This window comes from Danio rerio, chromosome 2 (genome assembly GCF_052040795.2).
Source record: "Danio rerio strain M-AB ecotype USA chromosome 2, GRCz13ab, whole genome shotgun sequence".
NCBI classification, from domain to species: domain Eukaryota; kingdom Metazoa; phylum Chordata; class Actinopteri; order Cypriniformes; family Danionidae; genus Danio; species Danio rerio.
This window is the reverse complement of record NC_141022.1, coordinates 41,162,384-41,449,925: the sequence shown is the minus strand read 5'-3', so window position 1 is coordinate 41,449,925 and position 287,542 is coordinate 41,162,384. Positions and strand designations below refer to the sequence as shown.

At 36.1% G+C, this 287,542-nt stretch overlaps 24 protein-coding genes, 3 long non-coding RNA genes, 2 other non-coding genes and 1 pseudogene across 64 annotated transcripts in view; 17 read left to right on the top strand and 13 right to left on the bottom strand.

The window, feature by feature from the left end:
• The first annotated feature begins 5,832 nt into the window (after positions 1–5,832).
• c1ql4l (complement component 1, q subcomponent-like 4 like) lies at positions 5,833–10,245 on the top strand. Of its 2 annotated transcripts, none has more exons than XM_087241186.1 (5): positions 5,833–6,002; positions 6,120–6,182; positions 6,268–6,399; positions 6,485–8,167; positions 9,673–10,245. In XM_087241186.1, the coding sequence occupies exons 1-4, from the start codon at positions 5,840–5,842 to the stop codon at positions 6,760–6,762; spliced, it is 636 nt and encodes a 211-aa protein (XP_087097312.1). In that variant the 5' UTR covers positions 5,833–5,839; the 3' UTR covers positions 6,763–8,167; positions 9,673–10,245. The 2 variants fall into 2 exon arrangements, with proteins under 2 accessions (XP_087097312.1, XP_087097313.1); XM_087241187.1 differs by having other exon boundaries at positions 5,836–5,990.
• hnrnpca (heterogeneous nuclear ribonucleoprotein C a) lies at positions 6,893–19,519 on the bottom strand. Of its 7 annotated transcripts, none has more exons than XM_087239151.1 (10): positions 19,095–19,424; positions 18,332–18,366; positions 17,546–17,686; positions 17,070–17,335; positions 16,896–16,968; positions 14,673–14,726; positions 14,405–14,568; positions 10,278–10,391; positions 7,673–7,821; positions 6,893–7,583 (listed from the first exon to the last, which is right to left on the bottom strand). In XM_087239151.1, exons 3-10 carry the CDS (start codon positions 17,548–17,550, stop codon positions 7,470–7,472), a joined length of 939 nt encoding a protein of 312 aa, XP_087095277.1. In that variant the 5' UTR covers positions 17,551–17,686; positions 18,332–18,366; positions 19,095–19,424; the 3' UTR covers positions 6,893–7,469.
• Positions 19,520–22,016: 2,497 nt separating this feature from the next.
• dcaf8 (DDB1 and CUL4 associated factor 8) lies at positions 22,017–41,012 on the bottom strand. 3 transcript variants are annotated; one of them, XM_087241171.1, is made up of 13 exons: positions 40,263–41,012; positions 39,976–40,045; positions 38,160–38,255; positions 35,598–36,223; positions 32,547–32,687; positions 32,112–32,206; positions 29,961–30,071; positions 29,212–29,342; positions 29,008–29,115; positions 28,745–28,875; positions 26,379–26,498; positions 24,493–24,609; positions 22,017–24,162 (listed from the first exon to the last, which is right to left on the bottom strand). In XM_087241171.1, the coding sequence occupies exons 2-13, from the start codon at positions 40,010–40,012 to the stop codon at positions 24,052–24,054; spliced, it is 1,824 nt and encodes a 607-aa protein (XP_087097297.1). In that variant the 5' UTR covers positions 40,013–40,045; positions 40,263–41,012; the 3' UTR covers positions 22,017–24,051. The 3 variants fall into 3 exon arrangements, with proteins under 3 accessions (XP_087097297.1, XP_087097296.1, XP_087097298.1); XM_087241170.1 differs by having other exon boundaries at positions 40,786–41,012; XM_087241172.1 differs by lacking the exons at positions 22,017–24,162; positions 24,493–24,609 and having other exon boundaries at positions 26,349–26,498; positions 40,785–41,012.
• LOC147846432 (uncharacterized) lies at positions 31,008–35,887 on the top strand. Its single transcript, XR_015478760.1, has 3 exons — positions 31,008–31,356; positions 31,496–32,873; positions 33,064–35,887. It is a non-coding gene; the product is annotated as an uncharacterized LOC147846432 (long non-coding RNA).
• A 1,586-nt stretch (positions 41,013–42,598) lies between the features above and the next one.
• pcp4l1 (Purkinje cell protein 4 like 1) lies at positions 42,599–48,089 on the top strand. The gene is given in 3 exon segments (NM_001161488.2): positions 42,599–42,767; positions 44,547–44,601; positions 47,549–48,089. Coding segments are annotated over 3 exon segments (216 nt in total). The 5' UTR covers positions 42,599–42,758; the 3' UTR covers positions 47,701–48,089.
• A 4,419-nt stretch (positions 48,090–52,508) lies between these two features.
• Positions 52,509–66,790, bottom strand: apold1a (apolipoprotein L domain containing 1a). Its single transcript, NM_001030137.2, is given in 21 exon segments — positions 52,509–52,603; positions 52,605–53,185; positions 55,683–56,097; positions 56,170–56,221; positions 59,027–59,063; positions 59,175–59,249; positions 60,153–60,215; positions 60,293–60,352; positions 60,803–60,868; positions 60,945–61,007; positions 61,111–61,182; positions 61,284–61,358; positions 61,481–61,546; positions 61,658–61,705; positions 61,859–61,927; positions 63,347–63,430; positions 64,138–64,203; positions 64,666–64,770; positions 64,874–64,928; positions 66,172–66,241; positions 66,686–66,790. Coding segments are annotated over 18 exon segments (2,010 nt in total). The 5' UTR covers positions 64,756–64,770; positions 64,874–64,928; positions 66,172–66,241; positions 66,686–66,790; the 3' UTR covers positions 52,509–52,575.
• Positions 66,791–67,098: 308 nt separating this feature from the next.
• On the bottom strand, positions 67,099–74,009 carry apol1 (apolipoprotein L1). Of its 3 annotated transcripts, none has more exon segments than NM_001030138.2 (11): positions 67,099–68,682; positions 68,759–68,810; positions 70,298–70,337; positions 70,428–70,505; positions 71,099–71,161; positions 71,244–71,300; positions 71,421–71,495; positions 72,582–72,647; positions 72,835–72,909; positions 73,074–73,146; positions 73,832–74,009. In NM_001030138.2, coding segments are annotated over 10 exon segments (1,398 nt in total). In that variant the 5' UTR covers positions 73,131–73,146; positions 73,832–74,009; the 3' UTR covers positions 67,099–67,847.
• Positions 74,010–74,492: 483 nt separating this feature from the next.
• Positions 74,493–79,868, top strand: cbln9 (cerebellin 9). Its single transcript, NM_001030139.3, is given in 3 exon segments — positions 74,493–74,719; positions 79,179–79,316; positions 79,393–79,868. Coding segments are annotated over 3 exon segments (597 nt in total). The 5' UTR covers positions 74,493–74,550; the 3' UTR covers positions 79,683–79,868.
• A 13,139-nt stretch (positions 79,869–93,007) lies between these two features.
• On the top strand, positions 93,008–97,539 carry cbln14 (cerebellin 14). 11 transcript variants are annotated; one of them, XR_015477385.1, is made up of 6 exons: positions 93,008–93,256; positions 93,642–93,752; positions 93,907–94,044; positions 94,121–95,908; positions 96,063–96,133; positions 96,297–97,539. XR_015477385.1 is itself a non-coding variant. In NM_001361240.1 (6 exon segments), coding segments are annotated over 4 exon segments (699 nt in total). In that variant the 5' UTR covers positions 93,010–93,090; the 3' UTR covers positions 94,405–94,618; positions 94,661–94,718; positions 95,566–95,650.
• A 140-nt stretch (positions 97,540–97,679) lies between these two features.
• cbln10 (cerebellin 10) lies at positions 97,680–100,573 on the top strand. The gene is given in 5 exon segments (NM_001040333.2): positions 97,680–97,882; positions 98,106–98,168; positions 98,305–98,388; positions 99,699–99,818; positions 99,900–100,573. Coding segments are annotated over 5 exon segments (720 nt in total). The 5' UTR covers positions 97,680–97,713; the 3' UTR covers positions 100,184–100,573.
• Positions 100,574–100,800: 227 nt separating this feature from the next.
• LOC141378593 (complement C1q tumor necrosis factor-related protein 3-like) lies at positions 100,801–104,715 on the top strand (annotated as a pseudogene). The gene is made up of 3 exons (XR_015478756.1): positions 100,801–100,974; positions 102,472–102,602; positions 102,683–104,715. The product of XR_015478756.1 is annotated as a complement C1q tumor necrosis factor-related protein 3-like (transcript).
• A 360-nt stretch (positions 104,716–105,075) lies between these two features.
• Positions 105,076–107,924, top strand: LOC103910098 (complement C1q-like protein 3). The gene is made up of 3 exons (XM_087241188.1): positions 105,076–105,265; positions 107,297–107,434; positions 107,523–107,924. The coding sequence occupies exons 1-3, from the start codon at positions 105,097–105,099 to the stop codon at positions 107,807–107,809; spliced, it is 594 nt and encodes a 197-aa protein (XP_087097314.1). The 5' UTR covers positions 105,076–105,096; the 3' UTR covers positions 107,810–107,924.
• Positions 107,463–156,265, bottom strand: tep1 (telomerase-associated protein 1). Of its 2 annotated transcripts, XM_087241154.1 has the most exons (56): positions 156,200–156,265; positions 153,135–153,672; positions 151,281–151,463; positions 150,055–150,204; positions 149,806–149,970; positions 149,507–149,644; positions 149,107–149,178; positions 148,217–148,338; positions 147,427–147,584; positions 147,238–147,347; positions 147,063–147,141; positions 144,996–145,194; positions 142,008–142,224; positions 141,754–141,906; positions 141,517–141,597; positions 141,309–141,427; positions 140,291–140,362; positions 138,629–138,775; positions 134,299–134,590; positions 133,736–133,857; positions 133,474–133,587; positions 133,276–133,393; positions 132,407–132,592; positions 131,746–131,930; positions 131,533–131,674; positions 131,259–131,438; positions 130,364–130,456; positions 130,147–130,279; positions 129,468–129,627; positions 129,247–129,380; positions 127,993–128,081; positions 127,782–127,896; positions 127,665–127,700; positions 127,302–127,509; positions 125,685–125,805; positions 124,505–124,629; positions 124,316–124,415; positions 124,079–124,234; positions 122,244–122,456; positions 122,081–122,137; positions 121,357–121,480; positions 120,966–121,187; positions 119,742–119,899; positions 119,544–119,651; positions 119,349–119,453; positions 119,112–119,241; positions 118,702–118,787; positions 117,195–117,330; positions 116,948–117,078; positions 116,729–116,850; positions 115,291–115,428; positions 115,104–115,203; positions 111,348–111,753; positions 108,678–108,760; positions 108,473–108,577; positions 107,463–108,380 (listed from the first exon to the last, which is right to left on the bottom strand). In XM_087241154.1, exons 2-56 carry the CDS (start codon positions 153,660–153,662, stop codon positions 108,261–108,263), a joined length of 8,046 nt encoding a protein of 2,681 aa, XP_087097280.1. In that variant the 5' UTR covers positions 153,663–153,672; positions 156,200–156,265; the 3' UTR covers positions 107,463–108,260. The 2 variants fall into 2 exon arrangements, with proteins under 2 accessions (XP_087097280.1, XP_087097279.1); XM_087241153.1 differs by having other exon boundaries at positions 107,463–108,577.
• Positions 156,266–156,392: 127 nt separating this feature from the next.
• hbl1 (hexose-binding lectin 1) lies at positions 156,393–158,589 on the top strand. 2 transcript variants are annotated; one of them, XM_087241183.1, is made up of 4 exons: positions 156,393–156,437; positions 156,690–156,897; positions 156,991–157,068; positions 157,835–158,589. In XM_087241183.1, the coding sequence occupies exons 2-4, from the start codon at positions 156,690–156,692 to the stop codon at positions 158,311–158,313; spliced, it is 765 nt and encodes a 254-aa protein (XP_087097309.1). In that variant the 5' UTR covers positions 156,393–156,437; the 3' UTR covers positions 158,314–158,589. The 2 variants fall into 2 exon arrangements, with proteins under 2 accessions (XP_087097309.1, XP_087097310.1); XM_087241184.1 differs by having other exon boundaries at positions 156,687–156,897.
• A 49-nt stretch (positions 158,590–158,638) lies between these two features.
• On the top strand, positions 158,639–160,772 carry hbl2 (hexose-binding lectin 2). Its single transcript, XM_087241185.1, has 4 exons — positions 158,639–158,775; positions 159,434–159,641; positions 159,734–159,811; positions 160,140–160,772. The coding sequence occupies exons 2-4, from the start codon at positions 159,434–159,436 to the stop codon at positions 160,613–160,615; spliced, it is 762 nt and encodes a 253-aa protein (XP_087097311.1). The 5' UTR covers positions 158,639–158,775; the 3' UTR covers positions 160,616–160,772.
• Positions 160,773–162,413: 1,641 nt separating this feature from the next.
• Positions 162,414–164,473, top strand: mbl2 (mannose binding lectin 2). Of its 2 annotated transcripts, none has more exons than XM_087238476.1 (4): positions 162,414–162,701; positions 163,311–163,521; positions 163,599–163,676; positions 163,810–164,473. In XM_087238476.1, exons 2-4 carry the CDS (start codon positions 163,314–163,316, stop codon positions 164,277–164,279), a joined length of 756 nt encoding a protein of 251 aa, XP_087094602.1. In that variant the 5' UTR covers positions 162,414–162,701; positions 163,311–163,313; the 3' UTR covers positions 164,280–164,473. The 2 variants fall into 2 exon arrangements, with proteins under 2 accessions (XP_087094602.1, NP_571645.2); NM_131570.2 differs by having other exon boundaries at positions 162,618–162,701; positions 163,314–163,521; positions 163,810–164,460.
• LOC137490031 (uncharacterized) lies at positions 163,998–174,424 on the bottom strand. The gene is made up of 4 exons (XR_015478759.1): positions 172,285–174,424; positions 171,982–172,047; positions 169,389–171,539; positions 163,998–164,980 (listed from the first exon to the last, which is right to left on the bottom strand). It is a non-coding gene; the product is annotated as an uncharacterized LOC137490031 (long non-coding RNA).
• hbl4 (hexose-binding lectin 4) lies at positions 172,903–176,227 on the top strand. The gene is given in 5 exon segments (NM_001114725.1): positions 172,903–173,011; positions 173,199–173,395; positions 173,510–173,596; positions 175,452–175,535; positions 175,631–176,227. Coding segments are annotated over 4 exon segments (738 nt in total). The 5' UTR covers positions 172,903–173,011; positions 173,199–173,208; the 3' UTR covers positions 176,011–176,227.
• Positions 176,228–177,637: 1,410 nt separating this feature from the next.
• cbln13 (cerebellin 13) lies at positions 177,638–181,280 on the bottom strand. 2 transcript variants are annotated; one of them, NM_001123061.3, is given in 4 exon segments: positions 177,638–178,239; positions 178,349–178,480; positions 178,552–178,614; positions 180,069–180,254. In NM_001123061.3, coding segments are annotated over 4 exon segments (621 nt in total). In that variant the 5' UTR covers positions 180,217–180,254; the 3' UTR covers positions 177,638–177,961.
• Positions 181,281–181,403: 123 nt separating this feature from the next.
• Positions 181,404–189,001, top strand: zgc:66427. The gene is given in 5 exon segments (NM_212983.1): positions 181,404–182,132; positions 183,142–183,237; positions 183,323–183,428; positions 183,514–183,604; positions 187,159–189,001. Coding segments are annotated over 4 exon segments (765 nt in total). The 5' UTR covers positions 181,404–181,627; the 3' UTR covers positions 183,572–183,604; positions 187,159–189,001.
• Positions 189,002–191,317: 2,316 nt separating this feature from the next.
• On the top strand, positions 191,318–203,856 carry si:ch211-284o19.8. 2 transcript variants are annotated; one of them, XM_087241182.1, is made up of 7 exons: positions 191,318–191,407; positions 193,465–193,668; positions 197,174–197,253; positions 197,347–197,547; positions 200,714–200,842; positions 201,327–201,470; positions 203,321–203,856. In XM_087241182.1, the coding sequence occupies exons 2-7, from the start codon at positions 193,473–193,475 to the stop codon at positions 203,471–203,473; spliced, it is 903 nt and encodes a 300-aa protein (XP_087097308.1). In that variant the 5' UTR covers positions 191,318–191,407; positions 193,465–193,472; the 3' UTR covers positions 203,474–203,856. The 2 variants fall into 2 exon arrangements, with proteins under 2 accessions (XP_087097308.1, XP_087097307.1); XM_087241181.1 differs by having other exon boundaries at positions 193,462–193,668.
• Positions 203,857–208,144: 4,288 nt separating this feature from the next.
• On the bottom strand, positions 208,145–218,406 carry parp2 (poly (ADP-ribose) polymerase 2). Of its 3 annotated transcripts, none has more exons than XM_087238473.1 (18): positions 218,155–218,406; positions 217,372–217,459; positions 216,708–216,911; positions 216,452–216,625; positions 215,374–215,441; positions 215,188–215,238; positions 214,223–214,319; positions 214,052–214,127; positions 213,857–213,959; positions 213,611–213,764; positions 213,335–213,473; positions 211,951–212,014; positions 211,665–211,799; positions 211,426–211,553; positions 211,163–211,262; positions 210,934–211,032; positions 208,596–208,720; positions 208,145–208,508 (listed from the first exon to the last, which is right to left on the bottom strand). In XM_087238473.1, exons 2-18 carry the CDS (start codon positions 217,442–217,444, stop codon positions 208,349–208,351), a joined length of 1,950 nt encoding a protein of 649 aa, XP_087094599.1. In that variant the 5' UTR covers positions 217,445–217,459; positions 218,155–218,406; the 3' UTR covers positions 208,145–208,348.
• Positions 217,490–227,538, top strand: mettl17 (methyltransferase like 17). 4 transcript variants are annotated; one of them, XM_087241178.1, is made up of 14 exons: positions 217,490–217,616; positions 220,231–220,369; positions 220,471–220,620; positions 221,286–221,373; positions 221,666–221,747; positions 221,837–221,910; positions 223,260–223,354; positions 224,009–224,079; positions 224,162–224,269; positions 224,640–224,708; positions 224,820–224,870; positions 224,991–225,083; positions 226,999–227,198; positions 227,341–227,538. In XM_087241178.1, exons 1-14 carry the CDS (start codon positions 217,596–217,598, stop codon positions 227,435–227,437), a joined length of 1,338 nt encoding a protein of 445 aa, XP_087097304.1. In that variant the 5' UTR covers positions 217,490–217,595; the 3' UTR covers positions 227,438–227,538. The 4 variants fall into 4 exon arrangements, with proteins under 4 accessions (XP_087097304.1, XP_087097303.1, XP_087097306.1 ...); XM_087241177.1 differs by lacking the exon at positions 217,490–217,616 and adding an exon at positions 217,854–218,045; XM_087241180.1 differs by lacking the exon at positions 217,490–217,616 and adding an exon at positions 217,854–218,373.
• On the bottom strand, positions 218,105–218,405 carry LOC147837187 (Nuclear RNase P). The gene has a single exon (XR_015479308.1).
• Positions 227,539–228,068: 530 nt separating the features above from the next.
• Positions 228,069–228,373, bottom strand: rpph1. The gene is given in 1 exon segment (NR_036645.2): positions 228,069–228,373.
• A 2,305-nt stretch (positions 228,374–230,678) lies between these two features.
• On the bottom strand, positions 230,679–240,502 carry sdr39u1 (short chain dehydrogenase/reductase family 39U, member 1). Of its 2 annotated transcripts, none has more exon segments than NM_001076578.2 (6): positions 230,679–232,076; positions 235,613–235,765; positions 237,840–237,961; positions 238,096–238,178; positions 239,971–240,077; positions 240,436–240,502. In NM_001076578.2, coding segments are annotated over 6 exon segments (906 nt in total). In that variant the 5' UTR covers positions 240,452–240,502; the 3' UTR covers positions 230,679–231,651.
• Positions 240,503–241,001: 499 nt separating this feature from the next.
• LOC101882378 (uncharacterized) lies at positions 241,002–242,381 on the top strand. Its single transcript, XR_015478757.1, has 2 exons — positions 241,002–241,314; positions 241,632–242,381. It is a non-coding gene; the product is annotated as an uncharacterized LOC101882378 (long non-coding RNA).
• Positions 242,382–243,921: 1,540 nt separating this feature from the next.
• ltb4r2b (leukotriene B4 receptor 2b) lies at positions 243,922–251,364 on the bottom strand (the record flags this gene model as incomplete). The annotated part of the gene is given in 5 exon segments (NM_001308970.3): positions 243,922–244,759; positions 244,846–244,889; positions 244,977–245,177; positions 247,780–248,365; positions 251,077–251,364. Coding segments are annotated over 4 exon segments (1,020 nt in total). The 5' UTR covers positions 248,347–248,365; positions 251,077–251,364.
• A 502-nt stretch (positions 251,365–251,866) lies between these two features.
• nfatc4 (nuclear factor of activated T cells 4) lies at positions 251,867–279,512 on the top strand. Of its 3 annotated transcripts, XM_087241150.1 has the most exons (15): positions 251,867–251,975; positions 253,521–253,570; positions 253,765–253,809; positions 262,532–262,683; positions 265,207–265,707; positions 267,975–268,141; positions 268,622–268,784; positions 269,760–269,860; positions 270,416–270,517; positions 270,590–270,777; positions 271,698–271,838; positions 272,755–272,810; positions 272,940–273,066; positions 276,261–276,953; positions 279,187–279,512. In XM_087241150.1, exons 4-15 carry the CDS (start codon positions 262,603–262,605, stop codon positions 279,255–279,257), a joined length of 2,391 nt encoding a protein of 796 aa, XP_087097276.1. In that variant the 5' UTR covers positions 251,867–251,975; positions 253,521–253,570; positions 253,765–253,809; positions 262,532–262,602; the 3' UTR covers positions 279,258–279,512. The 3 variants fall into 3 exon arrangements, with proteins under 3 accessions (XP_087097276.1, XP_087097277.1, XP_087097275.1); XM_087241151.1 differs by lacking the exons at positions 253,521–253,570; positions 253,765–253,809; XM_087241149.1 differs by lacking the exons at positions 251,867–251,975; positions 253,521–253,570; positions 253,765–253,809 and adding an exon at positions 258,321–258,961.
• Positions 279,513–283,739: 4,227 nt separating this feature from the next.
• The window catches only part of ftr66 (finTRIM family, member 66), a 10,635-nt gene continuing 6,832 nt past the window's right edge, over positions 283,740–287,542 (bottom strand). The window contains exon 6 of the mRNA XM_087241152.1: positions 283,740–285,458. Coding sequence (XP_087097278.1) covers positions 284,929–285,458 — 530 coding nt within the window. The 3' untranslated portion in view covers positions 283,740–284,928. The remainder of the gene's footprint in view (positions 285,459–287,542) is intronic.

The window sequence follows — 287,542 nt, the reverse complement described above, 5'->3', positions numbered from 1 at the left end:
TTTCAGCAGCAGGAACTGGAAAACTAGTCAGGATAGAGGGAAAGATGAATGCAGCAATGTACAGAGACATCCTGAATAAAAACTTGCTTCAGAGTGCTCTTGACCCTAGACTGGGGCGACGGTTCATCTTCCAGCAGGACAATGACCCAAAGCACACAGCTAAAATATCAATGGAGTGGCTTCACAACAACTCAGTGAATTTCCTTGAGTGGCCCAGCCAGAGCCCAGACCTTAATCCTATTGAACATCTCTGGAGAGATCTGAAAATGGCTGTACACCGTCGCTTCCTATTCAACCTGATAGAACTTAAGGGGTACTGCAAAGAGGAATGGGCAAAAATTCCCAAAGACAGGTGTGCCAAGCTTGTGGCATCATATTCAAAAAGACTTAAGGCTGTAATTGCTGCCAAAGATGCATCAACAAAGTATTGAGCAAAGGCTGTGAATACTGATGTACATGTGATTTTTCAGGGTTTTTTTATTTTTAATAAATTTGCAACAATTTAAAAAATATATTTCTTCACATTGTCATTACGGGGTATTGCGTGTAGAATTTTGAGTAAATGAATGAATTTAATCCGTTTTGGAATAAGGCTGTAACATAAAAAAATGTGGAAAAGGGGAAGAGCTATGAATTTTTCTGGATGCACTGCATAAAGCATAAATAGTCCTCACTTTAGATTAGGTCACAAACTGGATGAAGTTGAGTTAATAACATACAAATTAACTAGTAATATTTGCCTAATAAGATATATACATGCTAATTTGAATAGTTTGTTAATCCTTTACTTGTGCATTCTGAATAATCTTTAAAAACCAGCAACTTCTCTCAAATAACTGGTTTGTAAATGATGTGATACTCAATTTACTAATGAACATATAATAATTAAAGTATGAAAATACAATGAAATGGAAATAATGAAAATACAATAAATAAGAACATTATATATGTGCTTATTGGTCAAGAATAGAGCATTTTTATCTGCAGTTATGCTTACCAACATCTGTTAATGTAGAGTTAATCTTTAACAGATAATAAACTGACTATTTGCTAATGCTTAATAGATGATTTATAGTGTGTAGTTATTATAAAGTGTTCTCACAAATTAAACATTTCGCATTAGTCGTTTGTATTCTGAATAGAAATTCAAATGGTCCAAAAATGACAAGGAAAGTTTGTGCATTTGGTACAACTAAAGATTAAGCATGAATGAAAGAGTATAAAGATTGAAGTAGCACGTAATAAAGTTGAAAGAGCTCTTAAGGCACACAGGAAGACGTCCTATGCCATATTAAGTGTTACAGCGCTCAGATCTTGGCTAAAAATACAAGACGTGGCCTGGAGACGGGCATGGGGTGGAGGGTGTCTTATTTGTCGCACTTGGCTTATCCTTGGTGCTAGAATGTGGCACTAGGTCAGTCCGGGACGAGGCTGAAACCTCCTTAGGTTTCACAGATGTCATTTTGCATTTTGGGCAGTCAGTTCTGGCTTGCAATTCTGCTTTGGCCAAAATGGTGCATATGACACACGACCGACTAGCATTCATGTTCGGTTTGTTTATCAGAGCTGAGAATTTAGTTTTATGGCCTACATGTTCAAACTCTGTGAGCGCGCTACAGTTAGAGTATGCACAAGATCATATGTGTGCGCAAGGTCGCTAAATAGCTCAAGATTGCTTGACAAATTGAAAGACGAGAGGCGAAGTATTAATAAAAATCATGTAACGTGATCTTACATGTTCTCTTTGCTTCAGCCTCTTTATTTAGTGGCCTGTGGAGTTAAAGCCTATTTAGTCGTCAGCTGGTGGTTAATGATGAAGCAAAGCAGAGCGTTTGAGAGAGATGATGTGATGAAAAGGGGGATGTAAGTGAAAGGAGAGTGCTTGGATGTTACCGCATATCCGGTGTAGACTGTGTCAAAAACATCAGCCTATTTAATCATAATCCTTCATTAAACTGTGATGACGTAGGACATGCTCAAAAACTATTTTTAGTCTCAGCTATGAACTATTTCTATATTACATTCATAGGGGGGTGTCCTTTATAAAAGGATTATAAAACATTTGTACACCAAAATATGTAAAACAAATAAATCAAGTGACACATAGTCCATATAACATTAAACACACAACTTTTTAATTGTCTGTAAATTAGTTTTGTATGGTAAACATATAAGCTAAGTTAGGAACTACTCCTATTTTTTAAGAACTTGTAGCAAACTACTGCTTTTTATTATTTTCCATAATCATGCCATCTAGTGGTAAACCTGGCATTATTTTATAGCATCATTCATAATGCTCAAATGCAGGCTTAGTGAAAATATAGGAGACTTCCACCACTACTTTCCTGTCCTCCTGATTTGCTGAAATGTTTCACAATCTAAAATATGTTTATGACTTTTAATTTACTTTTAATCATCTACGTTAAGCTGCTTTAACAAAATCTAAATTGTAAAATGGTTTAGAAAAAGATGAATTTAACTTCTTTTCAAAACATTAAAGGATCTTAATTATTTAACACTTTTGACCAGAAGTGTACATGCTAATAATAAGGTAGCCTAATATTGTGTACAATGTGACTAATGCTACAGTGTAGATGAGATATTATGAAGATCAGACACAAATTACATAAATGTAATACTTAGTGTAAGATAAAATACAGTCTGAACTGTCTGCTTATGTTTTTAAAACACTAAGGTTATATAGCCTGCAAGATCGGTCATGTTTTGAGCACAACCATTTCACAGCATATTTCAATATAATATACACTCAATGGCCACTTTATTAGGTACATCTGTCCAACAGCTGGTTATCGCAAATTTCTAATCAGCCAATCACATGACAGCAACTCAATGCATTGAGGCATGATCAAGGCGATCTGCAGCAGTTCAAACAGAGCATCAGAATGGGGAAGAAAGGTGATTTAAGTGACTGATCATGGCCTGGTTGCTGGTGCCAGATGGGCTGGTCTGAGTATTTCAGAAACTGTTCATCTACTGGGATTTTCACACACAAACATCTCTTTACAGAAAATAGTCCGAAAAAGTGAGCTGTGGTTCTGTGGGCGCAAATGCCGTGATGATACCAGAAGTCTGAGGAGAATGGCCAGACTGGTTCGAGCTGATAAAAAGGCAACGGTAACTCAAATAACCACTTGTTACAACCGAGGTATGCAGAAAAGCATCTCTGAAGTGAATACACAACATGTCCAACCTTGAGACGAATGGGCTACAGCAGCACTAGATGCACCGTGTGTCTCTCCTGTCAGCTAGGAACAGGAAACTGAGGCTACAATTTGCACAGGCTCACCAAAATTGGACAGCAGAAGATTGAAAAAGCTGTGACATTCGGATAGGGTCAGAATTTGGCGTCAACAACATGAAAGCATGGATCCATTCTGCCTTGTATTAACCGTCCAGGCTAGCGATAGTAGTGTAATGGTGTGGGGGAATTTTCTTGGCACACTTTGGGCCCATTAGTTCCAATTGAGCATTGTGTCAACACTACAGCCTATCTGAGTATTGTTGCTGACCATGTCCATCCCTTTATGACCACAGTGTACCCATCTTCTGATGGCTACCTCCAGCATGGATATGCAGCTTACAAATCTGCAGCAACTGTGTGATGCTATCATGTCAATATGGGACAAAATGTCTGAGGAAAATTTCCAGTAGACTACCTTGTTGAATTTGTCACAAAGAATCAAGGCAGATCCGAAGAGAAAATTGGGTCGAGCCGGATTCTCGCAAGGTGTAGAAAAATGTGGCCGGTAAATGTATAGGCCTATTTGACTTTCTATGACTCTCTTTATAAAAACTGACCTTTTTTTCCTTTTGGGAAATTCTGTAGTTTTAAATAAAGCTACTATTCTGATGCTGTCCCTACAAAACGTCATTTGTAAAAAGTCATTTCCCATAAAAAAATCTCATCTCTTTTGTATGTATTATTGTAACAATAATAATTATATCAACAATTATTTGTTATAATAGTTATAACAAATATTTGTCGTGCCATGGTCACAGTTGTATCTGACCGTTTATGTATTAGATTTTCTGTAACCTCACGAGTTTTAGGTACTGAAGAGCTTTCACGAAGTAAACGTTACGTTTTCAGTTAAGAGGCCTAACAATTGCTTTAACTTTTCGCGGTTAAAACACTGATTGAGCGTATAAACAGATTTATAATAATACAAATTAGCTGCTATTTTAGACATACCTTTTACGTTTGTGTTTTAAATAGCAAATCTGACTTTCCCTGGAGTTAATCTCTTTTTCTTCACTGATGCTGAATGGTCTGCCAGTGTCGCCAGATGTAGCTGACTGATTCCAGATCAGGGGAAGGGGGTAAAAAAAAAAAAAAAAAAAAACACTTTTACTTCCAACCCAAACTATCCGCTTGTTAAGTGGTGACGTGTTTGTGACGTATGAAATACTGTTTTCGGGTCCAAGCTGCCATTCATTTGAGCGGAAAATCATTCGTTTATGATCACGTTTTATTCCTATCACACATTTAAGTTAATTTTACATAAAGTCAGTGTACACAACAATCTCTGGGCTTGCTGCATAACAAATACCAAAAATTTTACAATTTATATAAAATTAATCACTTTCTGGCCATTGGATATTAGGCATGGATAAATGGCAATAATAAACGTTTACAAAGCGATTTTTTTTCTAAAGCATTAAATCGCTTTGTAAACGTTTATTATTGCCATTTCATGAATCTCCCCATTCAGTTGAATAGAGCGCTTGGACCCGGAAGCCGCTCCGCGTGACGTCACACTTAGCAATAATAATAATGTACTTCTTAAAGTAATAAAAAAAAAATAAAAAAAACTTCTTAAAGGAATAGCTCATACCAAAATGAGAATAAACTCACTGTTTACCAAATCTGAAGTGATTTAAAAACCTTCGTGGGTTTCTTTAATCTGTTGAAAACCGAAGATATTTTGAAGAAAGCTGAAAAACTGTAACAGTAATATCCATTGTAGGAAAAACAAATACTATAGTTGATAGCTACCGATTTCCAACATATCTTAATTTATATTTAACAGAATAAATAAACTCAAAAGCTTGGAACAAGGGTGACTAAATAAAAAAAATGCTTTTGCTGAACTATCCCTTAAATAACAGGTCTTAAACTGGTCTCCAGGAGGGCCGCAGTTCTGCAGTTTTGCTCCAACCAAATCAAACACAGCTGTTCCAAATAATCAAGGTGTTCAAGACTAAAGCTGCGGTCACACTGGACTTTTCTCCCCATAGACTTGCATTCATACGCACATGAATGTGGCAGACAAGAAACGCAAGCTCGAGCGACAAGTTTCACAGTATGCCGTGTTGGAAAGTTCAAGCTTCGTGAACTCTGACCAGCGGAATCGCATCACATAATTATGTGACACCAATCTTAAATCAAAACATGACCGCTCCGCACAGGAATTTAAAACATGGACCAATCGCTTACTATTTAAAAATTTCTAATCATCTTATTTAATCCCTCCCCTTTTTGCAGCACCATGCAACAGAATTTCATATGCACAAACTAATGTGACCACAGCATCAGTTGGAGGTGGTTGAAGCTAAACTGCACAGAGCTGCGGCTCTCCAGGAATCGAGTTGCCTTAAATGTACTACGATATGATTAAATAACCATACTTTTTTTTTTTTGCTATGACAGAATAATACTAACCCGCACTCCATGATTAATTTTCAACTACTTTGTGTAGCTCAACTGAACATCTGACCTGTCCTAATGGACAACTAAAATAAACAAATAAGTGTAAAGTACAACTTATGCAACCTTGGCATTCAATAGCAGAACAATCACAGGAGTTAAGTAAAAGAGATGATGGCGGTGTTACAAATCGTACTGCTGTTCTGTGTTGGCAGCTCAATTGCAGAAGATTTATTTTCACCAAATGTGAACATTATTGCTGAACTTGAGAAGCTGAAAAACATGGAGGAAAGAATACAAAAGTTAGAAAATGAGAACGAAGGTAAGATAAAAGGTTAACTCTAGTTGCTTGTATTGAACATGTAATTATGAATTATTGTAAAGACATTTGCTTTGCAATAGTTTAGCACTGTATACTGTAACTAGATATTATTTTGTATTACTAAAACAGCTTTGAAAACCTTACTGCAAGAGTCACAAATTAAAATAGAAAATTTCCAAAAAGACAACGAAGGCAAGTAAACATTACATTCTGTTCACAAAGATATTTCAATGTTATAAATTAATTTCTTTACATCAGTCCGTTTACTTATTCACAGTGAACAAGATTGCCTTCTCAGCTGGACTTATGGCATCTGGACAAGGACAGACTGGGCCCATTGGTTCAGAGAAAACTCTGGTCTACAAAAAAGTTTTCAGCAATGTTGGAAATGCCTATGACTCAAATACTGGTAAGTGCTGTAAAGAAAATTCATACAGATTGCACTCCTGCTTGAATACCATGACATTTCCTCTGGATACTTTTATACCTTACAGGTATTTTCACAGCACCAGTGAAAGGAGTATATTACTTCAGATTTTATGGTCATTGCCACGGTGGAACCACAATGGCAATCAGTTTACAAAAAAATGGTGTAACCCAGTGCTCTGTGCATGCTTGGAAACCTACAAGCAACGGTAATGGCAGCAATGGTGTTGTTCTCACACTGGAGCCCGGTGATCAAATGTATACAAAGCTTTGGAGGAACACCTGGGTTTATGACGATATAGCAAGTTACACTAGTTTCAGTGGTTTTCTGATCTTTCCTTTGTGAATGTCTACATAAATACATAATTATACAAATACTATTAGATAAAAGCAAATAATTCGAATTTTTTTTTTGAATAATCCTAAATATTCTGTCAAAAACTTTTTCCGTCAGTTTAAAAAAAAGAAAAGCACAATTTAATTTAATATTTTATTGAAATGATCCTGTAGAATTATTCTTAAACAGGGCAATATAAAAAGACAGGTAAATACAAACATAGATGCTCACTGGAAGCTTCGGTGACTCTCTGTAAAGGAGTCACTGTAAAGTTTCCCCCTTTTTAAAATACAAATTTTAACTTTGCTCACAGAAAGAAAAAAAAAAAACTCACCAGAGACAAAAAGGCAAACAAGGAAGAAGCCAGATCCACACAGAGAAAGCATTATAGACATATTCTGCTAGTGATAAATAAAATCATCTCTGGTTCACGTCTCAATGATTAAGATTAAGTGGAGAATGTAATAGTTTGTGTTGAAAACAGACGTTTATCTTCTTCAAGGTTGAGGGATACTTCAAGAGCCTGAAAGATGTCATGCTAACATTAAAAATAAACTGACATCACTCAAACTGACGTGATCGCAGTGTCAGCTAAGATAAGAGCACAGACATCTACATTATCATAGATGGATCTTTTAAAGACTTGCTTCAACCTTTTCAAAAGAACTGAAAGGGCTGAAATCTGAGTGGAAGTCTGGTATCCAGAGCGTTTAAAATTACGAGTCGTCACCATTAATGCTATCGCCATCATCTTCCCCTTCTTCATGCTCACCCTCTTCCTCTTCTCCTTCCTCTTCCTCATTCTCATTCTCTCCACCCTGGCTTTTAACCTGAGAAGAACAAAGACACTTGTCAGCCTCAGCAACATCAGAATATCACACGGCTTTGGGTGTCTTCCTCCAGCAACCACCACACGCACCTCTTCCTCTTCTTCTTCTTCTTCCTCCCCCAGCAGATCTCTCTCCTCTTCTGAATCGTTTATCTCTTGCTCTTCCCTCTCTCTCTCTTTCTTGCTGGAATGCTGGAGGGGAGAAACCTCACCAACTTCTGCCTTCACACTCTTTCCCTCTGAAGTAACCGTAGACAGATAAGCAATGAATATAAAATGCATTTTAAATGTTTATTTTACAATAAATTAACAAATAAAACATTTAATGTAATTTCTATTTATTTATAATAACATAAGCAGGGCCAGGATTTTGTGAAATGACTTTTGGGAGTATCAGAACTAAAAGCCTAACATATGAAATAAAAAGTAATACATTTTTGACTTGTATTTAATGGTTAACAATTTAAATCCAATTAGATCCACTTTATTTGGTAAACAAAGCAAGTCTCTCATATCTCTACTAAAAGACAGAAAATATTACTGTACAAACTGTATTGTAAATAAATCACAAACATTTTCATGTTAGTCAATGGAGATGTAACGGTATTGTAAATACCGTCATACCGCAATATTAATTTTTTTCGATATTACCGAAGTCGCATGACTCGGTAAAACTATAGGTCTTCTGAGAAAATTTGCTTAGGCGAATGAAGCGAACGGGAGGTAGCAAAAACAACAATACCCATCAGCCCATGCTTGACCATCATCCCTTGCGGTCTGTTGTCGCTACAGATCCAGTAATGCGGAAATGGAGTGTGCTGCTAGAAGCGGGGATGAAAAGAGCTGGAAAACTCTAAGGCCCCGTTTACACTAATGCGTTTTAGTTTGAAAACGCATAAGTTTTGCTACGGTTACGCCAACCGTCCACACTACGCCGGAGTTCTCGAGCGCCGAAAACGGAGCGTTTCGAAATGTGTGGATAATGTCTGTGTGGATAATGGAAAACGGAGACGTCTGAAAACGGAGGCGGGGCTGCAGACGTTCGCCTCTCTGATTGGGGCTTTTCCTGAATATTAAGTAGCCTAACACGCACAGTTCAGTCCTGCATCCTCTCCTTGTAAGTTCAGACTTCGCAAGTTTGATCAAGGCTGCAGTCTCTTCTTCTCAGTTTGATATGGAAAAGCAGACTATACCGAGGACACGGGTAAATCTTCAAAGGGAACAGTGTACTTTATTACTTCATTCACATCACCCTGGCTTCGTTGTTTCACTTTATCAACAATAAAATGTAAACATGATTTAAGGAACTGCCTATTTTCATTTTAATATTAGCAACTTAGACAGCAGACATGTTGAGGCGTCTTGCTGCATATATGAGCGTCATCTTCACTGTGTGGATATTTATAACAAAACGGAGCCGATAACAACTGCCTCCTTTCAATTTCAGTGAAAATACGAAACACACCCTCTCTTTTGCTGAGTATCAGTTTTAAGAATCGATAATGGCCATTTTAAAAGTATAACATACAATAAGTTTATACATTATAGGAAATAAAGGCAAGCGATCAGTCAATATACAGAATGTACGTGGTTACATTAATCATTAACTTATCTTTGCACTCAGCCAAAACACGTTACCTGAGAACAAGTAATAGATTCCAATGACCAAAGTCAGGGAATATGTCGTTAGATAAAGACAACAAGATAAATGAAATATCCCGTTTAATAAATATAGTGAGATTAGATCCAGCGGGAGATGCTTGATGAGAAGTCCGACTAGCAGAGCTCTCATCTGTGTAGATGGGCTGAGTGTGATTAAATGTTGAATGTGATGAGTTTTCAACAATACTAAATTGAAACTTTGTTTTTACATGGTTTAATAATTTTTTGTTATTAAAATTGAAGTTCCTGTTTCAAAGCTTACAGATAGATGGCTAATTTGTATGTCATTGACACTTTTGGCACTTTTTTGGAGTATTTTCATAAGTTTGGTTTTTTTCCTGTAAATGATTCAATAAATACCGTACCGTGACATTCATACCGAGGTATTACCGTACCGTGAAATTCTGATACCGTTACATCCCTATTAGTCAATATTACTGTAACTAATTTAAAAACTGAATAAACATAAATTTACTCACGTAAATAAACAATCAATGATTGGCTAAAAATCTGCAGAATTCTGCGCACAGATTGCGTTTGGGCCTACTTATAAGTAATTTTATTTTTACACAAATATTAAGCAACATAACCATTTCAACATTGATAATACGTTTTCTGTGCTTCAGATCAGCGTATTACAATTATTTGTAATGAATAACTGACATTAAAGACTGCAATTATTGGCATTTTGTTGGAATAAAAAAACATTAAAAAATATATGAAACAGAAAATTGTTTTTTTTTATATTGTAAAATCAATTGGTGAAGTTTTTTTTTCCTCACCACTGGCTTGCTTGGATCGGGACTTGGAGCTTCACTTCGGGGGATTTGCTCTACAGTGTTTGAACTTGCAGCAGTAAAATTTAAACCACGCTGAACTGAACTAATCTGAACCTTAACTCTGAAAACTGGACTTTACTAGAACTGTGTAAAGCTGCTTTGACACAATCTACATTGTGAAAGATGCTATATAAATAAATAAACAAATATGAACTAAAAATATATTAGAGGTAAAAAGATTTTTTTTTTTTTACCAGATTTCTTGCCGTGATCCTTTTCCATCCTGTCCAGACTCTCCAGAAGAAAGTCAACCTTGTGCTTGATTTGAGAAAGCTCTCTCTTAATAGTCTGAAGATCATCTGCTTTTACTGAAGAAAAAGAAAAACTAAATTCATGTAAAAACCGACAGGCAAGGAAGGCTTAAAATAAAGAATGTGGTATTTACATGATAGTTATAATGACAGTCCAAACATGAAAATATGCTGTTAATTTACTCTTCTGTTAAGTTAATCCTCTGGTCATTCATCATGTAGGAAACATTTTGCTCAATTTTATACAAACCGGTCATTAGTCATTTGTACAGGGCTCGAAATTGTGACCATTTTGGTCGCATATGTGCCCAAAATTTTATCTATGCGACCTTGAAATATATTTGGGAGCATTTCTGCGAGTGTTTAAAATTGTAGTGTGCGACCAATTTTTACTGCAAAATGTTCAGCACATGCGCGGATTCGGGAGACATTCACGCAGAATGCATCTCTAAGCTCTTTGTCTGCACTTGAAACGCAAAACGCAGCGCTCATGAATGGTTTAAAACAGTTGTCATGTCAACTTGCTGCAGTAAACAAATCCAAGTCCGTAATGCTTGCCCCGTCTTCGCACTCTTCTTATTGGCCCACCACTGCTCTAGCACTGAACGCGAATGATTGGTTAATATCAGCTGTCAATCACTCAGCGCCTTCTGGCTTCGGATGACAGAGAGCTACTACCGCGAAAAATTGTAAAGCGCTGAAGATGAGAATGAAGATAACATAACACTTGACAGATTTTGTTTTAGAAACCATGGCATCTACAGTTACAAATAATGACACATCTTACTAGTTATACCGTTAACACGTTAATTCAAGCAGTGCGTGCAGGGCCGGTGAGCGCACCGTGTATGCTTTGGTCACTCAGTTATGTTATAAAAATCTATTTTCTTGTAATAACAGGATTTTGTTGAGACATATTTTCCTCACGCTTGCATATAACGTTATATATATATATATATATATATATATATATATATATATATATATATATATATATATATATATATATATATATATATATATATATATATATATATATATTTTTTTTTTATTTATTTTTTTTTTTTTTGCTTGTTAGTTTGATTAGTGTTGATTTCAAATACAATCAATATGTTTGTATAAAACTTGTAGTAACGGTGCTCATAATTGGTGGGTGTGACAAAATTTTGGCTGATGCGCCTAAATTTTTAAAGTTAGGAGCACCGGTGCTACCAAGCAAAAAGGTTAATTTCGAGCCCTGTTTGTATGTTGCGAGTTAATGGCTACCAAAAAATGTCACACATTACAAGCAACAAGATTAATTTCTATGGCATTTGAAGGGAATTAGAAATTTCTCCCGCTGGCCTGCAGATACCCATACTAGTGCATGCTGCTCTCTCATTGGCTGTAGGTGAATCGGCGATGTTAATTTAAATCAGAACACATTTCACACGGCATGATTTGAATCGCCATTCTCAGTGAATCTCTCAGATCACGTCTTTGATAGTTCACACTGATTGTTTCTCGCATGAACGAGCACCGACTTGCCTGAGATTTCAGGCATTTGTCTGCGATTTCTCAAACTTGTCAGAGAGTCAAAAATCAGGGCTAAAATGCAGTCTGAACTCAGCATAACGTGACCCGATGCTGTTTTCTAGAACAGTGGTGAAAAATCAATTGAAAAATCGATTGCGTGTTGAATCTGAGATTTACAGAAAGCGTTGCTAATTTTTCCTGAATTTATTCTGAGCTTAGTTTCAAAGCAATTTACATGACTCAGCCAGTAATGGGCTTTTGAGTGTATGGTTAATCACTAGTTTCGAGTGCTATCTACTGTTAAAAACTAAGCTCAGAATCAATGGGGTATAAGCACAGCTAGTGATTTCAGCCATTGAAAAGCTTCCGGTGAAAGGTTTATATGGCTTTTCTGAATTTTATCATCGATATTGTAATGCAATTAAAATACAATGAGTTAAATAGATTTAACCCCTTTATTAAAGGGTCACGAAACACCAAAACACATTTTTTGAGCTTTTGACAGTCGTATATGTGTCCCACACTGCTAAAAACACTATTAGGACACCTATATTTCACTAAAAAGTGTAAATTGGTTGTTTTTGCGTTATTTCAAGCAAATTCGTACTTCCTGTTTGAAACGAATTTTTGAAGCTGCGTCACGATCATGACATAATAGCGTTGTATTCCAGCGTGCAGACTGGGCGTCTGTGCCAGAGTGTGCCTTATTACGTCTTACAGTGTGATGCATTAATGCATGAGTAAGCCTTGGTTCAAACCAATCAGCGCGCTCTATTGTGCAACTTCATTAATATTCATTAGTGTCACCGTCTTTACACCACAGAGACGCCACGTTGTGTTGGCAAAACAAGCGTGAAGTGTTGCTTTTAAATTTTGCTGCAGTTAAGTTTCGTTTTCATTTTCTCTCTGTGAGAGCTCAGACTCACGTGTGGATTAACAGTGTACGCGACGCGCGACAACAATAACTTGCGTGTCTAAGGGGGATTATTGTTTACCTGAGAGCTGTTCTCATCTGCAAACGCTGAGATCCGGATTCCGGATGTAGTCTTCTCTTCAGACGCGGCTCTAGTTGCTGGTGATTGACCTGTCTCTACAGATTTGGTAAGTGAGCGACCAGTGCTCTTTGTTTATTCAGTTTGTTCGTATCGAATTAAGTTAACTATTGCACTGAGGGCAAACATGTTAGCACCGCATTTTGTGACCGGAATAACACACGCGGCTTTCTGACGTTACCTGCCGTGTGCGTCTAAGTTTCCAGGAAATGCGGAGTTTTTTTTCTGTCATTCGCCGTGCGGTATCAAACATTGCATGAAAAATACACGCTTAGAGCAGATCCTCGAATCAAATATCGCGTTTGTCGCGAGGGACATGAATGAATTCCCTGAATGAAAGAGCCAAACTGCAGTTAAAGTCCACCAGTTAATAATTTGGCAAATAATTCCACTACAGATGTCCATGTAGGTTAAACACCATCTCTTTCTCCTGTGTGTGTATTTTGACTGAAACTCGCGCGTACCCAAATAGACACTCCCACACCCTCCCACTTTAGTTCCTCCGACACTCCCCCCTAAACAGAGCTGGACACCCCCACTTTTCTGACTTTTTCCAAAGTGGAGGTGTGAAAACACCCTGCTGAAACGAGGGGGTTTCATGGCCCTTTAAGTTGTCCAAGAATAAAATGAGATGAAAGTGTAAAGGCGAGTGGCATCAGTGGCAGCAGGTCAGTGCGGAAAGTCCATTGAAAATACTGGGGTAAAATACATTTACGTATTTGAAAATAAAAATGGAATTTAAATGCAGTACTTCTTGTCTGGTCTGGGACTCTTAATTTTGTTTATCAATCAGACAGTTAAGATCTGATTTCTTAATAAATCAGTGATCTTCAAAGTGGCAATTTTGTAACGGCACAATAGTTTTCCGGTAACAATTACCCTGGCTGGCTGAAAATTAAAAGCCCATGTGCATATACCCTATTCAAGAGTGAAAAACAAAGCATTTTGAAAATCTCACAATCAATTGAGAATGCATTTTCACCACAGCCCTACTTGCTATGGAGGTTGCAGCAACCAAGCTGAACAACAAACACTGTTTGATGAACAATACAACACACAGCTTGCATGCAAGATTGTCATAATAGAGGAAGGAAGCTTGTGCTCATGAGCATGCTCTGGACGGTTTGCAGAGCTGTGGATTAAAGGTAATAAAGTTGCAAAAAATCTCTAGCTTCTCGCACAGACTGACCATTACACTTCATAGGATTCAGTGTATCATCAGGAACTAGTGCTATTATTTTGTTTTACAGGTATTTTTTGACTATCAAAGTTCTAGTGTCCATTGACGATGTTTAGCTGAAACCATTGTCTTTTGCAATTCATTAACTTCAACTTTAATGTTCCACTCAATCAGAAAAACTAAAAATCTACATTTTTTGATAGCATGAGGGCAAATAAATTAACAGCAAATACATTATTCCACCCCTTTCAAATTATGTGTTAAACACTACAATTTTAAAAAGAAACCATCTTAAGAGTGAGAATAATTTAAGAGGTACTGACGGGTTCGAGAGGATGTCCGTTGGCTGCTCTTGGATGAAGTTGCGAAGCTGGACTTGGTGCGACGGCTGGTTGCTCCGCTCGTGCTGACCCGTGGACGCTTGGATGGGATCACGGCTCGTGAGAGAGGGGGAGGTGCAGGCACACGGGAAGGGTATGAATACATTCTGCACAACACAAGGAGTATAAGATTATAAGAAATAACAGCACATACTTTCAGTAAAAACACATGCAGAGTATTAAGAATACACATTGATGACTGAAGTCTTACCTGTCATAGTAATCTCTCTGGAAATCATAATCAAGCTCGAAAGACGAGCTACTGCTGGAGAGATTTTGGAAAATTAGAGATTATAGCAATGATGACAACAAAAAGTGTGGTAAATGAGGGCATGTTCCCATTTTGTAGGTTTGGTTTGATTAAAATGATCTTGTGCGTCTGCTGTTAGTGTTTAATTAAGTCTTTAAGGCACTCTTCAATGCACTGAATCAACATGCAAAATTGTTCTGATATCTACATTGTAGGAATGTGGCTTAAGTAAGCACAAAAAAACAAAACCACACTTAAAACTATAACCAAATTTAGTAGATTCCTTTTTAAACCTTTTCAACAGAAGTGGTGGAGATCTCTAATCGGTGGATGGAATTAATATCAAACCTTGGCATAAACAAATGAAGTTTATTACTGTGTACATGTGTTGTGCGCTCTGCAGTATCACTGCCTCCCCTTTTTTCAAAATAAGAGTCCCACATAGCTAGTTTTCTTTTTTAAGACTTATTTTTGGCATTTTTGCCTGTATTTGAGAGCACAGTAAGTTGACCGTAAGTGAAGTGGGAGAGAGAAGGGGGTAGGATCGGGAAAGGTACATGAGCCAAGATTCAAACTCAAGACGCTCGGAGCATTTCTGCACTATATGTTGGCGCACTAATCACTGGGCTATTGCGCAGCAAGATTAAAGGGTCACGAAACACCAAAACACATTTTTTGAGCTGTTGACAGTCGTATATGTGTCCCACACTGCTAAAAACACTATTAGGACACCTATATTTCACTAAAAAGTGTAAATTGGTTGTTTTTGCGTTATTTCAAGCAAATTCGTACTTCCGGTTTGAAACGAATTTTTGAAGCTGCGTCACGGTCATGACATAATAGCGTTGTATTCCAGCGTGCAGACTGAACGCCTGTGCCAGAGTGAGTCTTATCACGTCTTACAGTGTGATGCATTAATGCATGAGTAAGGCTTGGTTCAAACCAATCAGCGCGCTCTATTGTGCAACATTAATATTCATTACTGTCATAGTGTTCCGACGGCAGAGACGCCACGTTGTGTTGGCAAAACAAGCGTGAAGTGTTGCTTTTATAGTTTGCTGCAGTTAAGTTTTTTCATTTTCTCTCTGTGAGAGCTCAGACTCACGTGTGGATTACAGTGTACGTGACGCTCGACAACAATAACTTAAATGTCTAAGGAGGATTATTGTTTGCCTGAGAGCTGTTCTCATCTGAAAACGCTGAGATCTGGATTCGTTTGTAGTCTCCTCTAAATAAAGACGCGGCTCTAGTTGCTGGTGATTGTTCTGTCTCTACAGATTTGGTAAGTGAGTGCTCTTCGTTTATTCAGTTCGTATTTTATTCGTATCGAACAAACTATTGCACAGAGTGTAAACAAGTTAGCTTTACAACCAAACTATAACCTCATGTAGGATTTTGTGACCAGAATAACACACGCGGCTTTCTGACACTACCTGCTGAGTGCATCTAAGTTTCCAGGAAATGCAGAGGGTTTTCTCTCATTCGCAGTGCGGTATCAAACATTGCATGAAAATACACGCTTAGAGCAGTTCCTCGAATCAATTATCTCGTTTGTGGCGAGGGAGATGACTGAATTCCCTGAATGAAAGAGCCAAACTACAGTTAAAGTCCACCATTTAATAATTTGGCAAATAATTCGACTACAGATGTCCATGTAAACAGTCCCTTTCTCCCCTGTTGGGTGTGTGTTTTGACTCTGAAATTCAGTGCGCCCAAATAGACACTCCCATACCAAGCCTCTTTTCTTCCTCCGACACTCCCCCCTAAACAGAGCTGGACACGCCCACTTTTCTGACTTTTTCCAAAGTAGAGGTGTGAATACACCCTGCTGAAAGGAGGGGGTTTCATGGCCCTTTAATATAAACTTAGATAAACTTAAAAATAAGGGGCAGAATTATCATTGCAATCTCTCTCGAAAATGTTGTGGCCAATCAAACGCAGCCTTGGGCGTGCACACTAATAATCCCATGTGGAAAGTCACAGTCAGTGTTTTGTTCCAATTGGCCTGATCATAACCTTTATTTGTATCTGTAGGTTCTTAAAATTGACAGTGAACATTAAGCAATTCAGAATCTAATGTATCTTTTTTTTTTTTTTTTAGCCAGACCAAAGTTAAAGTGTGAACAACACCCTCTGAAATAAAACATTAAAATAGGTGAAAACAATAATTAATGTATTTCCTACCTGTACATGTCCCCAGCTGATCGCTTTGTAGTTTTTGACCTGTGAGGTTTGGGCTCTCCTGCCAAGTTAACATCTGAGTGAAAGACAAGATTCAAAGCTCAATTCAAGGAAAAAAAAAAAACATTGAAGAAAAAAAAAAAAATATATATATATATATTTTTTTAATGTCCTCACCAAGCACCTGTCCGACAACCATCCGTCCATCCTCTCCTTGTACAGCAGTCCTAGCATTTCTTTCTTGGGCAAACTGAACAAAAGCATAACCCTTGTGCACAGAGCAGCCAACAATCTTGCCATATTTGCTAAAAATGGCTTCAACGTCTGCCTTGGTGACCAGCATAGTGTTTAGGTTTCCAATGAAGACCCTTGAGTTCAGGGACCGTGGGTCCGTTTTATTTGTGACATTGCTGGCAATCAGCTGACTTGCACTCGAAGCACGACTAGGGCAGTGAAAAGAGACATTCAGTCCATTTCAAAAGCTAAAGCGACTAACATTTTCCAACTTTATGACATTTATTACAGTATTTTCTGCAGCTTGTTGATACGTTTAGTCATTTGTAAATGGTTTAGATAGATTCTAACATTCCTAAATGATCTCTGACTCCTACAAGTTTTTTACACATAAGATGATGTTAATGTTTGGGACTCACTCCATGGCGTTGGGGTTTATTGAAGACAGCAGGTCACACTGTAGATTCCTCGCAGCAAAAATCACAATTCCAGCACCAAACCAGTGAACAGCACTTCCAACTGCAGTATTGTGGATTTGAAGTCACAGTTGTAGCAATTAACTGTAAAGACATGAACACACCTCATTAGTACTGACCAAGGTTAGTTAGATTTCAGTTAGCACATTTGATTAACATACATTTTTAACACAAATGGGGCAACAAATTGGTTAAGTAAATAGCTGGAATAGTGTGTTTGTTATTCATGGTTACTACAGGTTTGATCAAGTCAAATTTTGGACTTTTTAAGATCTTTTATAGACTATTATGAATGAAATTTTAGACTTACACAAAGCTAAACGCCAAGGATTTTTTTCTAATGGCCCAGTTAAAACATTAAAAACAAATGTTATAGTAAGTAAAATAATTAGACCATATGTTAATAAATAGAAATAGAGTTTTTTTTTTTACACTTGAGATGGACTGATAGGATTAAGGTAAAGTTGGTTTTATTTTCACACATTCATTCATTCATTACAATGCTTCCCTATGTTGTTCACCATGCTGGTTTGTATATATCATCTAAAATAACATGCAAGTGTGACTCCAAAACAACATTAGGAGTATTTAATAGACTGACCGATGTTGTACTGTGATAGTGATTGGCTGCTGATATGGTTTCTCGATTTAGAATTGGCAAAGTAAACTTTTCTGAAACTATTATTAAGGAAAAAGCTTGAAAGTGTGAATAAAAAACCCCAACTTTACCTCAATGTCGGATGGGTGCTGGCCCGATTGGGTGGCTTTACATGGACATAAGGAAATTAAGATGTATTTAAAATGATTTAAGACTTACAACACAACATTTCAGTGAATGTAAGACTTTTTAAGACCTCACAGACAGCCTGAATATTACAAGACTGCTATATTCTACACACACACTTTAGAAATTATTCTAATATGCTGATTTGTTGTTCTATTATGTTGATTGTTTTGAGTTCAATCATTAATTAGTTATTATTATTATATACGAAGATTCTTCATAATCCAATGCTTTATTTTTAATATTAATTTAAAATAAAGCCATTGTAAAACAAGTCTTTACTGACATTTGTTAAAGACAATTTTAAAGTGTAATTTTAGAGGATTACATACATTTCTGAAAAAAAAAAAAAACTTAACTCAAGAAACTCAAACTCAAGTAAGACATTAAAATTTTTAAATGTATAAGAAGAAATCTTCAAATTCACATTACATTATGTTAGAACGACACATTTCTCTCTTTATGTATATGTATATTAGCCAAACGGCCTGTGTAAAATGCAAGACATAACACATTCCCGTGATTAAACATATAAGCTTCTCGTCATAATAATAGCACCAGATAATATTAGCAAATCAACAGTTTGATTTGATATAGCGTTACCCAGCACGCCCTGAGAGCTGCAGTGCTGTAATTGAGGGTGTGTGTGTGTGTGTGTGTTTGTGCATCGTGAGGAACAAACAATTCAGTATAATTTTCCTAATTTACCACGAAGCAGCACTGAGTTTCTTTTAGGAAAAAGAATGCAATGCATTGTTTTTAAACAGCACATGTGCCGAGATGAATGAATGAACGTGAAGAGAAATCCTCACAGTAGACAAAGAGGACAGACCGCACTGAGCCCTGCGTTTACAGGCCCTCGCCGCTCGGAAGACGATAAAACGAGACTTCTAGAAGATGTACGAAATATATGCAAATTCGTTGTGTGAGGAAAAGGATAGAACACAAAAACCACTTACCTAAAGTTTAAAATGTGTTACTTAAGAAGGCCAAATAACCTAACACTGCCTGCAAAAAGGCAACAATTGCGAACTCGCCGCGAGCAGGTAACCTGCTACGACATAAAAGCTGGACGGTCAACTTTCAAACTAAAAGTCAAGTCTTTTATTTGCAATATACCATTTCCTTTAAACCACATAATGCTGACATTTAGAGCGTTATTGAAACAATTTAAAAGTCTGTGAAGTTTAAGTTGAAACGTGTAATTTTAAAATGCAGGTCAGCAAAGAGTCAAACGAGCAGGGGCTTGTATTTTGAAAGGATCGTGTGAGTCGCATCCCCTTTGCCCTTCATGTGTGTGATTGGTGGTCAGTGCTAATAATTTAAATGTTTTAACAGTTTTAACCAATGATTCGATTTAAATATATACCGTGACCAATACCATTAAATCTATAAAAACTGCATTGAAACTATGTGTATAATTACATAATCGTGTTATTATGAAGAGCGCATTAAAATATTTTTAAAGAAGGCAAGACTTATTTTTGTAGCTACACTTGGTTACCCATCCTCAAAATTGAGCAACCAGAGTGCACCCACAATGTGCAATTTTATTGTTTATCCATATATATTAGTTTAACCCCGTTTAAATGTACTACCCCTCTGTTAAGTTCTGATGAAAACAACCACTAGATTAAACTGCTGTAAAAATGCATCAGATCAATATTTTACTTTTTTTTTTTTTGGCATAAATCTTTTAATCCACCTCAGCCCAAAAATACTAAATTGTTTAGGAAATGACAGGATTTTAACTCCTTAATTTGCTAAATTCATAAATGATGTCACTAATTTGGTGGGGAAAAAACAAAATGACATTTTCAATATAAAAAGTGCACTGGATTAAAAAAAGATCTTGGACATATGAACTATTAGTTTGTAATAATGTATACAACATTGGCTTTGACGCGTTATTCTTTTTTTTTTTTTTCACTTTAATTTCCTGTTGTAATAATACTCCATATAAAATCCAGAAACTAAGCTTTTTTTGCACAGGCCTATCTAAGGGTGAAGTCTGCCAACTGCTGTTTAACAGTAAAAATTAAAAATTTGACCTCATCCCAAGAGGGAACACCGCCAACAATCAAAAATGCATGATTATATGGTGTCATGGCTTTGTAATAAAAATGTGGTTATAAAGTCAATGGGGCAAAAACAGCCACCAACAGTAAATTAGGGAGAAAAAAAAAAGAAAATTAATCAAAAACAATTTATCAAAAGCAACGTTGTTTCACATGTCCAAGACTGTGATAAAAGGTAAAATAATCTAGTTAGTACACAATTACTTTTTATATTGAAAATACATAATTTTGTGTGTTTTTTCCACTAAATCAGTGACATCATTTATGAGTTTGACAATTAAAGTTAAAATCCTGTAATTTTCTAAACAATTCAGTAGTTTTGATCAGGACTGAGGTTGATTAACAGATTTATGAAAAAAATTATGTCAAAAAATATTGATCTGATGCATGTTTACAGCAGTTTAATTTAGTGGTTGTTTTCATCCCGAACATAACAAAAGGGTAGTACATTTGCCCGGAGCGTGTTTTTTTAAAGCATTTTCTCAAAATATGTTAAAAAATAAGATTTGTCATCAAAAATCATTCTGCTAGCTGACACACAGAAAACGTTATGGTCAATTTTAGACTCTTGCAAGACACCCCTGAGTGGACAAAAACATCCCCAACAGTACAGAAGTGTTAAGCATAATACCAGAGCAGGGTTTCTGCAGGTTGTTTGAAAGTAAATGTAAAACATTTTAGACATTCCAAAGAAATAATAATTACTAATTTGAAGGGAACATTCATTATTAAAGGGAGATTCATTATAATGTTCTTTAAAATTTTAAGGAACATTTAATAAACTCTATTTGCAGTCTACAAAACATATTTGTTCCCATCACAATTACCATTTAATTAATTTGACAATTTTTAATATTTTCTCAAACACACTTATCGACATTGCTGCGGCTTCATCACACTTTAATAATAAATTTGCAAAAATTCTTAAATCAAGAAAAGGTTCTTAAATCGAGGTGCAATTAATTGGCAAGCCAATTTACATGTGATTAATAGTATTGTTTTCATAAAATATATGACATAAATAAAATAGTTTATTTCCAATCAGTTTCAACATGTGACTTGTTTTTCTGCATGTCCAGTAAATCTATCATGAATTTCTAAATTTATGTACTGAAAATTGAAAGCAACACTACTTAACATAAAAAATATACGCAATATAACATACAAGATACAAGAAAAAATGTTGATAAAAAGTGTGTTGTGAATTCATGTAAACTAAAGCAGTAACTCAAGTTAAAATAACAAGACCTTACTGTGTTACCATAATTTTATAGTCAATTTTCTTAGCTGATCAAATGTCAAAACTGCACACGACAGATCTCCTATTAAACAATTCGGATGTAATGTTTTGTTATTTATTTCCTGTCTAAGCATAGGATGCAGAAAACGAGCATCTGTAATTACCAATACAATTAATTAAATAGCAATAACTACATATAAACTATGATCAAGTGCATATGGCAGCATGTAATTAGATGGAAAATAATTCCCTACTGTATTTGCAGTAAATGAAGAGAATTGAAACAATAAGGCACTTGGTCAGAAACAAAAGAACAGATTTTTCTCTCTTTTTTTTACTGCACAAATTGTACATGTTGTCTGAACTGAACTGAAAGAACACAATATTAGGCAGCGGTGGGAAAACTCTGATCAAAACCCTAAAAAAAGAAAGAAGAAAAAACAAAAAACACATGCCAGTGATAGGACAGACATTTTGAGCAGACAAGTGAGAATGAGCAAATGAACATGAACAGAAGTTAATGCTTTGAACTTCAGTGACAATCAGGGTTGTAATTCAGAAAAAAAGGAAGAAAAATAGATCCAATGTTTTCCATTCGTTTAAAAGTATTTCGTCGTGTACAATATAAACCTCTGCATCAATACCAATTAAATTTAGACACCCTTTAAAAGAGCAATGGTTAAAGATGATTTTTACAGGTGTTTAATATTTATATATATATAATATCTTTATATATTTGTATATACAGATAGTCATTTAAGTTATTCTTCTCATACAAAAAGAGAAAAGTTGAGACTTTATTCCCCTCACAAAAGAAGAAGGAAAAAAGGGGCAAAGTAATTCAAGCTTCTTACCCCTCCCTGTGTACCTACAAGTGCTTTCCAGCGCCTGCCGATGACCCATCCTTCACAAATAATCACTTTTTTCAACATGCAACAGGTCACAGTCCGTCCATGCTTAGCGCTTATCCAGCTGAATCCAAACGCCACCATTTTTATGAAAAATGGCTTCAGTTTCTTCAGGCAAACATGGAAACATCCTGCTACATTTGATCCTCACTATCGAGGCGAAGATCTGGAGGATGTTCCTTCAAACAAAAGATAGAGGAAGAAACATGGATTGAACAAATCACTGGCTCTAAAGCACGTCTTCTCAAATTTCTAGTGGACAGGGCTGAGAAATTGACGGCAGTCCACAGAGAGTTTTGTTTTTTTAAGCCTTTTGGAGTTCCTCCATAAAGTATCTCCACCCAAGTGCAAATCCAAAAAAAACCCCCAAAAGAGCTGGTGTTCAAATCTGTAGTCAATTTAAAAGTCCACTATAAGTTCGGGCAACTGCCGGGCAAAGCATGAGAACGTAATTAATCAAAATAAACACATTTAATCCAAGTATTGCATGCCCCCGCCCACCCCCCCAAGTGCACACTCGTCATAGAGATTGAAAACTCAAAGCAGATCCCTGATTAAAGTGCACTCAGTAGCATGGGAGAGAGGAACAGAGCAAAAACAGCCAGATGAAGCGGCTCTGGCTATTCTTCTGCAACTTCAGTCAGATCTAAGAGAGCATGATTTTCCTCGAGAAAATATTCACTGTGTCTTGCTTCAGCAAGCACACACACACACAGGGAAAGAGAACCAAGAATAGACAGGATGGGGACAGCCAGATGCTCAATGACAGTATATCAAAGATGAAGATTGCAGTCTGAAAATAACAAACATCAGCGCAGTCTTTGTCGGAGACAGAGGCAATTCAGATCTGATGAGGCCGGGAAAAGGATGATGCTGGTTTTGAATAAAGTAACACTCATCAGCTCAGTAATCTGCAGGACTGGCTTTGTGTATCCGTACTGTCCCATCATGCTCCAAACCAACTAAAGTTTCAACTGTTTTACTACAGTACAGAGTGAGAAACCTCCTCTTCTGAGCCTTGCGTCTTGCTGAAGTAACATGCTGCTTTTAAGATCGTTAACCAGCTAAGGCAGCAAAACATTAGAGGTGACATTTCTCCGTCATCCGCTGTAACTGAAAATGAAATGCACCTGTGTCCGTGTTTGTCTAAAATCAGAGTGGTTATTTGTGTGTGTTGTTGCAAAAATATCAAAAATATGCAACTCCATATCAGATCTCTCCTATTGATGTCATTTGAGTGTGTGTGTGGAGCATAAAGCCAGATTTTGCCAGTCGTTTCCCTCTCCCTAACACTGTGTGTATAAAGCTGTGTGTGTATGTGTGTGTGTTTGTCTGTTGCTGGCCTTTCAGTGTTTATTTGTGTACCAGTGTGTTACTAGAATGTATGTGCTTAAATATATGGCAAAGTGTATGCATTTGTGTGTGTGTGTGTGTGTGGCTCAGGAGGACATGCACTGCACATGGTCTGGCCCTCCGTCTTCTTCATCAGAGGATTCTGGTGAGCTCCAGGATTCATCGGTGTCACCTTCTCCTCCCTCGCCTCGTCGGGTCTAAAAGAGAAAATAAAAGAGAGAAAAACATTCATTCATTCAGCTTAATCCCTTATTTATCAGGGGTCGCCAAAGCAGAATGAGCTGCCAACATTTTTGTTCATTTACTATTTGATTTCGTGTAGCATTAATTCTTTTCTGATTAATTTCTGATTAAGTGTGTGTGTGTGTGTGTGGGGGGTTGGCGGGGTGGGGGGGTCGAATCACTTTAATGTTTAATGATTTTATACATAAGAAAATATTTTACACAATGATTATATAGGACTGCATTGAAATGGAAAACATGATCAAGCTGAGGATATTGCAATCTAATGCAAAGCAAATTCTTACCCGTTGAGGTCTTCGGTTTCTCATGTGTCTCATCAGGAACCAGAGGAGCTGTGTGTCATACTGGTCACCATGACGAACGTTGTCTTCATCACGCTCTCGCTTGTTCTTCTTCATTACCTAAATAGCCAGGATAAAATGCAAAACATTTTAGTAAAACTATTAACAAAATACTGATTATACAGTGCTCAGCATGACTTTAAAAAATGAATATTTGTATCCATTTGTCAATGAATATAAGCAATGTATTTTGATGCATTTAAACAAAACAGATTTATTACACAGATTTATTTATTAAAATGATATTTTAGTCACCAAACATATTTAGAAATTGAGAAATAATACATTTAAATTCAAGCTAAATATTACAAAAAAAATTAAACCAACAAACCTTAAATTTATTTTTTGCTTCTCTTGATTTTTCCACTTTTTTAAAAGTTGTATTTAATATTTTTCTATAACGGGCGTAAGAGGTAGTGCTGTCGCCTCACAGCAAGAAGGTCGCTGGGTCGAACCTAGACTCAGTTGGCATTTCTATGTGGAGTTTGTACACACAAACATGCCGGTCGATTAAAGTCACACTGCAGATGGATATATTGAGTCTCTACCCAAAGATGAAACCTCAGCATTATAGCCAAGCAGTTGGAAACTACTGGAAACTTCTGGAAACTACATGCTACAAAGAATACTTCATCGGCGTTTGTTAAAGGAAGGATCAGTAAAGAGTAACTTACTGATGGACGTCAGGATGGATTTTTCTTCCTCCATTTCTCAAGTGTAAGTACGTGCGATTAAAGTTGCCTCGTTGACTCTAGCTTGCAAATGTATTTAGTTGTGATTTGTTACTTGTAACCGCGTGTACTGTATCAGGTTAACTGGCTATATTCTCTTATCGCGTGCAAAGTCACGTTAAAAACGCGACGCGTGCTGCTTTGTTAATGGAGCTCCGTGGACAAGGAGTAGTGTGCGTGTCTGTGTGTGTGTGTGCGCGCGCGGGCGTTGTCGTCCGGAGCAGGGTTAAGTGCGTGTGTTTGTGTGCAATATGTGTGTGTGTGTGTGTGTCTGTGAAAAGAGCAGAGTGAGAAGCTAGGAGATCTCCTCAACTGTTTTTGGAGTTTTTGCTCAATAAAATAGTTAGTCGTCTGAATTTTCAAGTCCATCGACTGTATTTACATTGACCCACTGGCAGCTAAAATCCACGCCTACACTATCGAGCGTGCATGAACTGTGATTACTTTTATATTGCTGATTAGCTGTTGGGCATTTCACTCTCTGACTGAAGGCAGTCGACCAATTGCAACAGACTGTCATCGGTCCAATCAGCGCAGATTAGCTTCGCGCTAAGGAGGGGTTTGGGAACAAATGAATCACTGGACGATTCATACAGGAGTCGCTGGGATAATTAGGTAAAAATAAATGCAGATTATAAGACCACGAAAGTGTTTTTTGACCTTGCATGTATATTAAACTGTTGTTGGAGACCCTTACAACCAAGATATGACCCTATTTCATGTATAATATGGGCTCTTTAAGATTTTTACAATCAGATGAAATCTTTGACAACATTAACGGATACTTTTATTCAACAAGGAAGCACTAAAACAATCAGAAGTGACAGCAGTGAAGACTTTTAGACTGTCACAAAGATTTCCATTTAAATAAATCTTCTACTAAACTTTGTTTAAAATCTGCAGAAAAAAAATCAGTTTTGCCATCACAGGAATTACATTATTATAGACAAAAATAAATAGCTTTGGTGAACATCAGAGAGCAAAAACATAACAAAAATCACCTCATATTTAAATTGGTAGTCTAAATCTGACATAAATGAGGCCACTAAACCTCAAATGATATGCATTTCAGGATAAAGTCTGCAGCACATAATGTACCTCTTTAAGTCCCTTTAGTGTCGTGGGATTTTCAGCAGTGGGCGCCCACAGTTTCACATCATGATCCAAACCACTGGTGGCCAAACCTGGAAGATGAGGATGCGGCTCCAGACAGTTCACCTGAGCAAGAAACGAGAACATTACTTCCATATCAATTTGTAAACCAAAAATTAAATAATCAACCTTATTTTCAAGCATATAACTAAAGTTTTTATCATCTGAAATAAGCTGTGACTATTTTAATAATTAAAACATTTAAAATGTGTTACAAATGTGACATACTAGTATGTACAGTACACTACTACATGACCTACTCACCTAGCATAAGATGAGTTAGGGCTACTGGCAGCCTATTTTATATTATTTACATTTGAACTAAATTTGTATATGCAAAAAGATTCATATTCATTTTTAGTGGTTTAATGAAACACTATTGCTATGGTTTGGTTCGTGGTATTGGAGCCATGGTTCAATGGGTCTGTTTGCTGTGGGAGCAGAGCTAGTGGTGTGTGTCACCAACAATGTTAAAGAACAACAGATTCACTTTTAACTTAATTAATTAAGAAAATAAATTTATGAACTGGCATTAAATGTTTCTTTTTAGTGAAGTCAGGTGATCTGAATAAGCTAAAATGAAATACTTCAATAGCAGATGATTCAAAAATAATAATTGTACCATATACTTGGAATATTCAACGAAACCTTCACTTTTTACTTAAAGTAAAACTTTTACTATTTACTGTATACTGTAAATGACTGTAAGACAAGCATTTACACACATAAGATTGTTTTTGAAGACAGCAAAGTGACAGTTTCCAATGACATGCTTGGTACAGTCTTGAAAGAGCCTGTACCAAGCCTCTCCTCCTTCTGCTCTCATGCCTGTCACACATACTCCACCTGCAGTGAATGTTTAGTCAAGAATGCATTACGTATACACAAAGCACACATTTAGTGCACTTACTGTCGCCCATTTAACCAGCAGTTTTCATGTAAGATAATTTTGATTTAAATAAATGTAAAAATGGCGCTTTATAAAAACATTTTTAAACTCGCTAATTCCACAACTTACGTAAATGTAGAACACTTTATATTTTAACTATATATGATGATGCTATTATAATTCTGCATCAATCAGTGTTCATTTTGTGCAACAAAAATCCTGCTTTACTTCCAATCCAGGACAGCAAAAATAAGACAAAAATAGACATGGTAAGGATCGCTTACTGCTGCAGATGCACTATGCATAAAACACACTGCCGGACCGCAACTTCATGCAGTGTGAAGCTGTAACCTGTTAACACGGACATGGAAAAAAAAATACGGACTGCAAATGCACTGAAGTCGGAGTATCTGTGAAACAGGCTTCACACACATGCACACAACCACACACACTCCCTGGGGAGACACACATCACACAGAGTCTGTTTACACTAGGGTTTTGTTTTAGATCACATATTGCTGTGGTTATGCATACCATCCACATGACCTCAGACATTTGTAAGCACTGCAGAGCCTGTTTTGGTTTGTAAACTCTGGTTTACAACTTTTAAAAACTCCCTGATTGGGCCTTTTGGGTCATCATGTCTCCTTTATCATGCCCATCTCATATGAGCATCAGACTGAATTTTAGTTTCAGTTTCGTGCCAAAATACTCTCTGTCCTGTAACAATGACCCATGGAAATAAAAAGTGAAAGATAGTAAATGAAAGTTAGGAGTGCGGTAACGCAGTATGCTATGAGAGTATCGTGATGTGTACCCCGGGTGGTGTTCCATGGTTTGAATATTATTAGTGGTCCAATTAAATTAAAATAATTTATTTTTTAGATGTTGGTATCAGTCTGTTAGCTTTAAGGATGTCTATTAGCTGGTGTGCTTCAAAACAGTGACAAAATTTGTGTTTAGTAGATATAAAACTGATATAAACATGTAAAGCTTGCAGTTTCTCACTTCTGCCGAAATTTTAAATGCAACACCTCATACTCTAGCTTCTTATCATTTTGACCAATCAAATGCTCTCAAGTATCTGAAATGCCCCGCCCCCTTCAAGATGCTTCTCATTTGCTTTTAATTTAATGCACTTGAACTCAACCACTCTCACTGACTGAGCTTTGATAAAAACTAAACGCTATCTGCATTTTTAAAAAAAGGGGTGGAGCTACTCTATGTCCCACCCTTTCTTCGTGTTTTAGTTAAGATTACTTCATACATCAAATAAAAATGCACAATTTAAAACCCTTCATGGGACTTTTAAGACATTTCTATTACAACAATGTGACCTGGTATGACTTTGAATCACATGTGACTTATTTTTTCATAAAATATGGCTTTTGATAATTAGCTTAGTAACATGACAGTATCGTACCACTCCTCCTCGGTCTCCCTCCATGAACTGAACCACCCGAGCAGAGTTCTTATCCCACAGGTAGATGTGTCCACAGTCACTGCCGCTGACAACAAACTCACTACAGGGACCATAGAAGTTAACTCCCTTCACTTGAGGAGCACGTTCCACAGAGAAAAGAGGAAAAGTAGGAAATGGTTAAAGACTGTAAAAACATGCATGCTAAAATGTTATACAAGTATTATGTCACAATTGAACCAAATAAAAGCGTTCAGGTTTGAAACCTGTAGCATTGTTGCGGTGGCCCTTGTATTTCCGGCGGTAATCTGCTCCATCACTGTGGCTAGAGTCGAAAAGGTAGATGTCCTCGTCATTGTAACTCGCCAGCAGCTCTGAAATGCAGTGCAACACACTTTGAATGCTGCAACATGTGAAAAGTTTAATAAAAGCCATGCAATAATACAAGAGCCATATTCTTAGCATATTACCTGTGCCATCATGGCTGTACACTAAACAGGTAATATTTGTTTTGGATTCGCTGGACACCAAGTGAGAGGGGCAAAACTTCTTAAGCACACCGTTATTATCATGTTCGTTTATCTTTCTCTGGTCATAGATCCTATCACATATGAAACAGGAAGAGACAGAATCAGTGAGTGATGCAGAACAGCTGCCCTTTTTGTCTTCTGGCAGCTTAACAGTGGAGAAATAATAGGATCATAGGGCTGGGCGATATGGCAAAAATATAATCTCGATAATTATTTTTCTGTATTGAATGATTAAATATATATTTCAATATAAGTTGTTAATGCTTCCCCTTTTAAAAGAGTATCCCAACCATGACTGAAGGCGAATACTGCAGACAGAAAAATAAAACGAGTGTACTAACCAATACTGGGAGACACAGCATGACCTATTTTCGGCAACCAAAAATTCAGTGAATCTCTAATATCAACACAATTCTAGATTCCTGTTGTTGGATGTATATGCAGTGTGATTGGCTGATCATTGGTGATGATTACGATCAAATAAAAATGTCCAGCGTTTATCATCATTATCGACATAAATTGTATGGCCATTCAATATGATTTTGTTTATCAGCCCAGCCCAACAGGATCAGGTATGCTTGACAGCTTTCACCTTGAAATGTTGAAGACAGAGAAATAAAATGGCACTGGATATTAGGTCATGTTTTAAATCCCATAAAACAATACACCCGCACGACTGTTCATCTCACCTGACATACTGATCTCTGCCACCCACAGCAAAGTGATGCGTGTTGGCTGGGTTCACATAAATGGTGTATAGTCCCACCTTCTTTTCACCCTCCTTCACCACTACCAGTTTGCTGAGAATAAAAATAAATGGGAAAATGGTAGGTCAGTAAGCTAGAGTGTATACTTAATATAAAACAAAAGCATGTTATGTATCCTATGAATCACAGCCATTTCTTTGACTAAAATTATCCCCGACATAATACTGCATTTCTGCTGCAGAAAATTCCATAATGTTGCTGGAGCATAAAATATATATTTTAGGATAAAAAAATTAGTTCTGGGAGTAATTAAAATGTCATAAAACATTTTATGTTTACTTAAAAATATCATTATTTTCCAATTATAATGTTTAAAATTATTACTTTTGTGGTGAAAAAAGAAAGAAAAATATACATTTTTTCAAATGTAATTAACTCCTGTGATGGAAATATAGCATTTACTTCAGTCTTCTGCGTCATTTGAAACTTCATAATGTAATAAATTGGAAAAGTGCTCATGAAACATTACATTTTTTGATCAATGTTGAAAAACTGAAGAAAAAAAACATACTCCTGTTTTACACCACTTTAATATTATTGTTAAATACACATTAACTGATTATGTTTTTTTTTTTTTAATCTTTCAAGCCTTAAACATTTGAAATGTAGCACGTTGTTAATTTAACAAATGCAGGAGTTTTTTTAAAGAGCCTCAATTATGGGTTTTTGAAAATGATCTTCTATGCAGTGTGTAACAAGTAAATGAGCACTTTCAGGATTAAATCTGAAACTGCACCGTGTTGAAAATTATTGATTCTTTTACGAAATAGTCGACTCAAGAGTCAATTGAATGAATCGTATTGGGTTCGGAGCTTTTGCTTGAACGCAACAACATCAATACGGTACATCAACAAATAAGAAGTGGCGAAATGGTAAAACGTGAACGCAACTTTCCCATTAGACACTAGCAGAGTGCGGGGACTGATCATGATGCTAAGATGACGATCACTGACAGATGGAGATTCGGCTGCGGGGAATAGGGGGTAATAGTTTATTCTCACAACACCACCGCAGTACAGTATTTTTGATACAATAACCTACACTGCAACGTGGGATTCAACGGCGGTTTGCTATTAGAGGAAGGAGCAGCAGAGACTATTATGTATGGGACAGCCTACAAAATATGTATTTAATTGTGTGTTGTAAGTTGTAGTCACCCCGAGCAGCTTGTAATCACTTATCTATTATAGATCAGTGCTTGTATTGTACCTCTTAGGTTAAAACTTCATGGGGCTATTTACATACTGCATCCAAAACCATGTTTAAAACATGACTCATGCTCCTTCCAATTTACCATGCTTCTTACCAATCTAAACGAGTTACTGATTTTCTGCTGTTTGCCTTTGCTATGGTCACCATCTGCTGTTCATACATGCGCACCACGTGTATAAACCTTTGACACTGTGTGGATTAATACTGAATGTGTGCCGTTGTTGTTACTTGGGTTTAGGTTTAAGAGTAGACTAATATGTTGGTGTTTAACTGCATTACTTTATTGCATTTCTGCATTGGGCTTTCATATACTCTGTGTGCTACTTCATAGCCATGGTGGGCATTACTCTCCATCTTGCGCTGAACACAGTCAACAAATCATGACAGACTGTGTCATTGGTTCAATCAGCACGATTAACATTGTGCTAAGGAGAACAAATGAAATTGCTGAACGAATCATATAGGAGTCGTTGGGATAATTAGGTAAAACTAAATGCATATTATAAGAAAATGAAAGTGTTTTTTTGACATTGCATGCATATCAGCCTGTTGTTAGAGACCCCAAAACCAAAACGACCTTTTATAATGCAAAATAGGGGCTCTTTAATAGCATACCAACAGAAAGCAAAATAATTAACAAGAGGCATTTCCCAAAAGCATTAGCAGTGTTACACAAATTGAAATGGACCACTGTCAAGTAAACCATATAATAGCATGAGACAGAAGCTTCCACTGACTCATCTAGCTGCTGACACAATTCTTTGTAGGATATCTAATCCTGCTCCTGTCGCTTGGCTGAAGTGCTTCATTTCTTTTCCTCTGGCAATTTTAGGGCTGTTTGTGACATGACTTTGCACTCACTTGGCAGGTCTGTCTAAACGCAGGTCAATGCCGAACACTACTGCATCTTCACCAGCAGAGAGGAAAGAGCAGGGAGAGTCTGGCTCCAGTGCAAGCTAAGAAAATAAAACAAAAGTCACAAGCATTCACATGTGATTTTTTGATTGCAATCTCTTTTTACATCTCGCCATAAACCCAATAAAACAATCACTTTAGTTACAGAATTATTCTTCTGATTCTTTAAAAGATGTTGCACACTGTTGATTAATTAAACATATGCAACTGCACAGCTCCAAGCAGTTACATATTTCAAAGCTGATTGGTTTAGGGTAACCATTTGGTAACCAAGTATTATTTAATGCAAATCCACACATTATAATAACTGTTAGGTCTTAATCTTTGAATTCAGATTGTATTGTATTGTATTTCTGTCAAACAATTCAACAAAACTCATACCTTATGAGCTGCACCTTTATGCTGAGCCACTCTTTTGGTGTTCTTGCATCGTTGTGTGGCAGACAGTTCTGCCACTCTGATCTGTCCATCTCGGGCACACATGGCCAATGTGGAGTCACCGCTGTGTGGGAGGAACTTTGCCTGGGGACAGAATAATAAATAAAAGAGGGAAGTTTCTACATTTAAAAAAAAAAGTGGTTTCTGTCAAACAAAAACACAACAGCAATTTAAACTGGATCAAAATGTACAGCCAGGTTAGATAGATAGATCTATACAGTTTTTAATAATGCAAAGATTCTGAACTCTTTTAAAATACCCTAAAGCAGTGTTTCTCAACCAAGTTCCTGGAGGAACACCAGCTAAGGACATTTTCCCTGTCTCCTTAACCAAACATACCTGATTCAGGTCATCGGCTCATTAGCAGAGACTGAAAGACGTGTTAAAGGTGTGACAGACAAAGGATGCATGCAATGTTGGTGGTGCTCCAGGAACATGGTTGAGAAACACTGTCCTATAGCTTCTATTAAGGATGCATTCATTTTTCAGAATTTTACTTAATTTTTCTAGCAAATGAATGATAATCTCTTGAATTTAATTACAACAATGAATCCTAAAACTGTTGTATCAAATGTATCCACAAAAATAATAGCCATTGTGTAGATTATCGATTATAATACATGTTTCTTAACCACCAAATCAGTGTTTTAGAATGACTTATAAAAGATCATGTGAAAGATCATGTGAACAAAAAAACTAATTAAGAAATAAAAATGAAAGGGCACCTGTTTTACCCCCTTAAAAGATTTTAAGTTTTATTTTAAAATAACGTCAGGTTATTTACTATACCTTTCAGAATCTGAGAAATTTGAGCTGTTAGGACATTGTAGCTGCTTTTGTTGTCTGTGCCTTTATGCAAATGAGCTGGTTCTTCCCACCCACCGTTCCCATGTTTGTGTAAGAGCCATAGAGATCTTTCTTTACTGCTCTGATGCGTGCAGGCTTCACGAATACAAACAGCACAGTGACAGACAAGAAGGAAGCAGATCTCCCTTAATACAGTAAGAATTTTCCCAAGGGTTATTTGATACATTTGATTAATCTGAGTTTGAGTTAATTCAAGCCTTTCTGTTATGATGAGTCACACAAAATGTCATTGTAGAGTAGCACTGGAACAATTTGTAAAGATACACGTTAATATCCACTGTTGTACGGACATTCCTTATAAAATTAAACCCGATTTAATCCACAAACTGTGATTGAAGCGTCTTCTTTTATAATTGTACTGACACTATGCGACTGTGTTGTTGCTATTACATAGCAAATATACCGTCTATATTACAATCATTTTGAAAAATGTTTTAAACTTGTAAAACTCATTCTTGATCACATTTGATGATGAATGATTATTACAGAGAGCTGAACAGATCTTTTAATCCTATTTGCTTTGCGCATGTCCTGTCTTGTGGATTATGATTATACGCGTTACTAGGGCTGCAAGATTAATCGAAAAAAGATCACAATCTCGATTCGACCCTACACACGATCCTATTTCAGCTTTTTCTATGATTCAGCCAATTATATTATCAAGGTTAGGAGAGAAGAAAAGGCGGCCCCACAAGTCTTCACAGCCACATTGACACTTTAAAATGGCGTTAAAAGTGTCACATACTGTATTTATACTGTATATTTACCCAAAACGTCATTTCTGTCTTCATGTAATGATGTATTCACGATCGCGAAATCACACGTGAGCTGAAGCACTGTCTGTTTACTGCCGAGAATGCGCGTGCGTGCACGCAAATGACGCCTACTTCAGTGAACATAACCTGCATATGCCGTGAATAACAGGTAATGAAGTTTAAATAACGGTCAGTTTGTTGCACAGAGCAATCGTTTGAGAGCCGTGCGGGAGGTTTGATTTGCATGTATATGTTTTTCTCACAGTGACAGCAGCCATGAGCCGCACTCTGAAGTGAAAGTGAAACCTGTGTGCACATTTAAATGAGCATATCGCATTTTAGAGTTATGATTATAAGCATTTGATGTTTTTTTTCTTTTATAGCGAACACAAAGTGTTGTGCATGAAAATAAATGTTTAATGTGTCAGTATAACAACCCTAGCCTATATATATATTGGAAATATAATGGTCTAATAATGTTGACAGATGACAAGCACGTCTTAAACACAATAAATCAACTTTATAATTATGAAGTTACAATCTGATGTCATCATTTTACTGTGAATTAACAAACAGGACATATTGAAAGCCTGTTCAAGTCCATCACAATACAACATTTAGCATTTTAAGCAACACTATACCTACACACAGGCCTGGTATTATTGTTGTTTTACCATGCGTTTGAGAATTAACAATAATAATAATCTAATCATATTAACCTTTATTTTACATTTACAGAATCGTGAGAAAGAATCGTGATCTTGATTTTAAGCAAAAAAAAAAAAAATCATGATTCACATTTTTGCCAGAATCGTGCAGCCCTGAGTGTTACTATAAAGACATGTTAATACGTGACTGTCAATTGATTTGTTGGGCAGGGAAAACACACTCTTATGTCACGTTGCGGTGGGCCTCAGAATTGTAGGAATTTTATTTTAACGCCACTGAATTATAAAAAAAATAAAAATAAAGTATTTTTGTATTTATATCTCTCCAATATGAATGTGAACACACTATACCGACAAACGGTTCTGTCCAAACAGCTTCCAAAAGTCAATTTTCATCATTTTTTGTTAAAATATTCGCTTTGTCATCCCAGGAATCATTTATTTTACACACCATGTTATTTCTAAAGTTTATTTAAATTTTGACTCCTAAATTATTTTAAAAATGGCAAATGTAAAAATGTAGACCATCCTTATATTTTCAATTTGCCAATTGTCGCCTTTAGCAAAAAATGAAAATATATATAAATAACAAAAAAAAAACATTTAAAGTAACAGTTTACCAAACATGGAGGGGTAGATTGGTTTTAAACATAAACGTTTGAGAGCATCAAACACCTTTAACCTGCTGAACTGAGCTTCCTCACCTGGAAGACATTGCTTTTATGCCCACTGTCAAACTCCAGCTCTGCCTTTCTGCGAGCCCAGTCCCAGATGACCACGCGGAGGTCATCACTGCCAGAAGCCAGTCTGGTGCCAGAGGGGTTAAAGTGGAGGGTGTTCACACAGCCCGTGTGTCTCTCCAGACGTCCCTGCAACTCCAGCCTCTGCACCAGACCCCGCGCCCCACACACCTTCCTCACAAACTGCTGTGAATCCCGGCCGATCTCTCGGGCCCGTAGAGAAGGGACGGCACGCCATGAAGGACGACTCAGGTCACACAAGTCTGCTCCTAGCCATGCTTCCATGGCTTGCTCGTCTTCCTCCTCAACATCATCATCCTCCTCATTTTCATCGTCATCATCTGAACTGGAAGAGTGATGTGCGGCTCCACCGCTGGGTCGATTCCTCTTCCTGGCGGATCTCTTACCTTCGTCTTTTCCCCTCCCTCCTCCTTCACTCTCTCGTTCTCCTTCTTCGGTGAGGGAGTACAGCCCACTGCCGTCCATGCTGTCAGTGTCCTCCTCTTCAGCCGGACCCTGCTTCTGCTCAGAGTCCGCCATCAGCTTGTCCTGACCAACCGCACTTCCCTCTGCAGCTGAATTCAAATTCGCTGTGAAGACAAAGAATGACCAATTGGTGACATGCTGCTAATTTATTTATTGGTCAATGCGACACCAACGTTATACAAATTCCTAATCCAAAATCCAAAACCTAAAGTAACAGTTGTGCCCTTGTTCGTTATGTTCAAAATGAAAACATCCACTAACCCCTATAAGGTTTAGGGTTTTAAACTGATTTTACCATCAACAAAACACAAGCATCACACAGAGCCTGTCCATACTTCTCAACGCCAAAATGCAGCTGGTGCATAAATACACCCTCTTTGTTTTTGTTTACTCCTTGTAGTTTTGAGAGCTGAGATGCATATTTTGGTGGTCTCTTACGCATCAATGCAAGATGCCAAAGGCTATTCTCACACTCTCACAGACACACATTTTAATTTGCTGTTATACTCCAACTAACTCTGTAAAAATCCAGAAACTAAACTTTTATTTGCACAGGCGTATATAAAGGGTTAATGGTCATCTGATGATCAATAGTAAAAACTACAAATTTTACACCAGCTCAACAGGGAAAACCACATAACAAATAAGTAGTAAATTTCCCAGAATATATCGTTGAGGGTTTTTAAAATTTTCAAAGTGAACTATCCCTTTAAGATGTTGTGAAGCGAGATAAATTAAATGATTAGTTTAGTCATTCAATCACATCATATTTTGTCTTTCATGTAGAGATGCGTTTTCATCATAGTTTGCATTTCTGTTTGATTTTTAGACACATTATCTGCCTCAAATAATCTTCTTTTTCTTTTTACACATTTTTAGAATTCATGTGCTTCTTAAGGCTGATTTATACTTCTGCGTCAAACACCAGCATATGCTACGGCGCTGACGCATAGCCTTTCGCCGTGGCTGTCGCTGACGTAAACCTCTCAAAAAATGTAACTACACGTCGCAACAACGCATAGCGCAAGCTCTGTGACTGGTCAGCTTGGTAGAGCTGACGAGTCTGGGCGGGACAGAGAGCCGCGCGAGCGGCGCTAGCCCAATGGAGCGATTGTTTACAAGTGTGGAGTTCCGTGAAGAAGCTCCGGATGGAAAGTTTTGTTTTGTGTTTACCTCATAGTTAAAGTTCTGGCACGTCCGCCGGTTCCTGCCTCAAAATGAGCGAGTTTGAGCCACTTGTACATCCAGGAAGTGTTCAGGAAAAGCAAAACAGCAGTGAAGAAACTCGACACAGAGGAACATTTACACCTCACTGCCAACTAGCGTTTCGGAAGTGTTAATGCAGACCAACAGAGACAGCACGCAGAAGTATAAATGCACAGCTACGGGCGTTGCATGCGCCGTGGGTTACGCCAGTCACTTGACGCAGAAGTATAAACCAGGCTTTAGTGCTTTTTACAACAAGATCAAGCATGCGGACTAAATGGAAACATAGCTACTGAACACTGGTGTAATGGTTGCTGTGTAATTATTTACAGTGTAATTGTTTAATCATCAAATAAATTGCAGCTTTGCTGAATATAAAAGACTTTATTCATTAATTTTCTTTTCAGCTTAGTCCCTTTATTAATCTGGGCTTGCCACAGCATGAATGAGTCGTCAACTTATCTAACATACGTTTTACACAGTGGATGTCTTTCCAAGTGCAACCCAATACTGGGAAACATCCATACACACTCATTCACACTCATACACTATGGACATCTTAGGACATGCAAGGGAAACCGGAGCACCCGGAGGAAACCCACGTGAACACGGGGAGAACATGCAAACTCCACACAGAAATGCCAACTGACCCAGCCAAGGCTCGAACCAGTGACCTTATTGCTGTGAGGCTACAGCACTACCTACTGCACTACCACATTGCAATAAAAGACTTTTATTAGATTACATTCAAGTGCATTAATAAGATACTACCGACTTTAAAGGTATCAATGAAAGTGTAAATGACATTTACAGTAAGACTACTGGTTTCCATACCTGACTCAGGACTGGCCTGGGCCTCTGCTACAGCAGATGCATCAGATGTTTCAGCCTCCCCTCTTCCTTCTCCTGGTTCTGGATCATCAGAACCACCTGATAAAAGTCCCAGACATAAAACAAAGTTGTTTTTGACATTAGGGCTGCACAATATTGTTTCAGCATTGATATTGCAATGTAATCACTCGCAATAATCAAATATATCACAAATGTACACAATGCTGAGTCTGGATTAAAATTTATCATTTCGCAAGTGTTTTTGAGGCCTGTGACTGAGGCATATGAGGGTTTTAAAAGTTTTTAGTTATAAGAAATTGTTCCATTTGTAACTTTAAAAAACTTAATAATGATATATTTCATCGAATTGTTTATAAAACGAAGACTATGAAGTATTATTTTACATGTGATTATTCAATTACTGCATGCCTGAATACATTTCAACTCCATTTAGACTGTTTATTTAAATGTATGCACTCTCCAACAGACTCATACCAATTAATCTAAAATGATGAATTATTTTCAAACATTTATTAAACTGACCTAGTGTAATTGCATTCATATACATATTTATATACAATATACATCGCAAAATTAAAAAATATTGCAATGTTAGAATTTTCCAATATCGTGCAGCCATAATCGACATCATGTAAACAGATTAGAAGTATTTCACCCAAGACTTTATGCAATCTTATGTCATTTCGATCCTTTTTGATTTTGTTTCATTGACAAAATGTGATTTTAAGAATAACTGAATCTGGCGCAAAGCAAGACACAACAGACCTGCTACAAATGAGAGGAAGATTATCAGTTTGGGAAGATTTAAATGTTGGTCTGGTCTTCATTCAAAGCTACGACATTGCTTCAAAAGTCATGTGAATAATATTGGTATATTTTATAGTGACATTTAGAAGCATGACAGTAAAAACATGGCTAATTTAATCCAAAAGAGAATATGATATTGATAATAAGAAATTATGGTCCACATGCTATTTCGAAAAACACAAGGTTGGAACTAGGTTGCGAATTACAGGGGGGGTTTGGGAGGGGTCTGACCTAGGCATGGGTTGGTATAAGATTCTGGTGGTATGATAACCTTGGATAAAAATATCACGGTTTCATGATATTGTGATTATTGCTCTAAAATGTATTCTTTTGAAATGTCCCCTTTGAAAACTATATATTTTATTTTTTTAATAGTTAAACAATGGTTTGCTCTGATTTGTATCTTAAATAATATTACTAATAAAAATAATAAATAACATAAATATACATTTGACAAACCCTATAATTGTTCCTACCATTGCCAATGCATGTTTGCGCCAACATATTAATTTAGTGGTTTGAATCCGGCAAATCTAAAGCACCAACAGCCAGCGTGTTCACAAAACATGTTTCTTGTAAGATTTGTACCCCAGGTGTCCATAAAACTAGATGCATAATTTGTATTTTATTATACACTTGCTCACACATGGAAGGTAAAATAAAAATATGTGCAGTCTTTCACGATCATCCATTAATAGGTGCAAAAATGCAAACCTACACCGTTTATTTAATATCACAAATGTCATTAAGAACCACTCAATTTTCCTCAAAACAAAAACACAAGTTTGGTTAATAAATTAGAAATAATCTAATTAAATGTTTAACATTGGTTTACTGAAGCATAATACCGAACATAATCAGACAACTTAACCCCCACCAATAGTCAATGTATAATTCGCACCCGGGTTGGTACACCACCTAAATTTCATTTTTGGGAGAACAAATCCTTTTAATAAACAAGTAAACAAAGCAAAACAAGTTGTTTACTTACCATTTGGGATGCTGGATTTACCACCTGTATCGCTCATTCTGTCTGACTGTCTCTTCTGACAGAAGAGACCCTGAAGAAAAACAGAGACCATGTTACTTTAATCAAATCACACTTATGTATGTTCACCAGATAATCAATTACACTATATTTTACTGTCTATGAGGATACTACTAAAGCATATTAACAGATGGATTGTACTCATTGATTTCGATCAAAAAGCAAGTCTTCAAACTTGTAAGCACAACAAACACATGACTGCCATTCTGACACATTTAAAAGGTGCTGACCTCTTAGGCTGGCCGAGCTGACAGGATCCCTGACATCAGCTAATGGTGGCAAAATAAGCCTGCTTGCAAACTATGATAAATACTCTAATCATAATAGCATAACATTACCTAGTCTAATCGAGTCCACTGCAAACGTACCTTAGACAGCAGCAAAGTTACCAATGTTTATGTTTGTGACAGTGCGCAGTAAACAGGCTGCGACTAGCTAATGTGCTAACTAATCTTAGCAATTGCTTTTGTAGCATTACCCTAGTCAAAAATAGAAAAGCTGCTGGCTAGTTTTGCAAGCGCACACACGGCGTTTGGCAAGCAAGCAGTGGCTCTTCAGTTTGAACAAAGAGATATATGTTGTCAAGTTTACAAAGCCGTGTAGACAGGTAAACATCGTGTAATCTGTCTTGCAGCCGTAACACCAGTTCGACGCGTCAACTGAGAGTCTGTTATGATTGTTGGTTCAAGCTGACAACATGTAAACACTTGTCGTAGCAAGAAAATGGAGAGCTAACTAGCGAACGGTGTTACCTCTAACGTTACTGTAGGCCCAAAGTCTCCGCACTTGTTAATCCTCTGCGCAGATTTTCCTTCCTTCACCTTTGAGTCAAGCGCAAACAAAAGCTCGACACATTAGTGAGATGTGCCCTCAACAACCTCACGCAGTGGCGATGCACAAAAAGCCCGCAGATTTAGCTCACGTTTTCGGTCGTGCCCGCAGTGTTTATGTTTTCACTGCCCTGCTTCGTTAGCACTTCTGTTTTTTTCTTTCTCTTTCTTTTTTTCTATTTCTTTTTCCGGCAAGACGCTCGCTCTCCGGAAGTGCGTCTGGATTCACAAACAAAGCAGCACGTATTATTACTGTCAACACTATGTGATGGATTATGGTCACGCTAAACATATACGCGCACGAGATTTTTTGCACTCAATATTAACTACCAATTCAGTAACAACAATAACAACATTAATAACAATAAACGTTTGTGTTGGTCTATTTTCAAAGTATTACAAAAAGTCAGTTCATATCAATAATAATAATAATAATAATAATAATAATAATAATAATAATAACAATAATAATAACACCAATATCAATATTAATATTAATGATAATGGTAATAATAACAATATTATTACATATATTATTTATAATATTATATCTAATATATATATATATATATATATATATATATATATATATATATATATATATATATATATATATATATATATATTAATATATATATATATATATATATATATATATTAATATATATATATATATATATATATATATATATATATATATATATATATATATATATATATATATCTATATATATATATATATATATATATATAATTTAAATAATTTTGGTTTAAAGCTGGAAGGGCATCCGCTGCGTAAAAAATATGCTGGATAAGTTGGGGGTTCATTCCGCTGTGGCGACCCCAGATAAATAAAGGGACTAGGCCGAAAAGAAAATGAATGAATGAATAAATAATAATAATAATAATAATAATGATAATAATAATATTAATAATAATAATTATTATTATTATTAATATTATTATAAATATACAATATGGAATAAATGACAAAATATTGTCAAAGTTGGAAAATAAATAATAATAATTCTCAACAAAAACTTGTTATAAGTTTTCTTTGTTTTATATATCAAGTGTTCATAATTATTATTTTATTATTACTATTTTTGTGTTAACAATGACTTTTTATCTATTATTTGACTCATGTTATATTTTATTGTGTTAATATTTCATACAATTTGATTCATTTAAATATATTTAATATTCATTAAACAATATTTTGATACTACTAAAAAATTATTAATATTGATTATAAATAATTACGAAAAAATAAATAGTATTTCATAATTGTTGCACTAATTAATCATCATTAATAAAAAAAAAGTAATAATCGAGTGCATGTAAGATAACAATAATCTATAAAAAGAACTAATAATCATTCATTCATTTTCTTTTCGGCTTAGTCCCTTTATTAATCAGGGGTCTGCACAGCGCACTGAACCGCCAACTTATCCTTATGTTATATGCAACGGATGCCTTTTCAGCCGCAACCCATCACTGGGAAAACTGATAATCGTGTTAATCTAAACAGAATTAATTACAAATCAAACATACTTTTTTTGTTTATTATTATCATGGACAAATCAATAAACTAATAAAAATTAAATTTAAACATCTACTCCTTGCAGTGAACAGTGGAGGGAGAGTGTGTGTGTGTGTGTGTGTGTGAGAGAGAGAGAGAGAGAGAGAGAGAGAGAGAGAGATCGGGGGCGTGTTTTTCGGGATGAGAGATGGAGATACAGACCTCTGCATAACATTATCCTCGGTTCAGTTGTTTTGACATATTTTCAAAGCACTCTGGAAAAGGACAATTCGACGGGGATTCTTCGCTGATCCAAAGTCACGTCACAAATTAACCCGCGAAGTCAAACGGCTATTTCAGCACATCTCAGAACTATGAGTGAGGTGAGTGATATTTGTTACTATATAAACCCTAACAACTTAAAAGTTCACTAGATTATTATACAATTCTAAAATGGCGTCAATGTTCAATGTAAATGTAACGTTATTCACAGGTGACCTAAATATATTGACATAGAACGTGAATCGTTATTAAAAGGATGGTTTAACATTAGAGACGTCGACACAAGTCAAAAGACATGCGTTGAATTGAATAAGCTAAAAATATATGTTGTGTATGTGTGTGAATGAGTGTTTTACAGTAATGGGTTGCAGTTGGTAGGACATCCGCGGTGTAAAACATATGCTGGATAAGTAGTCGGTTCATTCCACTGTGTTGACCCCTGATAAATAAGGGACTAAGCCGAAGCAAAACGAATGAATGAAGTTTTCTTAAGATAAACTAGAGGTAGTATTACAGATAATCCTCCTCCTTAAGATTTTACACATTGAAAGTAATATTTCCCATGGTTAATCTGAAAATGTGATGCTTTACATTCTTCTTCTTTTGTGTGTGTGTGTGTGTGTGTGTGTGTGTCCTATTAATTGGCAATTAATAAGTGGCTCAGGGGAGCTTGACCTTGCTGATGTGAGCTTGGCTAATTAGCAGATGGAGATTGTGCCGTGAGGTTTGTGTATCACTGAAGTGTGAGAGAGAAAATAAAGTGCTGGCTGAGGTAATGTAGCAGGGGAAAACTAATAGCCAACACACTGGGAGCCAGCTGGCTGTGGATGGGCTCTTTTCACCCCTCATCATCGTGTCTTTTAAGTGTGAAAACCAGAAGTGAGGGAACAAAATACCTCTGTAATACTCACATGACCTACTTTTTGCAAATTAAAAAGCAGAAAGTAAACAACAGAAGGGCATGGACTAAGACAAAGAACAAATGTTGACGTTTTTATGCTCACAGGGATTATGTGTTGTGGATGTGTAGGTGTGCTGAAAATGGAGAAAGGAATTTGAGGATGGTTCTTAGTTATAAGGTGAAGATGTCCCCCCCCAAAAAAAAAGTAAGAAGAAAAAAAAGGATTATTTGGGAAGGGCTGCAGAGATTTGCATTTGAAAGAGTGCCTTGCAGCAAGAAAGAGTGGATAATGTGTGCATATGCGCATGTGTGTGTGTGTAAGGCGATGCTCCATTTCGTCTCTCTTCATGACATTTTATGGGCTCCAAAAATTCTGTGCAAAGTATGTACATTATACTGGCAGCTTCGAGCTAATATCAGAATGCAGTGACATCACAAATTAATAAAAATAAATGAAACTGACATATCTTGAATACCGATGTCTATAGGAATAATTCAAATCTAGGCCATCATCTCAAGGCTCTGTAATGAAGAAGCAAGGTCACAGATATACTGAATGCATTTTGGCCCCAAGTAGTTTGCTCATGCTGTGCATATCACTACTTTTATGGAGACATGGATAAATATAACTGATTACCTGTCCATAGAAACATTTTATAACCTTGTATTTCCAGTATCAAATGTCATCATTATAAATAATTAAAGATATATTATATAAAACATACATATTAAGCTTGCATGTTATAGGGATCCTCTCCAGGGCTGAGTGCCACTGTTCCAGATTGCACACAGAATTGAAAAAGGAGGATTAAACTGATGGGGATTAAGGGGTCTTTATCATTCAGTGTCCTAACACATGCACGATAAAGCTTTTAATGCCATGGTAGACCCAAAAAAAAAATTCGCAAATGTTGTGATTTTTGTTTTACTGCATGTCTGAATGCTGATAAACCTAATAGCTGCCATCTCTTTCTTTCAGAACAGTTCTTCTGATCCTCCCAACAGCACTCAGGGGCCCATCACTGACGATAAAGGTGCATTTTTATGAGTTTCATTACGCTATATTTATACTTTTTGAAAACTATTCCACATTTTTTCACTAAACCTGTCCAGGTACATAAAGCCACAATTGTATTTGCATAACTGCCTACAACACAAAGGTCAACCATTTCAATCTGATTTCTACACTGTAAAACCCATTAAGTCAAGGCAACTCAAACCGTTTGAGGAAACTGATTGTTACAAACCATTTGGGTTAAAACACGATCTATATGAATACTGTAAACTTACTCAATTTAAGTTGAAGTAATGAGGTATTTAATTAACTCATTACCTTCCACACGAGTTCTAAACTCTTTAGTAGATAGTAGAAAATTAGTAGAATTAACATTCAGTCAATTTTGAGTTACCTACACTCATTTCATTTGATTTGACTGTAGGGTTTTACAGTGTACAAACCCTTTTGAGGGCTGTAAACAAAAACAATGGTTCCAGCATATTTCCTGTTTTATATTTTGAATTTCTATAGCTTCTAAGAATCCACAAAGAGCCACATATTGATAAATAACGCTATGAAATTGGTTTTAACTTTCAGTTATTGATAACATCACCACATTGAAATGGAATATATTTTTAATATGTCCTATCCCCTCAACAACAAAAGCACACATGCATACTCAAGCATTCATTACTGCATATCAAGTGGAGGCTGGTCCATAAGGTCTATTCAGTTGACAACCCTCATCATGTTATGCCAAATTTTCATTCATATTCCAAACAAGAATGAAATAATGAAATTATTATAATGAAATCTGAGAAATTTCTGTCCACCTATTTAAAGTCAGTTCGCCCGAAACCTCTGATGCGTCAAAACGCAAGAGATCAAAATAAACCTACATGAATTAAGATGTTTAATCAAAGTCTTCTGATTAGAAATAATCACTTTATACAATACACAGACTTAATTTAGCCATTTATATCACTTAAAAGCACTTTTATAAACTACACAAACAGAAGCTCAACCACCACTGCTTGACTTGCTAGAACAAACCTTAGTGGTTCTTAGGGAAGCTGAAAAGTACAATTCAATTCATCTTTATTTCTATAGGGCTTTTATAATGTAGATTGTGTCAAAGCAGCTTAACATAGAAGTTCTAGTAAATTGAAACTGCGTCAGTCCAGTTTTTTGAGTTGAAGTTGAATTCAGTTCAGTGTGGTTTAAATTTCACTGCTGGAAGTCCAAACACTAAAGAGCAAATCCATCGATGTGCAGCTTCACAAGTCCCAAACCAAGCAAGCTAGTGGCGAGGAACAGACTTCACCAATTGACGAAGTAAAGGGAAAAAAACTCAAGAGAAACCAGGCTCTGTTGGGCACGGTCATATCTCCTCTGGCCAAACGTCTTGTGCAGAGCTGCAGTCTAGGCGCCGGAGGCTGAAGAACGCTGGACGTCCATGGTGAAGAACTTCAGGGGTAAGTAGGTCACCGGCAGGTGTTCAGGCTGGCCCAAGGGATCAATGCAGAGACTTGTCTGTCACAGGGGTCTTTCAGGAATCAGGGCCTACTCACACTATGCCATCCGTACCATGCCCAGGCCCGTTTCCCGGATCGTTTGAGAAGTGTGAGTGCGCTGAATCAGGCTCAAGCACGGTTCACTTGGCTGGCCCTGACCTGGTTCGAAGAGGTGTGCCTGAGCGCGGTTCACTTGGGCTTTGGCGCGGTACGCTTGTGTGTAAGTGCAAAACGCGCCAAAGCCCGAAACTGAAAGCGAGACGTGACTTTTATGGGACTGTTTCATATGGATTTATTAATCATTCTTACTGTTCAGTGAACGCAAACTGCCATAGTTTATTAAAGACAGCTGCGCGCCTTCAGCAGACCTCCTCATTCCTGCAGCACGAGGGCTTTATGATTGTTTATGAGCACCAAAAGTGGCGGATCTGTTCGGCGAAATATCTGACTGCGTGTCCCCGCATCCCTAAGGACTGTTTGGTGAAATATTTGATGGCATATCAAACGACTGAAACAATATAACTAGAGAAATCTCCGCTGTGCTGCTGAGTGAGAGAGCGCTTCACTGAACAGCCCAGCAGCGATGACGTAAGCGTGCCGAAGCCCGTTTGTGGTGTGAGCGTGGGCCGTCGAGGGAGACGGGAGGGGGGACAAGCGTGCTTTGGCCCGGTTCGAGGCAACTGTACCTAGTGTGAGTACGGCCTCAGTCTCACGCTCTCTGCTCCTCCATGACCACCACAGCATCAGCTCAGGATACAGCCTGGTCCAGGATTATGGATACCTTGGCATCATTTCTTCAGATCTTGGATCGCATCAATGGCGCTGCATAATCTCTAGGGGCCTCGGGAATAGTATCCCCAGATAGATGTAGAGAATAAGGAAAATAATTAGCATAGCTGCTGTTCCATGTGCTATGTGACATGCAAGAATGGACTACATCATTGGTTCTCATGTGTCAAGATTACTTGATCTTTAAAATGAGGGAAATTAGGTGTAAATATTATTATTACTTTTTGAAATATTTTATAGTGCCAAATGTTTTGGCTGACTAGACTTTTGAAAGGGGGACAGAAATATCACAGAGTTGATTAAAAATGTCTTCATCTGTGTGAAGATGAACGCATTTCTTGTTGAATTATTATTTTTTTAAAACATGAGGGTAAATAAGTCCTGTAGGTCAAATCATGGTCACAGGACTGAATCCCAGAGAAAGCAAATCATAAAATGTGTATACTGAAAGCAATGTCAGTCAATTTGGACGAAAACTTCTACCAGATACTTAAATGTAATGTTTCTGTATACTATGCTGAGATATGAGAAAATAATTTTAACATGAAAACAGACTGTAAATTTAATCATGTAAAATAAAAATAAAATGTATATGGATCAATTTAAAATGATTTAAAATATTGCATTTGCTTTTACTATACTAGTAATGTTGTCAACATGTGAATGTGATGTGTTTCTCAGCCGCCCAGGAGAAACTGGAGAGCAAAGGTGCGAATCCCCCAACGCAAGAACCAGAAGAAGAGATCGACATTGATCTGGAGGCGCCAGAGACAGAGAAAGCTGCTTTGGCAATACAGAATCAGTTCAGACGCTTCCAGAAGAAAAAGAAGTAGAAGAGGGAAGCATGAGCGAGAAGAATCAGCGCGGAGGACAAAAACACCTTCCGCGGCATTCAAAATGGAAAGAGAGTTAATGAGGAAGCGACAGAGGACAAGGAAAAGTCAAGTGTGGGTGGGAAATTAGGGGGTTGGAAAGCAAATGATAGCCCTGTGGCATCAACATGCTGGGGTGATTAGAGTTTAGGACATAAGAATAGGGAAGGATTTTCACTTTAAAAGACATGGCAGATTCTGTATTTGTTGAGATTTTCTCCATCCTTTCGTTCCTCTCCTGTAGACATAAATACAGCTAGTTACTGTGCAAAACATGTCTGACATATTTAATATATCATTGATGCAACACAATAAATGTAAGAAATATAAACCTCACAAATCAAAAGACAGTGCTGTCATGAAACATCATTATAGATATGCTTAGTTGATAATTTATTGTAAGAGTTGCTCTTAATTTTTTTAAGCAAGTGTTTGAAAATCTCTTTAAGTCAACAGCAGAATAAATAAGGAATATTTAATAATCTATATATTAATAATACCCTGATGATACTATAGCAATTACCAACATTTTGCATATAATATTATAAAATAATAAAAATATAATAATAATATAATAAAATTGTAGAGTATGGATTCAATCTAGAGCCACATATACTTGCAAAATAAAAGAAAGTTTTGCAAACAAAAAATAAAGTTCTGCACAATAAATAAATAAATAAATGCAAATCTCCAAAAAATACAAAGTAAAAATTAATTTTGAGAAACAAAAATAGTTTTTGCTAACAAAAATAAAGAACGGCAAAGGGAAAATTAGGTTAAATTTGTTAACAAAAAAAGAACTGCATTCGCAATAAAATATTTGCAAAACGTTTTTATTGCATTGCCTTTACAAAACCCGTCCAGTCAGTTGTAATGCTCATTTTGATTAGCTTTTCATTCAACCATGAGTTTGTGATGCTGTTTTCACTATGCACTTTACAGTTCAACGCATTTCACTTTGTGGTCCTGATTTGACAAGGGGGGCGGGGTCAAAACTTGGGTGTTTACAGCAGGCCCGGACCTGCCTCCATTTAAGCGACGTCATCATTTGCTTGCTAACTACCATAACATTTTGACAAATAAATTTAAACTACCAATTAGACATACCTGAACTTCCCTCGCATGCCTCTGCTCAGCTTTGCTTCTGCTTCTTCTTCCTTCAAAGTTTTATGGCGGTTGGCAAGCAATTGATGACGTCGCTTAAATGCAGGCAGGACCGGGCCCACCATAAATGGCCAAGTACCCTTGTACCCAAGTACCATAGTTTTTTAATTGCAAAAATACACACACACACACACACATATATATATATATATATATATATATATATATATATATATATATATAATTTTATTTTATTTATTTATTTATTTATTTTTTTGCATTGCTTGATTATTTTTTGCAATTTTTTTTGTTAGCAAAAATTTTTTTTCCCCCAATTTATTTTTCGATTTGCGATTTTTGAACATTTTCATCATTTTCTTTTTTTGCTCGATACTTTTAGTTTTTTTGCTTACAAAACTTTTATTTTGCAAGTATAAATGGCCCTAGAATGACTCCATAGTAAAGGGATTTATTCAAAAAAAGTTTATAAAAGCTTGTTATTTTCAATTTTGTTTTAGCAAATTTGGCAAATGGCCATGTTGTGCTCAGTTTACTGTATAATAATGACTTGATCAATTTAGCACAAGGTAGATAGTATTTTTGTGTCTTGTCATACTGGTATAAATGCCTTTGATTTTTCCTTTAATGACAGATGTTGCAGCATGCAGAAAGATTCTAGATTTTTTTTCCAGTGTCAAATCAAACAAAGATGATCCTCAAGGAAAGTGTAACATTTTGATCTATTTTAAGCGTCTTTCTCTTTCTCCGTCCCCTATAATTAAAAGCGGTCTCCACAGATATCTCAGAATAGCTGGTAATAATGAGAGCACTCTATAGACACTCATGACGATCTCACAGTTAATGGGACAAATGATGTCTGTAATTGCATTGAGACGAGTGTGATGAAAATGTCATCTCTGCTTGATCTTTTTCAAACAGTCACTGCGGGAACGCGATCATTGAATTCGCCTGTTACTATTATTCTGTACATTTGATTTAAAGTATGACACATGTTACTGATGGGCGGACAGTTATCTTGTCCTGCACTTGATGTGTGTTCGAGTACTCCAACCCACACTGGTTTCTTTTTTCTCTGTGTGACTCAGCCTAAAATATATGCTTGAACAGAAAGAATTGTATGTCCTGAGCTGAATTGTATGTCCTAGGGGCAGCGAGTAGATGTTACATAATGTAAAGAGCATTATATAAGAGTTTTTTCTATAAAACTCGAAAGCATAATACAACTTTAATAATTCTTAAATGCAGGTTCCAGCAGTATTTTTTAAAATCCTAGTTTCTAAAATATTAGAAGGTGTAAAATGCAGCGTGTTGTTATTATCGAATGAAATGTAAAGCTTTTCCTCGCTTTATATCTAACATTTTACTGTTTGTCCTCTATAGTAAGTATATTCAGTGTTTTCTATATTATTATATACAAATTTACTCATTTTTGGGGCTGATACATGTGGGACCATGCAAGTGCTTAGCTGGCACATGTTATCATGTAATTTAAGGTCTTTATGACAGAGAAGATGTTATGATACATGGTGGTCTTTTAAATAAATAAACTATAAAATATTAATTATTATTATACTAAATATATTAACATATTTAGTAGGGGGTCCTGCAGAGCTTAGCTCCAACCATATACAGTTGAAGTCAGATTTATTAGCCCCCCTAAATCATTAGACCACTTGTTTGTTTTTTCCCCAATTTATGTTTAACTGATAGCAGATTTTTTTCAGCCCATTTCTAAACATAATAGTTTTAATAACTCATCTCTAATAACCCATTTACTTTATCTTTGCCATGATGACAGTAAATAATATTTTACTAGATATTTTACAAGACACTTCTATACAGCTTAAAGTGACATTTAAAGGCTTAAATAGGTTAACTAGGCAGGTTAGGGTAATTAGGCAAGTAATTGTATAATGATGGTTTGTTCTGTAGACTATCGAGAAAAAATATAGCTTAAAGGGGCTAATAATTTTGTTCTTAAAATGGTGTTTTAAAAATGTAATAACTGATTTTATTCTAGCCAAAATAAAACAAATAAGACTTTTTCCAGAAGAAAAAAATATCATCAGACATACTGTGAAAATTTCCTTGCTCTGTTAAACATCGTTTGCAAAATATTTAATAGAGAGTAGAAAAAAATTTGAGGGGGGCTAATAATTCTGACTTTAACTGTACATAAACACCTGAACAAGCTGATTAAGATCTTACTAAGTAAACTTAAAAACTTCCAGGCAGGTGTGTTAAGGAGAAGTGGAGCTAAACTCTGCAGGACACTTGACCCTCTGCTCTAGGGGTAGATCAATACAATTGGTTGGGTTTAGGTCAATCGGTCAAAACAATCATTCGTCAGCGGCCTCTGGTGGATTTACAATAGAACAACAGGTGCATATGGCATTCGCGAGAGAAATTTAAGATCTCAAATGCATACACAGCAGCCTCTGGTGGATTCGCGAAAACAGAAACTGCAAAAAACATAGCTCCTATAGGATGTATTTGGCACTCTCCAGAATTGTATATAGAGATACTTTTTCAGAATGAGCCTGGGTTGTGGTTTTCAGTGGTTACCGATTTTCAGCTTTTGTGTTTAACAGAAGAAAGAAAAGGTTTGGAACCACTTGGGTGAGTAAGAAGAATGTAATTTTTTTTTGTCTGAACTGTCCCTTTAAGAGACTCTTTAATTGTGTTTGGGAGCTTGGCTATATGTTTGGGCACTATAAAATACTGAAGCCAAACTGTCCCAAGTACTGTATGTCTGCTGTAATCTTTTAGATGATGATGCCAATGACATCATGAGCTGGAGCTCTGGAATCAAAGTCCTGACCAAACTCTCGCAAGCATGTATTCATGACACAACATTGCATTTTTTTATCATCACATGACTAACTAAATGCAAACTTATTAGCAACACTTAAACATACATTTGTGTAATAAGAGCTAAAACGGTGGGAACCAACATGTAATTAGACCCCCTCCCCCTTCCTTGACATAGTGAAGCCAAAATTTATAACGTGTACTGCAACCAGCCACCAGGGGGTGATTTAAATGTTTGATTTCACTTCTTAAGTAAGGTGTGGGGCATATTTATAAAGCCTTGATTAACATCCTTTTTGCATATAAGGTATCAGAGTCATTGCTTGAACAAACAGTGTGTGGCCTGTTTACAAAAAGGGTCAAGTATTTCCCATGAGCCATTGACTTTTTCCATCACTACTGGCTTTCCCCTCTAAATGCTGAAATGACAGTATGTGACACCTGATTGGCTGTTGGTTGCTTACAATTTAACACTACGTGTTTGTTTAGCAATGCAGTTTTATGTTAATTCTGCACAAATTGACGGCAGAGCAAGTTTCAATTCAGGTAAAAATATGAAGGTAAAAAATCCCTCTTCCCAATTACAAGCTTATGGCAATCCTTCAGCCATTATTAAAAGCTCTGCATGCTTAAAAGGAAAGAAACCTGGGTTAGGCAAAGTGTAAAGATCATTCTTAATCTTGAGCCTTAAATATTATAAATGCCATCTATCTTTGGTCTATTTTTCTTCAAATCTTCTTGAAGTCATCTTGACATCAGACATCTTGTTTATCTGTTCTAAATCTTTCCTAATAAACTTTTCTCATTATTATTATTCTTCATTCACACTCTTCTTCCCACTTTCAAATCTTTTATTTGCCAACCATCCTGCTGTTGTCATTTCTTTAGTGATACGTTGCATCATTCATTTTCACTCCTCATTATTGTTCTTTTTTGTGGTCTTTCCTTCAGTCTCTGCCTTCTTGCTTTTGTTCATTTGATCCTGCAGACCCTTCTGGTCAAGTTTCTCCTCCATCTGGTCAAGTTCCTGCTCAAGCAGAGCCAGTTTGATGGGATCTGACACACACGGGTCTTCATCCTCCTCATCTTCCTCATATTCTTCCACTTCAATTCCATCCATGGTCTTCTGAAGCTGCGTCTTCACTTTGTTTAATTCCAGTAGGCCATGTTGAAGCTCTTTGCAAACTTCTCGGATCTTGGAGGCAAACTTGGTCTTGGCACCTTTGCGGAGTTCATTTGAGTCTTTGGCGAGAAAAAAGACATCCAGAGCAAGAAAAAGAGTGGACATGACCCCTGTGGTGATACTGATGGCCTTGGCGGCTTTGGCAGCACCTCCAGCAACACCCAAAACTTTCACAGTGCTAACAAGTCTATCAGTGTTTATCAGGAGGGCTTTTCCAGCTCGCCCACCTTCCTTCATCACATACTTTATATTACGGTTGAGACTTGTGTTGACCACACTGTCAGAGTAGTCCTTAAAATCCCATTCCTGCAGGGTATTCATTCCTTCCTACATATACAAAATTACAAGTCAGACACCAAGGATGACAAATAAATATTACAACTATTACCATTGCGGAAAATCGCATTTATTTTAGTTTGACTGGAATAAAAGAAGTTTAAAACAATTTTAAGGTCAATATTATTAGCCCCCTTAAGATTTTTACAATTGTTATTGTGGATCATTTAAAAAAAATAATGTACAGTAACTTATACTGCATATTAGGAATTTGCAGTATTCTTCTGTAATCAAAGTAGTCAAGTACTGTAGCTTAAGACAAAAATGCAACATAGGCTCATTCTGAAAATGTAGCCCTACATACAGTTCTGGAGAGCAAATTATGTAGCCAGAAGTACGTATGGCTAAATTCTCGTGCTAGCAGCTGACCGTTTACCTCCGGTTAACAGTCAATTACTCGACAGCGGCCTTTGGTGGATTTACGTGAGAACCGCAGGCGCGAATGGCACTCGTGATGGAAATTTGAGATGTCTAAAAGCCTACATAGAGGACTGGTGGACTCGCGAAAACAAAAACTGCAAAAAAAAAAAAAAAAAAAAACTTAGCTCCTGGGACATATTTGATGCTCTCCAGAAATGTATATAGCAGTATGTTTTCAGAATGGAACTAATGGGTTCAAAAAAATGGTCACTTGTTTGGAATTTATTAAATTCGATAGTAAATACAAAAAAATAAAGGTTTTGTACACCTAGTGTAAAATGCAAATAAATTACAGTAAAGTACTGTAAGAATGGTAATACTCTAAAACTACCGTATTTCTCCATAAGAGTACATTTTTACCAGAAGCGGTAAGGCTATTTTACTGTAAAATGAAATTACGGTAGAGCCCCGCAACTGTAAAACACATTTACAGGTAAGTTAATGTACAAGAGTAGCTGTGATAAATTCTGGCAACAGTGCTGCCAGTACATTACTGTAAAAATACAATAAAATGTCTAACAGTGTAGTTAACCTAATAACCTAGTTAAGTCTTTAAATTGCACTTTAGGCTGAATACTAATATCTTGTAAAATAAGAAAAAAATATTATGTCCAGTCACAGGGTTTCTGCAGGTTTCACCAAGTTAAATTTAAAGACATTTTAAAGACCATTACGAATGCACATTTTTACCCATACAGGGCTAAACGCTAAGGAGTTTCACAAATGTCACAGTTGGAAATGATTTTGATTTGCCCCATCAAAAAATCTTATAGTTTAATACATTTAATGATACAAAAATATTAATAATTTAATAATAAAAACATTTAAGTAATATTAGTTATTTCTTAGCATCATATTTAAAATGTGTTAAAACAAGCAAGCTCTAGTCATTTTATACATACTCTTTTTTACAACATAACCTTTATTTTTATTTCAAAGGAAAAATGTTTTAAAACTATAATAAACTAAACGTATGTTCAGGTCAGTGTCCTCAGCAGTAAATAGATGGGGAACTTTTAAACAAATGTTGTTATAAGTAAATAATTAAACCATTATGATAAATAGAGGTACTCTTACACTTTTAAATAAAAAGTTAAAAGTTTTATTGAGATGAATTGTTGGTGATTGGATGGGTGTTAATATCCAGATTGGGCAGCTTTACACAAACAAAGGGAAAAAAAAATAAGAACCTAGAAGACATTATTTCAGTCAGTTTAAGACTTTAAGGCATAACATTTTGTTCTTAAGATTTAAGACCCCGCAGAGACCCTGTGTCATCATGGCAAAGACAAAATAAATTAGTGATTAGAAATAAGTTATTTATTAGTAACTATTGTGTTTAAGCTATTACTACTAAAATTAGTAAACTATTACTTTTAATAATCTCCTTGTTAAGCAAACACTTGGGAAACATTTTTTAAAAATAATCGAAAATAATTTTGACTTTTAATGTATATAGCTAAACCAACTTGACATTTATATACAGTTGAAGTCAGAATTATTAGCCCCCCTTTTTATTTATTTTTAAATATTTCCTAAATGATGTTTAACAGAGCAAGGAAATTTACACAGTATGTCTGATAATATTTTTTCTTCTGGATAAAGTCTTATTTGTTTTATTTATACTGTTATTAACTTATATTGTTTTATTAATTTGTTTTTATAAATTTTTTAAAAACCATTTTAATGTCAAAATTATTAGCCCCTTTAAGCTATATATTTACTGCATTTTCAATAGTCTACAGAACAAACCATTGTTATACAATAACTTGCCTAACCTGTCTAGTTAACCCTTTAAATGTCACTTTAAGCTGTATAGAAGTGTCTTGAAAAATATCTAGTAAAATATAATTTACTGTCGTCATGGCAATGATAAAATAAATCAGTTAGTTAAATTAGTTATTAAAACTATTATGTTTAGAAATGTTTTTTAAAAATCAGCTAATAATTCTGACTTCAACTGAATTTCACTGCTCTCTGGTGACCTGAAGTGCTTCAATTATCTTTATTTGTTCGTTGATTTGAATAAAAGCATCTACTAAACATAAATATAGTGTGCTGAACATACTTGCATGAATTCCAGACAATCCCTAATGTCAGTGATCTCACTCTGGTAGCCCTGGATCATCTTCTCCACTTTCTTGCGGTCTATCTTGGATTGAACAGCGTCAGTGATGTTCGCTGTGGCTGAAGTGATGCTGCCAGCTGTGGCCACACTGATGCCCACTGCAGTGACAATAGTGGATGTGCCAAAGGTAAAGGGTGCAAGGATGAGGCCAGTAATGGTGGCTATGCCTCCAGCGACACTAGCTACACCCCCTCCGATAGCGGCGCTCACCGTCTTCTTATGGAAACTGTCTGCAGCATCAGCCAGAGCAAGCAACTCCATAATGCGACATTGCAAAGATGCTCCACGCTGGTTGAATAGACTGACAAAGAGACGGGCGGCCATGAACACACGGTCAGCAGCAGCCTCTACAGCCCTGGTAGACAAAATAACAAATGTAAGTAGCCATTGAAGGTAAAAACGGTATAAAAAGTCTGCATTTACTCACAGCTCCTCGTCATCCTCCTGAAAATTTGATGTTTGGTTCCATTCACTCCAACCTGTCAATAATCAGTATGTCATATGAAACTGCAAACAGTAGCTGAGTTTCCATTACTCTGTGTTAATGCAAATGTTTGAAGCATCAAATGAGAAACATGTAATGATAATGCCAATTACATCCCTTAATTCACAAAAATGTTTCTACGCTTGCTTGAGCTGGTTTTGGACAATGCCATTATTGGAAGGTGAAAATTTTCTGAAGGAAATCTGACGTAGTGAATATTACACTCACATGTCTCCATCTTGCTTGCATTGTGCTTACTGTTGATTACTAGGTTACCAATACTACAGTCAGCTGCTCTAACAGGGGGATGCCCAAACATTTTTTTGGGCATCAAAAAAAAAAAAACTTGATTGAGGACAGTGGGCTGAAGGTAAATATAAAAAGCTGTATTACAAAGTTTCATAAATAATTCCCTCGTTTCTTTAAAAATAATTAGAAAACATTACTTTAAGCATAGTAACTAATCCATTACATATTTCTTACATGCTATAATGAACCTACACTCACTGGCCACTTTATTAGGTACACCTTACTAGTGCCCAGTTGGACCCACTTTTGCCTTCAGAACTGCCTTGATCCTTTGTGGCATAGATTCAACAATGCACTGAAAATATTCCTTAGAGATTTTGGTTCATACTGATATGATAGCATCACGCAGTTGCTGCAGATTTGTCGGCTGCACATCCATGATGTGAATCTCCCATTCCACCACATCCCAAAGGTGCTCTACTGGATGGAGATCTGGTGACTGTGGAATACATTTGAGTACAGTGAACTCATTTTCATGTTCAAGAAACCAGTCTGAGATGATTCGTGTTTTAAGACATTGTGCATTATCCTGCTGGAAGTTACCATCAGAAGATGGGTACACTGTGGTCATAAAGGGAAGGACATGCTCAGCAACAATACTCAGGTCAGGTTGACATAATACTCAATTGGAACTAATGGGCCCAAAGTGCGCCAAGAAAATATCCCCCACACCATTACACCACCAACAACAGCCTGAACTATTGATACAAGGCAGGATGGATCCATGCTTTCATGTTGTTGATGCCAAATTCTGACCCTGCCTTCCAAATGTCACAGCGGAAATCAAGACTCATCAGACCAGGCACGTTTTTCCAATCTTCTATTGTTCCTATTTTGGTAAGCCTGTGTAAATTGTAGCCTTAGTTTCCTGTTCTTAGCTGACAAGAGTGGGTTAAAAGTGAAAAAAGTCACTTAAATCACCTTTCTTCCCCATTCTGATGCTCAGTTTGATGTGCAGAAGATCGTCTTGACCATGTCTCCATGCCTATGCAATGCATTGAGTTGCTTGCATGTGATTGGCTGATTAGAAATGTGCGTTAACAAGCAGTTGGACAGGTGTACCTAATAAAGTGGCCGGTGAATGTAATATAATGAAAACATATCAATTCCATTTATAACACAATGGAGTTTGAAGCCACATACACTAGTCAAGCTGCACCTGCCTTTACTTTGATTTGCTCACTGAGGACTTGTGCTTTATCCACTGAGCAATAGTATTTTTATAAAAAATGGATTCAATTTAATTGAAAGTTGAGTTTGTTGTTTTTTTTAGCTTAAAAATAAAACTAACAAATGAAAGGTTACCTTAGGTAACCATTAACTCTAACCCACCTCAAAATTCCCCCCTCTTCTCAGATGGGATGGCAGGCCAAATCAAAGGGTACAATGGGCCAACCTTGACCCTAGTTGGGGCATCTCTGCTCTAACAACTTGATGGAAATGCACCTAAGTTGCAATTTGGAATTTTTCTTTTTTGCAACTTTGAAAAGATTTACTTCACTTTAAAATGGAAATGAATAAAATAAATATTAAATAAATGTAATTAACAATGATCAGTTACAAAGGTTAACCAATCATCCAAATTACTCATTTTGTTGAGCAGTGACCAAGGGGTTAGAAAATAAGAATTGTGGAGGAAAAGTTCATTTTTACCTAACTTGAATGCTCATAAAATTTTGTGTTTTGTCTAAAGATGAGGGCCCAAGCATGAGATATTTGACATATTTTTGTTAATTTCTTTGCCTTGTGTGGAAAAGTACAGCAGGTCCGTAATGTAACCTTGAAGAACTGATATAAGCGGGAGAAAGCCCTCCCTTTCTTGTGACCAATGTTTCTGTTTGACTGTCTGAGCCTTTTCCACGAGAATAAAATCGTCTTTAAAAATAATTGAACATTTTTGTCTCTTATTAAGTGTTGTAATTTTAAAATTGCCATGACAGAGTGCAGTTCTATAAAGGTGCAGATGGTGTGGAATGATTTGTGGGTGATCTACTGAGAATTTTAAGAACAAAAACACAATGAAAATAATTTCCATAATGACGACACCAAATCTACCACGATGTGGGCTTCTAAAAATGCAAACACAAATTAGGTTAATGCATGCTTTTTTGACATTAAAAGTAGTAGATGGACTACTGTAAATATTTAGTAAATCACCATGCATTATAAATATTTAATCTGTTAATGTATTATTTAGTTACTGCATTCTTAGGCAAGTGCATCAGCATTTGCCTTAATGGCAAGAAACTAAAAGCACAAAAAAACAAATCTGCTAAGTTTAAAGTGGTTGAACTTTAAATAATAAAACTTGCTTATAGTATTACATTTTGCTTTAACAGCTGTTTAAGAGCATGTAAATACCCTCTAGTCTAGCGTGAATTGGGTGAATCTAAAACTGTCCAAATTATACAAGAATATAACTAAGTAGTTTTGCACATAACTAGTTTTACATAATGCCTAATATGTAATCAAGTCATTTGGACCAACAGACCCTCAACACTTTTCCACCAGTCCATCAGACCATCATCCTGTGAACAAAGATAAACAGAAAGATAAGTTTTAAAAAATCTAATAAACAATTACAATAACTAATTATTATTTAATTTATATTACAAGAATTATTGCATATTTTAATATACCTCATCTGTCTCTGAGGAATTTAAATCTGTTGGATAGGCAGCCATCTCCACTGGCAGGATTTCAAAAGTACAGTCCTATAATAACAAAAATATATATTTACGACAGCAGACCAATAAACTCACACTGTAAAAAATGCAGGGTTCCACACATTTCATTCACGTTGTCCCAACACAAATCGATGAAGTTAACCTAACACTTCTAACAAATTTATGTGGATTGAACACAAAAAAATTAAGTTGTCCCAATAAAATCTCAAGATTTGTGCTGATTCAGTTTATTTTAAATAAGTAGTTTGAACGAGCAAAAAAAATGTTTGGAGTGTATAACAGTTGCAGCTGTTGGACAACATAATGTACTTTTGAGGCTTTTTTAGATGAGAATGTAGTTGTTTAGATCATAACTATGCAGTTTATTTATATGGACAGTGTAAATTTAAATATTTTTAATTTCAGAGATGCATCGCATTGGCGGCCATCAGTCTGTCATACTGAGCAAAGACAGTTGACGTTGTCCATCCACAAGATGGTGACAGAGACTGCATAATATGCCCTTAGAGGAGGAAAAACCCAGTGTCATTTTTTTAAGCTGATCAAATCATTCTAAAACAGGTCAATAGCATCAGGACGCAGCCTTTATGATGCAAGCTGAGATTGCATCACCCAGCGAGGCAATGACAGACACAATGAACTTAATGAAGTTAGTGACGTCACTGTGATTGGTAGGGTTAGGGGTGGTGTTAGGTGAGCGCATTAAAAAGCATTGGATGCAGCTCAGATTGCAATGCATCCAGACCCCTCTCAGACTGCTAGCATTTTATGCCGTTCAGCCTTATAAGATTAAATGTGAGCAAAATCACCTGTTTTGTTTATTTATTGTTTATGTTTATATACTATACATTTGATAGTATATAAATGTATGATTAGAGCGACAGTCAGGCAGGCAGGCAGGCAGACAAACAGATAGATAGTTAGATATACCTCAGTATTTTGCAGTTGCTGTAGTTCCACTGGTTCATTCATTATATCTTCCTGGTCAGAGCCCTACAGAAAGATCTTTAGTGCATGATGTTACTTTAAATCTAAAATATAAAATGGTATTTTTAAAAATGTTAAACTACCTGTGTACCGGATGAAAATGTGGACATTGTAGACAGAGTTCTCTTCACTCTATATGACACCTGAAAGTATGTGAACAGCACAGTAAAAACAATTTTATTGTGTGTGTGTGTGTGTGTGTGTGTGTGTGTGTGTGTGTGTGTGTGTGTATCGTCACCTTGGAATTATAAGGTTCTATCTGCGTTCTGAATGATTTTGAGATTGAGTTTTTGCATTCCATAGCAAACAATATGTGTGTAACATTTTTTTTTTTAATAAAAAGTCCTAAAATTTTAACAACTTATAAAAAAACATCCCATAATGTAAATAAGTGGTCATTTAATAATAATATATCAATAATTCAATTTTGACAAAAATGTCAGATAGACGATATATATATATATATATATATATATATATATATATATATATATATATATATATATTATATATATATATATAATTATATATAACATTTTAGACCTCCAAAGATACAAATGCTCTTGTATTTTAAACAAACAAAAGATGCTCACCTTAGTACTACGATTAGAGATTTTCTGATGACTTGCTGTGCATTTTCTGGGCACTTCAATAGATTTCTAGCAAACACAGACAAAAAAGGTAAAGCATTTGTTTCCTGACAATTTGCAGATCATTGCTGATTTGATACATTACCTTATCAGCTTCCAAAATGGTATAATCCCAGTCTGTAAGCTCACTGTGCTCACTTAGTGGATCCTGCATAATATGATTTTATTGATTTTCCATACAGGTTCATGCTGATTGTGAACATTATCAGTAATCCATTTACAGCGATAAATAAAAAAGTGGACTGCATTACCGTTTCCACAGCAAAACGTAATGCTGGTTTTGGGGAACTGCGGAAAGTGCCATTTAGCTTGCCTGAATTATCCTACAGAAAAGAGGCAGTGATTTTAAGCCGTCAGGGATTATGCAAATCAAAAACTAGATATATAATCAACTTTACAGAATAAACTAAGTAATGATGAGCACCTCTACGTTGTTATACAGGGGATGTAAGAGATGGTCATTACTGGCCAGCAGTTTGATGTGTAATGGTGGGCTGTCCTAGAAGAGGAAAGCTAGAGAACATTATGCATAATCAACAGTGCCAAAAATAGACTAGTTAACACAATACATATAAAGAAAACAGGTTGTCATATGTGTATTATATTACTGTAGTAATATACCTCTCCAGAAGTGTTCTCAGTTCCTCTTGGAAATGTTTTGAGAAAATTAAACAGTGAATTCTCCTCCTAAAGACATTAATCAGAGAATCAAAATAGAAATTTTAGTGATTTTGAATGCAAGATATATGGTCAATATTATGGGTGTCACATTGTGGCCTCTCTGACATAATGGCTTACATGACTGTCACTGGCTGGAAAATCCTCATTCTTAAATACTGGTTCTTTCTGTAAAAAAAAGAAAAAGTAATAATAATAAAACAGCAGATCTATGCATCAAACAAAGCTGAACGAATTATTTCAAAGTGTTTTGCTAAGTGCAAACTTAAAGACATTCATTTAAGAATATATTGTGAGAACAATATTTCAATATTGCAACACCTTGGTGTGGGTTTCTGTTTGATGGTGTTTGCTTGCTGACAGTTCTCCATCTTGTAATGACAGTTTTTCCTGTTGAGAGAGAGGAAGGTAACATCAGATGTTTGTGAGCTAAATCAACCATAAAAATTGCAGCATTATTCTGTGTAATGTGCAAAATTACGTAAAATTTGCCACAACTATGTTGCAGGAATTGTTGTAAAACAGAATAAACTGTTTAAAAGCAGAGTATAACTAGGTCCATCACCTGAGTATTTGTGTTTTTTTTTTCAGATCAATTCTGTCATTATAGTAGTTGTGATTCATTATTAATAAGATTATGTTAAAAGCACAATAATTGAGATTTTTCATTAAAAAAACAAAAAACACGAGAACAGTGTTATATATTTTGCTACAGATATGATTATGTTGTCCAAATATGTCAAAAAACTAGTGACAGATCGTATTTCTCATCAGCAATCACTTTAGTGGTCTTGATTCATTTTGACAGCTTTCAGCCTTATATTGCTTCATAATACCATGATAACTAGTTTATTAATTAATTACTCAAATATTGTATGCAACTCTACAGGCAATCATCTCATTTAATCATGTGGTATCTTTGCCAAGGGTTTGGGTGATGTTTGAGCAATATCTCTGAGGAAGTCTTTTGCCTCCCCCTAGTGTCTAACTGTATGACTGTATTCATTATCATTCACTAGCTCACACTTACAGATATTTGGCTGAATAAAATATGCATATTTGGCATGCTGTTTGAGGAGAAGGCTACAAATTTGGAAAGACAGCCTACACTGAAACATTTTCATTAGATTTACTTAATTTTTTAATGTAAGTGGTTGCAAACAGTTTATATAGTCTAAATAAAAAAAATAAGTTGAACATTCCTAAATGTAATTTGTTTGTTTAAATTCAGCCTATATAAACTGTTTGCAACAATTTTGCAAAAATATATTTCTTTTAGTGTAACTTATGCTATTCTCCTTTTCAGGAAAAAGACAGAGATATGGGTCTGAGTGTAGTGTCTAGTCTGCCATAAGAATGCACACCCTGCTCCAATTTGTAGGAATAGGGTTTAAAAATTTGGCATCGGGGGGCTGAAAGTTGACATAAAAACAGAGGTAGGATATATTTGATTATATATGGGGGTTTGCTCTTATACTAATTAGACAGTAGTTGGTCTTATACTAAATGGATAATAGAATGGTTATCAGTAATGAATTGGCCTTGTCAAAGCATATCCGCATGTTTCTCTCTAAATTTGTTAATAAAACATCATTCAGTTTGTTTCTGCAAAGTATAGTATGTTAGATACAAAAGCATTTGGACCAAAAAGGTAACCCTTTGATAGCTCAGTTTACTCTTGCTTTAATCGTTTCAACGTAAAATTATGAATTATTTAATTTACATGAACAGACTATATTAATTAGATTTAGTTGTCTGTCATCAAAACATTTTGGCTTAAATTGGTTTTGTAATGTCCAAAAACTCCACCTGTGGTTCTACCTCCTGTGCAGCGAGACTTGTCACCTTTTTAGGTGTCTTCTTAAACAATCTTCTAAAAACAGCTCCTTTCCCCTGAAATATGAAGACAATGTACAATCTAGTAACTTTTCATTGTAAAACATGACAAATGAAATGAACTGGGTATAAATATAAAGGCCCATAGTCAGACTGGTGAAAGGGGTAGTTCTTTTTTTTAAAAAAGTGGACCCTTTTGCTGTTATTCGCCTCAATTTTTATTTAATAAGGAAGTTTAAAGAGGCTGCATTTTAGTGACATTTTAAGCACTATTTCTTCATCATTAGCTGATGGTCAGCATAACCACACTTTTTGATGTACCAAAAACATTTCCTAAATATTTAGAATAAAGAAATATGAAAACAATATTTATTTTTTAAATGCAAATGTATTACATCATATATCATTAGAAAAAATTTGAATCTTTTTTAATCTGTTTAAGTTTTAAATTAAAAACTAGCATATTGTCATTTAAATATCATTAATTAAAATAACAAACTGGCCTGCACATTCAATTTTCCTCAGTCACACTGAAGCGACAGCCAACAGTGGATTAAACCTGGTATTAAAGCCTTTTTCAATGGGTTATTTTCACAATTTATTATGGCATAACAGTCAAAAAGTGACAAATGAGCTCATGTATGGGACAAATTCTAAACCTTTGTCAGTGAAGGGTAGGTCTTTTGAATCACCCGAACCCCCTGTATATACGGGCCTGAATGTACACCATTTACAATAACTGTTGAGCACATTAGATGGCAAACCTTAGGGTCAATGGTGTCTGATAGTCGATCATTGAGAGACGAGACTTCACTCTCAGCAAACTTGTTCTGGGAAAAAATGTTAACTGATTACTCTCAGAAACATTTCTGCACTTACAAAAAATTATGTATGAAAAAATTCTATAAAAAATAATAAAGAAATAACAGTGGCACGTTTAATTAAGTATTATTTTAAAAAGGGAAAACTCATTGTGTATTAATTTCTATTATTTTTTTAGAGTCTGAATCTTCAACATATTTCACTACTAGTTCAAAATCTTCATCGTCTGCTGCTTGTCTGTTTTCTAAATGTTACTTTTTATCCCAAAGCAGAGTCAAAGCAGATTCAGAGCAGCATTCTAAGAAATTATACTATAACATCAAGGCACTTCTATTGTTCCCTTACAGACTGTCATTAATGCAAATCAGTCCGTCATGCACAATACTCTCTTTGTTAAGTAAAAATAGTCAACAATGCAAATAAAAGGAAAGACGTTATAAACAAGAGAGCTTTTACATCAAACTACTAACCCCTGTCTGAATGTTTGCTGCTCCCAGATCTTTAAACAAGTACTGTCTTGCCTCGAATGAGTGCTCAGCTGTGTCTGAACGCCTGGACATTGAATCTGCTCTCTCCTTTTGGCACAAGCAGAGGAAACAACACAAATTGACAGTTCATATATGTGACTGCTAAAATGTATTTGAGCGTTTAACTGCATGACAGTGACACATGGCTTACCTGAATTATATCTGCTGTTTTCTTCTGAATCAATGGCACTGTATGTTAACTTCACCTACAGATGGATCACTATTAAATCTGTCCCACTCAAATAAGATGAGTTGTGCATCAAACTTAATTGAAATATTTTTATTATTTTATATGCCCTGTAAAATGCTGTATTTCATAACTAAGCTGTCATTCTCTTGGATGGACTCTTGTATTTAGGACTTGTGTCCATGTATTATTATTTCAGTCCAGGCCCTGAGAGATCAAAATTAATTATCACAACCAACTCGGTTTCACAGGTTATTAAAAATTGACAAGAGCTTCAGACACATTTTGAGTGGTTCATTAACTAGCTCACAAATTCCTTGTTCATATAAATAATGTCAATAATCACTTTCACAGAATTGCTTTTAAAATCTATTTGCACTTTTATGCTTGCTTTTATTTTCCTTTTTATATTTTTAATAACTGTTTAAAATTTGGTGTTTAATTAATATAAATAATTTTTATATAATTTTAAATGAAACTTTTTTTGATCAATTCCATAATTTTCATGTTTTAAAATGATCGAAAGGACAGGGACACCGTGGGCCCAGTGGAATCAGGGGGCCCAGACCAATGTCAAAAAGCCTATAATAAACATATAGCTCTTTTATAAAATTTTCTATCATACTGTATGTTGTAAAATCTGTCTATCACCATTAAGATTTTAATGTTATTAGCCTTCTTCTTTTTTAAAAGTGGAACGTTCCTTCCGTACTGCACATGCAAATGTTAAAATCTAATTACAAATATGGCTAATTAACTGTACATTTTGTTTTGTGAATTTATTGTATTTAATTTTAAGAAAATGAAGGTTCCACTTAAAATATATTTTTAACATGTGGTTTGTTCACAAAAAAAAAAAAAAAAAAAACTACAGAGAAAACAAAATATCTATAGAGAAAGAGAATGTTTTGAGTCTCAATGCAATGCCCATACACTGAAATTGCTTTGGCCCCCAAATCAGTCCGCCCCTGCATAGACAGAAAATTATATCTCCAAACTAGTAAAAATCTAATTAAATGATTAATTGTTTAAAATGTGAAAATTTGCAAATAAAAATAACAGATGGTGATCTCAACACCTCTTAAATGAGAATTTGGAAACATTTCACCTCATATTGCTTTTTAAAAATCATATTTTATATGACTTATTTTAAAATAGCCACATTTAAGTTTTAGTAAATTCAACAATATTAAATATAAAATGATTAATATTTTTATATTTGATTTACATATGACTGTACCCTACTCATAACTACATAATACCTCATTTTAATGTAGTGAGACTCTGCTTCTGCTTCTGTGTTCCCTCTGGAATCACCATTGTGGTTCTTTTCTAAAATTAGATGGGAAACAAATTTACACAATATGTGTATCATAAAACTAAATTATTACTACAACAAAGTGCTGTATAACAATCCAGAAAATGAACAACAGGCACAGACATCATCATGAGCACAAACAACGCAAACGGTTACACACGCGTAAACGTCTCGCGGACCCTTCTTTTAACGTTAGACAAACTGTAAATACAAACAGTGATTTGCTCATTTTGTTGTTTTATTTCTAAACATTTCAATAGTCTTCTTTTCCGAAACTGGCAGCCCGTTCTAAAAGTATATTTTTCTAGTCTGAATGTCTGAGAGAAACGTCCGATTTGCACATGGCTCGAGCTAAACTAGGAAGCGATTTTTATTCCGAGACCTGACTGAAGAGTTTATTTTGTAAACACGCTGAATTGACATTCGCAAATCACATTTCACCGAACTGTTTTGCCTACCTTATGCTTCCATGCGTACAGCCACAGAGAGATCGACTGTCAAAACTTTGCAAAGCCCCGCCCGGTGAAATCTGTGTCGAGTAATGACAAGCACAGTGAACCACCTCATAGTATCAGTATGACGTAGTCGTGTCTCTTCACGAGTCAAGACATCCACGACCAAACAACACACAAAAGGGTGTTTCTTAAGACACATTTAGTATAGTTTTTTACAATTAATATATATATATATATATATATATATATATATATATATATATATATATATATATATATATATATATATATATATATAATATGAGGTGGTTCACTGTGCTTATATATATATATATATATATATATATATTTTTTTTTTTTTCTTTTTTTTTTTTTTTTCCCTACATGAAGGTCGAATAGACCACAAATGCCCCCAATAAAGAATATCTTATATTTTATTTTACATACAAAATAAAAAGTGAAAATACCTTCATTTTAAAGGTACTAAAGACTGTCACAAACTTGCAGTGACATTATGGGTATAATACATTACAGACAGACAGATATACATAGACAGACAGATAAAGAGGCACATGGATAGATAAATAAATAAGAGCATCGATGACACATTTGGCAATAGCAGATGTACAATAACATAATAAATGTTTAAAAAACAAATGTTTTAGCAGCAGTTACAAAATCCACACCATGTTGTCAGGAGTGCATTATTGCATGTGCTTAGAGGGGCTAGGAGCCTACTAACTTCACAAATCAAATAAAAATAATTTAAGGTTTGCTAATAATTATTCTGAAATCCGTATGACACTTCTGAAGCAACAACAAAATAAATGTCTCCAACAGTATCTGCTGTGTACAATTCAGACTCTCAGTGGCAGAAAAGTGCTTGAAAACAGATAAGGCAGTGATTAGCGTGTTTAGCTTACTGGTGATTAATGTAGATCTTAGACTTTAATCCTTTTAAAAGCAGCAGTTACACTTTAAAATAAAATGAAGTGGATATAGTCCTTAAAAACAAGGTAAGACCACAGATTTACTGTGCTTTAAAATAAGAGAAGCCACTATAGTTATATAACCATATCATTTATACACCATCTTGTGAGAGTAGAAAAAGGCAGGGTAAAAAACCCAGTGGTAATAAACCCAGAGGAACTTATACAGAAGTTTGTCAAGATGTTTGGTCTTCTTTCACCGTGGTGGTCATGCGCAGCTCATCTCGAATGATATTGAGCTCCATCAAGCCCTCGTGTAACTGTTCTGCCACTTCTCTGATTTTAGCAGCAAATTCTGACTTGGCACCATTTTTCAGCTCATGGGAGTCCTTGGCCACAAAGTAGATGTCCATCCCAACAAAAAGCCCCGTCAGAACACCTGTGGATATGCTAGCGATCTGCACAGCACGTGCCGCAGTGGTTCCTGCCACATTGGCTATCTGCATCACACGCATAATCTCATTAGCATTAGTTAGAATAGCTTTGCCTGCCATGGCACCGTCCTCATAGACGTTATCAAAACATGGGAAGTCTCGATTATAAGCATGCTTCTTCATCTTATTCAGGTTGAACTTGCGCAGGTTTGTTATGCCTTGCTTGATGAACTTCATGCATTTGTTAAGGTCACCCATCTTTGCCTGGTAGTCTCCCACAATGCGTTCCACCTTCTTGCGATCCAATGAGTTGTTGACGGTACTGGTTATGCCAGCAGATGCAGAGGTAAGCCCACCTGCCATGGCAACACCCAGACCAACCGCAGTGACAATCAGAGAGGTTCCCATGGTAAAAGGAGCCAAGATGAGGCCAGTTATGGTAGCTACACCTCCCACAGCGCTGGTGGAGCCACCGGTGATCTGGGCTATTTTGGTCTTCTTATTGAAGCGGTCCAGGCCATCTGCAATAGCATGCAGGTCGACCACGTGCTGCCACAGTCCTTCTGCTCGCTCCGAGAAAAGTTTGTTAAACACACGTATGCCCTTTTGCACCTTGTCAGCGGTTACAGCAAAAGCCCTGAGAAAAAGCGGCTGGTCAGTCACATTTACTTTATTTGTCCTGTCACATGAACACAAAATGAATGCGGGCTTACTTGGCTTCCTCTTTCTCAGTCATGTTGTCATTTTTGGGCATGTCCTCCCATTCTGAAATGGAAAAAAACAATGGGTACAGTAAATGTACAATAAGTAAGTGTAATGGAAAAATCTGCTTTCTTAATTCATATTTAGTAATCAACAGTATACTAACAACAAGGTTAATATATAATAAATAAGATGAATGAGTTTCTTTATACAAATGTACAAAGGGTCTTTTTCTTTTGTAATTTGATTGTGGTGTAAGGGTTGAAACACCTAAGGAAGCACCCATGGCGGTTGAGTGAATCTCAAACTGTCTGGTCTTATTCAACTTCATTTTAATTAAATTTTTAAAGCAGGAATATGATATTTCCACAACATCCCAGGTTTATTCTGATTGCGTATTCCTATATACATTTCTGAAGAGCGCTAAATACATCCCCATACATCCACCAGAGGCCGCTGTTGACTGACTGACTGACCAATCGGCCGATCCCCCCAATGCTTCCACTTCCCCTAAACCCATCCAATAGTGTTTTAAAAAGCACCGATTGATTGACCAGCGCCCAACCCCTTCCCTAAACCCAACCTCAGTATTTTAAAAAGCAATGCAGAAAAAGCAAAGCCCCCTGATTTTTACCTTGTTTTCAGATTTTACCACATTCACGCCGTGTTATTTACTTGCTTATTTTATTTTTTTGCTTCTGTTTTTGTCTTACCTGCTTTCTGAAATCGTTCTTTACTGGATCAACTCTGCTCTACATTTTAAGTCTGCCAACGTACGTTTTAAGGTACCAGACAAACTGGTAACAGGAGAAAAACTGTCCATACAGGAGTAAGCGGTCAGCTGGTAAACGAGAAAGGAACGGCGTCATACATTCCCCGTGACATTCATTTTAAAGGCGAAATGCAGTCTTGCGTAGCTCTGGCTACATAATCCGCAATCTCTAGAAACGTATATAGGACTATGCTTTTAGAATAAGCCTATGTTACATTAACTACACAACACCATTTTCAACTAAAAATAGAAAACTGTTTGTAACAGGTGGTTCATTCCACTGTGTTGATACCTGGTAAAGTAGAGAATAAGACTTTGGAAACTGAAGAAATATTTACATGACAACAGCATTTTAGGGGCCTGAAAACTTCTGAACAATGAGTAGACTCTAAAAAACTCTAAGCCTATTGTTCAGAAATTACATTAAAAGTAAGGTTATCTGGCCTATAATACATCAACTTAGCCATTTTTGTGAATTTGCTTGAATGGTGAACAATTTGACAACATTGCTATTTGTCTGCAAGCGTTTTCAAAAAAATGCAAGGGAAAAACTCAGTGTTTAGTAAAGAATTGTCATGCAGACACCCTTCGTTTTAAAGTTAAAGCAAGGATGTCCAAACCTGCTTCTGGAGGGCCAATGTTTTAGATTAAACCCTATTTAAACAGACATGACAGCAATTAAACACTTTTGAATTCACTGGAAACTTCCAGGCGTGAGTGCTAGTGCTAAATACAAGAATGTGGGCAATTGTGGACAAACATGGCGGGACAAACTCACGTTCCACAGTGTTCCACCAATCCATGAGGCCCTCAAGATCCTGTGACAAACACATTTAGGATCATTTAAATATGATCTTTTTAATATGGACTCTAAAGCAAAGGCAAGGCTCTATACTTGTAGAACCAACCTCCTCATCCTCTCTCTGAGTTTCACTTAATCGAAAGTCGTCCAGCCATTCCATGAGGGTCTTCTTGTGGTCTTTAGTCTGATTATAAACAAAAAGTTATGTGAGGTTTATTCTGCAAGCGAAGATTGGACAACAATGTGTAAAGGAGAACTTGATGGGAAACTTCCAATGCAGAAATCCACATTAATTGCAGAAGTTGTGAGTCAAAATGGAAGGTAGTTTCTACATGTAGTTTGATTTTGTCAGAGGTTGCAAAAAAAAACCAAAACTTGTTTTTTTTTTTGTGCCTGCACTTTAAAAGAAAAAGGTCCTATAGGGTCCTAAAATCTAGTTTAATTACTGTTTTTCCTGTGTTGTGTAAAAAGAAAAGTTGAGTACACACCACACCAACAGACACTGACACTCATGGATAAGCACCAGATTAAACGTCACTTCTCAAACATTCTACAAGCCAACATAAGCCAATTCAGCATGTTTAATTGCTGAAAACAAGCTCGGACAGACGCTAACACAAACTGCTCTTACTCTTTGCAGACATAAAAAATTCCAACAGCTAATCTACTGTCCTGACCTGTAGTATCAAACTTTCCTATATTTGAAACCACTACAGTCTCTCGGTTTTCATTTTATGCCTGTTGAGTATTATGTTTTATATTAGGATATTACAGTACCTCTGCAACAACACTGCCAGCTCCAATATTTTGGTCTTCATTTTTCTTCTGTGTTGTTTTGTTCTGAAATAACAGCACATGACTCCAGTGAATAACAATTTTGAGCGTTTTTAAAAAGCAAGTAAGGAAAACAAATTGTGTTTACCTTTGCTGCAACCTGAGGCATAAAAGGATTTTTGGGTTTCTTTTTTTGTCCTTTTTGCTGTAAAAATGTCAAATAAAGTAATGTTATTTACTGGGAACCGAGTCCAGATTACCCATTTTGAAACATACAATAATAAAACCAGCAGTATTCACTTCAAATGATAAAGTAGGTGCTTACTGTTGGATTTTCCTCTTCTCTAGCTTCTCTAGGTGTCTCAGCCACCTTCTTTTCCAGGACCTCATTCTTATCAACCTGCAATGATAAGTAAAATCCAGGAGCCTATGATTCCCCAGGCCTACATTTCAAAAAATAACTTCAAATGACTGTTTATCTGGCCTATAATCTGTTTTAAGGAGAAAAGCAAGATACAAAACCAAATTTATTTTAAACAGAAGCAACTTTATATAACAAATCATGCTTGTCATACCAAAAAAATCACTAATTGCTGAATGCTTTGCACAAGTGTTTAAATGATCGCTTTGCTACTTGTTTATAGCTATTTAATTCAGTTCAACTCATCTTTATTTCTATAGCGCTTTTTAAAATGTAGACTGTTTCAAAGCAGATTAACAAGAAAATAGAAAGCCATAATATAGCCACAATATCTCAAAATTTGGAAAATTCTAGCAAGTCAGGCAGGCAGGAGAGCAGTGGTAGAATGCTGGTGTAGTTCTACTTGAATTAAAACTGATAATTTATCCTGTGCTAGACGATCTTATACAGCAAGTCATATTCCACCTGACATTCTGATGTGCATGTATGTACTTGTCTTAAAGGTTTGGTAATAGCCATTTAGGCTGGGCCAACAAAAAGAATGTTGCTGAAAATGCCCAAATGTATGTTCAAATGACTGCTTCCACACTAAGCCACCCTTGTGCAAGATTCCTAGATGAACAGCAGTAACTTTAACCAGTTTTTGTTGAACGTTTCAGTGAAGCTCAGTGTTTAGTGTTTATGATTAATCCTTAGATAAAGCAATTGAAGCCCTTTAAAAATAGTACCATAATGATGTACCATAATATTGTTGCTGTTTCTCTTCTTAAAGAAGTATTGCTTTGTATGCTACAATGACGTATACTACAATAAACTTTAGTTCTTAAACATGTCACAAATTAATATATTTCCCTCCAAAAATTTTGTAGGATCCATGTATCCATGTGATAAGTGGGATAATGTATGGGAGAATGTGAATTTTTATCCTAATAAAATAAATAAAACCATTGATGCAAAACTAGATAACCTTGATAATAGCTTATTATCTAAAAGTCACATTTTTCTCAATGTACCAGAGCTTATACATGGTTTATATAACAAATTAGTGCAAAGATGCGTATATACCTGCCCAAGGATTGGTTGGCCTGCAACATCAGCTAGCTCTTCTGGATTTAAACCTGAACCCATATCCTGGAATAAAAGAACAAATGCATCCTTCACACATAATATTTGATGAAATATTAGTCAATTAGTCTAAAATCAATTAGTTATAGGCAGTCCTATAAGATCCATGGAAAAATGTAAGTCTATGCTGTAATATATCTCGTCAGACTGCAAATAATATCTAAAATTGGGATACGCCTTATAAAATGCCCACCTGCATGAGTTTTGACTCTTTATCATCAGGTTTCTCACTGGGTTCCAAAAACTGTTGTGTTTTTTCCACGCCCTGCTGAGGAAGCAGATGCCTTCCTATTACAACATGCTTTATAATCAGAACTAGCGAAATTAACAACAACTATTAGGTTTGTGGAACCTGAGGTTCATCTCATATGCAATACATGACAAAGTGTAAATAAGAGAGACAGAAAAAACAGATCAAAGGCAGGCACTTACTTTACTAGTGGAGGGCTCACCATCATTTTCCTCGATTTTAAAAACTTCACTGTCCATCTTAATGTCCTCCAAACTGATGACAAACACACAAAAGTACAGAGAGAGTCAAAGATAACATTCATACACTTATTAAACCGTGGATAATGTTGCAGTCAGAAAAAACATCACATGCTGAAGGTTTCCTTTGAACTGAAAGGTCATCGTGAGAGAGAAAGAAAGACGTTTTGTTGAAAAATGACCTTGAAGAATGCTGTGGGGCAAAACAGACTTCAGATCAGCAACATTTGGCATTACACATTAGCATGTCATTAGCCCGAAAGATGACACAGACAGACAGACAGACAGACAGATAAATAGAAGACCCCGCTGAAAATTAATTTTTTTTTACTACAAGGCAATCATGATAACAATCATCAATTGTTTTGCTACACTTTAACCATCTTGGTGTGAAAAGGTAATATAATATAATATAATATAATATAATATAATATAATATAATATAATATAATATAATATAATATAATATAATATAATATATAGCACTGCTGTAACACGTTAGTAATACAAAGTAACGTTAACTGTGGTTGGTAAGTTAGTTGCTGTATCTGGCAAGACACAGTCAAGTCAAATCAAGGCATTTAACAAATATAATCAGTGCCTCTTCTGCTTGTTTCCTGAACAGTGTTGCATAATAAGTTAATATAATCAATGTAATGAAACGTTGTCCTTAAAAGTTTGACAAGTCATGCTCAACTTACTTCACACCGCCGACCTCCGAGGGAAAATAACTGCGTTAAAAGAGTAAAGTGAGACGAAAATTAACACGTGATCTATCTATAAAATGAAACACAATTGTTTGGTTTAAACAAATCTCATGTTATTTTCTCATAGTTCGTCAAACTGTGTGAGAGTGTTGTGAAGTATCGCAATGTCATCAACTCCGCCCTTTGTGCAGTGCTTGTTGTGCCTCGTTTTGTAAATCCACGGACTGCAGGTGGTGCTAGAGACGTACTACACTGAGAGAGTGCTCGTTTGTTTACAGTGTCACATGAACCTGAAAATAAACCTTTAACTTTATTAACACAAATGAAAACAAACAGAGAAATCTAATTTATGCTGTTTTAATACTAATTAAAGTGGCCAAATGTCCCCACAATATATACTATAATACCAGTATTTCTGTCATTGTGGAAATATTTTGGTTCCCATGAAAAGAAATCTTGCAAATTTGTATATATAGCTACAAAAATGCTGAATGTTTTCTGTGAGGGTTGTGTTTTAGTGTAGGGACTTCAATGAGAGAAAAAACAGCATGAAAATCACATGTGGATATAGTCTCCACATGTTGGCCTTGGGTGTTTGCAGTCCAAAGTTTATTGGTCCTTTTAAATAATTACATAAGTTGTGGTTTAGAATGGTACTTACAGAATAATACTCAGTTAGTACGCTTCACCATAACGAGACAGAACAATACATAATGTTGCTTTTTATAACAATCCTAATGTTCAATGTTTGGACCACAATGGCAGCAAGTTTATTTTCACCAAATATAAACATCATTGAAGAACTGGAAAAATTTAAAATCATGGAAACAAAGATCAAATCCATGGAGCAGAAAATTGAGCAACTAAAAGCAGAAAATGCAGGTAATGTAACTTAAAGCAAAAAAATAGTTTGCTTTTCAAGGTGTATATTAACAAGTTCAACCACAAAAGCAATTTCCAGTGCAAGAACGTTTTTAACAGCACTAATCTTAAACATTGTGGAATTTGTAAAAACTAAGTTATTAAATCTGTGATCTTCACTGTCTATGTGCTCAAGTAATGATGATTTCATTATTTTAGTGCAAACAAACTGGAGGTTAGACAGATCAACATTGAAGAATATTATCTAATAAAATGAAGATAACAGATCACAGTCTTCGACAAATCTCAAAATGTAAAGCCTTCCACAAAAGTTTTTTTTTTTTTTGCAAATAAAGTAATTCTTATTAATAATTATTGCTAAACAAAAATTATTGACACAAGCAAAAGAGCTGGAGACAAGCTTATTTTGATTTTATTTTATGTATTTATTTATTTATTTATTGTAGTTACACCATGGTAACTGCAAATTAATTGGTTGTATTCTTATCTTCTTTACACAATGTTGGTGTTTTAGTTTATTTTTTTTATATAAATTTTGGTTCATTGTATAATTTCTGTATTGTTTTTAGGGTGACAATTTTAACATCTGTCCAGGGACAACGGATGAAAACTAGCTTTCGGGCTAACTCTGGTGCATTTGCAGCAATGCTAATTAAAGAACATTGTCCCTGCAAAAATAAAATAAAATAAAATAAAATAAAATAAAATAAAATAAAATAAAATAAAATAAAATAAAATAAAATGAATAAAAATAAAATAAAATTTCCCAGAGATCGGTTGCGGCTGTGAGGGCATCCGCTGTGTAAAAATGTGCTGGATAATTTGGCGGTTCATTCCGCTGTGGCGACCCCGCAATAAAAAAGGGACTAAGCCAACAAGAAAATGAATAAATGAATGAATAATATAAGATAAAATAAAATAAAAAAACTAATGTGTACTTAGAGTATTGTAGGGTCCAGCCAGTTGGTCCAATAACGGTATCCAATGGTGGATGAAGGTTCACTGCATGTTCGGTCTTTCCAGTGCACAATGTTGATTTATATTAAACTTAACTCATATCTGACTCCAATTTTAGTATGAGGTGGTTTAGAATAATAATATATTTATCCTCGTTTTATCTGACTCCAATTATAAAACATGAGAAGATTATTTTGTTTCCTTTCACATTATTTTAGATTATGATTGAATATTCTTTTGATTTGTTATTATACCTTATTCTCATTTACTCAGATTCCTATAGCATCCCGAGTCTTGCACCGGCCGGGTATACAATCTCTTAATACAAGCTTGTCAGTCTTGGTCATTAAACAGAGGCGATTAACCACTCTCCTAAGAAGGCAGAACCCTACTTACTCAATTTAGGAGATTTTTATCTGGTCCCCATAGATCTGTTATCTACTAATTCAAGACAAAGTATTTTAATAATAATCGCACAGGATTATACGTTTGTAGATGAAGGCCTAAATATCCACATTTAAATTAGTTTCAACAATATTTTGTTGTTCTAAATAGTTGGCCTTTTACAGTCCAAGTATACTTGAATTAATGCCAATTTATTAGTCGGATCTCTAACAACATTGTATAGCGTGCCACGCTGCTCCGTCTAACATGTTTTAGTCCGTTACTAATCTGTACAGTGGCTTGTAGTGCTATGGACAACAACATTTATCAGTGATAATAACACGAGGTTTGATTCAAAACATAATTTATTAGTCAGGTAAATGTATTATGCCAATTCAATCAGTCAATTCATAAACGATCAATACAAAACATTAAATTTTTAAAGATAAATCCAAGATGAAAAAGATGCATTCCTGACTTTTTAATATACATAACATGGGGCAGACCCCATGTTATGGGCTGATCTGGTTAGGCAGAATCGCCCTGAATCTTTCTCAGGCCCCGTTTACACTAATGCGTTTTAGTTTGAAAACGCATAAGTTTTGCTACGGTTACGCCATCCGTCCACACTACGCCGGAGTTCTCGAGCGCCGAAAACGGAGCGTTTCGAAAACGCTGGTGAGGCCGTTTTCATTCTAAAACGCTGCTGCTCCGTCTCAGTGTGGATGATGGAAAACGGAGACATCTAAAAACGGAGGCGGGGCTGCAGACATTCGCCTCTCTGATTGGGGCTTTTCCTGAATATTAAGTAGCCTAACACGCACAGTTCAGTCCTGCATCTTCTCCGTGTAAGTTAAAACTTCGCAAGTTTGATCATGGCTGCAGTCTCTTCTTCTCAGTTTGATATGGAAAACAGACTATACCGAGGACACGGGTAAATCTTCAAAGGGAACAGTGTACTTTATAACTTCATTCACATCACCCTGGCTACGTTGTTTCACTTTCTCAACAATAAAATGTAAACATGATATAAGGAACTGCCTATTTTCATTTTAATATTAACAACTAAACAGACAGCAGAAATGTTGAGGCGCCGTGCTGCAAATATGAGCGTCATCTTCACTGTGTGCATAGTTATAACAAAACGGAGCCGATAACAACTGCCTCTTCAATTTCAGTGAAAATACGAAACACACCCTCTCTTTGCTGAATATCAGTTTTAATCGATAATGGCCATTATAAAAGTATAACATACAATAAGTTTATACATTATAGGAAATAAAGGCAAGCGATCAGTCAATATACAGAATGTACGTGCTTACATTAATCATTAACTTATCTTTGCGCTTAGCCAAAACACGTTACCTGAGAACAAGTAATAGATTCCAATGTCCAATGAATATGTCGTTAAATAAAGACAACAAGATGAAAGAAATATTCCGTTTAATAAATATAGTGAGGTTAGATCCAGCGGGAGATGCTTGATGAGAAGTCCGACTAGCAGAGCTCTCATCTGGGTAGATTGGCTACAGCGCTTGCCTGAGAGTGTGTGTGTGGTCACGTGATGTGCGTTTTCAGCGTTTTGGTGTGGACGGAGAGCTGTTCAGAAACGCTGGGTAAAACGCGAGTGTGGACGCGGATCGTTTTCATTCTAAAACGCCGTTTTAAAACTAAAACGCACTAGTGTAAACGGGGCCTCAGACCTTACCTTAAATAATCCAAGAATTCCCTCAAGGAAGGGGGTGTGAACAACAAAAGGCATTCACACTTAGGGAAAAGTCACACCCTTCACAGTGGTTCAAAAGATGCCTGAAGTTATATATTTATTGTGTTGATTATGTCTATTTCTGAGAGAATGAGACCATTGTACCAATCGCACTGAGACATTTCAAATGATATCAAACATGATAGTTAAAGTCAGTTTGGTTAATCTAGAACATTCAAACATTGAAATGACCATATGCGTGAGTTGGGGGGATGAAGCTGAGTTTCAGCATACTCAGATGCAAATGCAGCAGGAACTGGTTTTTCCCGCATTCCCCCCTGGTGGGTTGTGGAGTCCATTGGCCCTGTTTTTAGCTCATGTTTTGAATTGTCAAAGACATAAAAAATATTTGTAATATTTCAGTTCTTACAGTATCAATACCTGATGATATAAGTAAATGCCATGGTTTAATTTTACTTTTAGGGCAGGCTTTATGGTAAGTAAATTATATTATTATTGTATTTAGTCTGAAAATGTAGAACTGGACTTTGAAAGTGCTACTAATTGACCAACATTAATAGGATCCCAAGAATAAAAGTTTGCTCACTTTCTTCTGTTGAACACAAAATTAGATATTTTGAAGAAAGCTGAAAGGTGTAATTGTTGACTTCCATAACAGGAAAAAAATCAAGGACCTTTTTGTTGATGTTTAACAGAAGAAAACAAAGCAAAGAAAGGTTTTAAACAAGTAGAGTGTGAGTAAATAATGACAGAATTTTAATTTTGGGGTGAGCTTTACCATTAAAGTATCAAAATGGAACTTGCCGTTAAACATTTTCCTAACATAATAGAAACCAATTCATTAAACAGACAAAAGTCAACATTACATTCATTTATTTTTTAGTCCTCACGAAAAGAAGCTAAGACATTTTTAAACAAGAGGCTTATGTTTCGGGGTAGATCTAGCCTCACATGATAGAATAGACAGTTTATACAGTATACAAATTGTCTTTAGATAGACCTGAAATTACATTGTGATAAACAGGGCCAGATAGTTCACCTTGTGCTCAATAGTTTATACGGGAAGGTAAGAATAAATATTTGTAAGCCAAAGTCCCTAAGACTGTTCAATAACAGATTAGGGTTTGGGAAGTTGTTAAGTTCAATAAGGACAGCGTTGAAGCTGGAAATGATATTTTTGTATGTGGTGGCCATAAAGGCACAGGATTTTAGAAAATACCAAACTTATACACGTCATGAAATTAAGAACTTGCAGCAAATAAGTAACTAATAAGCAAGAATAAATATTATTTTTAATGTGGTTTAATGGAAAGATGTTCTTTTTCATCGGTTGGTCATATTCTTCATGTTCTTTTCTTTTCTAATTGATTGATTGACTGATTTACTTTGCAGGAAGGGTGAAAGTAGCCTTTTCAACCTCACTGTCAGATTCATCGGGTATGATATATATCGGCCCTTTTGCACAGGAAACTGATCTTGTGTATAATAAAGTATTTACCAACATTGGAAATGCATATGATTGTGATACAGGTAAATAAATAAAAATATATCCAGTGCTATGACAATTTCATCTGGTCATTTGTCAAGTTTCTGCTGTTCTCAACAGGAATATTTACTGCCCCAGTAAAAGGAGTTTATTTCTTCAACCTTGTGCTCTTCACTAATGATGCCGTATCAGCCGGGGTGAAACTGCTAAGGAATGGTAAACTTGTGATTGCAGTGACAGATAACCCCCCTGCAAAAAACGGAGACTATGAGGACACAGCGAGCAACTCGGTCAGTCTTCTTTTGGAAGAAGGGGACCAAATAAGCCTAAAACTCTTGGAGAACCGTCGTATCTACACAGATGGGTTCAAACGTAACACCTTTAGTGGACACCTTCTTTTTACTATCTAAAGTTGTATGTATTAAGATACAATAAGAAGCAAAATCTAAAGCTGAGAAGTGAAAAAAAGCTTTAAATTCAATGACGCAAAAATATGAAAGTATATGACAAAAATAAGTGACAAATACGTTTGCAAACATGCACTTCTGTCTGTTAATTATTACTAATAAATAAAAACTTTCATTGTCAAGCATCATATTTATTTGTTGTGTATACCGATTGCTTTGTATATTTGAATATAAAATTATATATTGCTGGTAAAGACTGAATTCTGTCTCTAAAATGACAATAGACCACACTATTGTCTTTCTTTTTTCTTTTTTCTTTCTTTTAAAACCTGTTTTCACACATTTTAATCTGATTTTACTTATTTTTATTCTTTGTTTTTATTTTCATATACTGGTTTCTTTTATTCCTGTAAAGTACTTTGAATTACGATTGTGTATGAAATGTGCTATACAAACGTCTCATCCGTCTTTCAGATGAGACAGTAAACCGAGGTCCTGTCTCTCTGTGGTCGTTAAAAATCCCCAGATGTCCTCTGAAAAAGAGAAGGGGTTTAACTCTGGCATGCTGGCCAAATTTGCCCACAGGCCTCTGTCTGCATGGCCTCCAAACCATCCCCATATCATAATGGGCTCTGTGCACAGCTAAAGTTTTAAAGCCAATGTAACCCAGGTTACCAACAGAAACAGGATTAAATTAATTAATTAAATATGCTGAACTTATAGTTTTTCTCTTTCTGTTTTGCAAATTACCTTTATAGCCAATTAGAATACATTAAAATATTTTTTTATCTGTAAAAGCGATCTAAAAGAGTTTAGAATATCATGTGACGTCTTTCCGGTTCCGATCACTGACGCGGGTAGATTTCGCGCGCACTCGCATCGGCGGAGCAGACGAGAGCAGACGCAGATTTAGATTCTCTCTCTACATTAAGTTGTATTGAAATGGAAAATAAGAGATTTTTTGATTTAATGTTGAATTATATGTGTCTAAAGACAATATAGAAGGAAGTGATGCTAGAAGAAACCGTTTATGTGAGTTAAATATAGTTTAATTAGTTAATGATCGTGACGGAGCTGATTACAAGCAGCCTGGCTAATGTGTAACTAGCTCCATTAGGAGATCGTCTGAAAGGAAACGCGATTAAAGTTAAATGCTGAAAAAGAGAATAAGCAAAAGGATTGAGTGAAGAATTTCTTCGCATTAAAAAGATCAAAAGTTCATCTGGTTTTGGTGAGTTAACTTTTGTTTCATTTATTAGTTAATAAATGTAAATGTATTAGAAATAGTGCTCATTGTAAGTCAAATGTAAGTGAATATGTATTATAAGTTCATTTAATTCTTAATGATATTATAAGAAAATGTGAATATGGTTTTATATGTGAAATGTAATTCCTATTTTGATGCTGTAATAGATACCACATGTGTGTTATGAAATTTATATTAATGATGATTTTGTGACCTTGTTTTCAAGGTCAGGTTTTTTTTTTGTTGTTGTTTGTTTGTTTTATTTTTCCTCCTTTACCTGGATTGGTGCCATCGTTGTGCTCCTGTGTGATCTGTTGATTTGATGCTGGATTGGGATTGGAGCTTATTGGATTCTGGATTCGTTCTAACTCCTGTGTTCGCTAAAGGGGTTGGGACTGGCGAGCCATACGAACCGAACTTCAAATTGTCATTGTGTGAAACTGATACTTGTTGCCGATCAGGACGGTAGGAAACTGAACTACAAGCACACACAGTCGTTCAATGATTTCTTTTGGGAAAAGGATTCACTCACAGAGGAGAAACTGAGTGACAGACATTTCGTTGTTGCTCCTTGAGATATTTTATATTCACTAAAAAGGTGAATATACACATACTGACTGTATTTTGCAGGAAAAGAAAAGACTTTTAAGAAACTGAATTTATTGAAAGAAAAGAGGGAACTGTGAAGTGATTACAAGTGAACTGTTTTATTGGTTCGTTATTTCATTTATTGTTGATATACCAAGTGGTAATAGGTTTGGGTTTGTTTATTAGTTTTTTTTTAAACGCACAGATTAGAGAAGTAGAATACATACACAAAATTGAGAAATTAATTCAGAAAATAACTTCTTTAATATTTTATTTAATCAAGATTGAATTCTTTACTTACAAGGGAAATTTGTTTTACTGATAAAGAGTGAAGTTTATTTATTTTTTTTTCTGAGAAATTGAAAAGAGTTGAAAGTGAAACCTGTGAAAACATAGGATTATTTTAGTTATATTACATCAACAGTATTGAGTAAAGGTGGTTATACTTACCTAAAATATACTTACCTGTTGTATAAATTCTGGATTTGAAACCTGAAATCAAAAGAGAAACATTTGTGAAACATTATTTTATTATTTTATTTGATATTGAATATTTTGTACCTTGTGACAATTTTATTTTTGTTTCTTATGATTTATTTGCTGATAAATTGAGACTTTACAATTAAATACAAGACAATACAATCAGTTAAAAACCTTATTCGTTGTGTGAGTGGTTCATTATTGTTGTGACACCCTGGTTCTCTGCAGACGAATCTAGGCTTCTGATTTCACTGGTCCATATTCAAAGCCTTTCTCAGGAAAGTGTTACAAAAACTTGGCGAGCCCAGCCAGGAGAATTTAGAGTGTCATACAACAATAGTGGCTTCTCTGTGTGATAGAACAGCGAATAGTTCTACTGACAATAACCATGGATATTGTGAAACATGAGAACGTAAGCGTTTCTGATGCCGTTTTAGTGAGCGGTCTAACGTTATCCGAATCCGATAAAGATCTTGAAGCATGGTTGACACGTTATGGTAGCATCAAACGAACCCTGCTTATTGATAACCCAGCCTCTGAGTTTCATAACCAGGCCATCATAGAGTTTGACAATAGCTCAGCCATGGAAATATTGCGTCCTTTGTTACCATTACGAATTGTGAGTACATCTAATGTAGACACAATTTTTAGCGTGCGCGCTCTGAGCAGTGTTTATTCACAGTCGACTGGTAGCGATATCACTAGAGAGTATTTGGAGGAACTACAAGAAGTCGCTAGACTTAGTGGAAAACCCTTTCAAGAAGTTATTCAGGAGGAGCTAAAGAAACTTAATGCTGCTAGCTCCCTTGCTGAATTCTCTTCCACATCAGACATTGAAAATGATTGTTCAAATTTGATTAATCCTCAGGATCGTCACCCAAAATCTCAATCACAAAATGTAGGCAAAGAGACCACTGTACCCCCGTTGTCAGATAAGGTTTCTTTGTCTAGTGAACCACAACAACCTAAAAATCCAAATTTGACAATGACAGATGAGGCAAATGCAGCACCCACTTATACTGCTTTGCCCATAGACGTAATAAACCCCCCTAACATACAGCGAGTAGTGGTAGAACATCTTGTAAGAACGTCTGATCCTGTATCTGCTCAGCAGATACCAGTGCGCTTGAGGTCATTTTCTGGGAAAACTCCTAGACCGCCTAATGAACCTGATTTTGATACTTGGAGGGCAAGTGTTGGATTCTTGCTTGATGACCCATCAATTTCTGATTTGTCACGCACCAGAAAAATTTTGGATAGTCTTTTGCCACCTGCCTCAGATGTTGTGAAGCATGTTAATCCCCAAGCACTTCCAACAGTTTATTTAGATTTACTGGAGTCAGTTTATGGGTCAGTTGAAGATGGCGATGAATTGCTCGCAAAATTCATGACTCTCTTACAGAACCAAGGAGAGCGACCATCAAGTTATCTGCATAGGTTGCAAGTGATGCTGAATGCAACGGTGCGAAGAGGAGGCATTTCAGAAGCTGAACGTGACCGCAGCTTGTTAAAGCAGTTCATTAGAGGATGTTGGGACAACCAGTTGCTGGTTAATTTGCATCTTGAGCAAAGAAAGACCAACCCTCCTTCATTTGCTGAACTAGTGGTTGCTATTAGAGCTGAGGAGGATAAACAAGCTTCCAAAGATGAGCGCATGCGAAGCCATTTAGGAACAAACAAGTCCAGTCCAAGCTTCTTTAAGTCAAAAGCTATTGTACATCAACTGTCTGCTCATGCTACTGAAGTAGGAGGAGGTGCACATTGTAAAGTGGAAACAGAGTTAAACACACAACCTGCTCTGCTGAAGACTTTATCATCCAAAAAAGGACAGGCTAAATGTCAGGACACTTTAGAATTCTCATCACTGAAAGCTGAGTTAAATGAGTTGAGAGCTCAGGTCCAGGCTATGGAGTCAGCCGTACCTAAAAGAACCTCCTACATTGATTCAAGTGCTAAAGAACTCGCTGAATTAAGAAAACAAGTAGCAGACTTAAAGGGTCAAATGTTAAATATGGAAGCACAAAGCAGTCAAGCACAATCACTACCAAGTTCTAGGAAAAGGTTTGAGACAACTCAACAGGGTGTATCGAGGTTTACACAGCCCCAAACGAACAGAACCAGTCTAAATCGTCCTCGTGCTGGATACTGTTTTCGCTGTGGTGAAGAAGGCCATGTTGTAATAAATTGTGAGAATGACCCAAATCCATCTCAAGTAGATAGAAAGCGACGACTACTGAGAGAGAAACAATCTCAATGGGATTTGCAGAACCAAGTGAAGTCACAGCAGTTAAACTTCAGGCAATCTCTGGAGTAGGGCATGCAGAGATTGGGACTGAGTTTAAAAGCCCTAAACAGTGTGATCGCTCTAAGAACGTAACTTCAGGAACATTGCCAAGAGGATTGATTGGGACAAAGTGCACTGCCCAGTTGTACATTCAGGGCGTACAGGTGAATTGCCTACTTGATACGGGATCGCAAGTGACCACGATTCCGTCATCATTCCACAAGACGTACCTAGCACACTTACCTGTGAAGCCATTGAATGCTCTGTTACAAGTGGAAGGAGCCAATGGAGGATCTGTTCCCTATCTGGGGTATGTGGAGCTAACTTTAACATTCCCAGAAGAATTCTTAGGTGTGGAAACAGAAATCAACACTTTGGCTTTGGTAATTCCTGATTTGGTTGGAGTTCGACAAATATTAATTGGCACAAACTCTCTTGATGCCTTATATGATGTTCATGTTCTAGAAAGAAATGTCAAGCCCAAGCCAGCTTTCAATGGGTATCGTGCTGTGCTTAACATTCTAAATTCAAGGCATAAGCAGAGGTCTGCAGAAACTCTGGGAAGTGTGACTCTAGAGGTTGACCAAGCTGAAACGGTGCCTGCTGGTGGAACAACAGTAGTTAATGGACTAGTTCGGATGAACAGTTCTTTCTCTGAAAACCTAGCAGTCATTGGACCATCTCAAGTGTCAAACTTACCAGGTGGACTTGTTATAGCCAGTGGATTGCACCATCTGCCCAGCAAACGTTCATTTTGTGTTCCTGTGCTAGTAGGGAATGAAACTCAAACTGACATTTCAATTTCACCTAAGACTGTGCTAGCTGAAATGTATTCTGTACAACAAGTGATGGAGATTCCTCAGAAGACCATTCCTGTTGATGAATCAAATAAAAAACAGATTGATTTTGATTTTAGTGACTCACCCTTGCCAACAGAATGGAAAAAAAGGATATCTGATTTGCTAAATGCCATGCCAGAAGTATTTGCCCTGCATGATATGGACTATGGCCATACAGACAAGGTGAAACATCGTATCAGACTCAGTGATGAAACACCTTTCAAACATAGACCTAGACCAATACATCCCCATGATATCAGCGCAGTTAGAAAGCACTTGCAAGACTTGTTGGATGCCGGTATAATAAGAGAGTCTGAATCTCCATTCGCTTCTCCAATAGTTGTTGTGAGAAAAAAAGATAACTCTGTTCGGCTTTGTATCGATTTCAGGAAGTTGAACACACAGACCATTAAGGACGCCTATGCTCTTCCAAATCTTGAGGAAGCATTTTCTGTGCTTTCAGGGTCCAAATGGTTCACTGTTCTCGACCTGAAATCAGGATACTACCAGATAGAAATGGATGAGCGAGATAAGGAAAAGACCGCCTTTGTGTGTCCCCTGGGGTTCTGGGAATTTAACAGGATGCCCCAGGGGATAACAAATGCGCCTAGTACTTTTCAGCGCCTAATGGAGCGGTGTATGGGAAGTTTAAACCGGAGTGAAGTTCTAGTCTTCATTGATGACTTGATCATATTCTCAGATTCTCTCGAGGAGCATGAACGTCGTCTAATGCAAGTTCTCAATCGGTTAAAAGAGTATGGTTTAAAACTTTCCCCTGACAAGTGCAAGTTCTTTCAAACTTCAGTGCGATATCTTGGTCATGTTGTGTCCCAAAGTGGTGTGAGTACTGATCCAAGTAAAATTGACGCTGTAAAAACCTGGCCAAAACCACAAAATTTACGAGAGTTGAAATCCTTTTTAGGATTTGCCGGTTATTACCGAAGATTTGTACAGGACTTCTCGAAAATTGTTAGACCACTGAATGATCTCACGGCTGGATATCCTCCAGTGAGGAGAAAAGCTGTGTGTAAACAGGCCAATCGAGTCTACCTCAACCCAAAAGAGCCTATAGGGGAAAGATGGACCAGTGAATGTCAAAATGCATTTGAGACGATCATTGAAAGATTGACAACTGCGCCCGTTTTAGGCTATGCTAATCCTAAGTTACCTTACCTGTTGCACACTGATGCTAGTACCATCGGGCTCGGTGCTGCATTGTATCAGGAGCAGGAGGGGCACCTAAGGGTCATCGCATACGCCAGTCGTGGTTTGACTCGCAGTGAAGCCAAGTATCCAGCGCACAAACTGGAGTTTCTAGCTTTGAAGTGGGCAGTCACCACTAAATTTAGTGACTACCTATATGGAAGCGAATTCACCGTAGTAACAGACAGCAACCCCTTAACTTATGTCCTAAGTTCAGCGAAGCTTGACGCTACTAGTTACAGGTGGTTGTCTAGTCTGTCTACTTTCAACTTCAAAATCCAGTATCGGGCAGGTGCCCAAAATCAGGACGCTGACGGATTGTCTCGAAAGCCAAATGTTCAGCTTGTTGACGATTTAGAGACTCAGAAAGAACAGGAACGCATAAAGCAGTTTGCATTAAACCATCTTAGTGATGCCAGACATGTACAGCAGGTTATGCTTCCAGAGGTGATCAAAGCCATTTGCGAAAGACATCAAGCTTACCAGCCATCTTCTGTAGCCTTGGTTGAATCTTTAGGTGTGTCTACCGAAGCTTTACCCCAAGCATTTATGAATGAGTCAGAACATGGGTTGCCTGCAATTTCTGCATTGTCTGAGAATGACTTGATGCGCGAACAAAGAGAAGACCCTGAGATAAGAGAGATTATTGAGTGTCTTGAGTCTGACAATGGAACACCCAGTCTGAAAGGAAGACCATCAGATATGGTATTGTGGCTCAAAGAATGGAAAAAGCTTGAAATGAGAAATGGGTTGCTATATAGAAACCGTATGGATCATGGGAAAGTGCAGAGACAGTTGGCATTGCCTAGCAATCTCAGAGAAATGGTTCTTACCTGTTTGCATGATGATATGGGCCACTTAGGAGTTGAGAGGACTCTCGACCTCCTACGCTCACGATTTTATTGGCCACGGATGGCCAACTCTGTGGAGACAAAAATTAGGACATGTGAACGCTGTGTCAGAAGAAAATCTCCAGTTCAGAAAGCAGCTCCATTGGTAAACATTCGAACCACCAGACCTTTAGAGTTGGTCTGTATGGATTTTCTATCTGTAGAACCTGACAATAGCAATACAAAGGACATTTTAGTAATAACAGACCACTTTACAAAATATGCCATCGCCATACCCACTCGAAATCAGAAGGCCCAGACGGTTGCTAAGTGCCTTTGGGAACACTTTTTAGTGCATTATGGTTTCCCTGAAAAGCTACATAGCGACCAGGGACCAGATTTTGAGTCGCGTATCATACAGGAATTGTGCAAGATTGCTGGCATTCGAAAAGTAAGAACAACGCCATATCACCCGAGGGGAAACCCAGTCGAGCGTTTTAATAGAACTCTACTGCAGATGCTGGGTACCCTAGAGAACAAACAAAAAGCTCATTGGAGGGAGTACGTGAAACCATTAGTGCACGCATATAACTGCACCAAAAATGATGTTACAGGTTACTCACCTTATGAGCTGATGTTTGGAAGGCAGCCTCGTTTGCCTCTAGACATTGCTTTTGGGATTTTGAATGATGAGTCATATCAATCTCATTCCAAATATGTAACCTCTTTAAAGCAAAAACTTGAAGAAAGTTACAAATTGGCTTTGGAAAACAGCAATAGAGTAGCAGAACGAAATAAAAAGAGATTTGACAAAAATGTGATTGCCTCCAACTTGGAAGTAGGTGATAGAGTCTTAGTCAGAAATGTCCGGTTAAGAGGTAAACAGAAACTGGCAGACAAATGGGAATCCAATGTTTACATAGTGATAAAGAAAGCACAAGATGTCCCTGTGTATACTGTCTGTCCTGAAGGGAAGAATAGTCCTGTTCGTACTCTTCACCGTGATTTGCTCTTACCTTGCGGATTCTTACCTGCTGAAGCAGACGCGTCTAACTCGCCTAAAGTGCATAAAAAATGTCGAACGAGGTCACAGTCTGCCACAAGGCATGTTGATGAGACAGAAAATCTAGACGATGAGGAAAGTTCTGAGAATGAGTCTTCATATCACTTCATGCCCAGAGAATCATTGGAAGTTGTTACACGTTACATCCTACCTGAAAGCTCTTTTCTTCAGTCTGAAAACCCTCCAGTTGCAGAGGAGATTGAAGTATTGGATACCAGCCAGACAAACGTTGATTACCTGAAAGAAAAAAAGCTTGAGATTATTGATGAAAATGAGCAGATGTGTGAAGTGAATGAGAACTTACCTGTGCAGAATGAAGCAAGATTTGATTGTACAAATGATGGACCTGGAGAACATCAAGTAGCTGACACTGTAGTAGTGTCTGAAGAGGATGAATTGTTGAATTCTGTTGAAGAACTGAGAGATGTTCAGGATGAGGAAAATGAGGCCAGAACTGAACTGATCCTTGAGAATGAGGAGAAACCACAGGATGAGGGACTTAGACGCTCCTCAAGACAAATCAGACCCCCAAAAATGTTTCACTATCCTCAAATAGGTAATCCCCTAATTTCAGTAGTTCAGTCCTTATTGCAAGGATTAAGTAATGCTTTTGCTCAGTCCGAAGAACAGTCAGAAGTATTCTGTGATGAGTGTGTCTTGGTACCAGGTGATCCCATGTCAGTGCTGACAACACAGCCAAATGCATGCCCGAGGACGTGCATAAGATCAAAGGGGGAGGGTGTAACCCAGGTTACCAACAGAAACAGGATTAAATTAATTAATTAAATATGCTGAACTTATAGTTTTTCTCTTTCTGTTTTGCAAATTACCTTTATAGCCAATTAGAATACATTAAAATATTTTTTTATCTGTAAAAGCGATCTAAAAGAGTTTAGAATATCATGTGACGTCTTTCCGGTTCCGATCACTGACGCGGGTAGATTTCGCGCGCACTCGCATCGGCGGAGCAGACGAGAGCAGACGCAGATTTAGATTCTCTCTCTACATTAAGTTGTATTGAAATGGAAAATAAGAGATTTTTTGATTTAATGTTGAATTATATGTGTCTAAAGACAATATAGAAGGAAGTGATGCTAGAAGAAACCGTTTATGTGAGTTAAATATAGTTTAATTAGTTAATGATCGTGACGGAGCTGATTACAAGCAGCCTGGCTAATGTGTAACTAGCTCCATTAGGAGATCGTCTGAAAGGAAACGCGATTAAAGTTAAATGCTGAAAAAGAGAATAAGCAAAAGGATTGAGTGAAGAATTTCTTCGCATTAAAAAGATCAAAAGTTCATCTGGTTTTGGTGAGTTAACTTTTGTTTCATTTATTAGTTAATAAATGTAAATGTATTAGAAATAGTGCTCATTGTAAGTCAAATGTAAGTGAATATGTATTATAAGTTCATTTAATTCTTAATGATATTATAAGAAAATGTGAATATGGTTTTATATGTGAAATGTAATTCCTATTTTGATGCTGTAATAGATACCACATGTGTGTTATGAAATTTATATTAATGATGATTTTGTGACCTTGTTTTCAAGGTCAGGTTTTTTTTTTGTTGTTGTTTGTTTGTTTTATTTTTCCTCCTTTACCTGGATTGGTGCCATCGTTGTGCTCCTGTGTGATCTGTTGATTTGATGCTGGATTGGGATTGGAGCTTATTGGATTCTGGATTCGTTCTAACTCCTGTGTTCGCTAAAGGGGTTGGGACTGGCGAGCCATACGAACCGAACTTCAAATTGTCATTGTGTGAAACTGATACTTGTTGCCGATCAGGACGGTAGGAAACTGAACTACAAGCACACACAGTCGTTCAATGATTTCTTTTGGGAAAAGGATTCACTCACAGAGGAGAAACTGAGTGACAGACATTTCGTTGTTGCTCCTTGAGATATTTTATATTCACTAAAAAGGTGAATATACACATACTGACTGTATTTTGCAGGAAAAGAAAAGACTTTTAAGAAACTGAATTTATTGAAAGAAAAGAGGGAACTGTGAAGTGATTACAAGTGAACTGTTTTATTGGTTCGTTATTTCATTTATTGTTGATATACCAAGTGGTAATAGGTTTGGGTTTGTTTATTAGTTTTTTTTTAAACGCACAGATTAGAGAAGTAGAATACATACACAAAATTGAGAAATTAATTCAGAAAATAACTTCTTTAATATTTTATTTAATCAAGATTGAATTCTTTACTTACAAGGGAAATTTGTTTTACTGATAAAGAGTGAAGTTTATTTATTTTTTTTTCTGAGAAATTGAAAAGAGTTGAAAGTGAAACCTGTGAAAACATAGGATTATTTTAGTTATATTACATCAACAGTATTGAGTAAAGGTGGTTATACTTACCTAAAATATACTTACCTGTTGTATAAATTCTGGATTTGAAACCTGAAATCAAAAGAGAAACATTTGTGAAACATTATTTTATTATTTTATTTGATATTGAATATTTTGTACCTTGTGACAATTTTATTTTTGTTTCTTATGATTTATTTGCTGATAAATTGAGACTTTACAATTAAATACAAGACAATACAATCAGTTAAAAACCTTATTCGTTGTGTGAGTGGTTCATTATTGTTGTGACACCCTGGTTCTCTGCAGACGAATCTAGGCTTCTGATTTCACTGGTCCATATTCAAAGCCTTTCTCAGGAAAGTGTTACACCAACAATAAACTTCTGGTGAAAACTTAATGTGACTATTTTAAATTTCCCAAGGTTGTTTTAACATTATCAATATTGTAATGTAATGACAACACACTCAATTAAATAAACTTAAGCATTAATTTAGTTGTACAAGCGTAAAACGAGATGAAAGACGGTTGTAACCATTAGCTCCGTCAGTGGCAAGCTAGCGCAGAAATTCAATTGAAAATACTGGGTTATTAAAATGTCATATTTTAAAATATTTTTTTGATTATAATTTTTGCAGACTGAAAAACAAAGATGTAAAATATGTAAAATAATAAAAATGTAAAATAAAGCAAGAAACAAGAAAAAATGGCGTCATACAAAACATATATGGCCTACAAAAAGACAGCATGGATGTAGGGAAAAATCAGAAATTCTTCAGAAATTAAACGACACCCTTAGTCTTTATAGTGTTGCAGAAAAAGAAAGACTGGATCCCACATTTTATCAAATTTCGCAGAGTTCCCAGAGGTGGTATATCTTATTCTTTCCAAATGTAAAGTGGAGGTGAGTCTGAGAAGCCAGTCAGAAAAAAGAGGCCTAAGATTTTTTTCCAAAAACAAAGGATAACTTTTTTTAAGCTATGATCATGCCATACTGAACAGGTAACCGTACATTTAGGTTCAGAGTCTCAAGAAAATCTGACCAGCCAAAAATTGCTATCATTGTGTCCAAAAATTCTGAATTTGAACACAGGACCAAAAAAGATGTGCTAAGGTACCGTCAGCAGCTTTACACTTGTCACATGTGGGGGAAACCGAGGGACAGAATTTATCAAGCTTTGTTTTAGAAAAGTGAAGTCTGTGTAAAACTTTGTACTGAATAAGATGGTGTCTAGAAGTTATGGAACATGAATAAACAGAAAAAAAGGCATTGATCCCAATCAGTCTCAGATATTGAAATCCCTAAGTCTTCTTCCCAAGCAACTTTCAAATGAAGAGAAGAAAAATCGGATTTGTTTTTATAAGCATTTACAAATAAAGAGATTAGGCCCCTAGCCTCTGAAGAGTTTAAAAATAAGCCAAATAACTTGCCTTCTAAAGATAAAACTTTTAAATCTGGAATATTTAGACGGACATAGTTTCTGACCTGAAGATAGGCTCCCTAAAAATATTAGAAGGGGGGAGGTTGAATTTCTCAGAGAGTTGTGAAAAGGTGAAAAAATATTATTAATGTATAAATCTTTAACACTGGAAACTTTATTTCACAGTATTTTAACACTGTAATTTCCATGTGACTTAGAATAAATGACTGCATCAAATGAGGCCCTTTTAAACAATTGAGCATTTATTAACATAATTTTACTTAATACCAGACAAAACAAATAAATAATGTTGATATTTTTAACAGTTAAATGCTCAATATTTGGGCTGTAATGGAAGATGGTTTATTTTCACCTAATATAAACATCATTGAAGAATTGGAAAAATTAATATCAAACAAAGATGAAATCCATGGGGGAAAAAACTGAATTTAGTTTATCATTTGTATTTTGATGATTTTTTTCAGTCAGTCATCTACAAAATAAACAAGAACGAATAACATTTAGTTTGAAATGACCACTATGGCCACTTCAGTTCAACGGCCAAAACAAATGGGCAAAACAAACTGTGAGCCTCAATAAAAGTAAAATATTCAAAAGTGATGTCTTATTGATGACTAAAAAAAAAGAGCTTAGCCTATTTTAAACAGCTTTTTTGTTAATGACAAAGTCATCCATCGTGCCCGTCCAGTTTCACTTTGATTCATTTAATCAAGTCTTTTTATTACAATGAGCCAGGACAGCTTGGCTTTCCAAACTTAATGTTTTCAGCACTGAAATTGCATGTCCGATGGTCATTTTACATTGTGAACTTGCCAAAAGACTTCTAACATTATAGACACCAGTTCATAAAAGATAAAAAATAAGTCAACATTATGTCAACATACTGTTCTGAAGCTAATTTAAAATGGCCAAATGTCCCCACAAGTAATACAGTCTACAGTACATGCATTTTTGACCTTGTGGAGGAGCCTCTTTTTAGTAGTGTTTGCAGTCCAAAGTCTATGGGTCCTTTTAATAAACTGTGCAAGTTTTGGTCTGTTACAAACATAAATAGCTCCACTAACTCCACTGCAATTTTACTTTACTACAACACAACTTTTATCCACTACCAGACAGAACAATAATGTTGATTACAACAGTCATAATGCTCAATATTTGGGCTACAGCAGCCGATGATTTTTTATCACCAAATATAAACGTAATTGAACAGTTGGGAAAGATTCAAATCATGGAAACAAGGATGGAATCCATGGAGAAGGAAATCGAGCGACTAAAGGCAAAAAATCCAGGTAGGCTAAAGTGATACTTGCTGCAAATGTTAGTGACTACTTGCTTTCCAAGGCATAGATTAACACGGCCTACCATTAAGGTAATTTTCCATGTAACATTTTTTTGTTGTTGTTGTTCTCAATAGTACAGTACTAGATCATAAAGGATTATTAAAAATAAATTTGGTAATGTGCCGAATTTAATTTAAAGGCTAATGCCCCAGAACAAGTTAACCTAAACTAAAACTGTGTACATTGTGGAGATATATTTTTGATCGCAATGAGAATATGAAAATATTTGTAAGTCTCTTAAACTTTTCAATAAAAGTTGCGTTTTTGTGAAGTTTTAGGAAAAGTTCAATGAGACCACTGATAAAGCTGGAAATTATTATAATTGTGTTTTTAGATTGTCGGTGCCAAAAAGACACAGGAGTTTATGAACATGACATTATGACCTCACAGCAAAGAATATATGCTGCTAAAGACAATGTTGAAGAGCTAAGAAGCAAGAATGAAGGTGTTGTAAAAATAATTATTATTATCTGACCACGCTAAAGAGGTCAGTTTAGAAAGTGTAATGCAAATATGTTCTTTTAACCTACCTCGTCATTTTCTTCTAATTTTTCCCACTTTTCTGATTGTTTAAAACAAATCTCTTCATTCTTTTGCAGAAATGGTGAAAGTAGCCTTTTCAGCTTCACTATTATCTTCACATAACATCAGATATATTGGCCCTTATGCAGAAGATACCATGATTGTATATGGAAAAATATTTACCAACATTGGAAATGCATATAACACCACAACAGGTATCAGAATGTAGTGTGGGAACAAAATCAATGCTTTTGTAATGGTCAGCTTTCAAGTTTCTGCTGTTCTCAACAGGAATATTTACTGCACCAGTGAAAGGCGTTTATTTCTTTAACCTTGTGCTCTTCACTCATGATGCCTTATCAGCTGGTGTGAAACTGCTAAAAAATGATGATCATGTGGTTGGAGTGACAGATAACCCACCTACAGAAGACAAAGAGGACACTGCAAGTAACTCTGTGAGTCTTCTTTTGGAAGAAGGGGACCAGATAAGTGTAAAACTTATCGCGCACCGTCGTATCTACACAGATGGGTTTAGGCGGAACACCTTTAGTGGACACCTTCTTTTTACCATGTAATGTTGTAAAGCAATGATCTCAAAGTCAATTCCTGGAGGGCTGCAGTTCTGAATAGTTTAGCTCCAACCATCTCCAACTCACACCTGCTTAATAGTCCATAGTAGTCTTGAACACCTTGACTAGTAGGATCAGTTGTGTTTCATTAGGGTTGGAGCAAAACTGTGCAGAGCTGCAGCCAATGAAAGCAAATGAAAATGCACATTTGCTCACCTTCGAGTTGTTGTAAACCTTTAGAAATGTCTGTTGAACACAAAAGAAAAGATTTTGAAGGACTGGAAAATGGTAACCATAGACATCAAAAGTATTTATCTTTCATTTTACATTTACATTTAGTCATTTGGCAGACGCTTTTATCCAAAGCGACTTATAAATGAGGACAAGGAAGCAATTTACACAACTTTAAGAGCAACAATGAATAAGTGCTGTAGGCAAGTTTCAGATATGTAAAGAAAGTGTAAGAAGCAAAACATTAGTAATTTTTTTGTGTGTGTGTAGTTAGTGGAGGAGTCAGAGATGGAATTGCAGATTAGTAAGGAAAGTGGAGACTAAATAGATGAGTTTTTAGTCGCTTTTTAAAGACAGTGAGTTAATCTGCCGTTCTGATGCAGTTAGGTAGTTCATTCCACCAACTGGGCAGATTGAATGCGAGAGTTCGGAAAGTGATTTCTTCCCTCTTTGGGATGGAACCACGAGGCGACGTTCATTCACAGAACGCAAGTTTCTGGAGGGCCTATAGATCTGCAGAAGTGAGAGCAGATAAGACGGAGTGCAGCCAGAAATCGCTTTGTAAGCAAACATCGGAGCTTTGAATTTGATGTGAGCAGCAACTGGCAGCCAGTGCAAACAGATGAATAGCGGAGTGACATGTGCTCGTTTAGGTTCATTAAAGACCACTCGTGCTGCTGCGTTCTGAAGCATCTGGAGAGGTTTGATAGAGCTAGCTGGGAGCCCGGCTAGTAGAGAGTTGCAATAGTCCAGTCTGGAGAGAACAAGAGCTTGAACAAGGAGTTGAGGTGCATGTTCAGATAGGAATGGTCGGATCTTTCTGAAGTTGTAGAGTGCGAATCTGCACCATCGAGCAGTTCTAGAGATGTGGTCAGAGAAGTTTAGTTGGTCATCAATCGTTACTCCAAGGCTTTACACCATTTTGGATGCAGTTTACTATAAATGTCAATGGTTACTGGTTTTCAGCTTTCTTAAAAGTATCTTCTTTTGTGTTCAACAGAATAAAAAACACTAGTAAATATTCAGCAATTTTTCACTTTTGGGTAAACTATCCTTTAAGATGATGATGGTGATGATGAAAAGCCTTAATTTGTCACATATGCTTTTACATGTAGTGAAACTGGACCCCCCTGACCAAACACAAACATCACAGTTATTGAGGGGAAGACAGGTCAGATGACAGGTAGATTTTAAAAAGAGAAAATAAGATACATTAGAGAAGAGGGAGACAAAAAAAATCCCCTCTCAGACAGTCTATCAGTGATTGTCTATGTCAGGGGTGGCTAACCCTGTTCCTAGAGAGCCACCTTCCTGCAGATTTCAGTTGCTACCCATAACAAACACACCTGAACCAATTAATTAGGACCTGAACACCACATGATAATTATAGGCAGGTGTGTTTGATATGGGTTGCAGCTGAAATCTGCAGGAAGGTGGCTCTCTAGGAACAGGGTTGGCCACCCCGGGTCCATCTATAGCTGTGTACGTGTGTGTTTGAAAGCCTGTAAAGCAGGGGTCACCAATCTCGTTCCTGGAGGTCCGGTGCCCTGCAGGGTTTAGCTCTAGCTTTCCTCAACACACCTGCCTGGGTGTTTCAAGTATACCTTGTAAGAACTTGATTAGCTTGTTTAGGTGTGTTTGATTAGGGTTAGAGCTAAAATCTGCAGGACACCGGACCTCCAGGAAAAAGTTTGGTGATCTCTGCTGTAGAGTCTCAACAGGTGTCCTTGGAACAGGGATCAGAAATTCACAATGTCTCATTATCTTGTTCTCCGGGGGAAGTTGTATGCGGTCCATAACCAAAGTCTGAGTGCAACAGCCCTGCTCACCACCGTTTCAATCCAGCCAGCCAGCTTAGTGGGATTTTGAGCCGCAATGACCGCTTATATCAATCGTCAATACCCCAGAGCCTTGCATAAGCCCATTAGCAGAACCCTGGTATCAAAGTTCAGAATAGATATCTTCAATATCCTCCAGGGCACACAATACGCCACTTTTCACACTCGTTCATCATGTATTCACTCGCAAACATTCCCACAGGATAGTTGAGTTCCCCCAAACCTAGACTTCTCATCGAGAAGATGGTGTCAATTGCATACAGAGACCAGATAATTAAATCCATAATTCCCTATTGTTTGGAGAGCAGAGCAAGAAGAGCCTCAGAGATAGAATAAGATGAGACAAGAGGAGCCAGCTAGAAGTGATATGATAATTAAAAGTATATTTCTGAAGCTGTGATGCTAAGAAAATCATCTTGAAAAGATAAAAAAAAAGTCAATAATGCAAGAGACAATTAGTAACAAAAACAATTTAAGTGTAGCACTTTTCCATGTATGCACTACTGTCTGTTGATTTTTGTTTGTAATTAATTATTATTTTAAAAAAGTGAGTGTCAAATATTATAATTATATGTTGATTAGACTATATATTGTTATTGGCTTTGTATATTCAAATATAAAGCTATACCTGTAAAGATTGGTTTCTTTCACTATTGAATAAAATTAAATTTGAAGAAAAATGCACCTCTTTAATAAAACCAGGTAACCTGTTAAAAGGTAGCCAAAAATATACATTTTCTCACCCTCAAACCTTCATGGGTTTCTTTCTTCTGCTGAACACAAAAAGAAATCGAGAAAAATGCTGAAAACCATTGGAAAAACAAATATCATGGAAGTCAAACTCAATGGCTACAGAATTCCAATATTTTATTAAAATACCTTATTTTGTGTTCACTAGAAGAAGGTAACTTAAGTGTTTGAAACAAGAAAAAAGTGAGTGAGTAAACGATTAAATCATTTTTTTAATTTAGTGAACCACCTCTTTAAGGTGTCTTTTTCTATTATCATTTATTTGGGAAAACAATATGGCATTTCCTATTCATTTGGGAAAATAAAATATAGATTTACATCACTTTTGTCATCTTTAATTCCCATGTGGCCCAGAACAAATTATTTTTTCAAATGCAGTGTTTGCAGTCCAAAGTTTATCTGCCTTTTTAAACAATTACGCAAGGTGAGGTCTTTAAGAATGTTACTAACAGAATGTTACTTAGTTAATACACCACTACCAGACAGACAATACATAATGTTGATTTTTATAACATTCATAATGCTCAGTGTTTGGGCAACAACGGCAGATGATTTATTTTCACCAAATATAAACATCCTTGAAGAACTGGGAAAGATTAAAACCATGGAAACAAAGATGAAATCCCTGGAGAAGGAAATTGAGCGACTAAAAACTGAAAATGCAGGTAATGTGACACCTTGTATACTCTGTTTTTATTGCAGGAAAAAAATCTTTTGAATGAAAAGTTGCTTATAACAAGTCCTATCATAAAATTCAGGTTTCAATTTTTTTCTTTTAATATTTGCAGCATAATAATCTGTAACATTGTGGACTATTTGAAAGTACATTTTTAAATCTTCACAGTTCATGTGGTTGTTGTCAAGTGATTGACTGGTTTATAATTTTAGCACAAGTAAAGAAACTGGAAGACAAACAAATCCACATTGATCAACTACTTCAAAAAAGTGAAGGTAACATAATGGATTACAGCCACTGACTTTTATATATTTTCGTACATTTAAAAAGAGCCAATCAAAAAGGTAAGGCTTACAACAGAAAGGTTTTACTGATTAACTAATGCATTGTTTATTACTTGAATTGCTTTAGGGCAAGCAAAAGACTTGGTGACATTGCGTTCAACAACAACTGACATAACAATGAAAATGGACAGTTTAATAAAACAAAACGAAGGTACTGTATCTATTTTAGTACTATATTTTCACAAAAGACTTATAAATGGGGTTAATTGTCTTTTATAATTTACAATTCACCATTGACTATAACTCAATGGTGAAAATAACTCAAAAATGTAAATTGCATGTGTGATTTACTCAGCCTCAGGTCATAATGGTGATTTTTCTCTACATTAGAACATAAAGCAGATCTTTTAGCTGGAATTTATGAGGTCTTATGAAGCAAATCTATTGTTTGGTGCAGCAAACTGAACATTGTTAACAACTTTATTACCTTTTTTCAATCTCTGGGCAAATGGTTTTTACACTAAAGTATGCTCTACAAAGTAGTCACATTGATACATTCACAGACTGTCTTCTCTCACTGATTGTGTAAAAAATTACCCCTGAACCCTTAGATAATGCATTGTTTGAGAAGAGGTTTAATAAGTAATAAATAGATTGAGTGAGTGCATATTCTGTGCTTCTGAATGGCTGTATTTGTTTCATGTGACTGCATTTGTTTCATGTTTCGTCTGGTGCAAACAGCCAAACAGCTTATCACTGCAAACCTTGTCATGTAACGTGTTACAATGTAACCTGCTCACCTAATGTTTACGTTCGTAATGTTTATATTATTTGCAAATTAATAACCTCATGTGAATCTCTGACACTGCGTCTCATTTTGGAGTCTAAATACTGTCCACCGGAGGTCGCACATCAGTCACAGGCGCATGCTTTGAGAGCCTTTCTGACTAAAGCAACCCAGGGTGCTGAAATATAATAGGCTAAAGTTGCAGTGGGCGGGTTAAAAGAACCAAAGCATAGACAGACTTTTCAAAGCAGAATAACTGACTTAAGCATTGTTTTTCAAATAAACAAGAATGTTCACTTAGCATGTTTCTTAAATATCTGCAAACATATTATGTTTTTTTATGCTTTAGAAGAGTCAAAAACTTACATACAGCAACTTTAAACTAGTTAGATTAACGTTTTACATTACTTATAGACAGTAAGCTAAGTGTTGAATAAAAATCACAGGAACTGACCAAGACGTAGAAAATTTAATCCACGAATGGTTCATCCTTTCTGGTGCAGGGCACTCAGTGCTTGAATTCACTCCCTCGTTTTCATTTAATTTAGTGGACTAATTTAGGGAATAGTGAATAGGAGTTTAGGGGCCGATTTTGGATACTTTTGTGGGAAACAAATCCAAATGTGTCAGCTCCAGTTTTTTGTGCACACAAATCCATCATTATGTGAGAAGTATCTGATTGTAACTGTTTTATCGTTACTTTTTTTTTTATCATTTAATGGTTTATGTTTTAGTTCCAAAAGTGGCTTTCTCTGTTTCTCTGGCGTCCGTTGTTGGACCACACAGCAGTTTGCATGGCTTGATTTACAAACACATCTTCCTCAATAGCGGAGATGCCTATGATTCAAACACAGGTACAATAAATGACTTCATATGCTGTGAATGTAACCTACTAAAAAAATGAATGATTTGAGTACATTTTCTGTCTGGTTCAGGAATCTTTACAGCACCCATAAAGGGGGTTTATGCGTTCTGGCTCTTCTCCAAGGCCTATGGAAGTCCAGATAAAGCAGTCGTTGCAGGCCTGTTTAAAAATGGACAGCATGAAATTTCAACATACGCACGGCAAAGCGGTGGTTTTGTTGGTTCTTCAAATGGAGTTTCTTTGTTGTTGGAGAAGGGAGATAAAGTTAATGTGAATCTGTATTCTGGACACTGGATTTTTGACAATGAACACCATCACAGCACATTTAGTGGACATCTGCTTTTCCCCATGTGAATAGAAAATACTCACCAGCACCTTTATGTGTATTCAATAATGTTCAATGCTCAATCAGCAGCACTGGTCTGTTTTATGCAGTTTAGACACGAGACTGGATTTACTAGCTAAACCTTAACTTTTTAACCCTCAATTTTTGTTTTCACCATGATGCAATCAGATCCTAAATCCTAAAGCTTTTGTACAACAGTTTGTAATGTCACTCGCATGAGTGTAATCTTAAAATCTGCTTTTGATCTGCTGTGTTTGTACTTGTGTGAATGGAGAACATCTACTTTAACTAAATAAATTGAATTTGCCTATGGTTTACTAATGCTCGGTGAAGCTAGAAAATAAAATTCAGTCCAAAAGACGCATGTTACATGTCATTTGGATTGTTTGTTCTCTACCTGAAACAATTTTTTATTTTTAATTTAGGCATAATTTCCACATACATTTGACTTTTCTCTCCTTTAGCTCAACGCTGTAATGCCATTGTTAAATGTTTCAATGTACATCCCTATTTTGTATGTTTTGTATTGTAAAACAATGTACATTAATTTGAGAGTAGGCACTCACTAATGTGAAGAGACAAGGTCTTTTGGGGAAAAAGGTGATCTCCAGTTGATATCTGTAAAATGTAGATTTTTGTAACAATCATAATGCCCAATAGATGGGTTACAATGGCAGATGATTTGTAAGTTACCAAGAATAAATGAAATTGAAGAATTAGGAAAGATTAAGATCATGGAAACAAGGATGAAATCCGAGGAGAAAGAAACTGAGCGCCTAAAGGAAGAAAATGCTGCTATGTGACACTTAAAGCAAATGTTATAAACTAGATTGATTTCCAAGGCACAGATTTGTAATTTACTGTGCAAAGGTTTTTTATTAACTTAACAGCACTAACAAAAATGCCTCATTAATTTGTGGTCTTCACTGCCCATGTTTGTATTACATGTGCAAAGAACCTTGAAAGATAGACAGAGCCACATTGATGAGCTTATCTAAAATGGAGTCATTGTATATATATATATATATATATATATATATATATATATATATATATATATATATATATATATATATATATATATACACACACACACACCTGGGCTAGCTAATCAAGCTCTTCTAGAAACATCTTTGCAGGTGTGTTAAGGCAAGTTGAAGCTAAAATCTGCAGGACATCAGCCCTCCAGGACCGAGTTTGGACACCCCTGACCTAATATATAAGGTATTTTTATATAAAATAATTTCTGTATGGGGTGTGTACACCACTGAGGTTCGATAATAGAATGAACAGTTAGTTCAGCATAAAAATCATTGTTATGGACATTCATTCATTTTCTTTTCGGCTTAGTTCCTTTATTAATCAGGGGTCGCCACAGCGAAATGAACCGCCAACTTATCCAGCATATGTTTTATGCAGTGGATGCCGTTTCAGCTGCAACCCATCACTGGGAAAAACCCAAACACTCTCATTCACACACATACACTACAGACAATTTAGCCTACCCAATTCATCTATAGCGCATGTCTTTGGACTGTAGGGGAAACCGGAGCACCCAGAGGAAACCCACGCAAACAGAGAACATGCAAACTCCACACAGAAATGCCAACTGACCCAGGTGAGTCTCAAACCAACGACCTTCAAGCTGTAAGGCGATCGTGCTAACCACTGCGCCACCGTGATGCCCAGTGTTATGGAAAGTCCCCACAAAACCAAGCATGTATGCGTATTTCAGAAATGCGTGATTAAATGCATTAATGGGGACTAACTTTGTAATACATTGTCGCAAGCACTGCAAATTCACAAAATGCCTAACCTCTACAAAACTCTTAAAATGATGAACAAGGCCAGACAGGACACTTTGCACCCAACAGCCTATTTACTGTAAGTTAATAATAATATATTTGTAGTTCAAAGACTCTCTGACTGTAAAAAAAAAACTGTATTTTTTGTAAAATTATAGCATAATTTCACGGAAAGCAGAAGTCATGAAGCTGGAAATCCTCATATCTACATTTCTGTGTGTGGGGGCGGTACAGGCACGCCAGTCTATTGACCTCAGTAATACATGTTTTCAGTTCACCACCTTGCAACAAAGGATACAGGTTCTTGAAGATCAAGTTAAGGAACTACAAAGGAAGAATGAAGGTACTACAGAATTATAGTTTTATTAAAACCTGCTTCAGTTTGTTTAGAATCTTGATGTTGTTCTTTTTGCTTGACAATTTTCTTCTTGTGTGTCTCTTTTCTAATGAATTAATTCATTTATTTATTTATTTAAAGGAAGGGTTGAAAGGGTGAAAGTAGCCTTTTCAGCCTCACTGGCAACTTTTCATGGTGTGAAATATATTGGCCCTTTTGCAAAAGACACCCCTCGTGTATGAAAATGTATTTAGCAACACTGCAATGCATATAACAGCAACACAGGTATCATAAAAATGCTAAAAAATAATACAATGCTTTTACAATCTTATGGTCATTTGTCAAGTTTCTGCTGTTCTCAACAGGAATATTTACTGCACCAGCAAAAGGAGTTTATTTCCTCAACCTTGTGCTTTTTACTAATGATGCTGTAGCAGCCGGGGTGAAACTGCTAAGGAATGGTAAACTTGTGATTGCAGTGACCGACAACTCCCCTGCAAGTAACGGAGACACAGAAGACACGTCGAGCAACTCCGTCAGTCTTCTTCTGGAAGAAGGAGACCAGATAAGCCTAAAACTTGCGGAGAACCGTCGTATCTACACAGATGGGCTTAGACGTAACACCTTTAGTGGACACCTTCTTTTTACTATCTAAAGTTGTATGTATTAACTTACATACACTGTGTTAACTGGGCCATTCTACAGATTGATTTTCTTTCTCAGAAAACATTTTGCGTTTTGGATCATTGTCTTGCAGAAATAACCACTCTGGTTTCATCTTCATCATCCTGATAATGTAGATGTTGGAAGAAGCTAATATTAATTTACACTGACGAAGGGCAGAGGGTTGCGGAATAACTACACTGCAAAAAATGCTTTTCTTACTTAGATTGTTTGACTTGTTTCCAGTCTAAATATCTAAACATTCTTAAATCAGGAAGAATTTTCTAGACAAGCAAAACGTGTTGTCTTGTTTTAAGAAATAATATGCCAAAATTAAGTGAGTTTTTCCTTAAAACAAGCAAAATAATCTTATGTCAAAAGAAAAAACAAGATTATTTTGCTTGTTATTTTGCCCTTAAGTTATGAGCGCTTTTTTATCTCAGAATAAAAGATTTGTGTTACATGGTAATACAAGTGACTAATAACAATAACATTCATTTGTCAAACTGCCGTTTTCTTATTATGTCACCTACATCATATATTATATTTAATTAAACGAGAAGATTATTGTATTTTGAATGGAAGAAAAATCCAACACATACACACAACACATTGTGCATATAAATACAAATGACACATACAGGAGCAAAAATAATTCCCAGATATGTAGACCTGGGGAAGTATATTCACAATCAGCCTGGGGTGCAGAAAAATTGCTTTTGAGCTCCAAGCAAAGCACTTTCCTTCTGTAAGCCGACATGTGTTTACTGTGGGGACAAGCAGTTTTGTGGCGACTGGAATTTTACTAAAGTTAAAACAATTATTCCCACGCTGATGAGTTAAGTTGTTCAAATAGCATATTTCTTCATTTTAAAATATAAAGAAATTGTAATCCTAAAGAGTAAGCAAATGAGCTGGAAGCACATTAAATGGACATCTGCTTTTCTCCATGTGAATAAAAAATACTCATCTTTATTGGTCAAGACTGTGTTCAAAGCTCATTCAGTAGGACCGGTTTGGTTTACCAACATTAGATTTACCGACTGAAAGTAAACCTTTGAGGTAAAACTCCCAGTTTTTTCCCACCATGATGCAATCAGATCCTAAATCTTTAGTAAAACAGTATTGTCACTCATATGAGTGTTATCTCAAGATCTGTGCTTTATTCTGTTTTGACCAATTAAACATAATTTGACTATATACTGTATGGTTTACTAATGCTCGGTGAATCTAGAAAACATAATGTCCAAAAGTTGCATGCTACATGTCATTTGGTTTGTTTGTTCTCTACCTAAAACATTATGCCTGTATTTAGCTAGTTGAGACTTTTGACATTTTTCATTTCAGATTTAAGCAGATTTTTCTCCACATACATTTGACTTTTCTCACGTTTAGCTCGCTCAGTACTGTAGTGCAGTTTTTAGATGTTGAAAATACATCCCTATTTTTATCCCATGTATTGTGATAAATATATACTTTAAAGGTGATCTCTATCCTGATATTTGTTTTTCTCACAATGAACACCTTCAGTTAATATCTGCCCATGTAAACAAAAAATGTACAAGGTTTTTTCTCCAGCATCTTTTTATATCAAGAGACTAAAATCAAAAAACATAATCCCCTTTCTGTTATGGTCTCCACCGGTATTAAGAAATCCTTAGCTTATAATTTGTATTATTCTCAAAGCTGTCTGATAAATTAACTTAAAATAATTTCAATAAAATAATCCATGAGACACCTGTATACTGTATGTTCTTCTATAAAGCTTTTGCAAATCAAGCAAACTTCTGTATAAATACTTTTCATTTGTTTTAGGAAAAAGCTTTTTTTTATGTAACAAGGCTCTATGTAGATTGTGCTCTAGAGTCGCTGATCTAAATACAACTTTAGCTTTATCATAGACAAACAATAATAAGAAAAACAATACAGAGGGAAATGACACGGTTATTTCTTATTTTGGATTAAATCTTTAAAATAAATATTGCTTCAAAATGTACTTTTTATAGTCTAAAGTCTACCAGTCAATGTAAACAATTACGCAAGTTGTTGTTCTGCCTTTAAGACTATAAAAGAGAATTCAGCACACGGTTTTACTGCAGTATCTAATAGCATAAAAATGTTGATTCTTATAACAGTTGTACTACTCAATGTGTGGGCTATTCCGGCAGAAAATGTACTCACTCCAAACATAGACATCCTTGAAGAAATAAACAAGATAGTAGATTTGGAAAAAAGGATCAAATCAATGGAGACAGAAATGGAGCGACTAAAAACAGAGAAGGAAGGTATGTTACGATACAACATCCTTTACATGACACAATCTGTATATTATACAAACTACACAGATTTTGCTTATATATTTATTTAAACGCCACACTTCATTACTGAAACATTATAACTTTAATACTATAGAGTTCAATTAGCTGAATACTATGAAATCACTGATATCCACTAGGTTACGAATGTTAAATTGATAGTTCCCACAAAACTGAAAATTACTTGATCATTTACTCAAGCTTTACTTGATCCAAACCTTTCTTTCTTTCTTTCTTTCTTTCTTTCTTTCTTTCTTTCTTTCTTTCTTTCCTTCTGTTGTCTGTTTGTTCTGTTTGTCTAATAAAAAAAAGATTTGGAACCAGTTGAGGATGAGTAAACAGTGAGTAAACTGTGATCTCTTTAAGCTATCTATCTCTTTAGCTGCATTTAGCTGCTCTTTAGTGCTGAAAACACACATCACATGACCGCACACACACATTTTGTCATGCACTGCAGCGTATGCTATGTTGTTTGTCAAACAACAAAAATTAAGGTCAAGAATCTTGGTGTGACTCTGGAGTCAGATCCGAGTTTCAGTATTCATGTAAAAGCAGTAACTAAACCAGCATGTTATTATCTCAAACACATTGCAAGAATAAGATGCTTTGTTTCCACTGAGGACTTGGAGAAATTGGTTTATGCTTTTATCATCAGCAGGATGGATTACTGTGACTCCTCACAGGCCTTACCAAAATAGACAGTTAGACATACAGCTCACCCAAAACGCTGCAGCCAGGATTCTGACATGAACCAGAAAATCAGAACACATCATACCTGTCCTCAGGTCTTTAAACTGGCTCCCAGTTACATTGAGAATAGATTTTAATGTATTATTACTTGTCTATAAATAACTAAATGGCCTAGGACCTCAATACATTACAGATATGCTCACTAAATAAAATCCTATCAGATCATTAAAATCACGTAAATAAGAAATTATAAGAGTTCAGTCAAAGCAGGGTGAATCTGCTTTTAGCTACTCCAAATCCCCCCTCCCCCCACCCCCGCTGAAAAGAGCTTCCAGAAATAATCAGATGTGCTCCAACATTAGGCACATTCAAATCAAGACTGAAAACACATCTGTTTGCTGTGCCTTTGCTGAATGAGCTTTGTGTTACGTCTGACAGATCGTACTATTATATCTTTCTTTACTTTTTCATTCCTTTTTTAACACATTTGAATCTGCTTTCAGTCATTTTTATTCGTGAAGTTTATTCATAAACTAATTTTGAGAGGATCACATGCTTATGATTGACACGGCTGGCCCTGAGTCAAGCTAATGTTCCACCAATCAGACTATTCCTAACCAAGTATAAATAACCAAACACCTTACCTTTAGTCATCTTCGTCTTGAAGAATCCCCCCTTCCACCCCTTCGCCTCCTCTTTTGTCTACAGGGCAGCACGGCGGCCCAGTGGCTAGCACTGCGGCCTCACAGCAAAATGCCTTCGGATCGGGCATCTAACAAACGGTCAGCATTTTCGTGTGGAGTTCATGTTCTCCCCGTGCTTGCGTGGGTTTTCCCCGGGTCCTCCGGTTTCCTCCCACACTCCCAAAAACATGACACTTAAGTAAATTGACTAAACCAAATTAGCCCCAAATTTGATTCAATTACGCATCACCTTAGCAACCCTCAAGCAGCAGGAGGGGGGGGGGGCGTTCTCGAGATCTACCCGAGCTCAAACTCCCCTCTCGCCCTGCAACGGGAGGGAGCCCCGGGCTCGAGGCTCTCATGAGTTCAGGGCTCTCTCCCGGGACAGCATGCCAAACTAGCTTATTACCAATCATCAGCTAAGTGTGAACTCTTGAACTTGTTTTTGCTACTTGTTTCTTATTCTTGTTTGTGTAAAGCACTTTGAATTACTAATGTGTATTAAATGTGCTATATAAATAAACTGGTCTTGCCTAGAATTGAAGTAATGTAAAATGAATGTAAAGAGACTTCTTTGAGAAACTTTTGAAAACCTCTTACTGACTCTAATCTTTTTTTTGTTTTTAAGTTCCTAAAGTTGCTTTCTCAGCCTCTCTGTTGACTACTTTTGGACCACAAAGCGTCGGACCTTTTTATAACGGGTTACACACACTCATTTACAAACACGTCTTCCTCAATTTTGGAAGTAACTATGATCCAAACACAGGTAAATTAAAACTTATATTCCTCTGTAATTTTTTTTATGAAACTTTCATTTAATTATCATTAATCATTTTACCCTTTGTTGGATACAGGAATTTTTACAGCACCTGTAAAGGGAGTCTATGTGTTCACGGTTTTCTCAAAGGCTATTGGAAATCACGAGAGAGCCGTTACCGCTGGCCTGTTTAAAAATGACCAGCATATTGTTTCTACACATGGACATCAAGCAGATGGTTTCATCAGCTCTTCAAACGGAGTCTCTCTGCTGCTAGATGAAGGGGATAAAATGAAAGTCAATCTCTATCCTGGACAATGGATTTTCGACAATGGAGAACACCATCACAGCACGTTCAGTGGACATCTGCTTTTTGCCTTGTGATCTTGCAGAGGTTTTTATTCACCACAAAATCTCTGATACATAAAGCATGTGTAATTCTCAAAAAAGATGAACTGTTATTATATTCATATAATAAAATCAACGCAAACATTCTTCATATCTTGGCTTAGTTTAAGGAAATAGTGTCTTTAGTGCAGAACGTTATATTAATGTCAATTTAAAAGACTAGTTCACTTCCATGATGATTGGTTACCATTGACTTCCATAGGCATTTCTGCTTCTGCAAAAAATGGTGATCCTCAACTGTTCAGCTATTATTTTTTCAGTGTTCAACAAAAGAAAGAAACTCATACAGGTTTGGAACTAGTAGAGGATGATTTAATGACAGAATTTTCACCCTGAATGTGAACTGATCCTTTTAATAAAAATGAGAATGCCTCTTTAAATTACAACTAATAAAACAGACTGTGAGTGAGAACGGACTTTGAGAAAATCAGCCTTTCCAGGACAGAAAGTACAGCTGACCCTGTGTATCGCCACAAACAAACTCCCTGGGGTCGTGTGGATTAACCTCCAGCACCCTGACAGGAGCTCCACACACAAACATGCCAACCTGTAAAACATAGAGAAGGTGGGAAACAAACAGTGAGGAAATGGAATATAGACTCGTATATGCGCTTTGAGTAACAGCAAGATGAAAAATACCTGTTTCTTAGAGCGTCTGTCCCACAGTTTGACGGTTCTGTCATGAGATGCTGAGATGATGAGGGTCTCTGTTAGCCGCAGTACACTCACTTTATCTGTGTGCGCCTAGGGACCAGTCAACAACCACAAAGTCAGCAACTTACATGACATTTGATTATTGTTATTATGATTATTATATCTACGAGGAAAGCGATTGAAAACTTGCAGGTCTTCTCTGAGTCCAGGTAGTCATATTTGGAGATTGATTGAACCATATGTTTCCTTTAAAATCCCCGCACACAAAGAAGTCTGAAGGAAAAAAAGATATAGATAATTCAAAAACTACCAAATCTCACTTTGTAAAGGATTCACACGATGACCACTAGAGGTCTATCCGCTTGTTAAGTGTGACATCACGCAAAGTGGCTTCAGGGTCCAAGCGCCATACCAAACTGTATGGGCAGGCTCATCATATGGTAATAATAAACGTTTACAAAGTGCTGTAATGCTTTGAAAATCACGATTGCATTATACATATACATGCCAGGAAGTGATTAATTTTTTATAAGTTGTTAAAATATTGGTGTCTGTGATGCAGCAAGTCCAGAGACTGTTGTGCACACCATGATTTTATATAAAATAGACTTTAATGTATGATATGACTAAAGAGTGGTCATAAACAAATATTTTCTCAATTCAAATGAGTAGCTAAGAACTGGAAGTACCTGGAAACAGTATTTTATACATGACAGCTTAACAAGTGGATAGGTTGATGTTTAGTCTTAACATCTGATAGCATTGAATGGGTTATATGACTATATTTTAAACTTCCTTTTGTGCATAACGCACTGCTTACAAATAATTGAAAAAGTCAACTCTTATTTGTTTTAACTGCAGGTACAGTTTCTGAACTGCCTCAAATGTCTCAGTTATAATACAAGAACAGGTCGTATCATCTTAAAGCTGAAGAAAAGTCACAATGTCCAAGATATGCTTTACACAAATTTAATACACCAAAACACATGGGATTTCCTTATTTTGGCACCAAGTGAGTCTATGTTTAACTTTCCAGGCTTCATGAACAAGTGCCAGTACATGCATGTGCATAAAACAGATGGAATGCATAAGAATGAGAGCACCATCATTCTGACTAAATAATTTTGCTGACATCTTTTGCATCTAAAAGCATAATCTGCCATAACTCTGCCAGTTGGATCATAATTAACAAACATATTTCAACACAGATATACAGTAGTCAACATTTGAAGTCTATCAATATTTTGATCAAAACTGTCCTAAAGCAAGAATAGTTGTTGCTAAATAGTAACTTTGATGAAAGATTTTGATCCTTGTAGTTTGTTTAGTAAACCATTATTTAAAGAAAATATTAAACATACTAAACAATTACTTTAAATCCACTAAAGAAGCTTGGCCTATTAAATAAGTTATCGACTTCTCAATATAAAGAGTTTCCATATTGGTGCATCCCAAGTAGTGACCAAATTAGAATGACTCACCTTTTAAAACTAAATTAAGCTTTAAATGAGGTTTCTAGCAAAAATACAGTTATTCAAACAAGTGGCTGTTAAAATGTGTCATTGAATTGTTCATTCAAAGATTCATTAAAAAACCCTGATTACTTCAATAGCCTAGAAACAAGTAAAGAATCAGAAGAAAGTCACTGAGGCCCCGTTTACACTAATACGTTTTAGTTTAAAAACTGTGTTTTAGAATGAAAATGACCCACGTTACAACACTGGCATTTCAACCAAAGTTTCTGAAAAGATCTCCGTCCACACTATATCACTGAAAACGCATATCACGTGACCACACACACACTTTGTCATGCACTGCAGCGTATGCCCAGGCAGTTAGTGGGTGCTTTAAGCACAACTTCCCAGGTAAGAGCAGCACATGACGAACAGTTCATTAAGGATATACCGCTGGATCTCATCTCCCTATAGCTCTTAAATGTGATGTTTAATTCATTTGGTCTCTACTTAAACTTTTTGGTCTTTTGAATCTCTTACTTGATCTCAGTTAACGTGTTTTGGCTGAGCGCAAAGATAAGTTCATATATTAATTTATTAATTACTAATTAACGTAATCACGTACACTGATTCTGCACATTTGACTGATTGCTTGCCTTTATTTCCTATAATGTATAAACTTATTGTACGTTATACTTTTTTATAATGGCCATTATTGATTATTAAAACTGATATTCCACAAACAGAGACAGGGTATGTTTCGTATTTTTCAATGAAAATGAAAGAAGGCTGTAATGTTATAGGCTCCGTTTTGTTATAAATTTGCATACAGTGAAGATGACGCTCATATAAATATGTAGCTACAAGATGCCTTAAATTTTTTGGTGTCTTGTTAAGTTGTTATTATTAAAATAAAAATAGGCAGTTCTTTACATCATGTTTTCATTTTATTGTTAAAATAGTGAGTCTGCAGCGTGATGTGAATGAGGGTATAAAGTAGCCTAAACTGTTCCCTTTGAAAATTTACCTGACGTGTCCATGGGAGTTTAAACCTACAAGGAAAGCCTGAATGCAAGTCTGAACTTTGTGTCCTTAATCAGCCTCTTCAGCATTTCCAAAACCCTTCATTTTTAGGTCTGGAAACCTCCAGGGTAGTGTGGACGGAAGGCATAACCGTAGCAAAACTTAAGCGTTTAAAAACGCAATAAGTAAAACGTATTAGTGTAAACGGGATGTAAATCTTTCACTCAAGCTGAGGTAAAAATATATAAATAAAAGTTTCCCATAATATTTTTACGCAGGTTATCCAGGTTCATGTGGCTCTACTCTTTTCATATATTGCAGGCCTGAAGGAATGCTGAAAGTAAGATTTTTACTGCAGTATATGAGTGTAAGAGCTGGTGTACCATTCTGCACTGCTGCAGCTGTGATCCAGTAGCTGATCTGCGCTGCCCTCTGTTTTTCAATTCGATTCTCTCTCCGCTGCTTAATCTCATCCTCACTCAATTTCTCCTTCTGCTGTTTCTCTTCTTGTTGCTCTTCCTCCTCCTGTTGTTTCTCTTCCTCCTCCTGCTTTTTCTCTTCCTGTTGCTCTTCCTCCTCTTCCTGCTGTTGCTCCTCATCCTCCTGCTGCTTTTGCCCTACCTGTTGGTCATCCTCCTCTTCCTCCTCCTCCTTCTCTTCCTCCTCCTGTTGCTTCTCCTCCTCTTGTTGCTCCTCCTCCTGTTCATCTACTTCTAAGTCTTCCAGTTTTCTACCCACCGCATCTTCACAAACATTCAGGCTATAAGAGCTGCTTGGACCCATTGAAAGCTGAAAAACAGGCAGTTTGAGATCATTACGATTGTTAAAGGAAACGCTCACACAAATATGAAAAATTACACTTTAAAAAAAATGTCATTAGATGAATATTTAAAAATTTTGTTGCTTTTGTTCTATCTACCAGCTCAGAAAATTTGACAATGAAAACATGAAGCCATGGCTTATGTGCAATCTTTTGACCTGACTGAATTTCATGCAGGTTGTGACAAAGCTAGCTAGTTCTTTCAATGTACCTTCCAAGCAAAATATGAGCTCTGACATCTTCCCACCCATTTTTGACAGTAAGACAGTTAAAGATGTGCCTTTCATTTTTGTACATTTGAACAACAAAGTGATCCCGCATGCGGCCTGCTTTGTATTTGGATGTAGAGGCTCATACAGTAGGTGCCCTGAAGCTTTGGTAGAAACAAAAGCGAAATTACTTATGTTCCAGAAAGAGTGGGCAAAAACTTGCTTGTGTGTGCAAAACTTTTTTTTGATATTTTTAGTATAATGATAAAACTACTTCAGATATGCCATCATATCAATTATAGGCTTGGCTAAGCACTGTGTGTGTGGTGTGCTGTTTTGATACCCCAAAAATGGATCAGTACCAGCCATTTGTGATATAGCTTCAGAGAGGGGCGGTGTAAGCAGCAGATTGTCATAGACATGCACTCTGAACTGTTAACTGAGTTGTTTTTGACAGGGTAAAAATTATTTATTGCACTACCATTGAGAAATCATAAGCAAAGGAAGTTATAGACTTTCTGGCTTGTGAATGAATCATTTCTTTAAATAAGTGCATTTTAGACAACCAAATTAACTGGTTCACCAAGTCAGACTGCATCATTTGAGATACCCACATGTCAATCTAACTCCACATGAGCCAATATAATGGTGTAAAATTAATGATCTACGATGCCAGATTTGCCCTCTCATTTAGTGCTTCAGTTACTCCACCAGTAACTGAACTGCAGAAATAGTTCTTGGGTCACATTAGTGAACAAGCACTTCAGAGAAGACGCAAATAAACCACATGTATTACATTAAATTTGCATTATATTATATGTTTTTTAACTCTCATTATTTGTAGCCTTTGACTTGTATTATATAAATTATCAAGGACCGTGATTTCTATAGATGCACTGATTATCTTCTCCGATTAAAACATTTTGGTAAGTTTGACCTGCCGAAGGCGAGGCAGTGGCGCAGTAGGTAGTGCTGTCGCCTCACAGCAAGAAGGTCGCTGGGTCGCTGGTTCGAACCTCGTCTCAGTTGGCGTTTCTGTATGGAGTTTGCATGTTCTCCCTGCCTTCGCGTGGGTTTCCTCCGGGTGCTCCGGTTTACCCCACAGTCCAAAGACATGCAGTACAGGTGAATTGGGTAGGCTAAATTGTCCGTAGTGTATGAGTGTGTGTGTGAATGTGTGTGTGGATGTTTCCCAGAGATGGGTTGTGGCTGGAAGGGGATCCGCTGCCTAAAAACTTGCTGGATAAGTTGGCGGTTCATTCCGCTGTGGCGACCCCGGATTAATAAAGGGACTAAGCCGACAAGAAAATGAATGAATGAATGATCTGCCGAAGTTACTCCAAACTACTACATTAACCAAACTTTTTTCTTATTTCACAAATATTAGAATATTAGAAGCATATAGGGCTGTCGCGATACCATTAATTCATGTCACGATACTATACCAGCTGAGGTATCGTGATACCAAGTAGCATTACAATACTGTAATTCCAAACTCAAATCTATGAAATAAAGAAAAATATCTGAAAAACTATATTTTATATGTTATAATAGGCTTGATTGAAATGAATTCATAATTCCCTTATTATTAAAAAAGGAATTTGCACATGGGCGACTCAGTGGAGCAGTGGGTAGCACGTTCGCCTCACAGCAAGAAGGTTGCTGGTTCGATCCTCGGCTCAGTTGGTGTTTCTGTGTGGAGTTTGCATGTTCTCCCTGCCTTCACGTGGGTTTCTTCCAGGTGCTCCGGTTTCCCCCACAGTCCAAAGACATGCAGTTCAGGTGAATTGAGTAGGCTAAATTGTCCGTAGTGTATGAGTGTGAATGTGTGTATGTGTGGATGTTTCTCAGAGATGGTGTGTGGCGGTTCAAACCGCTGTTGCGACCCCAGATTAATAAAGGGACTAAGCCGACAAGAAAAATAAAGGATTTGCACATCCCTTCATCTAAACTATTTTGTAGTTAACTGACCAGCAAAAAATACATTAAAATAAAGATACAAATTATACCAAACAAAATTCTTTACAAAAAAAGTGTTTTTAAACAAAATTAGGCTATATGGAGAGGTCAAAAATAGTTTCAATGTTTCCTGTAGCTCTTTTGGGTTTTTCCTCTCTTTTTTTAGGCTAATCAGGTATAAGAATTTTCACTTTGAGTCGCTCTTTTTAAGAGATTGTCACGGTTGTTGTAGCTAATAAATCATATTGACAGGAACAGAAATGAACTGACTCAGATGAGCGTTCGAACTGAAATGTCAGAAAACATGCAATAAGCTACCATAAAAGGCGTGAATTCGAAACAATTTTGTAACCTTAAAGGGCTTCACACTATTAAAAAAAAAAAAGATTTATTGTTGCACAAACGTGTGAGCATTTTAGTGACTTTTCCACATGCAACATTTCGTAATGTAGACAGACCGTTAATGTCGATACCACATGTATTGTTTATGAACTACAGTGCCACCGCCAGTATTTTGGAGCCATAGTATAACGATACCGTGCTACTCTATAATCATATACTTATGAAAAATGTTTTGATGAATATTTGTATGTATAGTTTAATACTATTATTATATAGACACGTATTTTCTAATATTTTCAGATTTTTTTAAATCTAGTTCTGGTAAAGCACTTGCTGACAACTTAAATATTTCCTTCACCATGAGAAAGGATTTTTAGTTGATATGTAAAGCTGAATTGTTTACTCACACAGCAAACATTTTAAAAAGAGCTTAAAAGAATGTATGGGATCTGCTTGAATGAAGCTATGTGTAAGAGGATGTAAGATAATCATCATAGTGTCGTTTTTACACATTCAGAAAAACTTCCACCAGCATGACATGTTATGATGTAGCGGTTAGTTTCTCTCTGACGTTATTGCCTGCACTGCCTTTTATAATATGGACCTGCTGGATACTCACCTAGAAATTTACACATGCAATTAATTAGCCGATTTCAGCCCTTGTTGCATCTCTAACAATTTCAGCTAAAAATCTTCTTTAATGTTCTACTGATTAAAAAAAGGTTGGTTTGTCTGAGAGTAAGTTAATAGCAAAGCTTGTGTAAACAATGCCTTTAAGATCACATGATACATATGGATGATAAACTTACAACAAGACCAATGTACAGCTGGCTCTGTTTCTGCCCCAACAGCCAAAAGCTCTTGCTGTCATTCACCATTAGACCCATAGGACGCACCTTATCTGTCCAGCTAAAACAAAACAAAAGTACTCTAAAATACTGTAGATTACTGTACAAAACACTAAACATGTATATATAAAAAGTGGAGTTTATTTACCTAAAATACTGTTTGGTTTGTGAGGCAGTGGAGAACACATCAAGGATTTGTCCACTCATACATGCTCCAAACAAACCCGAACAGTAGAGCAAAAAGCTTGCTGGAGAGTCCAATTTGTATGAAGACACTTTATCAAGCCTGGATGAAAAAAACAGAAATGGACATAAATTATTTATATACTGCTATCAGCAAGTGTCAGTTTTAGTTCCTACAATAAATGTCAGATATCAAAAAATAGCTATTATTTTTTCAATTATGCACTTGTTTTACACAATTACATTTACATTTAGTCATTTAGCAGACGCTTTTATCCAAAGCGACTTACATTTGAGGACAAGGAAGCAATTTACACAACTATATAAAACATAATTTTCTAAATTAAAATGATTGTTTTTTGTTTTTTAAATAAATATATGTATTTTAAAGGTGGCATATAATCACAGTCTGCATACACCTAGGCATAGGTGTATATTAAGAGTTCAGTACATGGAAAAACATACAGTTTGCCTCAATAATGTGAAACTCTGCCACTGCCAGCTAAACTATATAAATGATCATTCAAAATATGGCTGAGCTTCTGATTCTGGGGGTATTTTCTAGGGAAATAATTGGCATATAAAACCATTTCTGGAAAAAAAGTTTTAACTTTTTAAAGGTTTTACTTATTATGTAGATACCAGAAAACAATTTAACTTTTTGTATCAATCCAACACTGACCTTATTCATCTCGTCCAAGCGGGCAAATCCATTAGAATCTTTTTGGTTTGAGACTTTCGGTCTCCTTCACTTACATTGATTTTTAGATGTAAAAACAGCTTGCTACTCTGCTTCATGTAGAAAACTGATATTTTCTTAGTACATTATTAAACATTTTAGGTCATTATTCATAAACACACTGTGTAGAGCAAGTAGTTTGACCGTATTCTGTCGTTTATTATTCCTAGTCATTTCTTCCATAGGCAGCTGAATCGGACGTTCTAAAACAAACCCAAAAACGAGTGCACTTCAACATTGCAGAATAAGACCAGTATGGTACCTAAAATATCTCCCTTTTATCAGTGATTAAAAAGATTATAATTACTAAAAAAATATATTATTTTGAGATTGAATAAAAATTACATTTATTTATATTAATTAAAGATAATAACATTTTAATAAATGCAATAATTAGCATTATTATACATTTTCCGATTATAACATTTTGCTTTAAGTTATCTAATCCAAGATCACAGCAAATATAATTATGAAATAAGCAAAAGGCCAAACAAAAATGTACAATGTTATAATCAGTGTTTTCTCAATGCTTTTACCTCTATTAATTTTGATTACAACATAAAAATAACATGAATGACATGTCCTTTGTTTAAAATTGCATATTTCTACTGGAGGAAAAAACATGAAGTAAAATATGACAATGAAGAGGGTTGAAAGTCAGTACCCCACAATGCAATTCTTAGCATCCCGCTCCAATTTCCATACACAAACAGAGTGGTCGCTGCAACCCACAGCCAACTCATCATTCGGCATGACAGCAAATGAAGATATGCTGGCATCACTGACCTTAATGAAACACACACAGAGCCGTCAGTCACACATTTCCAAGAAAAAGAGGGTGAAGAACAATTCACACAATTTGACAAATAAGTCAATTTCCAACCTTCTTCCAGAAAACCATTGAGTTCTTATGCCATATTTCCAGTCTGCCAGTCTCATAACCACACACCATGAGGTCATCAGTACCCAGGAAACACAAAGCTCTGACACCACCCTTCTGCCAGTGAGGAGTTTCTGAGGATGATTTAATATCAGAAAGTCATTACTACCAATCAAATGCTATATTTTGATAGACTAGTTCATTAAAGTATTTTGACGGTTTAGTTTAGTGTTGTATCATTGTGTTTTACCCATTTCGGAGGTGACACTCCACAATCTGAGGGATCGATCCACAGACACGGTGAGGAACTCTGGGATTTCAGTCCCTTTGCAAACTAAAGCTTGGATCTCAGCATCATGACCATGCAGAGTATTATGATGATGTACCTGCGAAAACAATTTTAGAGTAAATCAGGGAGCACAAATAAATAAGACTTGTCTGATAAAGATAGATTGAGCATTACTTTCATAGAACAAACAGCTGATATTCAAAATAAATTGAAAATACAACATTTTACATTCTAAAAGTGATAAAAGCTATCACTACATATGTACAGTATAAAAATCGATAGCCATTTTGAAAACTAACATGCTTTTTATTAGCAAAACACATATTTTACATAAAATGATTATTAAACTTGTTTTTTTTTTTTTTAAGATTAACTTTACTGATCTTTTAATGACTGGACAGAACCAAAAAAACAAACTATTTCATTCTCCTCAAATACTGGTTCCATATGGATAAAATGCCATACAATTTTGAACACAGTAACATTCTTCTGTTTGGATGGAGCCTAAATCTAGGCAAAAAAAAAATATCAGTATTGGCCAAAAAAAAAAAAGCTTTTTTATGTCATATAATATCATTGTTGGCTAAATATATTGAAGCCTTCAGATGTGTGCTACTGGCCATGAAGGATTTCTTTGGTGCATTATGACACATTGCACATTAGACATTTTTTGCTACAGGAAAGACATCAGCAGTGTCAGAAATCCATACTGATATTCATACTTTAACATACAGTGCTCACCATATACAAGCACACCCCCCACAAATCTCTTATTTAAATTAATATTTTCTATAGTATGCTTTACAATATTGTATTTGTGCATATACTTTAGTTTAGTCAGTACTGAAGCCAAATCTGGAGCTCATCTAACAAAATAGTTTACAATAATGGTTAAAATTAGTAGGCCAAATTTATATGTTATAGAAAAATATTAAATAACATTTTCAAAAATAGCCAAAATAATAAGAAACAAAAATATATATACAATTTTGTTAAAATATTTTCGTTTGTATTTTTTTGCAGTAATTTGCTTAAATTTAATTGTATTATCTGTCCATTTTTTAAGATTTTTTGTGACTAAAAATATTATTTTAATAAATATATCTGTTTAATAAATCTGTTTTGTTTAAATGCAAAATTGTTCAAACGGGGTGTACCCATTTATGCTGAGCACTGTAAGTATAAATGTATGCTAATATATTTAATTAGTTAATGTTGGATTTTCAATCATCAAATAATGATCAACACAATACTGATATATTATGCATTCATAAAATGAATCTAAAAACTACCAAATGTATTGGATTAGCAATTTTATTCTTTCATTCATTTTCTTTTTGGCTTAGTCCATTTACCTTACGCACTACCTACTGCGCCACTGTGTCGCCCGGATTTGCAATTTATTTAAATAAAATATTTAATCTTTTGATTAAAAAAACACACATTTACAAAAGTAAGAGTTGGTTACCTGCAGTGGGTGCCAGAGTTTAACAGTTCCATCTTCTGATGCTGAAGCTACCAGTAAGTCTTCTGCTTTAACATGATCTCCAAAATCTGTATGCAAAAGAATTGTTTTCCTTATAAATAGTTTTTCTATGTAAACTAAATAAATAATCTCGATACTAAGCAGCTGTTTAAATGCAGTAAGGCAGTAAAGTAAAGTAAGTAAAGTAAGTGCAGTAAATAAATTCAATTCATTTATTAAGGCCTAATGCTAAAACAGTACAAGTCCACCGGGTGGAACTATAAATTTGTCAAACTCTTGTTCATTAATCATTGGTTTGGTACTGTATACTTTGACATTTTTTTCCAGACATAAATGTCTACGAGATGGGATGAAACGTGAAAAAAAAAGTACACCGCCTTTAGTCACTGTACCTGACTGAGAAACTACAGAGCAGTGATGGAGACGTGACTTGTGGGCCTGAATACTAGTGACTTCTACACCCGATTCCCATTTCCAAACCATCAGCCGTCCATCTGCAGAGCCTGCCATTACATGATCCTCCTATAGATATCAAAAAAGTACATAAATATCATAACAGGTTCCACTTTTTGTTAGTCTTTATAAAATGTCTTCCATTTTGATCCTGCTTTAAGGTGCCCAATGCGTACCCAGCAGCACAGTGTGCTCAAAGATGAACTAGTCAGGATCTCTCTCAGTAAATTTCCAGTCTGGATATCCCAGATCCGCAGTTTACAGTCACTGGAGCAGCTGAGCTAAGGTGAGAGAGGATTGAGATTCAGTTACAGAAACACAGTCAGGTGTTGGTTAAATGCACTTACTGCACTTTTCATTGGTTTCCTCACCACAGCAGATGAAGTCCAGGCACATCCTGTAATCCAGTCTCCATGGCAGGGGGAAATGGTCTGGGAAAGAGCAGGAGAAGAGGAGTCTACCTTCCATATCATCAAAGCCTGTTGGAAGACACTGGGTTAAAACTGGGTTTGGGTTTGAAGGCATTTTTTTGTTTTCTTTCAGTAACAAATGGAGTAAAGCTGAAGTACCTGATCTTTCCCTCCTGACAGCAACTGTTTGCCATTAGGGCTGAAGGAAAGGCATGTGACTCCACCATTGTGACCTCTCAGAATAAACGGCGCAGCAAGATCAGTCCAAGTCTTAGACGTCAAGTCACTTTTCAGCCACAGAGCAATGGTGAAATTGTCTAAAAACAAAATTATGTTTTTAAATAAATAAAAATATGTATTTCTGAATAAATAGAATATAATATAGAATATAATATTAACATAATAAAACAAAACACAAAGCCAAATAAAAGTAATAAAAGTAAAACAAAACCTCTACCTAAAATCAACTCTTTGAAAAATGGCTAAAAAAAAAAAAAAAAATCAATCCAACACAGTTTTCAATATGAATGCAGCTTTTCATTCTGAGATTCAATATAATATATGGTGTTAATAAACTTTTAGGATTTTTAAGCAGTCACCAAAATCAGTTTGATGACAGTATAGATAATCTAAACAAAAAAAAAAAAAACTAAAGTTGATATGAGTACTAGACATGGGACGATAACCGTTTTCAAGGTAAATATTGGTTTAAAAAGTCAAGGTTTTAAAACTGCCAAAATGTTCTGTGATACCGTTCCTAAGGTAAAAAAACTTTTTTTGTTTTATCAGGGTGTCCGCAAGGTTTTAAAAAGTCTTAAAATGTCTCAAAATTTCAAAAACTAAGTTTAAGCCCAATCTGTAAAACCAACTTTTAATTATAATGGGGCAAGTAAAAAAAATCCACTGGATATTACTGAAAATTATTAGCTTTTTGCCATGTGAAAGTCTGAAATTTCATTCATAATTGTCTAAAGAAGGTCTTAAGAATTCTTTAATTTGATGTGATTAAACCTGCCGATAGCCCTGTTTTTACCCAGACATTTAAAAATAATATATTATAGAGCAGTGACATCATGAAACCGTGAAATTTTTATCCTAAGTTATCATACCGTCAGAATCTTATACTGGCCCATTTTCTCCCTTAACAGTAAATCCTTTAAACTGAATGGTATTCAGAACATTAAAGGCATGTAATATCTAAGAATAATAAAATATAATAGCATTAAATATAAGCTTGACATATATAAAAAATAGTTAAAGTGAAACTGAAATCTGCTTGACTTGCTCAAATAAGTATATATAAGTATAAGTTATGTTTCCGTTCATGACTTGGATTCCTGATAATGCAGAATGTAAAATTTAACAAGTTTTCTGTCCACTCACCAGACGCAGATGCCACATAAGAGGAGTTTTGCGCCAGGGCGAGAATAGCTCCCTTCTGCACCCCAAAAGATGCTCCAAGTACAAGGCTTTCTCCTCGCCTTTCCCAGATCCTGAGCCGGTGGTCCATGCCTCCAGAGAGCAGCAGCTCTGATCCTCCTTCATCCATCCACATGAGGCAGAGCACAGACACCTGTAGCCCCTCATTGGCCCACACCTTCTCTCCTGCAGCACAAAAACACTTCAGCATCAGTTCAGCTTACACACAACACTGTCCATCACTGTTGGACAGTGGACATCACAGTGGACTCATTTGTTATTATTATGTTGCTGCTTTTGAGAGCATGATCCTTAAGTATTACTTAAAGCAATATGTTTGTAAATGTTTATGCACCTGAGTTTAAATTGAACATTTTGATACCATCACCATGGTAACCCACAGCTGCACAGCCATTGGACACAGCCACACACAGCGCAGCAGATTCATCTTCATTTCCACGTCTGGTGGGCTTTTGCTGCTGCAATGTCATTAAATAATGATTCATTAATTTCATCCTTAATAATAAAACATACTTTAAATGGAAATACTAGTGCTTGCAACTTGGTAAAACAATGATGCTGATGTTTGTGGAAGGCGTAAGCTTTGATTTAGCAAAAATGAAACACACGAGAGCAACTTGTACAGGATAATTCAAAACTTGATTATTTGAATTTCAAATAATGTGAAACTTTTAAACATTTAGTATAAAAGAAGTTCTTTGTCATTAGAGCAGACCCTCTCGCTTGGTTAGCGATAGAACAAAGTGCTTTCCATTCTTCTCTTTCTGCTTTAGTCTTTTTAGCATCTCTCCTTAACAAAGAGATTCGTAAAAGTAATTTCATTCCTAATAACTCTATCAAAATATGGTATCGAATTAAAAAATTAAACAAGCCACCAAATACCTCCCCACTTACTCCTATTTGTTGGACATTAAGTTGGAGCAGAAATTATTATTGGCAGTTTTTGCGTCAAGTTAACTCAGGTTTATAAATTGCAGAATGTATTGCTGCTTAATTATATTCATAGAGATTATACAGTATTACATAGAAGCAGCGACTCGTATGTAAAAACAAAGTACCCTTTCTTCCCCCAGTACAGCAACAGATCGCCCAAGACCAGCAGACCATACATTTACCTAGAGAAGAAAAACAAACTTAATCACATCTTCAGGATGGCCGTTTGAGTGTATACCTATAGTAGAATCTGACTAAAAATAAAGACCGTAAGATCATACTCCTCACCACACTGTCCTGCCCAGCACTCAGTAAAAAGTTTCCCCCCTGCAGGAAGTTTAGGGACTGCGTGGAGCCGCGGTGAGCATGAAAACTGCCCACACAAGCAGCGGCTGCAACTGACCAAAGGCGCACTTCTCCAGACAGACAGCCGGAGCATAGTATGGAGGAGCTGTGGGAGAACGACAGACTCCGCACTGAACTCTCATGACCCTGTAGAGTCTGAACACCAGAAAGAGGAGAAACTACATTATAAGTTAAAGACATCAGGCAAAGTGACATACATTACATACATTTTTATTGGTAAATGGTTTTAGATCAATGTTAACACTTTATTTTAAGTTGCGATTCTTCCTATTAGCAAACCATTACAGTTTTTCTTGTTTGCCTTGATGCAGCCGTCAACTGAAATTCCACATTTTCAAAACAGTTAACACAAAGGCCTAAACAGCGGCACTCATGGTCAAAATGAAACATTATGCTTGCAAAATGCACATACCATGTCAAAACATTTAAAATATGCAACAAAAGCTAGTTTCACCTTCAAACAACAACTTGCAAACAAGTATATGAGCTCTTTCAATTAATCATTAGACAATGGACAACAAAAAACAAAATACAGAACTCAGTGTGAATTCTATTTGGGCTGTCAAATTTGCCTTTTTGTATAGAATTGGATCCAGAATAAGAAATGCTTTGATTAAGCTTATAATGAATTCATGACATTTTTCAAACTGTGGGTGAAAACTGAAATAACGTAAAAAAAAATAATAATAAAAAAAAATAATAATATATATATATATATATATATATATATATATATATATATATATATATATTTTTTTTTTTTTTTTTTTTTTAAAGCAGAAAAAAGAAAAAAGTAATAAAATACTTTAAATATTAGAGAAAACACATGTAAACCAATATACAGTCAAATCTATTAGGAGTATAGGCCATTATTGACCTCCTCCATCCACTCTGGCACGGAACAACACAGACATTCCACCGTTTTTAATCTATGCAGACTGATTGCTAAGTGAAGATTTGTGTGAAGGAGTGTCAAACCGGTGCTTCAGTGAATTCATACTGATCTTGGTAGTTTCTAATGGTTAGGAATAGACAGTTTCTGTTTGGTTACCATAGTTAAAACAATGAAGTTTGGACTGCTTGAATGACATCTGTGTTAACTGTTTTGAAAAATGGTTGGGAAAATGTGTCAACCCAATGAGAAAGGGTTTACACATTTGCAAGACCGGTCTTCTGCTCTGCTGGGATAGTGATAATGAAAATGAAGAGGAACCTAGTTTAGTTAACCAGGTCAAAGCAAACAAGAAAAACTGTAAATAAGACTATTAGCTCAATAAACTAAATATCAATCACTAGTTAATAAGGTAGAATATGGGTTTAGGTTTTGGTAGAATTTGGAACATAAATAATCATAATAATAGGCAGGTAGTCAGCCAGTAGTTAATAGTGTGCATTGTGACTTTGAAGTGTTATTGGATCAATAATCAATAATAATTTCAACATTGTTGATAAGATTCATAATTAATAATATAATAATAAAAAAACAACAACAACTGATAATAATAAAACAGCAAATCTGCATATTATAATAATTCCTAAAGCATTGTGTGACACTGAAAATTGGAGAAATTATGCTAAAAATTCAATTTTAAATCACTGGAATTAATTACATTTTAAAATACTAGCAGCTATTTTAAACTGTAAATATAATTCAGCAGTAATTTTGACATATTTTCGGATTAAATAAATACATACTTTTAAAAACAGAAAAAAAGACCACAAAATTTAATCTGGTAATGTTTGGAGTCATTCCTCACCGCAACTTTTTTCTGTTCAAGCCAGTTCCACAAACAAACTGCTCCATCCCAGCAGCCCACAGCCAGTAGCTGACCCTCCAGGTCAAACTTTACACAGTTCAGAGGACAGGGATTCTCCAGACAGGCCACTTCTGTGTTCTTCTGCGCTGAAAACACCTGAGGACAGACACACAAACAATAAACATTTCAGAACAGCACACCACCACCACATGAAACTTAAAATAAAACAACTTTTACCTTCAAGTTCAGGTCTAATGAGACAGTAGCAAAGAGTCTTCTGTCTGGACTGACATCACATCCTGTGATCTTGTTGGAGTGGGCGTTTATGTGGGCAATTCTTAAAAGGATGAAAATGTTTTCACAGGTGAGTCATATAAAGTTTTTTCATTTCTAATAGAAATTGAGTGAGTAAACAACATTTTTTACCTGCAACTGCTGGCAATATCCCACACCTCCACCTCCCCATTAAATGAGGTCATTGCCAGATTCTCCTCACCAAGGAAGATACACCCAGAGATGCCATCCCCACTGATCAACAATGACTTCACTTCCTATGAACAAGTGGATGATGAGTAAATGAAGACATTCAAGTATATTTTGTTTCTATTAAGAATGTCAATGTTTGCTTTTTTCCAACATACTAAAGCACAGATCTCCAAACTAGGACTCGAGGGCCAATGTGGCCCATGGTAAACTTTAATTTAGACCATCCCATCTGTGAATGGTTTAGGGCAGTTTTTTACAACCACAATACTGGAGGGTTACAAGCTCTACACATTTTTATGTCCATAACCAAACACACTTGATTTAGATCACAGCTCATTAGCAGAGACTGAAAGACCTGTAAAGGGAGCGACATCCAAAACATGCAGTGTTGGTGGTCTTCCAGGAACATAGTTGAGAAACAGTGGTTTAGAGATTGTAATTTTAAACATATTGTAAACTTTTATTTGTTTATTTTATTGTTAAGGACCAAAAAATCTATCTGAAATTAAATGTTTAAATTTAAATGGTGTAAATAAACCAGATTTAATTGAATATGTATTTACGACAGACAGAGGACAATGCAGAGACTTTGGTGAGTGAATCAAGGCGAGGGCAGATTCTGCTTGACTGGTGTATTCAGTATTAAACTCCACTGTGTTATAAATGTGATTGTTTGTACTTTTATAGTTATAATTTAAAAAGTTATACTGCATTTGTTAATACGATTCAAAGTAATGTTTTCTATATATTATGTAATATTATTAAAAAATTAAATGAATTAGAAAAATTCCTATGGCAACTTTAATGTAAATTATTTTGATAGATACAGTATATTTATATCTTGGGCCCAGGGCTATCAATGATATTTGGTTTTTGGCCCCTCATACGAAAAAGTTTGTGCATCCCCTTTCTAAAGAATATCTTGTTTCAGAAAAAAGAAAAGCTGGAAAAAAAAACATTGAGTGTGAGTAAATGGTAAGGAAACATTCCGTTTTGATTGAAAAACAGTAGTGCATTTCCAAATAGTTTTGTTTTCCATGTTACCGTTCACATCTGCTAATCTAATTGAGACCCTTTAAAAAGTCTTCATTATTTTTTTTTTTCATGTTTAAATGGTTACCTGTCCGGTTTCTGTATGCAGAAGGTGAAGTGCTCCCTCTCCCGTTCCCACTGCAATGGTTTTCCCCCCAGGACTGACCACCACACAACTCGGCTCAGAATGGAAGGTGGAAACCAGCTCACTGAGGAGAATCAACAATATTGTATTGCATTCAAATACCAAGATAAACATCTTTCAAACTGGGAGTGGGGGTGGGGGGGTTGACCCTATAGATGTTTGGGGGGTCAGCCCTTTGAAACTGAGAAAAAGTTTACTCTGATCTGTATTTTAATGAATAATGTTAATAATTTAAACAATAGATATCCATTTGACCACCCCTATAACGGTTCATCTCAATGTGAATGCAGAATTGCACCAATCAGTCTATGTGAGGAAAAAGTCATTCAACAGTCTGAAACCGGCATATTCAGAGCACCGATAGACATTGTAAGAGGTCACAAGACTGATTTCTCATAAAATAGTTGTTTGGTTATACATAAAGCCTAAAAGTAAAGTTAAATAAGAGGCATAGTTTTTATAGTTAGACCTAAAGTAAACCGAGATACCTAAGCAGCTCAGAATACACTAAAAAGTCTATCCAACATAACACAGAAAACTTAAATACATTAATCTTTTTATAATTCATTATAATTCATTCATTTATTAATAAGTTAGATGTAATTTCAATAAATAAATACATTTGTTTCATTTCTTTTGTGTCATGTATTACACAAACCCCGACAAAGTTATCGACAAAGTTTAACCCTAATAGTGTGAAAGACTTTCATTTGGATGGGTTTTTAAGATCTGAGACTAGGATATTAAATGGGTTTAAAGCAAGATATTCTAAAGTATATAGATTTATGGGTGTGCTTTGGGCATAACGTGCATTAAACTAATCAGACTCTCGTCTTCCATTCCATTTATGAGTCAGTTGCGTCATGCAATGGAACATTTGCTATTTACATGGCGGACTCTGTAAGAGGAATGCTTCACTAGCGAGAAAACAGTTAAACACACCATTTGCACGAGGTTAAAGAACGAGCCTCCTTCATTTGTTCCTTCATTATTGTCATGAATGAACTAAAAAAAAGCCCCTAAGATAAGGCATGGAGGTAGTGGTTTTTATATTTATGTAGAAAATTATAATTTTTGTAACATTTTAATCCTTTTTTTTTCATATGTAAAGATATTTGTGTATTGCTGTACATCCTGTGTGTATTAAGCAATGTGTAGGCATTTTGGACCAGCAGCTAATGTGCTCTGCACTGGACCTTAGACCTGCTTTTAGTTGCAAATTGTTTATTATGCTTTTTACAGATATACGCTCCTATAAACAAAATCCTAGTCAATGTAAAACTATGAATTCTTTCAAAGTAGAGTTGTTTAGGTCATCTTTTGTGAAATTATATTGATATCGCAGTATATAAATCGAATATTTAAAACAAAATATCATAATGTCAGTTTTTTCAAATATCGTATTTAAATAAGCAAATTTGTCACCACTTTAAACATCATGAATAGCTTTTATTAGAGAACTAAATAAAAGTATTTTATACAAGTCCTAATTATCTAGACTTAAAATTTAACTTAAACTTGCAATATGAGAATAAGAATATCAAAGCTCAGTATTTTTACCTAACTTCTTTGTGTGCTGCATCTGTGTAGTTTAGCCATTTTACAGCTTGCACGCTTGCATTTCTTGTCATGTTTTCAGCCCACAAATGCGCAGAGCTGTCACATGATTCATTAAGAGCCGTTTGTACAAAGAGAGCCGGCCACTGTGAGAGGAGAAGACTGTGGCGCTGCAGAAAATTCAGACAGTCTTCAAAATCCTTCCTATTAACTGAAACAAAAGTACATATGCAAATTGATATTATTATTTATCACACAAGCATAAAGCTGCATTATATTGTTTGATCATAAATCTGCTTTGTGTGCCTTTTAATGTCAGCATACTTGGTGATTCATAAACCTAAATAAAATGTAATTATAAAATACCTGTTTTGGAGTGCAGCTGAGTCTTATATTTTTGTGCTGCATGAATAAAAAGAAAACAATCAATATCTGAACATGTGATCTAAGAATGAATGCACTAATGCTTTAAGGCTGTCTCACAGAATAAACTGTAGGTCTCCAGGAGTTGGTGAAGAAGTCCATGCCTCACATTAGCATAGAGGAAGTAGAAACTGGACAGCAGAAAACATAAAGGCTGCCACTGATGACTGTTCAGCTGAGCAGAGAGAAAGGGAGAGAACAGACATCTCTTATAACCTCATATAAACACTAAAGCTGAAAGGTTTAAAGAAGAGAGCAGGATGGCACTGACCAGATGAGCACAGAGATGGGAAAGACCATCAGCATCAGACTGAAGAAACGTGTCTTTCCCCTGAGGATCAGACTGAACCCAAAGATGAGCTGGGGAAAAAGTTAGATAGAGTAGAAATGAATATATAATACCACTGAAAGATGCACAGAAAGGTTATAATTATTTTATTTTAAGACTACTTTAATAAATGTCATATTTTAATATATTTAATAATGTATTTTCCCAAAACAATTTAATTTTTCCCAATTTCTTTCAGTATTCTTTGATGAACAAAGTTCATCGAACAGTTTTTATTTAAAATAAAATAAAATAAAAATATAAGTCTTTAATGTCAGTTTTGGTAAATTGAAACCATAAGTACTGAATTTTTATTACAAAATTTTGGGAAGATATTAGGGATGCCATGGTTCTCAATATAATATTGAACCATTTGGTACAACCTCCACGTTTCAATACGCGCTTGTGATTTTGCCAGTAAGTATACTGCCATTAAAAAAAAAAAACTGTGTGCAAGCACTGTTTTACACATATAACCATGATGACTACACATCTGCAGCGCCATCACCCAGCAATATCACTGTCTAAAGGCAGGATAGCAGAGAAGGTAATAAAGTCCTCCAAATAGCAACAGTCCCTCGCTGAATCTTTCATGCAAACATACCCAACTGGTTCCGAGACCCACATAAAAAAACAAAGGCAGTGCGGGTGTTTATTACTAAAGATTTGCAGCCGTTTTCAGTGATTGGAGATGTGGGCTTTTGTCATTTTATAAAAGCACTTGATCCGCGTTACAGACTACAGTCTCGCACTTTTTCAGCACAGAGATAATTAGGATGTTTTATGTTTACTTTAGTATAAATATGTTTATTTGAAATGGCCAATTTATCTTTATTAACTTCACATGTATGTTTATTTTCAAAATGTAGGATTTTATGTGTTCCCCAGTTTGTACATGGGCTATCAGCAGCTGTGAGATTTCAGTGTTAATTTTTTTATACAATACACTCGGAACTACGGTACTCTTCTTGGCTTTTAAGTAAAACAAAATGAGTATTGCAATAAATCGTTTTTATTTTTTTTCTTACTGTCCCTATTGCCTATAGAATAAAAAAAACAAAAAAAAAACAACAACTGTCAAGCCATGTATTGAACCGTGGCCTAACTGTATTTTTGCATCCCTAGTAGATGTACAATAAAAGTAATTAATGTCATAAAATATACTATTCACAGTGATTCATATGTCTATTTTTCTACCTGCAATGATCAGATGACTTCTGTTTCTGCTCTCCTCGGTGGACAGGTACAGATGTTCAAAGGCTGATTTCACCTCTGGATGGGTCAAAATCAAGAGGTCATCAGAACCCTGACCGAGGGACTGACCAAGCAGGCTGCATTACAAAAAAAATAAATGAACAAATCAATTCTCGCCGAAAGTGTTTATTACTTCTTTTGTCAAAATATTTCATGTGTTGTACCTGTGCAAAGTTCGGACCAGCTGAGAGAATGTTGCCATGGGAACACGACTCTCTACATGCCTTGCTGTGTGCAGAGTTTCCTGCCATGTGACCAGTCCACCTCTGGAGTTTAAGTCATTGCACATGTTCAGGATGGTGTAAAGACTACTCTCCCGCAGCCCTGTCCAACACACAGACCAGTGATGAGACATAACTATCAATATGTGCAATTACAAACAAATAAAAAAAACAGTGATACATGCAAACACTGCTAAATAGAGAATACATTTAAAATAAAGAAGTCAAATTACATATAATATACAACAAAACCAATATTAAAACCTTATTAACCATCATTACACCATATATCTGTTACTTTTGGCAAACTCCTCATTTTAAATGCTTCACTTTTGTAGACAAGACACCTATACACTTTTCTCATCACAACCTGGTTAAAGTTTGGTGAATGTTAAATGTTCAAATGCATAAACTGAGTTATCCCAAGTTACTTACTAATAAATAAAAATAAAAAAATCACATTTTCATATGATCGTATTGTAGTTGTTGGGGTTTGATAATTATGCTAAACCATGTTATGTTTTGTTAGGGTTAGGATTCTGTAATTATGGCAAATGTATGGCACTGGCTCTCATTAAAGCACACTGAACTGAAGTCAACAATAAATGCAAATGTCTTGTACCTGTGGAGCTGATAGCAAGAGCAGCTAACGCCCATCCGAGTCCAGCTCTGCAATATTCACTCTCCAGCCTCAGCAGACTGTGCTGCACCAGCTCACCGACAGACTGAGGAAGAGACTGCAGGCTCTCCTTCATCTAAACAGAAAATTTAATCATCAATATTGATGATCAACTTCTATTTCTTCAGCGAAATAATCTACTGACATGACCATTATTTACCTTCTCAAAGGAAGCATAATTCCTCAGCTCCTCACAGGCCAAATGAAGGTACAGTGGACTCACTGAGCCTTTCTTCATCAGCAGCGTCTGAAGCTACAGGGCAAAACACAACAGTACATTTACTAGTACTTTTTTTAATTCAGGGTTCCCACTAAGTCAAAATCCCTGAGTTTTTACATGACTTAACTGACAAAAAAACAGTTTTTCCATGATCCATAATGAAAAATATTAATTATATTTACAATTTATACATTCATGATGTCAAACTCTAAAATATGAAATGAACAGGTTTTTTCTAATGCTATTGTAAGGAGATTTTAAAGGTTTTGTTAATTTATATAATTTAGTCATTCATTCATCAAATATGATCCTGTAGACTTGAAGTAAACACTTTCCCTCATTGTTTCTCTCAGTGTTCCCTTTATTCAAATGACAAGGACTAGTAGTGGACCTTGATGTCAACAAAGTAAAAAACTAAGTGTAAATGAGTACATTTTCACAGCAAAACAAAACAAAAAATGCAGTAATATTCCCACAAATTATGATAAAGGTCACTGCAAATTAAGTCATTAGGCTGCAATTATTAAATCTTTTTAAGCATACAAACAACTTACTTAATTGTTTTATGTTCAATCTATTTAAATTTGTAAAAACTATTAAGTTAACTTAATCGATTTGTGTTGGGAAAACATGTAGGAATTGTGTGGAACCCAGCATTTTTTACAGTGACGAACAAATTATATTGATAGATGGGAAGAAAAAATGGACAAAAAAAAACACACAAACTATATATTTGCCTGACTTTCAAAGTCCAGAACTGACCTTTTAAAATTATATGATACTGTGGGAACCCTGTTTATTACTCCAGCAGCCAGACCACACAAGAAAAACTCACCTGGTTATTAAAAGCAGAGTCGCTCAGTTTCTTTCCAAACTCAACAAGCTGCTTCTGCACAATCTCCTTTTTGTCAGGTAAAGATAATTGCCCAAGTGGAAACGACACAGTATTATTCTTCTTGCGAATGGTGTTTTGTAGAGATGATTCTGAAGTAACACTCAGGACCAAACAGACACCCTAAGAGGACAATCAACACAGTGAATGCTCAATAAGGTTCAATTATTTCAACTGCGTTCATTTTACTGCGCATCCATGTGTGTTTCTCTCCTACCTTAGGGATGTGCTGTGGGAGCCATTCCGAAACTTTCTGACCTCGAGCATCATGAATACGGTCTGCCCCGTCAATAAGCAAAGCTAGTGGCTTTTCTTTGCTCTGGTTTTTCAGATTCAGGTGGAACTCTGACAGCAAGTCTCTGTAAAGGATTTATAATAATATGAGCTCACTTGTGATTGCATATGAATGTCATATCAGATTCATCCTTACTTATAAGATGTCTTTGGAGGCAATTCCTCCTCATCTTTTCTCATCCTCAGCCACTGAACAAGACAGCGAAGGAGATACTCAACACTGCAAGCTGATTGGCTAGCATCTGTGGAGTAGGATATGACATCACAAAGAGGAGGTTTCTTGTTTTTGCCAGAGGATTTGAGTGCTTGTGCCAAGGCAGCCTTCATGAAACAGAAGATACAGAAAGACATAAGAGGATCATTGACCTAAAAATACAAATTTGCTGTTAAACGTATCAGGGAATTGAATATTAACACAATAGGTCTGTGAAAGACACTGAAAATGACTTAATACATTAAGTAATACAATTGCAAGTACTAAAAAGGGCAGTTACTGCACAGATATTTTCATTTTAAGGCCTCTATGTATTGCCAGAAACCACAGGTATTAATTTAGCATGATATGCTTTTTCCCTCCTACAACCATGGTTACAACTGACTTGCATTATGTGAATCACCAAGGATAACTTTTCATTTAAAAGTCACATCTAATGTTATAATGGAGGAAAAATAAAATCTAGATCTTGGATGGCTTGGAAATGGAGTAAAAAGAAAGAGTTAACTTTGGGGTAAAAATTTGCATTTAACTTATGATTATGCAAAAGGAAGTTGGTGATTTCGAACAAATGTACAATTACCATGAACACAGTTTTGCCCTCTCCAGGTTTTCCCTCCACCATCAGAGTTCCTCCTTTTTCCTGACATTCTTGAATCTTTTCTTTTGCCATTGAAATAAGCTTTGCCCTGCCGTGAAACTGACGCTGTTGGTTATCCTGATGCACTTCCTGCTCCTTAATCTCTGAAGTCACGTCTTCATCTGTTTCCTAAAGAAAAAAGAAATAATTGAATTCCTGAAAATTATTTCACTAATTTGTCATTTAAACAGTTTAAAGAGGCTGTAAAAAAGGTGTAAACTGTAAAAAATAAATATAATAAATGATTAAAGCCATGATAAAATAGACAGAATGACAATATTTAAGCTTCAACTTATGTATTAAAGTTGACCCATTCACATGTCTCTTTTGCATGTGCAAGTTCATTATTTCTAATGCATGTGTGTAAAATTATAATGAGGAATGACTTGCAGATTGTGTGCAAGTGTCACGACTCAGCATTTAGTTGAACACACCTCAATTTTCAGAATGCCATGAGTGCACCGGGACTCATGGCACTAAAACTAACCAATCAGCTTTGCATATACACATTTCAGTAATAACGGTAGACTAATTTCACACAGAGCACTTAAACACTGCAGTGTTTTTTAATGAAATAAAACTGCTATCAGAGCTGCAGCAATGGTTTGTCATCCTCTACGTAAACAGTTGATGGTCGCAAAGCAATGACAAATGTCAGTAGAGCGTAAGAACAAAGCGTGGTGAAGATGATGACGGAAGTTACATGTCTCTTTCCACATGCTTTTAGACTTGATATGTGAACGGCCTCTTAGTCCCCACATGAAGCAGAGCACAGCAAAACATCTCGTCATTTGTTTTAATAAAAATCTGACCTCTACAAAGAGCTGCTGTACGGCTTCCCAGATATCCTCCAATGCCGCCCTGCCGAATTCCTCCAGGCCTTTCACGTACGGTTTTCCATCCATCACTCCACCCCATTCACAGGGATAACTTAGAAAAGTACAGAGAAGGCCACAATAAACTAACACAATTTCTTCCCTCACTGCACACAACAAATCAAATGTACTCACTTTTCTTTCACTTTAAACTCGCTGCTCTGGATCCAAGTTTTTAGGCTGTTCATTTTTGCTTCAGCTTCTTTAGATTCTGCCACAAAGTCTGTCCTCCATGCCGCTGGCACTGAACTAAACATACAAAATGTAGATGATATGACAGTGTACGTAAACATTACCTCACATCAGCAACACTGTGGCAGTTGTCAGTTGTTTCAAAACTGACTGAGAAAAACTGCAGTCTGACATTGATCAGATAAGTTATCAAATGAATGCATACCGAGCGAGATGAGGTGATCTGAAGTAGAAGAACATGCGGCTTTGAGCAGAGTCTGGATGCAGAGCTTGAAATTGCCGGATCTCCATTTCAGTGATGGACAACCCATCAGACGCAGATTTCAGCTGGCACAGTAAAGCAGGAAATATAGTCAGCGAACTTCAGAACAAGGAGTCCAAACTAATAATGTACTTTATTTTTTGGTTTATTTAGAAGTTTTACAAATGCACCAATACTGAATACTGAAAATCTTGCTGATGACAATATATTTACATTTATGCATTTGTCGAAATTTTATAACAAAATTTTATATTCCTTATACTGCATAAACTGTACATTTTCTTTGTGGCTACGGAATAATGGATACTGAATGATTAATTCCAAAGTCTGTAGATATTTTCAATCAGAAGCTCAGTTACAGTACACATTAGAGTTCATGCTGATTTGTTAAAAAAATAAATAAATAAATAAAAATAAAAACCTTTTTTGACATCTCTTAATCAACTAATCACACTGTTCTGGTCAAATGATAAGTTTAAACCACATAAATGAAGTCACTTATTTACCCAGTTGTATTGAGGCAGATCAGGTAGGATGGGACGAGGTGGCACTAGACCGTATCTCTCTCCCAGAATGCCAAGCAGCAGCTGACTGCGGCACACCTCTGATAGACAGAGCTCCGCAGCACGGTTGGACTCCTCCTCAGTAACACCCCAGCGCAGCTCCAGCTCCTGCAGGTACAGGTAATGTGGCGCTGCTCGCCTCCTGAGCTCTGGAAAGACGCTACGCACCAGAACATCCCGTTCTGCATGCATGTCCCTGAATGTAGACGAGATGAACACTCGCACACCTTTCCATCTAGAAAGAGAGGAAAAAAAACATTATATTTCAGTAGTAAAAATCCAAAATCAAACAAAAAGTGCTCAGGGATAGCTTGAATAATTTTTGGGTGCTCTTTGGGCAAGGGATTCATGAAAATAAACTGAAAGCAGGGCCGGATTAACCAATGGGCCTTATGGGCACAGGCCCAGGGGCCCGTGCGCACTAGGGGCCCCTGCGAGGAGGGAGAAAAAAAAGACAATTTCGGAGTGTCTTTTTTGGCTAATTGCAAAAAGCGCATCTAGTTGGAATAAGCTATTCAGGGTTTACGCCCATCGATGCCTGATTGATAGAGACAAAATGAGTAAAGAGCTGTCATACATAACAGCCGCAGTGGCGCACCTTGTAAGGCGCACACCAGCATTTTTGGACGCGATTAATCATAAACTCGGTTCGAATCCACCATCAGCTGAACTTGTGCTACTTTTTTTTTCTCCCCATTACATATCAGATTGGAAATATATTTATTTTTAACAGGAAAGAAACATTTTTTAAAAATAAAGCAAATGTGATATAAAGTCACAAATGTCTCGTGGGTATTTAATAATGTTTAGTCTTATTATAGGTGCCTCCCTCTCTGCAAAAACTATATTGCTCAGACGACTGTATTTCCTCTGAGCAAAAAAATCGCGATCACATATTAATATTATTATTAGATTTATATTGCCTTTCTTTCTTTAACTAAACAGATGCTGTAATTGGTCAAGCGCGGAAACGTCAGTTTTGTAATAACCCGCACTAAACTGAGCGGACTTTAGTGTAACGTTATATCTGTCATAGATCAAAAATGAGTGGACAAGTGGATTTAGCAAAAGCGAGAGAAAGAGGAGATGAGGCATCTTTATTGAGGCATTTTTCATACACACTGACTTTTAAACAGACCCATGATCAGGAGAATGAGGGTACAGAAGAAGACGTTATGGTAACTTTAAATGATGAGAAGCTAGAATTAACCAGGCGCCGGCGGAGGAGGCTAACGGCAGCGCAGCGCGGACTGAATTCATCGTGTGAGAGACAGACAGAAAATGAGAGAGAGAGGGAGAGAGAGAGAGGCCCAGAAGAGGAGAGAGACGGGAGAGAAGAGGTATAGTGTGTGTGATTTCGGATACTTTTAGGTTCATAATCAAGTCTTCATCACGAGAAGAGTAGAGAAAATACAGGGAGAGGAGAGAGAGAGTAAATCAGTGTTTGTATTATGAAAGACTCAGATTCATAGAACTCAGAATAATAGAACTGGATTGGAGAAGCATTGTGCGTTATATGCCATGGCAATAATATGCTTTATAAGTTTGTAAAAGCAATACATTAAAATACCCTTAAAAAAAAAATTATATATATATATATATATATATATATATATATATATATATATATATATATATATATATATATACACATACATATATATATATATATATATATATATATATATATATACATACATATATATATATATATATATATATATATATATATATATATATATATATATATATATATATTTTTTTTTTTTTTTTTTTTTTAGTTTTATTACTATTTTTATTCAATGCTTTGAAAAATAAGTTAATCTTTGTAGACTATAAATACATATGTACTATATATTATTTATTTAAATATGTGGGCAACAAATTATACATTCATTTTATTTAAAAATTATTATATTATTCTTATTTTTTTAATTCAACTATAGGGGTGCGGCCAGGTAGGGGGCCTTACAAAACAATGTGCCCAGGGGCCCCTGAGTTCTTAATCCGGGCCTGACTGAAAGGCACTCAAAAATGAGGAAATTTATTAAAAATCCTTTAATGACAAGGCTATAAAACAAACTTTATACAAACTTTATAACAAAAATACTCAGATAAAAGCATACACTCATATGCATATATCTACACAATCACACACACACAATAGTCCTTACATAGGCATATACATGCACACACTGTACATTAGATTAGATTAGATTCGATTCGATTTAACTTTATTGTCATCACACATGTACAAGTACAAGGCAACGAAATACAGTGTAGGTCTAATCAGGAGTGAAAGAGCAGCAAGTGCAGGATATAGGTATATGTAGGGCCAGACGGAATCTGCAGACTTTTTTAGCTATTTTTGCGGAGAATTTTGGTAAAAATCTGCAGATTTATGCGGAATTATTTTGGGAGTATCATAATTAAAACCTTAATATGTGAAATAAAAAAAATTATATATTTTTAACCTTTATTTAATGTTTAAAATGCAAATCCAATTAGATTCACTTTATTTGGTAAACAAAGCAAGTCTCTCATTTAATATATCTACTAAAAGACAGAAATTATTACTTTACAAACTGCATTTTTACATAATCAGATAAACATTTTTATATTAGTCATTAATATTATTGTAATTCATTTAAAAACTGAATAATTACAGATTTACACACATTTACGCAAGTAAATAAACAGAATTAATGATAGGCTAAAAATCTGCGGAATTCTGCGCGCGCAGATTGTGTGGGCCTATAAGTTAAAAAGTGCAGTTATAGAAAACTATGGTGATATTTAAAAATGGATGTACTATAAATATTATATACAGGTTGTATAAGAGATTTACAACATATGAATAAATGTACAAGTTGCTATTAATAATCAGAAGTGTGCAGATAAATATGAACATAATTAAAAATGTATTTGTACAGTGGGTATAATTACAAATGATTACATGCATACATATACCTACACAATATACATAACATGCATACACGTCACATACTGTTATATTTATACGCAATTTTAAAAAGGTGCATCTTAACACGCTTTTTAAAAACATGAATGCTGGGGGATTCTTTTACTTTATTTGGGAGACAATTACAAATTTTTGGAGCAGAGTGAATAAAAGAGTGCCGCCAGATTGCATCAGATTTACAGAGTAAAATTCTAAAAGTCCAGCGCTAGAAGAGCATAGAAAGTCAGAAATGCAAGAAGGTGTCAGGTTGTGTAGTGCCTTACAAACTAAAAGAATCTTACAATTTATCCTTTGGTGCACTGGTAATCAGTGTAATTATATTAATGCTGGTGTAATATGTTCTCATTTCATCAATTTAATTAAAACTCTGGTTAGTGCATTTTGTATGAGTTGCAACTTCCATATGCAGTAATCAAGCAGAGAGAAAATAAAGGCATAAATTAATTTCTGAGCATCATTAAAATACTCAACATTTTATTACTAACTCTCATTTCTATATTGTACTGTATCTAAATTAATATTTTCTATTCTTTTATAAAAAAAACCTTGCTCCGACTTTCTGATACTAAATCTCTTATCTGTTCTATATATTAAATTGCTTATAAAGTGTATTATTAGTGTTTACATTTCAACTTTCTTTTTTTTAATAGTTTAGCAATGCTTTATTTAAATGCAAAGCTAGCAGAAACGAGTGGAGCTGATGGAACATACAATAACCAGTGAATTATTCAGTGACAAAACTGTGAAAAACAGTCAAAAACAGTGGAGTAACGAATAAACATATAAATATGAATGTGGATGTAAGTATATGCATTTGAATGTATTCATTGATTGAAGTTCCTGGATAAGCCTGTTATTCAGTGGTTGTTATCTCAGAATAACACTCAATTCATGTTTTTTTTTTCTTTTTTTTTATCTAGGGTGGGAAATATATTTGACCTTCTAACAATACATTTACAGAGCTATGGAGAAAAAAAACACTTAATTGTTGTGTGCTTGAGTTAAACTACTGATAACATTTTTCCTCATTTGAAATAAAAAAATTATTTAGAGCATTTTTTGCATAAAATACAAAAAAAGTGTGTAATTTTGTATTTATTTTTTTAGACAAACATAATTCCAATGCTGAATAATTGTACTTTTCTGAGAAAAAGCATGCTCTAAATGACAACCATTTTTCAGAACTTCGTATTCACAGCTTATTTTGTTCTACACTGGAACTTATTCTAGACACAAATTGGACAAAGTTACTGATCTATTTATCTTTTATATATTCTTTTTTAATAGTCATACCTGAACTTTGGTGTTGCTTGAAGTGGCATGACGTCAGCAGATCTCTCAGGCTCCTTTTGGCATCCTTGTGGTGGTGGGATGTTATAGACTCTGTCCATGTTCTCCACATGCTGCAGCATCCTTGAAGAGCCTCTCTCAGAAACAAACCTACATCCCAGAACACATTTGAATGAGCATTTAAAACAACTCCAGCCACTGAGAGAACGTACATCCAAATGTAGTCATGCAATCGGCTCAAGCATAAATGCATAAAAAACATCTACAATGTACATATTAAAGCACACAGATGCAGCAGCTCATGTCTATAATCAGAGTATATACAGGAATTAAAGAGTAAAATTTAATACCTTTTGAAGATCTTTTTAATGACTCTTTCCATACATTTTAAGACCTTATAACTACTTTTTAACTGGAAACACTGGCGATATTTTACTTGAATAACTAAATTTAGTATATGTTAGTATATTTACTAAATATTAATGTAAAAAAACTAATTCAAAACTAAAAGATTATTCATATACTGAATAAAAATCTATTAAATCTAGCTAATTCAGCAGGTTGGTGCCTATAGAACTGCCGAAAAAATGGTTTTGCCTTGGTTACTGTAGTAAACAAAGCAGCATGATGTCAAATTTCGTAGGATTTCATTGATTTCATAAACTAAAGAGCATTCTGATGTTCACAGATTTAACTGAAGCAAACTTTAGCATACAACCATACATAGCATAATCAAAATGAAATAAAATTTAATAGCTTGCAAAATAGCATTTAGGACTTTTTAGTAAGTTTTAAGGGCCTCAAATTTCATTACTGTCAGGTACTGTCTTCCATGCGTGTTTGTTTTCATCATGTGACCTTCCACATGTGCTCCTTTGTTCTAGTTCCCGCCGTTTCTTTATGTTCATTATTTCCACCTGTGTCTCACCCCTGTATGTAATCTGTTTGATCTTCTCCTGTGTTTTTAAGTCCCTGTGTTCAGTTAGTTCATCGTACAGTATTCTAAGTTGTGCTTTGTTGTCACCCCATGGGCTTTCAAGTGATTGTTTGTAAATCTATGAGTTTGATAAATCCTGTGATCCTTTTGTCTTCCTGAGTGAGTCAAGGCATTACATCTACATTGATTTATCAACTTTTTAAGATCCTGCAGACGCTCTGATGATATGCACTTTGCAATGTAAATGTGGGTCAACAAATAACAACCCAGACAAAATGTGATCAAGCCTCTAGTCAAAGCTTTTTGGATAATAAATAATACAAATACCAGTGAACTAATTACCACAAACATTAGTAAATAGTGTGGCATGATTAAAGAATTCTTTCCCCTCATAAATTTTGCATCTGAAAAGGAAACTCAAATGCATTCTGTGCAATAAGGTCAGTCACAATAATGTCAATCAACAACAGAACTAGTGTTTCATTGTGTGTATATAAAAAATTATTTTAAGTCATTAAAGCATCTTGGAAAAATGTATCAGTTGTGATGCAAAATAAAAGGAAACATTTAAATCCCAGAACACCTCAAACTTTAGAGAAGTAGTGTAAATTGTAAATACTAAGTAAATCTTACTCTAGCTCAGAAATTTTGGACAAGAAAAGCATCTTAAAATCAATTTACATAAAGCCGAGTAGAACATATTGACTATCTTAAGCTATAAAACATACTTCAGGATCTGCTCACTAAACCCCCAAATCTGTACTGTGCTGGAGTCCTCTTTGAATTCAGTTCTTGAAGGCCTGGTGAAGAAGAAATATATATATTACATAATTACATAAATTACATAAACGTATACAGTTGAAGTCAGAATTATTAGCCCACAGTTTATTTTTTCCCAATTTCTGTTTAATGGAAAGAAGATTTTTTTCAACACATTTCTAATCTAGAAAATCTAAATCTAAATCTATATCTAAGATTTATTTTATCTTTGTCATGATGACAGTAAATAATATTTGACTAGATATTTTTTAAGACACTTCAATACAGCTTAAAGTGACATTAAAAGGCTTACCTAGGTTAATTAGGTTAACTAGGCAGGTTAGGGTAAATAGGCAAGTTATTGTGTAAATAGTCACACTGAACTTTTCTCCCCCTAGACTTTCGCAAGGTTGTGCGTCAAATTTTTCACAGATCTCTGCGGTAAAAAGTTCAAGTTTGATGAACTCAGACCTGCGAAATCGCATCACTTGACTGCGCGAGACCAATCGAGGATCAAAACATGACCTCTCTGTACAGGAATTTAAAACATGGACCGATTGCTCACTTTTTTTAATGTCTAATAATCTTGTGCAATCCCGCCCCTTTCGCAGCGCCGTACTACAGAATTTCGCACACACAAACTCTAGTGTGACCGCAGCTTCATAATGTTTTTTTTCTGTGGACTATTAAAATAAAATATAGCTTCAAGGGGTTAATAATTTTTTACCTTAAAACGGTTTTTAAAAAATTTAAAACTGCTTTTATTCAAGCCGAAATAAAACCAATAAGACTTTCTCCAGAAGAAAAAATATTATCAGACATACTGTGAAAATTTCCTAGCTCTGTTAAACATCATTTGGGAAATATTAAAAAAGAAAAAAAATTCAAAAAGGGGCTAATAATTCTGACTTCAATTGTACATTAGCAACTATGGCCATTTTTGCCATCAAGAAGTTGCATAACAGACTGAGAAGTAACAAAACACACCTTGAAATTTGCAGATCCATCACAACAGTATCACGGTGGACATCCTGTCTGTAGTTACTGATTTCCATCATCAAACTATCGTCATCATAGTATCTTTCAAACAAAACTATACGATCCACCTGTGTGAGAAGAGGTTTTAACAGTCACGCACTATATTATAACACCTTATTCACCTTGGCATAACTACAAATACAAAAAGAGATGAAACCTTTATTCTCTCTACTGTTAACTTAGTGAAGAATGCAGAGGAACATATGTGTTCGTATTTATCATAGTCTTCCCGGATCTCCTAAAATAGAGAGAGGCAAAGGCATAAAACACAAAAAGTTGTCCCTCATCCAAAAACAAAAAACAATTAGGCAGAATTTTAAACAGTATTATAGTATGTTATTATGCAATGTTTATCATATAATTCTTTTAGGATTTTTTTTCTGAGCAAACTTACTTTTGACAGCTCAATTGCTTGTCTCACATTATCCAGAAGGACGTCAGACCTCAACTTGACCTCGTATAAGTCTTGGTAGCAAATGAAAAAGACTTGAGAGTCTTCACTACAGTATTTCATCATCATGCACAAGAGCAATGCAGTTTCTAATGGCTGCAAAAAACAATTCAATATGTTTCATTTAGACTACTTTCATATCAAACTACATGTAAAATGTAACAGCACTATAAATTCAAAAGATGTTCATATCCGACCTTCGCTGAAAGTTGATTCTCATCAAGGTTGTCGGTGATTTCGGGGGGTAAGCAGAATTCCTCATTGGTCCAGTTCTCGTCCATCCCACTCATGATATTAAAGATAAAGAGAGTGCGTCCAGGGAGAGGGGGGATGTTGTACTTGCAGGAGATCTGCACAGATTTCTCCAAAGCGCAGCAGTACTTCTTCAGAAGCTCCTGAGTGTACAGCCTCCGACTAGCAGCAACAAAAAAAAAAAAAAGTTAGTGCAGGACCAAACAATCCTAAAGCAACATTTAGAATGCAATTGACATCAAGAAAACATGCAAAAAAGTGCACAAACATTTGTATTGCTGGCCAATAAGAAAGATTTTAAAAAATATTTGTAAAGTATAGCACACTTACCATGAACTGCTAGCTTCAATTTTGATTTCAAATTATTTTTTAGGTTTTGTGTTGCCAATAAATATTGAAAACAATGAATTCCTCTGTTATATCTGTCTTATTCCTGTCTTTGTTTTAGATCCTGTCAACTTTAAAATATTTGTTAAGGATAGGGCATGGTTGATATTTTATTAATAACATTGATAAGCTCGGAGCCAATCACACAGCAGAAATATGCAACAATGGGAATCTAAAAGTGTGTTGATATTAAATAATACCGAATTTTTGGCCACTGAAAATGTATTGAAAATATGTTATGCCATTTAATGGGCCCTCTATTTTTTGTGGCTTCAGTCATTCTTTGGCTACTCTTTTAAATCTGGAAGCATTAACAACTTATATCGAAATATATATTGTTATGGTTCAATATGGAAAATAATTATCAAGATTGCATTCTTGCCATATCACCTAGCTCTAGTTGAGGAGTTACACTTTAGATATGTTTTAAACCAACTTTGGGTCAAATATGGATAAACTCATCTGCTTAGGTAAAAGTTATTTTGACATCTTAGTTTCAGTTCCCACTATTAACTACTGTCCTTACAACCTGCCTATTAATACGATTTTAACTAGTGTTAGTATTTTCAAAGTATCATCTTATTCTACATCCTTATTTCCTAAAGAAATTAGTAGCTTATTGAGATAAAGGTCTTAGGTTCGTTAGCAAGAATTGTACCCTAAAACAAAGTGCGACCAAAACTATTTAAATGTTAAATCCAGAACCCAGAACAGGATTTGTCCATATTATACCCAAATTTTGGTTAAAACTTCCCAACATTTTTGCTACTAGTCAGTCTGTTTTAATACCAATGCAGCTATCCAGTTTTTTCCCCCTCAACAATGAAATTGTGAATTGGTGTAACCGAAGTATAAAATTATCTTAAAGGTGCAGTATGTGAGTTTAACACCCAGTTGAACTAGGTATTGCACGCCTGGTCTAAAACACACGCAAGCGCAGGTTGCCTGATTGACAACATCAACAGAAGTGTGCCTACCTAGAGCCTAAAGGCTAATTTAAGTCGTGTCTAAATAAAAGCAACGGCACGTGATAGAAACAATATTTTCCATATAGTTGTTGTTCTAACCAAAAGAACTGAAATTTATATTTTAGAAACGGCTTCTATTTCTTGCAGCTGAACAGCAGGATAGACTGATAATGTTTACCTCAAGTAAACCTCATGTGCTTTATTTAGTGTTAAATGCTAACAATGTGAGTTTGAATTAGGGCTGTGCAATTTGGAGAAAAAATCTAATTGTGATTTTTCTGACAGATATTGCGTTTGCGATTTGATTTGCAATTTAATTTTGTAGTCAAGCTTTAGGTCAATAATCTTCAAACCGTGGCAACAATTCTCCAACAGCTCTTAAAGATTATCTGTTTTGTTTGGTGTCTGTGACTTTGAAACCAAAGTATTCCCGTATTACAGATGTCCTGTTTTTCTTTGATATTAATTTGTCTATTAATGCTTCTGAAGCAACAGACGCCACTATCCTAATTGTCCGAGCTTTCCGGTTTGTTTTTTTGTTTAATTATTGTGGGCGCACCGCATAAGTCGAAACGTGAAGTGCACGAAAGTGCAATCACCCAATTGGCTAGTAAGACTATCACACACACAGATAAAAGTCACGCATTTGCTCTGGGCAGGAAAAATTAAATAATACATAAATATTTCATATCACAGCCTCTTGCGATTAGCTAATCGTAACATTTGAATTTGCGATTGCGATTCGATTAATCACACAGGCCTAGTGTGAATACCATTTTACATGACATTTATGGTCACACTACTGAAAGCAGCAGCAGATAGTTCACCTATTGAAAATAAAATAAACCGTTTGAAATTGAACTTTAGAACTAAACACATATCAGTGATTCAGCATGTACATTTAATAATGGTAAAGAGGGTTAATATGTATTAATTAGATCATAAACCTTATCATGCAAGTGCATATTTTCTTTGCGTCTGAATGGATGTTTTTTCATTTCTGTCGTGTTTCGTCTGGTGCAAACAGCCAAATTACCCATCACTACAAATCTCCTCATGTAGCGTGTTACTAGGACACGATGTTAAAATGTAACCTTCTCACCCAATGTTTACGCTCGTTATACTTATATTATTTGCTAATTTACAACCTCATGTGGAACTCTGAATCTGAGTCTCATTTCGGAGGCTGCTACTGTCCACAAGAGGTTGCATTTTGGTTGTGGTCAAACACTTTGAGAGCCTTTCTGACTGACTGAATGAATGAATGAATGAATGAATTACTCGGCTTTCCTTCAAGGCAACGCAGGGTGCTGAAATATAATTGGCTAAACTGGCATTGGGCGGGTTAAAAAAACAAAAACAAAGACAGCCGTTCCAGCATGTAGCTCATATTTTCAAAGCATAATATCTGATCCTAGCATTGTTTTTCACATAAACAAAAATGTTCACTTACCATGTTTCTTAAATATCTGCAAACATATTATGTTTTTTTAATGCTTAATAACAGTTAAAAACTTACATAAAGCACCTTTAAACTATGGTAAAGTTTTTTTAAACAAAATATTGAGCAATACACACTTTGCTTTTATCATGAGATTGCGTTTGACGTTGAACAGGCGGTAGACAAAGGGCACACGCAATGTAACCCGCAGTTTCTTGCGTTCTGCTTTATCCCAGTCCAAGCAGTTTCGGTTGTATCGTCTGGTCTTTGGCAGTTTCTTTAGAATGTCTCGAATGATGTCCGTAGAGCTCTTCGTTTTTACCGCAGCTCCTCTGGCTGAAAGAGGGAAAACATGTCACTCAAACATCAAGAGCACATCTATAAAAATATAAAAAGTTTCTATGGAAATGTGCTGTTTCAATAATAAACAGTTTTGTAGATTAAAACACTTAAACCTAATGTACGAGTTAAATATACACAACTGTACAAAGGTTTGGGGTATCTGTTTTTTAATAATTTGTGTTAACCAAAAGATACATTAATATGATAAAAAAATAAAGGTGGAAATAGCTCGCTTTACATAGTTTAGGCCCTATTTTATTGATCTAGGTGCAAAGTCTAAAGAGCATGGCGCAATAGCATTAGCGTGTCTAAATCCACTTTTGCTATTTTAAGGACAGAAAATATGCTTTGCGCCGTGGCACATGGTCTAACAGGATTGTGCTTATTCTCTTGATGAGTTACAGGTGTGTTTTGAGCATAATGTGCATTAAGCCAATCAGAGACTCGTCTTTTGCTATTTACATGGCAGACTTTGTAAGTGGAAAAACTGGACACTTCACTAACAAGAAAACTGTTAAACAGACCATCTGCAGAGTGAGGATAAAGAACAAGCCTCCTCCATTCGGCCTACTTACTTTCTCTTTCTCTCTTTTTTGGATAAGGAAATGGTGTTGTACGCACTTCACTGAAGACATCCATTAGACTGAATATTTAATTTAGTTTCTTAAGTGCAAAAATTTGTTTCAAAACTATTTCTAAATTCAGTTCTAATTTCCAGCAAACAAATACATGAACAATAATAACAATAGAGTTATATACAAACATGCGCTGGTCTAAAAATAGCAACACATTGCGGCAAACACGTCTTGCGCCTAATTGCACCGGGTGTATGATAGGGCCCTTTATGTCTGTAATGGACTGGTAAATTCACAGCAGCCATCATTACAGTCTTCAGTGTCCCATGATCCTGCAGAATTTTTCTCATAGCCTGATTTGATTCATTGTACATTTTATTTTATTGTCAACATTAAAAACAGTAGTTACTTAATATTTTTGTAGAAACTTTTTCTTTAACGCTTTGACAAGCATAGGCTTTAAAAACAGCATTTAATTGAACCAGAACCCTTCAGTAACATAAAAATAATACTAATACTAATACTACTACTAATAATAATATGTCTCTATTAATCCTTTTGATCAATTTAAAACATCCTTGCTGTGTACCATGAATGATCATGTATGTTTTACCTTAATAGATCAACATTATTTCATTAAAAAATCCTAGCATTTAACATGATTTTGACATGCAGGTCACTTTTCTGGAAAACTATAGTCATAACTAGACTTCAGGCCTTAAATCTGCACTCAACCTTAAGTATTTTTTATTTAATCCAATAAGCATTACTATTTTTAAGAATAAAAAAATGACCCAAGACAGCACTGATTAATTTAGACCCAAGTCAAACTTGACTTTAAACCCAACTCAATCAAAATGTAAACAGCTTTGACGTATGCACAGCCAGAAGCCCTGCACCAGTCTTGAAAAACTTTCATCTTGCTAACTGATGTCCTGCTGATTTGACCACTACCCATTAATTTAATTTATTTAGTTACATATTAATAATTACTTTTTATTACTGCCTCCCTAATTAATGCAAGTAAAAACTGTATTGATAGTATAATCATGGATTTGCTAATGGTGTCTGCAACATTATTTTCCTAATCTCCAGCAAAGGGCTTCTGCACATAAAAAGTAAAGCCCTCCATGAACACACAATGCAATAAAGCAATAGAACATATTCATTTTAAATAAAGCATGTATGAGGATCTCAAAGTTTTGCACTCAGTTTTTACAGCTTGGGTTTTTGCATTCATCTGGACCCAACTCTTAAATTGAATGCCCTTTAAAATCAGGAACTTACCAAACTTAAAGAGCTCCAAAATGACTTTATAAGCAGACAGGAAGCGGAAGGGAAACTGCCTGCTCTGGATTACAGCATTCTGTAAGAAAAATTCAGACTCAAAAATGAAATAATACTGTATACACATACACGCACACTTTTCGGTGAGCAAAAGAATGAAAGAAATCTAGCTCACCTTCGAGGACAGTCTGTTAAGAATCTTAGAGTGATGTTTCTCGCTGATGCCCACAGTGATCATGTTCCTCAGGTTCCTGAGCATGGCCATAAAAGGAAGAGACTTCCCATCTGCAAATTAAAAACCTAAATAAGTAGACGTTCAAAAATAATGTCCGTTTCAGATGCAGTATGTCCCTCCTTCACACACCGATGAGTTTCTCCCAGGTGGCAGCTTTGTTTCCCTCCTGACTAACTTTGCGCTCCCATGTGTCAGGTTGCTTAAGTTTCATCTGCTTTCCGGCTCTCTCTCTGTCCCAGACCCCACTAAGACCACTGCGAGAGAACGCCTTCAGATCACTCGGGTATCTGCAGGATAAAAAAAAAATACATAAAAAAATAGAAAGTTGAAGATAGCAGTTAACCAATGTAAAACATATTAAAGTGTCCCTATTATGCTTTTCTTAAGGTTTTTAATTTTGTTTTACACCCTCCTACGATACGTTTACATCCATCCACAGTGAGAAACACTTGCAAGTTCTTGTAATATACATTACTGCACAACCTTTATTCATACACTATTTTTAACAGTTAAGAATCCAGTCTCTCTACACTCCTCCACTCTGAAAATGTACTCTTCTCTGATTGGTCACATTCACTCAGTCTGTTGTGATTGGTTACAAACAAACTGCAGATTACCACATCTGAATTTCAGCTACATATGCTTTGTGAGCACTTGCATAAACAGATGACATCAGTTTTATTTATCAGTTCTAGCCCTTAAACCCTGGTAGTGAATGCATGTAGATTTTCTATTGCAGAAAACAGACTGTACGCAAACATTATGAACTGCAGTAAGACTGGAATGAGCAAAAAACTAAATCTGAATCTGTTTTACACCTTTTACATACACAAACAGCTACAAAACAGACTTTACAAAAGCTATAATCTAAAAAGCATCATGGGTTCATTAAAATGTACACACAAATTGCAGAACTAACTTCTTTCCCAGAATGGCCATGACATGTTCTGCAGATTCCTTGATGTGAAGGCGCATTACCATCTTCTTGAGGCTGAATTCACTCTCTTTTTTATCTTTTTTAGTGTGCTTCTGGCTGTTCAACTACATCAGAACATACAGAAAAGTACCATAAGCTGTTATTAGGTCATTTTAACAATCATTTGTAACGTTGTAATGTAAAGTATTGTAATGTGTATTTATATAGCGCATTTATGGCCATACACCCAAAGCACTTTGAAATCACGAGGGGGGTCAACACCCCCACCAGAGTGCAGCTTCCACTTGGACGATGCTTTGGCAGTCAAACCAGTGTGTTCGCTACATACCAGCAATTGGGGGACTGGTAAGACAGTGATAGCATTTATTCAGTGGATGGGGATGATTGGGAGGCCATGATGGGTAAGGGCAGATGGAGGGAATTTGGCCAGGACATCGTGGTTACACCTATACTCTTTACGAGATTTTTAAAGACCATAGAGAGTCAGGACCTCACTTCAACATCTCATCCGTAAGACAGATATATTAGATGGAAGGCATTATCTAATATCAGACAAATAAATCTAAACATAGGCGACACGGTGCTTTAGTGGTTAGCACTGTCGCCTAACAGCAAGAAGGTTGCTGGTTTGAGTCCCAAATTAAACTAATTAAACAATGAACTAATAAAACTAAAATGGCCGTAGTGTATGAGTGTGCCTATAAGAGTGTATGGGTGTTTCCCAGTACTGGGTTGGAGCTGGAAGGACATCAGCTGTGTAAAACATATGCTGGATAAGTTGGCGGTTCATTCCACTGTGGCGACCCTTGATGAATAAAGGGACTAAGGCAAAAAGAAAATGAATGAATGAATCTAAAGATGGCAAAGCTCACATATTTTCTTAGAATGGGCTCGTCGACTCTGAGCAGCTCACCCCACTTCTTCCACTCCTCGGGCGAGATATTCTAAAACAAAAAGAGTAGAAATCAACCATATTTTAATATTTACAAAGAAATAACGTGTTCAATATTTTATCTTGGATGTGTGCTTTTCTAAAGGCATAAAATACAGAGCATTTCACAAGTCAGTCACAGTATTAATATGGGACATAATCTTATTAAAAACAAATCAACCGTAAACCAAGCTCATGTAAATAAGATTTATTCAAATATATATTCTAAAAGGGTAAAATAACTAATAAATATTTATTTTGAATCATCCCAGACTTATGAAGCAACTGTAATGTGCATGTTTTAGTCTATAATATTAAAGATTGAGGGTTTTTTACATTACCTTTCCTTTCTTTTGGTTTTTGTTGTGTTTGCAGCGATGCTTTCGTGTATTGTATTTAGCCAGCTGATATTCGCTGAACTGCTTAAATTTATCCACAAGAGCTTTTTTCAGGCAAGAGGGTAAAGATTTACTGAAACACTGAAAGAGCAGGAAAAAAGCAAAACAACATTGAAATAATACCACACAAGAAAAATAAAGACCTTATTTGTAAATCTACAGTGCTAATATTCTTTGAAATACCTTGAAGAGCCAATATGATATATAATACCGTGTAAATATCATATGACAGGCGAACATACCATGCTATAGAGACGTGCCACTTCCAGCCAATCAGATGGCAGCTGCACAGCAGGACAAAAGTATCTTCTCAGGTGTTGTTTAGACGCAGGCAGATGAGCCGCCAACGCCAGCAGGTAGTTGGCTGTGATACGAATGTTCAGTTCCTGCCTAGTGTAGACTGCAACCTAAAACCAATGCAAATAAAAAATCATTAGCATCAACTACAAAAATCACAACAAGCATACACTCACACACGCAAATGCACAAACCTTGAGGACAAACTCAGGATCTTCTGTGGTAATCTCTGTAGCTAGTTTCTTGATAATGCTCCACACACTCTTCTTGTTATCCCAGTCCTTCTGGCCTGGGGCACAGCCCTTCTGAATCAGCGAGCAGCACACCATATTCAACAGGTTGTTCTGAAGGATTTGCAAAAACAACAAAAACAACATCCATTATCTGGCAGAATAATGATTGAAGTAATTATTTATTATTATTAATTAAATTATTAAAAGGGTAGAATTGTGGCTTAGAGGTTAGCACTGTCTCCTCACAGCAAGAAGGTCACTGGTTCGAGTCCGGGCTTGGCAAGTTGGAATTTCTGTGTGGAGTTTGCATGTTCTCCCCATGTTCAGCCCAAAAACATGCGATATAGGTGAATTGGATGAACTAAATTGGCCATAGTGTATGAGTGTGTACTGGGTTGCAGTTGAAAGGGCATCTAATGTGCAAAACATATGCTGGAATAATTGGCGGTTCGTTCCACAGTGGTGAAGTCTGATAAATCAGAGACTAAGCCAAAGGAAAATAAATGAATGGATGAATGATTTAATTATTAAATTATTGTTATTATTGTTTAATTATACAACAGGGTTGGGGTGAGTAAAGGTTTCCTTAAGTTATTTATTAGTAAACTATTTATTATACCAGTATAAATTTGTAACAATATATAGATGCATTTAAACAAAACAGTTTTATTAAGCAGTTAAAATTAAAATGCGAGTGTGATAACCAAACATCTTTAGGTAATATATTTCAATTCACATTAGGTATTTTTATGATTGTCTTAATTTTTTTTCTCTTTATTACAATTTTATTTATTATTTCCCTTAAGATGTTCATTGGGGTGTGCTAATTATGAAGTTATTTTGCTAAATTAGTTCCAGATTTGGCTTTTTATAACTCAATAATCTAAAGTATGTGCACAAATATCTTATTTTAAAGCATCCTGTAAAATATTTATTCATTTAAAAGAGATCTGTGAGGAATGTACTCGTTCATATTGGGCATTGTATATACACGTTTGACATATTTTTCTATATAAAATCACCTGGCAAAGTCTTCCGTCACTGTTTTGCATTGTCAACATCTTTATTCAATCAGACATAATTGTGAAAAACACTTACGATTCAACATTTATAATTGTGCTGAGTGTCTAATCACCAAAACATAGACACACATCAAGCTAAAGAATAAATGTGTTCATTAAGCTCACCTTCCGGTCCCTCAGTTCAGCAAGTTTCTCCTCTTTGCTTACTTCAAGATCTCCAAACACCTCACGAAGGGCCACAGTCTGCTCCCCCACTACATCTACATCCATATCCAAAACAGCCGCTTCAGACGACAGCATCTGGTCATCCCCATCCAAGCTTTCCTGTGAAGACATCCTGAGGGCATCCTGCAAAGTAAGACGTAATAAAATTAAGAGGATTTGCATACAAGCAATGCATCAGTTAGTTCATGGAGAACCAATTTTTTTAATAATTAAAGATTTAACACATGACTAGCTCTCCATTGGACAAACAAAAAAAGCCATTTTTAAAGGGCACCTATTTTACCCCTTGTACAAGATGTAAAATAAGCCTTTGGTGTCTTCAGAATGTCTCTGTTAAGTTTCAGCCTAAAATACCCATTAGATTATTTATTATAGCCAGCAGATTCTGCCTATTTTGGTGTCTGAATACGTTGTAGCTGTTTTTGTAGCCTGTGGCTTTAAATTCAAATGAGCTGCTTTTCCCCACACACCATTCCCACATGCGTGTCTGCTTCTAATCATGCGTTATGTCGGTCAGTGATAGAGACAGACTCGTATGAAGCTGAAATTCATCTCATTAGTCAAAAATACCAAATAAGTTTATTTCATGTATTTGTGGTGGAGTTTATTCAAGCCTTTCTGAAATGATGATTCTCCCACAAATGCTGAACAAACATGCTCTGTTGTAAATACATTTTTAAATGTGCCTGTTCATCAATTCTGTGGGCAGGGGAAAAAAAGCACTACCCTGTCACGTTGCGGTGGGCCTCAAAATCACTGGGATTTGGGTCCTATTTTAATTCCGTGATTGAATTATAAAAATGAGACTTGTTGAGTTTATATTACTCAAATTTTGTGTGGGCACACTATACATAGAGACAGTTCTATCCAAACAGCTTACAAAAGTTGATTTTCATCATAGGTGCCCTTTAAACAATAGTTTCAAAGATTGTTTCTGTGTTTTGCTTTGAAAAAAAAAAATCATATATTTGTTTAGGGAAAACTTAAAAGAGTTTTTCGAAGAAAAGAATAAGTTTTTGAAGAATCCTTATATATTTACACATGTGTCTATGAATATAAGTATTAATATACAGGTGTGAATTTCTATTTTTCTTGCTGTACTTATATTATATATATCATAGTTGTATTATATATGCAATGCTTAGCATATATAAGTACACCCCTCACAAATCTCTCTTTTAAATTCATATTTTTTAAAGTAAGCTATACGATATTATATTTGTGCATATACATTAGATCAGTCAGTACTGAAGCCAAATCTGGAGCTTATCTAACAAACCTACGATAAATAAAGATAAACGATAAATAACCTACGATCACAGTCCAAAAACTAGTAAACCCAAATGTATATGCTATAGAATTATATTAAATGCAATTTTTTAAAGGAGGCAAAATCAAGAGGAGCAAAAAAGTAAAACTTTAGTGTGAATTTTGTAGGTTGTAATTTTTTTTGTAAAATTCAGCATGAATTTAATTGTATTATCTTTCAATGTCTAAATATGTTAAGTGATTAAAATATTATTTTAATGAATATATCTGTTTAATAAATCGGTTTTGTTTAAATGCACCTAAATACATGGCCTATATTCACTGAGAAATGGATAAAAATATTCAATTTTAAAATGAGATGTACTCAATTATGCTAAGCACTGTATATATTCCAATTTTGTTTATTATAATTACTATTTTTGTTTTTTATTCTTTTGTTAGTTACGCTTCCTAAAATCAATAAAGACAGTGCTGAAATATTCGCAAACAATTTTACAAATCACCATGGAAGAAATCACTTTATACCTGTTTGGGCTCCTCTCTATTTCCCAGCAGGCCTTCGGTTGATAAAAGTATGCCTTCCTCTTCTCTCTTTTCATGTGAGCTCACTTTATCCTCCGCTGAAGTTGACAGATAGGAGCAGATATTTGGGATGATGCTGGCTGTGGACATTTTAGAGCAATAAAGTAGAGGATTCTGGGAGCAGGTGGAGGTGAGAGAGGATGAGGCTGGAAGGTGGAGTCGGGGCTCTATCAGAAGGGTGTTTTTGGTGCTCAGCAGGGACGAATCAGAGGAGATAGAGCTCATCGTTGTGGAGGACAGAAGGGACGAGGAAGACCTGGTTGAGGACAGGCTGGTTGGCTGGAGAGCTGGACATGCTGAGGAGATGCAGGTCTGACTGGCCCAGGATGGAGCTGCATACTGATGGTGAGACAATGCTGAGGCTGCTTGAGCCAAAATGCGGTTTTCCAGCCGGGGACTGTGGCAAATTTGCTGTAGTCTGATGTCCGTATTTACCTTCAGATCGGACTGAAGGAGAGCCGGAGCCTTCATGACTGCTTAGCTGAAGAAGGCAGAAACATGGAGTAGGAATGTGTGCTTCAAAGGGAAATTATTGAAATTTATTTACTTAGACTGCATAGATAAATAAAGGGTCTCCTTTAATGTTCCAAATAACTTTTGTGAAAAATAAAATGTCTGGCTAACTACAATAAACATCACGTGTCACATTTCCTCAAAGTGATTGTTTTAGATGAGTGTTGAGTGTGATTATTTACAGTATTTAAATGACTTCTTCATAAAATAGGGGATTACTTTTCATTTTTAGGTTTAATTACAGTTACTTTAAATATACTTGCCTAAAATATGGTGCATGAATCAACAGCTCTATATAAATCAGAGTAAATATATATTTGTTATACAAATATATTGGCAGAATAACTAAAGAAGGTTAAATTTGTCAGATGATCACTAATGTTTAAGAAACAATGAATTGAGAAAGAAATTAAATGTCAATATGAAATATTCAGTATAAAATATGATTTCATTAGTACTTTGAAAAACTTTAAGTTTTGATACATATGTTTAACATTCCTTGTTACTTTTTTAAGCTAAAAGTCCCCCTGAAATTAAAAATGAATAAATAAATAAATACAATACAATACAATACAAGATATATGGACAGCATTCAATATAAGATATATGAGCATTTTTAGCCCCCTATGTATGTTTATAGTCAGCTATTTTACTTTAAAGGCAATGAAAATAATCTGTCCTTTGCCAAAAAATTAACTTTACTAAATATGCACACAGAAGTATAAAAAATGGCTGATTTGAGAAGAACTCTAGGGGGTTTTGCATTTAAAGGCCAGGAAAAGAACCTATTCTATGCCATAAAAGTTATATTACTGAACATACACACAGGAGCATGAAAAAATGCTAATTTTAGAGGAAAATTTCAGACGGCATTTTGTTTTTGAAGTTTTTGCATCTAAACTCTTCATGATGTTTATTAGAGCAAGGAAATTTTCACAGTATGTCTGATAATATTTTTCTTAAGAGAAAGTCTTATTAGTTTTATTTTGGCTAGAATAAAAACAGATTTTAAAAGCCATTTTAAGGTCATAATTATTAGCCTCTTTAAGCTATATATTTTTTTCTATAGTCCACAGAATAAAAAAAAAAAGTTATACAATAAATTACCTAATTACCCTATCCTGCCTGGTTAACCTAATTAACCTATTTAAGTCTTTAAATGTCACTTTAAGCTGTATAGAAGTGTCTTGGAAAATATAAAATCTTTTCTCCATTAAGCAGAAATTGGGTGAAAAATAAACAGGGGGCTAAAAATTCTAACTTCAACTGTTAACGTTTAATTTGTATTCTGGATGATTATGGATTTATTCTGTACAAATTTTAAATAGTATTGAATCAAGTAATAAAACTGCTTACTGAGTAATCAAGTAACATTTTAGACAAAGTAATCAGAAAACTAAACACAATTGATTGTTCAATCAATGATTATTTACTTTTTTGAAGCACCTTACAATCTTACCTAACACTGTTTGAGAAGGGTTTGGGAGTTGATAAGATAACTAATTAAATCACTCACTCACTCACTTTTCTTCAGCTTAGTCCCATAAGTGTAAATTAAATATAAATATATATATATATATATATATATATATATATATATATATATATATATATATATATATATATATATATATATATATTAATCTTTTAAAAAAATATTACATTTATTATCGTTTACCTCAATGTCATGCGGATATTTAAAAAATATGCAAACCTGAAGCTATGTTACTGCCATATTAGTTTACATATACAAAAAACACATTACAAGTATTCACTTACTAACCAGCACTGTTGCTGAGTTATGCTCATGTATTTATGCTAACTGCCATAGCAATATGTCAAACCTTTTATACATAAAGTTACACCAGAAAAAACAAATACTAATCTATCAACATTGACAGCATAAGCTGACAGATTTTCTGTCTAAAGATGGTGACAGTTCAGAATCAATGGCACTGACAAGCCTACTCTAGGTGTGTCTTATGCAAACAACAAACGTACTGTAGGCACAGCAGGACAATCAAACTACCTCCAATTATTCCTGCCTTTTCACCGAGTTTATTTTATTAGAGGTATGAATAAAGTCTATAAATTTCCCTCAATGACTATGTGACGCCCTTAACGTAAAGTGGGTATTTCTCTAAAGATGAACTGCCTATAAAGTTTTATTCGCAGGACATTTAAGGTTGACAGACTGAATGACGGACAAAGTCCCCTTTCTTATCTGAGATATGAATGAAAAATAATATAATTTCTATCTCGCAATGTCAGTTCCATATGGCCGCATAGGACGCCATCATTTAATGTAAGATATATTTACGTGCAAAAAAATAACTTGTTCAGTAAAGTATGATTGTAAAATCTGACACACGACAGATTTATAAACATAAACAGTCTGACGCATGTCTGACAATGCAGAAATTGTTGACGTTAACGTGGCCGTTACTGTAAACACTCATTACGACGTGACTAAAAAAATAAAGGCAAAAACTTACCTTTAACGCTTTGCGACCGTGTATTATTAGTGTACAATGAAGTAAACCGGTGAGCTGTTGACGACTGAAACTCGACAACTTCCTCACCTGTCATAGCTACTGTTACCGTAATGACTCGAATATACATGCTTGGAGGCGTGGCGTCTACAGCAAGAAAACTCCTTTCTCAAGTCACGTCGGAAATTTTAGTTTTGTAGTATTTGTACGTTCACTAAAGGAGCGACTCTCCATTGAAGCAGTACGTACGGTAGCAGTGATGCTGACATTTTTGTACTAATGTGTGATAAACAACGAAACATTTTATACTGTGTTTTGTATTGTAGGCTGTTTAACGAGTTTATAATAGAAAATAATAATCTCTAGTGAACGTCTATGAATTTAAAAAAACATTGTTGCTTCGTGTACAGTAGTAAGCATTTGAAGTGAATCAAGCATTCATTAAAGTTGTCCAAAACTGTTGAAAAACACCCATCACTCTTTGTTCCAGCAGATGGAGCTGTTGAAGCTATTCCTCAGGGCTCTTCTGCTCCTTCAGCTTGTTCTGCAGCTCCTAGCCGGAGCTGCTGACCCTCAAACCTTGAACTGTCCTGCTAATGCTGGAGTTCCAGGCACTCCTGGACACAATGGTCTGCCTGGCAGAGACGGCAGAGACGGAAGAGATGGAGTCACTGGACCCAAAGGAGAGAAGGGAGAGCCAGGTTTGTGTCTGGGATTGATGAGCGAGAGAGCATGAGCTTGTTGTTCATTTCAGTTCTTCCTTAATTCATGACATTTTTGCTCTTTGCTTGTAGGAGTGAGTGTGCAGGGACCTCCTGGTAAAGCTGGACCACCTGGACCTGATGGAGCCCAGGGTGAAAGCGGTCCACCAGGTATTATTAGTTATTGTAGTTTAAAATTGTATTTATACTTTAGTTTAGGCATTATTTTAGACTATTAAATAACTATAGTAAAGTAATTTGCTCCCTATTAATAATTAATAAGGTGCTGCTGTGTTTAGGTTTGGGGTAGTATTGAGGGATCTGAAACTATTTTTTATTTATTTTTTATATATTCTGCTAATTAGACATTATTTAAAGAGCCCTTATTATACATTAAAAAGGGTCCTATTTTGGTTTTGGGGGTCTCCAACAACAGGCTGATATACATAATGCAAGGTCAAAAACACTTTTATTGTCCTATAATATGCTTTTATTTTTACAGTATTTATCTCAACAGCTTCTATATGAATTGTTCAGGGATTCATTGGTTCCCAAACCTCTCCTAGTTTGAAGCTAATCTGCGCTGATTGGACCAATGACAATCTGTTGCGATTGGTCGACAGCGTTCAGTGCAAGACAGAAAGAAATGCCGACCACAGCTTATCAACAATATTGAAGTAGTCAAAGTGCAGAGTGTCTCACACCTGCCTACACTCCCGTTTTTCCCGGGAGTTTCCTGTATTTCAGACCCATTTCCTGCCAACCTCCCATTTTGTTATTTCTCCCAGAAACCCCCCGTAATTTCTGTAAGAATTTGTCTTCAAAGTAAAGCATTACCAAAATTTATCAATTGAATTTTGAGGTTTTCAGCATATATAATTGTGCATGAACATTAAGTGTGTTTACAACCTATCTAACATAAGTACTCTTCATTCAGGGTCTCCTGGAAGTGAAAGTGTTATTGAGTCCCTGAAGTCTGAGATCCAGAATCTTAAAGCCAAGATTGCCACAATTGAGAAAGCTGCGAGTTTCAGCAACTTCAGGAAAGTTGGACAGAAATATTACGTCACTGATCGTATTTTTGGAACGTTCGATAATGGCATAAAACTCTGCGAGAGCTCTAGTGGAACATTGGTTGTGCCACAAAGTTCTGCAGAAAATCAAGCTTTAGTCAGGGTGGCAGCATCGAGTGGTTTAATTAATGAGAAGCCATATATTGGAGTCACAGACAAAGAAACAGAAGGACAGTTTGTAGACATTGAGGGGAAGCAACTAACATTTACCAAATGGGGTCCTGGTCAGCCTGATGATTATCAGGGAGCACAAGACTGTGGTGTAATAGATGTTTCTGGCACCTGGGATGATGGAAATTGTGGTGACATACGTCCTATTATATGTGAAATAGACATCAAGTAGTAACTCTACCGTATTTGCATGAAATGAGAATGCAGAAATTCCGTATTAAGGTTTTTTAAACAACCTATATGCTTTACAAATAGTTTATATTTGAGTGTGAAGCATTCTTCAGAATGTAAAATGATACATTTAATATACATAACAAAAAATAAATGCACCGAATGTTATGCAAACAACAATGTGTACAGTTCATGATTGATTAAAATATGCATCTAAAAAAGTATTTGGCACATGATCTTTAATGTATAATAAACAGTTAACCAGGTTGTAAAAATATGGGAGGTTGGGTGAAAAAAACAAACACACCCTAAAACACATTGTGCATTGTATGGGTGGAATATCCTGAGGGGAAGAGAGTTTTTTTTACAATGCAAGATTCACAACAACAGGCATACAGATTTTAAACCAGACGACCCTCCTCGCCAATCAGACTTGCTACACATTGGCTCCTTTATTAAACTGGTAAGTACCTGTCCTGAACATTATCTTAAAATATCAGTAAATAAATGAAGGAATTAAAAATGACAGAAATGGAGAACTGCAAACTTTTATCCAGCAAAGAAGCATAACGATGGACTCCCAGCTGGACCAAATGAAGAACTTTTGGAAAATTCATTAATCAAAAATTAAATCAGTCTTAATCAGTCAAGAATTTTTTAATGAATGGTAATTTAATTTTAAAATGTCATTTGGCCAATCTTTTTTTTTTATCCATATTGGGGGTAAGGGTCCTGTTTACTCCATTGGCATGGCAGTCACACCTTTCTGAGGCGGTACCATTTTCATACCAAACATTTCGATAATATTATTCTTAAAGAAGACAATCACTAATTATAAGTTTTTCATTAATAGACTCCTTCTGCATGGTAAGTAAGGCGGCAAGGTTGTAGTTTTGTTTAGGCATGATAAGCAATATAATCGTGCAGAACTGTACTGTATACATTGTAATACCGCTTATATGCTAATAATATACACGCTAATTTATCTTCCAAAAGTTTAACCCCATATTTATCTGCGGTACCTAAAGTTGAAGGATTTAATTTCCAGTAAACTTAACAAACGAGTCGTCTTTTACAGGTTGTGGATAAGTTCTGTGAGGTTTTCCTGTTTGTCTCAGCAGATGGCGCTGTTGAAGCTGTTCCTCTGGGTTTTTCTGCTCCTTCAGTTTGTTCTGCACCTATTGCTCGGAGCTGCTGACCCTCAAACCCTGAACTGTCCTGTATATGCTGGAGTTCCTGGTATTCCGGGACACAATGGTCTGCCTGGCAGAGACGGGAAAGACGGAAGAGATGGAGCCACTGGACCCAAAGGAGAGAAGGGAGAGCCAGGTTTGTGTCTGGGATTGATGAGCGAGAGAGCATGAGCTTGTTGTTCATTTCAGTTCTACCTTAATACATGACATTTTTGCTCTTGCTTACAGGAGTGAGTGTGCAGGGACCACCTGGTAAAGCTGGACCACCTGGACCGGATGGGCCGCAGGGTGAAAGGGGTCCACCGGGTATTATTAGTTATTTATAAGTTTGTTTACACTTTAGTTTGGGCACTAATTCAAACTATTAACTAGCTAACATAAACATCTAATTTGCTCCCTATTCATAGTTAATAAGGTGCTGTTCGGTATAGGTGTGGGGTAGTATTAAGAGATTTGAAAAATAATTTTTTTGTAATATTCTGCTAATCAGCCATCATGTATAGTGAGAATTTGTCCTCAAAGTAGAGTATTACCAAAATTCCTCAAGTAAAAATTTGGTGACTTCAGCATATATAATTGTGCATGAACATTAAGTGTGTTTACAACCTATCTAACATAAATACTCTTCATTCAGGGTCTCCTGGAAGTGAAAGTGTTATTGAGTCCCTGAGGTCTGAGATCCAGAATCTTAAAGCCAAGACTGCCACCATTGAGAAAGCTGTGAGCTTCAGCAACTTTAGGAGAGTTGGACAGAAATATTACGTCACTGATGGTATTTTGGGAAATTTTAATGATGGCATAAAATTCTGCAAGGATGCTGGTGGAACATTAGTTGTGCCAAAAACTGCTGCAGAAAACCAAGCTCTAGTCAGGGTGTCAGTATCCAGTGCTTTAAGTACTGGAAAGCCATATATTGGAGTCACAGACAGAGAAACAGAAGGACAGTTTGTAGACATTGAGGGGAAGCAACTAACTTTTACCAACTGGGGTCCTGGTCAGCCTGATGACTACCGAGGAGGACAAGACTGTGGTGTAATAGAGGTTTCTGGCACTTGGGATGATGGAAATTGTGGTGACATACGTCCTATTATATGTGAAATAGACATGTAGTATATTTGCACAAAATGAGAATGCAAATATTGACCATTAGGGTTTTTTAAACAACCTATGAGATACTATTTAGATTTGAGTGTGAAGCATTCTTCAGTATGTAAAATTATACATTTAATATACATAACAAAAAATAAATGCACCAAATGTTTTGCAACAATGTGTACAGTTCATGATTGATTAAAATATGCACCTACTGTAAATTAAGTTTTTTGGCAAATGATCTTTAAGGTATAATAAACTCAGACTCAGCTTTATTATCCCGTTTAGGTGAACTAAAATTCCAGCAAGGTGCCATAACACAGGCAAAGTTCCATGTACACATTACCAAGTTTTTACTATAAAACATACAATAAATCAATTGTCAGATACATGCCCCTTCCCACTGGACTTATTTAATGACCTATTGGCCACAATAAAAGAACCTTTAGTTATTTCTGTCCTATAGGAACTCTAAAACAATATCCTGATGGCTACAACTGAAACACAGAGTACAATGGGTGATCCGGGGTGCCGAAAATACCCTGAGCTCTCTTTAAGACATAATTTTGATACATTACCTTTGGCCCAGCTTGGTTAAAACTGATAATCTTGCCTGCCACCTTTACAAGGCTATCCAACCTGTTCTTATTTGACCATACCAAGCTACGATGCAGAAAGATTAAACAGATTCAATAAATTGATTATAGAACAGTGTTATCATTGACTACAGCAGTGGTCATCAAACTTGTTCCTGGAGGGCCGGTGTCCGGCAGATTTTAGCTCCAATCCTAATCAAACACACTTGAACAAGCTAATCAAGGCCTTGCAAGGTATACTTAAAACATCTAGGCAGGTGTGTTGAGGCAAGTTGGAGCTAAACCCTGCAGGGACACCGGCCCTCCAAGACAGAGATTGGTGACCCCTGGACTAGAGGTACAAACACTAAATGATCTAGGTTTCCTAAAAAAAAAAGAAAACAGTCTTTGTTGCTCTTTTTTATAGACAGCCTGGATGTTAGATTGGAATGTCAACATATTGTTTATAACAACCCCTAAATATTTATGTGTGCCAACAATTTCAATGTCCAAACCTTTAACTTGTCGGGGTAGAAGAAACCCTCCTGTAATCTATCACCATGTGTTTTGTTTTATTTACATTCAACTGGATATAAAATCTATCACACCAGGAAGTAAATTCTTCCACAACAGGACTATGCCCCAAATCCTGCTCATGGAGGAGACTCACAATCACTGAATCATCAGCCTATTTTATGATATGTCAATTTCCGTTCACAATGCGACAATCATTAAGTATACATGATGAACAAAAGGTGAAAGGCAACAACCTTGAGAGGACCCAGTGGTACAATACTGAAAGTCAAGGGATCACCATTGACACACACTGCAGACGCCCTACTAAAATTACATAATCCATCCACTAATATTAAGATCCAAGTTCAAAGGGGATGTCAGTTTCTCAATCAACAAGTATGGTTTCATAATGTTAAAAGTATAAGAGAAATCAATAAACAACAATTTGGCATGAGTCTTAGGCTTTTTCAGGTGGTTAAACAGGTGTTTCAACAGTGTAACAAGAATCTTAAACTCCCCTGCTTTGTCTAAATGCAAACTTCAATGGATTAAGCTTATCCTTTGTTCATATAAAATTTAATCTTTAACAATTTTGTCAAAGCACTTCATAACTAATGATGTAAGGGCAACAGGCCTGAAATCATTTAGCTCCTGAGGAAACCTTTTGGCTTTAGGAATGATAACAGATTTTTTCTAAATTTCAGGAACCCTTTGTAACATAAGACACTGCGAAAAATGTAATGAAATATTTCAGAGAGCTGTTCCACACACGTATTTAACACTCTACCTCCAATATTTCTGGGCCCAGACTTATTTTATTAATAATTCTCTGAAATGGGCCTTTGACCTGAGTCATACTCATAAACAGTTAACCATAAATATGGGCGGTAGGTTGAACAAGATTACAAGATTCACAACAACGAGCATACAGATTTTAAACCAGACGACCCTCCTCGCCAGTCAATTTTCTTACAGACTTAAGGAACAGACACATTGGCTACATTAATAAACTTGTAAGTACCTGAATGTATTCTTAAAATATCAGTAAATAAATGAAATAATTAAAAATAACAGAAATTGTGAACTGCACTCTTTTATCCAGCAAAGAAGCATAATGATGCACTCTATTTTGTGTTATGATTATATGCTTACCCAGATGGACCACATGAAGAACTTTTAGAAATTCATAAATCAAAAATTAAATCGAGAAATCAGTCTTTATCTGTCAGTCAAGAAATAATAAATGAATGATAATTTAGTTTCAGAATTTTCCCATATAGCAAACATTTAGATATTATTTTTAAAGAACATATATTCACTAATTATACATTTTTATTTAATAAACTCGTGCTACTACATGTTGATAGTAAGTAAGGCAAGGTTGTAGTTTTGTTTCGGCATAAGCGATATGATCGTGCAGAACTGTACTGTATACATTGTAATATACTACTAAACCTCTTATATGCTAATAATATACACCATAATTAATCTTCCAAAAGTTTAACCCTATTTATCTGAGGTACCTTAAGTTGAAGGATTTAATCTCCAGCAAACAACAAACGAGGAAATAGTCGTCTTTTAAAGATTGTGGAAAAGTTCTGAGGTTTTTCTGTTTGTCCCAGCAGATGGCGCTGTTGAAGCTGTTCCTCGGGGCTCTTCTGCTCCTTCAGCTTGTTCTGCAGCTGCTGGCTGGAGCTGCTGACCCTCAGAGCCTAAACTGTCCTGCTTATGCTGGAGTTCCTGGTACTCCGGGACACAATGGTCTGCCTGGCAGAGACGGGAGAGACGGAAGAGATGGAGCCACTGGACCCAAAGGAGAGAAGGGAGAGCCAGGTTAGTGTGAGAGTAAATCTGTATCACTGTTTCACTGATTCCAATAAAGTGTGTTTTATACTACTATACTGTCTCAGGAGTGAATGTGCAGGGGCCACCAGGTAAAGCAGGACCACCTGGACCAGCCGGAGCAAAGGGTGAAAGAGGACCATCAGGTATATAACATTAAAAAGATTCAAATGAACTTTTTTTGTGAATATAATCATGTTCTTTGAATTGTAAATAATTTATATTTAATACAAAAAACTATACCTTCATATGTCTTCTCATACCTTTGTCAAATTTCAGGCTTACCAGGACAGGACTGCATGTCTGACTCACTGAAATCTGAGCTCCAGAAACTCAGTGACAAGATTGCCCTGATTGAGAAGGTTGTGAATTTTAAAACGTTCAAAAAAGTTGGACAGAAATATTACGTTACTGATGACGTCGAGGAGACTTTTGATAAGGGGATGCAGTACTGCAGTAGCAATGGGGGAGCTTTAGTTTTGCCAAGAACTCTTGAAGAAAATGCATTACTGAAAGTATTTGTATCCAGTGCTTTTAAAAGGCTATTTATTAGAATCACAGACAGAGAAAAAGAGGGAGAGTTTGTAGACACTGATAGAAAGAAGCTGACGTTTACCAACTGGGGTCCTAATCAGCCTGATAACTATAAGGGAGCACAAGATTGTGGTGCTATCGCAGACTCAGGCTTATGGGATGATGTCAGCTGTGATAGTCTGTATCCCATCATATGCGAAATAGAGATCAAATAGAATGTGTACCACACTATACAGCTTTTTTGCACAAAATAATAAAAAGATGTCAAGTTTTCTAACATGTTGAACTTTAGAGGAGTTAAGAAATGAAAATTTGATTTCATAACCCTGAACATGCAGTTTTTTGATTAACTGTATTAAATGTAAAAATTTTGCCTAATAAAATCCATTAAATCCAGAGAAACTGAAAATTTCTCTTTTTTCCATAGCTACCTCTGAACCACTGATCTATATTAGAGATTATTATTCTTCAATTCATTCATTTTCCTTCAGTTTAGTCCCTTTATTTATCAGGAGTCACCACAGCAGAATGAACCACCGACTGATCCAGCATATATTTTTACACAGCGGATGCCCTTCCAGCTGCAACCCAGTACAGGAAACACTAATACACACTGATTCACACACACACACACACACACACACACACACACACACACACACACACACACACACACGCTAGGGCCAATTTAGTTTAAATAATTCCCCTATACCGCATATCTTTGGACTGTGGGGCAAACCGGAGCACCCATAGGAAACCCACGCAAACACAGGGAGAACATGCACACAGAAATGCCAACTGACCGAGATTATTATTATTATGTATTACTATAATTAGCATTATAAAGATCAGTGATCTGACAGCAGTTTTCTTTTATTTCTTAGTTTAGCAAAGCAAAAACAGTCTTATGCAGGCACTGTCATGTATGTTAAGTGCTAATATAGTGAAGTGCAGTAGGGGGAGTTACTGAGTTACTAGAGCAGTTGTTGTAATAATCAGAAGAAGAGTAAAGTTAGTTGAAGAAACATATAACATGTGTGAGTCTCTTTATCTTCACATGACATGGTGTCAGAAGCTGTTAAATTAGAACAGCGTGAACCTTGCCTTAACAAATAGGGAAAAAATGGCAAAGTTTAACCCCCCGGAGAGATTTCCTTTCGAAAAACCATCGGAATGGCCAGAATGGAACCAGCGGTTTTGCCGTTTCAGAACCGCAACAAAACTAAACAAAGATGATGGTCCCGTTCAGGTCAGTTCTCTTGTCTACGCTATGGGAAGCGAGGCGGAAAAAAATACTGGCTTCTTTCAGTTTTGAAAGTGAGGAGGATAGAGACAAATTTGATGTAGTACTAGCCAAGTTTGAGGAGTATTTTATCCCAAAAAGGAATATTATACATGAGCGGGCATGTTTTTATCAGAGAAACCAACAAGTGGGGGAGAAAGCGGAGACGTATATTCGCTCGCTTTATGAACTTGCCGCAAATTGTGAGTTCGGTGACAGAAGAGATGAGCACATTCGCGACCGATTAGTAGTAGGGATTAGAGACAAAAGTCTTTCCCAGAAGTTACAACTGATGTCTACGCTGACGCTAACAGAGGCAATACAACATGTAAGACAGTCTGAAGACATCGCAATGCAAGTGGATCTACAATCGCGTGAAATGCGGAGTGAGCTTATTCAACAAGTCACATACGGAATACCCAGAGGGAGGGGGAGACACACTCACACACACAGAGCGAGAGGTGCAGCAGCACAGAGCAGCACAGACAGCTACAGAAACACACGGAGCTGCAGTAGATGTGGTAAGAGACCACATATAAAAGACGAAATTTGCCCTGCAACAAAAAGTACATGCAACAAATGTAACAAAAAAGGACACTGGCAGAGGGTGTGTAAAACAAAAGCAGTAAGAGAAATAACTGAAGAAATGGAGAGCTCGTTGTTTCTGGGGGCTGTTAATGAAGACACAAACGAGGAAAATTGGACAGTTGAAATAAAAATCGGTCAGACATCACTAAAATTCAAAATAGACACAGGAGCTGATGCATGCGTGATAAGTGAGGAAACATTTAAGCAGCTGGTGCCACAGAAAGAACTGTTTCCAGCAGAAACATCACTCAGCACGCCAGGAGGCAAACTTAAATGTTTGGGTCAATTTCTTCCAAAGATGTCATACAAAGGTAAATGTTATCACTATCCTGTGTATGTAATTCCAGGAAAGGATGCACATAATCTGCTCAGTAGAATGGCAGCCACAGAGATGGGTCTGGTAAAGCGAATAAATGAAATAAAAGGTGTGTTTCAGCAGGGAGGAAAGCTAAAAAACTGAACCAGTGAAAATTGTTCTGAAAGAGGGAGCTGAACCTTATGCAGTGCATGTATCACGCCGTGTACCAATTCCTCTTCTGCCCAAGGTGAAGGCGGAACTGTGTCGTATGGAACAAGAGGGCATTATTGAAAAAGTGACAGAACCAACTGAGTGGTGTGCAGCCATGGTTCCTGTACTAAAGCCTAATGGTGATGTTCGTGTTTGCGTTGATCTGAGGAAACTAAATAATGCAGTGAAGAGGGAGAAATTTATTCTTCCCACAACAGAGGAAGTTATCTCTAAACTCTCAGGTGCCAAGATATTTAGCTCACTGGATGCAGCTAGTGGATTTTACCAGATTCCCCTTGAGGAAAAGAGCAGCAGGCTGACTACGTTCATCACTCCCTTTGACAGGTATGCATTTAAAAGGCTTCCGTTCGGTATTACAAGCGCACCTGAGATTTTTCAAAGAAAAATGACAGAGACACTACACGGACTGGACGGAGTGGCAATTTATATGGATGATGTTCTTGTTTTTGGAAAAACAGAAAAAGAACATGACGAACGACTGGACAAAGTACTCAAAGTCATTGAGGTGGCTGGATTAAAGTTGAACAAACAAAAATGTAAGTTCAAACAAAATCAAATTCGTTTTTTGGGTCACATCATCGATGCAGAGGGGGTAAGGCCAGACCCGGCGAAAGTTGACAGCATTAATAACTTTCCGGTACCCCAGAATGTACAAGAGCTTAAACGGTTCCTAGGAATGGTGAACTATTTGGGGAAGTATATTCCTAATCTAGCCACGATCGGTCAACCCATGTATGACCTTTTGAGAACCAAAGTAATGTGGAATTGGGGTCCAAGTCAAGAGATCGCTTTTCAAAAGGTAAAGGATGCTCTGATGGGTGCTCCAGTCCTCACAGTTTTTGATGCCTACAAACCCACAACAGTTTCTGCAGATGCAAGCAGCTATGGAGTAGGGGGCGTCTTGCTTCAAGAGGATAATGGCGAGTGGAGACCAGTGGCGTATTGCTCAAGACGCTTAAGTGATGCTGAGTCAAAATACGCACAAATAGAAAAGGAGTGTTTAGCAGGGGTCTGGGCCTGCGAACGGTTCGAAAAATATCTTTATGGGCTAGATAGCTTCAGATTAATCACAGACCACAAACCCCTAGTTTCACTTATCAACAATAAAGATCTTGATAATGTTCCACTCAGGTGCCAGAGACTCTTAATGAGATTGATGAGATACAGCTGCTATGCAGAGTACGCACCAGGAAAGACGCTGGCCATAGCGGATGCACTGTCAAGGGGTCCAAATGATACCACTGAAAGCACAGACAGTCATTTGGAGGTAACTGCGTATGTTGCATCTGTCATCAATAATGTCCCTGCCACACCACAAAAAATGGACATTATCAGAGTGAAAACTGAAGAAGACAGTCAGTTACAGTCGGTCCTATGGTTTATCAGGAATGGTTGGCCAGAGTATGTAGCAAATACACCTGAAGCAGTTCAAGAATACTTTAAGGTGAGAGGAGAACTGTCTGAAATCAAAGGGATAGTGGTGAGAGGCAACCGTATAGTTATCCCCACCTGTATGAGGAAAGAAATCCTGGATAGAATCCATGACGGTCATCAGGGTTTACACAGATGTCGCGAAAGAGCAAACCAGGCAGTTTGGTGGCCTAACATATCCCAAGATATCAAACAGCAAGTGCAAGATTGCTTATACTGCATCAAAACAAGATCGGCACAACGGAAGGAACCATTAATTCCAAGCGAACTACCCTGTAGACCCTGGGAGAAAATAGGTGTAGATTTGTGTGAACACAACAAATCCCAGTACTTAGTCATATCAGACTATTATTCCAGATATATAGAGATCTTGTCACTTCCTGCCCCTTCCACGACTCAAGTGATCGAAAAACTCAAAGCCACATTCGCTCGTTTTGGGATCGCAAGTGAGCTAAGAAGTGATAATGGCCCACAGTTCTCAAGTAAAGAATTCAAAGACTTCAGTTCTGAATATGACTTTGTCCATATTACTTCCAGCCCACACTTCCCACAAAGCAATGGTCATGCAGAGAGAGCTGTGCAGGTAGCTAAGAACATTTTGAGACAGCAAAACCCTCTGCTGGCTCTCATGTCATACAGGGCAACTCCATCTGCATCCACAGGGTACAGCCCAGCAGAACTCTTAATGGGAAGAAAGATAAGGACAACAATCCCAACACTGGAAGAGAATTTAAAACCTGCCTGGCCTGAAGATGGAAAAGTCAGAAGTGCTGATGCCCTAGCAAAAGGTAAACAAGCATTCTTCTATAATCGTCGAAATGGAGTGAGAAACTTGCCCTCATTAAGACAAGGAGATACAGTCCGTGTCAGAGTCGGTGAACAGAAGGATTGGACTAACCAGGGGACCATTCAAAGTTCCTTTTACACGCCAAGGTCATATGTTGTAAAGACTACCGAAGGAAAGCTAGTTAGGAGGAATCGCCGTCATCTCCAGCAGGAGCAGATTCCTTCAGTAACTCATCCAGACAAAGTGGAACCTGAAAGAAAGGATTTTCCAGACTCTGAGAGTGCACATAAGCAGGACGTTCCCATCGTAGAACCAAACACAGTAACAAAGACATGTTTTGATTCTACAGCTATCGTACCAGAGTACGAACAGCAGTCACGGCCAAACACAGTGACTCGCTCAGGCCGAGTGAGTAAGCCTGTTCAGAGACTTAATTTGTGAGCTGTGTGCTCTTATACACCATAAATGGGACTGTTAAAAAGTTGAATAGAGTTTTGTGTTCGTGTACACGTGTATAGCATATACAGTTAAAAAAAAAAAAAAAAAAAGAGGAAGATGTCATGTATGTTAAGTGCTAATATAGTGAAGTGCAGTAGGGGGAGTTACTGAGTTACTAGAGCAGTTGTTGTAATAATCAGAAGAAGAGTAAAGTTAGTTGAAGAAACATATAACATGTGTGAGTCTCTTTATCTTCACATGACAGGCACGAGTCAAGTAGCTACTTCATAGTAAATATTATACGTCTGATGTAATTTCAGCATTTAAATGAAATAATCTCATGAATTCACTTCTGATTCTCCTTTAATCAGTTCTTAATATATAGACAAACATTGAATGTTGTTGTAAGGCTCGGTGGTTAGCACTGTCGCATCGTAGCAAGAAGGTTGCCATCTCGAGTCCTGATTAAACCAGTTGGCATTTTCTCCCCCTGTTGGCGTGGATTTTCTCCGGGTGCTGCGGTGTCCCCCACAGTCCAAAAACATGTGCTGTTGGTGAATTGGATGAACTAAATTTGGCCGTAGTGTATGAGTGTAAATATGAGAGTGTTTTTCAGTACTCGGTTGCAGCTGGAAGGGCATCCGCTGTGTAAAACATATGCTGGATAAGTTGACAGTTTTGCTGTGGTGACCCCTGATAAATAAGAGGACTAAGCTGAAGGAAAATTAAATAAAATAAAAGAAATAACTAAGCTTGAAGAAATAATGAATGTGTTGGTGTGTTACTAAGATATGCAAAAGTAGTTTAAATATTTAGCATATTTCACAATTTCCTGTGATTTCTCAGTATTTCATTGTTCATTCATTCATTTTCTTGTCGGCTTAGTCCCTTTATTAATCTGTGGTGCCACAGCGGACAATACACAGTACACAGTACTTATCCAGCACATTTTTACGCAGCGGATGTCCTTTCAGCCACAACCTCTGGGAAACATTCACACACACACAAACTAATACACTACAGACAATTTAGCCAACCCAATTCACCTGTACCGCATGTCTTTGGACTGTGAGGGAAACCAGAGCACCTGGAGGAAACCCACGCAAACACAGGGAGAACATGCAAACTCTTCACAGAAACGCCAACTGACCCAGCCAAAGCTCGGACCTGCGACCCAACGACCTTCTTGCTGTGAGCCAACAGCACTACCTACTGTTATAGTATTTTATTGTGATATCTGAAAATGTAAAACATGTGAGATGTGATAATAGAAAAGCAAAGATACCAAATTCACAAAACACATAATGTTTACAGAGCATCTCTTAAGTGCTCAAGCATTTCATGTGCTGGCAGGGTTTGCCAGTTTTCCCCAACAAATCTACCTAAATGGCCTATCAAAACTAGCCCAATAATATCAAAAGATGCCATCGCCAAAGTGTATTTACGTTAAGCAAACACTGAGAACTTCTCAGAAGGTGAAATCTATCATCTTTTTTCAGTTTTTATTCATCTTGATTTTTAGGTTACAAATAGGTGTGTTTTAGGTGTCTTCTTTTCAAATATTACATATAAATTATGGGTCTGAAATTGAGAACAGTAAAAATAGCACGTCATGATTTAGCCAAGTACAATGTGATCACGGATTAACAGCTATTTAAATCAGGAACATGTCCTATTTGGTGAAATCAGGTAGGCTGTGAAAATATGCAGTGTTTTAGTTAGATTTTTGTTTTGTCATTGAACTTTAATCCAGTGGCCAGTTGCATAAAACGCTTTGAACCTTTGACTGTTGACATTCAATGTTTTTCTTTTCTTTTAGAATAGACCTGACTGTTTCAAGTTGCATAAAAACGTAGATTCCTTATTAGAATGGGATGGTTGTAATTTTTTTCTTTGCCTTTTCTTCAGTTTCTTAGTTTTTTTTGTAGAAAACCAAGAATAAAATTTAAACTTGAACAGACAAAATTGAAACATTTATTAAACTTTAATAATAAAATAATTCTAAAAGATCAGATTTAATTTTTTCATATTTGGAAATCTAATGCTTCAGTGCATACCCATAAAGGTATATTCAGCACTCTCAAGGAGATTGTCGCAGCCAGAGTCGATGAGTTTGATTTCTAGCATGTCCTTGATGATCAGGAGGATTTCCTGTTTAAAATCCCTGTGGAAAACACCATGTAGGCAGCTCACATACATGGCTGTTGTTGCTTGCCACATGACAAGCTGTGCCAGCGATTCACAGAGTCTGCCTTCATAGTTCTGGGCGAAATTAGAGGTCCTCGCAGGGATCAGGCCGCTCCAGGATCAGGATGTAATAGTCTTCCTTACCATTCCAGTCCTGCAGCTGGCTAATTTAGGGGTCAGTGTCTTCATTTGATAGAATTAATGGGGCAACCTCCACAACCATCAGACCATGGCTAAAAAAAGACAGATTTGATGATGGTTAAATGAAGATTATATTTACAAATATTTAAAAAATGCTATGAAACATAAACCACACTCTACTTGCATTGTTGATGTATTCGCTTAAAAAAGAAAAGGAAAATCAATCCACATCCAATTATTGATCCTTTAATCCTTTATTAATCCTAATTACCAAGAGCAGGTATGTTATGTAACTATAAACATATACAAAAAACATCTGAAAATAACTGTCAGATCATTTGGTTCATCTGACAGTTTGACACACAGAGGTCAGATTCTCACTGGACAAAACATACACTATAAAGACTTGCAACAGGTATGACTAGGATGAAGGAAATTACTAGGTACTTAAAAAGGTTAAATTCAATTTAATAAATGTCAAAATCTAATTATTGATCTTTCACTGATCTTTAACTGATTTTTTATTCATCTTGCCTTCACAAACAGCTCCAAATCCTCCTTGACCCAGCAGATTGGCAACTTCATACTGGTTGAAGATGGCTGTAAAAGTTAAATAAGGGAATTTAAAAAAACAAGCAATGACATCTTTATCCAAACCAATGAACACTATTAATTAAAAAACAAAAATTATAGAATAATAATTCATCTAAATTAATTTGGATTTATGATTAGAAGTTCAATTATATTCATATAGTCTGTATAATTAATCAATTACCAGAGTACATGTCAAATCATTATCAAATAAAAACCTAATTAGCAAAAAAGGTTCCTTTGTACCTGAGCACAATGTTGGATGTTCTCACTCAAGTCAGACTGGAGATGAACCGGAGCTTCAGTGGCATCAGCACTCAGACACAAAGCGAATTGGAGCTTCGCATATAGCCTGTGACAGACACAATGCTGATTGCAGCATCAGGAGCTTCACTAACACTGACCAGATCGAGCACCAGCAGCTTCAGGAGCGTCACTAACGCAGCCAGACATGCTGACTGGAGCTTCAAGGGTGCCATTTCAATGTAACAATGTATTTCTAGCTTGTCTTTGGATGATTCTTATAATTCTTTTTAAAATCACTTTGGATAAAAAAATCTTCTAAATGAATAAATGCAGTGTATGTTTGAGTCGTTAATAGCACAGTTAAAAGAGGCAGTGCTTTATATAATGTTTTCATTTATATATTTTACAATGAAACAGTGTAGCCAGGGTGAGATGAGAGACGTTATAAAGTACACTAAATATTTACCCGCCTTCGTTCTCCCTATTCAGATACAACAAGAATGCTAGTCCAAACTTTGTGTACTTTGTATTGAGAAACAAGTCGCCCCAATCAGGGAACGATTCTTGGCAGCTACGCCTCCGTTTAGGGGTCAAAAACTCCGTGTGAACGGAAGAAGTAACCGTAGCAAAAAAAGCGTTTTAAAACTAGAACGTATTAGTGTAAACGAGGCCGCAGTCGGAGTAAGAGTCTATACTGTTCACATTTATCACTTGGCGTGATCTGTTGGTAAGATTATGCCTTTTAAAGTAAATGTATGCCAATTTTTTGTAATTTGTGTTGTCCACTTGTCAGACCACATTTTGTCAGAACGACTTTTACCTGTAAAGAATTAAAAATATGAGGCAAAAGTTGCTTGTATATGGTAATATGCATGTATATCACGGCAACAGAAATTGTTTGCTCGTATCAACAGTGAGCAGCAGATGGCGCTGTTAAAGCATCAGCTCTGTGCTGTGCTTCTCATGATGGAGTCTGGGCTTATATTATCCGCGTCTGAGAGTAGTTGTCCATCTTATGCTGGTGTTCCTGGCATACCTGGAAACAATGGCAGCCCTGGCAGAGATGGAAGAGATGGGTTCCCTGGACCAAAAGGAGAAAAGGGAGATCTAGGTTTATTGTTTTTGTTTGTTTTGTTATGTATAAAGTTATTGTAGTTATGGAACATTATAAGGCAATGACAAATTAATAGATAGTGAGAGATATTGAGATAATCTCTCTCTGCAGGAATTGGTGCACAGGGACCCCCAGGAAAAATAGGACCACCAGGAGCTCCTGGACACAAAGGGGACAGAGGAAGTCCAGGTTTATCAGGTAAAATTAAAACTATAGAGCTGGGGTAGATGGAGGGTTTTCGAGCATCTCTCCAGTAATCTTGCAATTTTAATGTTGACTGAGGAATCTAATTAGCTGTATAATCTGCAGATGCTAATTGGCTGTATTAGTGACTCTGCATGTGCAATTTTTCACAATCCTAAACGATTTTAGCTTGTCAGACTCCATGAACACAAGCTTTTTGACAGCTTATATATACAGATAAAGTCAAACTTATTAGCCCTCCTGTGAAATTGTAATAATTAGTCAAACATTTCCAAAATGCTGTTTAACTGAGAGAAGTTTTTTCAACACATATTTTAACATAATCATTTTAATGATTAATTTCTTTAGTCTTTACAATGACAGTACATAATATTTACTAGTTATTTTGCAGGATAGATTCGGCTTAAGGTGCATTTAAAGACTTAACATGTTAATTACGTTAACATGTACGTTAACTAGGCAAGTCATTTGACAGCTGTGGTTTGTTTTGTAGAAAACTGAAAAACAAACATTTTCTTAAGGGGGCTAATAATATTAACCTTAAAAATTGTTTGTCGGATTAATTTAGCAAATATGAGAAAACTGCTTTTAATCAAGCCAAAATAAAAGAAATAAGACTTTCAGAAGAAAAAAAATATAATTGGAAAAACTGTGAAAATGCCCTTGCTTCTTCAAACACTCACACACTCACAGGGCTTATCACCAGCGACCTTCTTTTTGTAAGGCAATCATGCAAACCACTTCACTTAGGAATAACATCACTTGGGAATTATTTGAACAGAATAAAAATTTCACTGGGGGGATAATCATTTTTCCTTCAACTGTACACTACCTGACAAATGTCTTGTCGTCATTTCAAGTTTTGGAAACAACAAATAATAACTTGACTTAGTTGATCAATTAGAAGTGGCTTATATAAAAGGCAAATACCTCTTGGTTTTACCAAAATAAAATATGATCATGTCTTGATTTTTCAAATAATTAGGACAGTACGGTCTGACTTTGCTTAGACAAAAGTCTTGTCACTTAACAGAAATAATGTTCAGAGTAGAATATAAAGTCATGGTGCAGTGGAAAAAGAACTAATAATGTGTTTGAATGCTATGAGCTTGGAGGACTGCATCCATGCAACTCTGCAATGACTCTAAAAACTTATTATTAAAGTCATCTGGAATAACAAAGAAAGCGATCTTGTAGGACTCCCAGAGTTCATCAGGATTCTTTGGATTTATCTTCAATGCCTCCTCCTTCATCTTTCCCCAAAAATGCACAATAGTGTTCATGTCTGGTGACTGAGCTAGCCAATCCTGGAGCACGTTGACCTTCTTTGCTTTCAGGAACTTTGACGTCTGAAGAACTTGCCTTTTTTTTCTTCACCAAACTTGACTGATTCTGTGAGAATCTTGGGTCCATGCGGATTCCAATTGGTCTTGTGCAGTACTACTTGTGATGATTGAGATGCAGGTCAACAGATGATTCATCTGAAAAATCTACCATCTGCCACTTTTCCAAAGGATCAACTAGAAGTGAAGTTATTATTTGTTACTCTTACAACTGAGATCGACGTCAAGACTTTGAACTATGAACAGTTCAGATTCAAAAACCTCTAAGTGTCATCTGAAATTTTCTCAGCCTCTGTTTATGTAGTTATTTCATGTTAAAAGAAATGAAAAAACTTATTCTTTACCATAAAAGTGAAATTACTGAACCCTGAAAAAATTTCAGAGGTTTTTGCATCTGAACTCTTCGTATGTTATCATATCTTTAACACTGTACAAAATAATTGTGACTAAGCTTAGTTTATTTCATACGTTCTGCCTGTGATTTTCACTCTGCTGTGCTTTTACAGGGACTGATGTTCAAAATGCATTAGTAACACAGCTTCGATCTGACGTCAAACACCTTACAGACAGACTCACTGTAATAGATAAAGGTATTTCTACTCATTAGTGATTGCACTGTATTTTTTCATTATTTTATTAAATGTTTAAATAAGAAAATGCTGGTAAAATCTTTTTTTATGTTTAGTCCTTGGATTTCGCATGTTCAAGAAAGTGGGACAGAAGTATTATGTGTCTGATGGCCTGGTAGGAAATTTTGAAACGGCACAGAAGTTCTGCTCTGACGCCGGGGCTAAAATTGTCCTGCCAAGAAGTGAGGATGAGAATAACGTGCTGATTTCATTGCAAGAGGCCCTCGAGTCTACTTATGTACATGTTGGTGCAACAGATGCAAAGAAAGAGGGGCATTTTGTAGATATAAGTGACCAACCTCTAACTTTCACTAACTGGAAAGAAAAAGAGCCGAATGATTATAATGGGGCAGAGGATTGTACAGCTGTTTACAAAACTGGTGTGTGGAATGACATTAACTGTAATTCAAAGTGGCATGTGGTGTGTGAACTGTGAAACAGATTATGTTATTGTTACGATGAATAAATAAAAAGTGATTCAAAGGAATCTCACAATTAATAAAATATTAGGTTTCTGTTATAGTGACATCACAAAGGTTGTTGCTTGCTTTTTTGAGTGTTTAAGTTTTGCTTAGAAATGTAATATAATTGTTCAAAGTGAACTGTGTGTTTAATTTTGAAGTTGCAATGAAAATAAATATTGAGTTACTTAATAGTGCATCTCTGGAAAGTTATTTTTAATTTCTATCAATCTTTTGTTGTCATTTACCTTGTCATAAGACTTTAGTAAATAATTGTGACCCAAAATTAAGATATTTTAACCAAATATGTGAGATATTACATTAGTACTTTTGTATCAAGCAAGTGAACTTGAGCTTTCAAAAAATAAAACTTGATTTTTTTTCTAAACATTGTTGATCAATTCATGTGAATAAAGGCTCAAAAAACAGTGGTTTAGTGGTTAGCACTGTCACCTCACAGCAAGAAAGTTGCTGGTTTGAGTCCTGGCATGTTCTCCTCATGATAGTGTGGGCTTCCTCCAGGTGCTCCGGTTTCCCCCACTGTTCAAAGACAACACATAGGTGAAGTAAAATAACTAAATTGTTTGTAGTGTATAAGTGTGTGTCTGAATGAGTGTGTATTGGTGTTTCCCAGTACTGGGTTGCAGCTGGAAGGCCATCTGCTTCGTTAAACATATGCTGAAATAGTTGGTGGTTCATTCCGCTGTGGCGACCTCTGAAAACAAGACTAAGCAATAGAAAAATAAATGAATGATGAAGGCTAAAAATCTTATGTCTCTCTTGGTTGTCTCTTCATGAGACTTAAAATCACAGCTTGATTAAAGTTTATTTATTAAAAAATTTCTATACAAATGTTTGGGATTGGTGGTTCATTCCACTGTGGCAACTTGTAATAAATAAGCTGAATGGAAATTAATGTTTAGAACTGTTGGTTGAACAGACTGTCAATAGATTGACAGAAATCTTTTGGATTTGGTTAAAAATATCAAAATTTTCTTCATTCATTCATTTTCTTTAAAGCTTAGTCCCTTTATTGATCTGGGGTCGCCACAGCGGAATGAACCACCAACTATTTCAGCATATGTTTAACGAAGCAGATGGCCTTCCAGCTGCAACCCAGTACTGGGAAACACCAATACACACTCATTCAGACACACACTCATACATGATGCCCTTCCAGCTAAACCCATTACTGGGAAACACCCATACACAGTCAATCACACACATACACTACAGACAATTAGCTTAACCAATTCACCTATAGCGCATGTCTTTGGACTCTATAGGGGAAACCGGAGCACCCGGAGGAAACCCACACAAACACGGTGAGAACATGCAAACTCCACACAGAAATGCAACTGACCCAGCCGAGGCGATTGTGCCACCGTAATGCCCCAAAGTTTTCTTATGGGTTTGAAAAAAAACTTGATGGCAAGTAAATAATGGCAGACTTTTCATTTTCAGCAGTAACTAAACAAAGCAAAGCATAATCATAGTATTTAAATGCAAACATTTGCTCTTTAACTTCAAAAATGAAGGCAATCAGGTGATTTATTTGTATGCCAACTCACTGATGTTTATGGTAGTTTTAGCAGACTTCTGTATCATCAAAAAAATCAGGTCACATATTTATTCGTATTCCATATTTATGAACGGCAATAAAGATTAAGGACGACGCATTGGCTAGCCAGTACTTGTACAATTTTGTATTTGTTTAAAAAGTTTTATTACAAAAGGATATAATTTTATGCATTGGAAAAATAATCACATCTGAAAAAACAAACTTGGTGAACAAACGTCCACAGATAGCAAATGTTGGGTGTCCATTGAGGTAAATATATCATTAAAAATATTAAAATATCATTATAATGAGAATAGTAATATAAATATTGTTTTGTCTAATTAAATCTTGGATTCTGTGTACAATTACAACTGGAAAAGCAGAAAGCCGCTGAAACTGGTGTAGCTGAGATCATCATCATACACCCAGTTATTCTCCCACAGCTGTGTGAACACTTGATCGCCCTTGTCCAGTGAGAGAACGACACCATTGCTGCCATTAGCATTGCTCGCAGGATGCCGAGAAAACACTGAACATTGTATCTGATTATTTTTATGGAGGCTGACAGCCATTTGTTTAGTAGGATGAGCATGAGCATAAAATCTGAAGAAATAGACCCCATTCACTGGTGCTGTGAAAATACCTGCAAGACATTTAATTCAAGAATTATATAAAAAAAGCCTTGTGTTATTTAAAAACATACTTTAGCATAACAGTTAATGCCATAAAGAGAAATGAATGACTCAGGTTACCAGTGCTGGAGTCATAAGCATTTCCAGCATTAGCAAAGATTTTTTTGTAAATCAGAGTCTTTCGAGTATCAAAGGGTCCAAATTCTTGTGATCCGGATTGCAAAAGTCCAGCTGAAAAGGCAACCTTTTTGGCTGTGAAAAGAAAAAAGAAGTTTGATTTGTTTTGCTTTTGTCATATTTACACAAGTCATATTTTAATTTACCTTTACTTTCTGCTTCCACTGATTCAAGTTTATCACTCGAGACCTTTGTCAAGATCCTTAAAGCTGTAAAAAAAACATTTCCAAAATTGTTATAATATATATATATATATATATATATATATATATATATATATATATATATATATATATATATATATATATATATATATATATATTATACATACTTTATGTTTCATGTCTTGTAAAACTGAAGTCAAGCAGATCATTCATTCGTTGATTCATTTTCTATTCAGCTTAGTCTCTTTATCAATCAGGGGTCGACACAGCAAAATGAACCGCCAACTTATCCAGCATATGTTTTACGCAGCGGATGCCCTTCTAGTTGCAACCCATCACTGGGAAACACCTATTCACACACAGGGGCGGATTTAACCAATAAAGGTAAACGGCCACTAAGGGCCCCTAGAAATCTGAGGGCCCCCAAATAAATACCTAGACGTATAAATGATACCTATAAATTATATATAACATTGTTTTCTATCATATTTTGTACAGTGAGAGTAATTTGAACGTAATTATTTGGGCAAATTTGTCCCCCACCTTTAACCATGGACCAGTCCAGCAGTCAAATCAGTAAAGATTTAGTTTTTAAAAAGGAATAGTTCATTTATTATTTAGTTGTGAATTCATTTTAAGTGAAACATTAAATGTTTTACAAAATGCTTTACATGTTATTATTATTTAGCATTTAGATTAAAAGTAGAAAAGGAGAAAGAATAATTTAAGAAAAAACTGCAAAATAATAATAAAGAAATTAAAGGTGCATTTTAGAACTTTTGGGCCTCGTGGTTGGAATAGCTTAGGGTCCCAAAATCACTAAATCTGCCCCTGTTCACACACATTCACTACGGACATTTTAGCTTACCCAATTCACATATAGTGCATGTCTCTGGACTTGTGGGGGAAACCGGAGCACCTGGAGGAAACCCACGCCAACTCGGGGAGAACATGCAAACTCCACACAGAAATCCCAACTGACCCAGCCGAGGCTCGAATCAGTGACCTTCCTGCTATGAGGCGACAGCGCTACCCACTGCGCCACCCAGTCAATCAGATATTTCTAATAAATACTGGTTTGTCTCTACTAAAAGAAATGCTTGTTTTGTTATTATTTTTAATTTATTTTCTTTGTAAATTCCATTCCCACAAATGCAAATTTACTAATACCAAACCAAATTTTCCAGTTTTTTTTTGCAAGAGTTTAGATATTATTTAAATATTATGTCATTATTTGAAAACCAAGAAAGCAAACAGAACTATTTCATTTTGTAATTACTTTAATATACTGTATTTGATTCTTAAATGCCTTACCCTCAAGTTTATTTCAGGTTCTTTGTTATTGTTATTATTTTAAATTATTACTTTTTTTATTGACAATATAATTCATATTCTGTATTGTCTACAAATATTGATACAAACATGTCAGGTTTTTTTTTTTTGCAAATAAATAAATAAATAAATAAATAAATAAATAAATACTGATCTGAGACATTTACCTTCATTCTCTCTCTTCAGTTCTTTCAGTGTTTCCTCTGTGGCTGTTAGTCTTGCCTCAATGTTTTTTAACTGTTCTGGTGTAATTAAATCATGTGCCAGTGAGACCCCGACACACACCAATATTAGCATATTTTGAGTAGCCAACATTTTCAAAGCTGCACACATTTGTGCTGTTTTTATGCTTTTATGTTTGATTTTTGAACAGTTTGGGTCAGTATGGAATCACATGATGCTGAAAAGCAAACATGACCCTTGTATTGTTTGCACTGGGAGACGAAAAAGATTTAGATTAAACAGTAATTGATGAGATTAAAAGTCACAAACAAAACATGCTTAAAATTAAAGGTTCCAAATGTATTTTTGAGCATGGTTATTTTTTTTTTCAGTAATGCTATAGGAAACCCTTTCTTCCACAACATTTCAGTAAAAAGTAACATTGTTTTTCTGAGTATAATGAACATTTTAAAAATAAAAATTAGTTTTTAGAAAGCTGTAGATTACCTTTTAAAATATAAGTTGTATGAAATTGAATAGCATCATAATGTAGTGAATGTAGGCCTGTTGAAAAGTTTTCACTGCTCCCCAATACAGTATATAAAAAGTGAAAATGTTAAATCTTTTGTCACTAAACTCACAATCATATTGCAAAAACATGAGTAGAACACATGCAAATCACTACACTTTAAGTATAACTAAAAATAAAACTAAGAGTAAACAAGGTATTCAACTCAGAATTGAATCCCCAAATATAAAATATAAATCCACAAGTATAGCTAAAATATTCATTCATTCATTTTCTTTTCGGCTTTGTCTGTTTATTAATTTGGGGTCACGACAGCAGAATGAACTGGTAACTTATCCAGCATATGTTTCCAGCCGCAACCTATCACTGAGAAACACCCCCACACACTCTTGCATTTGCACACATACACTACGGACAATTTAGCTTACCCAATTCACCAAACTTATAGTGCATGTCTTTTGGGGGAAACCGGAGCGTCTGGAGGAAACCCACGCGAACACGCGGAGAAAATGCAAACTCAATCAGAAATGCCAACTGACCCAGTTGGGACTCGAACCAGCAACCTTCTTACTGTAATGTGAAAGTGCTACCCACTCCACATTTCGTACTGCATTCAGTAAAAATAACACAGGTTTCTGACGTTCTCACTCCCATAAACTCTCGTGTAAGAAACAGATATTTGTTTGTCACTAAACAAAAAATCAGGTACTTTTCAAACATTCATGCGCCTGATCTGTGATTGGATAAAAAGTTAATTTAGGGCGTGACGTCACGTTGTCGGTTAAACGAAAAAGGAAAAAGCCCAGCTTCCGGTATAGTGTATGACCAAGGGACAAAACTGCCAGGAAAATGCGGTAGGCAAGTTGTCATAACTAAAAGAGAAATTAAAACACGGCGCATCCACAGTGCCATCTTTATGACTTTAAAATAAATGTGGCTTATTGTTGTACGGCCCAAGGGCTCTGTGACGGAAGTAATCGGGCTAGCTGATCAGTCATCGATCGACCGCTATTAGAGCTCTGAGCGCGGGGAGACATGGGGACTAGATCCAGCCGTTTACACGAGGAGGCTGCCTCCCCATCTTTTGATAAAGACGGCATCAAGAGAGAGTCCTGTCGACGGATCCGGAGCACCAGGCCCACCAGCCTCATGGTGGAGTTCTCCGGGAGTTTCGACCACGACTCTGAGACGAACCGCAGCCGGTCAGAAGAGGGCAGCGACTCGGATACCGGGCAGCAGGCGAGCAGCGACGGCAGCCCTGCCGACCGCCACACGTCCCCGTCTCTCAGCAGCGAGGCCTCGCCATCGGATGAGAATGGAGCCGACGAGAAACGCGAGGATGACGGCAGTCCTGGAGGCCCTGTGAGCGAGGAGGAAATAGGCCGTGCACCGCAGCGCACTTTCTCCGAGCGTTTGCCTGGTGGTCGCCATTCCTCCGCCAGCGGAGTCACTGCAAGGTCTGCCCGGGTGAGAGGAACTCACGCACGGCCAGTGTCCGAGGCGTGGATCGGCCTCTACAGAGTCAACAACCGGCACGGTGGTAAGTTGAAGTGCTGATTGTTTGTTTGTTTGTTTGAAATGTTACTATTCGTTCGGTCTGTGTTTTGACATTTAAGCCAGTTGTGTTTTCAAAACAACACAGCCTATGTGTTTGACTCAACACCGTTTATATATTAGGATTTAAACACCATATGCATTATGCTATACAAAGTAAGTAACGGCTAACTGTTAAGCCAATGTTTATTTTGTCATCATTTTTCTACTTTACTTTTATTTGATTCCAGTATCGCATTCACAAAAGAACTAGGGCATAACTTTGCTTGCCATTTACATATTTTAAAAAGTAGAAAATAAAGTTTTTAAAAGATAGTTCACCCAAAAAAATTCTTTTGTCAAACACACAATAAGATGTTTTGAAAAATGTTGGAAACCTGTAATTTGTTTTCCCTACTATGGGCGTCAATGGTTACAGATTTTCAGTGTTTTTTCACTATTCATTAAATTCTATCTTAAATTCTATTCTTAAAGATTTGGCAAACCACTCAATAGCAAATAAATAATGAGTACTTTTCATTTTTGCCTTAACCCTCCTTTTAGGTTTTATCGTTTTCCACATGCAAAAACGTTTTTACAAACTTGTTAACGTTACCTTATTTGGAAGTTTGGTTATACGCTACAGTTGTATACTTTTTTTATTTATTAAATATAAAATATGGAAGGTGATTAACAAAGATTAATGGTTCTGCGTGAGACTAATGAGCTCACAGTGTAATCAGGTTTTAGGGTTTATAGGCATTTCAGACATTCCTGACAGGATCATCCATGATGGATTGAAATGCAAAGACCAAATGTGAGCCCAGTTTACTGTTGATCTCTGTATTTTGTTTTTCCACTATATTGGTCAGTTGGGCATAGTCCAGCCAGAGGGTTCAGAAAAGTGGGCCACATGAGTGTCAGATTGTGTCTCTCCTGCATCTCACAAAATGCTTACTGTGTCTCTAGTTTATAATAATAGGTCATCTACATGATATATTTTTCCTCTTTTCCAGCTATTCGTTGTCCTTTTTGCACCAAGCCGTTCCCTGGAGGGCGGATTGAGGACCACCTTTTAAGTTGTCTGACTTCTCCCCCTCTTCCTTATAACAGTAAGCATCCCATTTGTTTTTTCATTATTGTATGTCTTCTACTACATCTTAGTTCTGGAGTCAATTGCATCTGATTATCCAACAGCGGATGTGCTGGCTAAGGACAGTGGAGAGTGTTCAATCTGTCTTGAAGAACTGCTACAAGGAGAAACCATCGCTCGACTGGCCTGCCTGTGTGTCTACCATAAGAGGTAAACACTGATTAAATTAAAAAGGTCAAGTAAAGAGAATTTTCTTATGAATGTATTGAATAATCGCTGATATTATTCTAAACAGCTGCATTGACACATGGAGCAAAGTGAAGCCGTGCTGCCCTGAGCATCCTTTTGATTGATTCATGTGACTGCGTGCAATGACACTGACTCAGGTGAGCTTGTTTATTCAAATACATCAGTTCATTAGAGTTGTTTAATGTTTTCAGTTGGACTGTCCCGCTTTTTTATGAAATGAACTCACTCGCAGAGATATTTAGCAATGTCTCGTCAGAAAAAAAGAATTTTTGTCATGTATTATAGTTAAAAATCTTATCTAGTTCATGATTTTATTTTTTAATTGTATAATTATTAATTACATGTTTTTTTGCCATGAAAATGGTCTATTGTTGCTGACATGGCATTAATAAAATTATATAATATGAAATGTATTAAATAAATAAATAAATCCAAGTGTCATCATTTTGTTTTATAATTTCAACACCATTTTCTGAGACATTTGATCTGCACATTTTGGTTTATTTTTTCTTCTTTATTGCTCCTGAATCAGATTTTTGGTTGTTTGTTTAAAAAGAGCTTCATGATCTGAACTGAGTATCTCAGAAAGATATGCAAAATATGCAGAAAGTGGGTCCTCAAGTTCAGAATTGAGAATCATTGGAACGGATCATATTTTGAGAACTCTTTTACAACATGGGCCCCTTTGTTGTGATTGTATTGACAAAAAACACTGAGACATGTATCAAAATGTCTTTTTTAAAGTGGGATACAAGGCATAAATTCTGATGGGCGGAAAATTGTCTGCGTCATGATAAGCGAGTCTAGGCCTGGATTCAGATTTTAAAGGACATTTCTGGTATTCCAATATAAATGATAATGAATAATGACAGTAAATGACATTCATGGTGCAACCGTCAGGAAGAGCGGTGACGTATACAGACGTGCAGCCAGTCAGAACTCGGCAGTAGTTGATTGTCGCTCAAAGCATTTGCTGGAACATTTGAAAGCCACGTCAAGCTAATATACATCTGCTTATAGACCGCTTTCAACGATTTGTCTCTTATTGCATGGATACTTTTGGACTTTAATCACTGTGCGCACGCAAGGACATTGGGGGGTGCTCTATTTTGGTTAGCGAAGCTACAAACAGCCATTAAAATGAAGGCACGTTCATAAAGTGGCACTTTCTGTCTTAGCCCCGTCTATGGTAAACTATCATCTTTGACATGACAAATCATCCAGCGCTTGATCTTCATTGAGCTTATCCTTTTGATTGGTCAACTTTGACAGGTCAGCTTGTTGCGACTTCCCCTAATGGGAAACAAAATTCCATACAGACTCGTTCAACAGTGAAAGTTGAACTTTACCACGTCTTTATTGTCTTATGAAATCAGTTTTTGTTTTTATTCACAGTTTATTCCTGTTCAAATAAAACATGAAACATCAATAGAGGTTAGGGCTTCACAACATATCGATTTAGCATCAATATTGCAATATGTGCATCCGCAATAGTCGCATTGCAGGATCTGCAATATCAAACCTGTATTATGATAGACCATATTTCAAGACACTGTGGAGTTATTGTAACGTTTATCCACAAAGTTACCAAAACTTTTAGCAATTATGTGTGCTTTTAGGGCCTGTAAGGATTTCAAATCAGTTAAAAGCATTCAGGCACATTCAGAAAGTATGTCTCTAACTTTAACTGTTTGTGTTTAAATTTACAGGACTAAACATTATTTTGCATTTGATTATTATATTTGCGTTTCTGATTATTTCAGATTTTATTACAGAAAATCATAAAGCGGTGTGTATTTAATTTGTATCGTATCATTGCTCTAAAGCAGGAGTGCTCAATCCTGTTCCTGGAGATTTATCTTCCTGCACAGTTCCGCTTCAACCCTGGTCAAACACACCGGAACAGCACTGGATAATTACAGACAGGTGTGTTTGATATGGGTTGCACCTGAAATCTGCTGGAAGGTAGATCTCTACAGGGTTGAACACCACTGCTTTACAGTATTTCTCTATGTTTGAGATTGGTTTATCTCATAAAATTATCCCAGTGTATATAAAACTATGAATTCTTTTCAAACAGACCTATCTGAGAAAAAATAAAATATCGCAATGTCAGTTTTTTCTAATATCGTGCAGTCCTAAAATACGTATAATTCCTTTATTGTTAATACTACTTTGAGATGTAGTCTACAATAATAGTATCTTTCTGTCACAATTTCTTCAAGCTAAATCAAGCTTTTATTGAGTTTCTTAAAGGGGTAAAACGCTTGTGAAGTTCATGTGTCCTCATACAGTGAGATGACAGACTCTAAAAACGCCACAAACATGCTTTAGTATATGTGAAAGTGAAACCACAGCATTTATTCGCAAAGACCTGCAGACTTCGTAGGTCAGTAGTCTTTTAGAAGCTTAACATTGAGAGATCCAAGTCTACATCGAGATTTGATCTGGTGTGTACAGTATAGCATTTTCCAAAATTTATTATTCTTCCAAAATTTTCCAAATTCTGCAACTGATTATGTTTTTATGCATGGAATTTTTTCCAGGAAAACTCCTAAAATTTCTGAGCACAAATTAACAATGCCTCGAAGACGATTCTTGTTTTTAATGAGTAGTGAGGAAAATTTGTCAATTGAGTTGTCAATTGTTCCTAGGTACCTATATTCCTCCACAACCTTGACTTGTGTGTCATTTATTGACCACCCTTTGGAGAGCAGGTGTTTTTTTGCCAAAATTAATCAGCATTTCTTTGGTTTTTGACACATTCAGGTCTAGTTCTATTTTATTGCACCATGTGATAAAATCATGCAAGACTGGACCATGTTCCTGGTCTGAGTGAAGGCTGATTTATACTTCTGCGTCATGTATGCGTACAGCGCAGCCTACGCGTGTACGCATAGCCCTCGCCGTCTGAGTCCCTGACACTCATCTCTCAAAAAAATGTAACTACACGTTGCAGCAATGCATAGCGCGAGCTCTGTGATATGTCTGCTTTGTAGCGCTGATGAATGTGTGCGGGACCGAGATGAGCCCGATGGAGCGATTATTTTCATGTGTGGAGTCCTGTAAAGGAGCTCAGAATGGTATGTTTTGTTTTGTGTTTACCTCATGGTTAAAATAGTTGCACGTCCGCTGATTACAGCCTCAAAATGAGCGAGTTTGAACCATTTGTACATTAGAAAAGCGTTCAGAAAAAACAAAACACCAGCGAAGAAACTCGACACCGAGGAACATAAACACCTCACTGCCAACTAGCGTTTCGGAAGTCTTATTACAGAGCAACAGAAACAGCGCACAGAAGTATGAATGCAGAGTTATGCACGTTGCGTGCGCCCTGGGTCACACCGATTACTTCACACAGAAGTATAAACCAGGCTTGAGAAAGCAAGGATAAAAGCACAGTATCATCTGCATATTTAACCAGATAACGATTGTCTGGTGTACTCTGATAATCATTTGTATAAAAAAAATAGCATTCTATTCTTGTTTTTCACTAAACAAACTGCATAGTTTTTGTTTTCCTTCGAGATTTTTATACAATTATTCAATTGGTTGGACTTTGATTGTATGGGGGGGAAAACCTTTGTGGAAATTGTGGGACCATTCTTGTGTGTTCCACAGAAAAAGCCCATCTGTTTTATAAGAATGCATTAATCACTCGTCTAATATTTGTTCTGCATTGATATTTCAGGAGACAATACCCCCTGGCAGGAGGATTTATTTTCTGACGAGAGGATTGTGAGAAAGACACAAAGGAACACAAACTAAAAACAAGCATCAACACTTGTGGTCTGACTAATCGCTCGGGAGTGAGCCTGGCTTTAGCAATCTGACGTGACTCTTGAGACTTGGCTTTTCTCTGCTCTCCACATCTGCGTGAACGGCGGGTTTGCTCTGCTTGCCTTTCCTCTTTGCTTCAAACCTCAGAGTGAAACTGAATATAACTTCGAAAAAGATGGAGAGAAAAGTTACACACGGAACGTTTCGTGGGAATGGTGTTTGGAAATGTGGCGATCTGTCATTTATGCCGGGCTTAGTTTGAGCAGCCTGCTGGGGTTGCATTGGTTTGAATGAACTACTTGATCCGTGATGAGTTGTACATGCGTAAATATTGCACAGGATTACATACGAGGCATGATGTTTTCTATATATCGAATGATATGAAACTGTTCTTGGGGATAGTTTTTTTTGTCGTTGCTTTAGGAACATTTCAAAGGCAGAGTAAAATTTTCCAGATTTAGTAGATTTGTAGTGATTTTATCCATCATCAAGTCGAAAGTCTCTCTCAAGACCACATCAAGCTCTTTTTAATCTCTTGATCAAATTGAACTGTATATCATTGACAGATCGGAGTGAAACTTCCACTAGTTAGCTTAATGGATGTGTTCTTGGTTGCAGTGAAGTGTGTGTGTTCAAGTGTGTACTCAAATGCAGATGATGATGACCTGACAGCATTTACTACTCTTGGAGGGCAGGTTGAGATTTTTTTTGTTGTGTGTCGGATGTAAGAAAACACTTTACGCTCTACACCAGGCCTTCTCTGCACTGAATGAGACCATCTGTGGTGCTGAGATGTGTGTCAGATGCAGTAATGCCATATGGCACATGCTTCGCCTGAGGATAGAGATTAAGAACAGCTGATGGGTAATTATGACGATGTCATCATCATCGTCCCCCTTAGGAATGAACAATGGAATAAGTGCGTCGAAAAGGATTTTTTTTCCGACCGCCTTCCACAGAGATGCTTGTTCAATATTTTGAGGTTTTTTTGATGGTGGGTGTGTGTTGTTACTACGTTCATCATTCTATCATGTCTTGTAACGATCAGTTGGTCTGTTACCTTTTTTGCCTTAGCTCAAGGATTCATATTTTGTGAGCAGTATTGCAATGTATTTTCATTACAGGTCAGTCAAACGGTTCTTTCCCATTGAAAAAAAAAAACGTGAGAAATGCCAAGAGGTGAGGGTCATTTTACAGTAACGTTTTTGTTTAGTGTTGGTGTAGTGCTTTGTGGAGTGGACGGGGGAGGTATTGTCAGAGTATTTTTGACAATCTTTTAAGCTCTGTAAGTTAGCTTTTGCCCTTTAACTTATGTGGTGCCAAACCTCAATATTCATATTTACTATACTAACCTGGGGCTTAGCTAACTCCAAAGGTGTTTTAATATTATTATTATTATTATATATACATACACAGTATAAATACCATAGAAAGTTCTGTAATTATTCAGTGCTAAGGGTCTTAACCCGCTTCATCCTGCGTGTTGACTAGTTGTCGGACAAATTGGAATGATTTGGGAATGTTCTTTTGGTCAGTAAGATTGGAAAATATTCACATCCCCAAACAGACAATCTGCCTTCATTCTGCTAAAGAACAATTGAGTATTTATTTATTAAAGTGTAAATATGTATAACATTTCAAAATGGCTTTGTCCTTTTGTTTGTCCATGATGCTGTTTCTATGCCGAAATCTTTTGTATTGTCCGATAAATTGTTTTTATATGTATTTTTTACAATAAATATGCTTAAGTGTGATGGTGGTTGTCTTTTTTTTTTTTTTTTTAAGGGGCACCTATGATGAAAATCGTCTTTAGGAAGCTGTTTGGACAGAACTGTGTATGTATAGTGTCCACAGTCATATTGGGGTGACAAGGACAATAAGTCTTTTTTTTTTTTTTTTTTTTTTCCTGACTTTAAAATAGGATCCAAATCCCTCCCGTTTTGAGGCCCACTGCAACATGCTGTAGGAGTGTGGTTTCAACCACACACTAAATTGATTGACAGACGCGTATTAACATGTCTCCGTAACGTATAACGTGTATAATCACATCAACAAAACAGGATGTGCGCAAAGCAAGTGAGATTAAAAGATCTGTTCCGCTCTCTGTGATCATCTGCACCTCAGGAATGAGTTTTACAAATTTAAAACGGTGCTTGTTTGTAATGAATTACAGCTATTTACCGTCTTTATCACCACAGCCTCATGTCAGTACAACAATAAAAGAAAACAATTCAACCCCACTTTGTGAACGTTAAATCAGGTTTATACATTTAACATAACGGATGTCCTTACAGCAGTGGATATTAACATGCATCCTGTCACATTTGCTGTGCAAAACTCTGTGTGCAAGCGTGCTTGTGTGTGTCTGTGTATTACTTTTGTAATGACATTGTGTTGTGACTCATCTTTGCAGAAAGGCTTGAATTAACTCCACATCAAATAATCATAGTTCTTACTGTAGTATTTCTCACAAACGTTATATGTAAGATCTGCTTCCTTCATGTCTGTCACTGTGCTGTTTATCTGATGCAGCCGAGTTGGAGATTGAGGCACACTCTAACAGGCACATGGGAACAGTGAATGTAAAGAACTAGCATTAAAGGCACAGGCTACAAAAACAGCTACATTACAATATGTTCAGAGCAGAAAATAGTAATGTTCTGAAAGGTCTTATAAATAATTTGATGGCTGTTTTGAGCTGAAACTTTACAGACATTCTGGACATGCAATATTTTAAAACACAAGACTTATTTTAAATGTTGATAAAGGGTTAAAATAGGTGCCCTTTTGTAAATTACTATTAAATAAACTGGCCGTTAAGTAGCCCTAGGTTGACCTTAAATATGTTGTGAAAGTAACAGTGATTGAAGTGCCGTCTTTGTACAGTATAAAATGTGGTAATCTCAAAACAGCCTTTTTAAAGCAATCTCACTGTTTATTTCTTCTGTTGAACATACGAAGACATTCTGACAAATTATTTTCATTTTTGCCGAACTTTCCCAACAATGAACTCCTTTTCACAAAATAGTAAACATTTTGATTTCTGTTAAAAAGGAAGTGCTTGTGCATGAGTTCAGGGTTTTGCCATGAAGTGTCAAAATCTTGTATAACCTATATTTCAACAGCTCTTCTTCCGCTTGCATTTTGTGGTTGCATTGATGAAACTCTGCTCAGACCCACACAAACATGGGTAAAGTCACCTTACTTTCACAATGATCCTAAAGTTGTTTGCAAGGCACTGCTGTCAAATCAAATGCTGCAATATTTCTGCAGACATGCATTGGTGTATTTTCATTAATGGACCATTAAATGAGAAAACTCAAATATATAGTGTTTTAAAATTAGTTTGAAGTTGATAAATAGGCAAATCTGAAATCCTTCAACATGCAGCAGACAGAATTGTTTGGAATTTGCAGTTTTTTTCTCTCAATTTTTGTCAAACTAGAATAATAAAGTAGCTACAAATGTGATCATAGAGATTAAATGGTGTTAAACATAATTTTTATTGTTATTTATATGTTATTATGCATAAAAATGTGCTAATTCAAACTAACATTCCTAAAAAACAACAACAACAAGAATAAAGCTGAAAAAGACTGCACTAAACATTATCATTTAACACTGCAGTGATTCAGAACGGGGCACGGTGGCGTAGTGGGTAGCACAACTGCCTTACAGCAAGGTCGCTGGTTCTAGCCTCGGCTAGGTCAGTTGGAGTTGTGGAGTTTGCATGTTCTTCCTGTGTTCACGTGGGTTTTCTCTGGGGTCTTTAGATTTGTTTCCCCCACAAGTCCAAAGACATGTGCTATAGGTGAATTAAATAAGCTAAATTGGCTGTAGTGTATGTGTGTAATGGCAAGAGTGTATGGGTGTTTCCCAGTGTTGGGTTGTGGCTGGAAGGGCATCCGCTGCGTAAAACACATGCTGGATAAGTTGGCGGTTGGCGGAGTGAATGAATAATTTAGATCGATGACCCTGAGAAAGGAAGATGGCAGAGTTTGGCCACAGCAGATTTTCCACAAAGGGTTTTTTTTGTAAATGATGTAACCAAAGGATGTGAAACCATTTTCAGTCTATGTGAAGCAAAGGTGAGTGGAGAAACTAAAGCTAGCAGAGCTCTGAGTGCTCGCACCTCAAACAAGACCAACACTGAGCAGAAGGTAAGACTGATTTCAAAGTTTTGTCTAATATATTAATAACTGTAATAATTATTTACATGTCTATTAGATTGCTTAAAGATGAGACCCCACTCAATGTTTGTACCGCACAATTCCCCTTACTGGACTGTCCTGCTTTTGTTATTTGCCGAAGGCTATTTTATGAAATGAACTCTCTTAAGGACATTTTTAACACAGTGACAGCAGGAACAATTTTAGAATTTTTTATCATGTATTAACACTAAAAATCTTATTTAATTTTTGTATATAACGTTAATTAGAACAAAAGCCCGATTTTAACTAAAACTGGCACTAAATGGCTCAAATGTCCCATTAATCAACTTGCAGTATAGTTAATCACTTGATTATTCAAATTTAAATGAAATGCAATGTAGTCTAAAGCTCCTTTTGTTAGTATGACTGTAATACAGCTTAAACTTAGTAAGTTAGATTTTTTTTTTTGTAACATAATTATAATAATTTATATAACACATGCTCACTAAAATGCCAATCGCTATAGTTTATATATTGCAAAATATTTTAGACTTGGAGGGCCGGTGTCCTAGCTTTAACTTCCTTTAACACACTTGCCTGGAAGTTTTAGTATACCTTGAAAAAGCTTTATTAGCTGGTTCAGGAGTGTCTAATTGGGGTTGGAACTGAAATATGCAGGACACCGGCCCTCCAGGACCGAGTTTGGGCACCCCTGATTAAGACAAATTGTGATAATAAGACAAAAATTTAGACCCAGTATGCTTATTATTTGTCACTTTAAACCTTCATATTTTTCCACTATCTTTCAAACAACAAGCTGTTACCAGTTTGTCAGCAAGTATTTTTTTTTTGTGTTATTAAATTTAAATGTATAAAAAGACTTAAAATGACTTTAAGTATCATTTAACATGGTAGATAACCAAAAATTAAAATGTACTCACAATTCACTCATTTTCTTTCCTCTGCTGAACACAAAGGGAGATACTTTGAAGAAAGCTGAAAACCTGTAATTACTGACTTCCATAGTGTTTGTTATTCCTACTATACGAGCCAATGGTTAAAGGTTGCAAAACATCATAAAAGTTTGGAACAAGTGAAGCAAGGATTAACTATGACAGACTTTTTAGTTTCAGGTGCCCTATCAATTTAACATTTCTTTTTTAATTTCATTTTTTATAACAGTTTTTATGAGAACAAAACAGAACAAAAACATTTATACAATCTATAATACGTTTTTTTATATAAATGATAAGAAAAATACCATCTGGGAGGAAAAGCCCAGTGTGACCGCAGCTTTAGTTGTGTTTGATCAGGGTTGGAGCTAAACTCTGCAGGAAAGTAGATATCCAGGAACAGGGTTGAGCACCCCTGATATAGAGTAAATAATATACACTGTTAAGTTTTACTTGATCAAAACTCAAAACATTGAAAAGAAAGAGTAAAACTGTTTAGAGAGTAAAGAGAAAGAGTAAAAAACTTTTAGAAGCGTCAGCCCTGGCAAAACGAATTCTTTCAAGCTTAAGAGCAGCAACCATTTCAGTCAGGCATTTATGGATAGTAGGTGGTGAAGTGGACTTCCAATCAATCAGGATCACCCTTTCAGCCACCACCACACCAAACATAATAGACATTTGCTGATTATGTGAGCATGTTAATACAGGGTCAGAGCATCCAAACAGAGCTAATTCAATATCTGGACTAATGTTTTCTCCTAAAACATTTGAATAAAACTGAAAAATCTTTTTCCAAAACTGAACCAAAAGCAGACGTTCCCTTTGAACTCCTGCATCTTAAGGGAACATTTTATTGAGTTCACTTTAACATTTCATTGTATTTTACGAATAAGCCTTATATTAGGTTATTAAACATATTATAATCTTAAACTGTTGGCAAACCAGCAAAGCAACAACAAACCACACAAAAGCGAACAAACACTGCACATACAACCATTTCCTGTACACTGACAGCTTCTTTCATTTTCCCACGATTGCACAAAACTCAAGTACCTTCTGTCCCAAATGTGGAAAACTCCTGTTGTTTTGACATATTTTGAAATTCTGAAGCAGATCTCAGGATGGCGGATGTAGAGAACCAAAAACCTGTGACTGAAAGTGGCCCGATGTATCCCCCACCTCCATATATGCCCCCTTCGTATCCCATCGGCCCCGTTTACCCACAGCCTGTTCCTCCACCAGTCGGCTTTATTGCACCCGTTCTGCCACCAGAAGAAGCCGCAGTCAACAAAACAGAAGAGACGAGCCCAGAAACTGGTGAGTTCAGATTACTCAAACCAATTTTTAAATTAGCAGAACATAATTTCTTTTATTGATTTGGGAAATGGCACAAAGACATAACTCAGTGACACACCATTCACACAGCTCTTGTTAATGTAACTATCAAACAAACTATTTTAACACACTTGGATGATTATAGTTATTCTTCATCTTTGTTCACCCAAAAACATCTAATTCTGCCATCATGTACTCATCATCCACTTGATCCAAACCAGTTGGAGTTTATTTCCTCTGCTGAACATGAAAAAATTATATATTTTAAAGATTGTTGGCAAATCAAATTTCATGGTACTGTATTTTGTTCCTTCTATAGTTGTAAATATTTGTTTTCAGCATTTTTAGAATATTGTGTTTTGTGTTCAACAGAAGAAATGACTTAATGTGAGGAAAATTTTCATTTGTGGGTGAACTGTAAATTAATTTTTAACATGATCTACCTAAGTCCCTTTAAGGCAAGTCATTTCACTCGGCGGCCATCTTTGAAACACCTCTCGGGCAGTGTGCTCGGGCATTCTGTCTGAATGGGGAAACATAAAACTCTCTAAAACTGCTTGCCAAGCTTATGACTGAGTTTTATATTAGGAGTCACCAACAAAATTAAACAACAACTGTGTCTTTAGTTGTATTCTTAAATATCTAAATCATGCAAAATCTGCAGAAACTCAAGTCTGGTCCGAGCCGCTTCCCCAGAGAATCGTCAGTCTGTAGCGTTCGATGATTGGCTCCTGTACTAGAAGGCGAGCTTTATTCGCCATATAAGGATAGACGATTGGCTCATGTACTAGTAGACGGACATTATTCACCATAATGACTGTTACACTTTTTCCCATTCAAAAAGATACGAGTGACACGAGATACGAGTGTGTGTTCTGTAGTCTTTTTCTCTACTCTTCACTACAATGGTAACCCCACAATTTCAACATAGCAGAAATGTTTATATCCCAAAATGTCCAAAATTACAGAATAATTTATGTCTTCCTACATTAATTCTTATGTACTCCCAGGGCCATTTACATTGAAGTTAATATTTAGCCGCACCATATCGGCGTTTCATAACATCTAGTTTTTATGAGGCATGTCGTTAGCTTATGCTCAACCCTCAACCTGGAGGACCAGAACATACACACTTGCACTATGGATAATTTAGCTTACCCAACTCACCTACAGCGCATGTCTTTGGACTGTGGGGGAAACCGGAGTACCTAGAGGAAACCCACGTGAACACGGGGAGAACATGCAAACTCTACACAGAAATGCCAACTGACCCAGGGGCTCAAACCAGCTACCTTCTTGCTGTGAGGCGACAGCGCTATCCACTGCACCACCATGCTGCCCTCCTAAATTAATATTGTGCTAAAAAAATTATAATTTCCTCATACAATATGACAGAAAGCATGCTGGGAACTAGTCAAATTGAAACTTAAAGGGATAATTTACCCCAAAATTACGTTTTCTCACCATTTATTCAAACTTAAGTGGCTGTAAACCTTTATGAATTTTGTTCTTCTGACCATAAAAAAATATATTTTGAGGAATGTTGAAAAAATAGTAGGAACAAAAGAGTAATAGTAGGAACAAACAATGCTATGAAAGGCTGTTGGATTCCGACATACTACAAAATATCTCTTAGAACAAGTGGAGGCTGAGTAAATGATGACAGAATTTCCTTTTTCAATGTCAACAATCCCATTAATACGATACAATTTTGAGTTCACAAAACTTGTTTCTGTTAAAGGTGCAGTATGTAAGTTTGACACCCAGTGGTTAATTTGGGTATTACATTCCTGAATCAAAACAAATGCAAGTGCAGGTTGCCAGAGCGAGCCTGACAATCGAGCCTAAAGGTTGATTTAAGTCATGTTTTAAATAAAAGCAATGACACACGATAGAAGGAATATTCTCCATATTAAAATGAGTTTTTGTTCTAACTAACACCTCGAATTTAAATATTAAAAACGACTTCTATTTCTGGCTCAATTTCAATTTTTGCCTCAGGTACACCTCTTGTGCTCTATTCAGTGATAAAAAGTCTCTCAGTCAAACATGTTTGTATTTTAATACTTTTTTATTAGTGTTTATATTTCTAAGCCAAAACGTTGCAGCTCTGGCTCCCCATTGTTCAAGATAATATTCAAAGGATCTCCTTCCTAAGTTGATGTGCTGTTTGTTCCTCTAAACTAAGCTAATCACATTATGTCAGTTTAATGAGGTAGATGTTTATTTTCAGTATTTATTTTAGCAGCTACAATTTTTAGGTCTAATTTCATTAATTGTAAGATTTGTAGGGGCTTCCTCTATATTTGTGTACTCTCAAATTCACAAACAGTTTACCTTTGTAATGCTAGTTTGTACCACCCTATAATTTGGAACACGTTAATCCTAATTTAAATGCTCTTTGGTGTCATTGGAGTGCATATTCTGTGCTTCTGAATGGCTGTATTTAAATTTCTGTCGTGCTTCGTCTGGTCAGCCAAATTACTTATCACTGCAAATCTTGTCACATAGTGTGTTGTTAGAACATGGGGTTACAATATAACCTGCTTACCTAATGTTTACGTTTGTAACAGTTATATTATTTTCTAATTATAAAACCAGTAGGTAGTGCTGTTGCCTCACAGCAAGAAGGTCGCTGGTTCGAGCCTCAGCTCAGTTGGTGTTTCTGTGTGGAGTTTGCATGTTCTCCCTGCGTTTGCGTGGGTTTCCTCCGGGTGCTCCGGTTTCCCCCACAGTCCAAAGACATACGGTACAGGTGAATTGGGTAGGCTAAATTGTCCGTAGTGTATGAGTGCGTGTGTGGATGTTTCCCAGAGGTGGGTTGCGGCTGGAAGGGCATCCGCTGCGTAAAAACTTGCTGGATAAGTTGGCGGTTGATTCCGCTGTGGCGACCCCGGATTAATAAAGGGACTAAGCCGATAAAAAAATGAATGAATGAAAACCTCATGTGGAACTCTGAATCTGAGTCTCATTTCAGAGTCTGCTTCTGACAACCTGAGATCACATTTCGGTCACAGACGCATGCTTTGAGAGCCTTGCTTTATCAATAAATGAAATATGCAGTTTTCCATCAAGGCAACCCGGGGTGCTGAAATATAATTAGCTAAAGTGGCACTGGGCGGGATAAAAAAACCAAAACAAAGACTGACGTTACGGCACATAACTCACATTTTCAAAGCAGAATAACTGACTTCAGCATAGTTTTTCAGATAAACAAGAATGTTCACTTAGCATGTTTCTTAAATATCTGCAAACATATTATAGTAATTTAATGCTTAAGAATAGTCAAATAACTTACAGCACCTTTAAGTACAATTAACTTTTTAAATATTTGAGTGACATTTAATTTAATAAATTTCACTGTTCAGATTTACACTGAGTGCAAAATCCATACAACTTTACCGTGTTAATAAAGACAAAAACTCTAATCAAATTTGAAATTTTACAGAAGAAATGCATGAACACAATATTCTTTTTCTTCACACAGCTGTACTTCCACCTGAGGAGCATCAGGTGTTTGTGTCCGCATTTGACGATAATACAGTCCAGAAAGCATTTATCAGAAAGGTAAGTGTTTCTCTCATGTAATCTATAAATATTCTGAGTGCTCTGAATTGTTGGTTTCATCCTCACTTGCGATCTCTTTCTGCCTGTGTGCAGGTGTTCAGTGTGGTAACTATTCAGCTACTGGTCACGTTTACTGTAGTCTGCGTCTTCACTTTCTCAAAGACAGTCAAGGAAGCGGTCCAGAAGAACATCTGGATTTACATCAGTTCGTATATTGTGTTTATGGTGGTGGCCCTGTGCCTCTCGGTGTCCTCCACGTTCAGTCGCAAACATCCCTGGAATCTGGTGGGACTGGTGAGTGTTTGGGTTAACATAAGAATATGAATGTTTATGTTCTATAAATCACAGTTTCTTTGAGTTTGTGCATGCTCATGTTGATATCAGATTTGACAGTACCAAACCAACGAGTTATTGGTCGGCCTTTCTTCCTCCTTCCACTAACCGTTCCCAGCACGACTGCATTTTTAAGTGAATTGCTTCCTATGACATGGCCAAAATAGGATCATTTCTGCTTGGCAATCTTGGCTTCCAATGTGTTTTTTGGCTTGATGCACCCTAGGACTTCTTTGCTGGTGATTCACACTCATTTCAGCACCACAACTCGAAGGCATAGATTGTTCTTATGTCTGTCTTCTTGAATGTCCAGGTCTCACAGCCATAGGTTGCTATGGGAAAGACAGTCGCATTGACTGACCTTGCTTTAATTGCAGTGCCGATATCCTTATATTTCGAGATGGCATTTATGCTCACCGCTGCATTCCAACCAACGGTTAACAGTCTCTTGATTTCAAGTGTCGTGTCCCCATTCTGGTCAATCTTAGAACCAAGGAATTTAAAGTTTGGTTCTGTCTCAATTACTTCATTGTGGATCTTTATGCTGCATCTTCCATTCTCGGAGGTCGTCATCACCTTCATTTTCTTGACGTTCAGGCTTAACCGCACCTTCTCACTAGTCAATTTTCACTCCGCTTTTATTGTAAATATACACCTACTTGCTGATAAAATATATTATAATATAAATATAATATAATATATAAAGGTTGTAAATATATCAAAGGTTCATTTCAAGAGTTTCACTCGATAATACACTTCGATAATGTGTGATAATAATAGCAGGTTTGGCATGCTGTCCCGGGAATGAACCCTGAGCTTGGAGATAATTGAGCCCAGGGCTCTCGCCTGGTCAATAAGCTTGTAAGGGAGTACGAGATCAGCTAGTTCTCGAGAGCTCCCCTTGCTTAACGAAAAAAGGGGGAAATAGGGTGGATAGGAGGATTCTTCAAAAAAATTAAGATGAGGGAGTGATGTTAGTTGGGCTTTTTATAGTGAGTTTGAAATGATCCGATTGGCTTACTAATGATTACAGACAAGAGACCAGCCGCGACTTTTTATCACAATTATATCGCTTGTTTCTTTCGAAATTAGTTTGTGAAACTTCTCCTAAACCTTCGATCAGTAATATGCATTGCTAAGAGCAAGGGTTAACCGTCTCTTGATTTCAGGTGTCGTGTCCCCTTTTCGTTCATTCTTGGAACCAAGGAATATAAAGCCCTGTACTGTCTTGATTTTTTCATTGTGGATCTTTATGCTGCATCTTCCATTCTTAAAGGCCACTTTCGTTTTTTTAATGTTCAGGCATAACCCCACCTTCTTACAATTTTTTTTTGCAATTTCAGGATGAGTCTCTCCAGATATTCTCTGCTTTCGGCCATTGTCTTTGGGATATCTAAAATCGTTGATGTTCCTGCCGTCAATTTTCTCTCCATTTACATTGTAAATATACACCTACTTGCTGATGAAAATATATCAAAGGTTGTAAATATATCAAAGGTTAAAGCTTTGATCAGTAATATGCATTGCTAAGAGCTTAATTTGGAAGACTTTAAGGGTGATTTTTACAAGTTAATTTCAAATAGATGTGTCTCGGTCAAAATACTATTTAAAACAATGTTACTTATGCAAAGTGCTGTGCAGATAATCTTTACTCCTCTGACCTCAAAAGGGTGCTCAAGTGACAGGTGCTAGAGACCATGGTCTTTACCCTCCTTGTTAGAGCAACAGACTCCCATACAAAGAATCACCAGTTCGATCCCAGCTCAGATGGGTGCTCAGATGGGTTAGGTGCAGTAGGACTGGTGGGTTAAAATTATTCATAATCAACAACAAGTCAATAGTTTACTATTTGACCATTAAACTCCAAAACTGGCTGTGGCTTTGCACTTTTTACCCTTAAACCTTTGCACAATAAACTAGGTTGGTTTCTCCTCTTGAGTCAGCCATTGCATTTTGTAACTTTGTTATTTTCGTTACTTAATGCAATGGACTGTTACAGTCTGTACTTCCTCTGGAGAAAGTACAGTGGCCTATAATTGTACATTGAACCACTTGTACAGTCCACCAGTCATTGCTTTAAGAGGTTTGTTTTGTTATAACTGCAGACTGTGCATTTTCTTTATCATTGTACTCTCGCCTACCAATTGAACAGGAAATAATTGAACAAAAAAGTGACTCTAGAGTATAAAAGATATAAAAGCAGCATAGTGTTCCGCTTAAGTCTGACGCCCATCCGTTTCTAATTCTAAATGAACAGATGCCAAAACAAACATCAAATAGTGCTAACAATATATTTAAATACAACAGAGTAGTAGTAATTGGTCATTATCATTATGATAAATAGTTGCCAATGTAATCTGGATTACTGATTGTAGATCATGTGATTACTTTTGGATTACTTTTGACCCAAACCTGCGTATGACATGGATTTTACTGTAAAAATTCTTAATAATAAAAAAAACATAAAAGTAATAATAAAAATTCTATGTTGTTACATGCTGAAATTTGTCATGTAATTTTTATTGAATTGTTACTTAAAAATAGTAAATATATTGATAGAGTCAAGTTGTCATATACACTGCAAAAAATACTGGGTTCCCCATAATTTATTCATGTTGTTCCAACTCAAATCGATTAGGTGTGCAATCATTTTTACAAATTTAAATTGATTGAACATAAAACAATTAAGTTGTCCCTAAAAACCCACAATAATTGTGTTGTTTCAACTGATTTTAAATAATTAGCTTGAACAACCTGCAAAAGTCATTTGTGAGAGTATATAAAATTTTATGAAAATGTTTTGTGGTTTCATCTGGTTTTACTTTTGTCCTTAATGTTTTATTTTACTGCTCTTATGAAACATAACCTTGGTTTAATTGTTATTATATTTTAATAAGGGCGAATTGATTTTCTTACTGTTTTACCACCAGCGTTGGTTAATATATCAAAACAATGATTATATTTGCTTACAATGGCTTAATTAAGATTACAGTGTTTTTATTTTAGTAAAACTCTGGCTAATGTTTGTAAGGGTGCAACTTCTCAATTAGCTTAGCAATCTAAATGTAATGTAATATGCTTTAATGATACTCTTGTTTCATGTGAATGCCCTTGTTATTGTCTACAGTCAATGGTCACGCTGAGTTTATCCTACATGGTGGGAACTGTAGCCTCATATCACAACACAACTGCTGTGATCATCGCTTTAGGGTCAACTCTGGTCATCTCTTTCACCATCATCATCTTCTCTGCCCAGGTTTGTTTAATATCCCACGTATCACAAATCTAACAAACAAACTAAAAAAGATGAAAATAAAAGTGAAATCAAAGTGTTCAATGCTTATTTGCTGGCACACATTGTTATTCTTAAGATGAACTAGTAATCCAATTAAGTCAATCCACGGAAAGAAATCTGTTTTGGTAATATTCAATCAAATTCTGACCATTTGCTTCTGCATTTGGAGTGATGCAAGTCCTTTTGCTGACGACAGTTTTTAACCACGCCCCTCTTACCACACAAGGAAATGATTTGCAAAAATAAAGCCCCGCCCACTACTTAATATTCCAATTTAATTGAAAGAACATCAGCATTTTGAAAAAGCCTCAGCAACTTTCAGTTCACACAGATTTTAGGGAATAAATCTCTTCTAAAACACATTAATGAAGTTTTCATAGCTTGCATAATACGCTTGCTCATCTTTTAGGTCATTTCATTCTGATTTGTTGTGATTTGTTTTCAGACTCGTTTGGACTTCACTATTTGTAATGGCGTTCTGCTCATACTGTCCGTCGACTTGCTCATGTTTGGATTCTTCAGCATCTTTTTCTACTCCTCTGTTCTGCAGATTGTCTACGGATGTCTGGGAGCACTTCTTTACGCTTTGGTAAAATATTATAAATGTTTACAAAAATAATGATCACAATCCTAAACTAAGCACAAAATTTTGCAGGATAGTTCACTCATTAAGAAACATTTGCAGGTTATTTACTCACCCCCAGGGCATCTAACATGTCTGTGAAGTTTCTCCTTCAACAGAATGTTAAAGATGTTTTTTTTTTTTAAAGAAAGAAAAAAGATTTGATTTATGTTATTGAAGTCTACCGGTACTTTTCACACTATGTGTAACTCTAACTCTAAATAATGAGACGTTTTAAACCTGCAATTTGGAAGTGATTTAACACCTAATTTTCCCCAGGGTTATGAAACTCTGCTCCAGAGCAGGCTTAGCACTGCATTTGTTGTGTTGACCCAGATTTTCAATGTGAAATGGAAAAGTGTTTACTTGTTGCTGCTGAACGCTTGACAACAAAGACACCCAATAAGAAATTTAGCAGCGAGGTTTACATCACTTTAAGAAACATTTATGGTGTAAACAACGAGATGTAAAATGATGTAAAAACTTCAAAATGAAGAAATTAAAAGATGATTCAGACGTCAAAAGTAGACGTCCAATCAGTGATGAATAAGAATGCTTACCCAGGTTTTAGAGTATGTACAGTGTAAAACGGGTGCTTAACCCTGCTCCTGGAGATCTTCCTTCCTGCTGAGTTCAGCTTCAACCCTGATCACACCTGAACCAATTATTTAGGACCTGAACAGTACTGGATAATTACAGGCATGTGTGTTTGATAAGGGTTGCAACTGAAATCTGCAGGACGGTAGATCTCCATGAAACCTACCTGGTCACCCCTGGTGTAAAACATCTGCTAATGAATAAACCAAATCAAGCGCATACTTAACCTATAAGCGAGGTAAGCAGCCGCTTAGGGCTCCGGTGATTTAGGGGCCCCCGACCAATGCCAAGATACCTATATTAATCATATAACTTTTAAAATACATTTTTATCATATGTCGTTGTCAAATCTGTCAATAACTGTTAAGATTTACATGTTAATACTTCTTTTCTAAACCGAGGGCCCCCATTGAATAGTGGACTGTTCCATCCATACTGCACATGTGCGAGCGCTTTAATCAAAAATGAAAATCTAATGGCTAATTAACTAAAAACATCAGGGTGTACAAACTCGGTACTGAAGGGCCGGTGTCCTGCAAAGTTTAGTTCCAACCCCAATCAGACACACCTGAACTAGCTCATCAAGCTCTTACTAGGCTTTCTAGAAACACCTGTGCAGGTGTGTTGAGGCAAGTTGGAACCAAAATCTGCAGGACACCGGCCCTCCAGGACCGATCTTAGACACTTCTGCTTTGTAAATTAGTTTTATTTATTTGTGAATATATTGCTTTTAATTTTACATTAGGAAGATAATGGCTCCTTTAAATATTAAAATAAATAAAAATTACTTTTATATTTTGGGTTTAAGGAGAGTTATTACAACCTAACAGACACTTCCTCCTAGCCATTTCTGTTTGTTGTCATAACTGGCGATTGGAGGGGCATAGTGAAGTATGTTATCCATGCTTAAGACTACCCAGACAATCATATTCAAACTTCATTAGACCTGAATATATTGTCAAGACCCATCTGTATTAATTTACCTATCTGTATCTAATTCACTTTGTGTCTTTCTGACTCTCAAAGCAGTTGTAGCCACTGACTTGCATTTTATGAATCACAAAAGCCTATGATTACATCTAAAAATCTTTAAAGTTCTACAACAAAATAATTCTCCTACTTCCTGGATTGTTTGTAGATTTTCAATTTGGCTGATCGAGCCCTAAATTCTTATCAGTGTTTATTTTGCTTATCAGTGGTTTTCTTTCTTTCTCCTGCAGTTTCTAGCAGTGGACTGTCAGCTGGTGATGGGCAGGCAAAAATACAGCCTCGATCCCGAAGAATACATTTTCGCCGCTCTAATTATCTATCTGGACATCATTATGATATTCCTCTACATACTTATGATCCTGGGCGGAGGCTCCAAAAATTAAACCCACACATACCCACACCCACACACAAGTCGAGATGCTCTCCAAATCTACAGGTGAGGTGACCAGCTGCATTAAACCGTCTGACCTCAGGTTTCATCATTTCATTCATCTGCACTGCTCCCTCTACCGGCTCAATGTCTCTGCTGCTTTGTGTTTGTATTGGTAAACATGCACTTACGTTATCCATATATAATCACGTCGTCTACTCTTTTCTAGTTTAGTCTCAATAATGTTTTGTAAGTCAGTTAAATGCCTTAATATTTACGGTATTTTGCATCCATTAAATTAAAAACACCCCATAATGTGAATCATAAAAAGCTTTAATATGTGACTATGCTCTTTTTTGGAATGCTTTAATGATATTAATAAAGCTTTTATATATATTTTTGTGTACCATGCATATTTGTGATCAAATCTATTGTATTTGAATATATTATTTTATTATATAATATATATTAAACTTTTTCCAGTACTGGGTTGCAGCTGGAAGGACATCCGCTGTGTAAAACATACAGTATGCTAGATAAGTTGGCAGTTCATTCCACTGTGGTGACCCCTGGTTAATAAAGACACTAAGCCAAAGGAAAATAAATGAATGAATCATATATTAAATCATATAAATACATTGTAATACATAAGTTTGATTACTATTTGTAATAATAATAATAATAATAATAATAATAAGCTATACCACTTATGATGTGATACTATACAAATATGAATACACTATATGAATAAATCGTAAATATCCACCCTCTACCTGTTACAAACATGTTTTAAATTATTATTTTTTTGTTTTTGTTCATTTTGATAGAATGATATTTTGAAGAATGTTAGAAACCATCGACATCCGTAGTATTTTTTCCTACTATGGGTGCCAATGGACTCTGGTTTTGAACATTCTTCAAAATATCTATTTCAGTATGTATTTGTGTGTTCAATAGAAAACAAAACCACTTAAGGGTGAGCACATTTCCATGTAAACTACACCTTTTAATGTGAAAATTCAGACTCTGCCTCACCACAGTGTGAAGTAGACTAAAGAAGTATGTGGGCTTGGTAATAAAATTCAGTGTGACAGAGGGTGTAGCCACCTTCATGTCATTCAAAATCTGAGTGCTTTCATTTTTTTCCACTGAGCACAAAAGAAACACTCTAAAGAATCTCCTCGCAGCTGTCTTCCGAACAATGACAGTTTACAGTTCATCACGGCCATGTGTGTCAAGTTCCCAATAGCACAATAAAGGGGGTGACAAGAAGCCTATCAGCGTTTAACTGCTTAAATTTCACTATGTTCTACACACAAAGGTATCATCAGAAGTCTTGGAATTTAGCGAGAAATTTAGATGTACTCCCTGCTGACAGATGCTGTAACTAACTATTCTGGTAACAAACAAGCCTATTTACACTCACTTGTCACATGGTGTGTCACATGTAGACACACATATTAAAGTGAGCACCAGAATAGTGAACAAGTGTGATTTAAGTGACTTTAAAGAGCATGATTATTGTGCCAGATGAGCTAGTCTGTGTTTTATTTTAGATTTTCATGTACATCATCTCTAGGGTTTACAGAGATAACTGGTCCAATGAAGAATAAATATCCAGTGAGTCACATGGGTCAATAAAGCCTTGTTGATGCCAGAGAAGAATTTTTAAACGGTTTCCAACTGATAAAAAAGACAACAGTAACTCAAATGAGCACTGCTTACAGCAGAGGATTGCAGAAGAGCAACTCTGCATCATGACAAGTTAAAGCTTGAAGCGGATGAGCTACAGCAGCAGAAGAAGAAAACACCAAAGACGATCCTGTCAGCTGATAACAACAAACTGAGGCTACATTTCACACAGGTCACTAAAATTTTACAATGGAGGACTGGAGAAAACATTGCCTGGTGTCTTGATTACTACTGCAAATATTTGGATAGTAGCATCAAGATTTGGAAAAAGCAAAAGTTCAGGCTGCTGCTGGTGGTGTAATGGCATGGTGTTTATTTTCATGATGCACTTGGGACCCCTTTTAACCATCTGAACCATGATGAAATGCCACAACCAAATTGAATATTTTAGCAGAGTTGGAAGCTTCAAATAGATTTAAAACATTAAGAGTTATTGCCATATGTGAGATAAGTTTATTGAAGTCCAAACACTGACCATGAGCACTTTATATTCATTCTTTAACTTTAATTCTTTTCATGTTCACCAAAATGATTATCCCTAAAAGTAGTGTGTATATTCTTTAAAGTTGCTGTTCAACCAGTTTTTCAAGCCCAACCTGGATTTATGTGCAGTTAAACACTCCTGCCTCAACCAATTCCCTGAGTGAAAAATTGAATTTGCATGGCCAATAATGAACAGAAAAACAAGGCACTGTTGTGCTTTCAATATTATTACAATTGTTTGAGCTTGAATATCACTTTTCGTGAATTTAAAAGTCATTATAAGAGCAAAATGGATAATTTATCTCAGATTTCTAAATGAAAAGAAACAAAAAGCAGCCAGTCTTTGAAGTGGTCAATTTGTAACCAAAGCTCTTGTACATTTTCCTAGCATGTTTGCCTTAGTTAACATGTACAGCCTGGTGATTACCTGTGACTTCAGTTACTGCCAGTTGATGAGTGAGAAAAGGAATAAAATGGTGCTAAAAATAGCCTAACCATAGCAATAAAAGAACATCATATGGTATAGAAAACTAACATTTTGATACATAGAAACTAAAAAGCAAAAAAGTCCTTGATATTCCATGCCTTGGACCAGTTAATATATGAACTTGAAGTCAGATTTATTAGTTCCGCTTTGAATTTTTTTTTCTTTTCTTAAATATTTCCCAAACGATGTTTAACAGAGCAAGGAAATTTTCACAGTAAGTTTGATAATATTTTTTCTGGAGAAAGTCTTATTTGTTTTATTTCAGCTAGAATAAAATCAGTTTTACATTTTTTAAAAACATTAAAGTCAAAATTATTAGCCCTTTTAAGCTATATTTTTTCCAATAGTATACAAATAGAACAAACCATCATTATACAATAACTTGCCTAATTACCCTAATCTGCCTAGTTACGCTAATCAACCTAGTTAAGCCTTTGAATGTCAGTTTAAGTGTCTTTATGTGCTGTCATCATGGCAAAGATAAAATAAATCAATTATAAATGAGATATTATGAATATTATGAACATTTGTGAACATATAAAATATTATGTATACAAATGTGTTGAAAATCTCTGCGTTAAACAGAAATTGGGGGGAAAAACAGGGGGGCTAATAATTCCGACTTCAACTGTATGTAAAAATCCCTGACTCTCAATGTTTGGAAAAACACTTTTGAAATTCAATATTGCAGAAATTCCATGATCTGTGGTCATGGAAATCCTGGTCCACTCTTTATGATTGCATTTAAAAATGAGGAAATTGATATTCTGTGGAGCTCTTTTTGAGCCTTTTCCAATTATTAAAAATGAGGAAACAGGAAATTGTAATATATATAAACCAAGACCACCCAGCATAAAAAAGAAAGCCAGACTCCTTCTTTTGCTTCTTGTTTCTGTTGTACATCTGCTGTGTTATTGCGTTGCATTTAAAGAAAACCCTGTCTGTGTATTCTGTTGTTGCCCATATCAGTGTTCATGTCATCCGTCCGCCATTCATATCATACCATTTCACTTCTTAATTTCATTAATTTACATTGTTTACAAGGCTCAGGCGAAGCAGACCGGTAAGAAGATCATGTGACATACATTTTGCAACATGTAGGACTACTCTTGTTTTAAATACATTAGGTTAGGGGCGAGCGCCACCCCTTGTACTTTTGGATAGATTAAGTAAGATAGTTAGGATCTCGGTAGGCTTCTTTGTGTGTTAATTTATTTTGTTTTCATTTTATTTAGTTGGTTCGATGTTTATGGAGAGTTAGACATTGTGTGAGTTTTGTTCTTTTCTTTTCTTTATTACCGCCCATGTCCTTTCTGCCAGCTCTCTTGTTTTTCTCCGTCTTTGTGTTTGTCCCATTGTTGTACATATTTGAAAAAGTATATTTTTTTTTATTAGCTTTTTTTTTTTTTGATTGATTCATTGTTTTTGTTCCCTCTGTGAATTGTAAATAAAAGTCAGTTTTTGGTATATCGGGTTTTGGTTGACTTTTGCACTTCATTCACTGTGTATATACACATGTCTTTTTAATTGTACTTTGAATGTCAAACCCCATTCACCTAAACCAGGGGTGGCCAACTCTGTTCCTGGAGAGCCACCTTCCTGCAGATTTCAGTTTCAACCCATATCAAACACACCTGCCTGTAATTGTCACATGGTGTTCAGGTCCTAATTAATAGTTTCGGGTGTGTTTGATATGGGTAGCAACTGAAATCTGCAGGAAGGTGGCTCTCCAGGAACAGGGTTGGCCACCCCTGACCTAAACTAACATCAGGGGTTTGTAACAATTATATAATAACCATTTACACAGACAAAGGGTGGTCCAATACTTCTGTATAAAACCTGTTAAAACACACCAAAGGTGGATTTAATCGGCATGTGCATTTCATAAATAACACTTAATAAAGCGTTCTAGTAAATAATGAATTAAGAATCATCTTTCTCTTCTTATGTTCACGCTATTTTGTATTAATTTTGATTTATTGTTACTTATTCATAATATTAAATACTTAAAATCACAGTATATCGGTAGAAATATCATTTTATTTCGATTAATTCATTCATCACTTAGAAAATGTCCCATATTAGTCATATTCAGGTTCCTTTGAAAGTTAAAACAGACATTAATGTTACAATATGCACATTTTTCCTGGAGGGAAACACTACATAACTACATGTTTTTTCCTTCACCTCAAACTGTTCAGACTGTCTGTGTGCAAAATGTGAAGCTCACCAAAGTGAAGAGAAGTTAAACTGAACTCTAAGGAGGTACTTCATCTGAATCTGAGCAGGGTTATAAACAATGTACTCATTATAAAGAAGAGAGTATCCTCCTTTCTGGCCAACACCGGTCTTCACAGAGGGTCCCAAGGGCACAGTCACACCATTCCTGAAAGACAGCAGGAGAAAACGTCAGTACAGCACTAAGGATGCAATTGTGTAAAATCTCAAGTTAAAAACCGAAAAGGAGACTCACAATGAAACTGATTTTTTGGGGTCTGGTGCAGTTTGACCCAGACCTTTTGTGCTATGCTTCCCAGAAGGCAGTTGGTCGGCATTGTAATCTGCGTCCAAAAGTTCATTACTATCTCCAAGGGCAACCTGTGGTAAGAAAAGTAGACAAAATGACACTTCAGCAGTCACGTTACTTTAAAATGGCAGTTAGAGATGGGGTGTTATTCACACTTTTAGCTATTTTAGTTTGTTTGCTCTTGGTTCACTTAAAAGTGAACCTAAAGATATTAAACAAATCTTTTCTGATGTATATTTTGCAAACAGAACAGTCGTCCCAAACAACGTTGTGTGATGATGGTTAAATGTGCTCACTGAATGTTTTAATCAGCTGGGAGTAATACAATCAGAAATTCCTCTGTCATACACAGAAATAAAGATCTAGAGTAATAAGATGCATTTATAATCACTGTATGAAACGGCACAACTTTGATGAGAAATAATGAGTTTTGCTGAATTGTTTGGTATTTTTTGTGGTCGTATCTTGTGGCACCACATCCTGTTATTTCAGAGGAAGAGGACAGATATTCATGTATTAAGAGGTCACGGTCTGCTTTAAATGGCAGCATTCAGACTTATAAAAGACACAAAAGACTGTTTTTTTCTATTTACCATATTTTCAAGTAATGTTGAAGTCAAATTTCTTAATCACCTGAAATGCGCTGTGACTTATTCCAAAGGGACTTATTCAATACAATTAATGTAATGCAAGCAAAACAAGTGCAAAGTGTGCAAACATTTACATTTCTATTAAATCAGAGAGAAGCTTCAGTGCTTTCAGATTTGCTTTAAATAAAATGTATGTGTATGATAACTCTATAGTGAAATCCACTATAACTTAAGTTTGTTTATACTTAAAATTTACCATTTACTCTATTATATGTAAATGAATTGTGGGGGGCTAAGTTCAGGGATCTAAAATAAATTTTTATAACATTTGTAATTAGGGGTGTGACAAGACACTCCACGAGACATGAGATTGGGTTCACGAGAAAGAGACAAGATGAGATTTTTAAACTATTTTTAAAGAAATCTTCAATGATAAAATTCAACAGGAAAAAAACTATTTAGGTACTTTTTTTAATCAACTTGTAATGAATGTTATTTTACTCATATTTTAATGAATTCTATGCAGAATTCTTTGCTAATATATTATTGGAAAATCTTGTTTATGTATATTTTTAAATATTAGCAAAATAATTGTTAATACATGAATGTAAAATAGATGTATATTTACCTGAAAAAAATAAATCACAAAATGCAAATAAAAAAAGCTTTTTAAAACCATCCTGTATTGAATGTTATATTACTTCTATTTTAATGAATTCTATGCAGTAAAGGACATGCAACCCTGCAAAATATTTTGCCATAAACTCTACTAACTTGCTTTTCCCTGTACAATTTCACATGAGAATCATATCATAGAATGAATCATAGAATCAAACTCCTTTTTTTCCAAGACAACTAAAAAAGTGTGTTTGTTGATGATGATGACAGGTGTGTGTCTCTAGTTCACTGTGTGTGCGCACACACCCAGAGATTTCGAGAGGTGTGTGTCTGTGGTCCTTTATTGACTTGGTAGGTGCAGAAAATAGTGTCAAACAACCAAGTGTATATGGCTTACCCTGTCAAAAATTTTTGCCTAAAAGTTCTACATGACGGTTATAGTTTGATTACAGTGCTTACATGTCTGTGCTGCACTTCAATAGCAATACTCCACAATTCTTAATTCGATTTGTGTTTATGATGATTATGACTTTAAGCATCTCTAAAGAGCTATTTTATCACATGTTAATGTCCATAATTTGTGTGATGGCAGTTTATGCAGCCTTTGCTTTTGGATGCGACAACCTCTGGACTCCGACAAAAAAAGCGGTTACGTCACACCCGTCCAAGCAAACGAGTAACGGGCAACAGAGGCAGCCCGGGTTGCCAGGTGTGTGGAAAGCACTTGATGTGCGGTTCAAATCCAATCCTGCCTCCAATCTTCAGTGATAAATCCACCCTCACACTATATGATAACATCACAACTCAAGAGACAACTTTTCATTTCAACGAGAAATCTCATCATAATCTAGTCTCACAAGATCTCGTCACACCCCTACCTGTAATGTTATTTTTTGCTTTATTCAGGCCTACCAGTAGTCTATTTTACATGATTTCTGAATTAAATCATAAAATGTGACAAATGCATAATATATTTAGGTCAGTTGTGTACCTGTAAATTCCAAAGTATCAGGGCTTCCACAAAAACATTAAGCAATCCTGAGAGCAGATCTGCTGTTTAGACACTACAAACCAACCTCGCTCAGCAACAAGAGTCCCTGGTTGTTCTTCTGACTGGCAAAGCAGTAATTGGCACTTTTGGATGACATGTCTGCGAAATAGATCCCCTTACCAAACTAGACAGAATGGAAAACAAAAGAAAACCTGAGTGAGTTTGAGATTTTGTTAACTGTTCCCCTTAAAGATTGCTATCATATTGGTCTAACACACAAAGACTTTTATTCATGCAATATGTGTGACTCTCACCATGTATCCAGTCACAGGAGCCTCTGCAGGGGCCACTCGCAGACCCTGACTCAGGATCCCCACCCAGTTTGACAGACGAGAGCCGTGCCACAGGAGCATCCTGCATCCCCAAACACACAAAAACAACTTGTACTACATTCAAATATATGGCAATAATATTTAAATACAGAAAAGCCATGCATTAATCCAGAGTCTAAGGAAGTTCCTGTTTACGGAGCATTAGATAGGTCATAAAGTGTAATTGATTGCAGGTGGTTTAGTACCTGTTTTGCAGCTCAGAGTTGAAGTTGTCCTTTTCGCCCTCTCGTTCCACAGCAAAGACATCCAGAAGAGTCATTGTGTAGTCAGTATGGGTGGGTGCATGGGTGGACTTGAGATATTTCTCTATAACCTTTAGATAGAAACTTTTGCTTAAGGACAAAATTACATATTTAAAAATAAAAAAATGTAACATCCCACTGAATATTATATTTCAAAATAAGACAAGTCTTGTGTACTGTACCTTGTATTCATTGCTGTCAGTATCCAGTGGTTGCAGTTGGCAGTTAAGAGAGTGATACTGTCTGTCTAAAGGATGCTCGTCACTCTTAACATTAGACTGAACCATTTTAACCGCTATCTGAATGTCACTTAGAGTCTACAAAACAGAATACAATGACATTTTTTTGCTATGAGTGTGTACTTGTACAAATTGACTAAAAACACAAATCTAGATGAAAACTGTGAAATATAATTGGCCAAACCCCAGCTATTTGCTCAATAAAAAAGCAACAATTAGAATAACAAACCTCGAGCAAAGTAATTTTCTCCTTCAGCTCCTCCTCTGAGCGAATTATTGGGGGTGTCCGCAACCTAAATGAAGATCAACTGGTCAAACAAACATAAATAAGCACACATACACTCCAGTAAATGTACAATGTGTCATAGTAGCTGTTACAGGGATAGTTCGCCCAAAAATGAAAATTCTGTCATCATTTACTCATCCTTAGCTTGTTCCAAACCTGTTTGAGTTTCTTGAACATTAAAAAAGATATACTGAAATATACTGCCAGACGATTTTTTTTCCAATGTTGTTCAGTATATCTTGTAACAAAAGAAATGCATAAAAACTATAGTTTGCATTTATTTAATTAAAATATTTGTTAAATGGAAAAAAAAAAAGTGTATAAAGTAAGGATGCTCCGATCAGGATTTTTGCAGCTGATACCGAGGCGAGTACCAATTTCTTGTCACAGTGATCGGACAGTACTGAGTACCGATTCTGATGCTTCAAGCTTTATAACACATAAAGAACATTTTCCCTCTTTCCACAATACTTAAGTGGAGATCTCACCTTATCCAAGAGAAAAAATTAAGGATGCTGCATATAATCCCTTAAACATGTCTCTTATAACCTTTTAGGTGAACCTGTCATGGCCAGAAGCAACTTCACAGAAAAATTACAAACAATGCAATTTGGAAACATTGCAAATGATAAAAGATGAATTCAACTTGTCTCAATCAAGAAAAAGTTTGGAGCGCATTAATCCATTACGCTTTTACTAAAAGAAAATAGGCCTATAAAGTACTGTTTATTGCAATAAGTATATTAAAATAAGTTATATTGTTAAATATTCATGTTAAAATTATGTTAAGTTTAAGTTTTATTTATTTAATCATTCCAGCCAGCTTTTAGTGAACCTGTAATATTGTCAAAAACACAGACCTTTCACTTGTTATATGTAAAAAGGCTTTAATACACATAGGACTGTTCAAATATTTTGCTCGTCTCCAACTACTGACAGAATTTCCGGAGAGTCTCACAGCAGCTCAATAGCTCTATGACAGAGAGGGGGATTTGCACTTGCGATATTTTTACTGCTCTATTCATTTAACCTAACAAACGTAAAGCTAAAAAAGATGACACATTATTTACCTCCTCACGTGTTGTGTCTGCTGTATGCTATGTATAATATATAGGAGCACACGTGCGTCTTCTTCTGCTTGTAAACTCATAAACAAACATCTGCAATCGGCGATTGGCGAGTACCGATCGAGTCATTAAATGTGATTATCGGCCGAGACCAATCTTCTAAGCATCCATAGAATAAAGTGTTTGATGAATTAATGTGTACTTGGTGAATAAAGCTATTTACTTGTGCCCCCAGGCTTTCGATCAATAGTGCACCTTACCCAAAATCATGAGGGATGCGGGTGTAAAACTGGTTGCATGCGTCCAAAAGCTCCTTGTTACTCCCTTTCTTCTTTAAACACTCCTCAATTCTTTTCAGTGAGGCATAGCCAGCACGAATTTGCTCTGCTGTTAGTTTTCCTGCAGGAATAATAAAATCAAATCATCTATTTCATTAGCAATTTATTTTATTTTTAAATATTTCTGTTGTTTGTCTTAAACATCATGATAAAGAATGTGAAGGATTTGTTGATTTCTGTATACAGAGGAACACACACCGAGTGGGGCTTTTTTGGTGTCAAACTTCATCTCCAGCACACACTCCTCCATGGCTTTGAGATCACAAATGAGCTCTAGGAGAGACTGGACCTTGCTGTTCAGTTGGCAAGGCTTTTTTTGAGTAGCAGAGGGAACCACAGCTTTCTCCTCTCCCTGTTGAATGAAACAATTACTTCTGGTAAAGAGATAAATCAAACATAAATGCAACACAGAGCAATGGATCATATGTTATTGGGAATTCATACCTTGTCTTCAGTGCTGTAGTCCATAAATACCATGTCATATTTTCCTGCAACTTTCTCAAAACTTGCTCGATGCTCCCACTCGTTCTTGGTCTTGTCAAAAAATCTGAATGCAAGCACTTTAAAATCAGTTCTTCTACTTGTATATAATATGAGGAAATAATTAATATATATATATAAAAACAAAGGTAAGCGTACTTCTTTTTGAAGGTGTCTTTGGCCTGAGCTAGATTTGCCCCACAGCTAACCAGATTGTTCTGTCCTATTTTGCCCACTAAAGGAAAACAATAACAAGAACATGGATAATAAAAAAGTCATGATAATGAGTGTCAGTCTTGTGAAGAGCATCTGAGGGGTTTCTGCACATACCTCGTCCCCACCTCAACCACACACTGTAGGCTTTTGCACTGTCATCTTCAAGAAGTTGGATCAGATAATATTTGTTATTGTTGAACTGGAGATTAGTCTGTAACGAATGTTATAAACATATGAAGAAAAAAAAACATCACACAGTGCAATATTATTTTGCACATATTTTTATATTGTAAACTCTCATTCATAGGTTTGCTGTGATGCTGAAGACATGCAAATAAAAGCTGCCATTTAGAATTTATCAAATAATCCCTGATAATATACAATAACCTAAAAAGTATTTCGTTTTCAAAACTGATGGAATTTTTTTTTTATTTAACATTGATTTTGAACTATATAAACAACAAAGCCTAAGATCCACCCAACAAAAAAACAAAATGAAAATAAAAACATTAATACTGCAAAAATAGGTACAAAATCAGGTATGAAACATATCTGATACAGTCTCTCTTATATTTAACCAGAATTGTACAGTTTTCTTATTGGCACCATTTATTTTGGCAGTGGTGTATTCCAAACAAATAATATCCATTAAATGGAGCCTCCAAAAAAGATCAGCAGGAACAGATGGATACAGACATATTTTCAGAGTTGTTGTTTTTACAGTCAGAACAACTAGCAGAATGCTTCTCTGATTCACCTAGGTTGCATTTATTAGATCAAAACAAACTAAATTTAAAACAGAAAATAATAAGAAACACAAAAAATGTTGATTTCTAAAAAAAAAAGAGTTTATATAGTTTGACTGCTTAAAATTCAGACTTAGATCAGAGATATATACTACATTTTAAAGACATCAAAAATGAAAGCACTTTTAACTGAATTAAAATGTCAAATTATTGATGTTTTTGCTTTATTTTTATTGTATAAATGCAGCCTTTTTATGTATAAATTGTTCAAAAAACTCTTAATCTTAAGAATTCTAAACTTTTGAACAGTAATGTAAAGTCTTCATTATTTACCTGATTAAGCATAACATCATACACATCAGCATCCTCGTTGTAGACATGTGCCTGTGGATAACAAAAGCAAATTAAGTCAAGAAATGGAAATAAAGTCTGAGAACATGAAAATGGCAGTTTTTTAAAAGGCAAATATTTTACAGCAATTAAGACTTTGTGACCACATAAGACATTTAAGGCAATTACCTTTCCCAATTTAGCCTTGCATTCTGGATCAACAGGGGCTTTGCCCTTCATAACCAGTGTCTTCACAACTTTTTCATGAAAGCATGAGAAAGAAACAACGGTTAAAGTCAATCTAAAGCACATGTGACATAATGTGATGCATTTTTAAACATGACAATTTCACTATGAGAAAAAAGCAGGGTTTCCACATTAAGCCCAATGTCAGATTCCCTGATTGAAAAGCGGAATTTTTCATCACCTATAATAAATATAAATACAGGCAGCTGAGAAGAAATTAATCCAAAAATCAAGAAAACAGTGCAAAATTTAGAAAAAGCTTGCTATTTGTTAAAATGGTCTATATGCACACAGTCTTTTAATTTTCAACCAGGTAGTTCAAGGGCGTCCAGTGAACTGTCTTTCCATTGCAAAATTGTCACATTTAACGTTTGATTTCTTTACAAATCAGCGATCGTCGCTTCCTGTTATATACGATATGAAGTGGGTCTCAGATCAGACAAGAAGCACTGCATTAAATTCCATTTCCCCCGTCATTAAAATATGACAGTTTATTTAACCCCAGTATATTCAATGGAATTTCTGCGCTAGCCTGTTGGTACTGACGGTGCTAGTGGTTGCACGGTCTTTCATCTGGTTTTATGCTTGAACAACTTAGTGAATGCTGAAGTCTATTTAACTGAATGTATTGTAATTACATTACAACATTGATGCTGTAAAAACAACCTTGTGAAATTGAAAAAACATTAAAGATTATTGTTGGCTGTAAAACTCTACCTGTGCATGGAGCCCATTACCTCAGATTTTTTTTTGCCAAGACACTATTCACTGTTTTCTGTTAAACAATTCATTATATTCACATATAGAAAGTACTCATCTGGTGTGTGATAAGTCAACTTTGTAATATTCAGTTTGGACTAAAATATAGATCATTCCCTGATTTTCAATGTCTGGAATGAACCTTTTAAAAATCCCTGACATTGCAGAAATTTCATGACCTCTGGGAACCCTGTTTAAGGGGCATACTTTCATTTTGACTGAAGAAGAGAGATTGCTAAAATTAATTCGAGGGAAGCATCACCTTCACATTCTTCTTTTACCACAGGTTTGTCTTTGTTCGCTTTCTGACTCCTCCCTTCATTGCGTCTCTTCTTGGAAACGGGCTGCTCCTCTTCCTCCTCTTTTTCTTCTTTAATCTGAACAACACCTGTTGCTTTTTTATTACCATTCAAAGCATTCCCTTCATTCAGATCTTCTGCAATAAAACAAATCAGCTGCTGTTAGTTTCCTGACCCAGAGGCTTATTCAGAGTCACATACAGAAGCACGTAGACGTACCTGACTTCACTTTCTGAAGGCGTATTTTTCGTTTGTACTTGCTGACAGTATTAGTCTGAGTCATTTTCACAAGATCCACTACGTAACCAGGTCCGAGCGCAAGCGAAACAGACTTTTCACCAGCCTGCTTTGCTGCATCCAGCTGTTCGCAGACCTCTGAAGGATACGGTTCCCATTCATCTTCATCCCCTTTCCACTGCCAAACTAAAAACATTCATAGTTCATAATCATTCATAATGTAAAAATATGCAAATCTGAAATGAAAACAGTGCAAACATATTATTTATTAATGTTTTAATGGCTTATCAGCAACACTGGCTATATTCATGGCAACATCGGTAATACATATTCACTACTTAATATACAAATAGGTTTCTTGATAAACAAACAAACAAAAAACACACAGAAAACAAACAAAACAGACAGTCAATGATTCTACATATTAAAATTCTTCGAGGGGACTGTCACATCTATAAACTCAAAGTGATTTAATGGTTAAAACAGTCATGCTGGGGTGGCTGTGGTGTACATTTATATATATATATTTACTTGGAAAAGCAGTCAATGTAAATGTGCAGAGCTTCAGTGTATGACAAAAAGTCTTAAAATGCTGATTGTGTAACTTCGGGTTGTTTTGGCATGTTCAGAGAAAGCGAATTCATACCCGTCTTCGCCTCTGAAGCTTCACTGCCTGAATCTGCCACAGACTTGTCCCTGCAACTCCTTGTTCGTCGCATGTTCCCGGAAAACAGCTAAAATTAGGAGAAAACGTCAAAAGAGGAAACGTTTCCGGTGTATCACACGTTAGCAGTGAAGGTATAGGTGTGACGTAAAATTCCTAGTTATGTAGTTAGGAGGTGGTGAATTATGACATGAGTCACCATAGTGATGTATTCACTTCCTAATAACGTAAGTTAACGTTAGCCCGGAGTCTTGCGGCAAAACACGTTTCGGAGAACAAAATATAGGATAACATTACGCTTTATCCCGCTAAAATGTAAATAATGATAAGATTAAAATAGTTTTCAACACTTACCTCAGATCACAGAGCACAACTGGGGCGTTTTAAATGGCGCGAAAAGTATAACAGAGCGGACTCCTGTCTAGGAACGAATTGACCGATTTGTTTCTACACGGATTTATTTTGAAGTCGGTAAAACGACTGCTTGAGCATGCGTCCGTACACCGATGTTACCATGTTGTGTTGTCTTTAAAGTGGAATTTCATTTGTACGCAGGTTTTAATAAACGAGAATAAAGCATGCATTTACTGGGAAGTCGAGTGTTTGTGAAATGTTCAAGGTGCCATGTGGTTTTGTCTTTGAAAGAAGCGATCCGGGTGAGTAATATGTCAGTCAAACTTCCATGTCATTCTTAGTAATAAATGATGTGAAAAGAGCGGAGGGAGAGTAGTCTGAATTGGGTTCTAGCATGTTATGCTAGCTCACACATCGCACTCATTCGCCAGCCGCGAGTGTTTCCAAGTCTGCGCGCGTCGCATCAGTTGATCCGCTGAATGTGTGCGAGCATCAACGTCTGCTGCGAGAATCGCGTGCGTGACCCGATTTTCTGTGCACTCGCTCATCATTCAGATGATGTCCTGCTAGGACAGCGAGGGGCTCCTGTCTCAGACCTTCCCCGAGGTGTTGGCGAGTGACGAGCACTCAGTAGGTGACCTCTACAGTGAGCTTCCTTCCGCTGAAGATTTAAGTGAAGATAGTCTGATATATATAGGGCGTGATCAGGGCTATTCGTTTCGATGATGGTGAGAAATATACTAATAATTTATTTAGTTTGTTAATCATTTGTAATTAATATATTTGTGTGACCCTAATTATTACCTGAGAAAATGTTTTTTGTCAACTAAATGTATTGTATGAATGGTTTAAACACTATCAAATGTTTTGAGAACGAGAATGTGTTCATTGCTCTGCAGTGATTGGTTAAATTTGTGATTGGTCATGAATGGGAGCTGGCTACTTGATGATAAATGCCAGGCATAATTGCTACCCAATAAATACCAAATTTGTCAAATTTAATAACAATATTTCCCATACATACTCATTTTGTACTCAATATGATGAAACACTAAGTCATTTATTTTGGGAGTGGATTTACTGTAAAGTGTTTTGGGTTGACTTCCAATTACATCAAAAGAAATTCTTATTTCAAAACTTTTATATTTCCCCAAAAATATTTCTAGTATTTCTAGTATTCTAGTATTCTTTCTATTCCTACTCTCTGAACTTAGATCCCTCTTATTGTAAATGTATTATTTATTATCTCATGATTTATTTTTTATATTTTTTTTTTTTTGCAAAATTTTACATCCACAAATGTACATTTTCTAAGAAACACCCTGTTTAATTTCAGAAAGGATTTATTTGTAAACTCTGTGAAATACTCTAATAATTATATTGCCAGTAAAACTCTTAGTGTTAATCATTTTAACTTGCTTAATTTGCTGGAATTTTATTTATGTAACCGTTTTTGTCTCTTTGTTCATATTGTATCTTTCTAAATGTTCTTCCTTGCATGATAAAAAAAGATAATGGCAGGCATATCTATAAAAGCACTTTCTTTAAAGCAGTTAGAAACACTAATTTAAGCACTGCTATTGCTCTTTTCCTAAAAGAGCAGTTGTAGTGAAAAGTTTTTTTATGTAAAGTTAAAACTTTACATAAAATTTATAGTAAAATGAAAACTAATGAAAGTATGAATAAAACCATATTTCTTTACAAATGATACTAATAATCTTTAATGACAAAATATGTAAGATCTTTATTTAATTTCACTAGAAAAGTGTTATATATTTTGCTGACTTTTACACTTACAGTATTTCCAGTGTTTTGAGGAATGTTCAACTCATTCTAAAAATAAGCAATTTTAACTAGTGACACATGCTAATGACATCATTCACCCTCGATTTTCAGTCGTTTTATAATTTAATTCAATTTAATTCTTTATTTCTATAGCGCTTTTACAGTGTAGATTGTGTCAAAGCAGCTTTCTAGTGAATTGAAACAGTGTCAGTCCAGTTTTCATTGTTGAAGTTTAGTTCAGTTCAGTTCAGTGTGGTTTAATTTTCACTGCTGAGAGTTCAAACACTGAAGAGCAAATCCATCGATGCCCAACTCCACAGGTCCCGAACCATGCAAGCCAGTGGCGACAGCAGCAAGGAAAAAACTTCACCTATAGAAAAACACCAAAGATGCTTAATATGCCGTGCATTTTATTAGACTGCACATAGTAGCAATATAACAGAATCATAAAATGTATTTAATATATAAAATGTATATACTCATCCTTGTTTCTTATTTAACAGAAAAAAGATAATTTGAAGAATGTTGAAACCCGGTACCCATTGACTTCCATTAAAGGAACAACAAATGCTATAGCCAGAACTACCTGGCTGTAATTCTGCCAAAAAGATACCCTTCAACCACTAACCATTATTCAAAAAAAAAAATATCAGAATTATGTGATACTGAATAAGTCAAATGTGTTTCTCATTGTCTTGAAAGTGTCAGAGTTCCGCAGCACCTCTGGAACAGGCCGACTACCTGAATGGCGCTCCTCACAGAAAACACCCGGGTGTTACAAACCTGAAAACAGTGCAACTGCCGGAGCAACTGCAGCTAGCAGCACAGTCCATCTTACAGAGTGAGGAACCAATGATCTGCCAGCCTCAGTTTTAAAGATTATGTTTTCTGAATTGACATGCTAATGTAGTGTGTTTTATATGCTTTTTATTTGATATGTAGGGGCCGATGTAAAAAGTCTGACGGAAAGGGCACAAAAACTCTCCAACTTCCTTTGGAGCAGGAAGCGGGTGATAGAATCTTCACAGCTCAGGGAGAAAGCCATCATTCTGGAGAGGAAATTTTTGGAGGAAGAGAGAAATGTCAGTGAAAGTGAGTTATTGATAAAAGACAAAATGGAGAAATGTCAACACTGTGGTTTAAAGGAACACTGCATTTATTTTTGGAAATAGGCTCATTTTTACAAGTCTCCTAGAGATTGACAGCTTTACCATTTTTAAATCCATTCAGCTGAACTCCAGGTATATTGGGAGCATATTTAGCTTAGCATAAGTCATTGAATCAGATTAGACCATTAGCATCTTGCACAAAATATTTTAAAAAATGATAAATTTGATAAATTTTCTATTTAAAGCTTGACTCTTCTGTAGTTACATTGTGTTCTAAGACTGACAGAAAAAAGTATTCCAGCATTATAATCAAGGAACTTTGCTGCAGGCTCAATAATATTATGCAGCACCTAAAAAAGTTCCCATCTAGGTAACTACAGAATATTTAAGCTTTAAATAGGAAAATAATCAACCCCTTTGTGATTTTTTTTAGCAAGATGCTAATGGTCTAATCCGACTGAATGATTTATGCTAAGCTAAGCTACACTTAAATACTAAAAGGGCTCCCGCCAGACATGTAGATTGGCTGAATGAATTCAAAAAGGGTAAAACTTGAATATTTAACTCTAGGTTAATTATAAAATGTGCTTATTTCCAAAAAAAAAAGGTGGAGCGTTCCTTTAAACAGTGCTTAAATATTCCCTTCAGATGACATTGACCACAATTTAGAAGCTCGGATAAGAAAGAAGGTATTATCTGAATTGAGAAGAACGACATACCACAGAGCTGCCCTAAGGTACACAATCATATGTTTTCACAGAATGGAGTGCTTGTGTGTTTTATTGCAGTGTTTCTCTACCACTTTCCTGGAGGACCACCAGCTCTGCACATTTTTCGTCTCCTTAACCAAACACAACTGATTCAGATCATCAGCTCATTAGCAGAGACTGAAAGACCTGTAATAGGTGTTAGAGACAATGGACATACAAAACATGTAGTGTTGGTGGTCCTTCAGGAACGTGGTTAAGCAACACTGTTTTATTGGATGATTAAGGATTGATTTCTCTAGTGTGCTTGCGTGTTTCAAGGTACAATGAAGATCTTGGGTTGGTGTATATGGTTGCTAGACTAGCAGGTGGTTATGCTGCTGTTCTCAGAGCTCTAAATGAGGTATTTAATACGTACAGTGCATTAACACAATTTCACCATGTATCACTACTGCATGTTTTTTTCTGATGTCTGTCTGATATGCATCTTAGATTAAGAAGAGAGATCCCTTATTTGTGCCATATTCTCTCTTGGACTTTGGATCAGGACTTGGAACAGGTACTTGGTGAGTTTGATTATGAATATTTTTAGTATTTGCAATGGAAAATTATTTTCTTTCTTTTTACAAGGAATAAATTTAATGTGAAGACGGATATTGAATAAAGTTGCATTAATTGAATTAATTCTCAAGAAAATGGTCAGTTTACAAACAGACAGCCTCTGTGAGCAAAAGGATCTCAAGGATGGTCTCACAGGCATTTTTAAAGACAATAATACAATATTTTAGATATAAATTCCTCTACAGCTTCTTAACCCTTTAACAACCAGTATATTATATATAGCTGTAATAGCACAGTGATTATAATGCATTTGATCTTTACTTCAGCAAAACCTTACTCAATTAATATCATTATATAATTGTCAATCATCAATATTACAAATTTCCATCACATATTATAAAGGGGCTTATAAATATAATGACATTGATTGAAATATTTAATGGTAGTAGTAGTTAACTATGAAAGATACATGTTGTGGGATTTGTGATTTTATATATATATATATATATATATATATATATATATATATATATATATATATATATATATATATATATATATATATATATATATATATACCAAGGCTGTAAGTTTGTTTGGTCACAGTTTATAATAAGGTTTCATTAGTTAATGTATTTACTAACATAAAGTAATATTCAACTTTACATGTACAGCATTTATCAATCAGCATAGTTCAACATATTAAAACATTAATCCAAAAACAGGTTTGTAAACAGTAGTTATTGCACTGTGAGTTAACATGAACTAACTTTATTTCCATTAACTGACATTAACAAAGTCTGTGATAAATATATATTGCTTATTGGTTCGTTCTGTTAGTAACACATTAACACTAATTAATGCAACTTTACTGTAAAGTGTTTTTGTTTGTTTATTAAAATACAAAATAAAAGAATTAAGACAAATATAGATCTAGTGCTAGTTAGGAAGTAACCATTTTTTACGGGTTATTAATAATATTTATTAAACTATGCACATATTCACTTTTATTTGTATACTGAGTATGGTAAAATGCTAAACATTTCTTGTCTCTTAAATCATGTAAATAGTAGCATATTTTAAATTAAATTTGGTGAAATAAAGGGAAAAAATTGAGTAGTTTGCTTGTCTGAATTCTATAAGTAATAAACTCTGCCTAATTAAATATGATTGTCATCTCAATCATTTTGACAAACACTGTTAAAAGGCAGACCATCCTACAACATACCTTTTAAATTTTTATTTTAATGACCACATTTTGCCACTTGCAATTTTTTGGAAGCATTTGTCCCCATTAATGTCTATTGTAGTAATAATGACCCTGATTTATCCTGTATTTTATCATTTAATTCAGGGCAGCACACAGGCTCTGGGGAGATTCTCTGAAGGAGTATGTTTGTGTGGACAGCTCTGGAGATATGAACACATTGGCAGAACAGCTTCTTTTGGGTAAGACCAACCCAGGCTCTTTCTGAAAACGTCCCGCTATACACATTTCTGGAGAGAGCCAAATATGTCCATGAAGCGTTTTTTTATTTTTTTTTATTTTTTTTATTTTTTGCAGTTTTTTTTTTTTTTTGCAGTTTTTGTTTTTCGCGAATCCACAAGAGGCCGTTGTGTACATTTTTTGAGGTCTCAAATCTCTCTCTCTCTCGCGTGTCACTTGTGCCTACTGTTCTCGCATAAATCCACCAGAGGCCGCTGTCAACTGAGTGACTGACCGATCGACTGACCCACCCTCCTTCTTCCCTAAACCAATAGTGTTTTCAAAAACACAGATTGACCCGCCCACCCACTTTCCTAAACCCAACCAACAGTTTTACAAAGCAATCCAGAAAAAGCCCTCGTCTGATTTTTATCACATTCTCGCCTTGTTACTTACTTGTTTATTTTATTTTTTGACTTCTGTTTTTGTCTTACCCGCTTTGCCAAACTCGAACACCCTTGTCCCCCATACATACTTCTGGCTACGTAATTTGTGATTTCCAAAAATGTATATAGAGTTACATTCTCAGAATGCCTATGTTGGATAATTCAGCAGAACCAGAAAAACAGTGTTTGATTAAGGATCTACATATATAAATGTTTGTTTGTACCAAACAGAGGGCAGTGAGAGGAATAATCCAACTATCAAACAAGTATATTTCCGCCAGTTCCTCCCTGTTTCTCCTAAGGTAACTTCGCCTGCTATCATGAATTTCATGATCTGTCTATAGGACATTAAACTGAATAAACTGAAGTCTTCTCTTTTAACAGGTCCAGTTTGATCTTGTAGTAGCCGCTTTCTCTTTGTCAGAACTGGCCACCCTGGACGAGCGACTGAATGTTATTTCAACACTTTGGAGAAAAACCAACTCCTACCTTGTGAGTGATGATGCTGAAGTTATTGATTTATTTTTACTGTCTTGCAAATGTTTATATTGTTAACAATTTTATGAAAATGAATATGAGTTTTATTGTAGGAAAAGTTTTGTTTTTCTGACAAATTCATTCCCATTATTATAACGACAGTTGTATTGCAAATACTTTGGCTAATCTATGGTTCATAAAGCAATCCCTTGGTTAATATGCAGTTACTATGGCTTACTAGTATTAAAAAAAATACTATGGCAAAATACCTATTTAAAATAATTTGTTTATTGAAATCTGGGGGGAAAACCCTTTTCTACTTAAATGATGTGTAAACTATTGTAATTGTTATCATTCTTAATGCAGTTCTTGGTATTTTGTACAGGTGTTGGTGGAGAATGGAACCAAGGAAGGTCATCAAATCCTTATGGAGGCCAGAGATGCTATACTAAAGGTTAAACTGATATTTTTTTGTTGTTAAAACATGACTTTCCATTTGAATAGTAGTAATACAACCTATGCATCCTTCAGAAGTACCTAAACGTGTCTGATTTTTCTATTGTAGAGAGAAGATGAGATACTGCATGACCCGAGGAGACCATCTATATTTGCTCCTGTGCGTTAAAACATCAAAATAACTTATTTCTGAAGTTTATTCTTATTTTTTGATCTTTAATAAGATATATTAAAATGTTTTATGCTGACATTGTCATCTGTATGGTTTCAATTTGGACAGTGCACGCACGAGCTGAAGTGTCCTAAGTTAATCAGGCAACCTGTGGTACCTTGTAACTTCTTCCAGTTCTACTACTCTCTGCCTCTATCACGGGTAAGTCCACAAATTTAGTTTCTGAATTGTGACAATCACCTCGAATGACTGAATTTCAGCTCAGTTGTTATCATGGCATGGACATATTTGAGGTATTTAGACAGTAGTTAAAGAGATAGTTCACCCAAAAATGAAAGTTTACTCACCATTTACTCCCCCTCAAATGGTTAAAAATTAGTTTCTTTCTTCTGTTGAACGCAAATGATGATATTTTGAAGAGCGCTGAAAGCCTTTAATCATTGACTCAATGAATCATTTGATCATTGAAACAAACACTATGCAAGTCACTGGTTAATCAAACAGTTTTTTAGCAAGTAAAAGATGAGTAAATGATGACAGTTTTGGGGGGAACTATCACTTTACGATGATAGTTTATGAAAAAATAAGTAGGATAGGATAGGATCAACTTTAAAAAAAAAAAAGGAAAAAGGTGCTACAACGTTGCTCTAAGCAGACAACAAAATAAAACAAACAAAAGAATTAAGAAAAAACGATTAAGAACATACATTGTTTACAAAATAAGACCATATATAAATATATAATATATAAAACACAGAACACAGCTAACATACTACAGGTGCTCTGTTCTTGGTAGAGTTTTATCGAGGTAGGAACAAACGAAAGCGTTTTACACATTGGCATTCTCAGTCTTTTTCCTGAAGATAGCAGCTGATATTCTCTGAAAAGAGGTTGTTTGGTATCAGCACTAATATTTATTGCCCTTCTCATGACCGCCTGATCATATAGAGTCTGTATGGGCTCATATTGTTGTATTCCTATCATTTTCATGGCTGCTTTTTAAATATAACCCAATTTATTTTTAAATCGAACAGAAAGATTTCCAAACCAGACTGTGATTCCATTGCAAATAAGACTTTCAAACATAGCTCGGTAAAAAATAAACAAGATATTGCTACCTACCCCATACAATCAGCATTCTTAAAAAATAAAGCCTCTGTTGTAGTTGTGTGCACAAGCTGTCAGTGTGTGTTCTCCAACAAAAAAACACTGTCCATATAGAACCTCAGATATCTGTAAGATGTAACTTGCTGTATCACTGTCTTTAATGATCACAGGCCTAAGTTCAGATACACTTCATTGGTCAAGGACCATTTCTTGTGTCTTTTTTACATTTAACACAAGACAGTTCTTGTCACATCACTGAACGAAATTAGCGATTTCACTGTGGTAGTATGAAAGGTCCATGTCTTTGTGTAAAAGACTTAGGATGGCAGTATCATCAGGATATTTCATAATATAAATAATAAAATGTGTGCTTCTGCAATCATTTGTGTACAAAGCAAAAAGGACAGGCGATGAAACACAACCTTGTGGCACTCCTGTATTTCTATATCTAAGCTCAGAAAGTATCCCATTGACCCAGACCTGCTGAGCACTGTTATTTTAAAAAGAATTAAACAATATAATTCAGAAAGTACTTACAGCCATGTAATGCGACTTCTCTAAAAGCAGATGTGTCTGCACAGTATTAAATGCTGAACTAAAATCAACAAATAAAATATGAGCATAAGCTTTAGTATTTTCAAGATGCTTGGACACAAGATAAACAATAATGCTAAGAGCGGCATCCTCAGTGCTCCTGTTCTGCCTATAGGCAAACTGACATGTGTCTAAGAGTGGCTCTAGCTCTTTTTCCAGCAATGTGGTTTCAAATGTCCCAAATCTCACTTCAAAACATTAAAAAATGTATACAGGCCAAACTACATCGATACCTATGGCTCCTGGCGATACACTGATATCTTATTAAACATAACCAGGTTCCACGTAAATGCATTCATGAGAGAATGGGACACATTTTTCGTGTCACATAAAGATCAATACACATTTTTGGGAGAACTAGGCCTTTATAACATTCCTCTTTTCTTTATCCCTTTATATGAATCAACTGTCACAGAGCCAGGAAAGGCAGCAGGAGAGGTTTAGTTACCTGATTGTATCCCGTTCAGATGGAGAGAAGCCTCAGAAGGCTGAACACTGGGATATGGCCAGAGTGATCGCACAAGTCCATCGCCGACCCAGACACGTTCAGTGCCAGCTGTGCTGCGTAAATGGAGAACTCAAACAACTGGCTGTGACGGCCCGTCGTCATGGAAAGTATGGGACGCTTTCCTATAATAGATCTCTGCTATTTTGATTTTCAGCGAATGACCTTGACTTGTATTGATTCTAACAGGTTATGCAGGTGCAGTTCATTCTGGTAGTTGGCTTAAGGAATTTGTATTGTCTATTTTAACAGGGACATGTACAGATGTGCTCGTAACAGCGACTGGGGAGATCTGCTGCCAGTCTTTCATAAAGAAGATGAGCACACTATTAATGATGAGACAGAATGAGACTTGCGAGAAATCTGTTCATGCAGCGTGTGTGCAGTGAGGTTGTTTTGTATAAATGTATTGCTTGTTTGCAAATAAAATAGTTCTTGTATGCAACATGATATCTAAATGTCAGTTTTCATGTTATATTTGTTTTCATGTTAAAAAGTTATCCCAACAGAGGTTAAAAGGCTATTTTTAAAGTCCCAATGAACCAGAAGCTGCAAACGTTGTTTATTTTTTTTGTGTTGTGATGATCACCATTTTAGTTTGTTGTCAAAACTGAGAGCTGGAGATGTGTGGTTTAATATATTAGCCACGCTCAATACCTAATATATATCTAATCTGACAATTTAACTGAAAAAAAAATGTAGTTTCAGATTTCAATTAAAGATTAGAAGGACAAACTATTTTTATTTTCTTAATGTCATGCACAGATGAATTGTTCACCACAAAACTGCCAATGTGAGCTAACAAAATCATATGGTTGGTTTGGATTTCTTTGGGACTTTAAGCATATTTCATATTTAAATTTTTAAGCATTACATTTTCAAGTGCAGTATAAACCTAAATAAGATATTAGAAAATTGATAAAAGTTCGAGAAAATATGAATAATCTAAGAAATTTCTAAGAAGTAAATGATGTGAAAATAGCGGAGGGAGAGTAGTCTGAATTGGGTTCTAGCATGTTATGCTAGCTCACACATCGCACTCATTCGCCAGCCGCGAGTGTTTCCAAGTCTGCGCGCGTCGCATCAGTTGATCCGCTGAATGTATGCGAGTATCAACGTCTGCTGCAAGAATCGCGCGCGTGACCCGATTTTCTGTGCACTCGCTCATCATTCAGATGATGTCCTGCTAGGACAGCGAGGGGCTCCTGTCTCAGACCTTCCCCGAGGTGTTGGCGAGTGACGAGCACTCAGTGGGTAACCTCTACAGTGAGCTTCCTTCCGCTACGGGTTATGACGTAGTCTGCGTCATCTATTTATAGGTTGTACTTGTACCATGCTTCACAGTGATGGTGATAGACCTAGTTAAGATATTTTAGTATTGTAAACTCAGAAGACATGTCAGGTCAACTCCGCTCATTTGTCCTCATCCACTGTTATTTCAGTTTTTTGTTATTTAACGCATTGTACACAAATCGCGGTCGAACATTAAGGGAAGTTTTTATGTAAATGAGTACGCAGTGATTGGGTAGTTGATGCGTGACGTAGCCAAATTCTTCAAATGGATAAAAAAATGTTTGGAAGAGAAGCAAAAATTGTCTTTTTGAGCTTATACGCGTCTTAATTATATGGAAACATTTTGCACTGTTTTTAAACTGTAAAAAACAGTAGTTTTGTAAAACAATCAAATGTTCTCTTTGTTAAATGCTGTAAATAATGTTGTGTTGTAAGATCTCATTTCTTGTGGCTATGAATGGAAGCTGTAAATCTAAAAAGAGACAGAAATCTGTCCCGATTGCACCTTTTGTCTCCTATTTTCTAATAATAATTGCCTTATCCACAATGCATAAATGCAGCCTTGGTGAGCATTTAAACCATTATAACATCCGAATTATTTTAAACTTTTGGCCAATTTGTAGACAATAATACTGTGGTGCCTTTTGGTGTTTTGTTTAGGTGATTCTGTCTGTCTATCCGTGGAAAGAGTCATTTAAAAATCGAATACAATCTCTAAAATGACATGACGTAGCGCTCATGAACAGATTGCTTATATAAATACATTTTTGTCCAAATATTTTACTTTTGTAAAAATGAGTAGAAAGACATTTGTCACTTGTTTATTTCATGCAGTGTATCATCTTTGTTTTGGATTGATTTAAGTTCATGTTGCTTTTCCAAGGTTGATATTAGTTGTAATTTACACCTTAAGGATGTTATTTGTTATTTTCAAAACCAAGTCATTAAAAGCTACTATGAACTTTCTTATATTTGCAGCTTTCCTAAAAATGTGCTGAAAGGGCACATTTGCAGTAAAATCTAAAACCATAAATTCACAAAGAATGTTTATGGTAACATTTTATTGAAACATTCATTCATTTTCTCTTTAGCTTAGTCCCTTTTTTAATCTGGGGGCGCCACAGCGGAATGAACCGCCAACTTGTCCAGCATATGTTTCACACAGCGGATGCCCTGTCAGCTGCAACCCATAACTGGTTGATTTAGCTTACCCATTTCACTTATGGCGCATGTCTTTGGCCTTGTGGGGGAAACCGGAGCACCCAAAGCAAACTCACGCCAACATGGGGAGAACATGCAAACTGCACACAGAAATGCCAACTGACCCAGCTGGGGCTCAAACCAGCAACCTTCTTGTTGTGTGGCAACAGCACTACCCACTGCGCTGCCGCTATATTGAAACATCTGTTTATATTTTCCAAAACAACTAGCCATAGAGTTAAAGGATCAATCTATCAATCAAAATGTCAATCTGTAAACATTTTTTATATTTTAAATGTGGAAAATAAGCATGTGGATGTGACCAAAGAAGTTAGCGAGTTTACAGTATACAGTATGAATTAAACTGCACAACCCAAAAGAATCAAAAGGATAAGTTAACACACTATAGAACAAAAACAATTGATTTTATTTTATTTGACATTTTTCGCATTTATGAGGAAAAAGCTGTTATAGATGTGACGGATGAGAAATTTCCACTCATGTGATTTTGGTAAATCAAATATAATAGTTTGAAAACATTAACAGATACATGTTTGAGTATTTTAAAGCACTGTAAAATACTTCCACAAAAAACGCAAAAAATGGTTTCAATATTTTTGCGAAAACCTAGTTTTTTCATGGAATTGCTCTGCTTCTTTCTTGGGGTTTTATGTATCTTTTTTATTATTGCATTATTATTTTTTTATGTTCTTTATTTTGTTTATCTAATGTCTCTCTTTTACTGTATTCTTTATAGTTGTGATCTCAAACTCAACTCCTGGAGGGTCGCAGCTCTGCAGATTTGAGCTCCAACCACCTCTAACTCCAACACCTTGATTAGTTGGATTAGCTGTGTTTGATTAGGGTTGGAGCAAAACTATGCACAGCTGCAGCCCTCCAGAAATTGAGTTTGAGACACATGCAGTTTCTTGGAACTAATACAAAAAATAATAAATAAATAAATACATACATTTTTATTCACAATTATCATTTTCAAGTAATTTATCAAGTATATGCAATATAAACAAAAATTGAATAAACATCCCATGTAGAAGACAACCCCACGGATCAAACAGATATAGATAAAACCAAAAGTGGCCACTTTATTCAGACAACACATATTTTAGATGATCTAATAATGGTATATATAATCAGAGACACCAAAGCTGGACTTTTTACATAATGACTTCATTTACAAATACAGTACTCATTTTGTTCAAAGTGGCACGGCACAGTGGTTAGCACTGTCGCCTCGGAGTAAGAAGGTCGCTGGTTTGAGCCTCAGCTGGGCCAGTTGGCATTTTTGTGTGGAGTTCTCCCCTTGAATGTTTGGGTTTCCTCCAGCTGCTCCTTCAGTCCAAAGACATGCACTATCCGCTTGTTAAGTGTGACGTCACGCGAAGCGGCTTCCGGGTCCAAGCACTCTATTCAACTGAATGGGGAGATTCATGAAATGGTAATAATAAACGTTTACAAAGCGATTTAATGCTTTCGAAAATCGCGATCTCAATATATAGGTCCATACCTAATATCCAATAGCCAGAAAGTGATTCATTTGTTTTTATAAATTGTAAAATTTTTGGTATTTGTTATGCAGCAAGCCCAGAGATTGTTGTGTACACTATGACTTTATATAAAATTAACTTTAATGTGTGATAGGAATAAAAATTTCTCCTCTCAAATGAATGGCGGCTTGGACCCGGAAACAGTATACATACAGTATACATATACATACAAGCGGATAAGTGAATTAGATAAACAAAATTGGCTGTAGTGTATAAGTGTATATGTAAATGAGTGTGTATGGGTGTTTTCCAGTAATGGGTTGTGGCTGAAAGGGCATCTGCTGCGTAAAGCATATGCTAGAATTATTGACGGTTCATTCCACTGTGTCAACCCCTGATAAATAAGGGACTATGTCAAAAAAAAAATGAATGAATGAATGAAATGTTTTTATCTTTTTATGTTTAAGCAAGTTTTAGTTTATTTATAATCTTAATTTAACATTTTAAGAAGTATATCACACTTGTATACATAAAAGATTCCCGATCCTGTACAGTTATAGATTGATCACTGGGATCCAGCGATTTCCTTTAAAGCAGAAGTAAGATCTGGGTACTGAAACTCAAAGCCAGAGTCAAGAGTTCTCTTGGGCAGCACTTTCTGTCCCTGTGTGAGGATAACGGCTCGCTCTGAACCCAGGCAGACATCCAAGAAAAAGCCAGGCACAGGGAAGATAGTAGGTCTTTTCAAAACCCTCCCCAATTCTTTAGTGAATTCAAAATTGGTATTCAATGCAGGCGCGACTCCATTAAAAACATCTGGCTCTGTGGAAGGTGGATCCTCTCGGGGCTCTAAGGCATGGGCAATGATGCCAGCCAGGTCTGAAACATGGATCCACGGGAAGGGCTGTCGTCCTGAGCCAAGCGTCCCACCCAGACCAAGCCAGAAGGGAATCAACATCTGTTTCATGGCACCACCATCACGCCCTAACACTGCACCTGAAGAGGTTAGAGGAAGAACATACAGTACATAAATACACAACCGTTCAAAAGTCTGGGTTCACAAAAGATATGGGTTCAACATAAATATTTTTTATGCTCACAAAGACTGCATTTAAGTGATCACACATCCTTTAAAATAGTATTAATGTTAAATATTACGGCAATTTAGAATGAGTTTGATTTCAAATTGAACTCATTTCTGTGATATATAATGTACTGTTTAAAGTGTGTTCAGAAATGGCAATACAATCAGCATTCTTTAAAAAACTAGAAGGCAGTGTTCATTTCGTCAGCGAAAACAAATAGTGTAGCCCTAAATACATTTCTGGAGATAGTAAATTATGAAGCCAGAGCTATGTATGGCTGCATTTTGTCTTTAAAACAAGCGCTACAGGAGGTATGACGTCGTTTTATTTCTCGCTTACCAGCTGACTGCTTACCTCTGTATGGACGGCTTTTGCTGTTACTGTTACTGTTGCTGTTACTGTTTGCGCAGAAGCTCGACATGTTTGTCGGCAGAATTGAGACGCAGAGAAGAGTTGACCACAACAACAAGGTTTGAGTCTGGTGAAGAACGGTACCAGAAAGCGGGTAAAACAAAAACAAAAGCTAAAAACTAAAACAAACAAGTAAATAACAGGGTGAGAATGGGGTAGAATCTGAAAACGTAGTAAAAATTAGGGGGCTTTACTTTTTCTGGATTGTTTTTGAAAACACTGTGGTTAGGTTTAGGGAAGGAGGAGGGTGAGGGAATTAGTCAGTCGATCAGTCAACAGCAGCCTCTGGTGAATTTGCGATAACAAAAACTGCAAAAAAATAAAAAAAGTAGCTTCTGGGACGTATTTTGCTCTCTCCAGAAATGTGTAAAGCGGTATGTAATCAGAATGAGCATGGGTTGAAAAAATGTTCATCAACGACCTGTTTGTACATGATTTTGTATTTCGAGATGAAGAAGGAACAATATGGATATTATCAGATACTAACAGAGCTCATCAACATGTGATTTTGTTGACAAAAAACAACAAAACTGCTATTATATATGTTTGTATCTGAAGGCAGCTGTGGCCTCTCACATGACAGCAGGGAAAGGTACAGCCAATCACAATATTCATATGTTTTTGGGGTCTTTGGACTCGAGGATTGATGTAATTTAACCCTTTCTGCATATCTAGGTTAATATTGACAGCATGATTTTTTTTTAAGTGAATTAAATTATTGGTGGGGACATTTCGATATATTTTATAGCATATTTGGTGTAATTTTTTGAAAATATTACTGATCTAAAAATGTCAGTAGTGTATAATAATAATAATAATAAAAATAATAAATATATTAGCCGTAGGTGTCAGGGTTCTGCCACTCTGGTCTTTGTAAATTCTTGTTTTGGTAGCAGAGCTCTGACACTACCCATGTCCGGTCCTGTTTCTGTCTCTGTGAGCGCGCGCGCTGTCAAGGGTGTACGCAGAGTGTGCGTGATGCCGCTTGATGTGGCCGCGCACGCACTGCGTCCGTCAGACGCTTGCGCTCTTGTACTAGTGTCTGTGTTTTCGTCAAGTGTGCCGCAAGCCTACGTTTGAGTAAAGGTTTCGGCCGTTAGATCGCCCCCTGGGGGCTGGCTGCAGTACAAGTCATAAAGCCCGCCTCCTCCGTGTTAATGAAGGAGACTTGAGCCCAAATAAAAAAAAATATTACACTTGCAATAAAATGTCCCCAAAGATAGTTCTGGTCGATTAAGGCACTGGTTATTGTGCTGAAATAGGTGCAGATCTTCATTTTTGTAAACAGTTTGTTTTTAGCAGTAATTTAATGCTGGGCGTGTCATCGTGATTGACAGCTGTGATTGACAGTTTCTCAAAGCGCGGCGTCTGAGCTTCGGCAGGAGACTGAAGTAGACTGAAATGTTATTATTCGATTTCTGTGTTATTTTACCATGACAAAATGAGTTCAGCAGTAAACTATAGTTTCTGACATACATGATCCTGGTGGAACACTGTTTATTCGCTAAGGTCAGGGCTTTTTTCGGGCTTTATTAGTTTGCTGATACACGCCTAGCCACCCAGATAGCAAAACACAGTTCCGGCTAGATTCTCGCCTGCCGGAGACTTATCTCTTAGAGCTCAGACTGACTAATGTTACCTCTGCTGGACCTACTCCGGATGCCTGGACTCACTGCCCGATTCCAGTCCGAGTCAATCGAGCCAGATGCGGCGGCCGAGCGAGCAGGCGCTGCCGCATGCGAGCCGGAATCAGCCCGCGACGCCGCGAGTAAGTTGTGCGCTGCGGCCTGGAGCTGGCGCGATTGAATATATAAAACCCTCATATTTGTTAACGTTATTACATCCATTTGTGTTGATATGACAGCAAACGCATGCTGAGAAGTTCGGGGGGCGTAGTTGATTTTACATAAAGCGTTTGATTGGAAGCTCGACTCTGCTCATTTTCGCGGCTCCTCCTCTGGCTCCATCAGACAATCCTTCTGCGCATGTCTGGCTCCAATTTTAGCAGTCTTTTGCGACAGTTTGTGCCCGTCAAGCAGGCGTTTTGCCCTCAAGGCGTTCAATGGGAAAAAGGGCTGTCGCGTCGTCCATATTTTTTACAGTCATTGGTTTTCGTCTGTCAGCAGCGTGGTGTTTCATTCCCAGCGTCTCAGTCTTGTTGGTTTCGGTTTTGGTCGGCGCTGGGATGAAGCATGCACGCTGCGTGTGTGAGTGCACGGTGAGTGTTTTCATTCATCGTGTGCTCGTGTCTTGCGTCTTTTGTCAAAGCACGTGGCTCGGTGTTTACATTGTGGTCACGTGCTTTTGTCGTGTGCTTCAGTGTTGTGTTGTGTTATGTGAGCGCATGGCTTGTATTGTCTCTCTGTGTCATGCGCTCTCCCGTCTATTGTCTAGTCCCTCCCTCCTTGTTTACTCAATATTAGTTTGTCATGTTCACCTGTGTGTCAATTTACTTTTTGCTTTATAATCCCCCTCATTTTTCAGTCCTTTGCCAGTTCGTCGTCGATAGTTTCCTGTCTTGTTGTGTCCAGCCCTGTCTTGTCCTGCCAGTCCTGCCAGTCTAGTCAAGTTTGTTTGTTCGTTTATTTGTTTTATTAGAGTTTTCCCCCTCGGGGTTGTTTGTTTTGCCTTTTTGTTTTTATTTTATTCTTAATAAACACCCATTATTTGCTGCACCTGAGTCCTCGCTCCTTTTTCCCCTCACCGAACGTGACAGTAGGCCCTTTTAGGCCCATTTACACTAAAATCAATAGTTGTATAAATGTTCACATCATGCAGTTTATCACCTGCCACATTAAATGCTTAAGCTCTATAATTATGCATCATTCATCAGTGGGAAAAAAAAAATTCTGAAAATGATACCAACTGCATTATACTGTATTTAGTCATTATCGTTATTTCTATATTTCAAGGAATTTCTACAACTATATGTTTATTGTTTTCATCCTTTATATGAAAGGGCAGTTTTTTTTTATCAGTTACATTTCAGGTGACATTTTTCACACTGCCAAGACATGCGTTTAGATTGACCTGGTCTGACGATCACTTGTCTTGTTTTCTTGGCACTTTCTTCAGGAAGTTGTCCTGCACCTTCCCACTCTTTCACCAGTCCAGACAGGAAGTCAAACGGAGTCCATTTGCTCTCCTCAGTGTAATGGGTTTGAAGACTAGGTTTATAACACGCTGAAGACAAAATCAGAGATAAGCTGGATGAAATATCTTCCTTATAAAATCACAATTTAGGCACAATTACATAAATCGCTGTCAATAGAAAGCACTTTGTGTTTGTGGGATTATTATACTTTAACAAAATCAGCTATTGTGCATTTCTGAAGTGTGCTACACACAGGTGAGTGGGCCTGAAAAACCACCTATTGACCTTATTCTAAAATGTGGAAGTGTGCCTGTTTCCACGATTGTTTTAGAAATTCCGATTCAGTCGCCTATGGGAGAAATGACTAGGAATATTAATCGGCAGAAAACGGTCAAACTGCTTGCTCTACATACAAATGTTTGCATGACTATATAGACCATGTAGAATAATAAAATAAGGAAATATCAGTTTGCAACACCAAACAGCGAAACGAGCCGTTTTTAATGTCTAAAAATTAATGTAAGTGAATGAGACCGGAAGCCTCGAGGCCAAAAAGATTCAAATTGCTGCGGCCGCTCGTCGGTGAAGAATAAGGTGAATAGAAACACTCTTCTCTCTCCATAAGCACCAGACACTTTACTTAAACATCTTAAGGTCTCCATAAGAAAAACAATGTTTACCTGTAAATGTACACTGTATTGTACACTTGTTTTTTTCTTTTGCACAGTATATTGCACAATATTGTTCTGTCTTATGTACTTGTATAGCACTTGTATAGACCTTTTTCATGGCTGCTGCATGGAGGGCGCCATAGCGACCAGCGTCTTCTGGTAGAATATTAAAAACTTCCGTTTACAGAGTGTACAACTGGTAATTTGCGCTCCGAAAATGGGTTTCAATAACGTTTTTTAATGGATAACAGAGTGCTTTTGTGACACACAATTTAGAAATGTGTCTGTTAAAGCCGTTATAATCTGTCACAAGTGGTTCAAGCGCGTCAGAAATATGAAAAAAACGTTCTCCTAGTTCACGTGTCTGCCGTCAGAAATACCAGTGTGTGTGTGCGTTCCCGGCCTGTCAGCTGTTAGCTCAGCGGCTCTTTAACACACACACACACACACACACACACACACACACACGCACACACACAGAGAGAGAGAGAGAGAGAGAGAGAGAGAGAGAGAGAGAGAGAGAGAGAGAGAGAGAGTAAACCAGAGTACTGGCATAAAACTTAACAGGTATAAAAGTCGTGCAATTTACAAAAATGATCAATAAAAGTCTGTTATTGATACACTGCTGGCTGATTTGCTGTTCATTCTAATTGCGAGCCGTTTGTGTTTTATTTTGTGTGTTGTATTCACCACGGTTTGTGTTTTTCTGTCATTTCAAAATGACACTAGCCTATATTTTCACGTTGTAACAGTTATTAAATCAGTGTGTCAGTGGCACAGTACAGGCTACGTGTGTGTGTCAAACATTTTGGTGAACTACATTTGTTTGGGCTGGTTATATATTTGAAATAAAGAGAAAATGTTGACTTTAGCGATGACAAGGCTTCATTTAAACTGCAGAAGATGCCGTCTGACAACGAGGGGAAAATGCCTCACAGCAGCTGTTTTCCTTCCTATTAGATCGCATTTCTTTAAATGATCAGTCCAGGAGATGGTGCTGATGGACAACAGTATTAGTTCAAAGAGGATAAAAGCAGGTAAAATAGATTAAAACTATCGTTTCAAAGCTGTCCAAATGTGACTGTTTACACGCATCAGCTGCCGACCGGAAGTTCTTCGCATTCTCCTTGCGCATACACGCAAAGCATAATGGGTAATTTTGCGTTCCAAGAAAAAGGTCTATAGTCTGTCTTAGGTTGTCTGTATAATTTAGATATTTATATATGTAGTTAGTAGTTAGCATACTTAGATTACTGTTCCAGATGTTAGTTATGTATAGATTTAGAATAGCTCTTACATCCAGTGTTGTTTTCATATTTATAATTATGTTGATTTATGTAGCACCGTGGTCCTGTGAGCCACAACATTTAATCTCACTGTATGTCCACACATGTAGCAGAATGACTAAAAAGCTCAACTCGACTTGAAACGCAATACTGACAGATGTTAAAGGCATTATTCTGCATTATGTGCAATAACATTTCTTATTTACCTATTCCAGTGACGAGAACCCATGACTGTGGTGGAGCAGGTGATGCAGCAATGGCTTGGGCGAGAATTCTGGTTGTGTTTACTCGGCTGGAGAACAGATCATTTTTGTAACTCTCATTCCACCTAGATTGTTAAATGCAAAAGATTGAACAATTATATTAATATAAACATGTTAAAGGAAACATTGCTGACTCTATCAGTGATAATATTCTACTATTTTTACATCACTGATGTATGATAACAAAATTATTCCTCACCATCTCAAAGGGTTCATAATATTCTCCCCTGCTAGATTTACAGCGCCCTCACACGGTGGGAGGCCTCTGGACTCTACATCGCTCTGTGATCATGAATAAAGAAGGAGTCAAAGTTATCTAAATTTAAAAATCATAATTTACTTAACACTTTCGTTATCGTTGTTCTAATCTCCACATTTAAACTTAGGGAAGCAGGTTTAGAAATGACTTTTACCTGGGTTTTATTTTTACTTTTATGAAACATGTTAGGTGGTTCTGTGGCTACCCCTGATGAAAAAAGGGACTAAGCTGAAGGAAAATAAATTAATGAATTCATGAATAAATTTTTGATAACCAACAACAGACAATCACATTTCTCATTCCTGTGCTTTGGACAATCATCAAAATATCATGCATTGTATATAAATACAATGTAAATGCATTTAAAATAAATTATGCACTTGAATGGAAAAATCTATTTCGGAAAAACTAAAGAAGTTGGCAATATTAATGTCATGTACTGCGCAAGAGCCTTTGTGTAAACATATTTTGAATTGCTAACCCTTCAAATAATTAATAGTTTCACTTGATCAAAAAAGTAATAAACAAAAAAGCTTAATTCTACGGTGGCTGAGAGAGCTTAAGGTGCTGCAATTTGAGAAAACACACGCAATTACAAAAACACCAGCAAATTAAGAAACAATCTTCATCAGTTTGACAGCACATGTGTTGCAAATTCTCACAACACAAACAACTGAAGAAACACGCTGCATTTTGTCAATATCCACGTAACACAGAACAGAAATCTTTCAAGGGGACGCAAAAACCTGACAGACCTTGCTAAAATATGGATGTGTTATTATGCCGTGACTGTTGCTCAGTGAAGTTGTTGGTGGTCTTTTAAAGGTAAGGGTTTTTTTTTATTTTATTTTTTTATTTATTTGTTTCAAACAGATAATTTATACATAAAAATTCTCTAACAAAAAATACATTACAACATGGCTGAAATAAAGCAGGATGAAGCACAAGCTTATTATTTTCCCAGCCCATTTCCACACACATCATTCGTCTATTACCTTAACTTATTTCATCTTTTACTTATCTCTTCCTTTTACATGAGACATGTTTACCCTTTTGCCATCTTTGACATATTATGTTTGATTCCATTTTTACATTTACCCCCCCTCTCTAAAAAAATTTGTATTGCACAGTCATTAGGTGACATTTTATCATACCTTTCTTATTTATTCTTTTTTATTTTCTGATTACATGATTCCATTGTCTTTTGTAAATTATTAGCATAAATAAACTGATGATTACATGTGAAACTGTGTTTTAATAGTATGCAGTGCGTTTAATAACTGCAGCACGTTTCTTCAGTTGCTTGTGTTGTGAGAATTTGCAACACACGTGCTGTCAAACTGATCAAGATTGCTTGTTAATCTGCTGGTGTTTTTGTAATTGCATGTGTTTTCTTAAATTGCAGCTATCGTGGCCAATGCATAATACCATATATAAATGCATTAGTACAAAAGAAACAAAGAAGCAAAAAATTATTAAAATAATTAAATAATTCTAAAAAATAAAATAAAAAATAAAAAAAGGTTTAGTTTTTAAAATAGGCTAAATTTGAAAGATAAGTTACATTTAAACCAATTGTAAACATGTTATCAAATAAATTAAATGTAACAAATGAGAAACAAACTGATTTATTATATTAATCATTGTTTTCAGTATATGATTCAGATTACAATAAGTGAACAAATCTGACATACAAGACCATTCATTATTATTACTATGTTACTACTAAGTAATGTATCAACCTTACTTTGTTGCTTAGAATTGATACATTTGTTTGCATCGGTAAACTTTAATGCATATCAAGTTAGGTCTTACCCATGTTATTTTTCCTGGACCGGGTTGCCTGGATATAAGTGTAATTTCATGACCTTTGCTTTTTAACAAACGTGTCAGTTCACGTCCCACAAACCCCGTGCCTCCACCTAGTGAAAGTGAAAAGTGTAAATAATAAAAATAATCATTAATTTTACATTTATTGCAGCCCGCTCATGTGTTCTTTAAACGCGCATGCGCTGCTAGAACACTTACAAAACATTACCTAAAAATCCAAACTAAGCTCGTATTTATCCAGTAACGAATAAGGACCCAGCCATATGATAGTAACAATAGCACATACAATCAAAGAGGGTGACAAGATATTTAAAATAATAATATGCTTTAATGTAGCAGATCTGTATTCTATTCAAAGAGGCTAGTATTACACACACTGACATTCAGTATGAGATGTATATGTTACGCTGTCATGCAACAATAACGCGAAAAGAAATACAAATGATGTACCTATTACAACTCTCATTGTTTGTCCGTTTAAACCCCGACAACTTTCAGAAATCCACTTCTTTTACATGTTCCTGCTTGCGAAGGTTAAACCAATGAGAATGTCACATGTTCACCACGTGAGCTCCATAAACCAGAGCGTATCCGTAGCCATCTTGAGAAGGGCAGCAGGTCAGATTTCTACAGAAAACATTACATTATGTACATTATTACATAACGTTACAAACTGGTAATGTAATATTTTAATTATGATCTAATAAGCTATAAATACTCTATTAACACACGTCGTTTGAAATTTTCTTTCAATACAACAACAATTTATTAAATTCATTTATATTTTAACAAAAAAAGCATTTAAAACGTAATAAGTATTCTGACGTTTCTTAAACTATAATACCAATAAAAGCTTTTCTATAATTCACATCAAGTCATAATTAAACGAGTCTTAACCAGTAAATAATAATTCTAATAAAATGTGGGTTGGGGGGTGCACCAACCGGAAGCGTCTTTCCCTGTAGAAACACGTGGTTTATTAGTAGATAAATACGGCCCCATGCCTCTCTTACATCCTTTCTGCTCGTAACGCTCAATGGTGTTGTAACGTTTCAAGTAGCCTAGTGATAAAAAAAATATAAAAAAATGTCTTTGCGTCCACGTTTTTGTTTTAGTATTTATTTTTATAACTTGTTAGTGTTTAGATATACATTCCAACTTCAAACGTTTAAAGGACGTGGATCAGGTTTTTTGTTTGTTTACCGCAGTTTTTTTTACTTGCCATCAAGCTTCCACATAATCTTCCCGCTTCGGTAAACGCATGTAGGCTCTAACTAAAGGGTGTTTTCAGTCATATCAGTGTGAAATGGACGCACCAGATATTTTTCGGTAAGTTTATCTGTTTATTCACATTACTACTCGATACTGAAACGCGTTTTAGCGAAAATTGAAATTGGCAGGTGCATCTGCTTCTAACTACATCCAGATGCCCGAGTCCGTATCTTTGCTGTAAAGATTTAACGTTAGCCCGAACTGCCTCTGCTCAAACCAGACATGATGATTTCGCAGTCCGTGTTTCACCTGAAGTCTAATGATTACATCCCTACTGCACTGACTGGTTGAAGCAGCGGAATAAAGCCTATGTTTTAGGTTTTCATTCTCGCAACATTTCCCTAACTTCCTATGTTTGTCTATCTTTCTTACAGGAACCCACGTTTTGCAAATGGAGGTGAGCTGAAGTCACGTGTTTCCTCGTGCATTTGGACTGCTTGTCAGTTCGTGTTTCTGTTCGCCAGTAATGTGGTCAGGTTGTTTTTAAAAACTGAGCTATAGTTGGTTTTATATTAGCACATTCGTTTTTTTAACTGACAACCTGACTTTTTTTTTTCCAAGCTACTTTTAATAATTGGTCTTAAATCGCATGCAAATGATTAAGTCAACATTTGATTGACTGAACGTGTACTTTGATATTCATTGCCTGCTAATGTTTTCCCCATCTAGAATTTGTAAATATTTTTCTGAAAATATACTAAAAGTCTAAATGAACGTAAAAGCAGCTTTAATGTTTTTAAAGAGCGTTTTAGCCTTCATAATTCTGCAGGAACGTGTATTATGAGGTTTTGTATTGAATGAAGTAAATGCCCTTATGTCTGTCTTTTTTTTTTACAAAAAGTTTATTTATTTTTTTATTAATCGTGTATTAGTTTGTGGTAAACTTTTATTTGTTGAATTTTTTATTTTTTTTTTTAAGTAAGTTTCTAATAATATTGGTTATTTGACCTGCCATATTCACATTTTACTACTGAATAACCCAGTTTTATTAAACTAACTTGAATCACAAACGTGTAGACTCGTCCATTTGTTGCATTTTTTTTCTTGGTCTCTGCTTGGAAGACAAATGTAAGCTGATTGTCACAAATGATTTAAACCTCTTCAATAAATGTACATTGATTCGATTCATTTCATGGTCTTCAGTTTTATAAATTGTGGATTTTAATTTGTTTGCAAAAACGTTTATTTAGGATCAGTGTTGGTGGTAACATCACAAGTAACGAGAGTTGCGTAGAGTTACTTCTAATTAAAGTAATGCATTTTAAAAAGTAATTAAGTTGCTAACTAGTTACTTAAGATTTAAGTTTTTTTTTTTTTAATTCCTGGAATCTCATTGAGAATTTACTCCCTGTTAGAGCTGACAAATTCCAATATGGCAAAGCCTTATATTTCTGTGATGGAAGTATTTTCATTATTTTGAACACAAAGAAAAGGATTCTCAATGGACAGTGATTTTACTGAACTAAGACATTGCAGAAGTAGCAAACATTGACTTCAACTTAAAGTAACTCAAAATTGTAATGCAATATTTAAAAATAACTTTCCCCAACATCCTTTAAGGAACTTTATGTATGTTTCAGTGTTCCCCTGAGAACTAGAAGTCTTGAATATTGTTTAATAAATATGTACAGATTTTTTTTTTCCCAGCAGGTTTAGATAAGAAATTATGCAGTGTTCATGTTGTTGTTTTTTTTTTTTATTAATAGAAGCTGCCATATACACAAGTTAATTCAAACATTTGTGGAAGTTCACAAACGTTTACTTGTCTCCTGTGGTTCCAAACCTTTATAAACCTGAAACCGCTGCTTGTCTATTGTCGAGGTTAAAACCATAGAAGTCCATGTCTACTGGTTTGCAACGTTCTTCAGAATATCATCATGTGTTCAAGAAATAAACTCAGGTCTGATACAAATGAAGGTTGAATAAGTCACACTTCAATTTCGGGGGAATTTCATCAGTCAGCATTTTGAAATGAATCTCGACCTTCCATCAAAGTTAGGGCTGCACGATATTAGACAAATCTGAAATTGCAATATTTTGTTTCTAAAATGTATATATTGGTATATTCTGCATCCATATAGTTCCAGCAAATTATTGAATGGCACTATTTGTAAAGAATTTATTCACTTTTTTTTAAAGTTAAATTCTCACTATTAGCAAACCATTATGACTTTTGCATCAAACTCCCAATTGGCTTCTTTAATATTAATGTAGTTTGGGTATTGTGTGGAATTATGGATGTAGAATAAGGTCATGCAAAATATGTGCCTAAAGTGTTAATAACTTCAGCCAATAGCCTTATAGTCAGTGTGTCGACACACACATGGCACCGAGGTGTTCATGGTGATCTGAGTTCGAATTCCGGCTTAAGGTCCTTTGCTGACCCTTACCCCATCTCTGCTCCCCATACTTTCCTGTCTCTAAATCTCCACTGTCCTATTACAATAAAGGTGAAAACCCCTAAAAAAGTGCTAATAAGCAGCCAATATATTAATAAACATGCAAGTAACTAATTAGTATTGAGAATTGGTCCAAAGTGTTACCAAACGCATTCATTTTGATTGACTAGGATGATTCTGTAGGGGAGTGAATCATGCGTACAATGTAATAAACTACAAGCATAGATAAATGCAACAAAGCGAAGAAGTGAAATAAACATGGCAGGCTTTATGGTTTTGTATTTGTAAATGTAAAAAAAATTCACTGCGAAGTCAACTCAGCGTTACAAATCTATGCGATGTGATTATTGGGGATGCACACATTGAAATATTGATGCTGAAACAATATATTGTGTAGCCCAAATCAAAGCTTTTTTTACCTGTTAAATGACTCTCATCCTTTTAAGTTTACGTTTTGATCCACTTCAAATGTTGACTACTGCTTTAAAAATCACTCTGGGCTGTGTATTAACTTGCAGAACTACCTGAAGAACGTTTGAATTCACTATATTCCTCAACCTGCTGGCCACCTTCTTTCTGATGCACATGTGAGGGTGATGATTTGTAAATACCAGTAAAATCATGAAACCCCACACTGATCATGTGATCAAATGGCAAAGCTAGTGTTTCTGGGTTGCATTTTTTACCACACTACAAACATTCACTATGCTCACTCTATTGAACACAGTTTTTTTTAGTGATCACAAAGTAAATAAATTAAAGTGTGTGATTTTCAACACGACCATGTCTTTACACTGTCTTCTCTTTGTTCAGTCACAATACAAACAGATTATCCAATATAAATATCCAGAATAACTTATTGTCCAAGATGGATTCCTATGTGTCTCCTTGAGTTTCATAGCCTGATGACATCCCTAGTCTGTTGATTTTTCCGAGCACCATAGTCCAGAACGGTTCCCTCAAAGAGTCTTGCCATAAACGCCAGGCCATCAGCTTTAATGTATGAGCGTCCAGCAAATGCATAGAGGACAGGATTGGCACAACTACTGATAAATGTCAGAGTAGACGTAACAGCACGGCTGGACTCCCAGATGTTTTTTAGTCTGAGGATAGAGAAGATGGTTACTGTGATATTATTGAGCATGGGAGAAATACCAATTGAGTGTGTTTAACATTCTGAAGCACCCACTGTGTTTTTAATGGCATTCCCTCTGGTGTAAGCGCTGCCATCACCTGACCAGAAAACAGTAACAAAATAAAATCACACATTTAGCTTATTGCATAGATTATCACAGAAAGATCTGAATGACAAATTCTTGCCTGCACTACATTAAGGATGTGGTAAGGAAGCCAAAAAATGCAGAACGTCACAATAATGGCTTGAATGAGGTTCTCGCTTCGTATCATCCTCTTGAACTTGGTCTGTCTGAGGCGGCGGAGGATACACACATAACTGCTCACTATGATCACATATGGCACCAGGAAGCCCACCATTGTCTCAAGGGTATACTGGAATACCGCCTGTTCATAAATGACAAATCATGCGTGAATTATAACTTTTATGAGAGATAAAGCAGTCAGCCATTTATGATTGGAAATTAAACATTGTGAAATGTGAAGGGCTGTGTATTTTATTAGCTTTATACCTTCAGGTAATCTAAGAGGTGTCTTTTTCAGTAGTATTAACCACAAGAAGCTTCAGCTCATTGTTTAAAGGTAATAACGTTGTAAATAATGTTCAGTTTCTTCCACATCCTGCTTGTTTTACTTCAGACCTCAACTGTATAGTCACGAGCCACAGGAATTTTTTATTTGTTATGTGTTTTGCCTATATATGCAGCTAATTCATACCGGAAACATGCTAGTAACATGCTAAATAATACTGGAAATATGCTAGCAACATGCTAATTTGTACTGAAAACATCCTAAAACATGTTTAATCATACTAAAAACATGCTAACAACATGCTAATCCGTTCTGGAAACATGCTAACAATAGCCTGTAATTGTTGGCTTGTGTCTTACTAATCAAAATGGACGTTTTCAACCAAAAATGTTTTACTTATACTTGAAAAAACTACATTTTGCATGGCCTGAAGTAGAATGAGCAGATCAATACAATTGTTAACTGTCCCCTACTGACTGTTGAGTAGAGATACCCAAACTAGGGCCCGCAGGCCAAAGTTGGCCCATGGTAACCTTTGATTCGTCTCACCATTCCATCTGAGAAGAGAGGGAGAATGATGGCGTTGTTTGTATGTTTGTTTGTTTGTTTGTTTGATTAATTTATTGTTAAAAGCTAACTGAAATTGATTGTTTCAATTAAATTGTGTAAATTAATCAGATTTTGTTTAAATGTACATACTGTCACCCAACATTGCAGAGACTTTAGTGAGCAAATCAAGTCGGCAGATTCTGCTATGAACTCCATTGTTGTGAATGTGATTGTTCATGTTTTTATTGCAATAAGTTATCATTTAAAATGTTATACTACATTAGTTCATATGATTTAAAGTAATGTTTTCTATTTATTTTGAAATTTTATTAAATAAATAAGGGAATTACCAGTGGCAAATTTAATGTAATACATAAAGTTAGTAAAGTAGATTTGACTTTGGCCCACGGCTCTCAATATTGATATTTGGATTTTGGCCCCTACATACGAAGAAGTTTGGGAGCCCCTGCTTTAGATAGACTTGGGCACAACAATTGTGATAACAATGCTGGCTTTGAGTCTTCCCGAGCACCTTTATATAATCTATAAGATTTTAAGGATAACAGTTTAATGTTAACATGATCACAATACTGGCTCTGCCCACTGACAATTAGGAATCTACTAGGATCAAGGAAAACACCTGTAATCAACCTAACCCTAACTTGCAGTCAAATTGCTGTAAAGTTATCCCCTCTTATTTATTTACATTTTTATTTTTGTATCATATTGTATTTATAAGCTGCTTTAATGTCGAAATATCGCAATATGTGCAATATAAATAACAATATCCCATTAATAACAATAAATGACCAAATATCCCCCAAAAATATGTCTAAAATAGTATTCAAAGTTTAATCGTATAAGCTACAATCACTATCTTTGCAGATTGCTGTTAAACACGCAGATCGATATGGAACTACAAATTCGCCGATATATGGACTACAAGTTCAGTCATGCAGTGCTCACACACCTTTTCCAGAATCAGCTGATTGTGCACACACATACACACAGCCAGAGGATTGTACTTTAAAAACAGCGCACACACACACACATACATCAGTGATGGGACTTGTTTAACTGTACAGTGACATTACGACGCATTTCCCTTCCCTTGCCGTGTTTTGCCCCTCGGTTTGTTTGTTTATGTTGTCTGCTGCCTGCCTTTTGACCATCTGCCTGTTTTTTTGACCACGACTCTGGATTCCCTGTATACATCTGTTTGCCCCTGTGTTGACCGTTGCTTGTCCTCCTAATAAACCCTTCATTTGGATCAACACTTCCCTGTCAGCGTCCCCATCACATTACAGCTACTCCATTACCTAATCAATTATTATAAATCTGTTTGTTTTCTTTTTGTAATAATAAAACTGGTACACCGATAACTTAAATATTACAAATAAATATAAAAAAACTAAAATAATAAACCATAATCTACTAAAAATTTGTAGTTCATATCTGGAAGGTGGGCTGCACGGTGGCGCAGTGGGTAGCATGTTCGCCTCACAGCAAGAAGGTCACTGGTTTAAGCCTTGGCTGGGTCAGTTGGTATTTCTGTGTGCATGTTCTCCCCGTGTTTGCGTGGGGTGCTCTGGTTTCCCCCACACGTTCAAAGACATGTGGTATAGGTGAATTGGGTAGGCTAAATTGTCCGAGTGTATGTGCGTGAATGAGTGTGTATGGATGTTTCCCAGTGATTGGTTGCAATTGGAAGGGCATCGGCTGCGTAAAACATATGCTGGAAAAGTTGGTGGTTTATTCCGCTGTGGCGACCCCAGATTAATAAAGGCACTAGACCGAAAAGTAAATGAATGAATAAATATCTGGAAGGTGTGATAAACGGCGTCGTTGTGTAAAACAGATCACCCAATCACAATCAAGCATTCAATGAATAATACCAGTAAGCACTCACCTGCTCTGTACGATTGTGATGAGTTTCACACACTATCCGTTTATTCCCAATAGTTTTTTCAGCCCTAAACATCAAAACAGGCATTGCCAAAAGAAAGACGGCGACCCACAGGCCTCCGAGCACCAATAAAACGGTCAGTCTGCGAGTACAGACGCTCAGATATGAGGGCCACATCACTGCCACCAGTCTGTGTAAACTCATCAGTGTAATGATCATAATAGACGCGTACATGTTTGTGTTGCACAAGTAGAAGAGCAGCTTGCACAAGACTTCTCCAAAGATCCAGTTCTGCTTGGCCAGGTATATTATGAAGAAGATGGTAAGGAACATCAGGCAACCGTCGGCAAACGCCAGGTTGAGGATAAGCAGGGTGGTGACAGAGCGCTTTCGAGCACGAGCCAAGATACTCCAGATGATGAACAGGTTGCCAGGAATGCCTAGGAGGATGGAGATGCTGAGGATCAGGGCCCCAAAGGTGGCAGAGGTACTGTTATCAACAACGCTCTTGAGTTTGGGACTGGCGGTTGTTATGTTCTCCATGGAGAAGCTGCCATTTTCCAATGCCATTTGGAAGGGGTCGAAAGAACTGTGGGACAACAGGAAGCAATGTTATTTTATTTATTTATTTGTTCATTCAATAAATAGAAAAATTATTAGCTGTCTAAAATTATTTCAAAATATTATTGGGGTGTCATATGTGATCCAGAACAAGCCAGAGTTGTAACTCATTTAAAGAATATCGTAGATCTGGTCTAGGATCTGTCACTCCTCCTGGGTTTTCCTTGCAAGTTTATTAGCAACAAGCATAAACAAACGTTGTTCTGGCTATAACATTTTGCTGCCAAGAAGAACTTATTAATGTCGTGGATCAGCGATAAACCCCCTATCATAAAAGGAAAGCATTAGATTATTAGGAACTGGCTAACTTGAACATACGTCAGAGAATGTACAGAACGTAATACATTGTAATTGAAAAAAAATGTTTTTAATGTTCTCTGAATAATAAACATTATTGAAAAATTATAAATTTATCATATATTTAAAACATGCATTCATTTATTTACCTTTAGCTTTGTCTCTATTTCAGAGGTCGCCACAGTGGAATGAACCCATACACACTCATTCACGCAAACACTCACACACTACAGCCAATTTACTTTATTTAATTCACCTACTTTCCCAGAAATAGGTTGCGGCTGGAAGGGCATCCGCTGCGTAAAAATATGCTGGATAAGTTGCAGTTCATTCCGCTGTGGCGACCCCGGACTAATAAAGAGACTAAGCCGACAAGAAAATGAATGAATTAATAATTCACCTAAACCGTGTGTCTGCAGACTGTTAGGGAAGACATGGGGTGAACATGCAAACTTCACAGAGAAACCCCAACTAATCTAGTCGGGACTCAAATCAGAAACCTTCTTGCTGTGAGGCGACAGAGCTAACCACTGAGCCACCGTGCTGCCTCATATTTAAAGCATTTAGTTATTAGTTTTCACTTGTTAATAAATAACCCTATAATTACTAAGAAACACTTAAACAGGATAATTTTATAACTATATAACAACTAAAGTAGTACTTTCTTGCAAAATGTTTGTTTGTAATTTTTGTTATATCAATTTTTTTTTTACTTTGCCGTTTCAAACACTGTCATACAGGTTAAGACAATAGATAACTAAAAACCCCACATTTTTAAACAAAAAACACAATCATATTAAAATATAAATTAACTCAAAAACATCTTAATACACTTTAGAAAAAAAATACAATAAATAAACAAACAACAATATCCATCTATTCAACAAAAGTCTCGTCTAAACCAGAGATGCCCAAACTAGAGCTAGGGGCCAAAGTTGGCCCATGGTAATCTTTGATTTGGCCCACCATCCCATCTGAGAAGAGAGAGAATTTTGGGAAGGGTTGGGGTTAATTCATTACATTGGTATTTGTAATTTAACGTAACCTTTTACTGGTTTATTTTGTTGTTAAGCTATAAAATAAGTTTTAATTATAATAGGGCAATTAAAAAATGTAAAATAATATATTATTCAGTAGTTAATATGATTAAAGTAATGTTTTTTTTTTTATTTTGAAGTAATAATAATAAATGACCCAAGGCAACTTACAGTTAGATATACATATCTTCAGCCCTTTGCCCTCAATCAAATTTGGTTTTCGGCCCTTCATAAGAAAACGTTTGGACACCCCTGATCTAGACTGTCCAAAAACTCATAAAACATGAACACATAAATGATTTAGTTTTTATAGTAAATTTTAAAAAAAAATATATATATAGGTAATCTTTATAATTATCTAGGGCAAAAGGTCTTTTTTCCCAAGAACATGCAAAATACATTACAAATAAATATTACAAATAAAAATTTACCTAAACAAAATCTTGAAAAAGACAAAGACTCAAAAGTTTTTTTTTACTTAAAAATGACAAAATTCTTAATTTTCATAGTTGTAATTTTTTACTTGATTGTATATTTCACTAATAATTACACATTAAATGTGAGTATATAGTACTTTCTTGTGAGACTAATACAAATATCAGATTTTTTGAGCAACTTAGATTTTTTTTATACATTTGTAAATTTGTTTTTTAAGAAATCATTATTAGGACATAAACATAAACCGGACATAAATGGAAAAAAATTACTCTGATAGGAAATCTATTATATTTTATCAGGTTTCCAATAGAGAGAGCATATTATGAATTATTGTGCTTTTTCTCTTATAATCCTCTCTTCAGAGGGCAAATAAAGCATCAAGAATGGGCTCTCAGCAACCACATAAACACTGCAATAATCTTCCATGAATATAAAAAAACGTGCTACAACTTGAAACATGATCTTGAGCTTATCAACTAGGAATGTCACTCAAAAGCTGTAATATCCACTGAAAATCACATCCACACACTCAAAACCAACCGTTTTATTTTATACTATCTTAATTTGCCACAGCAACTGTCAAGAAAACAGCACATTAAAAATTAAATTGAAATAACTTATTAAACAAGTCTTAGATTGTCAAGAACCTATCAATACTGTAAGGCTAAAATTATAAGATTGTCCAGTTTACAATCCCTCCACTACAGTAAACTGATTACGCACACTGGTGACCTCTGTGATCTGTGCCATTAAGAAACTAGACAGTGTTGCATCAACAGAAAGTGGCCACAAAGGACAAACTGAAGATTGATAAATGGGCAGTTTATATAAGAAATAAGGGAAAGGACTGTAATGCATTTCTACTCCTCCATTAATTAAAATAATTTTAAAAAGTTATATAACTCACCTAAAGACTTGATTAGATCCAAATAACTGAACTGGTTCCCTGTGAAGTGACCAGATGGACCTGGTTAGGTTATGTGATCTCCAAGTTGGTCTCCCTGTTTGTTTCTTATGTTTCCCGAATAGATGTTCACAAACCTTATGCTTAAGCTCTTTATATTTTTCTGTGATTTCAGGCTATCAGATTCCATATACACTACAATAATCAAACACACTAATTCTTGTAAATGCTTGTTTCTGTCACTAAACTGCCAGTTTTCTGAGGTCTCATGTTCAAGTTTTCTCCGCCCCATCCTTTCTCCTCCCTAATATTTCAACATACCAATTTCTCCATGTTTCCCTCTGAAATGATTTTAGGAGAATGCTTTTTTCTAACCTGCAGGCTACAGCTTGCAATGAGAATGTGGGAAGGAGTGGGTGAGGTAATCAGACACCACACCCCGACATTCAACAATGCTTCTTCCCTCTTCATTTATTTATTCTTTACCGTTGCTTTACTCTACAACTGTTTCTCCCCTCTGATTTTTAAATATAGGCTATTTATAATATATTCAAATAATTAATATATACATTTAAATATTCGGACAGCATATGCACACCGTTTCATAGCTTACCTGCCTAAGTGGAACAGCTAAGTGTTTGGTGTTGTGTCCACGAATGGAGCAATCCCCGGAATTGTCCTCGTTTAACAGTACCTTTAAAACATTACGTAAATACACCACAAAAGCCTAACAAACACAATACTATTTACTTGTTAATAGTGATTAATTTCACCATCAGATGGCGCTGCCGCTGAGAGCTGAACTTATCATTGATTGTTTACTTCTCTGCAACGAAGAGCTATGGACAAGAGCGCAGCGCTATCATCATCAAATACCAAAAGACAGCCTTTCTGGTTTTAAGGTATTAACTACATAATAATTTTCCCACGTTAAAATAAAGTAATACTGCTTAAATGTAGATTTTAATTGAGACTGAATTGTGTGTGGGATTGTTTTGTCCACAGCTAAGTTAGCACACAACTACAGGGATATTCCATATCTTTGGGTAAAGTTATAGTAATAAACACCTAAACCATTAAATTTGCAACATTTCTGCTACATACTGTATACAGGAAACACGTGCTCAAAATGAACTAAATGTTAAACATTGAGCCTAATTATAGAAAGGAACACACATTATAAGTTATATTAGTCTCAAAAGTTAAAATTTGCTTGTATTTGTTATTGATTATTGCGTGATTTTTCTGCTGAAAAGCACAAACACTGGTTAACAATGAATATTTCATGTTTGATATGTTAAATGCCGGTCAGTTCACAAATTCAACTGGAAGCCGTTTCAGAGGCTGTGCATTTTACTGTGCTTGTAGGCTAATTAAATAGCAGAGCAGAGAAAAATACATAGGTTAGGTTTATATGTAAGTAAATCTGTTTAACACAAATCTGCAATCTACAACCTTAAAGGGCCATGAACCCCCTCTGTCTCAGCAGGGTGTTTTCACACCATTTGGAAAAAGTCAGGAAAGTGGGTGAGTCCAGCTTTGTTTAAGTGGGAGTGTCGAGTGGTCGAAAGAGGCTAAGAGTTCGCAAGAAAAGGGAGTTTCATTACGTGCACAGGTTGATTTTCACAGCGGCAACACAAACACAGTAGCAGGGGAGATAAAGCTGATTTATACTTCTGCGTCAAGCGTACGCGTTTGCTCCAGCATGTGGTTGCATAGCCCTTGCCATTGTGACGCTGATGCACAGCTCTCAAAAAAATGTTACAATGTGTAGCGCAAGCTCTATGATTGGTTGCCATGAGGGCCCGATGGAGCGACTGTTTACCAGTGTGAAGTCCTGTGAAGGAGCTCTAGATGGAAACTGTTGTTTTGTGTTTACTTTATAATTAAAGTTGTTGCACACCTGCCAATTCCTGCCTCAAAATAAGAGAGTTTAAGCCACTTGAACATTAATGTAGCATTAAGAATAAACAAAACACAAGTAAAGAAACTGGACACAGAGGAACATAAACACCCACTGCCAGCTAGCGTTTCGGAAGTGTCTTTGCAGAGCAACACAAACAACGCGTAACACGTATAAATCCATGGCTACGTGCATTGCATGCGCTGTAGATCATGCCGATCACTTGACGCAGAAGTATAAACCAAGCTATAGACAGTAATTCGGAGAGCAGCATTGACAGTGGATCTGAGAGCTTTGTGAAAGTGGAGGATATTTTAGTCCATAATATTGTAGTGATACTAATGTACTGTCAACTTAGTAGCTAAATAATTTTGACTAAGGTATGTCTTTAAAAACTGAAAGAGTACTGCTGATGATACTAATTAACTTTGCCATCTGAATAAACATAAACAAAGAACACTGATCGCACACCTACCAAATCTGTAGAGACCGGACAATCATCATAAAACTGTTTCTGCCTCTTTTTTTTTTTTTTTAAAAACAGATGAGCGGCAAATCCGGATTTCACCATTTCCAGATTTGAAAAGCTCTTGGGTAAAAAATGTTGCTTACAAACATATTTTTGTTGCGTGTTAGCAGACCACTGTAATCCACACATGTGAGTCCACACACAAGCTTTGCTCTAATCATGGGAGAATGGAAACACAACTTTCATTGAGGCACATTTATAAACGCAACACTGACGACCCATGTGTTCTAACAATTCTTCCTCTTCTACTTGTTTGAAGTACGGTTGGCAACTTAACGTGGCGTCTCTCTGAACACTGTAACAGGTAAGAAGCGACTTTAAAGCTATATCATGCACATCTTGTTCACAATAAAGCACGCTGATTGGTTCAAAACAGATGTTGAACAGATACGCTGAAAACTCAATGACATCACTTTGTACCAGCCAGTACAGACAGCCAATGGCCGTGAAGTTGCTTCAAAATTTCTTTTTAAACCAGAAGAATGACTTTGCTGAAAGTAACACTAATACAAACAATTTTCACTTTTTAGTGGAATACATGTCTTAATAGTGTTTTTAGCAATGTGGGGCACATATATCACTGTCAACATTTAAAAATGTGTTTTTCTGTTTCGTGACCCTTTATAAATTCCTCAAAAGTTTCTTTATTTAAAAATAATTATTTAGATTATTAGACTATTTTACTTTACAGAATTGTTCACTGAAAATATCTTTGGGGAACCCAAAATGATTATTTTATGCATTACTGGAAAACAAACCTTTTGGGACCCTTTTTAATAGTAGTAGTCAGTGAATAGGGAATTGGAATTACAAACACTCACTGCATGAGTCATATCATTATCAAAGATGACGTTCCTAAAAATGCCTCTTTTTGGAAGCTACTATTATACATGAGAAACTCTCTGTGAATAAGAGAGAGGGGGAGAGGAAAACCTAGCGAGAAAATACACTTCCTTATTTCTGACCTCTGGGTCATTACTCAGTGACCTGTTTCCCATGAGTAACATAAGCTTCTCCAATCTCTCATGACCGGGTTCAGTGGAGCACCAAAGCCAGCAGCACGATCATTGATATGCATGATGTGTACAGTTACTCAAATTTGCATATATGTCATCATGACGTGGTTGGAGGCTGTGTGGGAACTAAACATACTACAGTAGCTGTTTTTGTTGTCCACAGGATGGCAACATTCTCCCATAAATATAAATGTAACACTTTTCAATAACACTAGATGAACAATAATGAAGTATGTAAATTAAATGTTACTTTATTAATGAAGTGTTAAGTAGGGCTGCACAATATATCATTTGTGGATTTCACAATGTGTACATCCGTAATAGTCACATCACAGGATATGCAACGTTGAGTTGAATAGTTGGCCAGAAAACAGAAGTAAAAACACATGAGATTTGTGGAGACAATTCAGAACTGAAGCATAATAGAGTGAAAGTTAATAATCTGCACTTGTTTTACGGCCTGTGACTATGTGAGCATTTTAGTAGCGCATACATTTATTAAAAATTAATTTTATTCAATTATTAAATTGATGAAGACTATACAGTGTTATTTTGCATTTGAATATTGCTTTTCTGTACCCAAATACTGTTAGACTCACCTCAGAAAACCATAAAGCACTGGTCTCAAACTCAATTCCTAGAGAGCCGCAGCTCTGCATTGTTTAGCTCCAACCACCTCCAACTCACACCTGCTTAATAGTCTCTAGTAGTCTTGATGAGATGAGTTGGATCAGCTGTGTTTGATTAGGGTTGTATTAAAACTGTGCAGAGCTGCGGCCCTCCAGGAATCCAGTTTGAGATCTAGGCCATAAAGTATGTATTTATTACACTGTAATATTTGCTCCATTGTGTTTCATTCTGTTTATTTACGGCTATTCTTTGTTTATTGTATTTATATAATAAATTACATTAAACATATATTTATATTTCACTCCCCTACAAAATCATTCCAATCAATTTAAAGTAACGACTTAGCAAATAGAGCAATTTAAGTCGTCTTTATATTGGAATATATATCGCAGAGAAAAAAAATACGACAATGTCACGTTTTTCCCATATTATGCAGCCTTTTAGTGTTAAGGCATGTTATAAAGACGAACAAACTTTAACTACAACATGAGTTCAAGTGTGAATAATCTTAATATCTTGCTAATACACTGCTTAACACTTTAGTTTACGCTAAATGTAACCAACATGAACGCATAACCTGTTATTGTATCTTTAAGTCATCTCTAGACCCACATGATGCATGCTCAGAATTCCGCAGATTTTTTGCCCATCAAGTCTATTTATTTACTTGTGTAAATGTGTGCACATTTATATGTATTCAGCTTTTAAAATAATTCAAGTAATATTTATGACTAATATAAAAATGTTCATATGATTTATTCACAATACAGTTTGTAAAGTAATATTTCTGTCTTTTAGTAGATATATTATATGAGAGACTTGCTTTGTTTACTAAATAAGTGGATCTTAATGGATTTGCATTGTATACGTTAAATAAAAACATAGAAATAGCAAAAAAAAGTCAGCAGATTCTGTCTGGCCCTAGTCATCACTTTACTTGGAGGGGCACATTATTATTACTTCATTCTTAACTACTCATTCTTGAACTCCCTGTATTTAAACTGTTCATTTTGATGTAGACAGAACACTTTTCCATTGTTTTTCACTCTAAACATGTACAAGATGCACGTGCATAACTGTTACGTTTAAATACCATTAATGAGTTCATGAGTAGTTAAGAATGAGATGGTGATAATTTTGCTATATAATTTTGATCAATTTCATTTCAAAAATTGATGTCGGCACCAGTGGGTTAGTGGTTAGTGTGTTGACACATGCCCTCCGGTGCTCACAGTGACCCAAGTTAGATTCCCGCCTCGCAATCCTATGCTGATCCTTCCCCTCTAGCTGTTCCCCACTATTCCAGTCAATACTTGCTACTTTCCTATCCCACAAAGGTGACCCCCCCCCCCCCCCCCCCAAAAAATGTATTATTCGAAAAAAAAAAGTCATTAGATCAATTTTTTTGTTGCAATGTGGTCGGTAACAGTATATGAAACCTTTATTATAGCGATTGAAATTGTTCATGTTTCTACACTGTGAAAAATCCAGCTTGCCTTAAACTTTTAAGCTGAATCAAATTAACCTTATGAGTATATTGAACTTATATTTTGTTAATCTGACTTGCGTAACTTTTAAAATTAAGTTAGAACATGATTAACTTAGTTCCATGAGTTACAGTGACCTAAAAACATATGTTGTCAGGACTTCAGGACAAGCATTTCTGAGGATATTTAAAAGGATTTCACCCATATATAATTGGGACATTTTAATGTCTTATATAGGAAGTGCACTTTTAATAGTAAACTGGATGTTACAGATTTCTTCTGATGAGAACCCCATGCATAACCACACTTTAAAACATATATATAGTCAATTAGTCATGACAACATATGTTTTTAGTTCATTGTAACTCATTAAACTAAGGTAATCATGTTCCAAACTTAATTTTCTAAAGCTGTTTTAAGTCAGTTTAACATAGCATAAGTTCAATGTACTCACAAGGTTAATTTGATTCAGCTTAAAAAGGCAACTAGCAATATCTCCTGAGTAATATTTACTCAGTTTAGAGAGTCTTTGGTCCCTCTTTAACAGCAAACAGGTTGGTAATAAGTAAAGCTGCTGTTTGTGGAGTTGCTTAATGATCTTCTGCTGAGATTTTGAGAGATTCTATGTGTTATATTTCAGCTGATTTCATCTAAGGCTGTGACTGATGTCAGTTGTAGTTTTGTGTTTCTCTTCTGTGTTTGTTTATTTACAACAGGGGTTCATCATCATCAGTGCTCAACAATCACCTAATTAATAATTTGTCTCATTAACTTGAGTAACTTTAACTTAATTTAGAGAAGGAGCAAATACGATCTAAACTGAGTACATTTTACTTAAGAGGATTTTGCTGTGTGTGTATGATATTTATATAACTAAATGAAATGAGCCGCATCACAATCAAGCCCTGTGGTTAAACTACTCCTTTTATTATATTTTTAAAGTCTCATATTCTTCATATGCTCGATTGACTTTCAGAATGATGGCTATCACTAAATTAAATGGGAATGCAATTCCAGCACTGATGAATAATCAGCTCTATGCCACGCAGAGCTCACTTCCAGCCATCAAGCTTTATAATGAAGACAAAAGATAATAATTATTGTGAGAATTGTAAGGGAGCAGGAGAAAGAGGGCGAGAGAGAGAACATGTTTATTTAAGTTTTTTCGTCTCCCGTCTCAGACAGAGTGCAGACTACAGAGGATAATGAGAAACAGATCTTACAAGGGGAGGGAGATCTGGGATAAAGAGTTGGGGAGAAGGAAGGGGAGGTACGAAGAAGGGGAAAGTCTGATGGGAAGAGAGAGAGAACGACTGTCGTTATGGCGTCACAGATGGATCGTCCTTCAGCATCAGTGTCTTGTCTGAATCAAAAATAGCCACGATGTTGAGTTAGCTAAGCATGTGGAAAAGGAATGAAATATGTCTTTCTCAGAACCTGTCTGCCAGACAAGGCTTTTTCTGGTGCCTGTCCAGGGAATTCTTTTTGGACAGAGGAGAATGTGTTTCTGCTTTAAAAAGGACTGTGGGCATCATAAAGTTATGCCTCATCTTAAAATATGCAGTTGTACTCACTTTCCAATAAACACACTTTTTGCAGCGGAGCAGGCTTGTAAAACTGAGAGAGGGGGTTTGTTGATTGACAGGTCTAATAGCCAATAGAAAGAGAGTAACGGTTCTGATGAACCCGCCCGAAGGCAATTAAGGGTAAAGGACGAAAAAAACTTGATAAAACTTTTTTTACTCTATGACGGCGGAGGAGTTATGGTATGAATGCGGTTTTAAAGGATCTTTTTTTTACCTTGAACGTTTGAGGACTTCACAACTTGGACGATGGAAGTTCGTGAGATGAAGTTAATAATCCACTGTCACGGAAATCTCAAGCGAATCTAACTTACTGGAAGAAAAACTTTAGATCAAGAGATGAGCAACTGATAAACTGCAAGAGCGATGAGCAGATACGACAACGACCCATGCAAATGTGCATCTTCGATTTGAGGATAACTTTTAACAGTGCAGTGCGATACAAGCAGGACGCACGACGGAGAAAAGCGGATCGTGCGCGGTGACTTTCTGGAAAAGCTTCTATGACTCGCAGGAGTTTTACACGGAGAAGATACTGAGAAGTGCGAGAGAGGCAGTGATTTATCTGCGGCCGGTCTCGGTTGTACTTTTCTCGGCGTGAGAGATGGGGGCCGCGCCGGGCTCGGGATGGGAGGAGGGAGAGTTCGAGTTTAAGCTTGTGTTCGAGGAGGATCCGCCGCGCCAGAGCCGCTGCGGCCCAGAGGACACCGAGAGCGGGCACAGCAACCAGGAGTCTGCCGGTATGAGATTGAGATCCGCTCAAAGATGGAGAGTCAGTGTGGCAAAGATGTGTATTTTGGGATGGTGCCTTTGATGCTGGTTCAGTGTTTAAGGTCCCTTAACCTGTGAAGAATAACTGATAAATTGGAGCTTTTGTCTTCTCTTTTAAGCAATCGATTAATTTGTAACAGGATGCTTTATCTTAACTCTCTTAGGATGTATAATTTCCATTCATAATTTTAGACCTATCGAATATATTAACAACTAAATATAAACACTTTAAAAAGGGCAAATGACGATAAAATGTACATTCAAGACAAAACAAAGCAAAACTCAATATCTTAGTCCACGTTTTCTATTATGAATAGGTTTTCAGTTTCTGAATTAATACTTTCTAGTTAGAAAAGAATGGTCAATTTTCTTTATAGTTTGATTATTCTTATTATTTCTATAAAATATGCAGTCAAAAATTTCATTTTAAAATTATTCATAAATCTGGCAAATTAGCAACATCCTTGAATCTATTATTTGTCACGTGGCGAAAAAATCACATACTAATAAACTTTAGGGCTGTGTTCAGGCCATTCCATTTATCTTAAAAATCACATATTTTAACTTTTATAAAAAGTACTATATATATATATATATATATATATATATATATATATATATATATATATATATATATAAATTAATATAGATTATACATAAGTTGTGAACACCAGTGTATCCAAAAGGAACGTATTTCAGTCATTTTAACACAATAATACTTGTATTTTATTTATTAAATCAAACTAAAACGTTTGTTATGAACGGGGTCAGTGCATTAAAAATATATTGAAACCTATAATATAGGGAACAAAAAAAAAACAATAATTTAATGATTACATGTCTAAAAAATTTGTAAGAACTTACTGAATTTCTGAGCAATTTTATAAGAATTTAAAATAGACATCTGCATTTCTCATGGCCATATTTTAATTGACTGAATGTCTTTTAGGAAGGAGCACAACATGACTTTTCTCTAAAGAATGCTTAAATGCTCATGTAGTCTGACTCGCTGCCCATGTAACTTGTAAGTTTTATCCGCTGAAGTGTGCGTGTTTTTATGGGTAAGTGTGGAGCACAGCGCAATGTGTTTTTAATCAGCTGTGCGTGTGAGCAGAGTTAACAGCTGCCATCTGGACCCGAACCCTCAATCTCTGTTTACTGAGCATGCATTTAGATACCTCCCTCCAATATTCCCTCCTTTCCTCTGCCCATTTCCCCCTCCTGGCACACATTCTGCTGTACACCCATCCTCCGCCCTTCATGCTGGCGTTAACTTGTAGAAACATGATGCACCACAGGTTTCCGTCTACACCACATCACTTCGGTGCCTTTTACCACAAGTGCTTTCTTCAGATGTTTACTATATTCTTAAGCGATGCCATATTTTTAATATTTACTTATCACATCATCATGTTAACAGCTGTAAATATTTGAACCTGCTGAATGATGGGGCAACTTTTGAGTTACCCCTGCAGATATTTACCATGGCAGCCATAGCTTAACACAATAATAGAGTAAAAGATTCCAGCATGATAAGTTTAGGGCAAAGCAGTGGCGCAGTAGGTAGTGCTGTCGCCTCATAGCAAGAAGGTCGCTGGGTCGCTGGTTAGAACCTCGGCTCAGTTGGCGTTTCTGTGTGGAGTTTGCATGTTCTCCCTCCCTTCGCGTGGGTTTCCTCCAGGTGCTCTGGTTTCCCCTACGGTCCAAAGACATGCGGTACAGGTGAATTTGGTTGGCTAAAATGTCCATAGTGTATGAGTGTGTGTGTGAATGTGTGTGTGGATGTTTCCCAGAGATGGGTTGCGGCTGGAAGGTCATCCACTGTGTAAAAACTTGCTGCATAAGTTGGCAGTTCATTCCGCTGTGGCGACTCCAGATTAATAAAGGGACTAAGCCGACAAGAAAATGAATGAATGATAAGTTTATTTGAAAGGAATATTTAGGTTTTTGTAAACAAGTAATATATGTTGTACATTTTAATTAAAGCGTATTTATTAATTTTATAAGATTAATAAAATTATTGAAATATATGTTGATATATGGATACTATGATTATTTAACTTCCTTGCATTCTTAGTGAAATAAGGCAATATAGACATGGTCTTTATAATAAAAAGGCATGGAGACATGGTCAAGACAATCTGCTTCAGTTCAAATCGAGCATCAGATTGGGGAAGAAAGGTTATTTAAGTGACTTTAAATGTGGCATGTTTGTTGGTGCCAGAGAGACTGGTCTGAGTATATTAGAAAATGCTCACCTGCTGGCATTTTCACGTACAACCATCCCTAGAGTTTACAGTGAATGGTCCGAAAAATCTCAATTTCTGTTGCAACATTCAGATGGTAGGGTCAGAATTTGGCATCAACAACATGAAAGCATGGATCCATCCTGCCTTGTATCAACGGTTCAGGCTGCTGATGGTGGTGTAATGGTGTGGGGGATATTTTTTGACACATATTGGGCCCATTAGTAATTGAGCATCGTGTCATCGCCACAGCCTATTTGAGTATTGTTGCTGACCATGTCCACCCTCTTATGTCCACAGTGTACCCATCTTCTCATGGCTCCTTCCAGTAGGATAATGCGCCATGTCATAAAGCGCAAATCATCTTAGACTGTTTTTTTGAACATGACAATAAGTTCACTGTACTCAAATGGCCTCCACAGTCACGAGATCTCAATCCTGTAGAGCACCTTTGGGATGTGGTGGAACGTGGGATTCGCATCATGAATGTGCAGCTGACAAATCTGCAGCGACTGCGTGATGCTTTCATATCAATATGGATCAAAATCGCTAAATGTTTCCCATACCTTGTTGAATATATGCCATGAAGGATTTGGGCAGTTCTAAAGGCAAAAGATGGTCCAACCTAGTACTAATAAGGTGTAGCTAATAAAGTGGCTGGTAAATGGATATATACTTACATTTCATACACTATGACTTACATTCATACACATTCAAAGTGCTTTACATACAAAGGAATTAAATTAATAATGCAACATTAATTAAAACAATGAATGCAATTACCACAAAAAAAAGTTGAGAATAAAAATAATTTAAAAGATGAAAAAATATTGTATTTTAATTAAAACACTTCAAAATTAAAAAAGCACTGAATTGTTAAAAAAAAAAAACAATACTAGTTTGTAAAAAGCTGAAAAATTAAGTTGATAAAGGAGATGATGTTGTATAGTTGCTGCGTGTTTTTTCTGCCCATTTTAAATAACAATCTTTGTGTTCATTTGTGTGCAGTCTGTTATTGCTATGCTAATGTTTTGGATCAGTTTGGAGATTGTAGTCAGGCAGTTTGTTACGTTTCAGAAATCACCCCATTTGGAAAACCTTGTGCATGCATTCTGAAGTAAACAAGTCTGTGTGTACTTGTGGAAATAATAAATGACGTCTCCACAAAGGCTTCCCTGTGTTTGTTATGGTTTTCCAAAGAGAGGCCTCGTGTCTCACGTTTCAGCTATTGTTTATCCTATACGCATATGCTTGCAGCTCAGAAAGCTTTACAATAATACTTTTTTGTTACAGATACTCAGGATATCTGTGGGCAACCTGTGGGCATCCCTTTGCCCACACCATCAGCCGGGCGCAGAGCAGGCATGCATTCGCCACCCCCGAGACGGGCATTAGTCAGGGAGTTCAGTGGGACTTATGAGAGTCTACCAGCAAGATCCATACAGGTGGGAAGCACATTTTCCTGAATTGCAGATTTTTAAGAACATCCAGATATAATGATCGTGTTACACATTGCGATTAATGATGGTCAAATAAATCCAGATGTCTGGTTTTAATTTCAGAAGTTCATTTTTTGTTGCCCAGCAATGTTTATTGTGAACAGAACTGGTTGCCATGGGCTGTTATGCGTATTTTTTGGCACAGAAGGTTTGTAGATACATTTTAGAGTTAAATTTATGAATCTTTTCTCATTTCAAGTTAACATGAAATCAAAACCGAATCTATTTATTTAATACACGTTTTCAGCCTCATTGTACGTTGCTCATCTGTAAATTATTACAAAGAAAAAAGCATGTTCTGATGGATAAAATCAAGTCATTTTTCTATAAATGCTCTGTTTTATTAAAATTATATTAGATTGTAATGATTCTGGTTTACATTTCATATTCTGAATCTCTGATGGTTCCGTTAACAATCATTTTAATACTTTCACTGTAAAATATTTGCAAAGTAGAAATGTGGTTTTGTTGTCAAATTAAAAATAAGGAAAGTTAAAATTAATTTTTATGTACTTTACAAATCTGGTAAAACCATAGACTGTAAAAGATATGGACGTAGTATCTGTGACGTCACCCATAGGTTTCTGAAAAGCGCAAATGAAGCTACAAGTAGATGTGGGCAACTGTCGTCATTTTATTCGCGCGTCATCGCACCCACAGGGGAAACCAAACAAGGGCAAAGAGGCGGGGCGTGAGTGGAGCTACAGACACCTGCTAGCATTTTGCTTAGACAGTCTTTTCTTTGGAAGAAACGCTTAATACTTTATTACCCGCTACTCATTTGTGTTCTGACCACATGTGCTTGGTTGTGTACTAATTCAATTAAGTGTTGAATATTTTAAAAACACTGTTATAATGCATTGAGCCCCTAAACATTGTTCTTATGACGTTTTTCTACAGGAGGAAAATGTGAATTACTTTCAAATACTTCAAATATAGACTGTGTTAGTAAATGCTGTATGACAATGTTTCAGATGACTGTTCTGTAGCTTTCAGCTAATCAGTCTGTCAGATTCTGGAGAGCATTCAGGTTCTAAAGAAAATATAAATGATAAATTATCTTAAATAAAACAAATACATTTAGAGATATGGTATGAGTATATAATTTCACTCAGCTGGGAAATGGAAGCCACTTAAATGATTTGTGAGCACAATTTAGTGCACACAGCATGTCATATCATCTGATAATTGTAAGAAATAATTCCAAAAGGCAACTGACTGTGTAAAGCTACATAAAACAAAACAAAAATACGATATATATTCTGAGTTCAGCGGCTAATCAGTCGGAATCGACTGAGGTGAAGTGACTGCAACCAGCGAGGCCTAGCTGTCACAAGTGGCCACACCCTTAATTATGCAGAAATAATATAAACAAAACGCATGAGTAATAATAAAATTCACCCCCTCACAGTTGTCATGAAGGGTAATATTAGCTTTATGCACCAAAACTTTTGTACCATGTTGTAAACATGTTTTTATCAGCTGTAAAATTGGCCAATTCACCATTGCAGTCAGCGAAAATCTGGAGTTTCTGGAGCCAGACCCCAAAGGCGAGTCGATGAACTGCAGTTTCAGTTACTTCTATATTGGCTTCACAAGGGAGAGCGGAATGTTGGTTGTTGGTGACTTTTATTGACTTTCACTTTTTAGAAATAGCATAAATGCTAACCCGTAATTGTAATTATTATATGCTTAGCAACATTTCTGAACAAACAGTGTGGTAAATGTGGTCATTTAGTTTCATAATGTCATTATTTTATTCATTAATATTTAATATAAAGAAACAAACAAACTTTATTTAACTACAGATATGAAAAGTTTTGTTTTCGATTCACTAAAAACTCATTAGTCAGTTATACATGAAAATACAACACTAATGTATGTTTCATTCATAGAGTAGATTAGTTGTACTGCAGCCAGTCTTTATACTTATTCAAAGTTATATATATTCAAATTTTATATTTGAAACAACCAGTTAGTTTGTATTACAGCTGTTTGTTTTCTTATTCTCAAATTATGTTAAAAATAATGCAAAGACAAACTATTTTTCCAGTGCGCATATCAGTAAATAATATTTATTTCTATGGCACCTTTTAAGAGCAAAGGTCACAAAGTGCTTTACAACAACATTATAGGATAAAAGTCATAAAACCATACAAATATATACACATAAAAACAGACAGAGCAGAAATAAAACATAAGCTAGTGTGAATAGGACTTTTTTATAGCAGCTAGATAGACAGCTTCAGTGATCCAATTACTTTACCAGTTTGTGATTGGCTGTCTTATTCAGATAGCAGAGGTTATCCCTCCATACTGTGTCTTTCACTTTCTCCTGTTCAGAAGCAATATAAATGCACTGTCTGTTTGTATTTACAGTCACTGGTAGCCGAACTGCTGTAGTAGTTCAGCGATGTCCCATTCATTTTCCCAGAATGAAGATTAGACTGTCTGATGTTCCTCTTTTAGGTATCAGAGTCAAGAGTGCTTGAGTGCCCTAGCATCCAGATCACCACTATCTCCCCTGAAGATGAATCTGGCCCTGCGGGGGGGAGTTACTGGGATAGCGGTGGTGGCTGGGACAGGGAGCGTCTATATCTTCCCTTGCTGGATTCATACCGTGATGTCATGACAGGTTCCCTGAGCCCCAGCCCCAGCCCTGCTTCCAGTTCCTCATCTCGCGGATGGCTGAGTCCGGCGTCAAGCTGCGATTCACTTCTGGTGGAGGAGGATGAGCTCAATGAGGCCGCTGCCCACTTCTGCCTGTCGCCCTCCTCACGACCCACCTCTCCAGGTGGCAAAAAGCGCAGGAACTCGCCACTGGCCTCCCCCAGCACTTCCCGCAGAAGCAGCTTCTCTGAAGACCTGTCCTCTCTCCCAGACACAGGAGAAACCTCAGCTCAGTCTCAGGCCCCAGCAAGCTGTGAGCTCAACATCCCGCAGAAGACCAGGAAGACCTCTTTGGAACAGGTGATTTCTTGAAATGGGGACTTTAAAGAGATATTGAAAATACTGTAATCATTTACTAACCCTCTATTTGTTTGAGTTTCTTTCTTCTGTTGAACACAGCAGATATTTTGAAGAATATTGGTAACCTGATGTTAGTGGTTACAATTATCTGCTGTGTTCAAGAGAAGAGAGAAACTTGTGATCTTGGGAGCACATGAGGGTGAATTAATGGTGAGTAAATCTTTATTTAGTCATGGACGAATTCACTTTTTAAAATCAGCATGAATGTTTAAAAGAAAGTTAATCTAAAAACGGAAATGTCCTAATTATTTCCTTACCAACTGGTCATAATTCGCCTGTATGACTTATTTTCGCAACTGAAAGAAATTTAGACTTTAGTAGAAAACATGATTTAATGCAACTGAAAGCATTTGTTATTCATTTATTCATTTTCCTTCGGCTTTGTCCCTGATTTATCAGGGGTCGCCACGTCAAAATGAACTGCCCAGCATTTTTTATATTGGTCCAAAATTCATACTTAGGCAGATTCAAAGTAATTCATATGACTCCACTAACTAATGAGTTTTTTTTTTGGCAAAATATACAGTTAAAGTCAGAATTAGTAGCCTCCCTTTGAATTGTTTTATTTTTATTTTTTTAATATTTCATAAATGATGTTTAACAGAGCAAGGACATTTTCACACTATGTCTGATAATATTGTTTCTTCTGGAGAAAGTCTTATTTGTTTTATTTCGGCTAGAATAAAATCGTTATACAATAACTTGCCTAATTACCCTAACCTGCCTAGTTAACCTAATTAACCCAGTTAAGCCTTTAATTGTCACTTTAAGCTGTATAGAAGTGTCTTGAAAAATATCTAGTCAAATATTATGTACTGTCATGGCAAAGATAAAATAAAGAAATGTGTTAAAAAAAAAAAATTGGGAAAAAATGAACAGGGGGGCTAATAATTATATATATATATATATATATATATATATATATATATATATATATATATATATATATATATATATATAGTTGTTCTGTTTAACACAAAAGGAGATATATTGAAGAATATTGGATGAAAATGTTAATAAATGGATCAAGGAACAAGCTGGAAGGGCATCCACTGTGTTAAACAATTTGGTGGTTCATTCCGCTGTGGTGACCCCTGATAAATCAAGGGACTAAGCTAAAGGGAAATGAATGAATGAAGGTTGACTAAATGATTACAGAATTTTAGTTTTTGGGTCAACTATCTTTTTAATTTCTCTTAAAGCAATGGGGCTGAAGGAAGTCATATACATCTTGAACTCTGTTGAAACCTGGTACCAAAACAATGTACAGTTGAAGTCAGAATTATTAGCCCCCCTTTTAATTTATTTTTCTTTTTTAAATATTTTCCAAATGATGTTTAACAGTGCAAGGACATTTTCACAGTATCTCTGATAATATTTTTTCTTCTAGAGAAAGTCTTATTTGTTTTATTTCGGCTAGAATAAAAGCAGTTTTTTAACAACATTTTAAGGACAAAGTTATTAAAGCTATTTAATTTAAGCTGTATATTTTTTCGATAGTTGAACCACAATGAACCATCATTATACCATAACTTGCCTAATTACCTTATCCTGCCTAGTTAACCTAATTAACCTAGTTAAGCCTTTAAATGTCATATTAAGCTGTACAAAAGTGTCTTGAACAATATCTAGTCAAATATTATTTACTGTCATCATGGCAAAGATAAAATAAATCAGTTATTAGAAATGAGTTATTAAAACAATTATGATTAGAAATGTGTTAAGAAAATCTGCTCTCCGTTAAACAGAAATTGGGGAAAAAAGTAAACAGGGGACTAATAATTCAGGGGGGCTAATTATTCTGACTTCAACTGTATATAGACTTAATAAACTTATCCTAGAGATGCCATAGAATGGCAATCTAGATATAGCCCTAGGGATAGCTGAATAATAGGAGTTCAGTACAAGGAAATGACATATCATGAGCCTCAAACATCATTGTTTCCTTGTTCTGTGATAGTAGAATTCTGGTGAAAAACAGGCCAATCACAACAAAAGACAGTGCTCTATTTAATTTCTGAGTCTACAATTCCTTTAAATTGCAATAGTAATTTTTTCCTATTGTAACAAATATTTAATTCTTATTAGAATATGATTACTTGAATCTTATTGATAGTCCATTCTTATGTAAAAACGTATTGTCTGTATTCTCTTCCACAAACATTTTTCTGTGTTTTTGGGTGTTCACAATCACTTTGTCTGTCCAGGTGTCCTCAAGAGATATTGAACCCGAGCTGAGCTCCGTTCAGACCTCTCAATGTCCTCTCCCAGAGCTGAGAAGGGAGCCCCCTGCACTAGGGATGGAGTACCTGTCTGTGCCTCCTGCTCTAGGCTGGGGTAGAACCAGGGCCAGCGCTCACAGTCCTCTCTTTAGGTTGGCACATATTTACACTGCAAAAATCTGGTTTTCCTTTTGAAAACAATTGAAAAAAAAAAGTTGTAGCCTCTGGGTTAAAATCACTTTAGTGGCTTTCCATTTTGATTTTATTTAGAAGTTGTTCAGAACAGAATACAAAACAACTGCTTCTTGCATGCTATGTATTATGCAATGGATCATTCCTGCTCTTTAAAACAGTATGAGCAAAAGTCTGTGAAACAGTGCTGTGTGTATGCAGCAATGTTGTCATGTGACCTTTTAGCAATGCAGTATTAATTCATTGATTAAATGTAACAATTATTCATTTAAACTTAAGGACAAAATGATTTTGTATAGTAAAACTGCAGCTTATTGTACACACAGGAAATGTGACTAATGTAATCTAAATACTATATCTCACAATGCAGTGCACACAAAATCACATTTGATTTGCTTGCAGTCTTCACTCAGATCATTTCTGCTTTATTAATCCCCCAGGTCTAATGCACTGCCTCCACTTGACTGGCCGCTGCCATCACAGTTTGATCAGTACGAACTGCGCATAGAAGTACAGCCCAGGCCACACCATCGCGCTCACTATGAAACTGAAGGAAGTCGAGGAGCAGTAAAGGCGTCACCTGGAGGCCATCCCGTGGTGAAGGTAACTTTCATTACTTATTATTATGTCATGAATGTAAATATAACAAAGGACATGATGATAGATGACAGGGGGGTTTCTCCCAGCATGGCAACTGTTTGGACAATAAAGTATCACACATAAATATCTATATTGTTATCGACAATAAGTTGACATTCCAATCTAACACCCAAAATGTATTAAAAAAAAGTGTGACAAAGACTTTTTCTGAGAAAACTTTTAGAGTTTGTACCTTTTTGATAACATTCATTCATTCATTCATTCATTCATTCATTTTCTTTTTGGCTTAGTCCCTTTATTAATCAGGGGTTGCCACAGCGGAATGAACCGCCAATTTATCCAGCATATGTTTTACGCAGTGGATAGCCTTCCAGCCGCAACCCAGTAGTGTGAAACACCCATAAACTCTCACATTTACACACACACCACAGCCAATTTTGTTTATTGAAACAGAACCAGCAACCTTCTAGCTGTGCTTCTTGCTGCCCTTTTTGATAACACTGTTTTATAAACAATTTATTGAATCTGTTTTATCTTTCTGCATTGTAGCCTGGTACGGTCAAATAAGAACAGGTTTGTAGCCTCATAATAAAGTGGCAGGCAAGATATCTGTTTTAACCAAACTAGACCAAAATGATGTGTTATCTTATGCACACCGGATCATTCATTGTATTCTGTGTTTCATTTGTTGCCATCAGGACTTTGTTTTAGAGTTTCTATATTCAGGACTGACAGAATTAGAAATTCTTTTATTATGGTGAATTTTAGGTTATTTAATAAGTCCAGCGGGGAGAGAAATGTATCTGAAAATCGATTTATTGTATGTTTTATGGTAAAAACTTGGTAATGTGTACATGGAACCTGAGATGATATGAGATAATAAAGTTTGGATTAAAGTGCTGTCATGTTCACTTATGAAGTAACTCTAAAAAGTTTAACTGGTGGTCATATTTTTGCTCTTTTCTTTCCTATGTCCAGCTTGTGGGCTACACTGAGAGACAGCCGTTATCCTTACAGGTGTTTGTAGGAACTGCCGATGACAGGTCAATTCGTCCGCATCCTTTTTATCAAATACACAGGTAAAATATGTACAGTTGAGGACAAAATTCTTAGCCCTCTTGTGAAATATTTATTCTTTTTCAAATATTTTTCAAGGGTTATTTAATGGAGCAAAGAAATTTTCATAGTATTCCTGATAAAAAAAATTCTTGTGGAGAAATTCTTATTTGTTTTATTTTGGCTAAAATAAAAGCAGATTTATTTTTTTTACAAAACATTTTAAGGTCAAAATTATTAGCCCCCTTAAGCTATTAATGTTATACAATATCTTGCCTTATTACCCTAACCTGCCTAGTTACCCTAAATAACCTAGTTGTACCTTGAAATTGCACTTTAAGCTGAATATTAGTGTCTTGAAAAATACCATGTAAAATATTATTTACTGTCATCATGGCATAGATCAAAAAAAAATCTTAATATGTTGAAAAAATCTTCTTTCCGTTAAACAGAAATTGGGGGAAAAATATACAAGGGGCTAATAATTCAGGAGGGCTAAAACTGTATGTTTTTTTCACAGTATTGAACAATAGTATTTTGCTATGGCTTAACATGAAACTCAAATGCTGTCCACGCAGAGTAACAGGCAAGATGGTCGGCACGGCTAGTCAGGAAAGCATCCAGGCTGGCACCAAAATCCTGGATATCCCGCTCAATCCAGAGAACAACATGACTGCCCTGTAAGATATTTGGCTGTACTGTGTGTCATAGATGCCTCAGTAAGTGGTGGTTTATGGATGTTGTCCTCTCAGCATTGACTGTGCAGGTATTCTGAAGCTGAGGAACTCCGACATTGAGCTTCGGAAAGGAGAGACGGATGTAGGGAGAAAAAACACTCGAGTGCGATTGGTTTTCCGCACACATCTTCCTCTTTCTCAACCCATCGTCCCACCAGGACGCGTCTTAGCCCTGCAGGTTGCCTCTTTACCCATTGAATGCTGTGAGTGTGTGCATTTTATCTTTTAGTATCGATTTAATATGTTAAACTTTAATTTTTACAGATAATATTTTCTTTAGTGCTGGGCAAAAATTAATCACGACTAATCGCATCCAAAATAAAAGTTTGTTTTGACATAATTTATGTGTGTGTACTGTCTATATTTATTATGGGTATATAAATTCTGCAACATACAGTTGTGGACAACAGGGTTGAGGATCCAATTGAAGCATCTTTATTAAACAAAGAATGGTCAGGCAGGCAGGCAATGGTCAAACACAGGAGCAAATAATATCATAAAAGGCAAACCAAAGGAGAAGTAAAAAGTAGGCAAGAGAAATTGGAAACACTGCAAGGATAAACAAGGTAAAGTAAACGCTTCGCAATGTGCTCAGATTGACAAGACTCAGTACTGAAGTGTGTGTGTGTGTGTGTGTGTGCTGTTTATAAAGTTCATCTAATCAGTAAATAATAATCCTCTGGCTGTGTGTGTGTAATCAGTGGGTAACAGAAACTGGTGTGTGCGAGGTGGATACTGGGAGTTGTAGTTCACTCCGGTAACTGTAACAAATATACACATGCTTGCATTTATTTGAGAAAAAGTGTATTTATATTTAGATATTAATTATATACATTTATGATACAAATTATGTCAATTTAAATATCTTTGATAGAAAATTGTTATGTATAGTTTTGTTTTTTATGCACGTGTGTGTATCACATATACATAATAAATATATATAATAAACTTTTATTTTAGATGTGATTAATTGTGATTAACCTTTGCCCAGCACTAATTTACTTATAAATTAATTTAAATTAAATTAAGCACAATTTTTGTCAAAATATTGCTATTTATTAGTGATCCTTGTATGTATTAATACGCAGAGTTTTCTTAATTACACTTGTTTTATTGCATGCAGCACAACGCTCTGCACAGGAGCTTCCTGTAGTGGAGTCTGTCAGTCTAACTTCCTGTTCAGCAGAGGGAGGTGAGGAGCTGCTTCTAGGTGGAACCAACTTTCTACCCACCTCCAGGGTTTTCTTCATGGAGAGAGGATCAGGTATTATAAATCTACATTACTGCAACCTTTTGTTTAATAAGTATCTTTATTAGGAATCTACATAACATTATGTAGGATGCAAAAGTTCAATGAATATAAGGATAGCAAAAATGGGGAAATAAAAACAGTAAATACTTTCCTCATATTTTGTCAAAGAATTGTGTTATTGGTGTTAAATAAAAGTAGAGTTACAGGGGTAATAATAATAATAATAAAAAACTAATAAATACAAATTTTAAGTGTGAAAAAATCAATAAAAACTAAGAGAGAAAACAGAGACAATAATAATAAAGTAATAATAAATACTATAACAAATTATTGTGTCCACCAAAAATGGATAGACACAGCATGAATAAATTATATGTGATATAAGATATGATTTTCACACTGAAACTTTTACAAGCACATTTCTGGGGACACCTGAAACTTGTTTTAAATCTTGCAATAAATTGTAAATGTATTTTATCTATTACAAAAGTTTGACAATAATAAGAAACCAAGCACCAAATAATAAGACAACATATTGGCACATTTTTAAAAAATATATTACAAAAGATAAAATGATGTGGGGAGACGAAGGTTGCTGGTTCGAGACTCGGCTGGATCAAGTTGGCATTTCTGTGTGGAATTTGCATGTTCTCCCTGTGTTCGTGTGGGTTTCCTCTGGGTGCTCCAGTTTCCCCCACAGGTCCTGAGACATGCGCTATGGGTTAATTGGGTAAGCTAAATTGTCCTAGTGTATGAATAAGAGTGCATGGGTGTTTCCCATGGATAAGTTGGTGGTTCATTCTATTGTGGCGACTATTAAAAATGGACTAAGCCCAGAAGAAAATGAATGAATAAAATGATGTGATGGTAAAGTTTAACATCCCAGAATCAATGTAGACATTGCATCTAATATATTTTTGATTACTAGATGGCAAAGTCCAGTGGGAGGAGGAGGCTCATGTGGACAGGGACAAAAGCAATGAGGTAAATCAGTATCAGTAAATCCTCAATATCAAGCAATATTATAGGGTAAATCAATAAAAAAGGTCTGTTCTGTGGATAAATGTGAATAAATGTACTGAAACTGAATCTCTGAATTTTCTTCTGGTCCAGAATTTGCTGTGTGTGCGAGTGCCAGCCTACAATGACCTTTCATTGAGCCACCCAGTTTCTGTCTGCCTGTACGTGTCCAATGGGAAGAGGAAAAGGAGTAGCACACACTGTTTTAAATTTCTGCCCAGTGAGTGTTACATAGACAGCTGTTCTGTTTTGTTGTGTTGCTTTACTTGAGACAATTTTTACTGTTAGCAATACATTTTTTTTGCATTCCCTTTGATTAAATAAGTTCTTGTTCATAATCTAAAAACAGAGGTACTATTTTAAAACAGTTTTTTAATATATTTTTTTAATTATTAAGAGTGCATCAAATTTCTCAAAACTTTGTGATTTCCAAAAGTCAAACAAATTTTATTAAACAATTAACATTATCAGCTGCATTAGATTGATTTTCTAGCACCTTTATGGCACTCTTTTACATTAAAAATAAATACAGACAACAACTGAACATGGAGGTTGATCTCGAAGTGGTGGTCTCCAAAATTAAACCAATAATAGACTTGTGCTGTAATCATTGTGCCTACCAGTCTCATTTGGTAAAGTTAATATTAAATTTCACTAATTAATAAATGACTATAAAAAAATTACATGGTTGTTAGACTGTTGCAGTTCTTATGTTTGTGTCCATATTGGCCTATTGTTGTGTGTGCAACATTTGTATATTTAAAGTATACCCACCTCTGAGAATATTGCAGTCACAAGCAACTGGCGTTGTTATTTTGGGGGACTGAAATGTTTGAGAACCCCTGTTCTAAAGCACCAGATCAACATACTAGAATCATAAACTAGCTGTAATTTCTTAAAACATGAATACTTTACATTTTAAATGGTATACCATAAGAAAATCTTTATTTTAATGTGCAATCAAATATTTGAATATTACATTAGCTTTAACTATATTTTTAAACAAATGACTGGAACTTATGATAATAAGCATAAGAGACTTCTTTCAAAAAACATTCAAATCATCCTACACTGTAGACAGAAATGCATGGTCCCACACAATTCCTTGATGTTGTCCCAACACCAATCAAAAAGATTAAGTTAACTTAATTGTTTTTACAAATTTAAGCGGACTGAACATAAAATAATGAATTTGCCATTCCAAAAAACTAAATTTTCAACTTATTTTAATTAAGTAGTTTAAACAAACAGCAAAATAATCTTTTTTGAGTTTACCAACCACAACACACACCAAAACAAAACATTTCATCACTGAAAACTATTAATTTTCAATCTTAAAGGGGTGGTCCAGAGTGTAATTTTGAGGCCTGGTTGTGTTTATAAGATGCAAAGTAATGTGTGCTCATGCTTAATTTATAAAAAATCATGTTTTTTTTTCATATATCTTACTTTGATTGTATACAGCTACTCAGCTAACATGAGAACGACTGTCATATTTCCTAGTTCTAGGCCCGCCCACAAGAGGCTCTGATTGGTCAGCTAACATAATGTGCTGTGATTTGCGGATCGGCTCCACGTCACCAGGAAAAGTTACGCCTCCACTAGCACGTACTTTGCCTTTGCTGTGTAAATAATGTCAGTCAGAGTAGCTGTTAGCCCTTTCAGTTTGAGCCTTAATCAGACAGAAAATAAAAAGGTTGAACCTCCTGACAAGTGTCTGTAACAAGTGAAAAGAATGTGTGGCTCCTTTAAGTGAGAAAATTGCCATATGTATGAATGTGTGTGTGAGAACAGTCTGTAGACGCATGTGACACGAGAACCTGTTTATTTTTATTGTTATCTGATGCTCGAATTAAGTTATTTTTCTGTAATATACAGTGACCCGTTTGAGCTTTGATTGATTTTTCTGCTACAACACGAGTTAGGCGAGCTATCCTGTATTTTTTTTGCTACAACATACCGTTAACGCTAAACACTGTGCATGTCATAGATAAATTTTAACAAATAAAAATACTTACAGGTTGTGGCTCACAGTTTTTAGCCGAATTCAGCACTGAACTGATATAGATTCTGGAATATATATATATATATATATATATATATATATATATATATATATATATATATATATATATATCAAAATGCCTCTTTAAAACTGCATTTGCTACTTTATTAGTACTATAAATAATACAGGTTTAAACAAAACCATAATTTATGTCCAAGCACAACTCAAACATAAACGAAAATGAAGGATTACGTTATGCAAGTCCATGAATGAAGAAAGAACGTCCTTTTATTGTTAACAGAGTTTTTATTCATTTTGCTGTAAAAATTCCAATAAAGAGGGAATTGTAATTGTAATTTCGATAAGAAACTGATTTCTATTGACGGTAATTTTTTTAAAATATGAAATATTATTGAAGGAATACAACTGGAGAGCCACGTATTTTTGGTCAAAGAGCCACATGTGGCTCGAGAGCCGTAGGTTCCCTACCACTGCTCTAGAACATAATTAAAAATAAATTGTAAGCAGTTCTCTGTGTCGTATCCTTTGAAGCCCAAATACCGAAACAGTACGAGCTCGGTGGAAATATCAACGTTTGGTTAGCATTTTACTCGTTTCTACTCTCACCTATGGTCATGAGCTTTGGGTCATGACCGAAAGGACAAGATCTCAGATACAAGCGGCCGAAATGAGTTTCCTTCGAAGGGTGGCCGGGCGCACTCTTATAGATAGGGTGAGGAGCTTGGAGTAGAGCCACTGCTCCTCCACATCGAGAGAAGTCAGCTGAGGTGGCTCGGGCATCTGTTTTGGATGCCTCCTGGAAGCCTGCCTAGGGAGGTGTTCCAGGCATGTCCCACCGGGAGGAGGCCTCGGGAAAGACCCAGGACACGCTGGAGGGACTATGTCTCTCGGCTGGCCTGGGAACGCCTCAGGATCCCCCCGGAGGAGCTGGAGGAAGTGTCTGGGGAGAGGGAAATCTGGGGTTCTCTCCTAAGACTGCTGCCCCCGCTACCCGGCCTCGAAAAAGCAGACAAAAATGACTGAATGAATGAACGAATGGTTAGCATTTTAGCTTTCTCTGCTATAACTTTACAGCACCTCTGGCTACACCCCTTCGCTGTGTGGGGTGTATGCGCATAGTGAATGCACGTAACCTGAAGCATTTGTTATCTCACTAGCCTGGATGTATTTTTTGTAGTCCTCAAACTTCGTTCGCTGTATGCTGTACTAAGCTAACTCTGTAAAAGCCAATGTCTCCTTTTGTATTGAACTTTAAGCGTACACAGCTACATTACACATCAACTAAAGCTTAAAATGTGATATCTTAGTGAACCATCTGTTTAAGTAAACTATCCCTTTATGTGCTATAGTCAGTCTCATCCTATCTTGGCCTCTGTGTTTTCCTCCAGTCATGTTCAAAGAAGAAGATCCCCTCCTGTCTCGTCCCTCCATCTTGTCTCTGGATGGCGTGACGCTTTGCCCTATGGGTAGTGGCAGTGTTGTGGACATGAGGTCAGATCTATCGGCAGATGACAGGAGCATGTCCTTCCACCTTCCTCCGTATCCCAACGAGTACTCTTACTCCTCACACGCCTACCAGGAGGACTATTACCATAAACCAGAGGCTACAGAGGACGGTGGAGGCCGATGCGCCCTGACCGAACGCCACCCCAGTTTTGAGAGCCTGGAGCTGGGCTTCACGGAGCTGCTTCCTCCCATGTATCCAAGAACCTCGCAGCCTCTTTCCCCATCTCCGTCTCCTTCTCCATGGCTGGACTCTCCTTATTTGTCGTCTTCGCCTTCTCCTTCACACTCCTGCTCTCTGAGTCCGTTCCCTGCCGGCAGTCCCATCTCCACCTCACCTCTTCCTCCTCTTAATCACTCCTCGTATCCACACTGTCCCTGCCCGCAGGATATGTGCTCATCGCCTCCGTCACACACCAGCCATTATCAGGAACTCTGCCCACCTCCGTATGCCCAGTTTGAAAGCTGGGAGCATCAAATGCGGCTGGCTGAAAGAGATGTCAGTCCGGGGTTGAAGCTGGAGGGAGCCCCGGATTTTACAAGGCCTTCACCAATGGAGCACATCACACTAGAGGAAGGTGGGTGTAATTATTAGCTGATAGCTGATTAATTTCATTTTATGGCTTGAAAGCAATAACTTGTTCAAATTAGAATTTTGTAACATTTCATTTTGGAAAATGTAAAAATTAAGACCTCAAATAAAGTAATGCAGATGTTGTGAGATATTATGCTAAATATTGTGCCATATTTTTTCTTAATACAAGAAAAAGCCAGGTATTAGGGTGAAGCAAAAGCCAGATTGTGACCAATATCCAACCCAGGCTCATTCTGAAAATGTAGTCCAGCGGATTTTTCTAAAGACAGCAAAATACGTCCCGGGAGCTACGTATTTTTGCAGTTTTTGTTTTCGCAAATCCGCGAGAGGCCGCAGTGTTCGCTTTTTCCCATCTCAAATGCCTCTCGCAAGTGCCGTTTGCACCCACGTTGTTCTCGCGTAAACCCACCGGAGGCCGCTGTCGACTGATAGAATGACTGAATGATTGACTGGGCGACCGGCCAATCGACTGACCCACCCTCCTCCTTCCCTAAACCCAACCAATTTTATTGTTTTATTATTTTTTATATCATTTTATTTTTTGGATTTTGTGTTAGTCTTACCTGATTTCTGGAACTGCCCGACTCAAACAGTCTGCGGTAAAACGGTCAGCCGGTAAGCGCCAAATAAACGCCGTCATACCCCCTCATAGCGTTCGCTTAAAAAATGAAATGCAGCCATACGTACCTCCAGCTATGTAATTCACGGTCTCCAGAAACGTCCACGAGACTACATTTTCGGAATGAGCCTGTGTTGGCAATTTCACACCAATAGCAGTGCGATGTGGTTGTATATCGCCACTAGTGTCCCACCAGTGATGTTAAACAACCATATACCACAGCAACGAGTGTAATATTGCGCTTATACAACAGTTTGACAGCATAATCGTGTCATCCCTTTGGAGCTAGTATTTGACTGATTCTCTAGCGTAATGTCTAAAGTGGTGACAAAACCGGTCATTTTTGCTCACATTTTAAGATTATAAGACTGAACGGCATGAAATATCATTAATCTAGAGAGATTTCCCAGTATTTCTCAGTCGTAATCTGAATTTCACAATAATAACAAAGCAAACACTACCAAATTCTGTGGTGTAAATTTGATTAAAATGATTTGTTCAGCTGTAGTTTGAAATTTACGCTGAGAAAATGCTGTTTTTCTCCCCTAAGGACTTATTATGTGGTCCCTGTCGCCATCTTGTGGCGGAACGTCAACCGTCACTTTCTTTGGTCTGCTAAGAAAGGGTGATGGCACCGCTTGCACTGTATCTGATGCTGTAAAATTGTAAATATTATAAAATAGGCACTATCCTTATAAATAAACTACATAGTTGCAATCCAGATGACTAAAAAAATCTCCAAAGTACATTACAACAGCAGCAATATTTGTGAAACTGTAGAGTGTCCTCTTCTTGTCACTGTATGCGGGAGGAGTAATACACAAGGATGAAGGGGGAAGAGGCTGCTGCTATTTGCAGAATATCACACGGCCATCAGCCAATCAGATTCAAGAACCAGTCAAAACTGTTGTATAAATTGAATTATGGTGTATTGCTAGTATTGAGAAATCAATTCTTATTTTAGGATGAATGCAACAATAATTTATTATATTTTATACAATAAATGTTATACAATTATACGCTAATTATATAATATTTATAAATAATTATATAATATTTTAAATAATTTAAAAGATGTTCTTTGAGCTTTCTTTGTATTAAAGATTCAGAAATAATTATTTAAAATGTTAAAAAAAAAAAGATAAGCACCACAATTGCTGAAAACATTGATTATGTGATATCTTTATTAAGTAATAAACTAGCATATTACAGTGATTTCTGAGAAATCATGTGAGACTTGAGATTGGAGGGATGACTTTTAAACTGTGTAATTTTTGATAAAAATATTTGAAAATATTATTGTTTTTTTGTATTTATTTATGGTGCCTTGTTGCACATTAAATGCTTTTTCCATAACCCTTTAAAAATTGTACTGACCTCTGAGTTTCAAATAACAAATAATAATACATAGTGATTCATTTAACTCTTATGATTTAAATTAAATATGATTATCATTTGTTAAATGTGATATTATGTATGTCGTTATATTCTGAGAGTTACGATGCTACTGATAAGCTAAAAACTGTTTTGTGTTGCTAATAATTATATTATGGTCATAAACAGAACTATTTCTGACCCAGTTTTTCTTTCTCCATAGTAACTGAATTCATTGGTGAGGACATCAGATCCTTTCAGATGGGGTCACACATGGACAGTCGACCTGGATGACAACATCTCTATAATAGTCCAGTTTTAATCAGTGTATTGTTAATATCATATCAACGCTTTATGTATAATTTTTTATTTGAATTATGGTGTATTGCTATAATAAAGACAGTGCTACTTAAGTGGTAAATCTGTGGTAAAACAGAAAGCAGGAGCACAGTTGTATGTACAGTATGTATGTAACGTTTACTGCTTCCTGGCTGCATATTTGAATGGAACTAATGTTTTTAATCTGTAAAATAAATTATCGTTATATTATTTATATGTTTTGATCCTTTAATATGTAAATTCATGGGGTAATTAGCAATTTAATGGGTCTGTAATGTAAGTATTAGTTTATTTTATCAGGGATGTTTTCCTCTTCTATTTGTGGGATCACTAATTATGTTCTTTGTACACAGTGTCTTGGACTTTAAATAAGACTTCTTCCCTTCCCCCATACAGGAAATATTACAGGCAGCATCTAAATATTTGTGAAGCCTGAATATAAAAATGTAGAATCACTAACACAAGCTTATGTTTATGACAGAAGACTATACAGACGATTGTGACTAGTTTATTTAGGTTATGGCTTGTTGATGAGGTGTAAATGAGGTATATACAATCACCGCCCACTTTATTAGGTACACCTTACTAGTACCAGGTTGGGGACCCCCTTTTGCCTTTAGAAATTAATCCTTTGTGGCATAGATTCAACAAGATACTGGAAATATTTCTCAGAGATTTTGGTCCATATTGATATGATAGCATCACACAGTCGCTGCAGATTTGTCGGCTGCACATCCAGGATGTGAATCTCCCGTTCCACCACATCCCAAAGTTGCTCAATTGGATTGAGTTCTGGTGACTGTGGAGGCCATTTGAGCACAGTGACATCATTGTCATATTCAAGAAACCAGTCTGAGATGATTCCCTCTTTATTACATGGCGTGTTATCCTGCTGGAAGTAGCCAGCCTAAGTTGGGTGTGGTCATAAAAGGATGAACATGGTCAGCAACAATACTCATAGGCTGATGCGCACCTACCCTACCCTACCAACTGAATTTTGCAGGAGAAATCGAGACTCATCAGACCAGGCAACGTTTTTCTAATCTTCTATAGTTCAATGTGAATTGTAGCTTCAGTTTCCTGTTCTTATCTGACAGGAGTGACACCCGGTGTGTCTTCTGCTGCTGTAGCCCATCCGCCCCAAGATTGGACGTGTTGTGTTCAAAGATGCTCTTTTGCATACCCTAGTTGTAACGAGTGGTTATTTGAGTTACTGTGGACTTTCTAACAGCTTGACCAGTCTGGCCATTCTCCTGCATCCTCTGGCATCAACAAGGCATTTGCGCCCACAGAACCGAGGCTCACTGGATATTTTCTCTTTTTCTGACTATTCCCTGTAAACCCTAGAGATGGTTGTGCATGAAAATCCCAGTACACATTTAAATCCCAAGCCACATTTAAAGCAACTACAATCACCTTTCTTCTTCATTCTGATGCTCGGTTTGAACTGCAGCAGATTGCTTTGACCGTGTCTACAAGCCTAAATGCATTGTGTTCTACCATGTGATTGGCTGATTAGAAATGTGCGTAAACGAGCAGTGGAACAGGTGTACCTAATAAATTGGCCGGTGAGTATATGGCACATTTTCGGATGACAAGAGGGAATCTGCCCCCTAGTGGGCATGTTTTTACCTAAATTATAATTTAAATGTTTTTTAAGTAATAAAAAGACGATCCACAATATTTTTTCTGCAATTAGTCATATGCTAAACTAGGTTGTTTACAAGATATTTTAGACCTATAAATAAATTGTGAAATCCTTAAATACATACCCTTGTGTTTATAATATTATTATTAGTGTGTTAAAACAATGCATTCGTCGTGTTTACAAGAGCTTGGATTAGAGTCTTCTCATAAATTCTCGCAAAAATACTTTAGTCCCGTGATATCTTATTTCACCCTTTTAGATGTTTAACAGTGGCCAAGATTAGTTTGAATGTTTCAGTTAGGGAGTGCAGTGGGTAAGAGGGTAAACCAGGAACTAAAAATTTCCTTCTAGTAGTTCTGAAGACCCGACGTGGGACTGTTCAAATGAGAACAAGCTTTGCTGTGCTGATGACAGAAATAAACAAAAGATTTAGTCAAAAAGAAATATAAGTAGGCGTTTAATGCAACTTGACCTTTTTGAAAATCTGGATTTAATAATCCAACAAACTGTAGAGCTGATAAACAAATAGTTTCATCTCAGGTTGTAAATCAGTATAATTGATCTGAATCACCTCAGTAACTATGTGAAAATCTGTCTTGTGGGAATGTTATGTTGTTTCCAAAACAAGCAGGACTGCATCTTGGTGCGCTGCCAAATAGAAGCATATTTTGAGCCCCAAACTGGAGCTGGTAAACTAATGTAACATGGTCTGAAACCACATTAGGTTAAAGGGATAGTTCTCCCAAAAATTGAAAATTATCTCATAATTTTCTCTTCTTCATGGTTTTATACCTTAATGCCTTGCTTTTTTTTGAACACAAAATGTAGATATTCTGGAAAAAGCTTAGGCCTGTTGCACAAAGCTGGTGTCCTGACATTTTATCTTACCTGTCAGATTATGCTACTAACACTGTATTTGAGTTCTAATGTTGGGGTTTGGGATTAGGTTGGTTAGGGCGATATTATAGCTTCATATCACACTACTCCACATTAAAATTTACTCTGGTATAGCAAAATCTGATGAGTAGCTTATTGCATCATCAAAATGTGCTACCTACTTTTTAAATGGGAGGTAAGACAATCTGACAAGGTAGGACAAATTGACAGAACAAAGGTTTGGGTATTAGCCAGGTTATTTTGCATTTATTTTGAGCAGACTCTGTGTTTTCTGGCTCAAGAAGGTAGTTTGGTGTTGATCAAGTTTCATCCCCATAGTAACTTACGCTACACAGCTAACCTTCATTGGAGCAGTTATTATTCTGTAATAGTGATTCAAAAACCCAAACTAGACAAATCAGTATCAGTAATATCATTATAAATTTAAAATAAGATATGTAAATCTGTGCATTTGCTTTACATAAAGCTTTTTAGAATGACCGTTGTTTGTGAATCACTATCAAAATCAGTTGATTAATGTGTCCTAATATTTTCTTTAAGTTGCCTTCTCAAGTTTTTGCTGCATGCCCATTCTGCATTTTTAATACATTTAAATTTATCATATTTCTCATAACAATATTTTTTAGTGTTTAGCAGAGAGTGAATTGCTGACACTCATTCAATAAATGAATCAAACTGAGCCTCTCATGAGTGATTGGCTGTTTGCTGCATGTGCCTCTTTTTCAGATGTATGGAGTCCAGAGTTAATCACAATCTGTGGGTTAAAGCAGAGCCACCGGAGAAAGTTTATATGAACTGATGTGAAACTGGTCTTAACCAGGTTGGATTTGTCTGGTTTTGTCAACCTGAAACTTACTCTCCAACCTGGTTTGTTCAATTATTTTGTGCAACAGGCCTCATCATTGACTCTCATGGCATGAAAAAAATACTAGAAGTCAGCTGGTCCCATCATTTTTCCAAATATCTTCTTTTGTGTACAACAGAAGAAAGAAACTCAAATAGGCTTGAGTGAGTTATTCCTTTATATTCAAATATCTGTTTCTCTTTCATTTAAGTGCACACCCATGAGATAAACCATTTTCTTCTACATCATGATTCATTATATGTATCTTTAATTACCAGATTGCTTTATATTCGACCAACATATATAGGCCTAAATATAATAATACATTCAAAATGGCTTTTCACGATTCACATAGTCAACATTAACCCTTATCTTGTTTCACATTTCACATCTTTTTCATATTTTTACATATTTTTGACCTTTAAAACTATACAAACCCAAACTTTGAGTTAACGTCCTTATTTGCATATTGAGGAAATAGTTGACTGATTAGATCAGGGATGCTCAACCGTGTTCCGGGAGATCTACCTTTCTACAGAGTTCAGCTCCAACCCTGATCAAACACACCTGAACCAATTAATTAGGACCTGAACAGCACTTGATAATTAAAAACAGGTGTGTTTGATATGGGCAAAACACTACATGGGCAGTCTTCAGACTACATGGGTAAGAATGAGCTCTTGGGCCTTTTTTTTACTGTGTAATTATGTGAGAATTATTGTCTATAGTCTTGGTACTAAAGATAAATACATGATAGAGAATGTGGTCATTTTTCTGAACAGCTTACATTTTTAGTAATATATGTGTCAGTTTCAGTGCTTGGTTTTGCCTCTGATTGCCTGTTCCACAACATTTGGCCACTAGGGGTCACTGTTTTTGTTGAATTGCACTTCTAGGCTATGGTTTATTATTATTTTCTTTTCCAGAGACGGTCACCATTTGCTAGACTGCTGCTTCTGCTTTTTTAAAGCCTACTAGATGTCATTAAATACCAAATGAATAGACTCTACATTTTGAAGAAGGTAACCAATGAAAAGCAAAACAAATATAATGGTAAACATAATGCGTTTATTTGGATTGTTTTAGTCAGAGCTGACAAAGAATGAATTTGTAAAGGCATTCAGACAATATTAACCTCAAGAGACATTCCACAGACAGAAATAACTGCAGTTCACTGTGTGTGTAGTTTAAATAGAAAGACATTACCATCTTCTATATTAATGTATCACAAGTGTTTGGCCGACTAAAGAAAAAAAAATTTCTTACATACTGTATAGTTAGCAATATGAATATATTTAGAAATTAAAAGATGCCTTTCATCTTAACAATAAATAAAAGGTAGATATTGTGAATAAGTTGACCATTTAATAAATTTAAGCAATATTTTTATTGCGTAGGTTTCAGTCATATGTCAGATATAAGTTTTTAAAAATGAAGTGTATGACCACTTTTATGATTATACTAAATAACAGTTCAAGAATTCACGCTTAAGTTATGATTTATACATAGCTTGTTTGGCGTGCTGTCCCGAGAGAGAGCCCTGAGCTCAAGGGATCCTCAGGCCCAGGGCTCCTCCCTTTCGCAGGGTGAGGGTAAATTGAGCTCAAGGTGATCTCAAACTCCCCCGCTGCTGAGGCCAAGGTGAACTTCCTGAGAGTAAGACATTAGAAAAAAAATTAGGCTTATTTTATTTATAATATAGAGCATATTTGGACAGTGGGAGGAAACCGGGTTACCCAGGCGAAACCCACACTGACACGGGGAGAAAATGCAAACTCTGCACAGAAATACCAGATGGCCCAGCGAGGACTCAACGCTATTGGTATTCTTGCTGTGAGGCAACGCAACAGTGCTAATCACTGGGCCACCGTGCTGCGCATTCTGGATAAAGGTGGAAGAAGGAGAGGAGGGGGGTTTCTTCCAGACGAAGATAGTTGTAAAACTGAAATTGATATATATATATATATATATATATATATATATATATATATATATATATATATATATATATAGCGACTTGGGATCCTTTGATTAGAGGATCATAATTAGTTTCTGTGGGCCAGCTGTGTCAATCATGAGCACGTGCTCCTCTCGAAATTAGTTTAAATTAAACTTCATTTTAACATTTAACGTATCTGTTAGTATGATTTAGTTGGTTAATAGTTAAATAATAAAGCACTTTCAGCACTTGTTAACATATTTTATCTTAAATCTTTTGCCAAATTTTTACTGGGCCTTCACTCCAAATGGCACAACTTGATCGAGGAACCATAGCAGGAAAACTCAAAGCCAGGATAGAGAGGCTGTGTGAATGTGGTCTGAAACCTGTGGAGCAGAGTCATTGACTCTTCAATGCTGTAAAACGCAAGCGTCCCAGCCTTATGATCCAGATAAACGCCGATCTTTGACGAGCCTGGCTCTGAGATCTTACTGACAGTCCCGTTGTACCAGAATGCGTAACTCTTCTTGCAGCAGAATAAGCTCCAGGATTTGTCATTGTGACCGAAGTGCGCTTCACTGCTTTCCCCTTTCCTGGCAATGTTTTTGTATGCGACGGCAATGTTTACTCCCATCCCGCTCCACTCTAGCTCCCAGTAGCTGCAGCCGGTCAGGCCCTCGGTGCCCAACACCTGGCACCAGTAATCAAAGCGCTCCGGGTGGTCGGGACAGGATTGCTCTCGGCTCCTGACGGCCACTTCTCTGTTCCCCTTGGACAAGCTGAGGTCCTTATGGGCTGTTAAAGGATTTAGTTGCAGTGGGCAGGAATCTGAGAAATGGACAGAGGATAAGAGATCAACTATGTTTATTCATGGGTGTAGCCTATCATATTTAGTTCGTATTCATCTTGAGTTTCGCATATACATTTGAAGGCAAAACTGATAGCCCTCCTATGAAATTATAGTTCTTTTTAAATAATTCACAAGAGATGTTTAGTAGAGCAAGAAAAACATGCACAGTATTTAGGCCATGCAGTAGCCAGCCTGGAGAAAGGGGCATTTTTTGTTTCTAAAAGATGTCTAATAGACATCTAAACATAGTCATCTTGGCTAAAACAAGGCTAAACTTGGGCTGTCAGTGAAAATCTAATAGACGTCTAAAAATAGGGCAAAACTAGACTCGTCATCAAATGAACAGAAATGAATGACTACACATATCTGTCTATTTGACCACTAGTCTAGTTTTGGGCTATTCTTGGATGTCTATTAGATTTTCACTAAGCCCAAGTTTAGCCTTGTTTTAGCCAAGCTGTCTACGTTTAGATGTCTATTAGACGTCTATTAAACAAAAAGTTTTCTGGGGTGGTTCTTTTTTCTCCAAATGGACCTTTTTGCAGTTATAGGTCTCATTTAGGCTACTTATGGGCTAATTTTAAAATTTAAATAGTGCATTTTAGTGACATTTTAAGCACTATTTTAGTTTAAATAGATTGTTGGGTGGTCTTAATAACCAAAAATGTGCATTTGAAAATTCATGGATAACAACAATAGCCAAAATAGCATTCAAGTTCACTTTAATATTGGTCGCTAGATGTTTTTTTTTTTTTTTTGCACAGCCTATTGTTGAAAGGATGAAAAATAATTTTGTGTACTGGCCAAAACTGATTAGCTAAGTCACACAGAAGCAACACCCAACAGAGGATTCCACTTGGTCTTAAAACCTTTATCAATGAGTTATTATTACCATTTATGATGGCATAGCAGTTAAAAAAAGGACAAATGAGCTCAGGAATGGGACAAATTCTTTAGGGTGGGTCTGTGATATATTGGGTCTGGTATTTCCTACGGTACATATTTTGTTCTGGATAAAAGTCTTATTTCTTTTAGTTTGGCTGGATTAAAAGCAGGTTTAATTTTAAAAAAGTTGTAAAGGGTTGTAATGTCAATAATATTAGCCCTATTAAGAGTTTTTTTTTTAGTTGGCTACCCAATTAACTTCTGTAGCCCAATGGCTTGTCAAATTAAATTAACTTGCCTTGTTAACCTAAGTTAAGCCTTTGAAATCATAAGATCACTTTCACAGCATAAAAATTGCCCAATCATAATTTTTCTTCATAATAATATTATGCAGCAGTTGTTTTATGATTGACATGTACAGAAGCTACAATTTGTCTGTTTTAGTAAAACCTTTAAGTAGTTTATATAATTATAAAACATATCTAGAGGCAGTTAAAGTTACTTTTCAAAGTAATGCTTTACAATATTGGGTTTCTCCCCAAAAAAGTATCTAGTTGTGTTTGTTACTTTTTATTGAGATTAATGCATTGCATTACTTTTTAGTTACCTTTAAGTTACTTTTTCATATATGTCTGAGGCTTGATGTCTTTCAGAACTTGCAGGGTATTTTTTTAGAGAATGGAGAAGTTCTGCATTTAACAACACACTGTATAACCTACACCTTCACTAACCTAGAATGTTATCTTCTGAGAACTTCCTGGCGCTATACATGACATATATACACTCTCGGAAATAAAGGTATGAGTGCTGTCACTGGTGTGGTACCTTTTCAAAAGATACACATTTGTACTTAAAGGATCCATATTTGTACCTTAAAAGTAACTATTAGTACCTAAAAGAATTAAGAGGTACACTTTTATACTTTTTATGCACTAATATGTACTCCTGAGGTATTAATATGGACCCTTTAGGTACAAATGTGTTACTTTTGAAAAGATACCACCCCAGTGACAGCTCTCGTATCTTTATTTGTGTACTGAGTGTACAGATAAATGAAATCATTAAAAAAGAAACATTTTTCTCAAAGATTCTTCTTAATTTTGTTAAGTAATCCATTACTTTACTCTTTACTTAGAAAAGTAATATTACGTAAATCGCATTGATTGTAATGTGTTAC

Bases quoted from the DNA above. Each gene is read 5' to 3' on its own strand.
- hbl2 (XM_087241185.1), top strand. From the start codon at position 159,434: ATGGCGCTGTTGAAGCTGTTCCTCTGGGTTTTTCTGCTCCTTCAGTTT. The intron at 159,642-159,733 runs GTTTGTGTCTGG...TCTTGCTTACAG, and splicing joins AGGAGAGAAGGGAGAGCCAG to GAGTGAGTGTGCAGGGACCA. The intron at 159,812-160,139 runs GTATTATTAGTT...CTCTTCATTCAG, and splicing joins GGGTGAAAGGGGTCCACCGG to GGTCTCCTGGAAGTGAAAGT.
- mbl2 (XM_087238476.1), top strand. From the start codon at position 163,314: ATGGCGCTGTTGAAGCTGTTCCTCGGGGCTCTTCTGCTCCTTCAGCTT. The intron at 163,522-163,598 runs GTTAGTGTGAGA...ATACTGTCTCAG, and splicing joins AGGAGAGAAGGGAGAGCCAG to GAGTGAATGTGCAGGGGCCA. The intron at 163,677-163,809 runs GTATATAACATT...GTCAAATTTCAG, and splicing joins GGGTGAAAGAGGACCATCAG to GCTTACCAGGACAGGACTGC.
- hbl1 (XM_087241183.1), top strand. From the start codon at position 156,690: ATGGAGCTGTTGAAGCTATTCCTCAGGGCTCTTCTGCTCCTTCAGCTT. The intron at 156,898-156,990 runs GTTTGTGTCTGG...CTTTGCTTGTAG, and splicing joins AGGAGAGAAGGGAGAGCCAG to GAGTGAGTGTGCAGGGACCT. The intron at 157,069-157,834 runs GTATTATTAGTT...CTCTTCATTCAG, and splicing joins GGGTGAAAGCGGTCCACCAG to GGTCTCCTGGAAGTGAAAGT.
- LOC103910098 (XM_087241188.1), top strand. From the start codon at position 105,097: ATGTTGATTCTTATAACAGTTGTACTACTCAATGTGTGGGCTATTCCG. The intron at 105,266-107,296 runs GTATGTTACGAT...TTTGTTTTTAAG, and splicing joins ACTAAAAACAGAGAAGGAAG to TTCCTAAAGTTGCTTTCTCA. The intron at 107,435-107,522 runs GTAAATTAAAAC...TGTTGGATACAG, and splicing joins TAACTATGATCCAAACACAG to GAATTTTTACAGCACCTGTA.
- c1ql4l (XM_087241186.1), top strand. From the start codon at position 5,840: ATGATGGCGGTGTTACAAATCGTACTGCTGTTCTGTGTTGGCAGCTCA. The intron at 6,003-6,119 runs GTTAACTCTAGT...TTACTAAAACAG, and splicing joins GAACGAAGGTAAGATAAAAG to CTTTGAAAACCTTACTGCAA. The intron at 6,400-6,484 runs GTAAGTGCTGTA...TATACCTTACAG, and splicing joins TGCCTATGACTCAAATACTG to GTATTTTCACAGCACCAGTG.
- mettl17 (XM_087241177.1), top strand. From the start codon at position 217,968: ATGCATTTACTGGGAAGTCGAGTGTTTGTGAAATGTTCAAGGTGCCAT. The intron at 221,748-221,836 runs GTATTTAATACG...TATGCATCTTAG, and splicing joins TTCTCAGAGCTCTAAATGAG to ATTAAGAAGAGAGATCCCTT. The intron at 224,270-224,639 runs GTGAGTGATGAT...TATTTTGTACAG, and splicing joins GAAAAACCAACTCCTACCTT to GTGTTGGTGGAGAATGGAAC.
- sdr39u1 (XM_087240053.1), bottom strand. The intron at 238,179-239,970 runs GTAAGACCTAAC...TCATGATCACAG, and splicing joins GTCCAGGAAAAATAACATGG to AGCGATGTAGAGTCCAGAGG. The intron at 232,083-235,612 runs GTCAATCTAAAC...TAACCTCTTCAG, and splicing joins ACAAGTGATCGTCAGACCAG to GTGCAGTGTTAGGGCGTGAT.
- cbln13 (XM_087238543.1), bottom strand. From the start codon at position 181,045: ATGCACTATAAGTTTGGTGAATTGG. The intron at 178,481-178,551 runs GTAAATTAAAAT...TTCTTTTCACAG, and splicing joins AGTGGAAGCAGAAAGTAAAG to CCAAAAAGGTTGCCTTTTCA. The intron at 178,240-178,348 runs GTAACCTGAGTC...AATGTCTTGCAG, and splicing joins TGCTTATGACTCCAGCACTG to GTATTTTCACAGCACCAGTG.
- parp2 (XM_087238473.1), bottom strand. From the start codon at position 217,444: ATGCGACGAACAAGGAGTTGCAGGGACAAGTCTGTGGCAGATTCAGGC. The intron at 216,912-217,371 runs GTATGAATTCGC...GAATGTTTTTAG, and splicing joins AGCTTCAGAGGCGAAGACGG to TTTGGCAGTGGAAAGGGGAT. The intron at 211,800-211,950 runs GTTTGTTATTCT...TCTGTTTTGTAG, and splicing joins AGAAAATTACTTTGCTCGAG to ACTCTAAGTGACATTCAGAT.
- si:ch211-284o19.8 (XM_087241182.1), top strand. From the start codon at position 193,473: ATGGCGGATGTAGAGAACCAAAAACCTGTGACTGAAAGTGGCCCGATG. The intron at 193,669-197,173 runs GTGAGTTCAGAT...TTCTTCACACAG, and splicing joins AGAGACGAGCCCAGAAACTG to CTGTACTTCCACCTGAGGAG. The intron at 197,548-200,713 runs GTGAGTGTTTGG...TATTGTCTACAG, and splicing joins CCTGGAATCTGGTGGGACTG to TCAATGGTCACGCTGAGTTT.
- hnrnpca (XM_087239149.1), bottom strand. The intron at 14,727-16,895 runs GTAGGAAATACA...AAATCTCTCCAG, and splicing joins TCAGCTGGGGACATGTACAG to CAGTAGCTCGTCTTTCGAGC. The intron at 7,822-10,277 runs GTAAAAAAAAAA...CGGTTACTTCAG, and splicing joins GGATCACGGCAAGAAATCTG to AGGGAAAGAGTGTGAAGGCA.
- tep1 (XM_087241153.1), bottom strand. From the start codon at position 153,662: ATGAAGGCTCCGGCTCTCCTTCAGTCCGATCTGAAGGTAAATACGGAC. The intron at 149,179-149,506 runs GTAATGTAAAAA...TTTTTGTTTTAG, and splicing joins AAAACCAAAAGAAAGGAAAG to AATATCTCGCCCGAGGAGTG. The intron at 141,428-141,516 runs GTTTCATCTCTT...CTTCTCACACAG, and splicing joins TAACAGTAGAGAGAATAAAG to GTGGATCGTATAGTTTTGTT.
- nfatc4 (XM_087241149.1), top strand. From the start codon at position 258,826: ATGGGGGCCGCGCCGGGCTCGGGATGGGAGGAGGGAGAGTTCGAGTTT. The intron at 268,142-268,621 runs GTTGGCACATAT...TTAATCCCCCAG, and splicing joins GCTCACAGTCCTCTCTTTAG to GTCTAATGCACTGCCTCCAC. The intron at 269,861-270,415 runs GTAAAATATGTA...CTGTCCACGCAG, and splicing joins CCTTTTTATCAAATACACAG to AGTAACAGGCAAGATGGTCG.
- dcaf8 (XM_087241171.1), bottom strand. From the start codon at position 40,012: ATGAGCGATACAGGTGGTAAATCCAGCATCCCAAATG. The intron at 32,207-32,546 runs GTATGAGTTTTG...TTATTTTCTTAG, and splicing joins ATAAAGGTGCAGCTCATAAG to CTTGCACTGGAGCCAGACTC. The intron at 29,116-29,211 runs GTAATATGCTAA...ACTGCATTTCAG, and splicing joins GTACAGCCATGATGGCACAG to AGCTGCTGGCGAGTTACAAT.
- cbln14 (XM_087238458.1), top strand. From the start codon at position 93,091: ATGTTGATTACAACAGTCATAATGCTCAATATTTGGGCTACAGCAGCC. The intron at 93,753-93,906 runs GTGTTGTAAAAA...ATTCTTTTGCAG, and splicing joins GCTAAGAAGCAAGAATGAAG to AAATGGTGAAAGTAGCCTTT. The intron at 94,045-94,120 runs GTATCAGAATGT...TGTTCTCAACAG, and splicing joins TGCATATAACACCACAACAG to GAATATTTACTGCACCAGTG.